This window comes from Eumetopias jubatus, unplaced genomic scaffold, assembly GCF_037043125.1.
Source record: "Eumetopias jubatus isolate StellerSeaLion01/CBP00866 unplaced genomic scaffold, mEumJub1_p1.0 scaffold_6, whole genome shotgun sequence".
Taxonomy (NCBI): Eukaryota; Metazoa; Chordata; class Mammalia; order Carnivora; family Otariidae; genus Eumetopias; species Eumetopias jubatus.
This window is the reverse complement of record NW_028274812.1, coordinates 116,773,842-117,008,037: the sequence shown is the minus strand read 5'-3', so window position 1 is coordinate 117,008,037 and position 234,196 is coordinate 116,773,842. Positions and strand designations below refer to the sequence as shown.

Below are 234,196 nucleotides of genomic sequence, written 5' to 3'. Positions count from 1 at the left end.
TCCTTCACTCTCTCACAGGTATCCCTCCCTCTCTATGGCTATGGCCACTGCCATGGCCAGGGCCTTCATACCCTCCTCCTGTGTGCTCACCTTCGACTCCTTCTCCATCTTGCCCCATATCTAATCGGTCAGGTCAAGTTCACGTTCCCACATGTGGCACATGAGACCTGTGACACCCTAGCCCAGGAGAGCCTCCTGTCCCTCTGCTTTATAGATCTGCTAACGGCTCCCCTCCTTTTCCTTCCCCTGGGTCTGCACACTGGCTGTCCTTCCCACCTCACTTCATGTAACAGCCTCCATAACCAGATGCATGAGTTCCTTGAGGGTACAGACATATCTTCAATTTACATCCCCAGTGCCCAGCACAATGCTTGGCTCTTAGCAGGCATGCAACAGGTGCTTGTTGAATGATTCAGTTCTGAAAGGAATGACTGGGTGTCACGCAGCTTAAAGGTGATGAAGGAGCTAAGATTCAAACTCAAGTCCATTCATTTATTCAATGAATTATTTATTAAGCTCTTATATGCCAGGTATTGGGCTGGGTGCTGGCTACGTGGCACAGAACAAAACAGATGGCGTCCTTGCCCTCCTGCAGCTTATGTGCTAGCTGATATCAAAGTTCATTTCTTTTGCAAGGACACCAAGCCCTATTGCAAGGAACTTCATTACATTCTATTTAAAGTGTCATGAAACAAAACTACCAGTATAACACAATGCATATTGTGGGATGGGAAGTGAGGTTCAAACTCTAAGGGCAGTAGGAATTCGGAAGAAAGGGACAGAAGCATTAGGTAGGAGCTGGGATTCACAATGGTCCTTAAAATTTTTCATAAGAAAGGAGAGTAGGAGAACATGGAAACATTAAGTAGAAAGAAGCATAATACATCTATGAGCACAAGAAATCTGGATTCTGGATGGGAATCCCTCCTCTGGTGGGAAAGTCAATGGTCCTCTGATTGGAGGTAGGATATCTCTAGGGTACAAGGAGTTTTAAGAAAATCAATTTGTAGATCCTCAACTTCCAAGTGTGCTCTTTACCAAAACTGCTATCCTCTTTTTTTTTAAGATTTATTTATTTTAGAGAGAGAGAAAGAGAGCGGGAGGGGCAGAGGGAGAGGGAGAGAGAATCTCAAGCAGACTCCGCACTGAGTGAGGAGCCCAATGCGGGGCTCAATCCCATGATCCCGAGATCATGACGTGAGCCGAAACCAAGAGTTGGACGCTTAACCGACTATGCCACCGAGGTGCCCAAAACTGCTGCCCTCCTTCATTGTCGCCTTCCCTACTTTCTGTAACAAGGTTCACCACTCCCTCACCCACTATCTTTCAGTGGTGGACTGGCTGAGGGGGAGGGGGGAATGCCCTGGAACACTAAACAAAGCAGCAATTTGCAATTCTGGTGCTGGCTGTGGGTGCTGAGAAAATGAATGGCTTAAAAGCTGGACAATAAATTCTTTTTGTTTTCAAGTCAGGAGGTTTCTAAATCTTTGCTTTCAAAACCTAGAAGGATTTAATTGCATTGTCAGCTGAAAAATAATTAACAATATCTTTTCATAGTAGATCTTTGTGATTTTTTTTTTGGTAAACAACTGAGATTTAAATGCCACTGCTATATCAAAATTCTCAATTCCCATCTACAATAAGTAGATGAAAATGTAGTGTAAATGAAAACATGGGTCTGGAATTGACACTGAATGCACTCTCATTCCAGCAATAAACTATTTTCAACTAGGAACATATGAACTACCTGGGGGAAAAAAGCAGCCCATCCATTCATTAAGAAATACATTTCCAGGGGCGCCTGGGTGGCTCAGTCAGTTAAGCATCTGCCTTCGGCTCAGGTCATGATCCCGGGGTCCTGGGATCGAGCCCCACATTGGGCTCCCTGCTTAGTGGGGAGCCTCCTTCTCTCTCCCCCCCCCTCCCTGCTTGTGCTCTCTCTCTCTGTCAAATAAATAAAATCTTAAAAAAAAAAGAAAAAAAAAGAAATACATTTCTAGGGGTACGTGGGTGGCACAGTTGGTTAAGCATCTGACTCTTGGTTTTGGCTCAGGTCATGATCTCAGGGTCATGAGATCGAACCCCAGCATCAGACTCCATGGAGTCTGCTTAGGATTCTCTCTCCCTCGGCCCCTCCCACTCATGCTCTTTCCCTCTCTCAAAATAAATAAGTAAATCTTTAAAAAAATACATTTCCAATGTATCCTTTGTATTTATGTGTAATACTTACAAGAATCATAGTATTTATGTTGTTTTGATCAATTGTGTATTACTAATTTTGCAATGGCCACTCAAACCAGAAAAACATTTCTCACTTAGAGTTTTATAATTACATGAAACTTAAAATTTTTTTAAATTTGGGGCACCTGGGTGGCTCAGTTGGTTAAGCGACTGCCTTCGGCTCAGGTCATGATCCTGGAGTCCCGGGATTGAGTCCCGCATCGGGCTCCCTGCTCAGCGGGGAGCCTGCTTCTCCCTCTGACCCTCCCCCCCATGTACTCTCTCTCTCTCTCATCCTCGCTCTCTCAAATAAATAAATAAATCTTTAAAAAAAATTTTTTTTAAATTTTGGGGCTCCTGGGTGGCTCAGTCAGTTGAGCATCTGCCTTAGGCTCAGATCATGATCCCAGGGTCCTGGGATCAAGCCCCCCCGACCCCGATCGAGCCCCTATGTGGGGCTTCCTCCTCAGTGTGGAGTGTGCTTCTCCCTCTCCTTCTGCCCACTCATGCTCTCTCTCTCTCTCAAATAAAATCCAAAAAAACTTTTTTTTAATTTCAACATATATACATATTTTGGTTGCAGAGATGTACAACACAGTAATCAATAAGACTTAAGCAAAATATATGTTACACTAATCAGATTTTTGAGGGGAAACTGGAATGGAAATGCAAGTACAAGGAGAAAAAGAGACAATGTAACATTTTTTATTGATAACGAAGAGCTTCTTCATGTATTTTTAAGATGGGTGATGGTAAGCATCACATCACTATGAGATTTGGGTCTTACTCAATACACTTAAAAGGGTAGTAACGCAGTTTTATGTGAAAATGTCAACATTTATAGAATAGTAGAAATGACATCCGTTCTCTACATTTTAAGTTTTAAACTGATGGCGAAAAATATTAGATGTCACCTTAAAAATGTGCAAGGAGCTGCATAGTTATATATTCTTTTAGGAATAGAGAGGCAAAAAATTTGAAGACTACTACCATGAAGGCAGAAAGGAATGGAAAGGTAGAATGCGGCCTGATTACAGACATTCTTGGAAACCAGGTAGAGTTTAGACTTGAGGTGGCAAGCCAACCCCTAAGCTTTGGTCTTCCTTACCTGTAAATGGGGTCCTTTCCAGGCTTTTGAATATTCTATGACTGGCCACAGGGAGGCGCTGATGGTTGAGGTATGAGATACTGAAAGGCGGCTCACTCTGACGCCTGAATACCGTCCACATTGGAACTGGCACAAAAGGCTCTCAGTCTTGAAGGACAGACTAGGGGCAGGAGAAGATATTTTCCAGTCTTTCATTCCAGGATTAAAAAGTAACTCCACTTTCCTTTCCAACATCCCGGACAAAGGAGAGCGTATCCAATCTCTGATGCCCTTGGAGATCCTCATCACCTCTGGAGACCACGTGGAGAGCACAGCCATTGTGGTCCCAAGTCATCCCGGTACGGCTTCTATGTGAGGAGGGGTGGGGATGTAGGGCAACTGGCTGGAGTGCAACAGCCTTGTTGCGGATTGTGGCCAGGATCTGCAAGATGCCTTCTCCTCCAGCACAGTGTGTCTATCCAGGCTGGAGAGGGGCCAGCTGAGAGTTGCCCCTCTGGCCCCTCTCATAGGTGAGATGGAGAGGAAAAGAAATACCAAGGAGGGTGATTTTAGGAGGCTAAGTGAGGCTCCCACCAACTGGCTAGGGCCTGAAATAGCTGTGGTGGAGGCTGGAGTCTAATTCAAAGCAGATCTAGCCTTATTCCACACTGTAAGTTATTGTTCAGTTATACTGTGATTGGGCGTCAGAACAGGTTTCGGTACCTGAGCTCTCTGGCTGGTCTGGAAAAGGTTATAGAGGCTTGGCAGGGACCAACTTTTCCCCCTTTAAGCTGAGCCTGTGGACAAATATGGTCAAAATGAAGATTCAAGGGGCACCTGGGTGGCTCAGTCAGTTAATTAAGCATCTGCCTTCGGCTCAGGTCATGATCTCAGTGTCCTGGGATCAAGCCCCACATCGGGCTCCCTGCTCAGTGGTGCTCCTTCTCCCTCTGTGATCTCTCTCGCTCTCACTCTCAAACAAAACAAAACAACCTAAAAAAAAAAAAAAAGAAGATTCAAGAAACAAAAACTGACTGGTTTAAGTAAAAAAAAAGGGGGGGATTTTTGTTAATAGAGTATAGAAGAATTCCTTAAATAATTGGGAGGATGAGAAAGCCAGCTTGGAGGCTGTATAGTCAGGAACAATACCTCAAATTACGGCACATGACAGTTTTTAATGAAGACCCCCAGCTGCTTCGTCTGGGTACAGATGCTGCTGATTCCATGGCTAATACCACACCGCTCTCACAACTGCCGCTTCTTACAGCTAGAAATTAGGTGGAGCAGCGGCTCTGTCACTTACCCAAATGGATTCCGTGTGCTTCCCAGGTTTTCCTCTCGCCAGCTTCCGGTGGAGCCTCGGTTGTAGGGCTCTGCCCTAGCTGTAAAGGGGGCTGGAAGTAAATGCCTGGCATTCTGGAGCTTCTACAGTGGAGGAAGAGTCCAAAGTGGGAGATCCCCCAAATATGGGAAGGCGATTCGGAAGTGAGGTGGCCAAAAACCAAGAAGCCTTGAAGAGGATGGATATACACAAGATGGCACCTTCTGAGGCTAGCCATCGGGTGGCAAAGGGAGCCATCATTGTTTTGTACGAGGAACTGGGGATGTTGTAGCTTGAAGAAGAAAGGATACAGGGCAATGGGATCAAACACCGGAAGGTCTTCCGGGCGCCCGGGTGGCTCTGTCGTTGAGCGTCTGCCTTCGACTCAGGTCACGGTCCCAAGGTCCTGGGTTCGAGCCCCGCTTCGGGCTCCCCGCTCCGCGGGAAGCCTGCTTCTCCCTCCCCCGCTCCCCCCGCTTGGGTTCCCTTTCTCCCTGTCGTTCTCTGTCAAATAAATAAATGAAAATCTTAAAAAAAAAAATCAGAAGGTCTCTGATACAGAAAACAACCTTAGTTTACCTCCAAGGGAGAGGGCTGACGCTATTGGATAGGCACAGTAGAGGATATAAATTTCTGCTTAATATAAGGAAGATGTTTCCTTTTTCTTAAAAAAAAAAAAAAAAAACCCAACCAACCACGTTTCCATTATGAAAAAGAAATGCTCAGAATAGGGGCGCCCGGGTGGCTCAGTCCTTAAGCGTCTGCCTTCGGCTCAGGTCGTGATCCCAGGGTCCTGGGATGGAGCCCCACGTCGGGCTCCCTGCTCCGCGGGAAGCCTGCTTCTCCCTCTCCTGCTCCCCCTGCTTGTGTTCCCTCTCTCGCTGTGTCTCTCTCTGTCAAAAAAAAAAAAAAAAAGAAATGCTCAGAATAAAAATGTAGAAAGATAATAACTCCTAGAAACACACCCCAAAGACAACTGCTGACATGTTAGTGTGTTTCCTTTCAGTTTTTTCCTATCCATCTTTGTTTCCCAAACAGTATACATAGTTATATATGCTATATATATATATATATCATCACATTTTCCCACGTATATCACATGATAATATTTCCCCCCCCTTTTTTTACACCAACTTTACAGAGCATAATATTCCATCAGGAGCATACAACATTATTTACTAAACATTTCTCTGTTGTTGACAATGACCTTGGTTCCAGGTTTTTGTTTTTTAAATAATATTGCAATGAGCAATGGAATTATGCGGTCTCAATATTAATACATACTTATTAAATATAATATTCTCTATATATCTTTTTAATATAAAAATGAAATGAGGTGAAAATGTAATATCTTGAGAGTACTCCCAGAATTTCTCTTAGGAAGGGAGCTATTTTTATTATGAGAAATAAGCCTCTTAGGGGTAGAAAGTAAGATCTTTAGGGCATGAGTGTTGGCAGGAACCCTAGCAACAAAGGGTTAAGTTGTCTCTATCTGCCTGGAAATCAGGAAGAATTTGTTTTTCTCCAGAGAGGGTGGGATAGAGGAGAGATTGGTGGGGCAGGGAGGAGAGGTAGTGATTCGGGAGAAGGCAAGACCCTAAGAAGGTGAAGGGCCAGTTAGAAAACCTCAAATGGATTGTTCAGAAAAGACCCTAAGAACGTCTGGTGTGTGAGTCTAAACTGTTTGCGACGCATCATGTGATCACGTGACCCTGCTCCAGGGCTCAAAGCATCATAAAGTCCTCTCTGCCCATGAAAGTTTTGTGTGGGAAGACGGGTGGGCAATTCTCAGGAAGGGCTGGGTTTCATCTCTACATTTTTAAACTGTGGCACTACAACAGCCTGGCAGAAACAAGAGCCTGGAGGCAGCGAGATTTAGAAGAACACAAATCCCCAGAAATTTGCAGAAATCTAGGGAAGGCTTTGACCTCCACAATTCACTCTTACTTCAATCTCAAAGGGCAAGGAGGTTGACTTCTGAATTACAAAAGTAATGCACATTTATTTCAAAAAGTGCAAAAAAAGAGAGAGAGAGAAGCAGGGGGTAAAAATCACTCATGGTTCTACGAGGGTGTGGCCTGAGGAATGTATTCCAGAGGGAAGAGGTAGCCATAACTTTAAAGACGGTGTTGAGAAAGCAGTTACCCATTGCTCATATACCTGTGAGTCAAGTCTTGTTCCTCGCCAGACGACAAACCCAACTTCTTCCATACTAGCTACTAGCTGCTCGGTATCTTTTGATGATATATCTGAAGGGACAGGTTGGGATAACAGATCCCTTCCAAGTCTCGAAAAACTAGGTTAGGAAGCAAGAGCAGAATTTGCTACAACAGTAAGGAGGATGCTCCCCATTTAGGTGGGCAAGAATATTACATAAGTACATAGGGAAGATAGGTGAAAACTCCATAACCTTAAATTTCTAGTTGCAGAAGCCTGTGGAGGGAGGAAATTCCTTTCATTAAAATTATAAGCCTCAATGACTCCTCCAGGGGTGTCTGGAGACCCATGTTCTAACCCCTGCCTTGCTTCTCACTGCAAGTCACTCACCTTCTCTGGGACTGTTTCTTCACTGGAAGGACGTGGAGGCTGTATGAGACGACCTCTACATTCCCTTCCAGCTTTAAATTCCCTTTTGTGATACTTGCCGAACTTGTTTTACTGGTCCTGGAACATCCCCGCTCCTGCTCCTCCCTCAGCTGCCGCGCCCGAAGCCTGCACCAGAGGGCGCTGCAGGCGGGCCGTGGGGAGCTTGCGGTGGGCGGAGTGCAGAATCAGGGGAGACTCCAGGACGCGCGGTGATTGGCCCCGGCCGGGGCGGAAGGGGGCGTGGAGGGGGGGGGCCCGAGCTGCGCGGTGACGTCAGGATGGTGGGGGCGGGTCCGGGCCGCGCAGCGTGTGACGCCGCGGCCGCGGCGGAGCTAGGGATTAATGGGAAAAGTTTTGGCAGGCTTCGGAGGATCCTGCGGAGCCTGCGGGACGGCAGCGGCGGCGCGGGAGGCGGCCAGGACAGGTCAGTCCGGGTCGGGGGAAGCGGTAGGCAAGCGGCGGAAGGAGGCGGCGGGCCCGGGCTGAGGCGGCCAGTGGGGCCGGGGCGCGAGGCCCGGCGGGGAGTGGGATGGGGGGAGCGGCAGGGGTCTGCGGGCCGAGCTGCTGCGGCTTTCCGACACCCCGGCCCCGGCCCTGGCCGGTCCGCGGTGGTTTGTGGCTCTCCTGGCGCCCCTGAGCCCCTGGCCTTTTGGTCCCCCATCACTGAGCCCGAACCGCGGTCCTCCCCCACCCGACTCTGTGCCCCCTCTTGGGCCTAGTGGTTCCGTCTCCTCCCACTTCTGTGTCCGGGAGCCGGGTCTAAGGCTCGGGGTCCTCTCTCATTCCCTCCCGTTGCCTCTGACCTCTTCCTTCATCCCTTCTCTGGTGTCTCCAAAGCCATTGCCCTCTCTACCCAGGGTCTTCTCGGGGGATCTTCTCTGCTCCTCTCGTTCTCTTTATCTCGTGCCTTCGGCCTCCCATCCTTGCCCTGTCTTTGCTCTCTTTTCCCATCCCGGTCTCCTCCTTCCCCCGTTGCCTGGCCCCTCTCAGGATACGGTTTCCGGTCATCTTCGTGGTGTCATTAGGCTTTTTCAGCCCTTTGCCAGCAATCCCTGTCTATCTAAGTCTGGCTACCCTCAGAGGCCCTATTTTTGCCCGTCTCTCTAATTTCCTTCTGATTAAGCCCTGTCCCCTGTGTTGCTGTCATCCACCTCCCGTTCCCTCCCAGTCCCTTGCCTCTCCTTCACGGAGAAGCCTTAGCTCCACACACTACTCTGCTTTCCCTTGACTTGCTATTGAGATACCCCTGGGGTGGGGTGGGGGGTGGCCAGCCCCCGATGGAAGTAAGGGCTGAGGTGAGTAACAGGCGTGTCTTTGTGGGAGTATTTACTTGGGTTTTGCATCAGGAATGGTGTCCAATTTGTAGACCACTCTTATAATCTCAGCTTTAATACTTCCCCTTTATGGGTTTGTTGACTTCCAGGAACCCTTGGGGAGAGAGCAGCCGCTGACTTGGGTGTGTGCCAGGGGTAGCTGGAGGCCTCATCCAACTCTTTTCCCCTTCCAGGAAACAGGGCTCTGTGTCTTTCCACTCTGGATCTACCAAGCACAGTTACACCACGATATTCCAGGTTATCTGTGCCCTCACTCCCACCCTTCACCCTGTGCCCCGTCCCCAAACGCTAAGAGGAGTGGCCAGAAGTTGTGCCCCAGAGAATGCCTTAAACTTTTTCCTCTGTACTGGCCCAAGACATTTTTTTCCTACTTGAGTTTTGAAATAGATTGCTAGCCCGATAGCCCTCAGGCTAGCAGGCATCTGTCCTATTTATTGGTCACCGCGGAACCAGCTTCTGATTCTCACTTGTGCATCTCTGATCCACTGAATGTTAGAGCCTCTGTTGTAAGTCACTGAGCAGGTTCTCTCGAAGGTTCTTCTCCCTCCCATTTTCCTTGAGAGCTTAATTTCCTGTGGATCCAAGTGGGAGGCTGACCCTAAGTTCTGGGTCCCTTTGCCCTGTCAGGTGGATATCTGCCTGGGGAGGTGGTGGGGCTGCATTACATAGACGGTGTCAGTGTCTCTGTCCAGTCACAAAGATGCCCTCTCTGGGGCCAGAAAGCCTGCCGCCTTCCTGGTCTATCTGGGGGTTTAACCTTCTTGTCAGGCAAAACGTTCTTTTCAGGTGCCTTCAATCTGAGCCCCTTTATTTGGCATTGGTCCCCTGGAGAGATCTTTAGGAAATAACATTATCCTCTGTTTCTGCCCAGTCTGATCTTGGAGGATTCTGAAAGCATGACCCACTCTCACGTTTAGAAATGAAGGCCTGTTGTTTCACCTGGCTCCAGGTTTCTAGGTCTTCTCTTTTGAGGATCGTGCTCTCTGTCTTTGAGCCAGAATTGGACACAGAATTGGCAACTTTCAGGAGCTGTGGTGGAGAGCCAAGTGAACGAGCTTAGACCAGACTTTAAAGTTTTGGAATCCTCTTGTGCACTGACCCTTTTCTGTGAAAGAAATAGGACTGTGGGCATCTGAGCCAGTCCCCACTCCATTGACCCCTGAGCCCCTCCCTAAGCAGTACTTGGGTGGGATCTGGGCAGAATGGACCAAAAGGGGTCCCGTGTTCTTATGAAAAGCATCCCTCCAGGGTTTTAATGGGTCATTCTGATGAAGTTGAGGTCATGTGTTTGGCAGTAAGTTAGTCCAGTCTCTGACTCCCAAGAACTTTACCTGACTCTTTTGAGAGGTTTGCTCCTCCTCTGTTTTTGCTTACCCATTAGTGGTACTCTGCATCGAGGCAGCAGGTGAGAGGGGCTAAGAAGAGGTCAAGTCCAGTCCTTATGGAGCGGCTTGGGCACCGCCAGCTCTGGCTGGTTAGCTTCTTGCAGCTTGTCCACCCTGCAGCCTAGGTGGATGGTGAGGGTTATCAATGACCCAAGTTCCCATTCAGTGAGTTTTGCAGAATTTGGGTCAGCCGTCTCTCTTTTTCAAAGGTATGGGCAGACAGGGGCAGGCCCCAGACATTATTCTACAGAGGGTATAGCCTGTCACCTCCTTAGTTTAATGGACTGTTCTTTTTGTTTGGCTCTTTCTTCTTGCCTCTCCACTGTTTTCCTCCTTTGGTGTATGTCTCTACCCTTCCAGAAGAATGGCCCTTACCCCACCTGTGGCCCTTCAGATCTCTTCCCTCAGGGCCTGATAGAGGCTAGCCAGGGTTGCACGCTGACCTGGGAAGCATGTAGCCTTCTGCTTTGGATAGAGTGCGGCCGTTCTGGCTGTTGTGCAAGCCGTCCCGAGGGCCTGCAGATCCCGGCATGTCCCGGGACAGTGCAGCTCCTCTCACTCAGGAGGAGTCAGACCTGTCACCTCTAAAGGCCTCAGCTCCAGCGCCTGTCCTTGCGGCCCACCTCCTAGGGTGTTCCCTGCTGGCTGGGGAGCTGAATTGCAGGGCCTGCCTCCAGTGCCTGAGTAGGGCCTGGAAGTGCCAGGAGTTGCCCCACTGCCCTGCACTGTCCACGCTGAGATCTTCCTCTCCCCACCCAGCATCTCCATGGACTTTGTCCCCCCAGGCCCTGGCTTGTGTCATGTCAGAAGTTCTGTGTGCGATGCCCTCGTCTGTGCCACGTTGTCCCAGATGGCACAGCGGCTGCTTCTTGTAGATGGTCTGATGTCCCTGAGCATTTTGCTGTGCCGTTGGGTCCAGGGGGAGGAGCCACTCACAGCAGCTGCAGTTCACCACGTCAGAGGAGAGCTGGGCGCTTGCTAGAGCCTGGCAGGGAGGAGATGGCCCCTTGCATCAGGTTTCAGCCATGTGGGTCTTCTTGGCAATTGGTTCCTGGCCTTCATAGCTCTGAGGCTGGTGATTCGGGTGTCACTCTAGTCCTGTTGCCACAGGGCTTTGGTCAAGGACTCAAGCATGACTCAGGGCATCTCCATTTCTGAGCTGCCACCTGTGGAGGATGTTGGGCTCCAGGTCCTTCTTCACTTTGCCAGCCCCTTCTGCCTCACCCCGGTAAAATCAGCCAAGCCAGTGTCTGATTACTTGGAGACTTGGAGATGAGCAGACTACTTCCAGGATCGGGAAATATTTGCTGACTCAGGCTCAGAATAACAGCATCTCAGGGGTGTGTGTGTGTGGGTGTGTGTGTGTGTGTGTGTGTGTGTGTGTGTGTGTGTGTGTGTGTCAGTGTGTGTGTGTGACAGTGTGTGTGTGTGGGGGGGGACAGTGTGGGGGGGGGGGACAGAGAAAGAGCCAGCTTACCAATGAGCGGTTTTTGAGTTCTAGTGTTTAATTATAACATTAACGCTGCTTTTCTGACCCCTGGTGGCTCTCAGCTAAAGATGTTGGGTTTCCTTCTGTCCTGCAGTGTTGCGTGGTGTTTTGGGCATGCACGTGGTACTCACGCAGTGGCTTCTGTTCACCGACAGATGAGGACAGATGCACCAAAGAGGTAATCCCGTTTTCCTTACATAGGACCTCTGACGACCGACCGACTGAGGCATCCCAGATTTAGGATCCTGACCTAAAAGGTGAAACAATTTCACTAGGGCTGAGTTCCCAGATCCCAGGTGCCTATCATAAAATTTGATACTCATTGCTTCCACATAGTGGGCACTTATTAAATAATTATTAAATGTCTATGGCTTGTGTAGTTTTTTGGGGAGCATTGAGATTTACTCACCTTTACATGCATTAAAACATAAATTCCACAAGGGTAGGGACTTATTTTGTTTCCTGTTGTGTCTAGGACTGCCTAGTGCTGAGGAGATGCTCAAATATTTGTTGAATGAATCAGTGTTCAAACTTTTCTTCTCTGTCCGTATGGATGCCAGGCCGCAAAGATGGTGTCTGTCATTCTTTCCTTTATGCAACAGACATTTCTGAGTGTCTACTGTGCACCAGGCAGTGTACTAGACACGTGGAAAATGATGATAGCAAAAAACCCAGATGCAGTTCCTGCCTCATGGGTCCAAAGTTTGTTGGCACATATGAGATCTGGGCATGATACACAAGAGTTTTTTCTTCCATCTCTGCTGGTGTAGCAGGTCTTCACCAGTCTGAACAATGCTCTGGGCCGCTCGTTACTGTTTCCCTGTTTGTTCTCAGGATGCCTGGCGGATTTTATAAACTCCCAGAAGGGGAGCTGCAGGGAATTGGATGTTCATTGTCTCAACTATCTGGGAGGCCAGGCTGTGGTGAGGTCCCTGCTGGGGCCCAGGGGAAACATGGGCTCCTGTCTGATTTGTTTTAATCTCTGAAGTTCAGTGGTTCCAGCAGCTGTTTATGGGCTTCACTTCCCTTTCTCTGCCTTTGACACCCTGTGGGTTTTCCTGTTGCCAGACAGGGTGCTGAGCCCATATGTCTGTCAGTCTGGGGGCGGTGGTCAGGTCGTTTGTGGATCCTGCAGGAAGGGCTCAGGCAGGGGCCCCTCCTGTTGTCAAACCCATACCCAGTCCTCTCATCTGAAGGAAATGTGAATGAGGAAGAAGGGGGATGTGGGGGGCTGTGGAGGTTCCCTGAGAGGGGTCAGGTAGAAGGGAGAGCTGCTGAGTCCGTTGCTTTGTCACTCATTCCAGCGGCAGCTGGTCACAGTGGCAGCAGTTGTACCTGTCCAGGGCTTACTTGTCCAGTTGATCTCTGAGCTTGGAGCTCCCACTCTCAGCGAGAAGTGTTCTTTCTTAGTTTCCACCGGCAAAAGTGAGGCTAGGGCTTTATCAGATTTTTCAGTGCTAATCTCAGAAGACTGTGGTTTGGTCGGTATCTTAGTCTTTCCCATCTGAGGCACTTGTGTGGGTCAGGTCCTGTGACAGATGTTTTGGATACGGTCCTTGGCTGCTCCCCTACTCCCACCCCCCCCAAGTGTGTGGAGTCTAGCTGGGGAGAGAAGACATATGTACAAAAAGATTTTGAAAATATGAAGAGAGCTGGCGGGTACTGAGAACATACTGTGCAGGGATACTCATTTAGAGGAGCAGGTCATCACTTTGGATCAGCTTTGTCCCTGAAGAAACTGGGTTTCAGATTGGGCCTTGAAAGAAAGTTGGTTTATTTTGAAGTCAGCTTTATTTTTAAGATTTTATTTATTTGTCAGAGAGAGAGAGAGAGCACAAGCAAGGGGAGAGGCAGAGGGAGAGGGAGAAACAGGCTCTCTACAGAGCAGGGAGCCTGATGCAGGGCTCGATCCCAGGACCCTGGGATCATGACCTGAGCCAAAGGCAGATGCTTAACCGACTAAGCCACCCAGGTGCCGCTGAGGTCAACTTTAGAACGTCATAAACAAGGATTCTCAAACTTTTTGACCTCAAGACCCCTTTACACTCTTAAAAAAATTACCAGGGACCCGAGAACCTTTGTTTACCATAGTAGAAACTAAAAACCGAGGAATTTTTTTAAATTACTAACTTACTAATTCATTTAATATAATAATAAACCCATTACATTTACCACAAATGACATTTTTAAGAAAAAATAGCTATTTTTCAAAACAAAGTTGAGAGAAGTGGCATTGATTTACATTTTTGGCCATCTCTTAATGTCTGGCTTAATAGAAGACAGCTGGATTCTCGTAACTGCTTCAATGTTCAGTCTCTTGAGATATGTTTTATTTGAAGGCTATGAAGAAAATCTGGCCTCACACAGATAGCTTGTTGAGAAAGAGGGGGGTAATAGCTTTTAATAGCTTTTGCAGTTAATTGTGGGTATTCTTCTTTGATATGATACCAAAACTGGACAAGTGGTAGTTTCTTAAAGATTAGCTGGAATGTGGAGTCTGAAACCTTACCAACGGAGTTTTCATACTTTGTAACATTAAAATCCACTGGTCCATCTTGTACTTTAAATGGATCTTTTACTTTAAGTTGGTCACCGGAAAATATTGGTTCACTGAGTCATATAAATCTTCTAAATGTTGACATGTTTCATTTTATAATATCAATAAATCATATTAATACCACTGATCTCAACAGAAAAGCGTTCAAGTGTTGGGAAGCTGTCAAGCTCAGAGTGGTGGATACAAGTTTTCCATAATTTGGATTTTCTCTTGAAAGCTTGATTTTTATCACTGGTAACGTACCGTCAGGTTTTTTGTTTGTTTGCTTAAAGATTTTATTTATTTATTGAGAGAATGCACACGTGGGGGGGGAGGGGCAGAGGGAGAGAGAGAATCTCAAGCGGACTCCCCACTGAGCGTGGAGCCTGACACAGGGCTTGATCCCATGACCCTGAGATCATGACCTGAGCCAAAACCACAAGTAGGACATATAACCAACTGAGCCACTCATGGGTGTCCACATGCTGTCAGGTTTTTTTTTAATTGAATCTCCATTTTCAAGAAAAAGTCTGTCAAATACTCAAAGTCTAAATAATTATAATGTTACTTTTTTCTTTCAAGTAAAAATGTTGTTTCATGAAAAAAATGACTAGCTTACAGCTCAATCTCACAGTTTTTCTTGAGACAACCATGTCACTCTTAATTTGTTACAAAGAATATTTAAAAGACATGTACTTAAGAGTCACAATTTAATAAAGTCAGTTTTTAATTGTCTCATCCAGGACAGCTTTTTTAAGATTTATTTATTTATCTTAGCACACAAGCAGGAAGAGGGGGAGGACGAGAGGGGGAGAACCTCAAGCAGGCTCTGACTCCCTGCTGAGTGCGTGGGGCCCCGACCCCACCACCCTGCGACCATGACCTAAGCTGAAATCAAGAGTCAGCCGCTCAACTGACTGAGCTACCCAGATGCCCCTTGTCTAGGACATTCTTAAGTGAAATTGGAACTTTATTATCTTTTATGGTTCTTTGGATTGACTGGGCTCATCTGGGCAGTTCTCAGTTGGGGTGTATTGCTTTAGTCAGATGGAGGCTGGGGTAGGAGTCATGGGGGCTCAGCCGGGCTGGACGTCCACACTGGCTCACTCACGTGGCTGGCGCTTGGTGCTGGCTGTTGACTGGAGTACCTACATGTGGCCTGCCCATGTGCCTTGGGCTTCTCACAGCATGGTGGCTAGATTCTGAGCAGAAGCTTCCTAAGAGTGAGTATACTGAGAGATCCAGGCATGAAGGGCAAGGTTTCTTATGACCTAGCCTTGCAAGTGACACGGTGTCCATTCCTTTGTCTTTTCTTGGTCACAGGACTGGTTCAGATGCAGAGGACTATACAACGGTATGAATAACAAGAGACACGGTTCACTGGGAGGGAGAGAAGGCTCCTTGGAGACTAGCTACTACAACTTCTGAGCATCCTTTATGTGAGGTAGCCTGGCCTGTATATGAGTAACACTTCCAGGAGAAAAGTCCACCTTCTCACGATTTCCGTTCCTGGAGACCACCTCTAGTTAGGAAATTCTTAGCAGGCTGAATGCCAGGTGACGGAATTTGCACTGTATGTTTTTGGAGCAGTGGGTAGCCACTGATGGTTTTGGAGCAAGGAATGATTGTGTCAGTATTGCATAAAGGTGGATTGAGTAGAGGAAGAACAGAGGTAGAGAGGTTAGGTAGGAGACTGTTGCAGTAGTCTGAATGGAAGGAAATTCTTCCTCATATTAAATCTGAGTTCCTCTGGTTGCTGTTAAAATTACTGATTTTGATCTTGCAGCTACACAGATGAAGTACTCGGAGCAGGGCTGGAGGAACCCCGCCTCCCTCCTTATTTAGGGGTGCTGATACATGAGAGAGATCAAAAGCTTCACAAAAGGTAGAAGGCAACTAAAGTTAGGCTTTATTGTCAAGGCACAATAAGAGGTTAATCATTATTTATTTGAGCTGGGGGCGGACAGAGGGAGAGAGAGAATCTCAAGGAGACTCCACACACAGCCCAGAGCCTGACTTGGGCCTCAGTCCCTCGACCCTGAGGTCACGACCTGAGCCGAAGCCAAGAGTTTGACGCTCAACCAGCTGAGCCACCCAGGCCCCCCAAATCATAATTTGTTAAAAGAAAAAGCAAAAGAAAGCTAAAGCTTCACGTGCAGCCACTGACGATGTTTTAAATATACCCCAGTTTGGCGCTCATAGACCGCTAGGAAGCTAGGAGAAGAGTGAGAGGAAGAAAGGGGGGGACAAATTCGGGAATGGTAGGGAGAGGGAGAAAGAAGGGGGTCAAGAGGAGCAAGCAGCAAAAGGAGCTTGAAGGAGGGCGAGATCGGAGGAACTGCTCCCGACTGAGGGACGACTCTGGGCAGACGGCAGAGCTGGCGGAGAGCCGGCTCCTTCTGTGCTTCCCTGGGGCCCTGGCCTCTGGCTTTCCGCACCTCCCATCCTCACCCTGTCTCTCTGGCTTTTCTGTCTGTGAAGAGGCCATGGGAAGAGCTGGAGCGGATTTGCTGTCGGACAGACCTGGGATGACTCTTCGCTCTTGTGTTATGGGGTCCTGACTTAATGATTAAAATGAACCTCGGGCGGTGCTGGTTTGGCCCCTTTCTTCTGAGGTGGGGAGCTCAGAAAGACATGCCTGTCTGAAACAGTTCCTTCCCTGACTTTCCAGCTATGGCCCCGGGAGCCCAGCCTCAGTGTGGGAGAGCCTGCAGGTTCTCTTAAACAGCTGGTGTTCTGGGCAGTGTATCGTGACACCCCTTCTTTTTTTTTTTTTTCCCGAGTCCAGTCTTCAAAGCCTCACTTCCACCCAGCCTTGTCATCACCTCAGCAGCTCCCCGAGACCGTTGGCGGATTCTCCACAGCTCCTGGTGACACACCTGTGAAAGAGTTCTCCCATGGGGAGGATTCTGAAGGGAGAGGCTCCTGGTGTTGTGGGAAAACCACTTCATGCTTGAGTTCATTTCTCTACTGTTAGACTAACAGGTGCCTAAAAACAGATTTTCACTGCCTTCATTGTAATCTTCTATAACTCTTTGCTCCTTGTCTAATTACTGCTTCTGGCACTTCCCTCATCCGAGAGTTGTAACCTCAGAGGCACACATTTATTTGGCTACCACTCCAATGGAAGTACGGGCCAACTTTGCTCTGCCGATGGCAGCTTTTGCCAAGCAGGCCACCCTACATGTGTAGCAGTCTGCAGGCCCACCCTCTCCTCAGAAACAGGCCGTCCTTCAGTGTGCCAGAACCCAGAGCTTTACCTATCATCCCCTTTTCCAAACAAGCAAAGGAGGTATGCTTTTCTCAGTTTCCCTTAATTGCTTCCAACATTGCCTTGTTCGTGTCTCTTACTTTCTTCACTTCTAGTGCTAGAGACATTTTGGGCAGGAGAATTCTTTATTGAGTAGGCTGTCTGTGCGTTGTAGGATATTTAGCATCATCCCTGGCTCGTACCCACTAGATGTTAATAGTGTCTCCCCCGCTTCTGCCTCCCTTTCCCGCAGCAGTTATGAAAACCAAGAATGTCTTCAGACATTGCCACATACCCCCTAGGGGGCGAACTCACCGCCCCCCCCCCCATTGATAGCCTTTGCCCTGCCGCTTCGCCTACTAAATATTCCTGGCCATCTGGGCCCCCTGGGGAATATCACATCAGTAGAACCAATACAGTAAGCATGCAGCTCTTACACTGGAAATGTTTCCTCCTCAGTCACCTCACTGGGCCCTTGAGGGTTTGGGGAGGAGTGAAATAATTCACAATGATAATCATTGTCAATAACTGTGAATAATTCACAATGAGCTAGCATGTTCCAACTCAGGAAGAAGCCATAACTGATATCCGCACAACAGAGGGACAGTGTCCAAAGGTGGAAAACAATGTCCTGGAGTGGTTGTGTTTGTCTTGTCTTGCTTTTCCAAGTATGTCAGTGTCTGGGCCAAAACCACCTTCCTATAGCTCCCAGAGGCGCCGTGTAGAATAGAGTTGGTAATATGTCGCAGGTAGACTACCGTTAACCTGTCTGTTCCTGGTATCAGACATTACCAGCTGATGTGGTGCTCTGATCACAGCAGTCTTCCTCTTCTCTCGGAAGCCACATAGGTTCTCAGAACCCTCTACCCAAGGCAGTTCTCAGGAGAGAAGGCTTACCTGCCGTCCCTGATCGTGAGCTTCTCTGGGTCATTTCTTTCCAGCTTCCCCTCCTGCAAAAGCCTTTAGGACAGTCCAGAGATCCAGTGGGTTCCCCTTGGCCCTCAGCACTTACATCTTAGGATGAACTCCTGCGTGGTCCATTGGAAGGTCCAGGTTGGAGATTACCCTTCTTCTCTAAGGAGGCCCTCCAAAGGCCAAAATGCTCAGTTCCATGAAATTAATTCCCTACCCCTTAAATAATAGCAAGCAGTGATAGCAAAAGAAAGACCCTGGCCCAGGACACTGCCAAGATTCCTGCTCTGGTCCTTCTTTCATGTGGACCAGAGGTCTGAACTCTGTTTCTTCCACACTCCTGGGATTTGTCTGCCGTGGTGTAGACGGGGTCATGGCCCCCGCAGGTATCCAGGCCATAACCCCTGGGACCTGTGGATGCTACCTGATACGGCAAAATGGACTTTGCTGATGCGATTAATTTAAGGATCTCGAGATGGGGAGATTATTCTGGATTATCCGAGTGGGCCCTAAGTGCAGTCACGGGTGTCCTGTGAACGCGGAGGCAAAGGGAGATTTGCTACAGAAGAAGGCAGCGTGACTGCTGCAGCAGGATGCTACCCCGCTGGCCCTGAAGATGGAGGAAGAGGCCAGGGAGCGCCAGGAACGCAGCTCTAGAAGCTGGAAAAGGCAAGGAAGCAAATGCTCCCCGAGAGCCTCTGCAGGAAGCGTGGCCTTGCCAATACCTTGATTTTGGAGTGAAACCAGTTTTGGACTTTGGCCTCCAGAACTGTAAAAGAATAAATATGTTTTAAGCCACTACGTTTGTAGTAATTTGTAACAGTGGCAATAGGAAACCACTCCAGGCCCAGTGGGTGACGTGGCTGGCCCTCATTCTTATTTCAAGGCAGTCTTAGAGCACCCCTTTTATAGCAGTTCAAGATTCTAGGTCCTGCCTTTTCCCAGACTAGTATTCGAAGCAATATGTTCTTTGGAGGAACCTTTTAGGGAGTTCTTGGGGAGTAAAAGAAAAGGCCTCAGGTAGTGTCTGATCCTTGCTTTTGGAAGTCACCCCACACCTTCAGTCAGATGAGTAAGAAAGGGTTTCTTTCAGACTGTTGAGGCTCCAGGATTAGTTTAAACCTGACTCCACTTCCATCTTCCACTCATTAATATGCAGCTATCGGGTACCTCCTGTGTGCTAGGCATTGGGGCTGAAGGAGTGAACAAAGCAGATAAAAAAGTCCCGTGCTCTCATGGTGGTTATGGTGGAGAACAAGGAGAGAGCCAGAATTATGTAGCTAGCATGTCAGATGGTGGTCAATGCTATATCGTAAAAAATAAAGTAGAAGGGGCACCTGTGTGGCTCAGTCAGTTAAGTGTCCGACTCTTGGTTTTGGCTCAGGTCATGATCTCAGGGTCATAAGTTCAAGCTCAGTGTGGAGCTTACTTAATAAAATAAGGGGCGCCTGGGGGGCTCAGTTGGTTAAGTATCTGACTCTTGGTTTTGGCTCAGGTCATGATCTCAGGGTCGTGAGATTGAGTCTGGTGTCGGGTTCTGTGTGGAGTCTGCTTGAGATTCCCTCTCGCCCCCTGTTCGCGAGCACTCTCTCTCTCTCTCTCTCAAATAAATAAATACATAAATCTTTTAAGAAAAGGCAGGAAAGCATAGTCACACTTTTAAATAGGGGGCTTGAGGAAGGCCTCACTGAGAAGGTAGTATTTGAGCTCAAAGAGAAGAAGGAGCCATGTGTGGGAAGAATCTCACGAGCAGAGGGAAAGCAAAGTGCAAAGGCTCTGAGGCAGAAACATGGCTGGTGTGTTTGAGGAATAGTCAGGAGGCCACAGTGGCTGGAGTGGAACGAGGGGAGAAGAGCCTGGAAGATGAGGTCAGAGGTGTGACTGGGGCCAGATCACTGTTGACCTTACAGAAGTGTAAAATCTCTCACTTCACCTGGCCTTTAGCCTCTTCCTTCCTTTCCTCCCCTTACACCCCCTCTCAGTCTTTATGCCTGTGTTCCTCAGTTCCTTTCCATAGATTATTTGTCACATCATACCTGGGGCACATCAGCAGGTAAATATAGTCAACTTAAAATATTAGAAGAGGGAAAAAAGCAACCTCTTCTTGCTGAATAATAAAAGCAGCCCCACTGTCCGTGGAAGTGTGGAGCCGTGTTCCTAGAAATGCAGGTTGGCCGCTCCGCTCTTCCCCAGGCAGTTCTGGAGTGGTTCCTGGGGGTCAGCTTCTGGATTAGATTCGGCTTCTCCCTTGGCGCAGACGTCACAGCTTACTCAGGTCACACACCTGACAAATGACGGAGCTGAGGTTTAAACCCTTTGGACCCCGTGTGCTTATGAATATGTGCACGTGTGCATCTGCAGGCCGTGAGCAGAGGCTGAAGGGGAAATCAGGGCTCTGGATACCTGTCCTGCTCAGCAGTGTGGGCCCTACCTAGTCCAGGAGGACACTGGGCTCAGACCAGCAGTGACTGAAGTGATGTCAGCTCCATGAGAACCTCCAGGCCCCCATGCCTGCTACTTCTTCCCACTCCACTCTACCTGGGCTACTCAGTGTGGTCCCACAGATGCCCACCTGAAATTCTTTCTTAACAGCTCATTCACCTCCCTTACCCTTCCTCCCAGGAGCGGCCCTATAGCCTGCCTTCTCCCCAGCTACCCAACCAGGAGGCTCAGGGCTGCAGGGAAAAAGAGAGCAAAGTGCACAAGCTGGTGCCACTGCATGTTTATGGTTATCACTTAGATCATCTCCCCAGAAATTGGCTCCTTGATGGGCAAGTGCCTTGTGCAGAGGTGCTCACCGAGCTCTTGTCAGACAGAAGAGTGCCTGGATGGCCGGCCTAAGTGGCTTGCTTCCCAGAGTAGCCCTGGCACTAACCTACCCCAGAGCCCTGTCTGGGAAGTCATTTCACGGGGCAGCAGTCAGACATCTGTAGAAGGAAACTTAAGGCCCCCTTTCCTAGTTCTTGCTCTTCCATTTGGTTGAAGCTTAGTGGAGACAACTGAGGTTTTTGGTTTTGTCAGAATCTTTTCCATATGTCTCCGTCTCTCCACTTCCTCCACTCGGGGTCCTAGTAAGGCTCCTTTCTCATACCTCTGGCTCAGCACCTACCATAGTATATTATGGTGGAGTTATTGTCCACATTCTAGGCTCGGACTGTGAGTTCTTTTGAGAGCTGGGCTCACCTGTGTCTAATCCCCTTCCCATTCCCGACAGAAGTCAGTAGCTATCAGGAGCCAAGTGAGGCTGTGGCTCTCAGGTATTGAATGCATTGTGCTAATTACTTGACATGCATCCACCTTGTTTAATGTCAGCCTGAGAGGTAGGAATCATCACACCCTTTCTACAGATGAGCGTGCAGAGGCTCAGACTGTTAGGAAAGTTGCCTAAAGCTGCACAACTGGTAAGTGGCAGAGCTGAGATTTGAACCCCGGTGTGTAAAGCTGTGTCTTTGATGACCACACAGCACGGCCTCGCCAAGGAGGATAGATGGTTGAATCTAATTCTTCCAGTTTGGAAAGTACCTGCTTGACTGGCCAGACTGGTGTTGACTTCCAAGAACACTCCCTGCTTTCGAGCACAGCAGAGTGTCTTGTTGGTCACTGAGCAGAACCAAATGTTGGCAGGCTTTGGAGCCCCCTGCAGAGTCTTGTTCCAGGTCAGTGGGAAGAGGAGTTACTGAGAATATGGCTGCACTTAGTGTCTCCCTGGATCTTCTTCAAGGTAGCATGCAGTCCCCCTCAAACCGGAAGAAATAACCAGCCAACTGGTGGGCCAGGCATGTAGAGTAGAAGAGACTTGTAGGAGGGAAAAAACAATCTCTGATCCAAGTGACCAGTCAGCCCATTTTCAGTCTGGTGAAGGGAGAGAAGAAGGAGAAGGGGGCCCAGATATGCACATAGGGAGAGAAGAAAGGAAGGGAAGTTGTCTTTATTCGGCTTCTCCCTTGGCCCAGACATCACGCCATGGATGAGCTCACTGTACCTCACACCAGCCTGCAAGAGGTGGGTATCGGTATACCCATTTAACAGATGAGGCGGTGTAGAATCACAGACATTAAACAGCTTACTCAGGTCACACACCTGACAAATGACGGAGCTGAGGTTTAAACCCTTTGGACCCCATGTGCTTATGAGTGTGTGCACGTGTGCATCTGCAGGCCGTGAGCAGAGGCTGAAGGGGAAATCAGGGCTCTGGATACCTGTCCTGCTCAGCAGTGTGTGCCCTACCTAGTCCAGCAGGACACTGGGCTCAAACCAGCAGTGGCCTTATTATTTTTCCCCTTTCTTGTACCTTGCCATCCCTGGTTTATTTTGAGAGAGCTATTTTTATTTTGGCTCCCACTTCCTGGCTGGACGCTGGGGTTGGGGTGCAAGGAAGGCATGGGGCATCAGAAGAGGCAAAGGCAGGCTTAGGTGGCACCTTGGTGCCCTCGGCTGGGCTCTGGGGACTGTGTTCAACTGCTTGCCTTGATGAGCTCCTCAGGTCAGCCATAGGCCCAGGGGGTCCTGGACAGAGGGACAGTTGCACTCCTCATTTTTTTGCCTATCAGAAGGGAATGAGCCTCTCCCCTGGAGTGGAACAGGAAGTAGCATGTGGCACTCTTTATATTTTTAGCTCACTGGTTGTTTCTGAGGCTAATAACTTTGAGGGAATATGGGGTCCTGGTTAGGAGCCAGAATCCGTGGGTCTAAGTTCTGGCTCTACCGGTAGCTTTAGGCAAGTCACTTTATGCCTTGACGGCTTCCTTGTCTGTAACGTCGGGGAGCGAACCATAGACCCTACTCCTCAGGGATGACTTGAGGATTAAAAGAGCTAGTCCATGTCAAGGCACAGCTGTGGCACTCATTAGGTGTTGATTGTTTTATTGTTAGCGTATCTCTAGACCCTTGGCACCTCACACCACGAGGTGGATGCCAGTAAATGTTGGTTGGACTGAACAGAACTTCAAGACTATTGGTTGTCCTGTTTCCATCAGAATGTTGGCTGGAGTGGGTGTTGACTGTAGTCAGTGACTGCCTGCAAGACCCCACAGAGTAATTCCCATGGCAGCTGTCTACAGTCCACAGCCCCCCGGCCCTGATTTTGCTTTTGCACCTTTCTGAGGCTCTGGCTTTGCGTTGTGAGCTCTGGAGGGGTTGGGGCCTGTGTCCCATGGGTGCATACATTACCAGGTGGTTCTGGGTGCTTGGGCCCAAGGTTCTGAAGGAGGGGCTTGCCACTGGCAAGCTGTTGTAGCTAGTAACAGTGAAGGACATCTTTGGAAACTTGTACCTGGGGGCTCAGAAGTTAATCAGATACCACCAGTGGCCAGTATTATGGGTTTTTGGGAAACAGTGTTTCTTAGGATCTGGAGCTGGCACTCGGGCACAAGCGTTTCCATGTGTGTGGTTTTTAATTTATTTTAAAATGTTTTAATTATATAAATAGTGCTTATTCGTAATAGACAATTAGACTACTTAAGTCGGGGTGCCTGGGTGGCTCAGTCGGTTAAAGCCTGCCTTCGGTCCAGGTCATGATCTCCAGGTCCTGAGATCGAGCCCCACATTGGGCTCCCTGCTCAGCGGGGAGTCTGCTTCTCCCTCTCCCTTTGCCCCTCCCCCTGTTCATGTGTGCTTGCGCTCGCACACACTCTTTCTCTCTATATATATATCACAAAGTCTGAAAAAAAAAGAAAAAAATACTTAAGTCATGGGGCTATAATGGATAGCATGCAGTATAGTCAATAATATTGTATTACAACTTTGAAAGTTGGTAAGAAAATGAATCTTAAAAGTTCTCATCACCAGAGGAAAAAAATATTTCTAAGTTTGTATGGTAACGGATGGTGACTAGACTTACTGTGGAGATCTTTTTGCATTGGATATAAATGTTGGATCATTATGTTGTGCACCTGAAACTAATGTATGTCAATTATACTTCAATAAGAAAAGAAAATACAGCTGAGCACGGAAAAGGAACTAAAAGTCATACATTATCATAGCATCCATAAGTGACTGCTGTAAATTTTAGTCTATGTTCTTTCAGATTTTCTATGTGTGTACTTACTTGGTTTTCTTTGAAAAGTGGGATCTTATTTAACAGTCAGTTCTGGGACTTGCCTTTCCCATTTTTCAGGTGGTTTCTTCTGTCTGCTCGCTAACCTTCCCTGCCCTTTGTGATTGAGCAAAGAAAGGCATCTTGCCCAAAGGGAGGCATCTGGGAAGGACCGAATGACTGTTCATTGCTGTGATGGTTTAAAGGGCAAAAAGGTGCCTATTTCTCCCCATCCATATTTCTCCCTACCCCCCTCCCTGTCTGCTGTCCCTCCCCACCTGTCTGCCTTTTTTTTCTCCTTCCATACGAAACCCAGAAAGGATACCGCCTCCAGTCTGAAGGTTTCTTTTCATGGCTTTTAGGGAGAACCCTTTCATGATTTCAGAAAAAAAGGTACACAGAGAGGAGATGGGAAGGATCGTGCCTCAGCCTGGGGGGAGGGGGGTGCTTGGGAAGAATAATAGAGAGGAGGGCCTGGGTCCCTGGCTCTGGAGAAGGAATTGGGTGATAGGTCGGGGGTCAGGGCGGCTGTGGATGGCAGTGTGGTCTCCTCTCTGACAGGGCAAACGGGATGACCAGGCAGAAGCGTAGAGAATAAGGATACCAGATATGGGTTGGAAACAGGGAGAAGGAAATATGTCTCGGTGGGACATGCTCCTCCACCGAGGCCCTGCTCTTTCCATGAACTTGCATCTGGTCTACTTTCCCCACCTGGCGGGGCCCAGGCCAAGTGGTCTGACAGGTCCGGTAGACCCAGCCCTGCTGACACCCTGTGTTAGCTGCTCCGTGGTGCCTCACTGGGCGGTAGGCAGGGGTCTGAGCATACTAGTCGGGCATAGGGAAGATGTTCCCAGCATCCTCAGCAGCTCAGATTCCATTCTAGAAAAACAGCCCAGAGTCAGGGAGAAAACTAAAGACGGTGTGTTCTAGGAGGAATAGGCTATGCCTCCCCTTTATTTCTCACAGAGTAAAATGGGGTCCCTGGCAGGAGGTGAGGAAAAGGCATATCTGAGCCCTGAGGGTGACTGAGACTTGGCATCTCAGGTGTTTTCTGGACCACTCTGGTCTGCCTGCACACAGGCTGGTGTTGCGTGGCGGGGCCAGGCGTTCATGATTACGAGCAGGCTGATTTCCGTAAGCTGTGTGTTGCTGTGGGCCTCACTGTGGGTCATACTTGTTTTCCTGTGGATCCAAGTCCTGGGGCGACCTGGCAGATACTGTCTGGACCACAGAGCAGGGTAGCTTCCCGTCCGTCCCCTCAAGCCTGCGCTGCCCCTCTCCCTTCCTCCACTCCTGAGCTATAATTAAGTTCCTGCGTGAAACCGAATCCCTCAGCTGACACACGCTTGTAACTGCAGTCCCCGTCATTGGGCAGCTCGTCTGGGGTGACTCTTGGGGCTGGTGTGTCAGCCTCCAGACAGTCCTGGGTAGGTCTGTGTAGGAGGTGGAGACCCGCCAGGAAAGGGGTGGGTCTGGTGAGGCAGGGGCCGGCCTTGCCCAAGAGTCAGAAAGTGGGAAGTCATGGGGGCGATGCAGGACTGGTGAGCAGCCAGAGAGTGCCGGGGGACACAGAGGGGGGAGGAGACGGACAGGCTGCCTTGCAGGGCGAGAGGGCATGGACAGAGACAAGCTTTCGGATCACTGAGCCACGAGGCAGATTGTGAGCAGTTTATGTTACATTCTTTTTTTTTTTTTAAGATTTTATTTTTTTATTTGAGAGAGAGAGAAGGAGCAGAGGGAGAAGCAGACTCCCTTGCTGAGCAGGGAGCCCAACCCGGCACTCCATCCTAGGACTCCAGGATCATGACCGGAGCCGAAGGCAGATACCTAACCGACTGAGCCACCCAGGCGCCTGGTTTATGTTACATTCTGTATGTTTCTCTAGCATTTTAAAAATTGAGATCTACTTCACATAACATAACATTCGCTACTTTAAACTGTGCACTTCAGTGGTTTTTGGTATACTTACTATGGTGTATCACTGCTGATTCCAGAACATTCCCGTCACCCCCAAAACAAACCCTGTACCTATTAATAATTAGTCCCAGTACCACCCTCCCCTCAGCCACTAACCTATCCTTTTCTATGGATTTCCCTATTTCAGACATTTTGTATAAATGGAATCATACAATGTGTGGCCTTTTGTGTCTGTCTTCTTTCACTCAGTGTAACGTTGTCAAGGTTCATCTGTGTACTTGCTGTCTAAGTAGCACGTAATGGTACTTCATTCCTCTTTATTTCTACTTGTTGGGAAATACTGCATTTTGCTTATCCATTCAATAGTTGGGTTGCTTCCATTTTTTGGCTGCTGTGAACATTCGTTTAATAGGCTTTTGTGTGGACATATGCTTTCAGTTCTTTTGGGAATATACCTAGGGATGGGATTGCCCGGTCATGTGCTAATAACTGTGTGTTTGATATTTTGAGGAACTATCTAAGTGGCTGCACAGTGCCCTCACTCATTTATTTGTTTATTAGGTTGATTAGCTGTTTATTTTTCATTATAAAATATACGTAACATAAAATTTACTATTTTAACCATTTTTTAAACGTACAGTTCAGTGGCATTTAGTATATTCACACTGTTGTACAACCATCACCACCCTCCATCTCCAGAACTTTTTTTCATCTTGTGAAAATGAAACTTTGTAAATAATGTCCCACCCCACCCCTTGCCCCCAGCCTCTGGCAACCACTGTTCTACTTTCTGTCTCTGGGCATTCACCAGGCTCTTTAGGTCATGAGTGGAATCATCCAGTAGTTTTGCTTCTGTGACTGGCTTACCTCACTCAACATAATGTCCTCAGGGTTCATCCATGTTGTTGGTTATGTTAATGTCCTTACCTTTTAAGGCTGAATAATATTCCACTGTATGTATATATAGGCATACCTTGTTTTACTGCACTTCACTTTATTGTGCTTTGGAGATAATGCTTTTTTGCTTTTTTTTTTTTTTAAATGAAGTGAAGGTTTGTGGCAAACCTGCATGGAGCAAGTCTCTGGGCACCATTTTTCCAACAGCATTTGCTCATTTCACATCTTTGTGTCACATTTTGGTAATAACTGCAATATTTTAAACTTTTTCATTTGTATTATATTTGTTGTTGTGATCTGTGTGATCAGTGATGATGAGTCCTTGAAGGCTTAGATGATGGTTAGCATTTTTTAGCAATAAAGTATTTTGTAATTAAGGTATGTCCATTTTTTAAGACATAATGCTCTAGTGTGTGCTTTCCTTCTTTGCCCTGGGAAACAAAAAAACACTGGACTCACTTTATTGTGATGTGTGCTTGATTGCAGTGGTCTGGAGCTGAACCTGCAGCATGTGTAAGGTATGCCTCTAGCACATTTTGTTTATCCATTCATCCGTTGACGATCCGTTCATCTGTAGCTTTCACCTTTTTGCTATGTGAATGTGCTACTGTAGATATGGATGTAAAAATATCTGTTCATGGCCCTGCTTTCAGTGTTTTGGGGTATATATACCCTGAAGTAGAATTGCTGGATCCTGTGCTATTTTATTTTAATTTTTTAAGGAACCACCATACTGTTTTCTGTAGTGGCTACACTGTTTGACATTCCCAACAGCAGTGTACAAGAGTTCCCATGCCCTCACTCATCATGATCGATAGCTTGATTGAGTATAGTATCATTAGAATTTTGAGGTCACTGCTCCATGTTTCAGTATGAATAATTAAGTTAATTGGATTTTGGGTATTTTGTAAGTAATCTGGTCTTTTTCCGCTCTGAAAGATGTAAGGATTTTCTTTATTCTTGGAATTTAGGCATATCACCAGGATATAGCTAGGTATTTATCTTCTTTCCTTAATCCTGGCAGGGCCCTAATGGCTGAAGAGTCCTTGGGACATTTTCTACTATTTGTTTCCTTCAATGTCTCTGTCCTCTACTTCTAGGACTCTTAATAGACTTTGGACTTTTGGACTTCTTGGTTCACTGCTAGTGTGTGGAAATATGATTGATTTTTAAAAAATGATTATTGACATGCAATATTGTATTAGTTTCAGGTGTACAACAAAGTGATTCAATATATACATTACAAAATAGTCGCAGTAAGTCTAGTTACCATTTGTCACCAAACAAATATTGTTACAATATTATTGCCTATATTCCCTATGCTGTACATCATATCCTCGTGTCTTGTTTATTTTATAACTGGAAGTTTGTACCTCTTAATCTCCGTCACCTATTTCATCTACCCTCCCCCCCACTCCCCTCTGGCAACCATCAGTTTGTTCTCTGTATCTATGAATCCCTTTCTGTTTTGTTTGATTGTTTGCTTTTTAGATTCTACATATAGGTGAAATTGTATGGTATCTGTCTTCCTCTGTCTGACTTAGTTCTTAGCACACTACCCTCTAGGTCCATTCACATTATCACACTTGGCAAGATTCCATTCTTTTTTATGGCTGAATGATATTCCATTGTGTGGAATATTAGTGGACATTTAAGTTGTTTCCATATCTAGGCTATTGTAAATAATGCTGCAGTGAACATAGGGGTACATATGTCTTTTCAAGTTGGTGTTTTTATTTTATTTATTTGAGAGAGCAAGCGTGTGAGAGCGCAAGCGGGGGAAGGGCAGAGGGAGAGGAAGAAGTAGACTCCCCGCTGAGCAGGGAGCCCATTGCAGGGCTCTATCCCAGGACCCTGAGATCATGACGTGAGCTGAAGGCAGACACTTAATGACTGAGCCACCCAGGTGCCCCATTTTTTTTTTTTTAAGTAGGCCCTACACTGGGTGTGGAGCCCAACGCAGAGCTTGAACTCGCAATCCTGAGATCAAGACCTGACCTGAGATCGAGAGTTGGAACTTAACTTAACATCCCAGTGTTTTCATTTTCTTCAGATAAATACCTAGAGGTGGAACTGCTGGATCATATAGTAGTTTTAATTTCTTGAGGAACCTCCATACTGGTTTTCATGGTGACTGCAACAGTACACATTTCTACCAAAAGTATACTAGAGTTCCCTTTTTTCCATACCCTCGCCAACACTTAGTTCTTGTTTTTTTGATAATAGCCATTCTAACTATTATAAATGTAAGGCAATATCTCATTGTGGTTTTGATTTGCACTTCCCTGATGGTTAATGATGTTGAGTGTCTTTTCATGTGCTCGTTGGCCATTTGTATATCTTTTTTTGGAAAAATGTCTATTCAGGTCCGGTGCTCAGTTTTTAATCAGATTGTTTTTTGTTTGTTTGCTTGCTTTTGCTGTTGAGTTGTAGGAGTTCTTTAAACCCATACAAACTTTGGATGTTAACCCCTTATCAGATGTATCATTCTCAAATATCTTCTCCCATTCAGTATGTTGCCTTTTGTTTTATTGATTGTTTCCTTTGCTGTGCAAAAGCTTTTTAGTTTGATGTAATCCCATTTATTTATTTTTGCTTTTATTGTCCTTACCGGAGGAGACAGATCCAAAATATATATATATTATTGAGACCAATGTCAAAGAGCTTATAGCCTGTGTTTTCTTCTAGGAGTTTTATGGTTTTACATCTTACATTTGAGTCTTTAATCTGTTTTGACTTTATTTTTGTATGTAGTGTAAGAAAGTAATACTGCTGCAGTTTCATTCTTTTGCATGTAGCTGTCTAGTTTTCCCATCACCATTTATTGAAGAGATTTGCCTATTATATATTCTTGACTTCTTTGTTTTAAATTAATTGGTCATATAAGTGTGGGTTTATTTCTGGGCTCTCTTCTGTTCCATTGACCTCTGTGTCTGTTTCTGTGCCAATACCACACTGTTTTGATTACTGTAGCTTTGTAGTGTAGTTTGAAATCTGGGCACATGGTACCTCCAGCTTTGTTCTTCTTTTTCAAGATTGTTTTGGCTATTCAGGGTCTTTTGTGGTATCATTCACATTCTAGGATTATTTGTTTTAGTTCTGTGAAAAATGCCATTGGTATTTTGATAGGAATTGCATTGAATCTGTAGAGTGTTTGGGGTAGCGTGGACATTTTAACAATAGTAATTCTTCCAGTCCATGAGCAGGGGATATTTTTGCATTTATTTGTGTTGTCTTCAGTTCTTTTCAGCAGTGTCTTATAGTTTTTACAGTATAGGTGTTTCACTTCCTTGGCTAAATTTATTCCTAGCTATTTTATTCTTTTTGATGCAGTTGTAAATTTTCTTAATTTCTCTTTCTGATAGTTCATTATAGTGTATAGAAATGCAACAGATTTCTGCATATTGATTTTGTATCCAGCAACTTTACTGAACTCATTTATTAGTTTTGTGGTGTAAGTTTTAGGGTTTTCTATGATAGTATCATGTCATCTACAAAGAGTGACAGTTTTACTTGTTCTTTTCCAATTTGGGTGCCTTTTATTTCTTTTTCTTGCCTAATTCTTGTGGCTAGGACTTCCAATATTATGTTGAATAAAGTGGCAAGAGTGGGCATCCTTGTCTTGTTTCTGATTTTAGAGAAAAAACTTTCAGCCTTTCATCACTGAGTATGTTGTTAGCTGTGGGCTTGTCATATATATGGCCTTTATTATGTTGAGACATGTTCCCTCTATACCCACTTGGTTAAGTTTTTATCATAAAGAGATGTTAAATTTTGTTAAATGCTTTTTCTACATCTACTGAGATGATTATATGATTTTACTCTTCATTTTGTTAATGTAGTGTATTATGTTGATTGATTTGTGGATATTGAACCATCCTTGTTGCATCCTTGGAATAAATCCTACTTGATCATGGTATCTGAACCTTTTAATGAATTGTTGAATTCAGTTTGCTAATATTTTGTTGAGGATTTTATGATTAATTTTATATATCAATCTTGTGTCATTTAACCTTGCTGAATTTGTTTATTAGTTCTAATAGCTTTTTAGTGGATTTCTTAGAATTTTCTAAGATCATGTCATGTAAGATCATGTTATCTGGTAATATAGTTTTACTGTTTCCTTTCCAACCCAGATAACTTTTATTTTTTTTTCTCTTTCCTAATTATCTTGGCTAGAATCTTCAGTACAGTATTGAACAGACATGGTGAGAGTGGACGTCCTTATCTTATTCCTGATCTCAGGGGGAAAGCTGTCAGTCTTTGGAGCTGTTTACTTTTGAATAGTTAATTATTGACATGCTACAAAATTCAGAAAGTATTCCCTCTTTCCCTCCCCTGTCTCTCAGCTGCCCAGTACCCCCTCGTGGAGGCAGTCCTCTTGGTCACTTTCATTTATGAGCATGTACCTATATGTTTTCTATTATTATGTTATTACCTTTCAGGCAGATGGCTGTCTGCTGTGATCACTAGTCTGCCCCTTGCTTCACGTATAGTATGTTGTCCCTCCTGGCATACCAGTACACTGTGGCGCTTCCTCATTCTTTTTAATTGCTCCCTCATTTGTTGTATGGGTGTGCCATTCTCTATTTATTCACGGATGTACAGGTGATTTCCAGTCTTTTGCTGTAGTGAATAACCTTGCCTTGTGTCATTTTGCACACAGATGAACAGATTGACAATGATACTGCATGACAGATGCAGAGATGGAGATGTGTGGGAAGCATGTGGGGGGAGAGGGAAAGGCTCCTGGAGGAAGCTGGTTGATGGCCTCAGGGTGAGCACTGGCATACGAGGTGGGCCTTGCAGGCGGGAAAGGATCGCAGTAGGCTGGGATGTGGGAAGGGCAAATGTGAGTGAAGGAGCAACAGCTCAGATGTGTTCAGGAAAATCAAGAGTATCCGTTATCGACTGCCTCATAACAAATGACCCCAGAACTTAGTGGCTTAAAATGACATTTGTGATCTTGCAGTTTTTGTGGGTCAGGAGGAAGGTATTACTGTGAGCCATTTTAGAAGGCTGCCTCCAGCAGCAAGTCGTAGTGAGGATGGGATTGGCTGGGGCAGGCCAACAGGACAGTATGCAGCCATTATTGTAGCTAATCCAACACGCTTGGCTGAGAAGCTGAGATTGATGTGAAAACAGTGGGAGCCAGCAGAAGGCCCTTGAGTAGGAGAATAATGTGGTAGCTGTCATCTTGGACAATTAATGTGCTAGCATTATACTAGAGGGGTCAAAATGGAGAGAGATACACAGCAAGAGAATTAGCTGAGGAGATATCTGTATTAACTTAGGTGAAAACAGTTGCTTCTGAGCACCTTCTCTGTACTATGTACTTTGGCTTTAGGTTTTCTTATCTTTGAAAGGACTACAAATTTAGTTTGCAGCTGAGGAGACTAAGCCTCAAAGAGATAAGAAGCTTGTGTATGGTCCACAGCTAGTAAGTTGCAGAAGAGCACTCAGGTGTAGTGCTTGGCCTTGAAGAAGGCCTTGAAGACTGTCTTTTGGGGGCCATGGGGATGGAAAGGTGGGGGTGACTGGAGAGGTGAAGTCTTGGCCATTCCTGGATGCTGAAGAGAGACAGAGGAGCCTGAGAGGTTGACTTTTTGAACCCAGGTGACTAGGACAAAGAAGACACTGTAAGCAGGAAGAAGAGAGGCCGGAGGGGACACTGGTGTGGTGGGAGAAGGTGAGTCATCCTTGGAACATTGGGCACTTGTTGGCAGGATCCCTCCCCATTGTAGGGGAATCGTAAATAGTTCCTGTACTTTGTATATGAAGGGGTACCCTTGGCCAAAGAGGGTTCCAAAAGTGGGAGCTTGTTGGTGAAAGGGTACTTACTGTGGGATTGTTGTTTGTTTAAACACCAGGTTGACACATTCTCTCAGCAGCCTGTACACTCTGTGGTGGGGCCTCTGCCAAAGTCTGCTGGTCAGAGCAGTCACTGGCCAGCCCAGATTCAAGAGGGGAACTAGACTCCACATCTTGACGGGAGGAGTAGCAAAGGGATGGTAGCCATCTTTAATCCACAGATAGCCAGTAATGGAAAGCAGGGATTTGAACCCACAGCTGTGTGACTCAGACCCAGAGCTCTTTCTGCCACACCTCACCGTGTCCCTTTCTGCTTCCAATTCCTTGGGGGCTGCAGAGCTTTCTGGCTTACGTTTGTGTTGTTAGAGGGCAATGATTCTTTTAGTCTCCCAGAGTAGAAGTTGCACTGGTTACCCTCTTTTCCCAGGTGAACATCCAAGATCACTGGGCCTGAGAGAACCTTCTAAAACAGGCTTTTTCACAGGGATTCGCTAGCTGCCTCCCCAGGCTCTAGCACTCATTGCTAGACATGCATGGAATTTCCCCATGGAGTTTCCCTTTCTGCACTTAGTACCCTTTTGATCCCCAGCGCTGGCCCTGTGGGATCCTTGTGGCTTTGCAGCCAGATGTGCAGACTGGCCTGGTCACTGGATGTCTCAGACAGTATCTAGTTCCGTGATTCCCAGACATGGCTCAGCTGGTAGATGCGCCAGGGAATTTTGGAAAAAAATGTAGATTCCTAGGCCTTGCTTCAGTCCTGGTGAATTAGGATTTCCAGGAATGATGTCCAGAAATCTGCATTTAAAACTCCCCATTGACTTGAGGCGGCAAGCCTGACTGGGGGGACCACTGACTTCTCAGAAAGGTGCCTCTGAGGTCATTGATCAGAGGAGTCAGTGGGACCTGACAACGATTGTCCTGGGGGCCTCACACTTCACAACCAGGAAATGACTCCTTTAACACATCCAGGAGGTTTCTGACCGCATCTGCTCAAATCTTTGATATTCTTCTGCATTCTTTGATGGTATCTGAGCTTTATGGTGACAACTGGTTTTCTTTCTTTTTGGGGGGGGTGGGTGGAGAGGGGCAGAGAGAGAGACAGAAAGAGAAACAGACTCCACGCCCAGCACAGACCCTGACATGGGACTCTATCCCATGACCCCGAGATCATGACCTGAGCCAAAATCAAGGTCGGATGCTTAACTGACTGAGCCACCCAGGCGCCCCACTGGTTTTCTTTTAAAGCATTTGCAAAGGGGAGTAAGCTCTGCCTGCAGTTGGCAGACCCTTCTTAACTGGGACCTATTTGGTCTGATTTATCTGAAATACAAAATTTGTTTGCTTAGCCCTCTGGTTATCTTTGGTGCAAAGACTATGACAACCCTAGGTATATCCAAGTTAAGACAACAGGCAGACCTTTCTAGTTCTGTGTCTTGGATCTACCTAAGGTCCTCTTACAGCTTTTAAAACCCTAGCTGATTGGTCAGTTAAACAGTTAACGTCTATATTTTAGAATATTTGGAAAATACAGAGAAATATAAAAAAGAAAATAAAAGCTACCTTAGAATCTTCCTCCCAGAGAATTACCATGGTTAATATTTTCATGAATATTCATTCTTTCATGCCTTCTCTCACTCTCTCTCTCACAAACACACACCTCCCTACACCCTCTTTTTGAAAACCACATTGAAGTCACTGTGATACTATTATTTAGCAGATTCAGATACCATAAAGTTCACCATCAAATGTACAATTTGATGGTTTTGAGTATATTTGCAGAGTTGTGTAACCATTGCTATAATTTAATTTTAGAACCTTCTCATCACCCCAGAAGGCAGTCTTGTATCCATGAGCATTCACTCCCCATTATCTCTTCCCTTGCCCCCAGCCCAGGGCCACCACTCATCTACTTTTTGTTCCTGCAGATTTACCTTCTCTGGACATTTCATAGAAATGGGGTTATACGATATGTGCTTTTGCGATTGTCTTCTTTCACCAAACATAACTGTGATACTGTAAACATTTATATCACTGGGTGCCTGGGTGGCTCAGTTGGTTGAGCGACTGCCTTCGGCTCAGGTCATGATCCCGGAGTCCTGGGATCGAGTCCCGCATTGGGCTCCCTGCTCAGCAGGGAGTCTGCTTCTCCCTCTCACCCTACCCCCTCTTGTGCTCTCTTTCTGTCTCAAATAAATAAAATAAAATCTTAAAAAAACATTAAAAAATAAACATTTATATCACTAACAATTTGAATATAGTTTTCAAGGATGCATTTTTATTTTATTTTTAAGATTTTATTTATTTATTTGAGATTCGAGAGAGAGAAAGAGAGCACACGTGGGGGGGGGGAATGCGGGAAAGAGGGAGAAGTGGACTTCCCGATGAGCAGGGAGCCCGGGGTGGGGCTGGGGGTGGGGGGGTACTCGATCACAGGACTCTGAGCTGAAGGGCAGCTGCTTAACTTACTGAAGCCACCCAGGCGCCCCAAGAATGCATTTTTAACAAAGCAGAGCAGAGTGTATCTGAGCTTATTTATTTAGCCAGTCCTGCTGATGGTTATTTATCATCTTTTGCCATTATATCTAATGCTTCCTGTACTCAGAAATCATCTTGTTTGTTAATTTATTGCTTCACTCTCGGGGCGCCTGGGTGGCTTGGTTGGTTGAATGTCAGACTCTCGGTTTCTGCTTGGGTCATGATCTTGGGGTCATGGGATTGAGGCCCCCCATTGAGGGGGCTTGAAATTCTTTCGCCCTCCTCTCCCCACTCTGCTCCTCCCCTCACTTGCGCACTTGCATGCGCATTCTCTCTCTAAAATAAAAAAATAAATAACATCTTAAAACAAACAAACAAACCTTATCTCTGAACTGTCTGAATTCCTGACTAGAACAGAAGCCCTTTGAGGACAGCCATTTGGTCTGTCTTGGTAACATTGTCTCCCTACTCCCTGACATCGTTCCTAGCTACTTGGTAGATATTCGGTTTTAAGAGTGTCTGTGTGTTTATATAATTTTGAATGAGCCAAAATGTGAAGGCTATCGATAAACTTCACCAAACTGCCAAATTCCAGAGAGTTAATTTACCCTCTCTCTGCAGGCGACAAGAGTGCTTGACTTTATAAAGTTAATTTATAAAAGGAGCCCTGTGATCTTTTGTAATATAGCACTCTCTGACCTGTGAGCCAGTTAGCTTAGGAGTCCGAGCGCACGTGCCCCCTTCTGTGGGCCACAGAAGTCCTGCCTGTTGGGTAAGATGGTGACTCTGACCTCCTGGGTCCTCATCATGGCCCTGTGGTACTGCACCATTCCCTATTGCCCTTAGAGAGGCTGCGAGGCATTTTCTGGCCACTTGCCCTGTCATGTGTGGACGTGTTGGGGAGTGAGTAGAGTTGGGTTGGTCAGGTATGTATAGGACGTTGGTTCCAGCTGCTGATTGAAATGCCTTTTGAAGTCATCAGGAGAGATGTCACTCTGGAAGTTGTATGTCTTCAAAAATAGAACTGAAGAAACGCTTCCAGGAAGTGTGACACAGCCCCGTCAGCCCAGTCTGCCCCCTCTGAAGGTGGTGGGCACCCACATGGCTGGTAAACACTGCCTGAGTCACCCACTGGCTGCAGTCCCTGCCCCTGTCTGCATAGTTCCTGTCTGGGAAAGCCTGCTACCCGCCCGTGCTGAGGAGCCGCCCCCAGGAGCTGCCAGGGGTACAGGCAGGTCTCCCCAGGTCGGGGCAGCAGTCCTTATCTCCACAGATGAGCTGAGGCATCTGTGTGTCTTCTAGGGCAGCCTATGGAGCATATGCAGGATTTGAAGGAAGAGCCGGATGGCCGGAGTAGTGCTTGTGTCCTTGTGTGGGGTCAGTTAGAGCCCTAGCAATTCACCTTCTCCCACAGCAGCTCACTGCTTCTCTTATTCACCTCCCGTGGCTTTCAGATCACATTCCACATAGAGTTTCCGCCAAGCCTTCGCCCACTCCCCCGCGTCTCTCTCCTGGGATGCCGCCTCTTGGAACCATGGACATCACAGGCACTACAGAGGCCATCAGTTCTTTTCTTTGCGTCTCAGAAATCTCTCCTACTTGGTCTTTCACAACAGTTGTTCACTGTTTGATTCTTACTTCAGCCTGCTCTATGCCCACTGCCGCACTAGGCTGCAGAAATATGCAGCAGAAAGAGATCAACGTCTCGCTCCTTGCCTTGGCCTCGGTTTCCTTCCTCTCTGTGTCTTTGCTGCCCTGCTTCCTCTTCCTCTTTCCTCCGGCTGCACGTGAATGTGCTGCGTGTTTTGTCCTTTCTGTGCTCCTCTCACCCTGTTGGCCCTTCCTGGTCAGGACCTTCTTCCCTTATAGGGAAAAGTACTGAACTTCCTTTTTTTTTTTTTTTAAAAGATTTTATTTATTTATTTATTTGAGAGAGAGCGTGTACGCAAAAGCAGGCGGAGGGGCAGAGGGAGAGGGAGAAGCAGGTTCCCTGAGGAGCAGGGAGCCCGATGCGGGGCTCGATCCCAGGACCCTGGGATCATGACCTGAGCCAAAGGCAGCTGCTTGACTGACTGAGCCACCCAGGCGCCCCAAAATACTGAACTTCTTGCCACAAATCCTTTTCTGCTGAATGCCAGACCTACATGTCCACCTGGCTACTGGAGTGTTCAGTTTTCAAGGCAGAGCTCCGCTGTCTCTGCCCTTCCCATGTCTCCGTTTCTATTCATAACGTGCCATTCTGTCAGTTCCCGGGAGCCTCATGACAGCTTGAACCCTTGTCTCCTCTCCCACCCACAGGTGTCCCTCCCATCCTCTCCATGTTTATCCCCACTCTTCTGATTTCACCTCTAATGGGTTGGATAGTGACTGCCCAAGCCCACGTCCTGATCCTTAGAACCCGTGAGTGTGACCTTCTTTGGAAAAAGGCTCTTTGTGGGGTGCTTGCCTGCACTGTGGCTAGGTACAAACCTGTGCTCGCTGACCTCGGCCTGAAATAGGGACAGTGTTCCCAGTCTACAGTGATTCCGTGTTCATTATTTCATTCGATCTTCTCAAGTCCAAAGGCAGGGTTCTCTGCCTTCTTCTTCCCCCTCACTCCTAGGTCTGGAGATGTTCAAGGCTTGTATATACAGCAGCTACAAGTGCGGTCCTTGGAGGTAGGTCTGGGTTTGAATCCTGGTTCTCTCATTAGCTGAGGGCCTTTGACAGATTATGAATCCCCTTTGAGCTTTAGTTTCCTCTTCTGGAAAATGGGGCTGATGGATTGTTGTGCAGATTAGGTTATGTAGTAGTGTGCCTGAAGCTGTTTGCTTTATAATTGGAGAGGCTCAGCCTCTACAGCGAGCACGCAAGCTGGGACAAGCCCAGGAGCTCTGACTCAAATCCAGCCCCTCCTTCTGTCGTCCTGCAGCCGCTTTCTCATTTGTGCCTTGTGCTTGGTGCTAGCCGCGGCCAGGGTCTGTGATGACGTGATCCTCTAGGAGCGTAAGCGGAGCATGTATATATACGTGAGGTGGTATGACAGAGCAATTAAAAATGTGGGCTCTGGGGGAGTGCCTGGGTGGCTCAGTCGGTTGAGCTTCCGACTTTTGGTTTGGCTTAGGTCATGTTGGGCTCTGCACAGAGTCTGCTCGAGATTCTCTCTCCCTCTCTTTCCCTCTGCCCCTCTCCTTGCTCACACTCTTACTCTCTCTCTCTAAAATAAATACATAAAATCTTTTTTTTTTAAGATTTTATTTTTTATTTGAAAGAGAGAGAGAACATGAGCAGGGGGGAGGAGCAGAGGGAGAAGGAGAAGCAGGCTCCCCGCTGAGCAGGGAGTCTGATGCGGGACTTGATCCCAGGACCCTGGGATCATGACCTGAGCTGAAGGCAGATGCTTAACCATCTGAGCCACCCAGGCGCCCCAATAAATAAAATCTTAATGAAAAAAAGAATGTGGGCTCTGGATACCGACCTGGGTTCAAATTCAGGCACTGTGACCGTACCTCAGTGACCTTGGGAAGGTTTTCTTTGCCTTTCTAAGCCTCAGTTTCCTCACCTGTGAACTGAGAATAACAGTGGTACATACCTTAGGAGGTAATTGAGAGGATTAAATGAAAGAATGCTCATAAAACATTCAGCGCGTGCCTGCCTCTTTGTAAGCACTAATAAATATTGTTAGAATGACCAGCTTCCACTGTGGGGAGTAGTAAGTGCGTTGAGGCCCTGAGCCCCTGGGAGGCACAACTGCAGGAATGCTGGTGCCCCTGGAATTATGTAACAAGGGGACGTGGAGAAAGAACATTTCCAGTGCTGCCTCTTCCCGTGAACTCATGATTCTTCCTCTGAACTGCACAGGGGAGCTTGTCCTTCTTAAACCCAGAGCTCTTGGTATTTCTCTTATGGGGGTTGTTACAGTCTTTCTTGTGTTATGGTTATCCTTTATACCACCACACACTCCCTGGGAGCAGGATCAGGCATTGGGTAACTATTTGATTACTGGAGTTGAACCTTGGGATTCAGCAGTGGGAGTAGTCAACCCACTGCTAGCAAACCATAGGGACCCTCTGGCTCCTGATCCCCGCTTCTAGCGAGTCTTTTTCCCATGGCCGCGAGATACAAGGTTCCTTTTTCCAAAGAGCTTTTCACTCTGTACATGGGACCCAAAGTGGCTCCAGAAGCCCTGGGCCTTGGAGTCTATCACTGCCTCTCTCACCATCCAACAGGGGCCTTGTTTGGATGGGCCAGGCATCAAAAGGAGACACAGGTTTACTGCCAAGGTCATTATAAGTCTTGGTACTGGCACTTGGGTTTGGTTGTTTTTGGATTTTTTTTTTTAAGAAAGAAACAAGAATTGTGTACATTCCTTTTTTTTTTTTTTTTTTTTGAGAGAGAGGGAGGGAGGAGGGGCAGAGGGAGAGAAGCAGACTCCACACCAAGTGTGGAGCCCAGTGTGGGGCTCAGTCTCACAACCCTAAGATCATGACTTCAGCCAAAATCAAGAATCAGATGCTTACCTGACTGAGCCACACAGGCACCCCCAGGAATTATGTACATTCTTAATACTGAGTGTTAAGAATCTTCTCTGGAAAACTGCACAATAACCCACTGAACTTGTGACTGTCTGTAACTGCTCACAGGACATTGTCACCTGGGGGTCTCTCGAGTTCCTGAAACTCAACATGCCCCAAAATGACCCCTCTATTTTTTGCCAGACCTCCTCTTCCTGCAGTCTCTGCCTTATTAGGATGTCCCCACTTCCCCAGTCACCTGATGGTGTCCCTCCCATTTTTTCCCTCTCCCCAAGGCCTCTTTTATTCAGTCACCAAGTCTTGGTAATTTTTCCTTCTAAATATTTCTTCTGCTTTTTTCCTTAAAGTCGGATGACACTAGCGCTACCTCAGCGTGGGGTTGTTTTTTGCATAGAGTTTCAACCTCCTGTGTCCTCATGTTCCAGGAGTTTTCTTTCATAAATAGCATGTGGCTGCATTTAAAATTTTAAATCAAATCTGGAAATCTGTCTTAAGTCAGTATAATTATTTACATTTTTGGTATTTGACTTAAATATATCATGTTTTTGCGTACTTTCCATATACCTTCCTTCTTTGCCTATTTTTCTCCTTTCCTGCCTTCTGTTCGATTGCTTGAGTTTTCTTTATTCCCATTACTGGTTTGAAAATTATACATCTTGGGGCATCTGGCTGTTTAGAGGAGCACGTGGCTCATGAAGTCCAGGATACTTAACATCTTACATTTATTTATTTATTTATTTATTTATTTATTTATTTAGATTTTATTTATTTGAGAGAGAGAAAGAAAATGAGCAGGGGGATGGGCAGAGGAAGAGGGAGAAGTAGACTCCCCAGTGAACAGGGAGCCGGACTCAGGACTCGATCCCAGGACCCTGAGATTATGACCTAAGCCAAAGGTAGACACTTAACCGACTGAGCCACCAGGCGCCCCATAACATCTACATTTAATTCTTTTTTAAATTCTGGGAAATTCTCAGGGGCACTGGGCTTACTCAGTTAGTAGAACATGTGACTCTTGATCTTGGGGTCATGAATTCAAGCCCCACATTAGGTGTGGAGCCTACTTAAAATTTAAAAAATAAATGAAAATAAAATTCTGGGAAATTCTCAGTCATTTATCTCTTCGACTCTCTCCCATTTTCTCTACTCTGGCCTTCTGGAATTCGTCTTAGATGCATGTTGACCATTCTACCATCCAAGTCTCTGTATTCATTTTTTCTCTGCTGCTTTATCTCTTTAATGATCTTAAATGTTCTCATTTCTTAGTGTCAGATTGTTTTATTATTTCTGATTTTTGGGAGGATACTACTCTTTTTTGGTCTCTCCCTCTTGGTGGTTTATTTCCTTGTGTGGTTTATAACTTTGGTTTGTGAGCTCATCTTCAGGAAGGACTCTGCTTTATGGGTAAGTGTTGTGTCTTGGGTTGTGAAAGTATCCCTAAGAGCAGTTTGCTTCTCGTGGGGCCATTGGTGTTTTAGTGGTCCTGGCTCAGTTTTTTGGTTTGTTTTAGTTTTTCTTTTTTTTTTTTAAGATTTTATTTATTTATTTGACAGAGGGAGAGAGCACACAAGCAGGGGGAGCAGCAGACAGAGGGAGAAGCAGGATCCCCGATGAGCAGGGAGCCCGATGTGGGACTCAATCCCAGGACCCTGAGATCATGACCTGAGCCAAAGGCAGATGCTTAACCTGCTGAGCCACCCAGGTGTCCTCTGGCTCAGTTTTTATGTTCATTTCTCATTTTGGCGCCTCTTCACCACTCTATTAGTGTCAAATCAGATTCATATCTGTGGGTGAGGCTAGCTTAGTAGTTTAGCTTCTTATGGGAGACCTATCCTCCAGTAAGTAGAGCCTTGGAGAAATTGCCAGCTTCTTGTTGCTTTCTTAAACTGGGCAGCCCTTTGAGACTCTCCTCTTGGTATTGGGGCTCCCAGCCACAGCCAGCCACTTCAGATGGGGTTCAAAAGTCCATGGGTCATTTTGGTGTCAGTTCCACTAACTGTTCATGTTTCCATTTTTCTTGTTATTTCTGGCACATGGGGTATTTCTCTTTCTTTTAAATTTGACTGTATGTTGAAGGATATTTGTTGTTTTACTTGGTATTTCTGTGTGACTGTAGTGGGAAGGGGAAGCTCTTTCATAAAAATTCAGTCTACTGGATTGCTGAAAGATCAAGTCCACAGTCTTAGTGTATGAAGCCCTTCATGGTCCAGCCTCTGCCTGTCCTGCAAAAACTTAGCTCTTTAATTTGTGTTTTTGTTTTTGGTTTTTGAGAGAGCACAGGCAAGAGAACAGGAGAAGGGGCAGAGGGAGAGGCAGAGAATCTTAAGCAGGCTCCATGCTCAGCATGGAGCCCAACGCAGGGCTGGATCTCACGGTCCTGAGATCATGACCTGAGCCAAAATCAAGAGTTGGATGCTTAACCGACTGAGCCACCCAGGTGCCCCTGCATAAACTTAGCTCTTAAATTTTACACTTCAGCAAATTGACCTCTTTGCACACTATGTACTGTGATGTTTGAAAACTTAGGTTTCAGAGTCCAGCTGTTAGTTTTGGAACCTGTCTTCATCCTTTTGTAACTTGTGGTTTCAGTCAAGTTATTATCTCTTTGCCTCAAGTGTTCTCATCTGTAAAGTGGCAGCATCAGGCATATAGTAACCTAATCCCTGTTAACTCCCTCCACAGTTGCTATCTCCAGTAGGCCACACTCTCAGACCTCTGCATCTTTGCACATGCTCGTTCTTCCCAAGAAGTGCTTGTCTCCCCTTGACTTCCTTCCTTGGTCCCCCTTGACAGAGTGGCCATTGCTCGTTCTGTGATTGGAGTCTCTTTCTATAGTAATTATCACTCTGGGGGTGGCTGCTTGTTTGTGTCTCCATGCCAGACTCTGAGCCCCTTGAGAACAGGGTCTTGAAGCTCCTTGTTTGAAGTTCCTGGCATTCTGTCTGTCACTTGGTGGCTGCTCAGTATTGCCTGTGGAGTTGAACTGCATTGAATTTCTCTGGTCGAATAGAAGCAAGCTGGGAGTGGCAGGAGACACAAATGCAGGGAGAGAGAGAGAGAGAGAGAGCAGGAAGTTTGTCTTTTTGGCAAGTTTAATGCCAAGTTGATGGGAGTGTGGCGGGGACACAAGGTAGCAGCAGTTCTCAATCTAGCTGCTGGTGCCAGAGACTTAAGGCAAGATAGCAGCCAGGAAAAGCCACGAAATCCTGCAAATTAAAGTGGTTTCCGGCCTTAAGGATGCATGCCCACATTCCATCCCCAAACTTGGCTTCTCCAAGTGCCAGGCAGAATAGCACAAACTAATTATAATCCCTAGTGGACCCTAAGGACCTTTAACTTTCGAATAAGACTGCACTTCTGAAAGAGACAGTTGCTTTAAGAGTAGATGATTCTGTGCTGGGGCCTCCAAGGAGAGCAGGGTGTAAAAGCTCTGGTGTTCAGAGCTGTGGGTCATCTATGCCCATGACTTACAGCCCAGTTAAGGTTTCTGCCCCTTAGAAAGGGTGGGTTGGATAGGCCTGGGCCAGAGCTAAACAGGCCTGTGCCGGCCCTCTTTGGCTTTGCATGAATCCTCTGGACTCCTGGGACTCCAAAACAGGAATAGCTTCATAAGAGAAGGGAACCTGATCTTTGAAGTTCCCTGGAGGGTGTCTGGCAGACAGTCGTCTGGTGGGAAGGATGAGCAGTGATAGCACTGACTCTCAGTCCCCTTGGCTGGGGTTTCAGGAATCAACCTCGGCTCGGGGAGGCACAGGGCTAGGGATTGGTGGACAGCTCGGCCGACACCCCCGGTTCCCTTGGTTCATTCCTGATGACTCTCAATCTGTGGCTGTGAATTAAGCACCTGTGTGCTCACTACTGTGCTGGGCCCTCCTGCTGAAGACACCAAAACAGTAACAACAGAGAATTTCTAGCCCGCAGGAAGCTGCAGCCGACCGTGGGAGGCCAATTCTGAGTGGTGCTGCTCTGTGCAAATCTGGCCCTCACAACAGCCTAGTGCTCTTGTTGGGGAGGTTTGGACCATCAGTTTATTTTTTCTTGGGTGCTTTGCTAGCACTGTTACAGACTGGTCTGAGATGACTAGGGCCACCTTTTAGGTTTCTGAGGAATGGCCCCGAATGTGTCCTTAGGAATTTGTCCTTCCTTCCATTTCTTTACGTAATGACAAGTTAGTTTTACAATGGCACTTGCTGGTCTCCTGGGGCAGATCACCAGCCAGCAGTTGCTGTTTTTGAGGCATCGGGGATTTTCCTGTGGACCCTCAGATTGTTTCTTTGCCTGTTCTAATCTGGCTCCATTTTTCTAGGAGAGTACATCTCAAAGTGATTGCTGAATCAGGATCTCTGGGAGTGGGCCTTGGAGTCTGTTATTGAGGATTGGAGGAAAATCGAGCAAACTGAGGTCTGAAGCCGTTATAGGTGGATTTATGGATCGGGACTCCAAGTGGGTTACGTAGTCTGTAGTCTCAGGTAATTGTGGAAGCCCCACTAGGTCATAAAGGACCCAAGCTCCTTCCAGTTCCTTGCTCTGTCATTCTTAGGGTGTGACTGTCTTTCGCATTGTCCAACATGGCTGCCATCGATCTAGCTATCACATCTGCATTCCAGGCAGTAGGATAGAGAAAGAAAGAGGGAAGGGTGACGTCTCCCCTCCCTCCCTTTTAAGGCTACTTCAGGAATGTCTTCTGCCTCTACTGCTTTCTGTGGCTGAGGAGAAATTATTTACTATCTCAGAGCCACAGTGACCTCATGTGTAAAATGGGCATGATAGCACGTATCTCAGTGGGATGAGGACTAGAGAGGATCATCCAGTGGCTGCCATAATGCCCAGGCCATGGCGAGTGCTGAGTGGTGACTGCTGTCACGGCACGTTTTGACACCATTCCCTTCCCCTTCCCTGCATGGTCTCTGCCCTGCTTCTCGTCTTCCCCTTTCCTTTTCTCTGACACACTTCGCCCTCTATTCCTACCCTGCTTTCTCCCCACACCCCTCTCTCTTCTGCCCCTCAGTTTCCTGCTGCCCGTCCTGCTGCCATCTTTATCCCCTACTCCCCCACCTTGTACTACCTCATCCTTGTATTGTTTCCGTCCCTCTGTCTTCCTGGTATCCCAATTAATGGTCAATCATTGTTTTATTGCAAGGATCAGAGAGGTTCGAGGTGGTGACTGGCCTTTGAACTGCAAGTCAGCAATGAGTAAGTTAAGAAAACACATCTAATTGGTTTATTCATGAATCGATTGCAAATTGCATTTGGCAGTTGGTAAGCAGAGAGCAGAAAGAGCAGTGGCTTAAAGCAGTAGAAGTTTGTTCTCTGTTAGGTTTTTAAAAGAAATCTGGAGAAGGCAGTCTAGGGCCAGCCTCTCCGTTCTCCCATCCTTCATGTGTGGCTTCCAAGCCCAGGGCTGCATCATGGTCTAAGATGGCTGCAGAGCTCCAGCCATCAAGTCAGGTTTCCAGAAAGGAGGCCGGGGGCGGGGGGAGGGGAGACAGAAAAGACCTATGCCAAGCTGTCTTTCTCCCTCTTCAGGAGCTTTCTTAGAAGTCCCACCCAATAGCTTCTACTTCCCTCATTGACCTCCCATAGCTGCAGGGGAGGCCAAGAAGTCTTTTAGCTGGACACATTGCCACCTGAAATAAAATCAGGATTCTGTAACTAAGGGGCAAGGGGAGAGTAGATACAGGGTTAACAACTTGTAAGGAAGGTCTGCTGCGATTCGTTCAGCATGAATTTAGCACCTACGGTCTGCTAGTTATTAGGACCAGCCAGGGAGTCCCCCTTCCAGAAGGGGACCCGGATACCTAAACAAGTAGAGCACACAGTGAGGGGAGTAGTAGAAGAGGGGTGGCATGGAGGAAGGCACGAGCAAGTGCGCCTCCCGCACCTGCCGCACCTGCCCAGCCACCCAGGCAGTCTGCTGAGTTTGTCACACCTGCCTTCTGTGCCCTCTCCTCTGCGCGCTCTCCCTTGTATTGGTGTCCCCATCGTTGCTGGGCTTGTTTTTGCCCCTTCATTCTGGCCCTGCAACAGCCCCTCGGACCTGAGGAAGTGGGAACAGTGGGCAGCTGAGTGGGAAGCTCTGGGCTGAGGCTGCACGTCTGGAGATGCAGGTCGCAGGCCCACGGGCAGTTGGAGGGTGGCGGCAGCCATACATCCTGCCCTGAGACAGGTGTGGCACTGCCGGGAGACACTGCTCCGGGAACGGGCCCCGCATCGGGACGGGTGTTCCTTACCAGGCCCCTGGCATTGGCTATGCTGTGCTGCCCCAGGCAGCTTGTCATAAAATGAACCCATAGAGGAGTAAAATCCTTCTCCCAGTCCCATAAAGTAGGCATGAATGTTTCATCCACGTGAAATAATCCGGTGTCTCCTTGACCTGTGGTCTCTTTGATTTTGATCTCAGGAACACCACCTGCCCTTTCTCCTCCTCCACCCCTTGCCCAGTTCCCTTTGGGATGGCAGGGAGGCAACAGGAAGCTTGCTGCCAAGATTGTTTTTAAAGGTGTATTCTGGCCCTTAAGGATGTAATCTTTAGGGAAGACTAATGGGTTAAAAGGTTGTCATTTATGACCCAGTGCACTCCTTATGAGCTTGACTGTGACCCTGGGCAAGTGACTTAACCCTGCTGTCCTCAGTTTCCTCATCTGCCAAATTGTAGTCCCGGTTGTTACAGAGATTAAGAGGCACGTGGGAAGCACTTGGTCCACGTCACTTCTTGTGACTGCTCTTACCCACGGTGGTTGGAATGATAGATTGAGGCCAGAGCGTGGGAGGCCTTGGATGCCACATGAAGGAGTTGGATTTTATTTTTTCAGCACAGTGAGCTGCAGGAGTGAGCCTTGTGGGCAGGGCTGTGGCAGATCATGTCTGGGCTTAAGAAGCCTCCAGGAGGAGGGAGGCTGGACTGCAGCAAGGGAGTGCCTAGAGGCAGTTCCAGGTGGGGGCGCCAAGTCAGGGAGAGGGGACAGAGGATGGTTGAAAAGTCAGTAGTGAGGGAGGGCCTGATGCTGGTGTTTCAGCCCGTGTGACACAGGGATGGCGTCCCACGGACAAGTACAGGAGCGTCGGAGGAGTTGCAGGGGGAGGTAACAGGAGAGGGCATGAGCACTTGTCATCTGCTGGGCATGAGGGGCAGGGCTACCTGGGGCCTGACCTGGGGATCACGGGTGTTTGGGAGGCGTGCTGGGGCCCTGCGAGGCCTCGTTGTGGTGTTCAGGCAGTCAGCAGGGGAGGAGTCCCAGACGGAGATCTAAGGATGTGGTCACAGTGTGTGAAAACAGCAGTGATGGGTTCGGTCTTACGGTGGCAGAAAGTTTTTGAGGCGTTCTAAGCACGGAAGTAGATATGATTCAGTTTGTGATTTAAAGGGTCGTTCTGGTTGCAGACTGGGGAGGGGGCAAAGAATGGAGGCAGGGGACCCTCTTAGAGACTGTTGTAGTAATTCAGCTGAGGTGATCCAGGGAGATATTTGGCACTCGGTTGAACAGTACTTGGTTCATTGGGTCCTTGGGGTGTGTGGATCTTGGGGGGTTCATTAGGGGGTGAGGGGATAGCTTCAGGGAATCTAACGTCAAGGTTGAGACGTCAACCCAGAGCCCACCCAAACATAAACCAGGAAAGTGATAACAAATCCACCTCACTGCTCACCTGGCAGCTGGAGTTTGTTGGTTGACCTTGAAGGTTCTGTAATTCGTCAAGGTAAAGGGTGAGGCTTCAGAATGGGCAGCCCTGCAGATGAGAGAAAGAGACAGACAGGCCCTTGCAGAAAGGTTGCTGCAGTCTTTCTCCCCCACCCCTGGAAGCCCTGCCTGTGCCGTGTGGAGCTCTCAGAGCCGCGAAGCCCAGCAGCCCCCTGGGAGCCCTGGTCCTTCTGCCCCCTCCCTTGGGTTGCTTCTCCCAACCTTACTTGTGCATGTTTGTTGGGAGGTGGGGAAGCCAGGCCCCTCCCAGGCCCAGATCAGTTTGAGCCACACGGCAGGGCAGGGTGGGCAGCGCTTTGCCCCCTGTGGCTCTGGATCCCTTGCTCCGGCTGTGGCACCAGGCTCTCAGCTCCCAGCTTTGGGCTGCTAAGCAAAAGGTAGAATTGCATCAGATGTTGCTCCTTACGAGGCCCCAGGGGTTGCCCCGGGTGAGCTCACAGGCTGTTGTCATCTCTCTGACTTGTGCTGAAATTCTTTCTGCCTGGTACCAGGCCTGTTGCAATGTGTACCTGGCTTCTGGGGCCTGAGTCCAGGTGTCAACAGGCTGTCCTCAGTTTACCCTCAGGATGAACTTTAGTCAGTTTACCTTGTTTTTATGTTAAAATGTCTATATATATATATATATATATATATATAAGTACCCCGTGAACAGGTGAGACAGTTATAGGACCAAAAGTGACTGGCTGGCTGTGGGACCGCGGCCCCACCCCCCGGGGGTACAGGTGAGGGTGATCAGTTTCCTGTGTATTCTTCCAGAATTTTCCAGCACAGACTCAAGTGTATATGTATGTTTCTTCTTCCTCCCTCTACCCCCCTGTGGCAGTGGGGAGCACACTAAAGTGTTTGGACACCTGGCTCTTCGCTTAGGTATATCTTTGAAATCTTTCCACATCAGCCACTGCATTCTTTTTTTTTTTTTTAATCTTTATTGTTGTACATTTGATGCAGGTATAGTTTAGCCAATAATTGTCCAGCAATGCCTTAGATATGTCAGGTGAACTGTGGCTTATAGAACATTCTTCCAGCTGTTTTCTGGTGTGATCCTCCTAGCCCTATGAGGAAGACAGACCAGAAGAAATCTTTGCAGCTCAGGATACTCTGTGAGCAGTGAGGAGGTGAGAGAGGTTGGTTCTCATTTAATGAAGAGTAAAACAGCATCTCTCCTGTGAGAGACTCCGATTGTTTGGGGAGCAGGATTGAGAGGTTCATCCACATATACTCGGAAAGGACTTGGGAAGCAGCATCTGCGGAATGAATGCAGCGGGCAGAGGAGGCCGTAGGACTAGCTTCCCCAAAGGGGATGGAACTTGAGCCAAACCTCTAAAAAAGATGGGGGGTAGGAATGAGACCTATAAAAAAGGGAGGGCATTTCAGGCAGGAGAGTGCATGAGCAGAGGCATGGAGTTGCAAAGATGGCCGGGGTTCCGGGCCCGGGCACTCTGGCTTCCCCTTCTAGCCTGGTCTCATCATTCAGTTAGTACATGTTGCACAGGCCTGCTCTGTGCTCAGCCCTTTTGGGGTCCAGAGGGCAACAGAACAACTCCATGGGCCCTCACTGTCCAGCCAGGGGACACTGTATGCATGACAGGCAAAACTGGTTGATGCTCATAGAGGTCAGACTAGTGGTTACCTCTTATTCGGGGCACTGACTGGGAAGGGGTATGAAGAACCTTCTGGGGTGCTGGAAACGTTTGGGATCTTGAGCTGGGTGATGATCTTGTGGTAGTGTATGTAAATGTAAGGCTCTGTGGAGCTACGCACTGAAGATTAATGCAAACCACACCCTGTAACCATGGGTATGTTATATTCCTGTTATAAAGCAAGGAAACAAGCAAATAAATAAATAGCATATCCCCAGAATAAATCAGTGAGTAAAATGCAGTAGCAAGAATGTGTGGGAAGGGCTGTGCTTGCAGAAATACAGGGACTTTAGGAGCACTTTGCAGGAGGCTTATCTGAGGAAGTGTTCTATTTGCTGAGATTTGAAGGATGAGGGGGTGTTGGGTTACGAAAGGGGTGAGGTGTCGCCTATGGAAGGAACAGCCTGTGTGGAGGCCCAGAGCAGAGAGCCTGATGTGCTGGCAAGTTCCAGGTGAACACAGTGTAGCATTTGGAAGGGATGAGAGATGAGATTTCAGACCCTCACCCTCTCTCAACTGTGTTATTTCAGAAACCCCCTAGTGAGAGTCTCTCGGTCTCTCTCTGGTCTTACAGGCATTGGAACCAGAACGCTTCTCTGATTCTGCCTTTCCCCTTGCCTCAGAATTAAGTCCCACTTAGGAAGAAAGGAAGTCAAGGCTGCCCATATTGGGCCTCTTATCTGTCCATCAGAGAGGTGAACTCCCAGCCAAAAGAAGCTCTCCATTCCCAGACGTGCTTGGTGTTTTCAGCTGCCTTGCCTGGCTCACCTTGGCCTTCCCTGGGAGTGCCTTTGCCAGCCTTCTGGCCTGGTGGAAGAAGGGCCCTAACAACTACTCCAAAATGATCCCTGCTTCTCCTGAGTTGGAAATATTTCTTCCTCCGAAGTGTCCACTGCCCGTGTGACCTCCATCACAAAGCTCTGTGTGTGCTAGCTGTCTTCAGGGGCAGTCTCTGATTTACTCCTTTTGGCATCTCCCCCTTTAGGAGTGAGTCTAGGTCAGTTGCTGGTGCACATAGTTCCCAAATCAATCCTGTAAACGATTTTTTAATAGAAGGGCTCTGGCTAGAGGTGGGTAGAAGGTTACCATGGGAGTCATAGCAAAGGCTGCCTGGGAAAGTGTCAAGGCTCTGGTGCTTCCAAGTTCCTGACAGCTCCTAACTTTTCAGGATTTGGGAATAAAGAATTGAATTTCCCGGGAATTGCCCAAATCACAGGTTATTCTGTATCTTTCATAACCTTTGTTTATAAGTTTTTATTATTTGTATTTTTTTAATTTTTATTGAGTTTTTTATTTTAATTCCAGTATAGTTAACATACAGTGTTATGTTAGTTTCAGGTGTACAATATAATGATTCAACAATACTGTGCATCACTCAGTGCTCATGACAAGTGTACTCTTTAATCCTCTTCACCTGTTTGAACCATCCCCCCCCCACCTCCCCTCTGCTAACCAGCAGTTTGTTCTCTGTAGTTAGGAGTCTGTTTCATGGTTTGTCTCTCTCTCTTTTTTCACTTGTTCATTTGTTTTGTTTCTTAAATTCCACATGAGTGAGATTATATGGTATTTGTCTTTCTCTGACCGACTTATTTCATTTAGGCTTATATTCTCTAGCTCCATCCATGTTGCAAATGGCAAGATTTCATTCTTTTTCATGGCCGAATAATATTCCATTGTATATATACCACATCTTCCTTATCCATTCATCAGTCGATGGACACTTGGGCTCCTCCCATAACATGGCCATAATATGGAAAATAATGCTGCTATAAACATAGGGGTGCACGTATCCTTTTGAATTACTGTTTTTGTATTCTTTGGGCAAATACCCAGTAGTACGATTACTGGACTGTAGGGCAGAAACACTTGTTGTTTCTTGGATTTATGAGTTTTTAAATAAGAATGAGAGACCATAGTAAACTGAATTCTTTTTCTATAGTAAAAGTTTCAGAGGTTTTTCTGTAAAAAATGAAAAAAGGTATAATATTAAATGCATGATTTATTATTATTATTAGGAACACTGTATTGTGACAAGACTATATTATATATTAACATGTAAAAATGATCTCTACCTGATACAGATACTTGATAATAGAAAATATTAAAGGATGAGAACATTAACACAAAATGAATGCCCAGTAGAAATCATTGAATGATTTAAAGATAATACCACAAACATTTAATATTTAAAGGTTATTCTTAATTATAAAATTCTATTTTTAAATTTCCAGACACTAAAATTCATCCGTTTTGGTGTGCAGTTCTGTGAGTTTTGGCAGTTTATAGCCATAAACCACCACCATGATCCAGATAAAGAACTGTGCCATCACCCCCTCAAAACAATGACATTCCCTTGGCCCACTCCTTCATACTCAAACCTCCCCATATCATTAACCCCTGCTCTACTGTCCCTTCCTATAGTTCTGCCTTCTGCAGGATGTCATATGAATGGAGTCATAAAGTACATAGCATTTTTAAATCTCTCATTTAGCGTAATGTATTGAAATTCATCTGTTGTTATTGCCTGCATTTGTTCCTTTTTATTGTTGAATAGTAGTAGTCTGTGGTAAGGATGGACTACAGTTTATTTATCCATTCTTCAGTTGAGGGGCCTTTAAGTTTTCAGTTCCTGACAATTTTGAAAAAGCATTCACATGCTGGTTTGAACAAAGATTTTCATTTCACTTAGGTAAATACCTAGGAGTGGATTACTAGATCTATGGTAAGAATATGTTTCTTCTCTCCTTCGCACTCCTGCCCTGGTTCCGAGAAACTCTTCATGGTAGCTTCTTGCTCTTGTTTGACTTGAAGTCAGTGGATTCCTTCGAACCAGTAACATCCCTAGATTGATTGTTAAGCTTTAATTCTCACCAGAGTATTATCATACTTTTTCCTATTTTTCCCAACTTTTCATTTGATGTTTCTCAAGTTTGGGGATTAAATAAAACAGGTAAATTTCCCAAGACTTATATGGAAGTATAATCAAGAGATATCACAAGGCAGGGGGCGCCTGGGTGGCTCAGTTGGTTAAACATCTGACCTGATCTTGGCTCAGGTCTTGATCCTCAGGGTCGTGAGTTCAAGCCCCGCACTGAGCTCCACGCTGGGTGTGGAACCTACTTAAAAAAGAGAGAGAGAGAGATCAAAAGGCAGGACTTGACAAAAGCCAACTATTGTGCCACCTATTGTAGGGTTCCCTAGCAGATAAGCTCCACAGGGCAGCCACCGAGTCTCGTCTATTACAATGTCTCTGGGGCCTGGCTTGGTGCCTTACCCAAGGTGGGTGCATGACCTTAGTACTCCATGAAAGTTGGCTCAGTAAATGGGTTTCCAACTAATGGCTGGCTGTTTGGAAGCAGTGTGTAAATAGCTGTGGCTGACGAAGGTGGTTCAGGTTGTAGAGTTTTGTGGAAGATGAACTTAGAAAACTCTGTGAGATCTCTGTTGTGCCAAGAAGTGTCATTCAAGAATGACAAGCAGAGAAGCTTGGATTTTTATCTTCCGGACACTGGATAGATAACAGAACATGATACAACTGAGTCTTTGTTAAGAGTCATGGGTGAGCTGAAGGCAGAACTGCCTTTTTCCTCTCTGCTTTTCATTTAATAGGTCCAAGCTACAGGCAAGTAGAAAGAATAGTGTGGTGAACATCTCTGTTTCCTTCACTAAGATTCACCAGTTGCTAACAGTCTGTTCATTTGCTTGACATTGTGTCATTGGTTGTCCACATTTCATATTTGTTTGGTCATTTCCTTGGGAGTAGATTCTGGTTATCGTTTTTTTTGGTGAGAACCCGGATAGGTATTGAGTGCTTCCTGATGCTCCACATCAGGCAACATGATGGTCCCAGTTCGCCCCAGTAAAGGTGATGCTATCTTTAATCACCTGGTTAAACTGGTGTCTGGGAAGGCTACTTTTGTTTTAAGGCAGAGAACTTTGGAAGGAACGTTTCACTGACTTGTTTCTCTGTCAATTGCACCTGCTATTGAGAAGCATCTTGGTGTTGTCAAAAAGGCCCTGGAAGCCAGGAAACTGGGATGGGGGACCAAGCTCTACAACCATCTCTCCCCAAAACTGTAGACAAGTTACATCATCTCTCTGGGCTGAATAGTTGTACATAAAAGGAAATAGATACTCAGAGAGGTGAAGCAATTTGCCCAAGGCCACTCAGCTAGTGAGTGGCAGAGCTAGGATTCACAGGCTGTTCTTTTGGAGCCAGAGCCCTGCCCTTGTCCTTAATGTCAGTCTGCCTCCTCAGGCATTCTTATGGTGGCAGCGAGCTCTAAATACTAATGCTCAGAATCCAGCAGAACACCAGCTCTTGCAGGATCTGAGGTGAGAGGTAAGAGAGAGGTGCCTCTCTTGTGCAGGTCCCTCCCTGGCACGTGGCAGGCTGTTCTGTAGGAAGGCCTGGGCACCTCAAGTAAGCTGGTAGGCGGGCTGTTGGACTCTGCTCAGCCACCTTTGGAATAAATGCTTTTGTATGGATGTTACAAAGGTGAGCTACTGGCCCCGTTCCAGCCCCCGCCTCCCCAGACAGGTAAGTGCAGGTTTCCTGGACCTGGCCTTCGTTTATGTTAGGATCAGTGCCCAGGATCCCCAAACTGGCCCGTGAATTCCAAGGACAGTCTAGATGGATGGAGGGGGTACTGCCTCAGCCTGCCTGTGTTCCTGGGGGGAGGGAGGGAGACAGGAAGTATTAATGGGGGAAAGGTGTGCAGAACCTTGCCAAGCAGGTCACCGTGGGTGGGGAGACACTGCCTGCGTGCTCTGGACGCCCTAGGATTTGGGTGGAGGTTCTCAAGGAGGCAACAGAAAGGAAGGCTGTGGCAGTGACGCTGGAGTACTCCAGGGCTGCTCTGGCGGCCCACCAGCCCACCAGACTGACATCTTCCCAGTTAGCAGCTCTCTCCAAAGCAAGTAGCACCTGAGCACTTGGTGAGTAATATCTGTTCCTCATGCCCTTCCTGGGAGCAGATGTTGTGAGGAAAACAGTGGCTCTGGCTCAGTCAGGATTTGGTTTGTCAGGACCATGTTGTCTTATTGCTGTGGAGCTGAGAGTCCAGGAGAGTCTGCCTTCCCAAGTTCCTGCTGCTTCTCCCTGAATTGTTCATCTTCACAGGCCTCCCGGGAAGTGGCCAAATATTCAGGGCAGGGCCAGAGTGGCCTGACCAGGAGCAAGCTGTGCCTTGTGGGCCCAGAGGGGAATTCTGGGGAGTTCTTCTACCCCGGTTGATGGCCTCCCTGGGTACTGCATCTTGGAGAGACCCCCAGGTAGGCAGGGACAGAGGCTCCTCCTGGAGAGAACCCCAGAGGAACAGACAAGACTCCCCATCATCACTGGTGGTAACACTCGGGGAACAGTGGCAGTGCTTTACTTGATTCTTTCAAGGGAGCCCCTTCTTCCTCCTGCCGGATAGGGCAGAAATCCGTATCAGGAGCCTGACATGACCCAACATGTGAGGCCTTCTGCTCTCTGAATGAATTCCCCAGGTGTCATCCCTAAGTCGCTCCATGTCTGGTATTTCCCCATCTTGTCCTGCACATCCCTCGTCCTGGCTCTGAGTCCTGAGAAGTGAGATGGCAGATTTTTGACCAGCTTTCCCACTGAGAATTCTGAAGGCTGTCTGTCATGCAGGCATAAAATCCAGAAGCTGCTGTCAAAACGATTCGCAAATTGGAACGTGACGGCATGGGCCAGTTTTCTGACTCTCTAAGGTGCTTTGATGTTGAAAAAGTATGTTCTGGTGTTCCTGAGATTTGAATACTCTTGTTTGATTTGTCCTTTCATTCCTTCACCTCTGGTTCTCCTTTTCCTCTTTGGGGGACTTCATGCTTTTCAAATATTTGTTAACTAGGCCCTTATCTGGGACCTTAGAGAGCAACCACGTAGGTGTGTACTTGAAAAGGAGAGCAGCAGGGGAAGGGGGGAGAAGGCACCTGGGTGGCTCAGTCCATTAAGCATCTGACTCTTGGTTTTGGCTCAGGTCTTGATCTCTGGATCATGAGATCAAGCCCCATGTTGGGCTCCACGCTCGGGGGCGGGGGGGGGGGAAGGGAGGGTCTACTCGGGATTCCCTTCCTCTGCCCCTCCTCTCCCTCCCTCTCTCCAATAATGTTAAAAAGAAAGAAAGGGAAAGGGAGAACAGAAAGCAAATTCTGAAAATGTCTTTTGAGATCCAACACCAGGCAAGCTTTGCTTTTTCCGGTGTCCATATTCACCCTTAGTTCCCAAGCTGGTTTCACTCAAGTGAGATCCAGAGCTTTTGTTAGGGAGAAAGCAAGAAGTTTTTGAAGGAGACTCCTGGCTCTTCTCCTCAGCTTCCTTGCAAAAGACATCGATGCCTGTTTTAAAAACAATTACAACTACACACTCATAAAAACTATTAATCTCCCCACCATCACACACCTCCTTCCTCCCTCCCATTCCTGACTCATTTCCCTTTGCAGTTGCCCAGTGTTACTGGGCAAACGTGTGTCGGCTCTGTATCATTGTCTTCAACGAAATGGGTGTGAGGCAGATGTGACTCCTCGCCATCCCCTCCTAGCGGCGTATCAGGGCCATCCTGCCATGGCCCCATGTGTGGGCCACCTGCTGCTCTGGGGGGTCTGCAGAGAGTTCCGTGGCAGGAATGTTCCAGAATGTCACATCATGAGATTGACTTTTTCAGCTTCTTCTGCTTCATCTTGCTTCTCTAAAATAATGATGTCTCCTGTTTGTATCATGCTTTTAAAACTTTTTTTTTCTTTTTGCTTACTAAACACAGCGCATGTTCATTATAGAAAATTTAGAAAAATCACATAAGCCATAAGAGAAGAAACAAATATTACCCCTGAGAGATCACCACCATTGATAGTTTGGTGTATAAATTGTATAATACAAATGTTTTTCACTTTGAATATCTCACCAGAGCCTTGCTTCTTCCGTTGGGGAAGGCATGTGGATCCTAATCCCATCTCACAGATGGAAAAACTGAGGCACAGAGAGGTTAGAAGGTCGCCCAGAGGTACACGGCATATTAAAGACCGAGCTGGGAATACTCTTGCCATATAGCCCAGCATTAACTCTCTCCCCACTGTATCTACTCTGTTCTCACCTCCAGACAGAGAAGAGTCATGCTGGGGGTCTGGATTTCAGCAGGGCCCAGGCAGTCACTGTAATTTGTTGAATTGCCTTATCCAAAGGTTAAGAAACAGCACCTAGAGGAAAGCATCTCATGACACCTTGGCCCCTTACTGACTTAGGAGGAAAGATAGGTTTAAAGTATTGCCACTCCAACGCTCTAGCTTCATCTTGACCATTGGGGGTTTTAGGAGCCACACAGTAGGAGGGCAGGATAAACGCAGGAGGAAGAGGGTTGAGAATGGGTCCCATGCCCATTGCGGTGGTAACTGAGAGGTCTCACCTGGACAGGACGGCTTGGGGCGGGGGGAGGTGCAGGTAGGGACATGGTGACCAGAGATGAGGCAGGACCGGACCAGGAGTGGAGGTTCACTGGAGGATGGGTCTACTTGCCAGGATACAGGAGCCTTTTTAGCGCTAGAGGGGCTCAGGAGTGGAGGCAAGAAGCAGTCCAGTGGAGAGGTTGAGAGCTCCCACCCTGAAGGCAGACTGGCTCATGGCTCTGTATCCTGATCCTGGCTTTAGTTGGGCGTGGAAATTACTTCACTCTTTCCTGCTCAGTTTTGTCATCGGGAAATGGGAATGATAATAGTACCTGCTTCATAGTTCTCACTTGTGAAGCCCCAGTGAGTCACTACATGTAAGGAGCTTACGATAATGCCCAGCACATAGAAACGCTTTGTACAGTGTGATTCATGCAGAAGTTGGGTAGGTCCCATGTGAGAGTTAGAGGAGGTTCTGTGTGCTGTGGTTTGGCTATGACTTCCTTCCCAGCCTTTTCTGGTCCCTGCCACCCTGTCTGCTTGTGTCGCTCTCCATCTACCCCCTCCTGGGCCTAAGACCCTGCATTTCCCCAACCTAGAACACCCTACCCCTCAGTCTGTATTTAAAAAGCAATCTCCCCACTCCTTGATTTTATTTTCTCCTCTGAATTCTTAAATGTTTTCTCTGATGAACATATTCTACTTTTGAGATCATTTCTGGACAACCCAGCTCTCCTTAGCCTTGAACCTTCCCTGAGGCCTCCAGCAGAAGCCATTTCCTCTTAGCCACCCCCCACCCCTTTCTGGTCTGTGCGCAGCTTTCCCTGAGATTGTTGTGGGTATGGTCTTCTCTTCCTCCTTGACTGGAGTGTAAGCACTTTAAAGGCACTTGAGGATTTGTCACCACCTCCCCACCCCTACCCTGAGAGAAGCTAAAGCCTGTGAGTGACCTAGGCCTTTTTCCATTGACTACTACCCATGGGGTCTGCTCAGTGAATCAAAGGGTTGGTGGGAGATAGATGCACCCAACACTCCTTCCTGGGGGCTTGGGGAGGTGAATTAAGCCAAGAAAAATGAACCACCTCCTCCCAAGGTCACCTGACAGATTAGCAAATGAGCTGGCCTGGGCCACACCTGGGTACCCTCAGCCAGCTGTTTCTGGACTCCTGTCTTTCCTACAGTACATTTCTACCAGTTTATTGTAATCCTGATGAGCTCCTCTCTTGAATGGTCTGGAAAGCAGGCTCAGATACCCCTGGAAAACAGAATCTGAGGACAGATCTCTGTGGGGCTATTTCAGGCTGGGCCATGAATGGAAATCTTTTTTTCAGTTATAAGAAGTTATTCATTTAGTACATATTTATTGAGCAATGACTACCTGCCAGACTTGGCTGTAAGACTTGAAGATCAGTGTGAATCTAACATGTGAAAATTTCTGCCTTGTGGGGTTTATATTCTTTTGGGGAGAGACAATCAGTAAACAAATGAGTTTTTATTTTTTTTATTTTTTTATTGTTATGTTAATCACCATATATTACATCATTAGTTTTTGATGTAGTGTTCCATGATTCGTTGTTTGTTCATAACACCCAGTGCTCTATGCAGAACGTGCCCTCTTTAATACCCATCACCAGGCTAACCCATCCCCCTACCCTCCTCCCCTCTAGAACCCTGTTTGTTTTTCAGAGTCCATCATCTCTCATGGTTCGTCTCCCCCTCTGACTTACTCCCCTTCATTCTTCCTCTCCTGCTATCTTCTTCTTTTTCTTTTTTCTTAAAATATGTTGCGTTGTTTCAGAAGTACAGTTCTGTGATTCAACAGTCTTGCACAATTCACAGCGCTCACCGTAGCACGTACCCTCCCCAATGTCTATCACCCAGCCACCCCATCCCTCCCACCCCCAACCACTCCAGTAACACTCAGTTTGTTTCCTGAGATTAAGAATTCCTCATATCAGTGAGGTCATATGATACATGTCTTTCTCTGATTGACTTATTTCACTAAGCATAACGCCCTCCAGTTCCATCCACGTCGTTGCAAATGGCAAGATCTCATTCCTTTTGATGGCTGCATAATATTCCATTGTGTATATATACCACTTCTTCTTTATCCATTCATCTGTCGATGGACATCTTGGCTCTTTCCACAGTTTGGCTATTGTGGACATTGCTGCTATAAACATTGGGGTGCACATACCCCTTCGGGTCCCTACATTTGTATCTTTGTGGTAAATACCCAGTAGTGCAATTGCTGGATCGAATGGTAGCTCTAATTTCAACTGTTTGAGGAACCTCCATACTGTTTTCCAGAGTGGCTGCACCAGCTTGCATTCCCACCAACAGCGTAGGAGGGTTCCCCTTTCTCCACATCCCCGCCAACATCTGTTGTTCCCTGACTTGTTAATTTTAGCCATTCTGACTGGTGTGAGGTGGTATCTCATTGAGGTTTCGATTTGGATTTCCCTGATGCCGAGCGATGTTGAGCACTTTTTCATGTGCCTTTTGGCCATTTGGATGTCTTCTTTGGAAAAATGTCTGTTCATGTCTTCTGCCCATTTCTTGATTGGATTATTTGTTCTTTGGGTGTTGAGTTTGATAAGTTCTTTATAGATTTTGGAGACTAGCCCTTTATCTGATAGGTCATTTGCAAATATTTTCTCCCATTCTGTCGGTTGTCTTTTGGTTTTGTGGACTGTTTCTTTTGCTGTGCAAAAGCTTTTTATCTTGATGAAATCCCAATAGTTCATTTTTGCCCTGGCTTCCCGTACCTTTGGCGGTGTTTCTAGGAAGAAGTTGCTGCGGCTGAGGTCGAAGAGGTTGCTACCTGTGTTGTTCTCCTTTAGGATTTTGATGGACTCCTGTCTCACGTTTAGGTCTTTCAACCATTTGGAGTCTATTTTTGTGTGTGGTGTAAGGAAATGGTCCAGTTTCATTCTTCTGCATGTGGCTGTCCAATTTTCCCTACACCATTTGTTGAAGAGACTGTCTTTTTTCCATTGGACATTCTTTCCTGCTTTGTCAAAGATAAGTTGACCATAGAGTTGAGGGTCCATTTCTGGACTCTCGATTCTGTTCCATTGATCTATGTGTCTGTTTTTGTGCCAGTACCATACTGTCTTGATGATGACAGCTTTGTAATAGAGCTGGAAGTCCGGAATTGTGATGCCGCCAGCTTTGCTTTTCTTTTTCAAGATTCCTCTGGCTATTCGGGGTCTCTTCTGGTTCCATACAAATTTTAGGATTATTTGTTCCATTTCTTTGAAAAAAGTGGGTGGTATTTTGATGGGGATTGCATTGAATGTGTAGATTGCTCTAGGTAGGATTGACATCTTCACAACGTTGGTTCTCCCAATCCATGAGCATGGAACGTTTTTCCATTTCTTTGTGTCTTCTTCAATTTCTTTCATGAGTATTTTATAGTTTTCTGAGTACAGATCCTTTGCCTCTTTGGTTAAATTTATTCCTAGGTATCTTATGGTTTTGGGTGCAATTGTAAATGGGATCGACTCTTTGATTTGTCTCTCTTCTGTCTTGTTGTTGGTGTATAGGAATGCCACTGATTTCTGTGCATTGATTTTATATCCTGCTACTTTACTGAATTCCTGTATGAGTTCTAGCAGTTTTGGAGTGGAGTCTTTTGGGTTTTCCACATACAGTATCATATCATCTGCAAAGAGTGAGAGTTTGACTTCCTCTTTGCCGATTTGGATGCCTTTGATTTCTTTTTGTTGTCTGATTGCTGTGGCTAGGACTTCTAATACTATGTTGAATAGCAGTGGTGAGAGTGGACATCCCTGCCGCGTTCCTGACCTTAGGGGAAAAGCTCTCAGCCTTTCCCCATTGAGAATGATATTCGCTGTAGGTTTTTCATAGATGGCTTTTATGATATTGAGGTATGTACCCTCTAACCCTATACTCTGAAGAGTTTTGATCAAGAAAGGATGCTGTACTTTGTCAAATGCATTTTCTGCATCTATTGAGAGGATCATATGATTCTTGTTCTTTCTTTTGTTAATGTATTGTATCACGTTGATTGATTTGCGGATGTTGAACCAGCCTTGCAGCCCAGGGATAAATCCCACTTGGTCGTGGTGAATAATCCTTTTAATGTACTGTTGGATCCTATTGGCTAGTATTTTGGTGAGAACTTTTGCATCCATCTTCATCAAGGATATTGGTCTGTAATTCTCCTTTTTGATGGGGTCTTTGTCTGGTTTTGGGATCAAGGTAATGCTGGCCTCATAAAATGAGTTTGGAAGTTTTCCTTCCGTTTCTATTTTTTGGAACAGTTTCAGGAGAATAGGTATTAATTCTTCTTTAAATGTCTGATAGAATTCCCCTGGGAAGCCATCTGGCCCTGGGCTTTTGTTTCTTGGGAGATTTTTGATGACTGCTTCAATTTCCTTAGTGGTTATAGGTCTGTTCAGGTTTTCTGTTTCTTCCTGGTTCAATTTTGGTAGTTGATACATCTCTAGGAATGCACCCATTTCTTCCAGGTTATCTAATTTGCTGGCATAGAGTTGCTCATAATATGTTCTTATAATTGTTTGTATTTCTTTGGTGTTGGTTGTGATCTCTCCTCTTTCATTCATGATTTTGTTGATTTGGGTCATTTCTCTTTTCTTTTTGATCAGTCTGGCCAGGGGTTTATCAATCTTGTTAATTCTTTCAAAGAACCAGCTCCTAGTTTCGTTGATCTGTTCTACTGTTCTTTTGGTTTCTAGTTCATTGATTTCTGCTCTGATCTTTCTTATTTCTCTTCTCCTGCTGGGTTTAGGCTTTATTTGCTGTTCTTTCTCCAGCTCCTTTAGGTGTAAGGTTAGGTTGTGTATTTGAGACCTTTCTTGTTTCTTGAGAAAGGCTTGTATTGCTATATACTTTCCTCTCAGGACTGCCTTTGCTGTATCCCAAAGATTTTGAACAGTTGTGTTTTCATTTTCATTGGTTTCCATGAATTTTTTTAATTCTTTAATTTCCTGGTTGACCCATTCATTCTTTAGTAGGATGCTCTTTAGCCTCCATGTATTTGAGTTCTTTCCGACTTTCCTCTTGTGATTGAGTTCTGGTTTCAAAGCATTGTGGTCTGAAAATATGCAGGGAATGATCCCAGTCTTTTGGTACTGGTTGAGACCTGATTTGTGACCTAGGATGTGATCAGTTCTGGAGAATGTTCCATGGGCACTAGCGAAGAATGTGTATTCCGTTGCTTTGGGATGGAATGTTCTGAATATGTCTGTGAAGTCCATTTGGTCCAGTGTCTCATTTAAAGTCTTTATTTCCTTGTTGATCTTTTCCTTAGATGATCTGTCCATTTCAGTCAGGGGGGTGTTAAAGTCCCCCACTATTATTGTATTGTTGTCAATGTGTTTCTTTGCTTTTGTTATTAATTGCCTTATATAATTGGCTGCTCCCATGTTCGGGGCATAGATATTTACAATTGTTAGATCTTCCTGTTGGATAGACCCTTTAAGTAGGATATAGTGTCCTTCCTCATCTCTTATTACAGTCTTTGTTTTAAAATCTAGTTTGTCTGATATAAGGATTGCCACCCCAGCTTTCTTTTGGTGTCCATTAGCATGGTAAATGGTTTTCCACCCCCTCACTTTCAATCTGGGGGTGTCTTTGGGTCTAAAATGAGTCTCTTGCAGACAGCATATGGATGGGTCTTGTTTTTTAATCCAATCTGATAGCCTGTGTCTTTTGATTGGGGCATTTAGCCCATTTACATTCAGAGTAACTATTGAAAGGTATGAATTTAGTGCCATTGTATTGCCTGTAAGGTGACTGTTACTGTATGTTGTCTGTGTTCCTTTCTGATCTTTGCTGCTTTTAGGCTCTCTCTTTGCTTAGAGGACCCCTTTCAATATTTCTTGGAGGGCTGGTTTCGTGTTTGCAAATTCCTTTAGTTTTTGTTTGTTCTGGAAGCTTTTTATCTCTCCTTCTATTTTCAATGACAGCCTAGCTGGATATAGTATTCTTGGCTGCATATTTTTCTCGTTTAGTGCTCTGAAGATATCTTGCCAGTTCTTTTTGGCCTGCCAGGTCTCTGTGGATAGGTCTGTTGCCAATCTAATGTTTCTACCATTGTAGGTTACGTATCTCTTCTCCTGAGCTGCTTTCAGGATTTTCTCTTTGTCTCTGAGACTCGTAAGTTTTACTATTAGATGTCGGGGTGTTGACCTATTTTTATTGATTTTGAGAGGGGTTCTCTGTGCCTCCTGGATTCTGATGCCTGTTTCCTTCCTCACATTAGGGAAGTTCTCTGCTATTATTTGCTCCAATATACCTCCTGCCCCTCTCTCTCTCTCTTCTTCTTCTGGGATCCCAATTATTCTAATGTTGTTTCGTCTTATTGTATCACTTATCTCTCGAATTCTGCCCTCATGATCCTGTAGTTGTTTCTCTCTCATTTTCTCAGCCTCTTTATTTTCCGTCATTTGGTCTTCTATATTGCTGATTCTCTCTTCTGCCTCATTTATCCTAGCATTTAGTGCCCCCATTTTTGATTGCACCTCATCAATAGCCTTTTTGATTTCGACTTGGTTAGATTTTAGTTCTTTTATTTCTCCAGAAAGCGTTTCTCTAATAACTTCCACGCTTTTTTCAAGCCCAGCTAGTATCTTTAAAGTCATGATTCTGAACTCTAGGTCCGACATCGTACTAATGTCCGTATTGAGTAGGTCCCTGGCTGATGGTACTACCTCTTGTTCTTTTTGCTGAGGTGATTTTTTTCGTCTTGTCATTTTGTCCAGAGGAGAATAGATGAATGAGAGAGCAAAATGCTAACAGGTTTACAACGTCCCCAGCAAATATACTGTATACAAATCAGAAAAGACCTGAAACCAGGGGAAAAGAAAGGGAAAGAAAGAAAAAAGAAAGAGAAAAAAAAAAAGATAAAAACAAAAACAGAACAATACCAAAAAAGCAGAATATGATCAAATATGATCAGGCTAGTGCATAGATCAGTGCCACACACTAGATTTTGGGCGTATTTTGGTCTGTTAGAAAAAAGTGCCTCCTAAAATTTTAAAGGAAGAAAGACATATATGTACAAAATAAGGGTTGATACAATGAAGGGATGGAAGATGACTGTAAAGATGAAAATTATAAAAGATTTTATAAAAGGACTTGATAAGAAGTTGTTTGAAAAAAGAAAGAAGAAGATTTAAGGGAAAAAAAAGGAAAAAGGGAGAGAATGTGATCAGGCAGGAGACTAGAACAAAGCCATACACTAGTGATTTAGGGTATATTTTGATCTGTTAGAAGAAACTGTATCTCAAAATTTTAAAGAGAGAACAACTTATATATATATGCCAAAAATAAGGGTAACTACTATGAAGGGATAAAATATGACTCTGAAAATGAAAAATAAAATTTTTTTTTAAAAAGGGATTGATAAGATGTTGGTTGAAAAAGGGAAAAAGAAAAATAAAAAAAAAAACAGTTAACAAAAATTAACTTTGATGAACTAATGAATCATGGTAAAAAAAAGCCATGAATTCTATGTGCAGTATTCCCCTAGCGCTGGAGTTCTCCCATTCTCCTAATCGGTAAACTTGGTCTTGGCTTGCTGGCTGTTCGTGCTGATCTTCTGGGGGAGGGACCTGTTGCTGTGGTTTCCAAATGTCTTTGCCGGAGGCTGAATTGCCCCGCCCTTGTCGGTCCGGGCTAAGGAAGCTGCTCGGGTTTGCTCTCAGGAGCTTTTGTCCCCTGCAAGCTCTCGGTACAGCTTTGGAGGACCAGGGTGAAAATGGTGGCCTCCCAATCTCCACCCGGAGGAGCTGAGAACTCGGGGCCCCGCTCCTCAGTGTGCCCCCAGAGAAAAGCAGTCACTCCCGTCTCCCTGGTCTCCGGCTGCACTCCGTGCTCACCCGGCCTGTGACCGAGCATTTCTATCTCCCACACCCAATCCCATGTGGAGTCTCCAAACCCAGCAGATCCCTGCGGTGCGTTCCCGCGCCGCTCCTCCCTGGGAAGGAAGGGGAGTCTCCCCGGCTCTGCCGCTTGTTGGGTCCCTGCTGGAGGAGCAGTGGCCCGACTGGGCCGCAGATCACAGTTTATGGCAACCCGGAGCTGAGAGCCCGCGCCTCGGCTCCGTCTCTGCAGCCGGCTTCCCCGCTCTGATACCTGGGAGCTCTGCCGCACTCAGGCACCCCCGGTCTTTCTGTGACCCCAAGGGTTCTGAGACCACACTGTCCCGCGAGGATTCCACCCTCCGCTTAGCCACTGGAGCGACGTCCCTCAGCGGAGCCGACTTCTAAAAGTTCCGATTTTGTGCTCCACGGTTCTATCACTTGCCAGAAGCGGCTGAGGGAGGCCCCTCCCCCGCCATCTATCCTCCCGAATATCGCCTTGGATTCACTTCTCCGCACGTCCTACCTTCCAGTAAGTGGTCGCTTCTCTGTTCAGAGAGTTGTTGCTACTCTCCTCTTCCATCTCCTGTTGAGTTCGTAGGTGTTCAGAATGGTTTGATCCCTATTCAGGTGAATTCCTGAGACCAGAGGAAATCTAGGTCTCCTCCTCCGCCATCTTGCTCCGCCCCCCAACAAATGAGTTTTTAAAAATAACTTGTGTGTGTGTGGGTGTTTGTTGAAGGCAGAGCCCACACATACACGCACGCACACACATACACACACGCACACACATACACACACACACTTGCGCACACACCATTCCAGATGGTGGTGAGAGCTATGGAAAAAATTGAAGCAGGAAGGGAAATGGAATTACCTGGGGATGGGCTGGGATGGTTTTAAATTAGGTGGTCAGGCGTCCCTTCGAGCAGAGGGCAGGCAGAGACCGAAGAAAGAGGCAGGCCACTCCAGGTTAGTAAGTGGCAGTTTGAATAAGGAAAGGGAGCTTACACGCAAGGCTTATCTTGGGTGGCAGCAAGACAAATGGATCCGCACATCCACCCACCAAATCTTAGAAACTTACAAAGAGGTCTTAACTGGAGTCAGTCATGTATACCTCGCCGGTGTTTTCAGTACCACATCACTATCTCAAGGCCGTGTCCTTGGAACAGCCTCTGGAGAGCGGGAAAGACAAGCAGAACCCACATTCCAAAGACTGGGAAGGGGGTGAGGAGCTTTCAGTCACCTGGGTCTGGCTCACGGGTCCATTGCCGGTCACATCTTTTCATTGCCAGTTACCCTCCCCGACATCAGGTTGACTGTCACATAGGAGCAGAGCCCTGAGGAAGTACATTTTCAGCTGGAGGGAACAGCTGCAAAGACCACCGGCAGGCAGGCCATGTGCCTTTGCACAGTGTGCCAGGAAGGGAGCCGTAGGGCAGGGCCCCCGCTCCGGAAGGCTTTGCAGGCCACTGTAGAGATGGGCAGGAAGCTCCTGGAGGGATTTGGTCACAGGAAGGACAGAATCTGACTTAAAAGGATCAATCTGCTGTGTGGAGAGTAGAGGGCAAAGCCAGAAGCAGAGAAGCCAGTTGGGAGGCTGTTGGAATAATCCAGGCAAGAGAGGATGTTGGCTTGGCCCAGGATCATAGCAGTGGAGGTGGTGAGCAGTGATTCTGTTCTGGGTGTTTGTTGAAGGCAGAGCCCACAGGATTTGCTGACTCCACCGTTTTTGGCCTGACCAACTAGAAGGTTGGAGATGCCCTTTACTGAGATGTAAAAGACCTTGGGGGAAGGTCAGGGGCTCCATTCGGATACCATTGGGCATCCATGTGGAGATGTCAGAGAAGCTGGAACTGGAGAAATAAATGTGGGAGTCACAAGCATATTTATTGAAGGTATTGAAAGCTACAAGCCAGTTTAAGATCATGCAGGGAGCGAGTGTAGCTGGAAAATGAAAGAGACCTTCAGACTGGGAGTTGACTGGGACCAGCAAAAGAGATTGCATAGGAGCAGCCAGGAAGCCTGGGAGCCAAGTAAGAAAAGCTGTAAAGGAGGGAGGATCCAGCAATGGTATCACATACTCTGATGGGTTATGTGTAAGATGAAGATAATATATGTTTGGTACATCAAGTTCAAAAAGTACAGCAACATAAAAACAGTAAATTGCTTACCACCCTATGCATACGAGGGAACTTCCTTCTATTCTTTCTCTTGTCATTTTTATGGGAATCATGCTGTCTATGTAGTTTTGTATTTTATTACTTTTCACTTAAAAATAAGTTATTAAATACTGTACAGAAACATGAGTTCCATGGCTGGATAGTACTCCATTTTTCAGGGGGTGCCTAATTTATGTAACCATTCCTGTATTGGGCATAGAGTCATTTCTGTTCTTTTTCATTATAAATATTTCTCATTATTTTAAAAAATGATTTCATTATTATAAATATAACACTGCCCTGAACAGCGCAGTGCGTTTTCCTATGAGGGGAATTACAAGGTCAAAGGACATGAACACTGTTAAAGGTGAAGCTTGAACTTGGGAGCCACAGTTTCTTCTGGACAGCACTGACCAATCCTGGCTTAGCTATAGGGCTCTTTCCTGTCTCCCCTCCCTTTGGAGAGGTTCAGAAGTCACTCAGCCCTGCTGACCCCCGTTTCCGCTTCTCCCTTCCAACTGTGAGTCCCATTTCTCCTGGGCTCGGCAGAGTTTCGTTCCCTCTCGCTAGACCTGGCCACCCCCTCAGTGCGCTGCCCCTCCTTGGCCACCAGCCTCTGTGCCCTCACCCAGTTTGTTCATGTGGCCAGCAGGAGTTAGAGCTTCCCTGGGAGGGTCATCGTGGTTTTAAAGTGAAATAATCCATTCTAGTGCTCGACACACATTAGCCCTGTCTGCCTCTCTCCCACCGGGTTGATTAAGTGGGATTGTGTACCCGAAGGCGCTTCGTGAATTTTAAAGGGTTGGCCGGTGTCCTGGTCTTCGTTGTTTAAGAAGAAAAGGGTATGTGTGGTGGCATCTGGTCTGTGCCCTGTAACCACGTAGCTCCCAGAGCGGGGACCACTGGTCCACAGTTTGGTGTGCTGGTCACGAGAGCTGTGTGTTGGGAGTTTGGGGGGCTTGGATGGAGTTGTCGGGCCCAGGAACGTGGCTGCTTGTGGCAGTCAGCCTCCTGCCAAGCAGTGCCAAGTGCCACGCCTGCTCCCCAGATCCGTGTGTATGTCACAGCTGGGAATCAGTAAGGCCAGGACAGTGCTAGGAGGCTGGAGCCAAGGAAGTCAGAGCAGGAAGGGGCCTTGGAGGTCATCTAACCCTGCACTGATGTTTTACTGAGAAGGCACAGATAGGACAGCTGGAGAAGCACACAACTCCGTGGAAGGGCCTCACCCCTCCGCTCTGTCGCGCAGATCTTCCCAGGAATGAATAGGCGGCTGCGTCCCATGCCCCGCCTTCCAGGGCTCTGGGAGGCGGCCTCCTTCCCATAGGTGCCCAGCTAGGTTTGCTGTAACCCTGGCTTCTCAGAGCCCGGCCGAAATCATCTCCAACGCTTCCTCCACAGCAGCCAGAGAAGTTCATGTTTAGATGCAGCTCTGACACTGCCCATCCTCTTCACAACCCTCCTAAGCGCTCTGCTGCTCTTTGGATAAACACCCACATCCTCAGCTTGCCCTCTGAAGCCCGAAGTGATCTCTAGCCCCAGCTAGACCAGCCTTCCTGTGCTCTCTAAGGGGCCATGCCATCTTCTTCTATCCGTGGGGCCTTTTCACATCTCTCTTCCCCATGGCCCCAGAACCCTGCAGGCAGGCCTGCCTCTCAGTCAGAGGCCTCCCCTGACCACCCACGCTAGGCTAGCACGCTCTGAGTGTGCCCCCACTGTGCTTGGCCTTTGTCCTTCAGAGCCCTGGTCGTGGTTCCTAGTTCCATATTTGTGTTGGTTGCTTGCCTCATGTAGCCTGGCACATGATAGTAGGTACTTAACAAATATTTGTTGAGTGAGTGAATGAAAGCAGCTGGCAGGGCCCAGAAGAAGAATGGAAGGCATTGACAGCATCAGCAGCCATAGCACCTGAGGTCCTCAGACAAGAAGTGTTATGGAAAGGTCCCCCAGTGTGGCCCTCTGCCCACTGGCACAACCACCCTTACCTTAGGAGCCTTCTCTGAGCAGCGGTGGGTCCTCCTTCCTCCCTCAGGCTTCCAGGAGGAGAGATCTGGCTCTCTTCTGGGCAGGCCTTTCTTTCACCTCAGCAGTATCTCAGCATATGATTCCGTTTTCTTTGTCTACCACACTTCTTTAAACGTCCCCTCCCCTCCCCTCCCATCATTAAAGTAACCTACGCTCATGGTGAAGAGACTGGAGAACACAGAAAAATATAGGAAAACAAGAAGCACGTAACTGGACCCTTCAGAGAAAAATACCATTCAGTTTGGGCCATGTCTTTCCAGTTTTGTTTCTATTGCCTTACGTACATGTTTTGACATCACTGAGATTCTGTTGTCTGTAAAAACTGGAGGGTTGTTTTTTTTTTAAGATTTTATTTATTTGAGAGAGAGAGTGAACAAGAGAGAGAGCACTATCGGGGGTGGGGGAAGAAGAGGGAGAAGCAGACTTCCCTGCTGAGCGGGGAGCCCGACATGGGGCTCGACCCCAGGATCATGACCTGAGCCGAAGGCAGATGCTTAACCGACCGAGCCACCCAGGTGCCCCAAAACTGGAGATTTTTGATATCTCCTTAGTCTTCAGTGGCTCCAGCCCAAGGCAAGCCAGGGCAGTGCTCAGCGCCTTAACCCTTACAGCGGGAAAGGTGATGGCTGGGGGTCTGGGCCCCCCAGCATGCTCAGGTCCCGCGGATCCTGGGTGAAGAGCCCTCTTTTTCGCACTCACATCTCTTCCCTGCCACACTCTCAGTAGCTCCCTGAGGCGGCTTTTCTTTTTATTTTAGCTCAGCTCCACTCCGCAGGGCTTAGGGGCTGACTCTTGGTGGAACTGGAAAAGTTAGGTAATGTGAGGGGCAAGGGTGGCCTCCTGCCTGTGTTTTCTCTGGTTCCAGATCTCTCTGAATAAAACCAGCCCCCACGCTACTTCTGGGGGCTTGGCTTCAGGTGGCCTGCCAGCAAGAAGCCCACACAGACCTCTCCTATGCCCTGAGAGGGGTGGGGTGACCTGGATTGGCAAATGGGGAGCAAAGAGCTCCATGGAGTTGCTGGCCTGGAAAACCAGGGCACTGGGTCAGTACCCGGATTCATGATTGATGGGAAAGCTTGGGACAGAGCCAAGCAGGCCCACTCTCCCATGGCCTCTCGCACTGCTGATCCTGAAAGCGCTCGCCAGGGATATGGGGCAACCTCTGCCCTTGATCTGGAGACTGCTGACCCTCATCCCCCTGCAGTGGGTGAGGGGGGAAAGGGCAGCAACCTGGTCATCTGCGTTGGGGTGGGGGAGCACGAGAAGTGGAGGAAGATTTGGGCCCAGCTGTCTGAAGGAGAAGCACGTGCCCAGAGTAGGGAGCTCCCTGTCTATTCTCTTCTACACAGTTGATTGTAAGGCAGGGAATTGGGAAATTCTGGGGTCTGTTTAGGTCCCTGGAATTCCAGTAGGCTAGCCCATTTTTAGACCTGGAATGTCACTTGCTCCCTATGATCCCTGAAGATGAGCCAGCAGTGATGATCATGGCAGCAGCTGCCGTCCCTATTTGTTGGGCATTTACCATATACTCAACACTACTCAGCCCCGGCTGTGTGGTTATTTAAACCTCCTGACTTCTGCTTACGCTAGGGAGTAGCGTCCCAGATGTCGGGCTGAGGAACTCTGAAGTTAGTCTCGTCCCCAAGTCACAGAGATGGTAGGGCAGAGCCAAGGTCTGAATCCAGCCTGACACAGAAGCGCCTGGAATTTTCTATGGAGTATTGCATCTCAGGGGTGATAATACACGAAAACCGATACAGTGGCAATGCTAAGACTGAAAACACTGTGCCTAAAATTAATGTCTGTGTATTTGTCCAGCAACTGTGTGCTGAGCACTCGCTGAATGCCAGGCACTGTGCCAGGTGCTGGGGACCTACCTCAGCAAGATAGAGGGCATTGTCTGGGAAACTGTTAACAGCCTGGTGAGGCCAGACCAGCTGCCTGACAGTGCAGTTTGCTGCAGTGATCGCAGATCTGGAGGGCCCCGGCTCAGGTTTGCCTTAGGAAGGAACAGAATGGGGCTGGTCAGCGAGAGCTTCCACAGGGAGGAGGTGCAGGAGAGCCCACTCTTGAAGGAGAGAGGTGGAGGGGGCAGCTTGCCAGGCTGAGGCCAGTACGAGCCTGTAGGGTTGGAGAGTGGTGCTGGCGCACAAGGCGAGTGGGATGGGGCTGGAGAAGGAGCCAGGGACCAGAGCCTATGTCTGTCTTTAGCACACAGCAGTCATTTTCTGGCAGGGAGTATCCAGAAGGACTTTGACCCAGGGTATTCTTGACAGAAAAACAGTTGTGGATTGGCAGCTAGACAAAGAATTCAACAGTGATGGCTCCAGACCGAGGCTAAGAGCAGCTACTAGATCCAACAGGGCAGGCACATACCATCTTCTGGACATACCAGTCGTACCCAGCACCACATGCAAGGCACACAGTGCAGTGATTAACACCTGAACCAACCTGCCTGGACTCCAATCCTGCTGTTCCAGTTACTGTGTGACCTTGAGCCAGTTACTTTCCCTCTCTGTGCGCAAGTTCCTCATCAGTTAAATGGATGTAGTAACAGTACCTGACTCTTTTTATTTTTTTTATTTATTTATTTTTTAATTTTATTTATTTAATTGACAGAGAGAGAGAGAGAGAGAGAGAGAGAGACAGCGAGAGAGGGAACACAAGCAGGGGGAGTGGGAGAGGGAGAAGCAGGCTTCCCGCCGAGCAGGGAGCCCGATGCGGGGCTTGATCCCAGGACCCTGGGATCATGACCTGAGCCGAAGGCAGTCGCTTAACCAACTGAGCCACCCAGGCGCCCCAACAGTACCTGACTCTTAGGGTTGTTGTGAGGATTAATCTGTGCACACAGAGGCTGGTATATAGTAAGCCCTGGGAGAATGGAAGCCGGTACCACTGTGATGGAGGTGGGGAGCTGGAGGCTTAGAGCTGTGACCCAGCTTAGGCTCCGGTGCAGGGAGAAGCCTGTCAGGCTGCACCCTGGCTCTGAGAGATGAGTGGGACTCCAGCACACTGCCTGACCCCAGTCAGAGCATGCAGCCTGCTGGTGGGTGGCAGGGGCGCTCCACCTCCTGAGGATGTCCAGGCCCTGGGGGATGGATTAGGGCCCTAGGCGGCTTGGTTGCTCCGGCCCCAGACCAGGCCTCTGTACAGCTCTGGGTCACTTGGGCCAATCTCTTAACTACCTCTGCCCATGAACTAGACCTGCCCAATGGCAAATGGATGGAGTGTGCGCCTCCCCCCCACCTTCGCTCCCAGAAGGCCAGACATTCTTCTTGGGACAAGAGAGTGGGTATTGGAGGGGTGGCTCAGTCAGGCGTTGTACTCTCGATTTCGGCTCAGGTCATGATCTCGGAGTCGTGGGATCTAGCCATGCATCTGGCTCCATGCTGAGCATGGAGTCTGCTTGACATTCTCTCCCTCTTCCTCTGCCGCTCCTCCTGCTCACACACACGCGCTCTCTCTCTCTCAAATAAATAAATAATCTTAAAAAAAAGAAGGGTACTGGAATGGGAGCACTGGGTTTGCTTGCACTACAGGCTTGTGTGAGCATGTATGCAAACAACACACATGTGTGCATGCCCGAATCAGGGTAGTCGGGCATTTGTTTTATAAGAAATTCCTTTGCTAGAGACTCCATTTTTTGTCCAAGGGCAACAGAACAGCACCTCCTCGTTCTGGCTGCAGGACCCTTGTCCTCTCTGCTGACAGCACCAACCTCGTAAGTGGGGTGAAGCTGGGACACAATCGGGGGTTTCTGGCTCTAGCACAGTAATGGGGGTCACAGTAGCAAAAACCTGGGCTTCTCAGCCACACCAAAGTTAGACCTGGTGCCAGGGTGTGCTACTTTTAAGTGCTAGGGCTGAAGAAAGGAAGGGAAATAAGGTCCATTGCAGCGATAGGGCCAGCCTGCGGGCCTGGGCCCAGTGGGGTGGAGGGAGGGCCCCCCGGATCAAAGTGGCTCCTGACCTGGCAAGCGCAGAACGGCGGTGGGGGTGGGGCGGCCGTGGCTGCCGGGAGATGGGCAGACCTCAGCTGTAAATGGAACAGCCGGGGCTGTGTGAAAATGGATGGTTTCTGGCAAAATGCAGGGATGGGCTGCAGCACAGCGGTTACATCTAAACATGAAACAGCCCAAGGGATGTGTGTGGGTTTTAGAACAACCAGACTGCTCCTCCCCTCCCCCTTCCGCTGGTCCCAGCCAGAAGAGACAACTCCAGTCAGGGGATGAACATCTGCCTGGAATCCAGGGACCCTGGCCCCAAATCTAAAACTCTAGCCAGAGCCCAGAACCGCATCTGTTTCAAGAGGCATCCACTTGCACCTCCCAGAAGCTGATAACAGTTCCTCTGGTCATGTGAAAGAACCTTCTACCAGTAGGTATATGGAAGCAGCAGCTGAGCCTCAAGGTGTCAGAGGTGCGTAAGGTGGCCCAGTGCACGCGGCTCCTCAGAAGCCTGGCCAGGCTCAGACCCCATTGTGTCTGAAACCCTGTGGTCTTCTGCTTTATCCTTTGCATTGTTCTCCGGGAGACACTCTGTCAGGTTCCACAGGCCTGAGCTTTTTGTCACTTCCCTCCTCTCCCCAGGGCAGCTCACGAGGCTCGCCTGTGGGAGCTCAGGAGGAGTGAGCAGAGCCTGTTTTTCATGCACCGGACGTGACGTGTAGCGGGAACTCAGTCACCTCCCACCCCTCCTTCCAGGACTCAGGACTGACTGTGAACTCTGTCCCATCTCCCCAGAGTCACCCAGAGGATCAGAGGGTATGAGGGAATGAGCGAGAAAATATTTTGTCAAGTTATCTATACAAGACAGGGTTGTAGTTTTCCCTCCTCTGTTTCGAGCTGCTAAGGGGGACCCCAAATCTTCATGTCCCTCTCTCCCCAGCTCTCGTCACCACAGTCCTGGTGTGCATTTCCCCGTGTCCACTGACAGCCAAGCTCTGCAGATCCAGAAACAGTTTGTTCTCAGCCTCACACTACTTACCCTGTGGTCATTGCCACCGCTGTGCTTGCAGCTCCGTAGAAGTCACGTGTGTGAGCCTTCTGTCAGCACGCTGCCCAGACTCTTGCTGCTCCTCCTCAGAAGCCTCCTGTAGCCCCTCCAGGCACAGGCCTGGTTGAGGGTTTCTCACCCCTCACCTGCCCCAGACTTTTCAGTCCTGTGGAGCATGATGAACCGGTGTCTCTGGTCCTTGTTATTCAGAGAATAACTGATGTTTTTGGAGAGTTTACTCCATGCCACAATGTCCACAAACTGCCCCTGGTGATCGCCAAGGTCCTTTTCCCAGTGTTGGCGTCAGCCCCCTTCCACGACCCCATTCTCCTCTTCAGCTAAGTGTCCGATGTCGTGTTGTTTCAGTTAGGACTGTGTTCAGCTACCTGCAGCTGAAGTCTGGCAAACAGGGCCTCATAAAGCAGGCGTTTCGTTGTCTCCTGCAGCAAGGGGTCTGGAGACAGGCGCTCCACGGCTGGTTCAGCAGCGGCCCGAGACCTCTTCTCACCTCCTGCCCTGCCCTCTCAACCTGTCTTCTGCTGCTCCGACTCTGGGCCCTTATTCCTAGTCCAGGCAGGAGCGGGGGAAGGTAAACGTTTGTCTCTTTTGATCAGGGAAAAAACCTATTTTCAGAAGGCCTTCCCAGTAGATTTCTGTTTACGTATTGGTCAGCATTGTGTCACATGAACACAGTAGCTGCAGGGGATCTTGGGAAATGGAGCGTTTAGCTAAGCACGTGCCTGATCCAAAGAAATCGGGCTTCAGTAAAGAAGAAGGGGGAATGGCATTAGGTAAACAACGAGAAGGCTGCCACTTGTAATCGGAGCCACGTGGCGGGAACCCCTCCCTGGCCTTGCTCCGGGTCTAGTTTGATGATCAGTGATTGATCCTTGAGGAACTGATTTATGCTAACCAGACTCAGATTCCCGCAGGAGGGGACACCTCATGCAGTGCACATGAGTGAAGCAGCCTAGGGAGTGACCGCAGGAAGTAGCCGGGACCGTGCGTGTCAGTGGCAAGCGCCTGTCCACATAAAGAGGAGGCCACTGCTCAGCTCCCAGGGTGGTGTCGGGTCCAGGCAGGCACCCAGTGGCCAGGTCTGCCCAATTTTCAAGAGAAACCAGAAAGCCAGAATTTTTTTAGCTTTTTAAAAAAACTCTATTTTGAAAAAACTGGAAGGTTACAGAAATGTCACAAAGATCATACAACCTAGAAGTGGAATTTCTGGGTCATAGGGTATATGCACCTGTAATTTAGATAAATGTAGGCAAATTACCCTCTTCAGAGGCCGTGCCAGCTTACCTCTCCACCAGGGATGTGTGAGATTATGTTTTCCCACATGTTTAGCAACGTGTTAGCATTTGTTTTAATCTGATCGTAAAAAGTGTATTTGAGTATTGTTTTAATTTGTATTTCTTTATTTTATTTTATTTTATTTTTAAAGATTTATTTATTTGAGAGAGTGAGAACGAGAGAGAGTACATGAGAGGGGAGAGGGTCAGAGGGAGAAGCAGGCTCCTCGCCAAGCAGGGAGCCCGATGCGGGACTCGATCCCGGGACTCCAGGATCATGACCTGAGCCAAAGGCAGTCGCTTAACCAACTGAGCCACCCAGGCACCCTGTATTTCTTTTTTTAATGAGTGATGTTCACAGCTTTTCAAATGGGTACCTTTTCTGTATACATGTTTCATATCCCAGGCGCATTTGTCTATGAGATTGCTGGCCTTTTGCTTATTTTTTTTTAATTTCTTTTTTTTTTTTAAAGATTTTATTTATTTATTTGACAGAGACACAGCAAGAGAGGGAACACAAGCAGGGGGAGTGGGAGAGGGAGAAGCAGGCTTCCCACGGAGCAGGGAGCCCGATGTGGGGCTCAATCCCAGGACCCTAGGACCATGACCTGAGCCAAAGGCAGACGCTTAACGACTGAGCCACCCAGGTGCCCTGCTTCTACTTATTTATAGGAAATGTTTTAGAGAAATTAGCCCTTTGATGAGAGTTGCAAATATTTTTTCCAGTTTATTATCTGTTTTTGTTATGATTTTTTTCTACCATGTAGAAAGTTTATATATATGTGTGTGTGTATATATATGTACACACACACACATATATATATATAATTTTTTTAAGTAGTCTCTATGCCCAACATGGGGCTTGAACCCACGACCCTGAGATCAAGAATTGTGTGCTCCCATGGACTGAGCCAGCCAGGTGCTCAATAATGCATATTTTTGTTTTAACTTAAAAAAAAATTTTTTTTATTTAGTTGGACCTCATCTTGATATAAGGTTTGAGGTAGGGATCCATCTTAATTTTTCCAGATGGCTACTCCATTGTCCCATTACTGTTTTATTGGAGAATCCATTTGTTCTCTTTGATGTGAAGTACTGTCTTTGCAACATGTTAAAGTTCCACGTGTGTTTGCATCTATTTATGGACTCTGTATTCTTTCATTGATTGTCTGTTCGTGTGCCAGCATGACACAGTTTCAATTATTGTGGCTTTGCTACAGTTCTTTTTATTGCTCTCCAGCTAATTCCCTGTCGTGTTTGCCAAAGTGCATCCACCCAGCCTCTTTGCTTTCTGCAAGTCCCATCTTTTACTCTCAGTGGACAACTTTCCCTCCTACTCTATTAACTAAAAGAGTGAGGCCATCCCGTATGAGTTTTAATCACCCCCTCCCCAATTGCCATGATACTTCTTTGTATTTTCCTCCTCCTGTGCCCTTGAATTAGTCCCCTCCCATCAGTCATTCTGCCCCAGCTTCCCCCTGGAATCTTCAGACGGTCTTTCTCTGCAGACCTCTTCTCTACCCACGGCTTACTTGAGTCTCCTCTAGTCCAAAAAACTTCCTGGCTTTGCCACTTTCTCGAGACAGTACATTTATTTCCTTGACATATTTACCAAAAACCTAGTCTCCATTCACTGTCCTGCCTCCTGTCTTACCACTTATTCTTCAGAGCCCCAGTTTCCATCTTAACCACTTGACTGAAACTTGCCTCATAAGGTCACTGATGACCAGGCGGTCACTGAATCCGGGGGTCATGTGTCAGTTTATCACCCTTCCAACTCCGCAGCATTTGAGACGGTTGAGCCCTCCCCCGTGAAACAGCCCTTCCGATGACTCTGAGTTGTCTGGTTGTCCCACATCTCTCCTGCACCCAGCCACTGCTCTAGTGCCTATTCCCCTGACCTCCCTTGACACGTTGCTTTCTCCACTGGTGAACTGAATCCCTTTCCATGACTGTCAAAGTCGATGAGGATGCTCCCCACAGCTCCAGATTCCCAACTCCCCAGCTCTTAGACTCGAGGGCTGAATTTCCAAACTGCCTTTCGTTGACAAACTTGTCGTCAGTCCAAACAAGGGAAAATGAAAGCCTGCTGGAGAGCAATGATGAGAGAGGGAAGATTTACTGTCTGCTGGAAGTGGCCTTGCTGTGGAGCAGTGGTTCTCAAGCTCGGCTGCACATGACAATCACCAGGAGAATTAAAAATAAAGATTTCAGTGCCCAAGCAGCTCCCCACACCATCAGATGAGAATCTCTGGGGACAGGCCCAGACATCCATATTTTGAAAAACTCCCCAGTGGTTGCAGTGTCCAGCCAAGTTTGCAAGTGTAGAGCAGCGTGGGACAGGGAAGAGTCTCCATTGACCCCTGCCTTCTGGCTTTGATAAGCGGGTAGATGGACATGCGGGTCACCAAAGTAGGGATTACCAGAAGAAGGGCGGGTTTGGGGGCAGATGGTGGGTTCTGTTTGGATAGGTTGAGTTCGAGTTGCCCGTGGCACATCCAGAAGGCCCACAGATCCTTGGATTTCCCTAAAGCAGGTCTTTTCTGCTTGCTTGCTTTTTTTTTTTTTTTTAAGATTTTATTTATTTCTTTGCGAGAGAGAGAGAATGAGAGATAGAGAGCACGAGAGGGAAGAGGGTCAGAGGGAGAAGCAGACTCGCTGCCGAGCAGGGAGCCCGACGTGGGACTCGATCCCGGGACTCCAGGATCATGACCTGAGCCGAAGGCAGTCGCTTAACCAACTGAGCCACCCAGGCGCCCTCTTTTCTGCTTTCGGTCCTCGCACAGCCTGCACTGCCTTGGGATAGAGTCAGTCACGCATGCGTGTCTGGACACAGCCCACCTTCCTGGCCATCCTTCCAAATCCTCGCTCCCACGGTGCTCACTCCTGGCCACCGGGACTCCTCACTGCTCCCCACTGTGCTGCCTCTGAGTCTTTTCTCATGCTCTGTCCCCAAGACAAGTTCCGTGCCATCTCTGGTCAAAATCCACCCCACTCTCAAGGGGTCTCCCTACTGTTCCCTGCCAGGACGACTCCCCCACAACACCTCATGGTCTTACTGCCACTGACGGTGGCATCTGCGGGCAATATGTCACTTGCCGAGGGTTGGAACTGCCTTCTCCACACAGGAGTCACTACCCAGTAACCCCACCTCGGAAAGTTTCCTGGGCAGAGCACTTCTCTCCTTACCTGATGGCTGTGCTGCTGAGGGTCCAGTTGCAGATCTGCTGCCAGCTGTGAGCCTAGCACCGCAGGGGCTCCGGTCTTTTCCCCCCCCACACACCCAAACACAGGAAGGGTAGGACCTACTCCCTTCAAGAATTGCGGTGTAGGAGAGCCTGAGTGCTGGAGGGGACAGGGCGGGAGTTAGGAAGTACTGTGCATATCAGGACCTCCAGGAGGACCGCAGAGTTGGAAGAAGCCCCTGAAGTCATTCTGATGTGGTGCCAAGAGCAGGATGGGGCCGAGGAGGCAGGGAAAGGTGGTGCCAGGGGTGTGTCACCCTGTCTGGTTTGTGGAGACTGCTCAGAACCCCACAGACCTGCCTCAGGAACCAAGCAGACAAAGGGCAGAAGGGGAAATGACTCGGGGTGCAAGGAGCAGAGCCCATGGGTTAGCACTACAGGGAGGAGGCGTGCCTGCTGTGAAGGAGCAGGAGCAGGGGAGCCCCCTCCCTACTGCCCCGGCCCCGCCCGGTGGTAGCCCTCTCGCATGCCCTTCTCACACCCTCTCATCCTCTCCCTGTCTGCCCCTTGGCCCAGGCTGATGGCAGCTGCCCTGTAGAGGTCCGTCTGCGTTCAGACCCAGATGATGCCAGAGCTATGACCGGGCCTGCAGGCGTGGTGCCGAGGGGATGTCAGCCATGGAGCAGCCACCGGGGGAAGCCCCTGAGGTCCGGGAAGAGGAGGAGAAAAAGGAAGTGGCAGAGGCAGAAGGAGCCCCAGAACTCAATGGAGGACCAGAGCGCTCACTTCCTTCCAGCAGCTATACAGGTGAGGAGGGGGTGGCGGGGGACACAGGGCAGAGGAAGCCGAGTGGGCCGAGCAGGAACCCTGCCGTCTGCAGACAGCATTATGGGGCACAGAGGGGCAGAGCCAGACAGCTGGGGTTCACACCCCTGTTCTATTGCCCTTCAGCTGCAGGACCTCGGGCCAGTTGCACTTCTTCTTTCTGTGAAAACCATGGGGCCTGCAGGGGATGTGGACAGGGGCTTTTGTGAGAATTAAATGAGTTAGCATTTGTAATGCGTGTCGTCATCCGCTTGATTCCCACTGCTGCTGCCCAAGGGATCCAGAGCCAAGCTGCATTAACAGCACACGGGAAAGATCAGCTGTACCTGTGATTGTAACGATCAGTCACGACACCCAGCTGCATTGATCTGGTGCTGATGACACACATCATTGAGCGGCACTGTAATTAGGCATAAATGCTAAGCAGCTAGTCTGAATGACTATAATTAAAGTGACTTTTGTGCAGCCAGCCAGTTTTCGCTGCTCTCATCTCCCTTGTCAGTTCCCCTTTTGTTTATCCATTGTTAGTAGCAGTGTAGACATTCTTCTCTGGAACCCTGTGTTACTCTCGCCCCATCTTCTTCATCATCATCATGCTATGTCCACCTTCAGGGGCACCCAGAATCCACTCCTTGGCCCCTGGTTTTCCCTGCTGCTGGTGCTGCCCCTTCCCTGTCCCTGGCCCCTTCTCCCCCCAGCTTCTCTCCTTCTCCTTCCACCTAAGTGCCAGCACATACAGCTGAGTCTTGCTCCCTTACCCTCAGAGGGAACTCAGGGTCACGAGAGGGTGCACTTCTAGCAAGGGACATCCTGATCTCACCGCTAGCTTCAGCTGAAGGAGATCCCGCTCACGGGTGGTGATTGAGGGCAGAGGAGTAGGCCCACCCCACAGACTTCCCTGTTCAATAATTGAAACAGGAGGAGGTTTTTTAATATAATCATTAATGTGTTAAAGCCATTGTATAGAAAAAGCTCCCGCAAATTCTATAAGACAAACAACAGAAAAATAGAAACAGGCAGTTCATGGTTGGACAAATACAAATGGCCGGAAAACAAAATGTTTTCAGTCTACTCACCAATCAAAGAAGATATCTTCAAAATGAGATGTCATTTAGCCTGTCAGATTAAGGGCCCTCCAGCCACCAAGGGTGGAAGGGCAACTTGGCTATGCAGGAGAACACTTCTTTCATTCCTTTGACCCTGCAGTTCCCCTCCTAGGAATGTATCCCATGGAAGTACTCGCGCAGAGTGCACAGAGATTTCCACACTTATTTACTGCAGCACTGCTCAGAGAAGCAAAAAATTGGCACGCGACCATCTGTGGGGAATTGGTTATGTAAACTGTGGTAGAGCCACACTGTGGAATGCTGTTGTAGCCGTTAACAAGGATAGGGTGGGTCTGAATCTACTGACAGGAAAAAGAGCTCCTGCCAAATGGGGGATCCCACTGCTTAAAAATCTTTAAGTATCGTGGAAGGCACTAGAAGAGCATACACGCAAAGGACGGTGCCGTCAACTCGGGAGTAGGATCGTGGCGGAGAGGATGCGTCATACAGTGGTGCGCACCATTACGCATTATTCTAAAGTCTACAGTACTCTCACCGTTTAAGAAGCAAACGCATGGCTTTTCTTTAAAAAGGTAAAGCAATTTTGTTTCCCAAAAAAGGCCAACAGGTGAGGGGCCCTGGAGACAGAGCTTCGTCCTGTGTTGGGAATCACACAAACCAGGGCAGGAATCTCAGGTCTGTGACTGTCAGCCATGGCTTTTGCTGGTGACTTCACTTCTCCATTCTCAGTCTCTACCTTTAAAGTCTGCCCACCTCAAGGGCTGGCCGGGTAAGGTTCTCTGCCCTGCCCCATGAGTCTATGACTTTGGCCTCGAGTCCCCTCAGGAATTGAGGAGGATGGGACACAGCCTAGAGCCTTGAAACAGCAAGAAGACCCACAGTTTGCTTCCCTTCTGACCCCTCAGAGGTTCTGCATCTCTGTCCCGAGCTCAACACCTGACAAAGAGGCAAGCGAGACAGATCTCCCCGTTAGCACTCAGCAGCAAGGCAACTCACACGCCCAGGGTCCCTGAGCTGGATAGGGGTGGGGGCAGCTGTCCCCTCCTACTTCAGTGATGGGCATCACATCCACACCCTAGGAAGAGGTCAGGGGTCTTGGTGCGGACTGGGGCTGAGGAAGATCAAGTGTCCTTCCTCCTGGCCTTGGCACCTCTTCTCGCCGCAAGCACTCAGTGGGTGTCCAGGCAAGGGCTGGCCTTTCAGTTGAGGACAAGGCTGCACGCCAGCCCTGAGAAGCCCACTGTGCAGGTGAACAGGACGACAGAAGTTAAGGAGGCTGCTTAGTAACCCAGCTCCAGAGTCCCACAGAATTGGCCCTGACTTCAGAAGCTATTTGCCTGTGGGACTCTGCCAGCAAAGTAAATAGTGTTGACCCCTCCTGGCCACTCTCACAGCTATGACAGCAGCATACCTCCAGCAGTAGAGACTAGGTATGCAAGAGAACTCTCATCCATACGTAAATGATGTGAGTAAGATCAATAGTGTCTATTTGCTGAACTTGTAATCCAAGATGGTGCAACTGATAGTTCACTCCCTGGGTGTTGGGCTTAGTGTTTACGCTGAGCCTAGACATTTGAATAATGGCATGGTGTCCTCCTCAGCAGTGACATGTCTGATCGGTTATCATGATCATGAATTATTGATTAGTACTAATGAATAGTAAGAGCTCAGCCCCGGGGGTTAGGTGGTTCTAGGTTTTGATTCTGAACTCTGTTATTGTATTAGGGTTCTCTAGAGAAACAGAATCCATAGGATGTGTGCATACATAGGGAGGGAGGGAGAGAGAGAGAGAGAGAGAGAGTGTGTGTGTGTGTGTGCGCGCACGCACACGTGTGCACAGGTAAGGAATTGGTTCACACAACTGTGAGGGCTAGCAAGTTGAATTCTGCAGGACAGGCCAGCAGACCGGAGACCCAGGGTACTTGATGCTGTATCTTAAGTTTGAAGGCAGTCCAGAGACAGAATTCCTGGATCTTCCTTAGGGAGGCTCGGTCTTTTTCCATAAGGCCTTCAACTGATTGGCTGAGGCCTACTCACATTATGGAGAGCAATGATTTCAATGTTAATCCCATCTAAAAAATATCTTCACAGCAACATCTAGACTGGTGTTTGACCAAAAACTGATCACCATGAGTACCATGGCCTGGCCAAGGTGACACATAAAATTAATGATCTGGTTAATGCCACTGTCAGCATGTTACTTAACCTCACCTATAAAAGCGTCAGAAGACCTGGGGTTTGAAGGGTTATTTTAAGGTTCCCATGGGATTAATGGTATAAAGTGTCAAGCAGAGCGCCTGGTACACAGGAGGCATGCACAAAAAAGAGATTATTAGTATAGACATGCACTCTTTACAGGGAAGTCAGGTTTAGGTTCAAGGCCCTGTCCTACCAGGTATTAGACAGGTGACCTTGGGCAGGTCCCTTAACCTCACCAAGTTTCAGTTTCCTCGACTTTAAATGGTGTCAGTTACTGTCTTCCAAGGTGATATGGAATGATACTAACAAGCTTTTGGGGGGCGGGCGATAAATGCTGGTTCTTTCCCCCTCCCTTCCTGGGGTAGAAGGAGAGGTGGGCCTTCATGAGATGCTTGGGGGGTCAGGCAGGGTGTGTCTGGAGTGGAAGTTCAGAGGCAGGGCAGGGCCCGGATGCTGCCATCGGGTGAGCAAGGATATTTCCTGAGAGCTGAGGAGGAGCCAGGGGAGGACAATGCTGGGCTGGCTGGGGAGAGCCGCTGTGCAGGCAGACGGCCCTGAGGCTGGTGTGGCCCATGTCCCCGGCCAGCATACCTGAGGGGCAGGGACTCCCGGTCAGGGGGACAGCCTCTCAGAACCCCAGTCTCCCACCGGGAGGTCATGGGCAAGGCAGTGGGACCTTCAGAAGCTGGCCCCTAGAATGGGGAGCATTCTGCCATCATTACTTTGGGGCAAGATTCAAGGATAAAACCCTAAGCCAGGTGATCAGCCAGGAAGAAACAGAACCTTTATCTTTAGAAAACCCACTCCCAGGGCACGTGGGTGGCTCAGTCAGTTAAGCCTCTGCCTTCGGCTCAGCTCGTGATGCCAGGGTCCGGGGATCGAGCCCCATGTCGGGCTGCCTGCTCAGTGGGCAGCTTGCTTCTCCCTCTGCCTCTGCTGCACATGTGCTCTCTCTCTCTGTCAAATAGATTAAATCTTTAAAAAAATTTTTTTAAAAAGGAAAGAAAACCCACTCCCAAGCCCCTACCACTTCAGTATCCCCACTGCACATGCACTCCAGCACAAAACCTTCCCCTGCGGGGGGATGCATACACTTCTGCCCATCCTAGCGCCTCATCGCCCCTGCCTCTCCACCTGGCAGTTATTTTTGTTCTTTTATTCCAAACGGGCAGGGGATGCCCTTGTTCCACTAGCCAGCCACCACCAAGCATCGCCAACTGCTTTGAGGTTCTGCAGCCTGTGTCTGCTCACGACCCAGGGGTGGAACAGCCATGGCCCAGCGCCCTGATAGTGCCCTGGGCCTGTTTCTCCACAGTCTCATTTGCAGCACTTCCCTCTGAGACAGTTGCCCGGGGTGTCTCCTCAGGATCCAGAGCTCAGGCCGCCTCGGGCTGGTGGGGCCGGAGCATCTTGGCTTCTCCCAGGGTTCCCAGTGATCCTAATGCTCCTGAGCCATGGGTCAGTGGCAGGCCAGGGGAAGTGAAAGGAGGCTTGGTCTGGTCCTGGGGGCTCTCCGGGCCTCAATAAGCAGAGACACCCCCCACCTTGGATTTCCGTGAAGCTGCGGGGGAAGAGGTACAGCCAGCCAGAAGGAGGACAGGTCTCGGCCCCTGCCTGTGTAGGGTACAGAGCTTGGGGAGTGCAGAATTGCAGCTTTCTGATAAGCACCGTCCTAACTCACCCCGATGTTGATGTGAACTTCCAGGTCCGAGGGCTCTTCTCTGTAGTAACTCTGTTACTTTTCACCATGACTCTCAGATAGATACTCCTGTCCTCTCCATCTTACAGAGGAGGAAACTGAGGCCCAGAGGGCAGAGCTGGGTGTTGAGCCTAAGACACCAATTTGAACTCAGTCACATTCTTCACCCTCATGCCTGCTCTTCCCGAGCATCTGGAAGCTGACTTGGAGTCTCCCAAAGATCTCATCTTTGAGCCCCAAGAGGGGAGCAGTCACCTTCCCTGAGAGCCTCAGGCTTGGTGGTGGCGCCTTCCAAGTCCTGCTCCCTCTGCCCGCTCCTCAGCCAGTGTTGCCACTCGCTGTGTTGTATTCCCGCTTTCTTACCTCATTCTCACCTCAGCTAGTCGAGGGCAGGGTGTGGGTCCTGCCGTGCACACAGCAGGCGCTCACCAAATGTCCGCTGAATGAAAAGAGAGGGTGGCATTGCCACGTGCAGTGCAAGTGCCCAGACCCCTGCCCGGCCTCCAGGGCCAGGAGGGAGAACACAGAGGGCACCACCAAAAGGTTGGTGGCTGTGGACAAGACTTGGTGGTGGAGGTGAGCTTAGAGATCCAAAGGCGGTGTGATTAGAGATGTCCCACGTCTAGCAGAGGAGGCAGATGTGTAAGCCACAAAAACACAACTGCTTACACGAAGTGACACAAAGCGAACATGCACACAGACCACACAGATCAGAGCGGGGAGGGCCGGAACCCTCCTGCTCAGCCTCCACACAGGTCTCGACAAAGGGTTTTCACACGTGATCTCATTTTCTCCCGACAGCTCATAATGTGAGTTCTTTTGCCCCTATTCTGAGGCCTCCAGGCATGGCGGAGACTGCCCAAACCCTGCAGCCGGTTGGCGCTGAGTGCAGGACCAACCCAGGGAGCTTGAGGTCCACTTACTTACCCCACAGTCACTGCCTGCTCCCCATCCCACAGCAGCACCCTGGGGGCAGAGTTCCTGCCCTGTGGCCTTTACGTTGTGGTAGAGGGCACCCAACACTGAGTGAACACACACGGACTGTCATGTGGTGGCAAAGGCTATGGAGAAAGCCACAGTGGCTCTGCCCTCCCAGGCTGCAGGCTCCCCTGCAGCACTGTGCCCAGGAGACGGAGGGAGCCCACTCTCCCCCATCTGTGGGCTGAGGCGGGTGGTTACATCCCCTGGAATGACCGAAGGTTGGGAGCGAAGGCTCTGGGACGGGATGGGCTATTTTACCTCACACCCCTGCCCTTACCAGCCCAGCAGGGCAGTGGGCTGTCCGATCCTCTATTCTGTGGTCTGGTCTGGTGCTCATGCTCCCCTCCCTGTGGCCCAGGTAGGGTCTGGCTGAAGGCTTTCCTGCTGTCACTCCTAGGGCCCAAGGGGGAGTGGAGAAAGGTATGAGAAGAGTAGAGTACACTTTGGTCTAGGGAGGGTGGGTTACTCCGTGGGAGGGAAATGAAGATATTTTGTGGAGTGACCTATATTTGGGTGACAGACAAGGAGCAACACCAGCCTGGGAAATGTTAAGTCTGCATTCAGCTTCACGGCTTGGGTCTCCCTAAGGTGCCATCCTGCTCTGAGCCAGTGACTCTCTGGTCTGGGGATTTGGCCCCTGCCCCTGAGGAGGTTGCTCAGTCATCAGGAAAGAGAGCAGAGAACAGCAGATTGGCAGGACAGGCGGCATGTGGGGTCATGCAGCTGGCCCTGGGCCGGGCGACTGAGGCTCAGGGCCGGGCTCATGGCTGAGTGTCCAAGGGAGAGATTCCAAAGAGACTCCCAGAAATTCTTACCGAGTCAGCTGACAGCACATACACCCTGAAGTCATTGCCTTAGTCTAGTGCTTTCCTTGCTTATACTCACAACATCTGGTTCAAACATCTCGTACACTTAATAGAAAAAAAAAACCTGGGGAAATTCAGTATGTTGTCCAGTGGGCATGAATGGTACCTGCCTTCTTTCTACTTGAGCAAGAAGTTTTGTAAGAATGGGTTTGAGCTTCTTGATAGATCCTTTACAGCATCTCTGGAGTCCACACAAGAATCGAATTTCCCAGGAGATGTGGGTGGAAGGCCGTAGTCTCCCTAACACTCATTTCATACAACCCTACATGGGCCCACACAGTGGAGCCGCTTAAGCTAGGAGAGCTACTTCCCAAGTTCAGTCTGAAGAGATTCTATCTTCCTCCTCTTGCTCCTTTCCCTCCAAAACACAATCATCCCCCCAACACACACACACACCAAAACACAATCATCCCCCCAACACACACACACACACACATTCACACACTTGCTCCTTTCCCTCCAAAACACAATCATCCCCCCAACACACACACACCAAAACACAATCATCCCCCCAACACACACACACACACACACACACACACACACACACACACACACACACACACACACACACACACCCTCTCCTCCCCAGTGGTGAGTACAGCCCAGGAAGGCTCTGACTTCCCCCCAATAGTGATAGCTGCCATTTCCCAAACACCTGCTGTATGTCAGGTCTGAGGAAAAGCCCCATGGTCTAGATGAAGAAACCGACCCTCAGAAAGGTTGACTCCTTGAGGCACATAGCTGTTAAGTGTCTGAGCTGAGTGAGCGCTGCTTGAGAAACATGGGCTCTTCCCATCACCTGCTCTGCCCCCTGTGGGCTCTGGTCACCTCCCCTGGCCCCCGTCCTGGCCGAATATGAAGGCACCCCTATGTCGTGTGTCCGCAGACCTCTCCCGGAGCTCCTCGCCACCCTCACTGCTGGACCAGTTGCAGATGGGCTGTGACGGGGCCTCGTGTGGCAGCCTCAACATGGAGTGCCGTGTGTGCGGGGACAAGGCATCAGGCTTCCACTATGGTGTTCACGCGTGTGAGGGCTGCAAGGTAGGGCCTGCGGCGAGTGGTGGCTGGCGGCTGGGGCTGTGTTTACACGGAGAGCTGACCTGCCAGAGAGGCCGGGCCCTCACAGTCCCTACTGCGGAATTCCCACCTGGGAGGCCGCCAGGCCCTTGGGCCCATTCCAGGTCCTCCGCCCTGGGTCCTGCTGGTCCCAGCCTCTCATGTGGCCTGGCTGGCTGCTGGCGCCCCCTGGGGACGTAGCTCTAGAACACCGGCTGGGCAGAATGAGGATCTTGGGCTCAACCATCACCCTCATGGCGGTGTTTCCTGCACTTCAAGGCCCGGAAGGGCCTCTTTGAGGGGAAAAAAGGAAACTTTACATTTCTTTCTCCAGGGGTGCTTTTGGTTCATCCTCCTACCTGCACGCCGATCAAAATTGTACTTACTATTTTACTACACCACCGCCTAGAAAATACCCAGAACCAGATACTTTTATGAATAGACCAGATTACCCACAATACAGTTTTAGGTGACCAAACTCACAAGGAAGCATTTAAAATAAAGAAATATAGCTAGATCTCAAAGGCTTTAGAGTTGTTTACTATCCTCCTCCCTCCCCTCCAAAAGAAATTTCTCCCATTTACTTCCAAATTTCAGAAAGGTTGACATTTACACACAGAACTGGGGCCCCTGGGGCGCCTGGGTGGCTCAGTCATTAAGCATCTGCTTTCGGCTCAGGTCATGATCCCGGGGTCCTGGGATCGAGCCCCGCATCGGGCCCCCTGCTCAGCGGGAAGCCTGCTTCTCCCTCTCCCACTCCCCCTGCTTGGGTTCCTTCTCTCGCTGTGTCTCTATCAAATAAATAAATAAAATCTTAAAAAAAAAAAAAAAAACTGGGGCTCCTGATGTCACAGAACCCACGGGGCAGAGCAGGATCCTGAGCTTCCTGTGGCTCTGCCTCACCTCTCGCCCGCCCCTCAGGGCTTCTTCCGCCGGACGATCCGCATGAAGCTGGAGTATGAGAAGTGTGAGCGCATCTGCAAGATCCAGAAGAAGAACCGCAACAAGTGCCAGTACTGCCGCTTCCAGAAATGCGTGGCGCTCGGCATGTCGCACAACGGTGAGAGCCACCCCGGGCCTGGCGCAGCCTGGGGGGGGGGGGCAGGGGGGTGGAGGGGAGCCCCTCGGAGCGGTGCCTGGTGCGCAGCAGGTGCGGCTTGACGCAGCAGCCGGCGAAGACCTGCCTTCCCCAGACGGCTCCGGCTCCGTGTCCGCTGTGAGGCCCGCGCCTGGGGCGCTCACCCCTGCTGGCCCAGAGGGAAACTGGGAATTGACCCCAGCACCTCAAGCCTGGCTCAGATGACCCGACACAGCGTAAAAAGCCACTGCCCAAGCCGGGGATCGCCTCAGCTCTCCTTGGTTAGTGAAGGCCGGCAGGAGCCAGGGAGTGACCACATGGGTCCGCTGCCGGGAGCCAGGCAGGAGTTTCCTGGAGGCCGGCCTCTCCCGGGAGACAGATCCTGCCCCGCATTCGGGCCTTCTACAGAGTCTTGTCTTCAGACCCCATACAGTAGGATTTTGCAGAGCCCACCTGCCCCCTTTGCCTGTCTGGGTCAGACCCCCACCCCCGTGCCCCCCCAGAGGACTGGGGAGAGCCTCTTGTTTAAATGTCTACACTCACACCCTGTCTTGCCTTTTAGATGGTGGCGGGCCCCGAGCCCTCCACCTGAAGCTTTTCCTAGATGGTGGGGCCTGGCAGGTCTGGGGTTTGGTCCCACCCTTCAGTCTGTATCTGCCCGGGCTCTGTTCCTTGGGTAGGCTGAGCGGATTTCCTAGGAGATCTCAGGGCCAACTCAGTTCTTCTCACTTTTTCTCTTAGAGAAGCCAGATTTCTATCCTGTTCCATTACTAATGACTAACGTTTTAGTGCTTACTGTGTGGATATTCTTATTTTTTGACAGTCCAGTGAGATCTCAGTATTAGCCCATTTTTCTTATGAATAAAGGTGAAATAGCCTGCCTATTTCTGCCAAGCTGGAACTCAGGCATGGGCCTTTGACACCAGAAACTGTCTTCCTATGCGTCACACTGCACCGCCTTCCAGGCACAGTGGCTCAGTTGACTCCCTGAGTTAGGGCCTTTGTGTGCATGTGAGGCACTGTGAACAAGACAATCCCTTTCCCCCGGCGCTTGCATTCTGGAGGGGTTCTCCAGCATTCCAGTGTGCTGGCCATAGAGCTTCTGAGTGTCCTGGGCTCAAAAAACATGTCTCCATTTTTGGCCCACGTACCTGTTGTGAGGCAAGGAGGTTAGAGGTGCTAGCTCCTGCCTGGGCCCCTCGATGACCCCCCCCACCCCCCACCCCCCAATACAGCCATCCGCTTTGGCCGGATGCCAGAGGCCGAGAAGAGGAAGCTGGTGGCAGGGCTAACGGCAAGCGAGGGGAATCAGCACAACCCACAGGTGGCTGACCTGAAGGCCTTCTCCAAGCACATCTACAATGCCTACCTGAAAAACTTCAACATGACCAAAAAGAAGGCCCGTGGCATCCTCACCGGCAAGGCCAGCCACACGGCGGTGAGTGTCACTGCTTGGCCTGGCAGCCCCGGGCTCTGGGCCCTGCCACCGCCTGCCTGACTGCTGGGAGAACCAGGCCTCCTGCCTCCCCTCACTTCGTGGTACAGGCTGGGGGCATGGGGAGCACATGGGCGGGGGTCCCCCCAAGGCCTGGCCTCTAACGGGGCCTGGTTTTCAGCCCTTTGTGATCCATGACATCGAGACATTGTGGCAAGCAGAGAAGGGCCTGGTGTGGAAGCAGCTGGTGAACGGCCTGCCCCCCTACAAGGAGATCAGCGTGCATGTCTTCTACCGCTGCCAGTGCACCACGGTCGAGACCGTGCGGGAGCTCACCGAGTTCGCCAAGAGCATCCCCAGCTTCAGCACCCTCTTCCTTAACGACCAGGTGACCCTTCTCAAGTACGGTGTGCATGAGGCCATATTCGCTATGCTGGCCTCCATCGTCAACAAGGACGGCTTACTGGTGGCCAACGGCACTGGGTTCGTCACCCGGGAGTTCCTGCGGAGCCTCCGGAAGCCCTTCAGTGACATCATCGAGCCCAAGTTTGAGTTTGCGGTCAAGTTCAACGCCCTGGAACTTGATGACAGTGACTTGGCTCTCTTCATTGCGGCCATCATTCTCTGTGGAGGTAAGTGAGGGTGGGGCAGCCCTGCTGGGGGTCGGGCCCCCACCGCAGGGCACCAGGCCCAAGCGCGCACAGCGTGGGGAGGTGCCCTGTGATGACAGCAGTGTGACACGCGAGGCTCCGACTACGTGCAGGACTGGCTCCCTCTTCTCGATGGAGAGGAGACAGAAAAAAGTCTGCAAAGAAATATGCCAGTATGTTGATGGGGATGATTTCTGACGGTGGAGAAATTCTCCGTATTTTGCCTGCATTTTTCAGATTCCGGTGCAATAACTAGAACAATCATCGTGCTCACAGTACCATAGAGCTTACTTCGTGCCAGGCACTGTTCTGGTTCCTTTTCCTAGATTATAACTCATTTGATCCTCGCAGCAGCCTGTGCGGAGGGTACTTCTGTCACCCCGTTTTACAGATGACAGAACTGAAGTCAGGCTGCGAGTGGCCTGCCCAGAGCCTCCTCGCTAGCCTGTGGTAGGGACGGGAGTTGAGTCCAGGCAGTGAGTCTCTTAACCATGAGGTCATACTGCCTTTTTCAGAAGAAAAAAAAACAAAAAAGTGAAGGAGATGGGCCAGGACCTGGGGGGTTGGAGGGGCTAGAATAGTAGAACAGTCACTGACAGAACAGGGCTTGGGTCTGTCACAGCAGTAGGTCTGCTGTCCCCTGGGCCAAGTCACCCACGCGGGTAGAGGTAGGGGAGCTCCTCTGCCCAGCCCCACCCCCCGGAGACTTCCATGCATGCCTGCTCCCTCCCACACCTCTGCCCTGTGTCCCCACAGACCGGCCGGGCCTCATAAACGTGCCCCAGGTGGAGGCCATCCAGGACACCATCCTGCGTGCCCTCGAGTTCCACCTGCAGGCCAACCACCCGTACGCCCAGTACCTCTTCCCCAAGCTGCTGCAGAAAATGGCTGACCTGCGGCAGCTGGTCACCGAGCACGCGCAGATGATGCAGCGCATCAAGAAGACCGAGACAGAGACCTCGCTGCACCCCCTGCTCCAGGAGATCTACAAGGACATGTACTGAGGGCATGCGCCCGGGGTCTCTGGGGGCAGGCGGACAGAGCTGGGGCAGACGCCGCCCTCGGGACTTACCCGGAGAGCAGTCCCCGAGCCCTGGGCGCCCACGGGCCCGGAGCAGTGGAGCCACACTGCCGCGCTCAGACACACGGCTCCTTGCTCCCTGCGTTCGCTCCCTCCCCGTCTTCATCTGCCTCTTTCTCAGATCCTCTTTCTTCTCTAATTTCTTCGCTCACTCGCTCTCTCTTCCTGTCTCTCTGTAGGTTTCCCCTCTTCCTTCCTCCCTGGCCTTCCCTTTCTCTCTCTCCCCATCCCTGTGTCTGCCCCCCTTTCTCTTTCTGTGAGACAGTTTGTGTTACTTCACCAGCAGCATGGAACATGTCCTCTGCTTTCGTCTGCCCCGTCCCCTGTCCCCCAGGAGCAGGGAGGAATGGGCCTGCCCTCTGCACCAACAGTCACCTGCAAGGGTAGGCGCCTCACTTCTCCTGTCGTCACAGCAAAGGACGTGGGCCAGCCAAAGAAACACTAAGCTCTCTGGGCCCAGCTTCCTGGGGAAGCCACCGGGGCCCAGGCTGACTGCAGCAATGGCCCCCGAGTCATGGGGGCCCTGCCCTGAGGGCCAGGACGCCTCCCCCAGACTGTCACCACCCTCCCCCTACCCAGCCAACCCCTCTCTAGCAGCACGCCCCAGCCCCACTGTTACCAGCGCCCTCTCTGTTCTTTTCACCAGTCTTCCAGGCCAGTGTCACTGCTGGTCCCCTGCGCTGGCCGCCAGGGGACACCCCTAGCCTGGAAGGAGATGGGCTTCCCTTCAGGTGGGGGCCCCCACTGAAGAGGAGCAAGCCTCGAGGGAGGCAGAGGTTGGCAGAAAAGGCAGCAAGCGGTGTACTTAATTCTGAGCCCAGGCCTTGGGGTCATCGGCGGCCCCTCTCCCACCACTTTGCAGCAGCTACCACCCACGACTCCTGTTTCTCAGGAGTTCCTGGCCTCAGCCTCAACCAGGAGCCCAGAGGAAGCTCATGCACGCCCCCCCCCCCCCCCCCCGCAACACTCCAGCACACACAAGCACTGAATCACTTTACCTGGTTCCACACCCCTCACCCTCCCTTCCCCGAGGCAGATGGGCCAGAGGGGCCTCCAGGTGAGTGGGCACAGGTGTGCCCTCGTTCTCAGATCCCTTGGTAGGCAGGGGTGCCCTGCTGAACCAGCCCAGCACCCGCTCATGGGGGAGGTGCAAGGGATAAACTGATCCCGCTCAGTGTGACATCCATTTGTCCCAACAGTTCTGCTGCTCTCCCCTTTCCCTGTATTCAGCCCAGCCAGTCACCGGGAACTCCCCCTACACAGCTTCTGGTGACCAAGGACCTTGCCAGGCCCAGTCCCACTCCTCTGGCCCTTGCATCTACCGTTCCCCTCCTCCCAGGTGAAGTATTCGGCCTCAGAGGAGGGACTGAAGCCCAGCTTGGATGCTGTGTCTGAGCAGAAAGTCAGAGAGCCCACCCAGCCTGCTTCACCAGGAAGGAAACTGGCCTGGAAGGGTGAGGGACTTGTGAGGGTCTCTGAGAAAGGTTGGGGAAGACCTGAGGTTGGAGTCCCGTCCATCTGCCCCTGCCTTCCATGCCCTAGGATCATTCTCTACTGACAAGATTCTTCCCTCTCCCACCACCACCCCCAGCTGACCAAGGATTGGGGTTAGGGTGCTCCCTTTGAGCCAGCGCTGTGAAGGGAGAGATGCTGTGCCTGACCCCCACCCCCTCTCCGCCACCACGCACCCCCCGCCCAGGCCTGGTGCTGAGGATATAGCTCTTAGTGTCTGAACACAATCTCCAAAATCGAAATGTATATTTTTGCTAGGATCCCCAGCTTCCTGTGTTTTTAATATAAATAGTGTACACAGACTGACAGAACTTTAAATAAATGGGAATTAAATATTTAAGAGTGGATGTAGGCTGACTCCGTTTTTTACAGGTTTTTCCTGGGGGCTGATCGGACTCCTCCCCCCCCTCCCTATCCAGTGCGCAAAGGGGGAAACAGGGCTGGGCAAATGAGACTTGGGGGTGCAGGCCAGGAGAGCTGATCCACCTTTCCCCATCACCTGCTTTGCTCTCCACTCATTGGTCAGCAAAGGTGGGGGACTTTGGTGCCGTGGTACCAAACCCGTTGGCGTGAGGAGGACCTGGGAGGGGCTCCAAAGGGCCCTGGAGGAGACATCACCCGCACAAGAGACCGGGGCTTTCCTCAGCCAGCACCCTAGTTCTCTCCTTTACTTCCCGGGGTGCCACCTTCACAGAGAGCCGGGCCCTCCTCAGCCCGTGGGCTCTACTGCAGTGAGGCAAGTTCAGGGCAGACTTCGGTGTTTGTCTAGCCAGGAAAACAGACACCCCAAAACATTCCAGAGTGGGGAATTGTGAGCAAACTATCAAAAGGAGTGAAAGATCAAAAGGGGGGAAATTGAGGCCATCCGTTAGTAACTGGGCAGACACTGTCAGCCCCAGGGCTGTGTGGGAAATGGGATCATCTAGTGGCCAGCATCGCTAGAATCCCCACGGACACTGCAGAAACCAGGAGCCCGGAGCTGCCCGCCGAAGTGACTGCAGGACCAGAGTCCACGCTCACGACACCAAGGGCTGCCAGGGTGCCAGCCGTTACGGCCGCTGCTCTGCCCCCGGGACCTCATGCCCTGAGCAGGAAGCCTGGAGCTCCACCCAACTCAGCCACTCCCGCCAGAAGCGCCCTCAGAGTCCCTTTCAAGTCTGACACTTGCCTCCTTGTTTTCTCTGTTGCTGGCTGGAGCGATCTGAACTCTGTCAAGTCCCATAGGGTTCATCTCAGCCAGGAGAGGGACAGTCTCAGGGGAACAGGAGGACCTGAGGAGGAGGAAGAGGAATGCTTGGAACAGGGGCATCTCTGAAATTGATAGCCTTGCTTACGATGGAATCTTCTGGTTTGCTTGATTGATTTTGCTCAGGTCAAGTTGAAGACTGGCTCAGTAGTTAACGGCCAGTCCTCTTCCCAGCACTAAAGAGGTAGGTACAGGATACCAAATAACTAGATCGCACTCAGTTGAGGGAGAAGGTATGTCTCGGTGCAAGTTTTCTGTTGTTACCTGGCTTCCGGGGCCGCAAAGAGATAGCATCACTTCGTTCTGGCAACTTATTGTTAGTATCACTAACTGATACTCTTTATTAAGCTCCTAGTTCGTGTCAGGCGTTCTACATACGTCATCTCTTAATTCTCACCACTACCCTACAGGTAAATACTATCACCTGCCCTTTACAGGTGAGGACGCACAATGAGAGAGCTTAGCAAGTGTGCCTGGGGTCACTCAGCTGGGAAGAGACATATTGATCCAGGGCTTTAGGACTTCTGCTTTTTACCCCAGAGCAAAACTTGGGGAGCAAGTCGATCTCTTTTTAATGATACTCAGGACAAATGAATCAAATAGACTGAAAGAGAAGAAGGCAACCTTAAGAGAATTAGAAGCTACTATCTTTGTAACAGTTCTTTTTTTTTTTTTAAGATTTTATTTATTTATTTGACAGAGAGAGACACAGTGAGAGCAGGAACACAAGCCGGGGGCGTGGGGGAGGGAGAAGCAGGTCTCCTGCTGAGCAGGGAGCCTGATGTGGGACTCGATCCCAGGACCCTGGGATCACGACCTGAGCCGAAGGCAGACGCTTAACAACTGAGCCGCCCAGGCACCCTGTAATAGTTCTTTAAAACTTCAGCAAAAAGGGGCACCTGGGTGGCTCGGTTGGTTAAGTGTCTGCCTTCGGCTCAGGTCATGATCCCAGGGTCCTAGGACCGAGCCCCGCGTCAGGCTCCGTGCTCAGCGGGGAGTCTGCTTCTCCCTCTCCCTCTGCCTGCCGTTCCCCCAGCTTGTGCTCGCTTACTCTCTCCCTGTCAAATAAATAAATAAAATCCTTAAAAAAAAAAACTAATGCAATACGTTTATTTCAATAAGAAAGAAAGATGGGGCATGCCTGGCTGGCTCAATGGGTGGAGCATGCGACTCTTGATTTCAGGGTTATGAGTTCAAACCCCACATTGAGAGTGGAGCCTACTTTAAAAAAGAAACAGGGTCTCAGGCTGGTAATATCCCTGGGGAGCCCGGAAGAAGCAGATGCAGAACCTCTCTGGATGACATGTACAGGCAGGAAGTACAGAATTCCCACAAAATTAAAAAAAAAAATGAAAATCCTGCATGAAAACAAATAGCCATAACAACCAGTGAAATTAGAGCCCCTGGGGACATCCAAAAATATAACTTGGATATATTATAAGAAATAAATATGGGTGCCTGGCTGGCTCGGTCAGTAGAACATGTGACTCTTAATCTCGGGGTCATGAGTTCGAGCCTTTACACTGGGGGTAGAGATTACCTTAAAAAAATTTTAAATCTTAAAAAAACATTTATTAAAAAATACAAAGAGAAAAATAAAAACCATAGGAGAAATTTGTTTTTTAAGGGAAAAAAACATTTTAAAAGAAATACCTGGAACTTCCAGGGGCACCTGGGTGGCTCAGTTGGTTAAGTGTCTGCCTTCAGCTCAGGTCATGATCTCAGGGTCCTGGGATCGAGCCCTGTGTGGGGCTCCCTGCTCAGCGGGGAGTCTGCTTCTCCCTCTCCCTCCGCTCCTCCCCACTTCTCATTCTCTCTCTCTCAATCAAATAAATAAAATCTTAAAAAAATAATACCTAGAACTTCCAGAAAAAAGAAAAAAACCCAACGATCTAAAAAGCAGGTTAGAGGGGCACCTGGGTGGCTCAGTTATTAAGCGTCTGCCTTCGGCTCAGGTCATGATCCCAGAGGTCCTGGGATCGAGCCCTGCATGGGGCTCCCTGCTCAGCAGGAAGCCTGCTTCTCCCTCTCCCACTCCCCCCTGCTTGTGTTCTCTCATGCTCTCTCTCTCTCCCAAATAAATAAAATCTTTAAAAAGAAGAAGCAGCAGGTTAGATACCACCAAAGAGGTCATTTTTGCACCTCAGGAAAGACCTACTGAAATTATCCAGAAAATAGTAGAGGCAAACCAAAATGGAAGAGGTCGACAGGAAGAACAGCAGTACAAATTCTTACACACTGAGAAGGGAGTAGAAGTTGGTATGATCCACTTGAAAAACGGCTTAGCAAAACCTAGTAAAGCTTAAATGTGCCTGTGGGCTGTGGGGGCGTCAGGGATGTTCCACCCCCTGGGAACGTAGCCCTTAGTTTCCATGGCTGCAGGGTGCCCAGCTGACTTCCTCTCAGGGAAGTGCTCTTGCTGAAGGCAGCTGCCTTTCCCAGGATAACCTCACCTCCCAGGGGCAGCCTATAGCCAACACTGGGGTATGAGGCCAAGCCACCCTGCTCCAGTTTGGGACAGCTTGAAGGATCACCCCAGCTCCAGAGTCAAGGCTTCTGCTGCAACTACATCGTAGTTTAGCTTCTCTCTCTACCCCATCCCGCCTCCTTCCAATTCCCTACAGCTGTTGTTCCAAAGAGCACTCCCCACAGAGTGTCCTGCAAGTAACCCTCCAAATGTATTTCCTGGAGAAACCAACCTGACACCGTACCCTGGTGTGAAACCCACCAAACTACATAAAGACTCCCATAGGTTTTCACTGCAGCAATAACAAAAACTTGGAAAAAAATAGCGTTCATCAACAGGAAAATGGATACACTTGATATTTTTACTGTGTAAAAAAACTAGAAGAAACCCATGGGAAAAGATTTTTATATAATCTCTTAAAGATTTATTTATTTATTTATTTGACAGAGAGAGAGAGAGACAGGGAGAGAGGGAACACAGCAGGGGGAGTGGGAGAGGGAGAAGCAGGGTTCCCGCCGAGCAGGGAGCCCGATGCGGGGCTCGATTCCAGGACCCTGGGATCATGACCTGAGCTGAAGGCAGCCGCTTAACGCCTGAGCCACCCAGGGGCCCCATATTTTTCTTGAAGTGGATAGACCTTTCAAGTCTATTATATACACAAAAGTTTCTAAGTTTCATGCAGCATACACAAAACTTAAGAGAGTCTATAAAATAAAAAATGAAAAACCTTACTATATATACATCTTAAAAATTAATTCCCAGAGCTAAAACCATAAGACATTTTAAATCAACCATGTAAAAAAAAAAGTGACATAATCAAAGAGCTAATTTCCTTAATATATAAAGAACACCTATGAATCAATAAATAAAAGGTCAACAACTGATAGAAAAATGGTCAAAGGATATGAACAGAAAAAGAAATGCCTCTTAAACATATGAAAAAATGCTTGGAACACCTGGCTGGCTCAGTCAGTAGAGATAGGACTCTTGATCTCAGGGTCTTGATTACAAGCCCCACGTTGGGCATAGCATTTACCTAAAAAACAAACATATGGAAAGATGCTCAATTTTACCCATAGTAAGAGAAATAAAAATTAGGACCACAATGAGATACTGTTTTGTTTTTTTAGGATTTTATTTATTTGACAGAGAGAGACACAGTGAGAGAGGGAACACAAGCAGGGGGAGTGGGAGAGGGAGAAGCAGGCCTCCCGCTGAGCAGGGAGCCCGATGTGGGGCTCGATCCCAGGACCCTGGGATCATGACCTGAACCGAAGGGAGACGCCTGACGACTGAGCCACCCAGGCGCCCTGAGATACTGTTTTTTAAATCACCAAATTAACAAGTACTAACAAGTGTGATGACATTGTGTTGGCAACAAGGTTGTGTGATACCAGGCACTCTCATGCTGCTGGTGGGAGTATAAGTGAGCACAGCCTCCACAGAGGGAGGATTGGCAGCACCTATGAAAATTTTTTAAAAATAATTTTGATCCATTTATGGCAATACGGATGGAGCTAGAGAGGATAATGCTAAGCAAAATAAGTCCACCAGAGAAAGACAAATACCATATGATCTCATTCGTATGTGGAATTTAAGAAACAAAACCAACACGCAAAGGGAAAAAAATCAGGCAAACCAAGAAACGGACTCTTAGAGAACAAACTCATGGTGACCAGAGGGGAGGGGCTCAAGCGGATGGGGGGAAATAGGTGATGGGGATCAAGGAGGGCACTTGTGACGAGCACAGAGTGATGGATGGAAGTGATGAATCACTATATTGTGCACCAGAAACTAATACAACACTGTGTTAACTACCTGGAATTAAAATAAAAACTGGACAAAAAACGTAATAATTTTGATCCCAAGTGGGCTCCATAGCTCAGTGTTCAGAGCAGTGGTCTTATAATAATGTTGATCCAACAAAAGTAAAGGAAATAACAAAGATGTCCAAGACTATTGGTCCCTATCTACGATCTCAGTGTACTGATAGACTAAGTTGTTTAAATTCAACTTTAAAATCGCTCCTTTTTTATTTTTTTTAAGATTTTATTTATTTATTTGACAGAGAGAGACAGAGCGAGAGAGGGAACACGAGCAGGGGGAGTGGGAGAGGGAGAAGCAGGCTCCCCGCGGAGCAGGGAGCCCGATGCGGGACTCGATCCCAGGACCCTGGGATCATGACCTGAGCCGAAGGCAGACGCTTAACCAACTGAGCCACCCAGGTGCCCCGCTTCTTTAATTTTTAAGTGAATTCCTCTTATTTGGTGTTCTTAAACTTCTCTTCCATAGGGGACAGTGCAGTCTAGTGGAGAGAGCACGGGCTTCGGAGGCCTAAGATGGGACTTGAGGGGTCTTAGAAATAGAACCACGGAGGGGCGCCCAGCTGGCTCAGCCAGAAGAGTGTGCGACTCTTGGTCTCGGGGTCCTGAGATTCGAGCCCCACGTTGGGCATAGAGATTACTTTTAAAAAATAATAAATAGAACAGGACTCTTAAACCTCACAGTTCCCCTTCCCCTATCTCTGCATCCTCCTTGGGCCCAGCCCATGGTTCTCCCCACGGCAAGCTATGGATCCACCAGATCTTTATCCTGCCCAAGAGAGAGGCTCTGCTTGGTGGACGGACTGTCATCCAATCTGAGGTGTCCTCATTGGATAAAGCTTTGGGCAAACCCCCTCCTGGCCACCTCTGGACAGGCCTCCCTGAACCCCATGCCTGGCTTACACCATCCCCTGAACGCTCCAAAGCCTCCCAGCCCACCCTCTGATTTCTCCACCAACCTCAGCTCCACATGTGGGGTTTACGTAGCCCTGGGGTTAAGGGAGGCCCCACTCTGGCCTCCTCAGTTGTAAACCCCTCTCGGACCCCACAGATTACTTCCTCAGCCCTGAGACTCGCAGCCTCCGGGGCCTTTGGTCCTAGGTCCCAGGTCCTGTACCCCCTCCTCACCCTGCCCCTCTGCACCCTTGAAGTTTTAAACCATTCCCCAGTTTCCTCCAGTAATCACCTAGGGACCCTGAAGGCCCTCATGCCCCGCCCCACCCACTTTCTGGAGCCTGGACTGGGCTGCTCAACCCCGCGCCCTCCCAGCCGTCCTGTCTCTGCCCTCTATCCCTCCCCTCTGCAGACCTGGGGCCAAGGGAAGGGGCAGTCCTGGCTGAGGAGCCCCTCCTCCTTTTGGCCTTGCCCAGAGAGGGAGGATAAAGGTGCTGTGGAGCCGCCTGCTTGATTCTCCCTGGGGGCTGCTCCTGGAATGGACTCCACGCGGGCAGATGGTAGCGGCCATGGTAGAGACAGCAGCCTCGGCTCCCAGCGGCCATGCAGGTAGGGGTCTGGGTCTCAGGGGAACCCAGGGAAGGTGGGAGAAAAGGGTTTGACGTTCGGCCTGGCTTTCGAAAGCCCAGTGTCTAAGAATGTGGGGTGCATCAGGCCGAGGAGGGGCTTCCTTGCCCCCACCCCAGTGCTGGAAGGGTCTGGAGATCACTTCCCATGCCCTCATAGTCCAGAGGAGGAGACTGAGACCAGAGAGGAGAAAAGACATACCCAGGCTGCACAACTCCGTCAGGGCTAGCTCAGGTCTGACCGTTCCCCAGTTGCCTTCTTTCTCTTCCACTCAGCAAAGATCTCTCTGCCCAGAAACACTAAACAGTGGGTGGGATCTGATGTCCTGGTCACCTCTGTAGCCCCAGGACTTAGCATGGAGCCGGAGGTTCGTAAACGTTTGAATGGAAACAGGTCAGGTTGAACATTGTACCATGAGAGAGTCATTCCTTTGGGTACGCTCACTGCTCCAGCACCCCCAGGCACCAAGCTCCTTCTGCTGCCTCCCAGGCCTAGATTACCTGGGCCTTTCAGCTGCTCTGTCCCTCCCCCCCTTGGCCTCAGAGCTTGGCTTGAGAAATGCCCCCAGTCAGGCAGCCCTCACCCCTGACAAGTCAATCTTGGTTGCCTAGAGAACGATTGGGCTGAACGAGGACACCTGGGTCCGAGCTCTTGTTCCGAGTCCCAGGCCAGTTACTTTACTTCTCTGAGCCTCAGGTTTGGAAAACAAAAAAAAGACTCCTGACTTTTAAGGCTTGTTTTCAGGATTAAATGAACTAAGTTGATGTTTCCACAAGCAACGTGTGTTTCACTGGCACGTGAAGGGGTGGGCGGGTGCAGGGCCCAAAACAAGTAGCAATAAAAACAGGTTTAAGCAATGCTGGGTTAGATGGGATGTTTGTTTGTTTACGATTTATTTATTTATTTTAGAGTGTGTGAGAGCATTGGGGGAGGGGCGGAGGGAGAGAATCCTCAAGCAGACTCCCCACTGAGCACGGAGCCCCACACGGGGCTTGATCCCACCACCCTGAGATCATGACTGAGCTGAAACCAAGAGTTGGACACTTAACCGACTGAGCCACCCGGGCGCCCCTACCAGAACCTTTAATATGTTCACGTACAATAAACGATATACAGCATGACTCTAAGAAAATATAGAAGGAAGAGATTCTCAAAATGGATTTGATCACAAAGCCCCTAGCCCTTTTCTTGGGGCTCATCGAAGGGGCTGAGCCCCCCTCACCCCTGTGTGACACAGGGTGGACACACTTGGAGAGCTCTTGTCGCTGAGCCGCTCAGCTTGTGAAGGAGGTAGTTGGTGGCCCCTCTCTTGGCAGTCTTGGAGGTTGGCCTCAGTGGTGGTCTTTAGGGAAAGCAAAGCCATCCCAGCACATCTCCCCTTCCAGAGGATTCTATTGTTGGACTGAAGAGGAGACCCTTAAGTGCTTCCTCTGAGGGTAACTGGCTCCTCCTCTAGAGTCACTCCTGCTTCCATGGTGACTCTCCTTTCCATTTCACCCCTCACCCCCCCCTCCACCTTCCCCAACCCTGCCGAACTTTGGTTATCACCCGCTGGTCTGGTCCCTACCCCAGCCCAGCTTCTTCTTGTTTACTCCCCACATTGTAACTAGGAGCAGAAACACACCTGACTAGGTATCTTCCAAAATATCCTAAAAGAAATTTGGAAGACCACATGTCCCCTCCAGGTTCCAAGTTACCTAGTGGTTTGCATCATAACGTAAATTGTTGCAAAGATGATCATTTCTAAAGTATTACGAATTGTCCTTTTTTTTTTTATTTAACAGAGAGAGACACAGTGAGAGAGGGAACACAAGCAGGGGGAGTGGGAGAGGGAGAAGGCTCTCCACGGAGCAGGGAGCCCGATGTGGGACTCGATCCCAGGACCCTGGGATCATGACCTAAGCCGAAGGCAGATGCTTAACGACTGAGCTGCCCAGGCGCCCCAAATAGTCCGACTTTAAAATAAAACAGTAACTTTTTAGGAAAAAAAAAATCCATAAGAGCTTTTTAAAAGATGTGTTTAAAGAGAAGTTACATCACTAAATCAAATGCTTTTTGTCATTTCTGAATCTTTCCTCTTGAAGGCTGACACTTGAGGCAAGATTTTGAGGGATATGTTCAAAGCCCTGAGCCCACAAGAACTTGCCCTCAGTCCTGCATCAGCTTCTCACTTTTTCCAAGCCAGGCAGTGAGAATGGTGACAAGGCCCCTTGCAGCACTGGGCTTGGGCAGGCTCCAATTCTGAGTAGAAATCTCAATCCAAGATATTCTGGGCTGTTGGCTGTGGTCTTGTGGGTGAACTTGCTGTGTGGGCAGCTGACCAGAAATGGCAGGTGAGCAGGGTGGCTGTGAATAAGTACATTATTCTTTTCATGTATCCAGTAAAATCTCTCTGGTAGTTAGGTGCCCCTACCAGAACCTTTAATATGTTCACGTACAATAAACGATATACAGCATGACTCTAAGAAAATATAGAAGGAAGAGATACTCAAAATGGATTTGATCACAAAGCCCCTAGCCCTTTTCTTGGGGCTCATCGAAGGAGCTGAGCCCCCCTGTGGACCTAACTACCAGAGAGATTTTACATATAATGTCATCCATCTAAAAAAATATATATGTATTTTATATGTGTTTGTGTATATATATATATATATACACACACAGGCTCTTACAGTTTTTTTTTAAGATTTTATTTATTTATGAGAGAGTGAGAAAGAGAATGAGAGAGAGCACAAGAGTGTGGGGTGAGGGGCAGACTCCCCACCGAGCAGGGAGCTTGATCCCTGATCCCCAGGGGATCATGACCTGAGCCAAAGGCAGATGCTTAACCGACTGAGCCACCCAGGCGCCCCAAATACAGGCTCTCACAGTTTTACATAATTCCTTTTCTTCCTTGAATGCCTTCTCTATTTCACTTCCCCACAGAGTTTTATCTCAACATATTTTTATTCTCAGATTCCATCTTTTACTGATGACAATATTCTATGTTCCTGCAACAAAAATATTTGTGAAACTTATGCTTTTCCTGGATGTTGTTATTAGTAGTACTCAATTGATCAAAACAACTTAAATATATTACATACTTTAACAGTTAATTATTAAATAACAAAAAAATTTCTTTAGAAAATTTTCTCCTAAAGAAAAAAAACAAAAAGAGAAAATTTTCTCCTAAGATAGACAGGACAGTTGCTTTTTCTCTCCCCCTCCCCCGCAAAAGCTCATGTGTCCATGCATAAATATTACTTATTGTTAGAAGAAGCCAGGGTTCAACATCAATTTCTATTTTCAATTTTTAAGAAAGATTTATTTATTTGAGAGAGAGAGAGAGCACGCAAGCACACAAGCACATTCTTTGAATTTCCTCCGAATTATGCCAAAATTTACATAGTGGTCTATCATCAGTAATTACTGTTTAATGATCTTACATTACACTCCTGGGCCTCACAACAGCTTTCATAAAAGTAACAACCATACTACTCTTATTATTATATTATCATGTAATAACAGAACAATTCCTCCCTGGAATAATGATTATTACCTCTCGTACCTCCTCAAAGGTCTTCCCTGACCACCCTGTCAAAAGTCGGTCCCCACCTTCCCAGCTGTCTGTCCCTGGCTGAACCCTTCTCACGGCCTGTGCTTGTCTGGGTCGGTTGTGCCCTGCTTGAGGGGCCTGGACTGGGGGATGCAAATCAGATAAATTGTGTGGGACTGAATCCTCTCTTTGTTTCAAAGTTTGATATTTTGGTCAACGTAGATTTTTTTTTTTTGGCATGAATTTTGATCTTTAAGATATTATTTCTTGTATTAGGTTTTTGGGGGGCATCCCTTGAAATTTTGTATCTGAGGTGAATGCCTCGCTCCCCTTCCACTAGTTGTGGCCCTGATTTCTTGGTTCTCTGCTCTGTCACCTCAGCAGGAACTCCACAGGCAGGTTCCTCATCCCAGGGTCCCACGCTGTTGTTGTAAATGAAGGAGCATGTGACCCACAATCTGGTACTTTCACCCACAAACCCGGGCCTGTCGTCCATCGTTCTCTCCCCCTGCCTGCTTCTCAGCCTGGGCCTCACCACTGGACCTTCTCTGGTTCTCTGGGGAATGGTGCTGGCCACTCTGCGGCCGACCCTCAGCTTGGGCTAGCAGTCTGTGTTCTCTTGCGACTAGAATAAGGCCTCTGTCCCCATCCCTGATGCCCTGGCCACCTCATGTGTGGTCTCGTTTGCCCTCCAGGCAAGGAAACACATGACAAGAGTGGACAACTGTCCCAGCGCCCTGGCCCAGGCCTGAACATGTAGTAGATTCTCAATAAACACCTGCCCAACCAGGCTCCTCCTTCCCTTTTCCACCTGCCACCTTCTCCCTCAAAAGCCCTTGTAGTTGTGATGATGAAGATGAAAACAGCTAATATTTATTGAGGGCTTGCTATATATATTGTCTTTATCATTTTATTTTTTAGAAGATTTTATTTATTTTTTTGAGTGAGAGAGAGCATGAGAGCAGGGGGAGTGGCAGAGGGAGAAGCAGGCTCCCCGCCGAGCAGGGAGCCCAATGCAGGGCTCGATCCCAGGACCCCGGGATCATGATCTGAGCCAAAGGCAGACGCTTAACCTACTGAGCCACCCAGATGGCCCCATATATTGTTTTCAAATATATTGTGTCATTTAAATTTGACCTCACCCATGAAATAGGTACTAATATTATCCCCATTTTACAAATAAAGAAACTGAGGCATGGAAAAGTGGTCCAAGCTCACACAACCAAGGAGTGGTATCAGGTAGAACTGGCTATGTAATCTGTGGGACCCAGTTCCAAAAAACATTAGGACCCTTGTTCAAAAACGTAATCATTTCAGGGACCCCTGGGTGACTCAGTTGGTTAAGCGGCTCCCTTCAGCTCAGGTCATGATCTCAGGGGCCTGGGATTGAGCCCTGCGTCGGGCTCTCTGCTCAGCGGGGAGTCTGCTTCTCCCTCTCCCTCCGCCTCCTGCCACCCGCACATGCTCTCTCTCAAATAAAATATTTTTTGTTTATTTTTATTTTTTTATTTTTTTTAAAGATTTTATTTATTTATTAGAGAGAGAATGAGAGATAGAGAGCACGAGAAGGAAGAGGGTCAGAGGGAGAAGCAGACTCCCGGCAGAGCAGGGAGCCTGATGCGGGACTCGATCCCGGGACTCCAGGATCATGACCCGAGCCGAAGGCAGTCGTTCAACCAACTGAGCCACCCAGGCCCCCTCAAATAAAATATTTTTTAAATATAATCCTTTCAAGAGGGCAACAGCAGGTCATTAAAGCAAGGGCAGGGCCCCTGTGTGACGACACAGATCTATGCCCCTGAGGCTGGCCCTGGTACTGGAATTTGAACCCCGAGTTCTGACTCCAGAAAGACTCCATGCTTGGAGGAAGGAAGAGTAATCACTGTGATTTCCTGAGCACCCACTACGTGCATCGTGCAAAAATCTTTCAACAACCCCCCGCAACAACCCTGAGGTAACAATGAAGCACTGCTAACCTGATTTTAAGGGTGAGGAGACCAAGCTTTAGGGAGATTGAGTTACCCACCCCGGCACCCCAGAAGGTCAGGATTTGAAGGCAGGACCAACTCCAGAGCCCGTGCTCTGCGATCCTACAGCCTCTCTAAGGATCACAAAGGCAGGAACTAAACGGGGGCTGAGCAGGACTCAATCTCTTAGGACCTCTGCCCGAGGGGCCTATCGCTGGGGGTTGAGCTACTACTTTGCTCAAGACAGGAAGGTGTCCCAAGTCTGCAGATACTTCCAGCGAGGCTTCTGCTTCCACGGAGACCAATGCAGGTAAGCACTCCTTTCCTCAAATGGGAAAAAGGGTGGGGGACACAGGAGGAGTCCTCCCTCCATGCACCACGCATCTTCCCAGAGCCTCTTCTCCCCTCTCAGCTCCAAATTCTAGGCTGAGCTAACTCCGAACCCTGGAGGGTCTACCTGATCTCATGCTTCTCTTTCCCAATGCAGCTATCAGCACCCTCAGCCCCCTGGCCACCTGGAATGGGGCCGGCGCCATTCGGAGCCACGTGTCACCCTGCCAAGACCCCGGCTGGGGCTGACCCGCAGGGGCTCCGAGCCCGCCTACCTGCCCTCCGTGGCTGTGGGTTGGGACTGGCCCGGGGCCTGCTGGAGCATGGAGCCTGGCCTGGCTGGGTTGGCCAGCAAGGCCGAGGAGGTTGGTGGCAGTCCCTGGAATTCCCTCTCACCATCATGTAAGTCATCAGTGGCCCTTCGGGGGGGACACAGGTGGGATCTGAGACCAGGGTTCCTGTGCTGTCTCTGAACAAGGTTTATATTTCTTTTACCCCTTTCCTACCTCAAGATTCCCAGCTAGAGGGAAACTTGCCTCCAGCTCTGTCGTTGTCTATGTTTTAGAAGCAGAGTATCATGGTGCCTGTGGAGTCAAACCACCTAGTTTCAAATGCCGGCTCCACCACTCAGCAGCTGTGTGATCTTGGATAAGTCACTTAACCTCTCTGGATGTCCGTATCCTTGTCTACAAAAGGACACTGATAACAGTACCTGTCTCACAGGATCTTGTGAAGTGCAATGAGTTCATAAATGTGATGTGCTTAGCTCACAGTACCAGGCACAGAGTAAACACTAAATGTGGTTTTTTTTTTAATTACTGCTCTAATTCAGTGCTGTCCAACTGAAATACAAGTCACACACATAATTTTTTAACAGCATTGTTGAGATATAATTTGCAAATTCACCAATTTAAAGTATACAATCCAATGTAACATAGTATATTCAGAGTAGTATGAACATTACCACTATCTAATTTTAGAAGATTTTCATCACCCCAAAAAGAAACCCATTAGCAGTCACACACACACACACACACACCCCCCAGCCACTGGCACACACTAAACTTTCTCTCTCTGTGGATTTGCCTGTTCTGGACATTTCATATAAACGGAATCACCCACCACATGGCCCTTTGTGGCTGGCTTTTATTTGGCATAACGTTTTCTAGGTTCATCCATGTTGTAGCATGGATCAGGATTTCATTCCTTTTTTTTAAGATTTTATTTATTTATTCATGAGAGACAGAGAGAGAGAGAGAAACAGAGGCAGAGGGAGAAGCAGGCTCCGTGCTGAGCAGGGAGCCCGATGCGTGCCTCGATCCCAGGACCCTGGGATCATGACCTGAGCCCAAGGCAGATGCTCAAATGACTGAGCCACCCAGGAGCCCCAGCATTTCATTCCTTTTCATGGCCAAATACTCTTCTGCTATATGAAAATACAACCTTTTGTTTTATTAATTCATCAGGTTATAGACATTTGAGTTGTTTTGCTTTTTGGCTATTATGAATAATGTTGATATAAGCATGTATGTACAAGTTTTTGTGTGGACATATGTTTTCATTTCTCTTTGGTATATACCTAGACGTAGAATTGCTGGATCATATGGTAACTCTGTGTTTAATATTTTGAGGAACTGCCAAACTCTTTTCCAAAGTGGTCCCAATTCACATATGCAATTTAAATGTTTCTAGTAGCCATGTTAAAAGAGTAAAAAGCAGGGGCGCCTGGGTGGCTCAGTCGTTAAGCATCTGCCTTTGGCTCAGGTCATGATCCCAGGGTCCTGGGATCGAGCCCCGCATCAGGCTCCCTGCTCGGCGGGAAGTCTGCTTCTCCCTCTCCCACTCCCCCTGCTTGTGTTCCCTCTCTTGCTGTGTCTCTCTCTGTTAAATAAAATCTTAAAAAAAAAAAAAAAGAAAGAAACAAATAAGGATTTAAAAAAAAGTAAAAAGCAGGGGCACGCGGGTAGCTCAGTCCATTAAGGGTTTGACTCTTGATCTCAGGGTCTTGAATTCAAGCCTTGTGTGGGGCTCCACGCTGGGTGTGGGTGTGGAGCCTACTTAAAACACACACACACACACACACACACACACACACACACGGTAAAAAGCAACAGGTGAAGTTTAATTTTCATATTATATTTTATTTAACCCAATTTATCAAAGATTCTATATCCAATATCCCAATCTGTAATCAACATAAAAAAGTTATTAATGGAACATTTTACAGTCTTTTGGTACTCAGTTTCAAAATACGTGCATTTTACACTTCCAGCACCTCTCGGTTCAGACCAGCTGCAGCTCCGGTGCTCACTAAGCCACATGCGGCCAGTAGCTGCTGTTACCGGACGGCATGGTTCTCGATGGTTGTGCCAGAGACTTACAATTCTGCCTGGATTCTGGGGGCCGGACTTTGTGTGCCTGTAGAGCCCAGTGTGCAGCAGATGCCGGGTGGAGGTTGCGTGAATGAGTAAATGAATGAATGAATGGATCTAGTTTCCCCCAACAGCTGCTGACGACGAACACAGCGACTCCCGCGAGCATCAGCCTACGTCAGACCCCGTCCGGGAGCTGGTGGCCCCACTTCAGAGCCTGGACCAGGAGGTGCAGCAGATTGTGGGGGAGGGGCAGTGGCCGAGGATGCCAGGCTGGACCTCTGAGCCGCCCAGGCCAGCCGGAGGAGGGCTCTGTGGTCCCCGGGGCTGTATGTGCGGCGGCAGTGTGTCTGGGGGGGGGGGCGGGGAGGAGGTGGTGGATGTGGATGTGCCCTGATCCTGCGTGTGGCTGCAGAGGGAGCAGGACAGTCGGGACGTTGTGTGTGGCATCTGCATGGACAAGGTGTGGGACAAGCCAGAGGCTGAGCGGATCTTCGGCATCCTGCCCAACTGTAGCCACGCCCACTGCCTGGGCTGCCTGCGCACGTGGAGGAAGAGCCAGCGGACCTTCCCGCTGGACGTCGTCAAGTCAGTGTCAGGAGGAGCTGGGTGGGAGGGAGGGAAACCCCTCCGAGAGGTCTGGGCTTGTGACCACTCTCCCACCCCACCACCCCCACAGGGCCTGTCCCCAGTGCCGGGTCCATTCCAGCTACATCATCCCCCACAAATTCTGGGTGAGCAAGGGGGCTGCGAAGGAGCAACTCATCAGGAACTTCAAAGCTCGGACCAGGTGAGCCTGGCAGCTTAGGGAGAGGGGAAGGCGGCCCCTGCTCTACTCCGGCTCAGCCTTGGTTCCCGCCTGGGATCCCCCAAATCCTAGAAGTTCAGAGCAATGGAGATGGCAGATGAGGATATGAGCTCTTTCCACTGTTTCGGAAAGTGACAGAGACAGCAGCAGCAGATCAAGCCCAAGTTTCTCTGCCAGCCTGGCTAAGGGTCAGTGCAGGGCAACTCTGGTTTTCTCAGCAAAATGAAAAGCCCTGCTTGGCTTTTACTTCTGATTTCTTTCCTTCCTTTCTTCCTTTCTTTTCCTTTCTCTTTCTCTCTCTCTCTCTTTCTTTCCTTCCTTCCTTTCCTTTCTTTCCTTCTTTCTCTTTCTTTCTTTCCTTCTTTCCTTCTTTCCTTCTTTCCTTCTTTCCTTCTTTCCTTCTTTCCTTCTTTCCTTCTTTCCTTCTTTCCTTCCTTCCTTCCTTCCTTCCTTTCCTTCTTTCCTTCTTTCCTTCTTTCCTTCTTTCCTTCCTTCCTTCCTTCCTTCCTTCCTTCCTTCCTTTCCTTCCTTTCCTTCCTTTCCTTCCTTCCTTCCTTCCTTCCCTCCTTCCTTTCCTTCCTTCCTTCCTTTCCTTCCTTCCTTTCCTTCCTTCCTTCCTTCCTTCCCTTCCCTCCTTCCTTTCCTTCCTTCCTTTCCTTCCTTCCTTTCCTTCCTTCCTTCCTTTCTTTCCTTCCTTCCTTCCTTCCTTCCTTCCTTTCCTTCCCTCCTTCCTTTCCTTCCTTCCTTTCCTTCCTTCCTTTCCTTCCTTCCTTCCTTTCCTTCCCTCCTTCCTTTCCTTCCTTCCTTTCCTTCCTTCCTTTCCTTCCCTCCTTCCTTTCCTTCCTTCCTTTCCTTCCTTCCTTTCCTTCCTTCCTTCCTTTCTTTCCTTCCTTTCCTTCCTTCCTTTCCTTCCTTCCTTCCTTTCTTTCCTTCCTTTCCTTCCTTCCTTTCCTTCCTTCCTTTCTTTCTTTCCTTTCTTTTCTTTCTTTCTTTCTTCCTTTCTTCCCTTTCTTTCCTTTCTTTCCTTTTTTTCTTTCTTCCTTTCTTCCTTTCTTCCTTTCTTCCTTTCTTCCTTTCTTCCTTCCTTTCCTTCCTTTCCTTCCTTTCCTTCCTTTCCTTTCTTTTCTTTCTTTCTTTCTTAAGCAAGAAGGTAGATTGATAGGAATACATGTTGTTGCATAGATGATCTTTGAAAACATGGGGTCTCTGAGAAGGAAATCAAAAGGTCAGCCCTTGGAGCAAGGGAAAAGGTGGGTAGATTTTTCATCTATTGGGGAGGGTGGGCCTATATCCAGATCTGGAATTGGGTACATTCCAGCTTCTTAATTCCACCTTCCCAAAGGGTTAATTATACTCAACATATGCAGAGTATATTTGGATAAAGGGTGGGATAAAAAAGGTCTTATCTCCACCTTGAGACATTCGACCTTGTTGAGAAGGCACCTGGATTTTGTCTGTGAACTATAATAGCTGGATCAACAAAGTGAGACAAAACTCTTGGGTGAATCTCACAGAGGAGGAAGTATTTGAGCTGGGTGTTGGAAGAGAAGGAGGGGCCCCTCAGGAGGGGAGAAATGAGAGCACTCCAGGCAGAGGCAGGCCAAAGTGGGGAACTACTGGCATCTGGGGTACCAGTTGAGAACCGCCAGAAGGGAGCACCCAGGCCCGGGGGTGCTAGGAGACAAGGTAGCAGAAGGGCTTAATCTGTATGACAGACTTTACCCATTATCAACTCCATGAAGTAGGGCATCTTACGACTCTCATGCTGCAGAAGAAGAAACTGAGGCATGGTCTTTATGACTTCAGTGAAATAGTGGGGTTTGAACCCAGGCATTCTGACTCCTAGTGCGTCCTGGGAGGAAGGGGGTCGGGGGTGGATATGGACTTGAGAGGAAAAAGGGCCAGACCTGGGTGGCCAACTGACCGTGAGGTGGAGAAGGAAGATTCAAGATGATGAATATGGGATGCCTGGGTGGCTCAGTCAGTAAAGCATCTGCCTTCGGCTCAGGTCATGATCTCAGGGTCCTGGGATCAAGGCCCCACATTGGGCTCCCTGCTTAGTGGGGAGTCTGCTTCTTTCTCTCCCTCTACCCCTCCCCCCTGCTCATGCTCTCTCTTGCTCTGGTGCTCTCTCTCAAATAAAATCTTTAAAAAAAAATAAGATGAATATCTTACTCAGCATATGTGGCCACATTATGGCACTATCACATGAGCCCAGAGAGAGAGAAGCTGATGGGAGATTTGGACAGATTGAGTGTGGGGTTTTTGTAGGCTGTCCAGATGGAGGGGGTCCTGTCTGACACTAGGTTTGGGTAAATAGGATGAGGAAGAAGAGAAAGGGCTGGTCGTTTAGAGGGATTCCCAGGCTTCCAGCTTGGGGAGTCAGTGGGGTTCTGCATTCACACTGGGCCTGCAGGAAGTGGGCAGGACTCAAAGGTATGGAGCAGAGAGTGATAATGCAGAGAAAAGTCTATTAACAGGCATCTGTCCTTTCCTTTCTGCCTCTCATCCATCCTTCTCCGCAAGAAGGAAGCTGGTCCTACGTAAGCCGATCACAGGTTGCCCACCAACCTCTCCTGTATCTGACCTTTCACTCGTTTGGTGCTTTTATTGAAACAGTTCAAAGAGGGAAAAGAGATTCCGGGGGTCACTGCTGGCCCAAATCGACCTTGTGAGACTTAGAGAAAGGCATCCCTCAAGACACTTTACTGCCATCTGCTGGAAAATAGTTGTAATAAATGTAGTAAAATCTACACTGATGCCCTGGGTGGCTGCACAGGAGTGGTGCTTTGTGGTATGTACAACCTTCCCAACCTTACATGTCAGCCTTGAGTGCTCCTTTTTTCGTGGGGCAACAGGGCTTGAAAGCAACAGTCTTCTCTCCTTCTGTCCTCTCATAGCCAGATCCGATGCCGATTCTTCATGCAAGGGAATGGCCGCTGCCCCTTCAAGTCTGATTGTATTTATCTGCACCAGCAACCGGATAAAGCCCTGACCTCTGATCCTCCCTGGACTGAGAGTATGCAGCTGACTTCTGGGAGTGAGGTGGTAACAGCAGGGATATGGGACAGGGAGGCTGCTGGCCATGTTTACAGTAAATGTCTTCGATAAATGTAAAAGCCATACACACCATGTCCGTAATGATAATGGTGCCTACTCAGATGGGGCATCTTTGTGCTGTGTACCACCTGCCTGACCTTATGTGTCAGCCCTGATTCTCTTGTTCTTGGGGCAGTAGGGTTGAAGTTGATGGGTTTTCACTGATTTCTTTCTCTACTCCCAGGCGCTGGGCCCAGCAGGGTTCCTAGGGGGCACTGAGCAGGAAGACGAAGTGTTCTTCATGGACTGTGCCTTGGCCATGGCCTTCTGGGGTTCGGAACTCTTACTGGATCCCGATAATTCTTACCTCGGCCTTCTGTAACCAGAATCAACATATGGGGGATGGGGCTGAGGGGCAAGGGTTGCTAGGTGGTAGGTCTTTTCCCTCTTGGGGCTTGGTGGGGGCTGAAAGTAGCAAGCCCTCCACGCCCAAGGGGAACAGCGCTGACACAACTGGGGATCAAGGGAAGAGGAAGAGAAAGGGTTCACTCTCTTGCCAGGGACTTGGTTTTTAACTTTGTTCTTTTGTAGGATTCTGAAAGAAAACCAATAAAATGCATCTAAGCCATCATTGCTGGTATCTAAAGAATGTCTGCTCGTAGCCCGGATGCCCTCCCCCTGAATCACGGGTTGTTTCTGCAATCATTCTGTTGCAATGTCACCCGTCACTTGACCTCTGTGAAACTTCACTTTATGCTCCTAAGAGTATGAGAGTGGAAAGGGCAAATAACATCTTAGTATTAGGAAAATAGCAGTGACATCATGGATCCCATGAAAGGGTCTCCATGATCCCCCAGGGTTCTTGAACCACCCTTAGAACTTTCCTTCCTGCTCTCCTTCCCATTGGCTAGAATGCCCACCTTAGTGGGCATGAGCCAGAGCCACCATCGCAGAGTAAAGCTGAGAGTTGAGGACTGGCAAAGCACTGAAGGTTATTTAGCATTCCTGACCCTACCCACTACTTGTCAGGGCCTGTCTCTCCCCCCTCCCCCAACAGCTGGTCATTTGAAGACCAAAGATATCTTCTATGAAGTTAGAACAGTTAACCTGAGATAGAGGTGTTGGCAAAAAACTTCTTTCCTGCTATTTAAGCCTTTGCAAGGCAGTCACTATCTAAGAAATACTCCTTAGTCTTTACCAACACCTCCCATAAAATTATTTTGGGAAAAAACATGGCTCCAGTGGAAATCAGATCCAGCTCAAAATATTCCTACGGCTTACCATACTGTTCAGGGGCGCCTGGCGGACTCAGTCGGTAGAGCATGCAACTCTTGATCTTAGGGTCATGAGCTTGAGCCCCACATTGGGTGTAGAGATTACTTAAAAACAAACAAGATATTCCTATGGCTTACAGTACTATTTAGAGTGAAAAACCAAAGGTCCTCTTTATGACCTCAAGGCCTCACAAGATCTAGCCCAGTTACCTCTCTGATCTCTTCTCTGATTACTCTCCAGCAAGTACATTCTGCTCCAGCCACACTATGTCTCGGGGACTTTGCAGGTGCTGTCCCCTTTGCCTGAAATGGCCTCCCTACAGATCTCTATCTCACTTGCTTCCTTATCTTCTTCAGGTTCATCTTGCCTGACTACCTACTTAAAATTACCTCACCCTATCTCCCTTCCCTGCTATATTCTTCTTCTTGAAAGCACTAATCACAATCAAACATTCTATTGTTTACTTTTTAGTTGTCTCTCCTCTCTAGAGTGTCAACAACAGTGAGAAGGGTCTTTGTTTTGTTCCCCAAATCCCCAGCCCTAGGTGCTCACTAAAGATTTATTGAATGAATGGATGTGTGTTGCTGCAGAAGCTGGGAGAATGGTAAATAGAAACTGGAACCCAAAGTAGGGTTTATGGGTGCTGTGGGGGCTCTTCTATCTCTTTATTTTTTTTTAAAGACTTTATTCATTTGAGAGAGAGAGAGACAGAGAGAGCACAAGCAAGGGGAGAGGCAGAGGGAGAGGGAGAAGCAGACTCCCTGCTGAGCTGGGAGCCCGACTCTCATGACCTGAGCTGAAGGCCGATGCTTAACCATCTGAGCCACCAGGCACCCCATCCCCTCTCTCTTTATTTTTATCCTCTGCAGTGATTCCTCCTTTCCCTCCACTCCACTGGAAGCCTGCCTTCTCCAGCAGATTTCCTTAAACTGAAACATTCGGAGGTGGAGCCCCTCCTGGCCCCTTAGAAACAACCAGAGCAAGCTGGCTTCCTGGACTTCAGAGGAAGTTCACAGCAAGGCCTTTGGCCATATAGATAGTGTTAGGTTTTACTACCACCCCATTCTCAGGGGTAGTTGTGTATCAAATATTTCTGGAGAGGACTGAAACCCTAGTGATGACAACTGATGGCCTATGGAGGAGGTGACGTCAAGGTAGGGTGGTAAACTGTGATCAAATCCTATCGCAAAATCCATGATCTACACATAATATGGACATCAGCTAAAGTTAAATGATTCTTGGATCCTGAAGAACAACAGGATCCCTGACAACCATTCTGAATCCACCTCTCGTCCGCCTACTGCAGGGAGCAGCGGAGGAAGGAAGGTGAGGGTCAGCAGGCAAAGATCCGTCCCTCCGCCAAGTCCCGCCCTATCTTCGGCATGACCCCGCCCACGGCCGAACACCCTTGTTGTGGCCCCGCCCCATCCGTGGACTTCCCTCGGCCTTCGTCCCGCCCCCTTACTCCGTTCCTCCGTCTCTCTATGGCCAGGACCACCACTGGCCCCGCCCCTTCCGGCCTGCCCTCGCCCCCCCTTCACGTCCGGCCCCGCCCACTTCGTAGGTTTCTAAAGGCGCGCGCGAATCTTGTCAGGCTCTCGGCCGCTGAGCTCCGTGTGGGACGCCGAGGCCGGCGGGTGGCAGGTGCGGGAGGAGGCTGGTCGCCACGTCGGGCTGGCGCTGCGTTCTGCTCCCTTTCGTCAGTTCTCGAGGCTGAGGTCAGGAACCAGAGCGGCGGCCGGCGCAGCCCCGGGGCCATGGAGTCCCGGAGCCCCGGAGCCCCGGGCATGGCGGCCTCGGAGGCGGCGCCCGCTCTGGCTGAGGACGCGGGGTCGGCGCCCTGGGCGCAGCTGGACACCCCCGCCCGGTTCCTGCTGCAGGCGCTGCAGTCGGGGCCGGAGGGGGCGCGGCGCGGCCTGGGGCTGCTGCGGGCGCTGGGCAGTCGCGGCGAGGAACCCTTCTGCTGGGGCCACGTCCTAGAGGCGCTGTGCCGGGAGGAGCCCGTCGTGGAGGGCCCGGACTGTCGCCTGGAGCTGTAAGTCGTCTGGTCGCGGGGCGCCACCCCACTTTTCTGGATGAGGAGACCACGACCCGGAGAGGTTCATTAGTTCCCCACAGCCAGGCGTCCCTGTCGCGCACCCTGGGCGGGGGCATCCAACAGACCTTCATTGAGGACCTACTGGGTGCGGCCGGAGCGGGTAGACATAGGCCTCCCGCCGCGTGTAAATGAATAACTAGAAGCCGGTGGACTCAAATCGCTTCCGATCATATAACTTTCTTCTCTAAGGAAATCGAACTCATACCTCCAGTGTAGGGATACTTAGGTATAACCGAGTGGACACAAGGGTAAAAATACGTACATTATAAAGTATACAAAGTAGAAATTTAAAACCTGGTGACTGAACAGACATCTGATGGAGTGGGTTTATAATGTCAAATTTTCAAAGCACAGTATACATTTTAGGGCAAAATCACTTTCCTTATGGATGGTGTTCTTGATCATTTATGGTCTTTGGGGTGACTCTGAACTTTATTTCTTATTTTTTTGGCCTCTTTATGTAACTGACAATTTCTCCTCAGAGCAGAAGGGTCAGCTCTGCCATTTTCTTATTTGGTGGGCTTCCGTTACTGGTATTCAGTTTCTTTCTTTCTTTCTTTCTTTTTTTAAGATTTTATGTATTTATTTGTGAGAGACAGGGAGAGAGAGGCAGAGGGAGAAGCAGGCTCCCCACAGAGCAGGGAGCCCGATGCTGGACTTGATCCCACAAACCTGGGATCATGACCTGAGCCAAAGGCAGACGCTTAACCGACTGAGCCACCCAGGCGCCCCATGGTATTCAGTTTCTTTTCAGTCATCCTTATCAGCTGTGTATGTCCATTTAGTGAGGTTGGTTTTGTTAAAGGACATAATGCAGTATCCATAAATGCATTTAATTATCATAATTAACGAAAATATACAAAGTTTAAAAAAAAAGTGAGGTGCCCCCTTCAGCCTCTAGGGGGCTGAAGAGCCGGCTTTGCACTCTTGGATACCCCTCCCTCAGAATTAGGCTGGAGACTAGACTATGAAGGTCTAGTCTTCATACGTTAAGTTGTAATGCTTAATTTCTTACGTTTTAGATAAGGAGAAATGGAAATTCTAATATTGTCTTCCCACACCCCACTTTGAATTTCTTTCAAGAAATGGATCAGGAGAGGGGCACCTGGGTGGCTCAGTCAGTTGAGCATGGGGCTCTTGATCTCTGCTCAGGTCTTGATCTCAGGGTCCTGAGTTCAAGCCCCATACTGGGCTCCAGGCTGGGCGTGGAACCTACTTAAAGAGAGAAAGAGAGAGAGAGTGCTTTCTGCATCCCCAAATTGGAGGCCATAGAAATGTTTATCCAGCTGTATGCTTTTTTCTGGACAGAATAGGAGGAGGACTTAATCTAGGGTCCCTGGTTAGAACTTTATTTCAGGATAATTGGTTTCTTTCATAATCCCATGTATTTTATCTTATATATTTAACACTTATTCTGATAAGGGGTCCATGCACACAAAAATGTTAAAAGCCTTTGAAGTAGGGTCTTCCCCACCTCTGCACTTCTCAATATCCTCTACAACAAATTGGCTATCTTTTTAATTTTTGCTTTAGTTTTCTCTCTCACTTAGTGTTTGTTGTTCACAAAGAAATAAAAGTCAGATTTTTTTCTCTTTCACACATCCCAGGTGCCCCTTGTATGTGATGACAAGCAGCCCTGCAAAATCACAGAGAGAGGAGCAGAGGCGTGATGGCAGGTGGGCTCGATGTCCCCATGACTTGCTTGCCACACCAGTAAGCCTCAGGTCACACAGCCTCTGGATTCTTGCGTTGCCAGCATGGCAGACGGCTGCATTGCTCTGTCCGCAGTAGCCTGGCTAACCTCTGGACACTTATTCTTGGAGAGTTTATTCATTCAGTAGATATGCACCCAGTCCCTGTGATGGACTGATGCTGTGCTGGGCACAGGACGTGCAGAAAGGAGAGTCTGCCTCTGCCTCTCAGGAACTCAGTGGGGTGAAAGGAATGGCAAAGCTAGACAGCTGTGACCTTGTAAGTCCCAGGGGATAGCCCAGGCGAGCACAGGGCTGCAGAGTAAGCACTGCACAGCACCCTGGAGGAGTACCACTACCACTACCACTACTATTTTTGTTTTGGGTCTTGGCCCATCCCATAGCACAGTCTTTTTTTAAAAAAATTTAATTTATTGGGGCGCCCGGGGGGCTCAGTCGTTAAGCGTCTGCCTTCGGCTCAGGTCATGATCCCAGGGTCCTGGGATCGAGCCCCGCATCGGGCTCCCTGCTCAGGGGGAAGCCTGCCTCTCCCTCTCCCGCTCCCCCTGCTTGTGTTCCCTCTCTCGCGGTGTCTCTCTCTCTCTCTCTGTCAAACAATAAAATCTTTCCAAAAAGTTTTTTTAATTTATTTATCTTTTTAAGTAAGCTCAATGTGGGGCTTGAACTCAGGACCCTGAGATCACGAGACACATGCTCTAAGGGGTGCCTGGGTGGCTCAGTCAGGGAAGCTTGTGACTTGTGATCTTGGGGTTGTGAGTTTGAGCCCCATGTTGGGTGTAGAGTTTATTTTAAATAAATAAATAAAATCTTTTTTTTTTAAAGATTTTATTTTATTTATTTGATAGAGAGCACAAGCAAGGGGAACGGCAGGCTGAGGGCGAGGGAGAAGCAGACCCCCTGCGGAGCAGGGAGCCCGATGCGGGGCTCGATCCCAGGACCCTGGGATCATGACCTGAGCGGAAGGCAGACGCTTAACGACTGAGCCACCCAGGCGCCCCTAAATAAATAAATAAAATCTTAAAAAAAAAAAAAAAAAGTCAGATGCTCTACTGACCAAGGCAGCCAGGGGCCCCTGGAGTATTATTTTTATATAAAGTTGGGGAAGGGACTTTTTTTTAATGTAAAACAAGGATCTTTATAGAGTAGGTTTCTTTCTTTTTTTTTTTAAGATTTTATTTATTTATTTGTTGGGAGAGAGAGAGAGAGAGCACAGCACGGGGAGGGGCAGAGGGAGAAGGAGAAGCAGACTCCCTTTTGATCAGGGAGCCTGATATGGGACTCGATCCCAGGACCCTGGGATCATGACCCGAGCCGAAGGCAGACGCTTAAGGACTGAGCCACCCAGGTGCCCCTAGAGTAGGTTTCAGTGTGAATTTTTTGAGCTGAACTAAGTGTTGAAGAGCAGAGCCTAGCACAGAATACATGAATACATGCTCAACTTTAACAAAATGGAATTGTTAAAAAAAAAAAAAATGGAATTGCTCAGAGAACTTTTGGCCGTTTAGCAATAGTAAAAGGAACTCAAACTGGCTTCACCACCACAGCAAAACATACATGCTCAGTGAAGGCCTCATGCTGACCCCCTCCGTCCCCACTGCCCTGCAGGCACCGCCTCCTAGCCGCCCTGTCTGTCCATTGCCCTCCCACCTCTAGCTCTGCCCCGGCTGTCCTCTGCTCCTTCCAGCAAGATGCTCTTAACTGCTTCTCCTCCTCCTGCTACCAGGAGGCCACTGCTGCTGCGATTGCCCCCGTTATGCCAGAGGAACCTGATGTCTCTGCTGATGGCTGTCCGGCCCTCGCTGCCCGAGAGCAGCCTGCTCCCGGTGCTGCAGATTGCACAGCAAGCGCAACAAGCCGACGCCTGGCTCCGGGCCCTGGGGCAGTTGCTGCGGAGGGACCTGAGCGCCGGGGTAGCGGTTGAGGGAGCGGGCCCCCTGTCTACACACTGCCAGAGAGAGCTCCAGGGCCTGTGCGGGCGGCTGCGCCAGGGAGGCCGGAGGCTGCAGTTAGCCCAGGCTCCCGTTCCCGACGAGGAAGAGAAGGAGGGCCAGGACTCCCCGCGGCCTGGGAAACGCAGAAAGGGGCCAGAGGAAGAGCTTGCCAGTCCTGAGGGCCAGAGGGCCCCCAAAAGGTTCCGGCGTTTGGAAAGGGAAGGGGAAGGAGGTCAGGAGGAGGAGAGACGTGAACCTGAATCTTTGGAGACCCGGGCAGCTGGAGGAGGTGCCTCACCCATCAAGAACCAGCCTGTCAGAGCCGAGCCCAGGGAGGCTGGTCAGAGTCTGGAGGAGGCTCAGGGCCTAGCCGAGAATTTGGAGTTGCCCAAAGCTGTCCAGGTACTAGAGGCGGGGAGGTTGGGTTTAGAGTGATCCTCCAGGAGTGGAGGGGTTTATCCAGGGCAAAAGCTGGTTGGGAGACTATTTCCCAACTGGGATAACTGGAGTCCACGGAGCAGGGGTGGGATTAAGGGAGTAGTCTCTGCTCCCCAGACTCTGGGGAGGGGGTGGTGAGGAAGTTAGTGGAAAGGGAGGGTCCCTTGGCCTCAGTGATCTACAACACGAGGTTAAGGGATTGCCAGGCAAGAAGAGAAGGTCCAGAGCTGTCCTGTGGAGGGTGTGGAATCGTGCCAGCCTCCAGCCAGCCAGTCCTCCCAGCCCATTAGGGTGGGTGCAGGGAGGACAAGTCTAAGCAGCTGCATTTCCACGGGCCTTGTTGACTTCGAGTTCTTAAGCACCTCTCAAGGTTTAGGCTTCGTGTTCTTGACTCTCTTGAATCATCCTTGCCTGCTAGCTCCCACTGATCCGGGGCCTTCTTGGGAGAGGGGGCTAGGATGGCCTGGGGCCACACCGTGTTGGTAGGAACTTGGCAGTGACTGGGCTCTCCTCTGCAGGACCAGGTTCCCAGGCTGCAGCAGCTGCTCAAGACCTTCGGGGAGGTACCTGGCCCCCGCTCACCGTTGCCCCCCGTCCACCTGCCACCTAGACCTCAGCCCTGCCCAGGGAAGCACAGACTGTTTGGACAGCGGGGGGTTGGAGTGGGGGTCTGAGGACAGTCACTGCAGGGGCTTGTCTTGGCCCAAGGACAGATACGTCATCTAACCCCAGACAAGTCCCTCTCCTCTGGTAGCATCCAGGCTCCTCATTCACCCATGCTGCCAGACAAAGGGGTGGTCTCTGACTCGTCACCAAGGGCTCTGCCAGCACGAACATGGGATTTGCCTTTCCAGGGGTCGGAGGGCGCCCCCCCGCCTGAGCTGCAGCTTCTCCATGAATGCAGTCCTAGCCAGGTGAGTCCAGAAAGACTGCCTGGCCCTGAGGGTACATCCCCTCTCCCCAGCCTTTTTCCATTTAAGTCTGTGTTTCCTTGCCTCATATGGGAATGGGGGGAGGGGATTTTGTTGGGGTTTTTGGCCCCTTGGGTAGGGGTCACCCTGTGTGTTCTCTTTTAGCCCTTGGATATTCACCACAGGGGTAGCTTTCCCTGCCTCACCTTACCTTGGAGTGTCCTTGCCCCACCCATTCTGCTGCCAGGTCAGCTTGAGACAGCCTAGCAGGGGCAGACTGAGTGCATCTGTGTCGTCCCTCCCACTTGGCAGATGGACCTGCTCTGTGCCCAGCTGCAGCTCCCGCAGCTCTCGGACCCAGCTCTCCTGCAGCTCTGCACCTGGCTCCTGTCCATTTCGCCAGATCTTAGCCTTAGCAATGCGACCGTTCTGACCAAGAGCCTCTTCCTTAGACGGGTAGGTGTGTTGCGATACACTTGGCATGCTACGGACTATGGGGGAGAGAATCTGAGCCCTCAGAAGGGTGGCGCTTCGGAGAGCAGGTTCCCAACCTTGTAAGGCGTCTGGCTAGTCGAGGCAGCCTGGGGCAAGGGAAGGGCATGGACCTCTAGGCCATCTATCCACACAGCATCAAATTCCTCCCTTGTGGGCCCCAGACCCTCCCAGAAGCTGAAGGGATTTCGGAGCTGAGGAAGGAAGTTTTGTGTCTTTTCCAATGGGGGAATCCATGTGAGTTCTAGATAAAAGAACTTCTGTTTTTTCTTTGTAACATGTATCACCATCTTAAATACATGTCTGGTAAACATTTATTAAAAGGAAGAAGAAACGAATGGATTAATATTTTCCTCCCCGTTGGCTGTAGATTCTCTCCCTGACTTCCTCAGCCTCCCGCCTGCTCATGACTGCCCTGACCTCCTTCTGTGCCAAGTATGCCTATCCTGTCTGCAGAGCCCTTCTTGGCCCCATGCTCCAGGCCCCAGGAACAGGTAATTCTGGAACCAGCCCCAGGCCTGGTAGCTCTGCCCTCTGGGTTCCCAGCACCCTTCACTCCAGGGGACCTTGGCAGTTGTGTATTCAGTCAGTAAAGATACCTTGCTTCCCTGACGATGCCCCCCTATAATGAGCCAGGCGTTCTGTTCCATCCTCTCCTGCCATCTGCCCCCAGACCCCCCCACTCTGCTGTCCCCTCCCCAGGTCCAGCTCAAACAGAGTTATTGTGTTGCCTTCTGAAGGATGAGGCCCTGGAGCCAGACATGCAGCTTCTAATGCTGGGGTGAGTGTACAGGCCCCTACTCCCAGCCCCTCTCACTGGCCCAGCCTGCTCCTGGCATTCTGGAGCTGGAGCCGCCTGGGTAGCAGGTCCTCTGCCTGAAAGATGAGCAGCGGTCCAGCAGTGACTGCAACAGTCTCTCGCTGTGGCCCGAGCCTGGCTTGTGCCTTGCCCCCGTGGGCCTGTGCAAGTTGCCATCCCGGGACCCTGCGCAGGTGGTGCCGGGTTCCAGGCTTCTGGGCCAGGTGCCTTGGGGAGCACAGGGGAGAGGCTGGTGGTCACCCGAGCATGGCTAAGAGTTCCGGCTCTGGAGCCAGGCGGACAGGATTTCGAATCTTAGCCTTGCCCTGGGTCAATTCAAACAGCTTTCTCCATGTCTCTGAGCCTCTGGTTCCTCATATGAAAGATGGGGCTGATATTTACTCGGTAGGATTTTTCTAGATGTGTTTTTCTAGATTAAATGTGATAATGCATATAGACCTCAGCACAGTAGTTGGCCCCGAGTTGGTGCTCAAAAATTGTCATTAAATTGGTGTTCGATTTGGGTATTAAAACTGGGGAGTCAAGATCCAGACACGTAGAAACAAATGAGTAGCTAAGAGCCCACTGACACTAAAGTGAACTATAAAATGCTGACTCTCACATGAGAAGGGGACAGTCAGAACAGTCACGTCAGCCACCACTGATCGAGTCCTTTCTCTGTGCTTTACAGTCATTCTCTCAGTTAGTCTTCACCCAGTGCTGTGAGGTGGGTGCCGTGGCTGCCCTAGAGACGGAAAACCTGAAGCCCAGGGCTGTTAAGGGACATGGGCCAAAGGTCACAGAGCCAGCAAGTGATAAAGCCTGGGATCAGACTCAAGGCTGTGCAGCCAAGAGGCCACACTGCTCCCGGGTGTGACACAGTCCCTTTCCACACGGGTAGAGGACTGCCCTAGCCCGGGAAGCACGGCTGCAGTGGCCGTCCCCGTGGGCCAGGCTCTGCCCTCTAGAAAGCCTTATGGGCCTCTCACTGCACCATCACCCTCTTCCCTGGGTCACCCTCACCTTCTGTACCCACGATGCACTCTCCACTCCTGCTTGCTTTTCAGGAAACCTTGGTGCACCTTACGCCAGATCCTTCGTGGTCTGCCCCAGGAGTCTTGGACTGTAGCCTTCCAAGCACCGAGTGTGGACTGGCTACTGTGTGGCCGCCAACATGGGTCGGCGGGTGGGGGGGTGGGGCTCTGACTACTTGCTCTGATGGCTGGGGGATCTTGGCTGTCTCCGGGGCCTTGCTCTGCCTTGGGGGTAGGAGCAGTAGATACCCAGATGTGGGCTGTCCTCAGCGGGGCCTGTGCTTTTTGTAGACAGATCTTGGAGCTGCCCTGGAAAGAGGACACTTTCTTGGTGTTGCAGTCACTGCTGGAGCGGCAGGTGAGCAGGCTGCCTTGGGGAAGGGTGGCTGAGGACGTGCCGCAGTGCTGTGGACAGGCGTGGGCCTCCTGGGTTTCTGGTCCCTCCGGGGATGGAGGCAAGCGGAACAGCTGCCCTGCAGCAAGCTGGGCTCTTGACAGTGGGTGAGTCCTAGGGCTTGAAAGGCTAGTAGCCGAGAGCGGACTGCATGGTAGAGCCCAGCTCCGCTTCTTCCTAGCTGCGTGGCCTTGGGGAGGGACTGTGTGTGTGTGTGTGTGTGTGTGTGTGTGTGTGTGTGTCTGTGTGTGTGTCTGTGTGTGTGTGTGTGAAATTTTTTATTTTATTTTATTTTATTTTATTTATTTTATTTTTATTTTATTTTATTTTATTTTATTTTATTTTATTTTATTTTATTTTATTTTATTTTATTTTATTTTATTTTATTTATTTGAGAGAGAGGGAGCAAGTGAATGCAGGAGGGAGAGGGAGAGAGAATCTGAAGCAGACTCTATGCTGAGCACGAAGCCTGACAGGGGGCTCGATCCCATAATCCTGGGATCGTGACCTGAACAGAATTAAGAGTCAGATGCTTAACTGACTGAGCCACGAGGCACCCCAAATTTAATTTTATTTTTGAATAAATAAATAATAAACATATTCACAATTTTTTAAAAAGATTTTATTTATTTATTTGAGCGAGAAAGACAGAGATAGCACGAATGGGGAGGAGAGGGAGAAGCAAACTCCCCGTGGAGCAGGGAGCCTGACGCGGGACTCGATTCCAGCTCAATCCCAAGACTTTGGGATCATGATCTGAGCCGAAGGCAGACAGTTAACCAACTGAGCCACCCAGGCTCCCCTCACAAAATTTTCTTTAAGATTTTACTTATTTACTTGAGAGAGAGAGAGAGTGCATATGTGTGGGGGGAGCGGAGGAAGAGGGAGAGCCAGAATCCCAAGCAGACTCCCCACTCAGTGCAGAGCCCTACTCGGGGCTCAACCCCATCACCCTGAGATCATGACCTGAGCCGAAACCAAGAGTCAGATGCTTAACCGACTGAGGCACCCAGGTGCCTCTATGTTCACAAATTTTAAAGCTCAAAGGATATAGTGAAAAATGCCGCCCCCTCCCCGCCATCCAGACTCCCCTCTCCAGGGCTAGTCAGTGTTAGTGGGTTTCAGGGGAACTCTCCCAGAGATGCTTTTATATGCAAGAACACGTGTTTAAGTTGACTTTTTGCCTACTTTTTTACGTAGATGGCAACACACCGAGCTCAGTGCTCTGTACTTTGCTTTTTTAACTTACAGTATATTTTTGCAATTTTGCCATATGACTACCTAAAGTTCCGCCTCATTTGTTTATAACTTAGGGAGCTGACCTAACCTCTTTACACCTGAGTTTTCCCCTCTACAAAAGGGGAGTGATGATAGTATATACTACACAAGGCCGGGGTGTGGTCGAAATGGTCATTGGTGTAAAATGCTCAGAACGGTGCCTGATACATAACAAAGTATTTATTAAATTATTATTAAGGAGAGCTATTGTTATTATGCTGGCAGTACCCTGGGGACTGCTTGCGCCTTTATATCTTCAACCACCAAGGGAGGCTGAGACCTGTGCGCCAGGCTTTATGTGTATTATTTCATTTAATTCTTTACCGTCTTTAGCGTTAGATATCATGAGCACCATTTTTACAGATGCAGAAACTGAGGCTTTGTTTGGTTATGTGACCTGTCCAGGGTTACTTAGTTAGAAAGTGGTAGAGGTCGGAATTGAATCCAGGGCCCTTTCTTCTCTTGTCTCATCTCCCAATGTGTGCAGGTGGAGATGACCCCTGAAAAGTTCAGTGTGTTGATGGAGAAGCTCTGTAAAGAGGGGCCAGTGGCCACCACGTCTGTGGCCTATGCCAAGCTCATGCTGACGGTGATGACCAAGTATCAGGCCAGTGTGAGTATTGGTAGGGCCATGAGGGCTGGTCCTGCTGCTCTGAGTATGCCACGAGTGCGTACGTCTAGATGTTTGCCAGGGAAGACACCCTGAGTGTTAGCCAGGGAAACTACAAGTTCAAGCCTTGGCGGGGAACGAGACTGCTTAGGAGTTCATTCATCCAGCCCACACTGCCATGAGCCAGATGCTGTATGGGGCCCTGAGGAATCAACAGTATCCATAACACAGTCCCTGTCCTTGACTTGACACTCTCCACCGGTGCCAGGCTAGTGAGGCGGGAGAGAGATGATAACCAGATCAGCACAGTATCTGGAAGGAGCCAGGCGAGAGGTGTGTGCGGGGCATTTGGTTGCAGAGGGGGAGGAGGCGCAACTAAACCTTGTTTGTGGTTGGGAGTTCGGACAGGCTGCTCAGCTCTGAAAGGGTGAGTGGTGGCCAAGGGCCAAGGCTGAGGAAAGGGCATTCCAGGCAAAGGAAACAGTATAAGCGATGAGCGTCCAACGGGATCTACGGGTAGTAGCTGAGGCCTAAAAACATGAGAGTGGTTGGTGGTAGGGGTGAGGTTAGACGTCAGAATTAAAACACTGAGAGCTGATACCACAGAGCCCCTGCTACGGCTTAGGCACTGTTCGAAGCCCTTTGCTTATGTTAACTTGTTAGTTTATTCCGTGTGTTGGCCCAATGATAAAATACTATTATTAGCTCCATTTTATAGATGAGGAAGTTGAAACCCAGAAAGATTAAAGTGACCTGCCCAAGGTCCCATGGCCAGGCCATGCTAGCATCTTATGGAAGACCCTGTAGGTTATGATGAGGAGCATGGACTTTATCCTGATGGTCAGGTGTTCTTGGCTGTTGGCTCTTTACCTTTTTTGGGGAGTCACAGTCCCATTTGATGACTTGATGAAAGCTATAGATCCTCCCAGAAAAATGAAAATCTGAACACACATCTAATGTGCAATTTCAGGAGGCTCCTGGATCCTCTGGAGACCCTGTAGATCCTGGAAGAAGGGCCTCCAATATGAGACATTGGTAGTTATCCCAGGGACCCGCTGAAGCTTGAGTGACTTGGTCAGATTTGCATTTTATAAAGGAGTCTCTGGCATCTATAAGGAGTGGTGACTGGAGAGAAGATACATGGCAGAGACCTGTCAGGAGGTTGTAGTGGTAGGTCAGGGAAGAAATAGCAGGCCCCATAAGGAATGTGGCAGCCACAACGGAGTATCTCTGACCCTCAGTTTTCTCATCTGTATAATGGGAGGGTTGTGCAGATTACATGAAGTTATGTTTATAAAGTGTTGCTACGTAGTAAGCATCCAATAATTGTCATCTGTTATTAGTGTGGCTGACTTAGTAAGTTGAACAGTTAATATTTGACCCCAGGTCCACTTGAACACAAAGACCTTGTATAATCATGGTGAAGTAAAAGTAATGCATTTAGATATCTCCTCCATTGTCCTGGTGTCCTGATTCCTCTCTCTTTCCTCCTAAACAGTGCCGTGGGGCAGAGGGGAAAGGGGAAAGATCGGTTGCTGGAGTCCTGATATGATTCTTCCTTCTCCCCAGATCACTGAGATCCAGAGGCTGGGCCTGGCCACAGCCCTAGAGCTCAACACCACTTTCCTGAGGAAGTCCCTGAAGGCCGCCCTGAGACATCTGGCCCCCTGACCATGCACTAAGGGACCACACTCCTGGAGCTCCCTCACCAGCTGCCTGAAGGATACTTCTGCCCTCAGCACCTCATCCTGACCCCTTGCCTGGGGGTAAAGGCTGAGCCTGGCCAACCCAGGGGTCCGCTGCCTCCCTGTTCCAGGATGCAGAGAGGACATCTTGGCCTCCCAGCCAGCAGGGAAGGTCCTGGGCTAAGCAGCCTTGATGAGCTTTATTTCCAAGGGATGCTGACTTTGGGCTCACTCCTTGTCACTTTTACTTCAGACCGTGGGGACAGAAACTTTCTGAAAAGCCTCAGTAGGGTCAAAGCAGACCTAGGTAGATGAATGATGCTTCAGGATCCCTGAGGTAACCTGTGTCCTCAGCACAAATCTCTTGCGCTCAAGTGTATGTTATGACCCTCTGTGTTCCGACTTGGATAATTTATTAAAAAGCAGTTATTTAATAAAAAGCAGGAAGTTTTAATGTTTTCTTCAAAGCAACGGCTGCCTTCCTATGAACTCTGGGTATTTGTTGAAACCCAACAGACACCACCACCACCCACCCTACTCAGTGACAAGGGGCATCTTTTTCCTGGTGAAGGTGACAAAGTTCTCAAGTTCATTCATTCAGGTTCTTGGCGATGATGTGTGATACCACTCCCCTCAGCCCTATCAGAGCTGTCTGTTAAGTGGGTGAAGTGTGCACTGACCCCTGGGGAATAGGGCCTTGAAGGTGGGTGCAGCTGTCTGGAGTTGGAGAAGGTTTGTTCATAGTAAACACTTAACTGGGTAGGTGTGATTCAATCAGCTATCAGCTACCTTCCCAGCTCTTCCCCACTGCAGGCTTCGAGGGGCCGGGAACAGAACTTTCACGACATTTCCCTTCTCACGACTTCTCTGAAACCATGAGCCCCAGAGCAAGATGATTAGGGAGAGGTCAGGAGTAAAGCCTGCTTTTGAGACCCGAAGCAGACGCGGTGGGCAGAAAAGGGTGGAGGGACAAACACGCGGGAACTGCACGCTCTCAGCGGCCATCACGCTGCGGTGCCCAGGACCAGCCTCTTAAGTGGCCGGCAGTAGCAGGCGCCAATGGGGATGTTGTCCGCGTGCCACGGGGCGCCCGGGACCGCCGCACCTCCTCGCCTTGGAGCCAGTTTAGTTGTGCAGCGCGCGGCAGCGCCCTCTAGCGGCCGCGGACGGCGGCGCTCCCCGGGATTGAGCTACCCGGCCGGGCTCGGGAGGAAGCCACAGGAAAAGGCATCTCGCGAGAACAAGAGCCTTATTTGAGCGCATGCGCGAATGCAATTCCTTCTTTTCCGGTTACTGCGGCGCGAAGAATCATGAGGTGAGTGGCGCTGGGGGAGCCATCCGCCCCCATCCGCGATTCCTGGCACCCTGGTAAGGAGGGAGACTTGCGGGCTGAATCGGGGGTGGTCTTTCCCCCTGTTTCGCTGAGGGGCATTTCTCGCCGGGCGTCGTCCTGTGGTCCCCGGCCCCCGGTAGGGTCTCTCTTCCTCGGGGCTTGCTTCATTGTTGCGCCCAAATCGCCCGACGTGGTGTCCGGAATCCCCCCGGGTGGGGTGCGTCTGGAGGCCCGAGGCTTCCGACCGCGCCGAAGCCTCCAGGTGCCGAGCGCTCGTCTTGCGTCCCTCCCGCAGCAGCAAAGTCTCCCGCGACACCCTGTACGAGGCGGTGCGGGAAGTCCTGCACGGGAACCAGCGCAAGCGCCGGAAGTAAGCCCGGGCTCGGGGGGCAGGGCGGCGGCGTGGAAGCCGCGGGCGTCCGCCTGACTTTGTCGCCTTCTCTAAGGTTTTTGGAGACGGTGGAACTGCAGATCAGTCTGAAGAACTATGACCCTCAGAAGGACAAACGCTTCTCGGGCACCGTCAGGTTGGCACCGCTCTGACCCCACCCAGCCCTCCGTGCGCCCCCGTGCCCGTCGCCACCCTCCAGGCTTCTGTTGAGCTTGAGACGGGCGGGCGCGGGTGGCACGGACGCGCCTGGGTAGTTCAGACCCCCTGCCCCGGGCAGGCGTGGCTGGACGGACCCCCACCCTGGGTCTTAAAATAAGAGGGGAGGCGTGGGGAGGCCTTGGCCGAGCCCGCCGGCTAGTTTGAGAAGCTACACTAGCTGTTGGTGAATGTGGACGTTCTGGGTAAGGCTCCGTGGCTGCAGCGGTCCCAGGCCCCTTCACCTGCTTTCGGAACCCCACGCTGGGCTTGACCTGTTCTGTCCCCCAAAACGCAGGCTTAAGTCCACTCCCCGCCCCAAGTTCTCCGTATGTGTTTTGGGGGATCAGCAGCACTGTGATGAGGCCAAGGCAGTGGATATTCCCCACATGGATATTGAGGCGCTGAAGAAACTCAACAAGAATAAGAAATTAGTTAAGAAGTTGGGTGAGTGTGCCTTAGGGTGGTTTTGTATTTGGGCAGACAGTTGTCATGGGAGTGGTACAAAAGTGGCGGTACTGCCATTTGGATTTTAAAATGATGGAAGAGGGTGCAGAGAATCATGATGGAAAAAGATTGCTGTGGTGGGTTAACTTGAGTGGTAGTTTTTAACCTTTTAAAGATTCTTTTTTATATTTGCTTTGAGGATTCTTTTTAAACAGGTGAGCTCCCCTAAGTTGACCAGTCAGGTGCTGGTATGTTCTGAAATAGGATTTCTACTTGAAACCCTCTCTCTCTTTTTTTCTCCATCTTTATCCTATGTGGTGGAAGCATTTCACAGATAGGAAACTGGTACCCTGGTTGTCCTGTAACTAGGAAGTAGGCAGGCAGGATTTGAACTCAAGGAGTCTTAACCAGTGTGTGCATTTACTATTGGAACATGAGGAGAGTGGGTCAGCCTGTCAGCTTCTGACACCAGGTTTCGTGTGAATGTTGGGCCAGTAAAAGTCTAGGGGATGGAGATAAGCTGGAATGAGGAGAGGATTAAAAAGACTTGGTACGTGGAGAAGAGGAGTAGAGTGTGGTGGTTAGAGGCCACTCTCGTGGTTGGTTAACGGAACTGTTTGGAGCTTGCCTTCAGGAGGCCAGATCCTAAGCATCCAATGGCTTCTTTTTACCAGCCAAGAAGTATGACGCCTTTTTGGCCTCAGAATCTCTGATCAAGCAGATTCCACGAATCCTGGGCCCAGGCCTGAATAAGGCTGGCAAGTTCCCTTCCTTGCTGACCCACAATGAAAACATGGTGGCCAAAGTGGATGAAGTGAAGTCCACCATCAAATTCCAGATGAAGAAGGTAAGGAGGTCTGACTGGGTTACATAGGTTAAGCCATGGTGGTGGTAGGCACCACCAGTCCTGAAGTTTACCCCGATTCTCCAAATGGGAGCCCTGGTTTGCCTTTCTTTGGATATTTAGGATGTGTGACAGTCACTGGGCAGAAATGAAGTTTTTCACATAGCCCTGGTCTTCCTGGCCTGGGGTCAGAGTATTGTTCGTAGGGTCCCTGGAGGGGTGGGGAGGGATGGGCCTGTAGATGTGCCTACTCTGATTCTTTTCCATCTAGCCACCAGCCTGATTTGACTTCACTCTTCCCGCAGGTGCTGTGTCTGGCAGTGGCTGTTGGCCATGTGAAGATGACAGATGACGAGCTTGTGTACAACATCCACTTAGCAGTCAATTTCCTGGTGTCCTTGCTCAAGAAGAATTGGCAGAACGTCCGGGCTTTATACATCAAGAGCACCATGGGCAAGCCCCAGCGCCTGTACTAAGGCACAGTTCAATAAATCCTAGTGCTACCCTTACCTGTCTGCCTGTGACTAGGGAGAGGGAGGTGCTTTGTGAGCTGACACTGCATGCCATAGCACTGTGCTGGTGACGGCAGTTTCTGGCACCCACTGATGGGTGGTCACATTCTCCATACTGCAAACCCGGAAGTACATCCTACCTACCTTCAAAGCCATGTGGTCTTATTTAGATCTCTTGGATACCTTATAACATGTGATGGGCTGCTAACCAGGACTGAAGCTTTTCTGAACCCTAAGGGCAGATCTGGGCTAAGACTCCAGCTTCTAGTGCTCCCACTGCTTGCTAGTGGAAAGAGGGGGGGAGGGGGAGGGTAGGACCTTCACATTTTGAGCACATTGACTCCGTTTTCAGCAGCATGCTTAACCTATGGCCTGAAGTTGCTTCTCTAACCGTGATTTCTTTCCGTGGGCTTCTTGTTTTAGCCCTCTAAATTGTGCATTTGAGCCGTTGGTAGGGATCACAATGTTCCAAATGGAGATTGGGTTCCTAGATTCTAAAAGATGGGAGGGGGCACAACCCTGATTTGCTTGTCTGACTCTAAATTAAATACTCTATTCAGGGTAGTAACTTACTGTGAGATGCTTAGGAAAACACAAGTAGGAGACCTATAAGATAATGTAATTGCCCCTGTTTTCTAGGAGAGTTTAGCAAATGGGTAGAATCAAGCTGTGGAAACTTAGGCCCTCTGCCCTCCAGGTAGGTAGGCTCTGCCCTCTTCCTGACCTGAGGCACTTCCCTGTTGGGTGTGGGTTTTGTTTTAAGATGTATTTGAGAAGGAGCAGGGGGGGAAGGGAGGAGACTCTGCACTGAGCAGGGAGGCCGATTGAGGGATCCCAGGACCCTGGGATCATGACCTTGAGCGAAAGGCAGACTGAGCCACCCAAGTGCCTCTTCCCTGTTGGAGTTCTTGCCTCCAGTACCAATTACTGGGAAGTTGGGTTTTGGTATGGGAAATCTCTCTGATTTGATTTTAAGTTAGTAATTTTGCTTAAAGGTAAAATGATTACAACCTAATCTTGGAATGAGTCTTGAATTTGGGTTCCAGGGTTAATAGGCGTAGTTTGCTCTTTGCTCTGCTCTATTAAAGCATTAGGAGGAATAAAATACCTATGCTTGTCAGACGACGTTCCAAACAGGGAGGGAAAAAAAGCTGTCGTATAAAACTAGCTGGGACCCAACTTTATGACGAGAAAGTTTATGCAGAGTGAAAGTGATTGGAAGTTACTATATCAGAATGTTGGCCATGCTTGGGCGCCTGGGTGGCTCGGTTAGGCGACTGCCTTCGGTTCAGATTGTGATCCTGGAGTCCCGGGATCGGGCTCCCTGCGCAGCAGGGAGTCTGCTTCTCCCTCTGACCCTCCCCCTCCCCATGCTCTATCTCATTCTCTACCCCTCAAAATCTTAAGAAAATGTTGGCCATGCTTAACTAGGGGAGAAAAATGGGATTTTCTGAAGTTCTTCGATCTTTGTAATCGTAAGAAAAACCAAGGCAAAAAGGATATTTTGATGACTAGGGGAGTGTAATCAGAAATGGCATTTGTCCGGCCTCCACAGTGTGTACGCTTGGGCTGAGAGCCACAAGGCAGAAGCCTCAAGTCCTCAAAGTTTGCTAGGCTGGGCCCCAGCTCCATGGCAAGCACCCAGTCCTGAGGGCCTCGGTGGGCAGGGGGTCTGAGCCCGAGACCAGAGAGACGTTTCTGTTCCACCAGGAGCCACGCTGTCCTGACAGCTGTGGAGCGAAGAGTTTTAGAGGCGGGTTTCTCACTTCCCATGTCTACTCAACTGTGTAGTGGGTGCAAGAAGGCTGCCCCATGATTGCCTGCGGGCAGAACCCCTCCCACTCCCTGAGTTTGAATATCCCAGTTCTCCATTCAGGAGGACTGTGAGCCTGTTGAGTGTTCTCAAAACGGTTTCCTCATCTGAAAGTGCAGATGATTGCGCCTACCTAAAAGCAGGACCACATTCAAAGCGTTACCGTGCTTTGTGCGGTGCCAGGCTCTTAGCGCTCAAAACAGCAGCTGTGAAACGGCAATCACGTGTAGCTACAGACAGACGGGTTCCAGCCCCAGCGCACAAATATCTGCTTGTCTGACTCACTTGGGTTTAGGTGCTGAGGAATGGGGAGAACAAGGTGGCTTCAAAATTAGTCACGCCTTCCTGTTTGAAATGAGCCAAGGATTAAACATTTTTTAATAGTTTTGGAAACTCGAGGGGAGGGCAAGTGGGCGTTTTACAAATACTTGGGAACTTGAGTTCCTGGACTATTGATTTGAGTCACGTGGATTTAAATCAGACCCATTCTATCAAGCCTTACGCACCGGGGTGGGAATCCTTAAAAATCCACTATATTAAGCAAATGCTGACTCACTGCTTTCTGCTGGGCTGTGGGGAATCTGTAGGTTCCCTGCTCTCCAGAGGCCCACAGCACCACAAGAAAGAGGAGCGGGCAGCAGAAGGGAAAGCAAAGGGAAAACGTGTGGAGGCCGGCTGATTCCACTGCGAATGAAGTTGGCTGTCTAACGAAGTCCCAGCCTCTGGGATGATTAGTCTTAAGGCTTAGTGTGCACCTGAGTTAGAATTCAGGGTTCAGCTATCTGGAGAGCCCCAGTTCTCAGGTATTTGTGCTACAGGGAAATAAAGAGCCCCTGTGAAACATCAGAATGGTGCCTAGGCCTTGAGTGTGGCGTTGACCACAAAAATGGCATTCCTCCCTCTTCCTTGGGAACCTCAGAACAGGAACAGGGCAGGAAAGACAGAACTACAGTCCCGGTCTTTGAGGTCCAGCCATCTTGGTCCTTCCGTAGAGCTTCCCACAGAACCCGGAGCAGGGGAGAGCCACTTCTAGGAGAGGGCCCTAGGCTTTGGGCTCAACAAGATTTACCTTCTTATTCTGGTTCTTTCCTTACTTTGGAACCTTGAAACTAGTCATCACCGACCTCTGGCTCTGTTACATTGGGGAGGGGAGCGCAGTGGTGGGGCAGGGTGGAGTGGGGTCGGGGGAGACAAGCAAGGAGGCCAGCCATATTCCACTTGAGCTTTCTGCATGAGACCTACAAGATTCTAAAAGAAATTACCCGAAGGCTGTTTACTCTGGGAGAGTGAAGGCAACAATGCACGTGATGATGCCTCAAGCACCCAAATAGACTGAATTACCTGTTAGCCCAGAGATTGGATTTTGCATCCAGTCTTAGGCCTGGCACATGGTGGGTCCTTCATAAACCACTTTCTGACTCCAGGACCCCCACCTACCTGCGTGAGGGCTCCAGGCACCGTCCCCATCCCGCAAGTGACAGCCTGGGGTCCATCCAATGTTGTGGACTAAGACAAAAGGCTACCTGATGATTTAAATAGTCTACCACGTGCATGGGCTTGGGGGGTCAGGCTGACCAGATTCAAATCATGGTGTAGCCAGTGACCAGCTCGGTGAAGAGAACATTTAACTTCAGTCTGTTTCCCCATCTGCAAACCTGGATCAGAATGATCTAGAAAACAAGAGATTCTAGAGTAGGGTTGCCAGATGTAGCAAATGAAAATACAGGACGCTCATTTAAATCTGAACTTCAGACAAACAACGCATGTCACCTCCCCCTACCCCTCCCGTGGCCCCTGCAGTATGAGCACAAGCCGGCTCAGAGAGGAGAGCAGGGCTCTCCCAGGCAGACAAGAGCAGGTTGGAATCTGGCTTCCCCTGCTAGCAGCCATCCCCTTAGGAGAACACTCATCCTCCTTGAGGCTCTCTTCTCTGCTCTCGAGGATAGGACAGTGAGAACCAGTAGCAGCCATCATGAAGACTGGGGAGTTAGCAGGGGCTCCATGTCAGCAGTTGTGTGACCTTGGGCACGTCACTTCAAAGAGACAACTGAACCTAGGCCAGCACTGGGCACATTTCAGCACTCAACTCACGGCAGGAAGGGGTCAGAAAAAGGGAGTCTGCAAAGCTGTTATGGGATCTTTGAATCAGACCTATTTTGAGTGTGGGTATGGTGTGGGCCCCCCCCCCCAGCAGAGATGGGGGAGGGTGGGGTGACACATCAGGACCTAACCTAGCGGGAGCACCCACACGAAGCTAATCCAACCCGGGGAGGTCTGCCACACACTAGTTACACAACTAACCCACAAACAAATAACTTTAATTTTTTTCTTTTTTTTTTTTTTTTTTTTTTGGAGCAGGAGCCGGGCCTTGAGGACCCCTGCCCCAGCCCCGCGCCACGTTTACAATATAACCCATCACAGCTGGATTTAAAAAATACACAAAAAAATATAATATACATTATAAAACCTAGGTTGGGTTTGGAAGTGGCCTGAGCAATATGCAAACTGTGAAGACCTTCAGGAAGCTCAGGGGCGGGCGGTGTAAGGAAGGGAAGGGGCACAGTACTTCATATGAAACTTGTCAATGCCCAGAGGCGGCTGGTAGACAGGCCAAGCTGGCTGAGGACTCTGGGTGTTGGGGAGGAGCAGCAGGGGAAAGGTGAACCTTCAGTCCCAGAACTGGCTCTGGGGAGCTGCTACTCCAGGCCTGAGAGACTGGAGGTGGACAGAAACATAAGGGAGTGGTGCCCACCGAGGGCTCACCAAACCCAAATCTTGGGCATTTGAAAACATCAAATCCTTCTGCTACCCCTTGTCCCTGGGACACTGGTCTGCCCAGAGGCTGGGACTCCCATCTTCCTACTTGACCCTCCAAGCTATTTTGGAGCCTGCCCCTGGGGGCCTTCTCCCATCAGGAAGGTGCTGAGGGGCTCAGGCCCCGGATGTGGGCCGGAGCAGCTTGGAGGAGGCCAGCACAGGGGCTCCCGAGGCCCTGGCTGCACTGTGGGCTGACAGAGGGCACCTAACAGGTGCCAAGCACCTGCTGCTCCTCTTTTCTTGCCTGGTCAGAAGCAGCTGCTCCCCTGGGAGGAGGCCCCCAACCTGGCTGGCCCCAGCCCCCAGTACAGACAATCTCTTCCAACCCCCTGCGGCTGGCCCCCCACTCCAGGGAGGCAGTGTATACCTGGGCTCTGGGGCAGGCAGCCCCGGATGAGAATTCCAACTCTGCCCCCCTTGCATGGGTCCCTCAACTTCTCAGAGTTTCAGCCCATCATGAGACACCAAGACCCACGCTTGCCTTGCACGGTCTGAGAGAGGCGACAGGCACACAGAGGGCCTGGCACCAGGCCTGGCACACTGCAGGTGCAAGAAAAAGCGTGGGCCCCGTCTCTCCTTCTCACCCTAACCCCCAACTTGACACTCTCCTTCCTGGGGCCTCTGCACTCTCACCCCTTCGATCTCCATTCTACCCTCCCCTGCCGGCCACACATGCCTGAGCCCGAAGGGGTCAGATCCGCTCACTGGAGGCTGGGCAGAGCTGGGTGATGGTTCAGCGTCCGGGGCAGGCTGCCCCACCACAGAGCCCTCCTCTCTTCTCCCACAGTTAAAGCGCAGAACAGTGGCAGGGAGTGTGTGTGCTGGGGGTAGGTGGGGAGGCCTCCTGGGTCCAGGGCCTGAGGCCTGGTAGGCAGATGAGTCCTCAATCCAGACCTCCAGAGCGGGGGGGGGGCCAGGCAGGTGTGTGGAAAAGATGCTTGTCCTGGATCCTGGTGCTGGGGGCCGACGGTGGCCTAGTCTTTGACGAGCTTGTAGACATGGTGCTGGGCCCCGTGCTCGCTGGTGGAGACTTCAAAGACGAAAGCAATGACAAGCAGGGTCTCCTGGGAGTCCCGGCTCGTGACCACCTGGGGGCCAGGCAGGAGGATGCAAGGGGTCAGGCGGCACAGGGCCACAGGGGGACAGGGGCTGAGAAGACCCTTTTCCTTTCTGGACAGCAGTCTCCTCACCTGAGCCATGGGGCTGGCCACCCCCACTTTGAGGCCCCGTGCCCCCCACGCGCCCTGCTGCCCCTTCCCCCCCACCTGCAGGATGGTGAAGTTCTCCAGGACGCTGTTCATCATGTACTTCTCTGGCAGGTGCTTCAGCTTGTGGATGAAGTTGATCATGTACTCGCACATGGGGGAGCGGTGGATGCGGTACACGAAGCGCCCATTCTCCAGCCTGGCGTACTCCGTCTGCACACAGCCGCGGGGAAGGTGTCACCCCACGTGCCTGCTCCCGGCCCCTCTGTGCCACCCTGGGCCCCCACTCACCTCTACCTTCTCCACCACCTGCTTGCCAAAGGAGCACACCTTGGTGGAGACGCTGATGGTCATGCTATCGGCCGAGCTATACTGAGAGCTGACCCCATAGAAGGCTCCGGGGCCCTCCTGGATGGTGCTGTTGAGGTCGGCCTGCAGGGGGGGTGGAGGGGGAGCCAGGGTGGCGTCAGGTGTGGGCAGAGGCCAGGGGGAGCCTTCCCGCCACGCCAAATCAGTGTTTCGCCGCAGGACCCATCCCCAGCATCCTGCCCACGGGCCACAGGGTCCCCGGTGGGCGGGGTGGGCCCAGGTGCGCTGCACATGCTGGGGAGGGGGTGGTCGGGAGCAGAGAGGGCAGCTCACCCAGAACTTGACAAGGAAGAAGGCGTTAGGGGGTCCCTTCTCATAGAGTTCCTTCAGTCCACCCTTCTTCTCAGGGAACTTGTCATAGATCTGACGCACGTCGACGGCCTCCAGCGGCGGGTCTGAGAAGGCAGGGTTCGTCTGGCCGATGTGCACAAATAGGTGTTTGCTGTACTGTGGGGAGGGCCCGGTACGGGGTCAGGGGAGCACTCAGGACACGACTGCCCTGGGGCTTCCCAAGCCCAGGCCCCTGAGCCGCGGCCCTGAACCCCAGGCTTGCGCAAACCCCCACCCCCACCGCCAGGCACGTTACCGTGTCAGGGTCTCGCTGCACCTCCATGAAGGCCGAATACTCGAGGAGCCGCAGCCGGGAGGAGGCGATGGTGCGGTCCTGCCACACGGGCACAGAGGCAGCAGCTGGGGGGAGCGGGGTCAGGGGCTCGTAACCTGGGAGGGCGAGATGGACCCTCATCTGCATGGGCGTGTGCGCATGCTTACGTACGGAGCTGCCCCCCAGCTGCACGGCGCCACTGGGTGAACTGGAAAATGGCGCCCCTTTCGGGGAGGAACACAGGCTGGATTTTGAGCCCTCTGCCACATCCCCTTGTACAGTGTACCACCTGCACGACTGTGCAGGGTGGCCGCAGGAGCATACATGGGGGGTGGTGGTTTATGTCACTATTAATGTGTGTCCAAACAAAATACAGATGAGTAAAAAGGGAAAAATAATAATTATCCCGAATCCCAATACCTAGACAGAGTGATACTCCGTTAAGATTTTGGTATATTTCCGTAGACGAATTTTATAAATATATATCAATGTAGTATCTTCATTGGTGTGTACAACACTGTGAAAGGTAAGGGGCCTGTTCGCGGCCTTCCCAATCCCCTATAGACGCCACCCGCTTCTCCCTCCCAAAGACAGGCACAGCCTTGGGCGCCTGCTCTTCTGAGCAGTGGTGCGGGTGTGGAGGGGCAGAGGGGCGGCGGCGGCGGTCTCGTGTGGGGAACTTACTGCTGAGCGTGGGCGGCAGGGGCGGCTGGATGGGGTAGGCTGGCTGTGCAAAGGGCTTGATGCTGCGGACGGGAGCACAGCCTGGTTAGAGGGTCACCCCCCCAGCCCCACCTTCCACCTGGTCCCGTCACTTGGGAGTGTCATCTGGTCTCAACAGGGAGCCACCCCGCCTTTCTGCCAAAGGCCCAGAAATGCACGCCGGCAAGCAAACTCACCCACTTTGGGTTTTCTCCACATTTGAGCTTTTATGAAACCCTGCTGCATCTCACAACTGAGGTGCACGCTTCATGTGGCCTTTCAACCCCACCCTGAGAGCTGCTCATTAAACTGAGGGTGTGTCTGTGGATGAAAGTCCTCTCAGAGCCCAGGGAACCCAGCAGCCTCGACTTCCCCATGTGCCGACCCAGAGACTGACCGACAGCAACGGAGGGAGAAGTAACTGAAGGGCGGGCAGACAGACAAGTGGATGAGGAGGCTGATGAATGGACAGACGCACAGCTCTTACTGGCGCTCTCCATCCTCTATTTCTGAATTAAAACATGCCTCAGCTGTTGCTGGCGCCTGGCTCATAGGGGAAGTCCCAGCGGCCGCCAGGGCCCAGGGTGGGAGAGGGCTGCACCTCGATACTCACTCCTGAGAGGGTCCAGGCTGCTGTCCCAGGAGAGGGGGGCTGCTCCAGAACTGCAGGGAGGGGACAAAGCCCAGCGGCCCCTCAGCACCCACCACCGCCGCCACCGCCCAGCCCCGAAGGCACTCCCTCACCTCAGCTCCTCCAACCCAGGACCCCAGTACCCGTGAGGAAGTGGAGAAAACGCCTTGGGGCAGAGGGGAGGGCGGGCTGAACTTGTTCTGTAGGACGCTGGCGGAGACGATCTGGGCGGATGACATGGATGCCATGCTCTGGAGGGCCTTGTCCTTGGAGACCTGGTCCTGGGGAGGGGAGAGGCCGCATGGGGACGGGCCAGGTCAGAGACGGGGCTGGGGCTTGCCGCCCCTCCCAGGCCCTCAGGGGTCTGTTGTGTGGGCTCGGGAGAGTCTCAGCCCCTGCCTGGGCCTGTCCTCCTAAGAGGACCTCACTTCTCTGAGTCCGGTCCACGGTAAGAAATTATTTTATTCCATAACCCAATATATACCTGAGCACTTCCCCTTATGTTGTGTGGCACGCGCTCTCCTATTTCCTAGTCTGTTTCATCAGTGGTTCTCAAAGTATGGTCCGTGGACCAACGGCACCAGCATCACTGGAAGCTTGTTAGAAATGCAAAGTCTCGGGCCCCAACCCAGACCCACTGATTCAGAAACTCGGGGGGTGAAGCCCAGAAATCTGTCTTCACCAGCCCTCCCGGCGATTCTGATGCACGCTAAAGTTTGAGAACCACTACATCTCATTTTTAAACAATGTCAGCTGCCAACCTATTAAATTAATTTCACAATTCATAATTTGGAAATCCTGTGTTAGATGTTCTCCCCCCTCCCACATCGTCCCCCAGGGGAGGGAGGGGCAGGCTACTTACCAGGTTCATGGCCTGTGAAGGAGAGGGAAGGTAGATTAGAAGAGGCACACGTGAGGGTGATGCAGGGGGGGGACGCGCCCTTTCACCCCTCTCCACTCAACGGCCACCTGGCTCTCGGGTCTGAGGAATCCAGGGGAGCTCAGAGGCAGCTGTGGACCCTCCCACAATCCCACTGCTACCCAGGGGGAGGGCTTCTTAGCTGGGGGTGCCCTGCAAAGGGCAGGATGAGGGAGGGCAGGCTGGAGACCTAGAGGGTGGACCACGCTGTCGCCCCTGGGGTCTGTCCGCGTCCTCTGGAGCTGTGATAGAGGCACGGGGGCCTGGAGCGGGAGGCCTAGTCTGCTGCGCAGCCGGGAAGCAGGTAGAAGACACAGCCTACAGGGGCCCTGAGCCCCATGCTCTGAGACCCTCAGCCGTGGAGCAGCCAAGATTGGGCATCCAGTGCAAGGGGCAGCCAGGCCCACCACCACAGCTCTGCCAGCCGATGCGCCCGTGTCTCCTCCCTGCCCACCTGAAGGCCCCGTGCAATTAACAAGCAGCAATCAGGAGGAAGGAGAAAAAGGAAAAGGAAGAAGAAGAGAGGTGGGCCCTAGTGGCCCCCAGATGGTCTTCCTCTCCCTCACTGTAGGGCTGGCTGTCCCCCTGGGCTTCTGCTTAGTCTCCAGGGGCTGTGGCCCTCTGTAGCCCGAAGCGGCCTTTGGGCTTCATGCTGCTCTTTGTGTTTGAGACACCCTCCGCCCCACCAGAGCCCTTCAGCCGCCTCTCTGCCCTGCGCTCAGAACACAGTAGGGCCAGGCCAAGTGGCAGGGGACCCCCTACCTTCAGCTTGGACTGAATCTCTCGAGATTTCCGCCTGGCTAGAACCTGCAAGTGGCTAGAGACCTGTAGAAAGAGAGAGAAAGGGAGAAAAAGAGCAGAAAGGGCAGAAGAGGCAAGAACAGAGCTTTAGCCAGAAGAGAGGCACAGTGGGGCCAGAGAGGCGGCCGCGGCAGAGGCCTAAGCCGTGCAGAGAGAGAGGTAGAGGCGCCGAGGAGGGACTGGAGGCCCTGGTCAGGCGCCCAACGTACCTTGATGCCAACCTGGTACTCCCGCACCTTCTTCCGAGCTAGAACCTGTATGTGGCTGGACACCTAGGGGCCGCCCCGCGCCCCGCCAGAGAGGAAAACACAGACAGTGAGGAGGCACGGCATGGGGTGGCCGGGGGCAAGGAGCATCCCAGCCCTCGTCTCTGGGAACAAATGGAAGCAAGGGGGAGCTATGGGGCCCTTGTGAACAGACATCCCTGAGCCCTGCCAATTCTCTGCTCTCTTCTTGGCCCTATTTTGATCAAGAGCCTACTAAGTAGCCTTCAGGACCACCATGTACAGTTGTATAGGTTGTTCACTGCATAAGAGGATCTAACCCAGTAAGGGCTAAACTCCAGCCCAAGCTGTGCTGCTCAAGTTATGTGCCCTGGTGCTGAGCTGCTTCTAACCCAGAGGAAGGGTATCTTTTTATTTTTCCAAAACGGGTGACTTTTTCCTGACTGATATCCTCAGAAGAGACACCGTTTCTTTTTTTTTTTTTTTTAAGATTTCTTTATTTATTCAAGTAATCCCAACACCCAATGTGGGGCTCGAACTCACAACCCCGAGATTAAAAGTAGCATGCTCGGGGCGCCTGGGTGGCTTAAGTGTCTGCCTTCGGCCCAGGTCATGATCCCAGGCTCCTGGGATCGAGTCCTGCATCGGGCTCCTTGCTCAGCAGAGAGCCTGCTTCTCCCTCTCCCTCTGCCTGCCGCTCCCCTTGCTTGTGCTCTCTCTCTCTCACTACCTCCCTCTCTCTGTGTCAAATAAATAACTAAATAAAATCTTAAAAAAAAAAAAAGTCGCATGCTCTAGCGACTGAGCCAGCCAGGCGCCAGAGACACTTTTCTCTGATTGGCATCACCAATGGCCATAATGCCCGTGCTGGCCATCAGAGCATACATCAGGGCCAGGTCCTCTACAAAAGCGCTCCCCACACCACTGCCTAAGTCCTCGTGTCACCCCAACAGCTTGCCAGCCTATCAGACCAGGCCTGGCCCTGTTCCTGTTCTGCTCATTCAGCTTCTTCCCCCAACATGCCTTCCTTCCCCCTGGACTAATATACAGCAGGACACACACACACACACGCACGCACACACACACACACACACACACACACACACACAAGGTAGATGCTGTTAATTGCAGTTCTTCTCTAGCACACTGTCAAAGGTCTGACCCTTAAGCCTCAGAGAACCTAACTGTCCCTATTTTCCCCACAAAACAGAAGGGGACACATGGATCCCCGAGGCTGCTGCACACTCATGATCCACAGTGGCTGTGGGCTTTCTTTGCAAGTTGTTTTCCCCCCACAAAGACGCAGTTTCTTTTTCTTTTTAATCATAGACCGAAAGTTACTGTGTATGTGATGCCCCGGAGCCCCCTGCTAGTTGGTTAGGACCCAGGAGGATGTGCCCCATACCGCCTCATCGGGCACCGGAATCAGATGTCTGTCCAGCAAGATCACCCATCACTTCAGATCATGACATTTATTGAGTTGCTATGACCGTTCTCAGCATTTTACATGTACCTCCTCTGACCCTTACTAAGAAGTCAGTACTAACATTATCCCTCAAGTTACAGATGAAACCAGCACACAGAGAAGTTAAGCAGTTTATCCAAGGTCACACAGCTGGGGGATGGAGCTGGGATTTGAACCTAGGTGGCCTGACTCCCGAGCCTACTTGCTCCACCACCAAGCTACGCTCCCAGGATTCTTCTGACCCTTAGCACAGAGGACCACTGCCAAATGGCCAAGTCTGTGACAGCTGAAAGTCACATGGGACTTAATCCTAATGTAATATTTAGCTGTTTTTCCAGTATGGAAGCATCGCACTTGCTATTATTGCTGTATGTATCTGTAAAATCCCTAACACTGCATTTTTTTTTTAACCAAAAGTAAAACAGAAACCCTTCCCTATCACCTGGTTGCTCTTTGTACCACATAAAGACATGCTTTGCCCTCACAAACATAGGATGGGTCTGTCTGTCTTACCTACCTACCTACCTACCCAATTTTTCTTAAGGCTTTATTTTTTTAAGTAATTTCTACACCCAGTGTGGGGCTCAAACTCATGACCCTTAGATCAAGAGTCGTCCACTTTACCAACTGAGCCGGCCGGCACCCTGGCTTTCTGTTTATTAAGACGTAACAATAATCACAAGGGCAGCGGCATGTTCTTCTATAAGCGCTTACTCTGTTCGAAAGCGTCTTCACGTATTAGCTAATTTAATGGCCGAGGACCAGAAGCTGAGGGGCAAAGCACCCCTTGCCCGCAGGGAGGGGTGAGGGTATTTGTACCTGGAGGTTTGACTCGTCAGCCCTCCTCCTACAGTCCCAAGCACCAGGGAACAGGGCCCCTGTCTGTGGGGTTCCCCTGGGTAGCCCCAGTGCCTAGCACACGGTCGTAGCTCAAGGATTCGCTCACTGCGGGGCGCCTGGGCGGCTCAGTCGTTAAGTGACGGCCTTCGGCTCAGGTCATGATCCCAGGGTCCTGGGATCGAGCCCCGCATCGGGCTCCCTGCTCGGTGGGAAGCCTGCTTCTCCCTCTCCCGCTCCCCCTACTTGTGTTCCCTCTCTCGCTGTCTCTCTCTCTGTCAAACAAACAAACAAACAAATAAACAGAATTCGCTCACTGAATAAACCTGTCCCACATGAACTGGCCCCGGAAGAGAGGTTCATAAATGCCTGAGCAAATGGGGGAGGCTCCTGCTCCCACACTGAGGGGGTGGACTCAGAACCTGCCTTTGAGACGGCGGGATGGGACACGGCGCCTCTGTCATCTGCACAAATGGGGATCTGGGGAGGTGGGTGCAAGGTCCAAACCCCAGCAGACAGGGAGGCTGGGAGAGCCGAGGATCAGAAGCAGCTTCCGGTCCTCCCATCTCTGCACCCAGCCTGCCTCTCTCCCGGGCACCCTGCACGTCAGCCACCCCAACCAGCGCCCTTTCTGGGTTCCCTCCCGGGACCGGAAGCCGCCCAGTCATCTCTCCATGCTCCCACCGCCGCTGGGGACCTCCGTTCCTGCCTCTGCCCGGCCCTCCCTCATCCATGGCCCAGCTGCTCCAGGGCCAACATTCCTTGACAGATGCCACCCGCCACTCCCTGTTCTAGTTCCTTCCATGGCACCCAGCTGCCCCGAGGGGAAACCTGTCCCTCAGGCCTCGGGCCAACCTCCCTCCCTGTCCTCAGCTCTCCCCACCCCTCTCTCCACCCACCACACTGCTGACGGATGGCTCTTTCCTGCCCAGTGGGTTCAATCCTGGATCCACCACCTACCAGCTGAGTGACCTTGAGGAAGTTACTTAACTTCCCCCTGCCTCCGTGTTTTCATCTGGAAGACGGAGATAATTATTAGACCTACCTCCTGAGGTTGCTGTGAGGGATACACAGATTCATAGAACGTAAGCCCCGTGTGGGTTCCCAGGGATTCTATGTACGTCCGACTTCCTCGGCCTGCAAGAACCTCTCCCCTTTTCTCTGCCGGGCTAAACCCCGAATTCCTCCTTAAAAACGCATCTTGGGTGTTAACCTCCTCCAGAAAGCCTTGGCAGCCCCTTCCCGCCTTGCCCTGCCGGGTCCAGCTTCGACCCCTGGCCGACAGCACACACTCACCCTTGGCTGGGCCACGCCGCCCTGCTCTGCCCTCGTGGGTCATTGCCACCGGTCGGTCGGGGCACCACTCCGGGCCGTGACCACGCCAGGCTGCAGGTGCCCCACGGGGCTCACCTCTGGTCACTGAACCCAAGGCCCCGGGTGGGGTGGTGGCTGGTCGCAGAGGGCAGTGCCCCTTTCTCTACGACCGCGGGAAGAGCAGCCCGGGGAGCGTGAGGTCCCTCGGGAGAGGAAGGGGCACAGGGAGGGGCTGAAGGGGGCCGCTGAGGGAGAACGCGCCGTGGGCAGACGGCATGGAGCACGCATCCTCTCCCCACCTGTTTTCTCGTCCGAGTCTTCCCGGTCCTCAATTTAATGTAGCGTGCAATCAACTCATTTCGACCTGGAGTGGGGTGAGAGAAGGGTGAAGAGTTGGCCAAGGGGGGCACCCGGTGGCTGCAGGCCCCCCCGCACCCCGCTGCGAAACACACAGGCCTCTCCCCCAACCCTGCTCTTCTGCCCCCTCTTCACCCTAAGGGGCACACGCAGGCAGGCAAGGGGTGGCGGGGAGCCCCAGGGCCTGGGGGGCTGCTGGTTGGGGGAGGTGTGAGTAGGGGGCAGCAGGGTGGGAGGGGACGAGGTCAGGGGGCCCAACAGGTTTCCCTGCACACAGACGGGGCAGGTGTGGCCACGGGGCAGCAGGGCAGCTGGACCGCTCACCCCTACCCCACTCCTAGCCCTACCCCTAGCCCCGGCAGCACCTCCTTCCTCCCCGTGCGTGACGCCAGTTCCAAATCTTTAAGTGTAAGTGTTCACGTGTCAGCGAGGCCCGCCGCGGGCGGCACCCGGCCCCGCACACGTCCTCATGCGAGTCTGGAAGGTGGTTTCCCAACCCAGCTATCCTTGCCATAAGGGGAGACCCTGGACAAGTCCCCTCCCCTCCCTGGCGAAATGGGCAGGAAGGACCCAGGGGTCTCCAGCACACCCCCCCCACGGATGGCCCGTGTTGGGATGTCCCCAAGCCCAACACTGTGTCCCTGAGCCTGTCACCCTCATGTCCCAGGTTACCAGTGTCTCTCCTGCCCTGTGAGATGCTGACAGATGCTGAGCCAATACCTTCCATCCCCCCCAGGCCAGGCCCCCAGCCCCACAACCCCACAACCTCCCCAGAAGGGCCACATTCTCCAGATTCCTCTTCCATGACAGAACCGGCCCCACTGCTCCTCCCTTCCTGCCTGCCCCCCTCCACCCCACTCCCTCCGCCCTGTCTAAACATACCCTGTGGGGCTGCCCCAGCCATCTGGGAGGTAGCCGTGGGGGAAGCACCCTGGGACATCTGCCTGCCCGGTGCGCGAGGGGGCTCCGGGGCAAGGGGCGGGCGTGGCACAGTGGCTGGGGACAGGGGACACGGCAGCCCTTACCACTTGGCCCAGCTGTCTCCTTCCCGCACCCTGCCATGGTACTGGCCGCTGGGATGGGATGGGCCGAGGGCCTGCCTCACTCAGCCATAGGCTGTCAGGGAGGGTTGGAGGGAGCTGGAAAGGAGCCAGGCCCAGAAGGGTTGAGTTATCCCAAAAATGCAGCTCTGGGAGAGCCCTCTCAGGGCTGGACAAGAGGGGGACACTCCCTTCTGGAGGCAGGAGATGGGCAAGGTAGCAGAGAGCGGGCCAGGAGAGCAGGAGAGACTTGGCGGCGTGGCGGGGGGCGGGGGGGAATGGTTGAAGGGTCTGAGGAACGAAGGAGTCCCCTTGTCTCTCCAGCCCTCTTCCTAACACAGGCCCTTGTCACAGCTGGGCCTTCCCCACCCCCCCCATACCCATGCACTGGACGGAACTCGCCAGTAGGACACCCCGGGTCTCACCCCTTGGGCTTCCCCACACGTCGGGGAGGGGGGGGGACCCTCTCCCAGGACTGGCCTGGAGCACCCAGCACTGACCCAGTTTCCTGTGTCCACTGAGTCACCCTGAAACCCGCAGGCCAGCAGGGGGAGGAGAGGAGGAGCAGACGGGGGTGTCGAGGTGTGGGCCCCAATCTGGTGGAGGGGGCAAGCCTGGCTTGTTTATGAGGAGGATCCTGAGACACACAGGCTCACACGCCCAGACTCGCCCGTGGCGGGCTGGCGGGCTCGCAGGACTTCGCCAAACCGGTTGGGTGAGGGGGCAGAGAGCGGGGGGCGGGGCCTGGGAGGGCCAGGCCGCCTCCCCTAGTCCCGTCCAGTGTCCCCGTGTCTCCCCACACGCACCGTACATCTTGCCCTCGTCTGACAGGATGATTTTGCGGCGGCCGCAGGGCGGGTAGATGGCCAGGGCCTCCTGGAAGCTCTGCTCGATGTCGGGGCTCCACACGCCCTCCGCGTCGTTGTCCAGCCCCTTGTCCAGGCCCTCGGGCCCGTCCTCCCGGGCCTCCCCGGGGCTGCTGCTGGCATTCCAGCTGCTGGACGCTATCGTGCTGGTTGCTCTGGGCTCTGGGCCTGAGCCCACTGGGCAGCCGGAGCCTGCGGGGCAGGCACAGACGGGTTAGGAGATCGGAGCCATCTCCCACCCAGGGGCAGGGCCTGGGGGGAGGTGGGGTATGCTTACTCAGTGCTGTGCAGCCTTAAATGAGCTACCTCACCTCTCTGAGCTTCGGTCCCATAAGATGAGGGAAAAGGTCTCCTTGAGGTCTTGAGGGTTAAAATTAAATGAGATCACGACAAAGGACCAACCACAATGCCTGGCTCATAACACTCAAGACATAGGACCGGTGGTGATCAGTAACAACAATAACACCTCATATCTACAAGGCACTTTTGTGGGCAAAAAGCACGTTCATACTCACTCAATCCTCAAAACTAAGGCAGGGAGGGCGAGGAGTGATACCCATTATTCAGATGGGACACTGAGGTTCACAGTCATGCCGCGATGAGAGGGGCAGGGGGCCTGCTGGGTGTTTCTGCAGTTTCTGCAGCTCCTCCTCCTGCCATCGGCAGCCCCCAACTGGGGACCTTCACCCTCCTCGTTCTCCCCCCAGCCTCAGCGCAACCCTGCTGAAGACCCGCTGTGGGAGGGGAAGGGCCCTGGACCTAGGAAGGGTGTGGTTTTGACTTCCCTAAAAGATAACTCCCAGGAGCACGGCCAAGGAACCTAAACATGGGGCAGGGACCGCCCCAGGAATCGCAAGGAGGGAGCGATGCTGGTTGGCAAGGGAGCAGCTGAGAAGGTGCCTGGCCCACAGCCTTGCTCAACCCCACCGGCTCCTCCATCCCACTTCCTGTTCCTGCACCTCCCGGCCCCACAGCGGCCCGTAAACCACCCACATGCCTGCCCCTGCCCTGGCCTACATCGCAGATGGGCCAGGACTCTGTAAACTCTGAGTTCCCTGCACACGCCAGGCTGGGTTATTAACTGAGACCACACCCGGCAGTCCCCCCAACACACACAGCTCCGAGGCTCATCCCTAACCCCCTTCAGCCTCAGACTCTGCATGCTCAATGTCGAGGGAGCCTTGGAGCCCAAGATGGCTAGATCCAGAGACTTTGCTCTGGTCTGCAGGGAAAGCTGGGGTGGGGTAGGGGGTAGGTAGGGTGGAGGGGGTGGGAGACCCCTCTGAAGCTGGGGAAGGGAATTCTTTCCCCTCAGACAAGAATTCCGGGCCCTAGGGTGCCTGGGTGGCTCAGTTGGTTAAGCAACTGCCTTCGGCTCAGGTCATGATCCTGGAGTCCCAGGATCGAGTCCCGCATCGGGCTCCCTGCTCAGCAGGGAGTCTGTCTCTCCCTCTGACCTTCTTCTCTCTCATGCTCTCTCTCTACCATTCTCTCTCTCTCTCAATAAATAAATAAAAAAAATCTTTAAAAAAAAAAAAAAAAGAATTCCGGGCCCTGCCAAACGGGTCGGGGCCCTCTGTGTGGGGCCACCTGTTTGTCTGGGGAGGCTCGAAGAGGGTCGCTAGTGTCATGGGATGGGGAGGGCCGTGGGGGCCCAAACGTCAGATGGAAACAGAGTCAAGGCTATTACTGTAATGAGAGCACCTGCCATATGGCAGGCCCTGTTCTGGGATTCTGTACACGTTGACTCATTTAATCCTCACAATAACCTATGCCGCAGAGACTATTATTAGTCTCACCTTATAGATGAGGAAACCAGAGAACAGAGAGGTTAAGCAACTTGTCAGACACACAGCTCGGAAGGGCTAGAGCCGGGTTCAGAGCCTGGGCAATCTGGCTTCAGTCTCCTAACCCAGGGGATGAAGCTGAGAAGCCTCACCACCTGGAGTGAGAAAGGAGGCCCAGCTGTCATGGCAACTACCCTGAGCCCGCCTAGTGGGGGTCCAGCCCAGGGGCCTCCCCTCAAGCCCAAGTGGCTGGAGCAGCTTCAAGGACACCCCCAGGGCTGTCGCCCTCGCTGTGAGGCCTCCCAAACCACGAGGAATAGCTCTCCCGCACCAGAGGGCAGCCCAGGCGAGGAGAAGCCGTGCTCCTGACCAGGGAAAAGGGGCCACACTCCTCTACTCCCAGCCCACTCTCCCCCCGCCCAGGAAGCTGTAGCCCCATCCCCTCCTTAACTCCTGAGGCCAAGTTCTTGGAATACAGATGTGAGGGGGCAGAGACTCTGGGGGCCCAGTGGCTCCCATATTGAGGTAGTTGAGATGCAGGGCCTCCCCCGAGATCCGACACTGCCCCAGGCTGTCAGAGCGGAGGCAGAAGAGGGGCTACGGTGCTCTAAGACCCCTCCCAACAGAGTCCTCAACCCATGTCCCCCCCACCCAGTCCTTTCCTGAGGTCTCCCTCAGAGCAGCAGGGGCCCTACGCCTGGGGGGCCCTGGCAGCCCCAGACTTTTCAAAGCAACTTCCCGGCCTCCCCCAAGTCCCTGCCCGCCTCCCCTCTTCCAGGCGGTGGCCCCCCCCTTCTCGGGGTGATGTCAGCCCCGCCCCGCCCCCCGCAGGAGCACTGTGGCCAAATATGGCGAACGCAGCAGTGCTTGGGAGCTGGGACAGACTGGGGGGGCGGGGCGGCGGCCCCAGGCTGGGACCGCTGGCAGCTGGGGAGGGGGAGGGGAGCCCAGGGGGCGGCTGCAAGGACGAGTCAAGGAGACTAGTGGGACCACCGTCCCTCCCCCTGGCCTGCAGGCACATGCAAGACTCACTTTCTAGGAACACTCCTGCGGGCAGAGGCACCAACACAGGGGCCCACAGGTGACCCCGCCACCCCACACAGCCATGCACAGGAGCCCACGTGTGCAGGTATGCTGTGTGGGTGCCCGGATGAGGACTTCCGTGCCCCGGGGCCCAGGCGCCCCCGTGGGCAGCGGCACCAGGCAGGGGGCTGAGCGGGGGTCCCTATCCCACTGTGGCGCTCAGGAGTCGGCGCTGGCTGCCCTGGTCTTCCCAGTTACTGCTGTGGGACGACCGAGACTGGTGCGCGCCCACCCTCTTCTCCTTAGACCCTCACACCACGGGGGACCCAGCGTGGGGGCCGCGGGCTCTTCAGGCAGCTGCCGGCTGGCCTGGGCGAATGCGGGGGTCGGGCGCCGTGCCCGGGGCAGGGCATCATCCCCGCTGTCCAGAACCTCTGTGTGCTGGGCTCTGCCGCTGAGAGGGGTGCCGGGGAGGGGGAGCCAAGTGAGGGGCGCGGGGCTGGAGCCTGGGGTGGGGTGAGGAGAGGGGGACGGACCCTGACAGGCAGGTAAGTAAACAGACAAGGGAGACAGGAGAGTCCCAGAGAAGAAGAGACAAAGCCCCCACAGAACCTTGGAGTGAGACCCAGAGAAGGAGAGATCCAGAGAGGAGGCAGGCCGGCAGAACGGGGAGGGGGGGAGGGAGAGGGAGGGGGGGGGAGAGAGAGAGAGAGAGAGAGAGAGAGAGAGAGAGAGAGAGAGAGAGAGTTGGATCCAGAGACGGTTGGGGCAGGAATCATGACTGACAGACCCAGACAGACAGAGACCAAGATCCGGAGAGACGGAGGCACACAGCTGAGGGAGGGGGTAAAAGGGGCAGGAAGGGGGAAGATCAATAAACTCAGAGTCAGGCAGTGGTGGGGGGGGAGCGAGAGAGCAAGAGATAGAGAGAGAGGGACAGAGAGAGAGAGAGAATGTATGTGCATATGAGCCGACAACAGAGCCCAGAGTTCAGGACAGACCTAGAAGGCAGCGGTGTCAGGGAAGCCATTGCTGGGGGCCAGGGTCAGCCACAACAGGGCCATGTCCAGGACACCCCACTCCTGTCCCATCTGTTCTGACTCTTCAAGACCACCTCCTATCTCCCTCCACAGTGGCCCGTTATTACCACAGGCTGCCCAACCCCTGCGGCCCACTCTGCCTCCACCCTCCGTCCGACCAGCTATTCCTGCTTCCCCTCTTTGAGGGCCCTCAGCCTTCTGAGGTCAGAAGGGTCCTCTGGGTGGTGGCAGGGATGGGAGCTAGGAGGCTGGGTGAGCAGGCTTTGGGGCCCGGGGTGGGGGAGATAAGGGGCCTCTCGCTGCCCACTCCCCACCCTGGGGTCAGACTGCTGGAATAACTGGCTGGACAGCTCCGGTGATGGGAGGCCAGGGCTGGGCAGCTGCAGAGGCCCTAGGCCCCCGCCCCCCACCCTCAGGCCCTGCAGCCTCCAGACCACCCGGCCCTACTCCTCCCTTCCAAGGGATAGGAGGAGACTGGCCTGACACTTGGGCTCCCCCAGCCCTCTGCCCTGGATGGGGATGCACACAAGGCCAGTCAAGGTAGGTGGGTGTCGTCCCCAAGTCCCCCTGCTACCCTTCCTTCCGAACCAGCCCCACTGGGAGGACAAACTGAGCCCAGGGACCCTCGTGGGGCTAGTGGCCAGCAGCTGTCCACCCCTGCAGGACCACAGCCCCCCAAGTGCTGTCACGTGGAGCCAGAACACCACTCAAAAGGCAGGAAGATTAGTGAAGTCAGCAGTTGCATCCCAAATCTCCCGCCCCCAAACCTGGGCTGGGCTGACCTTCGGGGGGTGGGCAGGGGGGGGCCCGAGGATGGGGAGGGCAGCTGATGAGGGCTAAGGGAACCTCCCCACCCCCTCTGCCTTTCCCTTCTTCCTTCTCACCCGCCCCCACAGCGGGGCCAGCTGTTCTCCAGCTGCCAGAGGCTCCCACCCTAGAAGTAGCCCTGCTCCGGTTGGGACTGGAGAGGGGGCAGGAGGGGGATGGTGTCTGCCTCCAGCATAAGGACCCCCGAGGGACCCTGCCAAGTGGCCACACCCTGCCAGGCTGGGGAGGGAGTACCCTCCTCCCTGGAGCAGGGTAGAGATTTGTTACAGGAGGAAGCAATTTGCAGAGCCCACTAGGAGGGAGGTGGGGAGGCCTCCTCCCCTCTCTCCCGCTTATTAATGTGCTTCCAATTTGGGAATCAGGACTCTCTGCACCCACCCACCCCCACTACTCAGGGCACAGGCTTCCTGGGGACCAGAGGGGGCAGGCCGTCCATAGCTCATCCGCACTGTCACCCCCCCCTCCACCGCAACCAGGGTAAGGACAGAGGGAGGTAGAGTCTCGGAGCCCTCAAACCTCCGCAGAAGCAGAGAGACTTCCCTTCGCCCCTACTCTAGGACCCTGTCCTGTCTCATCTTTTTTTTTTTTTAAACTCGGTAATCTCTGTGCCCAATGTGGGACTCGAACCCATGACCCCGCAATCAAGAGTGGCACACTCCACCGACTGAGCCAGCCAGGCGTCCCGTCTCCTTTTGTCTCACTCCAGCGAAGGCCTGGTATCCAGCTTGGGGGTGGGGGGCGGCAGCCAATGGGTAACTTGGTTAGGTGGGTTTCACAGTTGTCCGCGGACGCGCCCGAGGGTCTTGCCTCAGCGGCCTGTGCCCTGGCCCCTGGTACGCTGCGTCACCCGCTGAGCTGCCACCAGTCATTCAGCCGACCCCCGCCCCCAACGACTACAAGAGTCACAGTGTCCTCTACAAACACCCAGGCTTCCTCGTGGCCCTCCCTGCTCACACACACACGCCCTTGCCCAGCCAGCGTCCCGCACACATTCATGGTGACCTGCACCCCTATCCTGTTCCTTCTTAAACTTTCTATTGTGGTAACACACACATTACATCCAACTTATCATTTTAACCATTTTTAAGCGCATCATTCAGTGCCGTTAAGTATTTTCCTCCTTTGTTTTTAACGGTTATCTTTTACACCATCCTCCGCATGGACACGCCAGGCATCAGGGTCATGGGCCCCCAAATTTGACACACAGTGTCTCCCGAGCATGCCTGGCCCAGCCCTGATGGCGGCCACCCACACTGTCCTCTGGTCTCAGCAACCGTAGAGAGTGCCCACCCACAGAGGCATCTGGGTCACACCCCACAGGTCCCCCGACGTGAGGGGCTGCACAGGCAGGGCCTGGAGCTCAGGCTCCCCCACTCGGCTTCTCACACAGCTGCTCAGCAGCGTGTCACCATGCTTTCTCCTCACACGCGCCACATACTGTCCTAGTTTTACAGTGTCATGTACAGTTGCACATGCAGCCCATCAGAGTTCCTACAAACCCGAGGCCACCTCATGTGCTGTTCACACACACACACACACACACACGGTCACACCACAGTACCGTACGTCACGCAGAATGGCACCCGTTCTGCTTCTGACACACACAGCATCCAACAATCGCAGTGTCTCTCACACACGCAGAGCATGTGGATCCCCTCAGAGTCAGACCCAGGCTCAAGCTCCTGGTCTTTCAGAAATCATGTCCCCTGCGATGGCCACTCACACACAGACCATGTGTACAGCTTCTTTCACTCGCTCACTCACACACTCACACACACACACACACACACACACACACACACACAGAGGACGTCACTCATGGTGGCTCCCACGTACATACAGTGTCGGTCACACACATCGGTGTTATAAAGTCACGGGCAGTGTCACAGTTTCTCTCCTGTGCAAGTCCAGCCTCACATGCAGTTACACAAACTGGTTTTAGCTGGTTCTGTCACACACGCACCCCCCCCCACATGCAGTGTCACCCACGCAGAATGTCCCACTCAGTTTCTGTCTCACACACGTCCAGCGTCACACACGGTTGCACTCTCATTTCCCTCTATCACTTCCTGTCCTTTCGGGCCTGGCAGGGAGCACAGGAAACAATCAGCACTCTAGGAAACCTCAAGGGCTGACTGTGGGGACCTGTGCAGGGACAGGGATTCTCTGGCCTCCAGCCTCCTGTGGGACCCTGCGAGGACAGGTGAAGTCCGTTCCCCTCTCGGGTTCTCCCCTGAGGGGCAGCACCTCTCCTGCAGACAAGCCCAGGCTGGCACAACACCAGGACAGAGGTGAGGGCAGGGCAAGGCCTTGAGGATGGGGCTGAGTGTGATCTGCTGACCTCTGACCACAGAGGCTCCTGCCATGGCCCCAGGGCTGCCCCAGACGCCCATGGAGACCTGGACCCCACAGCTTCTGCAGCCCCCACGTGGGAAGAGACCGTGGCCTCCTAGCTACCACCACAAAAAGTTGCAACATTTAGAGTCCTCACGGCTCCCCAGCAACCTGGGGTCTGGCACCCCAGATCCCTTCCCCACTCTCCTCACCGTGGGTGGACCCCTCCGCTCCTCATCCCTTCCTAAGTGAGGAGGTGGACAGGACTGATAGCTTCGGTTCCCTTCCAGCTTCCACACTGAGCCCTTTGGGGGGTCTGGGAGTCAGGCAGAGGGGCAGGCCATCCACGTGGGCTCTCAACACAATTCACCCCGGCCAGCCTTGCCAGACCCCCGGGCCACTTCAGAGGGCAAGTTCCCCGAGCTCCACCTGGCTTCCCTGTCCCTTGACGCCTGCTGCCTGCAACCTTTTCAGCCACACTCTCCTGGCTAACATACTCCTCAGTCGCCTCCTGGTTCGTCCTCACGTTCTTCCTTAGATCACTGATCACCCACTCACCTCTCCAGACCTCACCAGGTTCACAGTCCATAATGGAAGGAGGAAGGCCCACTGACTAGAAGACTGAGACTCTGGAAGGAGCTCAGAGACAAGGGACCCGAGAAGTCATTTATTCTGAGCAGGGAAACTGAGGCCCAAGATGACACAGGTGGTTAAAGGCCCAGCTGGGACCAGATCTCTTATTTCTTGACCTCCTCTTTGAGATGTCCCCTTCTGGTTCTAATATTTCCTCAACTGGCAGAATACAAAGGGTCCACAATCCTGAGTGTGAGGGTGGGAGCACAGAGACAGAGATATGGGGACACACACACACACACACACACACACACACACACACACACACAGCTCTGTCCTGCCAATCACTGACCATCCTACTGAGCCAGTCCCCAGCCCCAGTGCACTAATTAGCATTAATTATTGTTCCCTCCCTAGGGAGGTGGGGGAAGGCTCATGAAGTTGAGAATCCCATTGGCTCTTAGCCTCTCCCTGAGGAGGGGGCATCCAGGGCCCCTGAAGTCACCCTCACCAGCCAGCCTGTTCCTGGAAGATACATCTGTCCATTCCCTGCCCACAGGGTGAGCAGGGATCCAGAAGACTGCAGAACCATGTCCTGGAATGACACCCTCCTGGGCGAGGGTCTTGGAAAAGGAGCTACAAGAATCTGGAAGGGAGGAGCACATAATCCCCCTAAATGTCCAACTTTGAGGGGACTTTGGATTTCCTCTTTGCTCCAGGCTGCCCCTGACATTCTAGCCAAGGAGGTGTCCCGGCCCCCTGCACTGGGGTGAAACATGTATGCACAGAACCAGGCCACAGGAGACAAGATACACAGAGCCGCCATGGGTTCCAGCCCCTAAAGCTGTGTCCAGTTCCTACCCTCATCCCCTGCTTTCCTGGACTACAAGCCCAGGCCTGACCTGGTTCTGCCTCTACCTGGAGAGAGAGAAAGCACAGAGGGTGGTGCCCCCTGAGAAGCCCTCCCCCAAGGCCTCATTCCCTCTTGTCCAGAAAGAATCTCTGAGCCCTGGAACAGGGCAACTCTCCCAAAAAGGTGAGAGTGGGGTCTCAATGACACTGCCCTGGGGCCTGGCTAGCTGAAAACCAGATGCAGACAGGCACTCCTGGCCCTCCCTCCCCAGGCAGGAGTAAAGGGCATGACAGACAATAGTGGTGGTGGTAGTGGTGGGGACAAGCCTCCTTCAAACCCTCTAAAGTCTAAACAAGGGCTCTAAGGAAGTGTAGCGAAAATAAGGCCCCAAAGCCAGCCCTCTTTGGAGCCAGGCTCCTAGAGCCCTGGTCTGGAACTCCGAACCTCCACCCCAACAGAGGCGGCATAACTGGAAGGAGCTTAAGCCCCTGCCTCTCAGGGGGCACACGCCCAGGGCGCGCAGCTCTGCTCCCAGACACACTCCACAATCCAGCGCAGCCACAGGCACCGCGCGCTGGAGCCGGCCTGGGCGCCGGGAGGCCCGGCCCGAGGCCTGCGTGGAGCGGCGGCCGGGCCGGCTTCGAGAAGAGAGCGAGCCGGGAGTCCAAAGGGCGGCGGGGCCCGCGACTGGGAGTCCCGGGGAGGATCTTCCCGGTGGCAGGGCCCCGAAACCATGCGGCTCCCAGACCCCTGCCTCGACACCCCAAAAGCGTAAGTTGGGACAGGCGATGGCACCGGGGACAATCTCCCGGCTCCCCGACCTCCCCCGACCAACTCGTCCGGGTCGCGGGGGGGGGGGTGGGTGGGTGGGGGTGGGAGGGGTGGGCGGGGCTTCCCGGAGAGCTTTTCCCCCCCCTTCCCTCTAAACTTCCCGGCACCCAGATCTGGGGCTCAGGCTCAAGCTGGACAATAGCTCGGGGACCCAGCCCCCCTCGAGGACCCCCCCCCAAATCCAGAACCAGCCAACCAAACCACCTCTCCCAGCAGGGCCTCCTCCCGGCGTCCGCCCGGCTTACCTGGTCCGAGCTCGGGGGGGCGCTCCGGCCGGGCCGCTCCGCCGGGCCCGAAGGAGCTGAGAGGGGGGCCGGGGAAGGGGGGTCTTGGGGAGGGGGCTGGCCGGAATGTGCGGAATGAGCCGGGCTGGAGCGGGAGGCGCCGGGCGCGGAGGAGGGAGCGAGCGGGACGGAAAGTTTGTGTTGAGGAGCCGGGGCGGGGGGTGGGGGCTGAGGGGAAGGAGGGGGCGGGGCGCGCAGGGGGGCGGGCACCGGCCGGGAGGGGAGGGGCCGCGCGGGGCCGCCCCCCGTCGGCTCTCGGGCTGCCCACCCCGCGGCTTCGCGAACCGCGGCTGCTCCCGGCCTTCCCGCGCCTAGGCGCTCCCCTCCTCGCCTGCCTGTGCCACGCTCCCAACCGCTCCCTGCACGCCGGGCCTTTCTCCACCTCTCCAGGACCCCACCGCAATTTGGGGCTCAGGCCTGGGCGGGCTCGAGGGCGGAGCTCCCGCCTAGCCGGCTGGACTCCCGTCGGGGTGCCGCGTCACGAGGAGCCCCGCGGAGCCGGAGCGCACGGGCCTTGGGGCTCCCTACCCACACACCCCCCCCACCCCAGTCCCGAGCCGCCGAGGCGGAGCGCCCTTTCGCGCCCGAGAGCCCGCCCCCAACTCCCGAGGCCCCAGACCCCGCCCCGCCCTGGCGACTGCGCCCGCCCTGCCCGGACCCGGTTTGTCTGGTTCTCCCCGAGAGGCTTGTTTCTCGAATTTCTCCCTTTCCCCTCTTCCCGGACCTCCGGGGCCCTCCCTCTCGGCCCGGGGCCCCCGCGGGGGGCGTCTCGACACCACAAGCCCGCCGAGTTTCGGTAGGACCCGCGCTGGGCGCGGGGGAGGGGACGGCGGGAGCGCCCCGGGCCTGGGCGGGAGCGGGGTTGGGGGTTGGGGAGGCAGGCCTCCAGCCCGCCCTCCGGACCTCTCCCGCGCTCCGGACCCCTCCCGCCGCCTCGTTCTCGGCACGCGCTGAAGAACCACTGCTTGCCGGGTCTGGGACGCGGCTTTATTGGGGTCTTCATCCCGCATCACCTACCCCCTCTTCCGAGCCCGCCCCACTCCTCGATCCCGGAGGGGGTTAAAACAACACTGACTACTGCTCCTGGACAGGAAGTGACTGGGGCGCGGGGCGGGGAAGGGGGGCGGTTGGTGAAGCGGCTCAGGCTAGCTCCGCGACCAGATGTGCGGCTGCCGACTCCAGATGTTCTTCATCTCTGTGGGACCGCAGTCTGAGCTCCTCCCCTGCCTCGGCCTGTGCGGGGCTGGGGAGTGGATGGAGGTCACTCGGAGACAGTGAGGGGTCAGCCCCGGACAAGAGAGGAGTCTTCAGTGGGGGCTTTGGCGAATGGACCCTGCAAGCCTCCACTGAATCCTTTCCCCCACCCTTGGCGGGCGCCGGGGGCTGCTGGGGTCACTCGCAGGCCAGCTTCCCGTCGAAACTGGAGAGGGCGATGGCGAAGGCCTGCAGGGCGCACAGCGGGTACCGGTAATCTAGGGTGAAGGCGTCCTCGGCCACGCGCCCGAACTGCAGTACGATGTAGTCGGCTATAGACACAGACCGGTGGGGGGGGGGCAAGATCTCCTGGGGTCCCAGTCCTGGCAGACAGTGACCTCAACTTTGGGAGAAGTCTCCCTCCTTTGCATTGGGGCCCTAATCCTCAGCTACCATCTCAATTATTCACCCTCCACCCATCCACCCCTTCTTATCTGGCCCAACCGGCCCCACCTGACGCTTGACCAGCCTTCTGACTTGACTGTAAGCCCCTGAGGGCAGGGATCCTGCCTTATCTTCTGCCACCCAGGGCTATGTGTAGGACAGGCACTTAAATATAGGAACCTGTCACGCTTCCCCCTGCCTCGAATCCTTTTCCAATGGCTCTGGCCTCATTCCTTCTTCCCATCCCCAGCCCCCAAGTCCCATCTTAGACTGCCAGGCTCTCTCCCTTCACTAGCCCCCCGAGTCCCTACCTTATCGAGTGGCTCCACTCAGCCCCATCCCCTCTCTGGTCCAGGTTCCCAGCCCCAGTCCCAAACACCTCCCCCAGCATCCATAGGGACAGGAAGTTGCTAAAAATACCCCTGATCTCGGCAGACCAGGCTCCACCAGAAATGTGATCTGGAGAGCAGTTTTCCAAGGCCTTGGGACAGGTGACACTGGGGACACATCCCTAGGATGGAGTGGGGGATGGAGAAGTTGCTCAGTGTCAGCCAATCCTGGGAACCCGGAGTCCCTTGGAAGGTATCTTTCCATCCCAAACTTCCTCACCCTAGTGGGAACCTCTCCCCCGGGGCCAATTAACAGGGACATTTTTACTTAATTGTGTTCTGGGCATATCTTGTTTCCCTAACTCCTTGAGGGCAGGCCTTTGACCTTACTTGAGAGAGGACAATAGAGCAGGCATTGAGAGATGCTTAATTAATATTCCCTAGCCCTGCAAGGCGGCCATCTTGAAGGGGTTGGGAGCTGGGGCCCTGGAGCCAGACCACCTGGGTTCTTGTGCCAACTCTACCTCTTACAGCTGTACTACCTTGGGCAATTTACTTAACCTCTCTATGCCTCAATTTTCTCATCTGCCAAGTAGGGACAATAATAATACCTTCCTCAGGTTTTGGAGGGGCAGGGTTGTTGCAAAGATTTAATGATTCAGTATCTGTAAAGTTCAGAGAATAGTGCCTAGCACCTAGAAAGCCCTGCGTGTCTGTGAAATAAATTTTGATGGCCAGTGGGACCTCCTGGAGCCGCTGAGAGACTTTGGGGAAGGCGCCGCCCTCTCTGAGCCTCAGCAGCCTCTTTGACCACGTAGAGGTTGGGCTATCAGTGGTTCTCAAGCTCCAGCAGATTAACTCTCCCTTCAACACAGTCTTACCCAGATATCCCAGTATCTACCCCTGGCTCTGGTCAGTGCTAGAAAGAAGGCCTGGGACAGTAACCCCCGAGACACCTGCTTGGAATACCTGAGGGTCCTGGGAACAAGCTGTCAGTGCCCCTGCAGGAGGGAGTGACTTTCCTGGATGTTCTGGCTCCAGTGAGAAAGGACAGCTTTGTGCACGTGTGTGTGTGTGTGTGTGTGTGTGTGTGTGTGTGTGTGTGTGTGTGAAAAGAGAGAGAGAGAGGTGGTGGGGAAAGGACTGAGGGAGGGTCAGGGTCCTGGAGGTGGTGGGGAACAGCCCGGCTTGTGTGTGTGTGTGTGTGTGTGAAAAGAGAGAGAGAGAGGTGGTGGGGAAAGGCCTGAGGGAGGGTCAGGGTCCTGGAGGTGGTGGGGAACAGCCCGGCTTGGGCCCTCAAATACTCACGGTCATCGGCGTGGACTATTTGGAAGTTCTTGACTGAAGCTTGTGTGACTCGACCTTGGAAGTTGAGGGTGTAGGAGCCGCTGTCTTCGTTCCAAACAGGTGGCTTGTTGTGCAGCTCGATGAGGCTCTCCAGTGTTTTGTTCTGCCAGCGCACCAGCAACCCATCACTGGCCTGGGGTGCCAAAGGGGAGTGTTAGGGAGGGGACAGTTAGGGGTGGCTGAGATATCTCAGGACCGAGGGGAAGGGGCCTGGGGACCTGTGCATGCCTTTGCGTGTGTGTGCTAGTGTGCAGCCTGGACACGGACATCCATTCGGGGCATCCTTGACCAAGGACCAAGCAGCTTGGTCTCTGTGGTATCCTTGTGGGCAGGGTGGACCTCTGTGAGAATGGGTCTCGCCATGGGACGCCAAAGTGGAGGGTTGGGAAGTAGCATCTGGCACACAGTAGGTGCTCTGTGCCCTTGGCACCCAAGGGGTCCTCGGAACAGCCACATGCTGGCACCTGATCATAAGGATGCACTAGACATGCTGTGATCGACACGGAGCTCGCAGTTGTGTTTGGGGAGACGGACAGGTAAACAGTGGTTAAAATAAGATGTCCCAGAAGAGAGTTTCTCAGAGGAAGGAGTGATGCCTATGTGATAGCGCTCTTGAGATACTTCTTTCCTGAGTTCCCTTGGCACTGGTCACATTCGTGGCTTAGAGTGAGTCTGCACAAGATCATGTCCTCCGAGAAGCCTCCCTGATCCCATGTCTGATTTAGACGTCTTAGCTCGGAGTCTCCCTCCATGACACCTGCTCTTACTGTTTCTCCCACTACACTGTAATGGGCAGAATTAGACACTTAAAGGACAGCTATTGTATTTTATTGACGGCTCTGTGCCTCAGTTTCCTTCACAACAGGGTCTTGTGAGGATTAAAGCAGTTTATAGTGCATGGCATGTTATTCAGATCAGTTCCTGGCCCAGCGTACATGCTCAATAAATGTCGGATTGTTCTGATGGTTCCTGTTTGCTGATTTTGGATCTTCAGTGCCTGGCTTTAATGAACGACTGTAGAATGAATGGACGGTGAAATGATGAAGAGTTACCCGGAGCAGCCCTGGGGAGTTCTCACCAAGCCCAGACACACTCGGGAGGCCCTGCCTCTGGAGCATTTGCGTGTTTAGTCTGGGCCTGGAAGGAGCAGCTGTGCGACCCGCGGCTCCTCGAGTCTAACAGCCTTCCGTGCCTCGAGCCCCGCGGGTTGGCCAGGCCTCTGATTATGGTGTGACTTGCCAGCATGGAAGGATGTGTGATCAGCTGACGGGTGTTATTTTTCCTTGTAAATGAGTAAAGTGACATCACTGAGGGTATGGAGCACACCAGTCATCCTGTCTGTGCAGTCCCAGGCTCACTGACCTGTGGCGCGAGCGACTGACACTGAAGGAGGCCACCTCTCCCCGGCGCATCTCTCCGTCTTACCCTAGACCTCACACACACACACACAAGCAACGTTTGCTTTTTAAAATAGAAGGCAAATCAAGTCACTCCCGAGAACCCTGCTGTGGCTTCCTGTTTCTCTGAGTACAAACCAGTTATACAGGCCCTATCTGAGACTCAACTCACCTCTTAGGGCAAACCCACCGGGCATCATCCTGCCTCAGGGCATTTGCACTGGCTCTTCCCTCTGCCTGGATGCTCTTTCCCTAGATATCTGTAGGCTTGCTCCCTCACCTCCTTCATGTCTTTGCTTAAACGTCACCTTCTCAATGAGGCCCACTCCGACTTTTTCTTTCTTCCATACCACTTGTCACTTTCTAACATTCTACACAATTTACTTATTTGTCACAATTGTCTACAGTCCGTCTCCTCCGCTGGAATGTCAGCTTCAGGAGGGCAGATCTTTTTTACTCACTGATGTCTTCCAGTTGCCTAGAATAATACTCAGCACTCATACGCTGAATGTGTATAGTAAAATATACACAATATACAATTCATTCAGTGAATGAATATATGAATGGATGATTTGGCGTACACTGGGGAAAAAAAAAACACCTCATTGTATTGGTTTCAAGTGAATTCAATTACAAAACCCCCTAATTCATCCCATGAGTTTCCAGAATGAATCTGTGACACAGGATGATGAATGTGCCCAGGAAGTTGGGTATGGGCAACCTGAGCCCCTGTCCCTCAGCTCCCCAGGAGTGGGTCATGAATGGATCACATGGGAACAGGACCCTCAGGGGAGGCGTCAGGGAGGTGCTGGGCTCACATTTCGCGGCCGGATGGGGACCCTCTCGTTGTCCATATTCATGCCAGGAATGATGACCGTCATGCGCCGGGGACCCCGGAAGCCCAGCACGTTGGTTTCCTGGGAGGGAGATACCTGTTAGGCCGGTCCCTGCGAAGGGGAGGGTCCTGTCGTGGGTGGGGGAGCTGAGGGGGGTGTTCTCACATAGATCACAGCTGCCAGTTCCTGCCGAAGGCTCCCCACGTTAGTGCTGCCTCCTCCACGGTGCGGGTTCTGCCCGTTGTCAAAGACGGTAAAGCGGTTGCCCAGGAGATTGGACCTGCAAGCAGGGTAGAGCTGGGGGCAAGGCTGGGGGCATTCCACAGCCCTGCTCCAAGACCCTTCCTCATAGCCAGGCAGTTTGGAGAGCTTCCTATGTCAAGGGTGTGGGTGTCTTAGGGCAGAACAAGTCTTGTCCCCTGCCCCAGGCACCCTTCATGAGGTCTTTTAGAGGCTGGATCTGGAAGGACACTAGGCAACCTTCAGATCTCAGCTCTACCTCTTACTGACCCTAGGCAGGCTGAACTCTCTGAGCCTCAACATCCCCCTCTGTAAAGTGGGCCTAATAACAGTATTTACCACTTGGTCAATAAGGGGACTACATGGATTCATATTTGGAAGTTAGAACAATGCCTGACCCATAGATAGGCCTTACATAAGTGTTTCTTAAATACATAAATATAAGAAATAAGGCCTGACTCGGGGGTCCCCCTTCCCCTTACCTCTCAGATGCGCAGTGAGGATTAGATGAGATATACGGGGAGACACAGCACAGGGGAGATGCTCGATATTTGTCTATTCATTCACTTAGTAAATGTTTTATTGAGTCGCTATTATGTACCAGGTGCTGGGAATTCAACCATGAATGAGACAGGCATGGTCCCTGTCCTCAGGGACCCTTATGACCTATGTCAAGTGAGGTCCCTGGTCCAGCAGCACGGGCATCACCTGGGGGCTTGTTAGAAATGAAGACCCTTGCCCCACACCCAGACCCACTGGGCCATTTTGACAACGCTTCCAAGTGATCTGTGCACATTCAAGTGTGGGAAGCCCTGGGGCAGGGGACATTTCTAGAGCGCCCGATGTGGTGGACACTGCCAGGCAGAGGGAGACGGAAGTGACTCGCCATGGTCTCTTGCGGCCCTGGGCCTCCCAGCCCCACCTCAGCTTCCCAATGAAATTCTCCCCTCCTCGGGACAGATTGGTGGGGTCGCTGGAGATGAGGTAATTGGCCGTCTTGCTACGTTTCCGCTTCCTGCCGGCCAGGAGGAACACCTGGGGAGAGGGGGAGACGGGTGAAGGAAGGAGGTGAGTGGGGGGAAAGGGAAGGCCTGTTGGCTTTGGACTCCGCCCGCCCCCCACCCCCACCCCCCAGTTTGGCTCTAGCCCTCCCCTTCCAGCCTGGATCCTGGCACCCGCACTCTCTCTCGCCTGCTGCCTCCCCGCTACCCACCTTCTTCTCTGTGTCCAGGTGCAGGAAGTAGGAGGGATACAAGCCCCGATCCATGCCTTTCTTGTCCCGGGTCAGCCTGCAGCGCACTGTCCGGTGCTGAGGGGCAGGCCGGAGCACAAACTCCTGGGGTTCATCCACTTCTATGGGTGGGGATGGGGCTCTCTCCTCCTTCTGAGTCGGGGCAGAGCGTGTATCAGCCCTGGAGCCCTGGCTCCTCTGCCCTCAGCAGATCCCCAGTGCCGGGACACAGGGCAGGCAGGACAACTCACCGCTTTCTGTGTGGGAAGAGAACGGACAGGCCAGCTACAGTGGGCTGGGCCCCTCGCCTCCCCCGCAGCGCAGCCGGCCCATGCTAGGCAGCTCTGTGGAGCTTGGTGCTTTATTATTATTTTGCTTTGCTTTGTGGTTAAGAGCCTGGGATCTGGAGCCAGACAGCTTGGGTTCAAATCCTGGTTCCACCGCTAACTCTGTCACGTTTAACTTGAACCACCCTGTGACTCCGTTTTCTCCTCTGAGCAATGCAGAGGTTGGGGCTGGATTCCCCGGGAGAGACCTTACTTAATTTATATATTTAACAAACACTCATAAAGTCTACCAGTGTGCCGGGCATAGCTCTAAGTATCTTCCAAATACTAACTAATTTAATTCTCTCAGGTAACTACTGAAGTAATTGTCCAATTTTACTGAAGAAGTTGAGGCTCAGAGAGGTTAAGCAACTTGCCCGAGTTCACACAGCTAGTAAGAAGTGGAACTGGGCTTAAAATGGTGCCAGAGCCAGAGCCTTAGAAAGACCTTCCTTCGTGTGGACACTGTGTCAACAGGTGAACTGAGGTGGGGCCAAAAGTATGAACTGCTGTGTTAAAGAAGTATTAGCTACTGCTATTATTACAGTGTATGGTAAATACCAATGACTGTAGTAGCCAACCTCTTAGATGAGCCCCAGTGATCCCTGCCTCCTGGTGTTTACACCTTGTGTGGTCTCCTTCCACATCGTATCAGAGTTTGGTCTTTTTGACCAATGGAATATAGCCCAAGTGATGGGGGGAGGGGTCACTTCTAAGGCCAGGTCATAAGAGATATTGTGGCTTCTCCTTGCTGTCTCCCTTGGGCCACTCTTGAGCCCTGGGGGAAGTAGGCTGCCATGTCATTAGACCACTCAAGCCGCCCTATGGAGAGGGCTCCAGCCAAGAACCATGACAGTGAACCATTCTAGAAGTGAATCCTGTATTTCCAACCAAGCTTTCCAAGTGACCGCAGACCCAGCTGACGTCTTGACTGCATTCTCGGAACAGACCCGGAGCCAGAAGTACCTTGCTAGGCCCCTCCTAGATTCCTGACTCGTAGAAACTAAGAAAAGAAATGTTTGTTGTTTTAAGGCACTACGTTTTGGGGGTAGTTTGTCAGACTGCGATACCGAGGTAAGACAATGAATGAATAAATAAGCTTATCTTGCTCATGGAAAAACTCCGAATCACCGTTCGGTTGCATTCCACACTAGGTGGCCTAGGCCTGACCTGGTGACTGCCCCTTTGGATCTGGTACCCTCTGCCCTCATGTTCTATCCCTCCTAAGAGGGGGAGCCAAGATCGTAACCCCAACTTTCCCACTAGGGAAGAGAGGGGACTGCCAGCCTGGGTGTATGCTATATGAGAGCTACAAAGAATCCCTGATACGCTGCGGTTGGCCATTTTTGCCGAGGGCAGGTTTGGACTGCATGTGAGGTGAGGCTGGTGTCGGCGAGCAGGCCCTTAGCCTGCGGGCAAGGGAGCATCTCTTCTCCACTCCGGGCTGCTCCAGAAGAAACTTGGGAAACGCAAGACTATGTTTGGAATGTGATGTGGAGAAAGCCAGAGCTTATTCAAACATTTCCACGGCTGTAAATTTCTAGGGCCTACTGTATTGAAGGTGGCACTGCAGTTACATTCCGCGTGGGAGATAAGAAACTGGCCTTGAGTTTATATATCGGTATTTGGTGATGTTGGCTAATGTGAGTCAGTCCCCCCAAGACCTGACCACTCCTGAACAAACTAATAAACCCACATGGCTTAGACCCCGGCTCTGCCCTCAGGGTGATCTCTTCACTTGTGGAAACCAATTTCCCAGCAAGACTTTCATCACTTTCTCTCTCCAGTTAGGCCCCCTCTCCTGCTCACCCCAGCTTGTGCATGTTGGTGCCTGAGTCCTAGTTGTGAGGAAGAGCAATATTCAAAATAGTTAACAGCCTGTTCTGCCCCTGGAGACTGCCTGGTCTGTCCGAATGGACCCCGGTGGGCCTGGAGGAGGGTTCTGGAGGCACCTGTCTGCCAGTGTTAACTCTTCAGCTGCCGGAAGGTTGGGCCATCCCAGATTCGGTAGCAGAAAGCACTTGGGGCCCCAGACCAGTAGCGTGAAAATATTTTAACAACGCACACCGTCAGTGAGCACACTCTGCCCGCGTGTTCTCCCTCTCTGGTACAGAAGATGGGTGTCTCTTCGCGTGGCGGCTTTGTGAGCATCTCTGGCTGGGGCTGCTGGTCAGGCCGCAGAGGGGAGGGCTTGGAGCCCAGATAACATCAGGCCCGCAGGGGGCCAATCCCGGCCCTAATGACCCCTCTAGTGACCCCTCAACCGCCTTCTCTGTTCTCACAAGCCTGGTGCCCTTTGTCCTCCTATCCTGTCATCAGAGAGGGAGCCAAGATTCTAACCCCCGGCCCCCCTCTCCCCACGAGGTTCCATACTCTAGTCGCCCAAGCCCAGGCCCCTGCCCCGCTCCCTGAAGGGGCCTCGTCCCCCTTCCCCTCCGGATCCCAACCTTTTTGCCTTTTCCTTTCGCTTTGCCCTTCTGGTTGCTGTTCTTCGTCCCCACGGCTGCCACTTCCTCCTCCTCCTGGTCCTCCTTCCTCTGCTCTTCTGGGCCTTTGGAAGTGCCTGGCACGGAGGGGTACAAGCCTGTGAATCCCTGACCCTGTGGAGCACTTCGAACACCCATGTCTTACTTGGACCCTCCCCACAACCACGGGAGAGTACTCCCATATTACTATGTTCAGAGACTCAGAAAGGCTCACGTACCTGCCTGAGGCCACACAGCTATTTAAGTGGGGAGCAAGATGCCCCTCAAGCCTTCTGACTCCAGAGCTCTCTCCTCACCCTACCCGGCACTCGGGTTCCCCACCCCCCAGGACGGCTTCTAGACGTCATGGCACCAGAGGCCACGGCCACCCACCTTTCTTCTTCGGAGTTTTCTCAGCTGGCGCTTCTTCCCCAACCAGAAACATGGCCGCTGGAGTCTTCTTTCTCACCCTGGCCGGGCTCCCTGAGGGGTCCTTGTCAGCCTCCCCAGACCCTGTGTGGGTGGATGTGCAGGAGTCACACGCCACCACACCCAGAGTCCCCTGTTCCTCCAGAGACCAGTCTCACCTTCCTTCTTCGTCTTTCTCATCTTGGGCCCCTCCCCCGCTGGCGCCTCCTTCTTCTTAATGCGCAGAGGTTTGGCTGGGGCGACAGGGCTTCCCGAGTCCCCTGGAAATGGAGGTAGGGGTTAGACAGAGAAGAGCCTGTTGGGGCTGAAGGCCACTTTCCAACCCACTCATCATTTCTTCAGTCCCCAGGGAGGCTGAAGACCTGACAAGGGCCCAGAGTCTGTCTTCTGCTCGTTGCGTTTTATTTTATTTTATTTTATTTTATTTTATTTTATTTTATTTTATTTTATTTTAAGATTTTATTTATTTATTTGAGAGAGAGAGAGAATGAGAGAGAGAGAGAGAGAGAGAGAGAGAGCACATGAGATGGGGGAGGGTCAGAAGGAGAAGCAGATTCCCCAAAGAGCAGGGAGCCCGATGCGGGACTCCAGGATCATGACCTGAGCTGAAGGCAGTCAGTCAGTCAACTGCGCCACCCAGGTGCCCTGCTTGTTGCATTTTAATCCTGAGTCCATAAAGGGCTGGACAAACACCAGCAGCTTAATAGGCATTACAGAATGAATGAATGAATGATTGAATGAATGAATGCCGGGCCTTCTAACTGAGCCTCTAATTCCTAGCTCCCACCCCATCTCCCCAGAAAACCTCCTCTGGCAGGTGCTACAGACAGCGTTCTCTCCCTCCCACAGAGGCCCAGGGTCCTAGCTACCTGTCCCCATTTAGACCAGCCTGCAGTACCTGTAGGGCGAGGTGCCCAGGCCAGAGAGCCATGATAGCATTTATGTCATTGACTGATTTTTACCGTAATGGCTTTGATACTTTTATGAAAATTATAACAATAATACATATTGAGTAAAAAACAAAAAAACAAAAACACTAAAAACTCACTAAACTAAAATCCTCTGTCCTACCTGGCTCACAGAGCTCCCTGGACAGGCAGTGGTGGGGATGGTGGGGGGCGGGGGCAGCACATATTGATCTATGTACTTAAGGACCGTCAAGGGGAAGACACCAGAGAAAGACACCCTTGCGTCCAGGCACTGGTAACCTTCTGATGGCTCAGCTCTCGCCGATCACTGAGGCCTCCCAGCCCCTGAAGGACAGGGCTAGTTTTCCGAGTCTGTGTGGTCCCTCTGTACCTTCAACACTCACCCTTCTGAACCTGGGCCTTAGCCTTCCTCTCCTTGACCCCGGCAGAAGTCTTCTCTTTAGGAACCTTCTTGGGTGGCAGAGGGATTTTCTCTTTGTTTGCCTCTGCCTCCTCTTCCTCTTCGTGGTCCTCCTTGGATTCCTCTTCATCCTCTGTAGGGAGAAGCTCCTCATAAGGGGGGGGCCAGCGTGGGCCCCGTTATCTGGAAGCCTGGTCCCCCCAGATTGCTGGGAAGTGGTAAATGAGGGGGGCTAGGAGGCTCCCCTTCTGGAACAGGAACAGGAACGAGAGGAGAAACACAGTTCTGGCACCTTCCTCAAACCCTGGAGGTGATTCCAAGGTGTTCGGGGGAGTGAGCTGGGGTTGGGGGAATGCGAGGGGCTTGGCAATCCTGTTCTGGGGGAAATGCCCTTCTCTGTAGGGCCCTCCCCCCCGCCCCGGGACCCTTACCTCCTCACACACTCCTGCCTGTCTTGCAGTCCCTCCACCCCTCATCACCGCACCTGCACTGTTTCTCCCCCTCAGCTTCTTCTTCTTCTTCTTTTTTTTTTTTTTTAAGATTTTTTAATTTATTTGACACAGAAAGACACAGCGAGAGAGGGAACACAAGCAGGTGGAGCAGGAGAGGGAGAAGCAGGCTTCCCGCGGAGCAGGGAGCCCGATGCGAGGCCCGATGCGAGGCCCGATGCGGGGCCCGATCCCAGGATCCCGGGATCATGACCTGAGCCGAAGGCAGACGCTTAACGACTGAGCCACCCAGGCGCCCCTCTCCCCCTCCGCATCTTCCTGGCCTTGTCGGTTTCTGACCTCCAGCCAGACCCATCTGGGCTACCTCTGGCCCCTAGCTGTAGTTGAAGGCAAAACTCTTAACCGCTCCGTGCCTCAGTTTCCCCATCCGGAAAACGGAGTAAAGAACAAGAGAATAAAGTGGGTTGTTTTGGTTCAAAGAGAAGGCCGGAGAAAGAGAGGCTCTTTTCCCGAGTTTTCCGTCTCCCTGTCGCGGTTCCCGTGCGGGCCCTTCGCGCCTTCTCTCCAGCGCCCCCCTCCCGCCCCCCCCCCCCCCCCCCGCCCAGCCCCGGCCCCGTCTCACCGTCCACTGCGTCCGGGGCTCGCGCTACCAGGAAGGTTTCCCGCGGGTCGCGCTTGGCCTCAGGGTCCCTGAGGAACTTGGCGTAGACCGTGTGCGGCGGCCGGGCCTCCGGCGGCTGCGAAGCCGGCTTCTCCCGCGGCTTCCCCCTCCGCCCGGCTGAGCCGAGAGGCTGGGGTCAGGCAGGGCCCGACCCCCCGCTCCGACGGCGCCTGAGCCCCGGACGCTGCCCCTCTCGGGCTCCTTTCCGTGGGGGTCTCCCCTGGGCGCTCTTGCCACCTCCGACACCCCTCCCCTGGCTTTCATCCATCCCTCCCAGCCCCCAGCCCGTTCTAGCCCGGCCCGCTCCCACCCCTCCAGTTCCCCGCCCCTCGCTGTCCCCACCCCCAGGACTCCAGGATTCAGCCGCACCCCTCCCGGGCCCCTCACCCTGGGGGGCGCCCCCGGGCTCGGCCACCCGCCCGCCGCCAGGTCTCCGGGGCTTGGATCCCTTAGGGCCCGGGGACTCGGGAGCCTCCGTCTTCTTCTTCAACTTGTGCCCCTTGGCGGGTCGCTGCGGAGTGGGGGTCAAGAGTAGGGAGAGGAAGGAAAGGGGGGCTCGGAGGGCTGCCCATGACCCTCTAATCCCTTGAGCCGCCAGAAATAACCGCGGATTATCGGGAGGGGAACAGCAGCCTTCTTCTTGGGGTGGGAACGGTGACCCCTCCCATGCATCATGGCCACGTCCAAGGCCCCAAAGCCCCAATTCCTCCCGCGGACATCCCATGCCCCGAAACACCCTTTTCCTCAAAAGAAAAAAAAAAAAGCAAAACTACAAGGAAGCAACCCCCCAGACAATGCCGAGGGGGGCGCGTCCCACTCTCAGATCCCCTTCCCTGCGTGGGTTTACACGCAATGGGGGGGGGGTTCTCCCTGCCTCTTTCCAAGCAGGGGTGACATACCTGCTTGGGGCGCTGCTGGACCTCGGGGCTCTGGCCTTCCTCTTCATGTCCGCTGAGGGTAGCAGAGCAATCAGTCTGTCTTCCTCCCCTTTTCTGCCCCTCCCCAACCCCTCCACCTGGGACCCCCCAGGGCTCAGGAAGGTTGAGGTGAGGTGGTGGTGGTGGGGGGCGCTTCCGGACCTGTCCGAGGCCCACACCTCTCGGAGGGTGTCGTCCTGCAGCGGCATGGTGCATTCGCCTATCCGCACCCCCTTCTCTGGCCACCCTGCAGCTCTAGGAGTCTCCCTGCCCTCCCCGGCTAATCCAGGCTCAACTTCACCCCACCTCCCGCTGGCTCAAGAGGGTGGCAGCACTGTGGGAGGTGCTCCTCTCCTGCCCACGACACACCCCCCCCCAGGTCCAGCCCACTGAGGGAAGAGGCTGACTCCCCAGTTCTTAGACCACCAGCGGCCTGAAGGACCCATCGCTGTGCCAGCCCCACCCTCCCCCACCCAGCTTCCGGTCCGAGGTGCCAATTTGTAATTTGTCAGCGGTCAGTGGGGTGTGGGAAGAAAATATTAGATCAGATCCTGTATTTATCTTTATTTTTCATAAAGAATAAGAACTAGGGTTGACTGATATTTAGTATATATGGATTGACAGAAGCATGTGTATTATACAGTACTTTATTAAGAAACATGCCTAATTATGGGTGTACACTTAAAATTCTTTTTTTTTTTTTTTTTTTTTTTTACTGATAGGGAACATGCTTTTTTAAAAGTTTAGAGACCAAGGATATAGTTTTGTTTTGTTTTGTTTAAATAATCTCTTAAATGCCCAAGGTGGGGCTCAAATTCATGACCCCACTCACGACCCACTCATGACCCAGAGATCAAGAGTCATGGGCTCTACCGACTGAGCCAGCCGGATGCCCCCCCCACCAAGGATATAGTGTTGATGTGATTAATATGGGAGACGTTTGGTTAAATGCTGAGGAAGCCCAGAGGAGGGGGTCTCACTCAGCTGTCCTGGAGGCTTCCTGAAAAGCCTGATCTAAAATTTAAAAGATGATGAACAGGAGTTCCACAGGCAAAAATAAAAGTGGGATGGGTTACCTAGAAAGGGAACAAGGTACAGGCCTAGAAGTTGGAAATAGCCAGGTGTGTTCAAAGGTTTAGCGCTAGGAGGCAGGCAGTCATCTTACCCATGGGTCAGCCCTGAGCCCGCGACCTGAGCTCTGTCACTTAAGGGCTGAACACCCTTGGGTGACTTACTTAGCCCCTCTGAGCCTCTGTTTCCTCATTTATAAAATGGGCTCAACCCAGTAAGGATATTGTTCAGATTCATTGAGATGAGGGGCGCCTGGGTGGCTCAGTAGGTTAAGCATCCGACTCTTGGTTTCGGCTCGGGTCGTGATCTCAGGGTCGTGAGTTCAAGCCCTGCATCCCGGCAGATTCAGCGAGATGACAGGTGGAAAAGAGCATGCAGTGGGGGGGGGGGGGGGGCGTGCCTGGGTGGCTCAGTCGTTAAGCGGCTGCCTCTGGCTCAGGTCAGGATCCCAGGGTCTGGGGATCGAGCCCCGCTCCGTGGGAAGCCTGCTTCTCTCTCCCTCCCTCTCCCTCTGCTTGTGTTCCCTCCCTCGCCGTCTCTCTCTGTCAAATAAATAAATAAAATCTTTAAAAAAAAAGCATGCAGTGGGCACTCAGTAATTGGTAATTAATTATGTGTCCCTTTTCACTGAACTCCCACTTCATCCCTGTCTCCTCAGCATTTACAACACCACTTGATCCCTGAGTGGGGTTCATTTTTTCAATGAGTTAATGAGCACATCTTTAATTTTACTCAATCCTCACAAGAGTCCAGTGAGATAGGCAGGGTAGAGATGGCTATCTCCATTTTGTAGACAGACAAAATGAGGCTTGGGGAGGTGACGTGAGCGCTTGGGGAGTGCTCAGGGCCAGCCAGATGGTCAGGTTGCTTGGCCGGCGTGTGAATCCAGATCTGACTCCTGTCAGAGCTTTACCCCCTAACCCTTGCATGTTTTATGCAGTCACAAGGATTAGAGATGGAGTATGAATGAAACTGTCAGGCTTTTTGTTTTTCACTTGCTTGGTCCACCTGATCCAGATTTGCCCTAATCAGTCTTCCTAAAATACCACTTCTTCAGTTGACACCTTTGCTCAAAAACATTCATTGGCTTCCTATTGCCTAAGGATCAAATTGAAATGTGCTGGGTTGGCGTTCAAGGCTCCCCCTGGTCTGGCCCCAGTCTGCCTTTCTAACTGCAGGGCTATCCCAGCCCTACTACTCATCCAGCCACATAGGCTTGCGTACAGCCTTTACGTTCTCTCTCCTCCATGCCTTTGCTCAAGCCTATTCCACGAAACCTGTCCCGCCCTCAAGTCCCCATCTCCACAATTCCTCGGTCCGCATTGGCCTCTGAATGCATAGTAATAATAATAATAATAATAATAGCATTTATTGACCACCTACTGTATGTCAGTCTCCTTGCTCCCCTTCTCTCTCCACCCTCACAATAACGTTTATGAGGCAGACATTAGCACACTGATATCAAAGGTGGGGAAGCTCATGGCTGAGAGTTGGTCAATATTTCCAGAGCACCGACTTTGTGCCAGACAGTATACTACACCCTGGTCATACAGTGTGACTCTTGATCTTGGGGTCATGCGTTGGAGCCCCATGTTGGGGGTAGAGTTTACTTAATAAAAAAATACTAAAATAAGTTGAGACCTGAAGGCTTTCAGAGACTAGGAATGAGAAACTTCCAGGCATAAGGCACAGCTTATGCAAAAATTTCCAGGCAGCAAATCACTTTGCACAACGGAGCAGGGGCGCCCCTCGACCGGGCCCCAAGACCAGCCCTTTAGAGGGTTCCTGAGGATCTCAAACCCCAGGCAAATACATGACTGAGAACAGGAGGGCACCTGGGGCTCAGGGTTGATCTGACCAGGCAAACTGGAAACTGAAATATCCGCATTCTAACGGGGGGTGGGGGGTTGGGGGGGTGCCTCAGGGAATGCCTCACTTCTTGCCCCCTGTTCTCCAAACCAGAGGTGTCTGCACTGGACCGAACGTGGGCTGGGTGACGGGCCAGGTCAGAGGACACGACTTCGGAGTGTGGGCCCATGTGAACAGCAGGAGCTCTCAAGTGAAAGAAAAGATCAATTCATTTCTCAGACCTCTCCTCTCAGGTTGCATGGATGTGATAGACACTTGCATAACAAAGTGTCCATTTTAGGGATGCCTGGGTGGCTCAGTGGGTTGAGTGTCCGCCTTTGGCTCAGGTCATGATCCCTGGGTCCTGAGATTGAGTCCCACATCGGGCTCCTTGCTCCACGGGAAGCCTGCTTCTCCCTCTCCCACTCCCCCTGCTTGTGTTCCCTCTCTCACTGTGTCTCTCTCTGTCAAATAAATAAATAAAATCTTTAAAAATAAAATAAAAAAGATTTCTCTTTTTAAGTTAATTTTATTTAAAACAATTTTTTTATTCATTTATTTTAGAGAGAGAGAGAGAGAGAGCAAACAGAGGGAGGGGCAAAGGGAGGGAGGGACAGAATCTCAAGCAGACTCCATGCTGAGTGGGGAGCCTGACACGGGGCTTGATCTCATGACCCTGCGATCATGACCTGATCTGAAATCCAGAGTCTGGCGCTTAACCAACTGAGCTACCTAGGTGCCCCTAAAAAGGTGTTTTTTTGTTTTTTGTTTTTTACTTTTTTTATAGTTACTTTTTAGGAGAATGTATTCATATTTTGTATGCTTTGAATGCAATTATATATTTTTTAAAGATTTTATTTATTTATTTATTTGACAGAGAGAGAGCACAAGCAGGGGGAGTGGCAGAGGGAGAAGCAGGCTCCCCACCGAATAGAGAGCCGGACATGGGGCTCTATCCCAGGACCCTGAGATCACAACCTGAGCCAAAGGCAGATACTTAACTGACTGAGCCACCCAGGTGCCTGTAATTATATTTTTTAAAATCCTTTGAGAATTAATGCAGGTCCAGATCATGAGAGGAACAGAAAGTAGCAAAGTGGAACTCAGAAAAGAATGAATGGAAACTTCTAGGTCTCAGTGATGCTAGATTTGGTGAGCACGTGTGGGGAATTTAGAGACAGTATAAATAAACGGTCAGATTTGGGTCAGGCCGGGATTTAGGATTGAGCATCAAGATTTTGGTTAAAATGAGGGTTGGGGGGCGCCTGGGTGGCTCAGTTGGTTGGGCATCTGCCTTTGGCTCAGGTCATGGTCCCAGAACCCTGGGATCCAGCCCCAAGTTGGGCTCCAGTGGAGAGCCTGCTTTTCCCTCTCCCTCTACCCCTCCCCCTGCTTGTGCTCACTCTCTCTCTTTCTCTCTCTCTCTCTCTGTCAAATCAATCAATCAATCAATCAAATCTTAAAAAAAAATAAAATGAGGGTCAGTTTAGGGAATCCGATCGGGAATACAGATAACTTCTAATACCTTCTGATCTAACACCATTGCAACAGGCCTTTCTCCAAAGAAAAACAGGCTCGAGGCTCCATAATTACACCTTGTTTTGGTCTAAAAATGACAGTTCTTAGCTTGATCACTGGCATTAGTCACCAGATCCAATTCCACCTGGCATTAGTCACCAGATCCAATTCCACATGAATTTTAGCTGTTGTCTAAAATTAAATCTACTTTTTTTTTCTTTTAAGATTTTTTTTATTTATTCATTCGAGACACAGAGATAGAGAGAGCAAGGGGAGAAGCAGAGGAAGGGGAAGAAGCAGGCCCCCCGCTGAGCAGGGAGCCTGATGCGGGGCTCGATCCCAGGACCCCGGGATCATGACCTGAGCCGAAGGCAGACGCTTAACCATCTGAGCCACCCAGGTGCCCCTAAATCTACTTTTTGTTTTGTTTTGTTTTTTTAAGTAGGCTCCACACCCAGCGAGGAGCCCAACACGGGCTTGAACCCACGACCCTGCGATCAAGACCTGAGCTGAGATCAAGAGTCGGGCGCTTAACCGACTGAGCCACCCAGGCGCCCCTAAAATTAAATCCACTTTAGAAGACAGGGATTCGCCATCACCACTAGCTGGGATGCTGGTAAATAGTGACTGCTACCATGCGCCAGGCACAGTTCATCCTCACAGTCTGCTTGCCTGTCTACAGCTCAGAGAAGTTAAGTGATTTGCCCAAGTAACTTGGAGCCATACCGTTGACCAAGCGCCCACTCTGTGCCCGAAATTTACTTGTGTTCTCTCTAGTCCCTGAGGAAACTTTGAAAGGTGGGCGGGCACCTCGTTTCACCTATGGCCCTGTTTTCTAGCCAGTAAAGTGGTGACAATAATTGTATGTGACATTAGGGAAGTTTGGAGAATTGAATGGACTGATACATGCAGGTGCTTAGCACAGTGCTGAGCCCAGAGCAGGTGTCCTGTTGATGTCAGCTGCGTGTCGTTTTACCTTCATTTCACAGATGAACCAAAGGGAGGCCCAAGTCTCTGAGGGGCTCAAACCCAGGGCTCCCTGGGTCAGCGTATATGGTGCAGTGGTAAAAAGAGGGGATCTTGGGAAAGTCTGAAGCAGTGGTTGAGAGCTAGAGATTTTGCCCAGAAACAGACTCAGAGTCCTGCTTCACCACCTCCCAGCTGGGTGACCTTGGGCAAGCTTGCCCTCTGGCTTCAAGTATCTTGCCCCCAGCCTCAATTTCTTGATCTGACAAGATAGATGTATACCTGGAAAGGATCCATTCAGGTGGGCTTATCAGAAACCTGGGAACCCCACTGCCTGAACGTGTGTCCAGACTCTGGCAAAAAAGAAAATGGGTCTGAGCTTTGAAATGGCCAGTTTCTGCCAGATTTACTTTTTATTTTATTTTATTACTCTTTAAAAAGATTTATTTGTTTATTTGACAGAGAGAGAGAGACAGCAAGAGAGGGAACACAAGCAGGAGGAGTGGGAGAGGGAGAGGTCAGGACCCCGGGATCATGACCGGAGCCGAAGGCAGACGCTTAACCGACTGAGCCACCCACGAGTCCCTGCCAGCTTTATTTTGTTGAGGTTGTCTGGGGCTGCTTTCAACCACCAAGGTTCTGTTGGTGTCATGTGGCTCCTGGCAGACTGTTCCACAAGGAAGTTCCTCTCAGTGAACCCTAGACTTCCAGTGCCAGGGTCCTAGCCTTAGCCTTGCTTTTTGGATAAGGGAATGGAGGCTCAGAAAGGTTAAGTCACTGTCCTGGGTCTCACAGGTGGGCTGTGAGTGAGCAGGATGCACACCAGCCATCGGAGCTCAGAGCCCTAGAATAGCACTGCGGTGGCCCACAGAGGAGCTTCTGGATTGTTTGCTGAATGAAGCCCTAGGTGCCTACTGGGTGCTGGCTGCAGAAGCTGAAAATGGGAGTTTTTATCAGCATGGAGCTCACAGCCTGAGGGAGGAGTGTTGCTTGGGGTGGGGGGCAGAGACAATGAAACAGGGCACTGATGTCTGCTCTGGAAAGTCTAGTGTGACAATGATGTTATCGGGGGCTTCATGGCGTTTCGCAGAATCAGTGTGCCTCTGGGCTGGAATCGCTCTGCGGGTCATGCAGCGTGGCCCCCAGCAGAATCAGCAGTCCTCTTATACTCGCCGTCTCCCGCCTTTGCTTGCACACACCCAGACACAGGTTGCTCACTGCCTTCCAAAGCCACATGGGGACAGGAGAGCAGATTCACTTCTGTCCACTCACCCCTGCGCACCAGGTGCAGGAGAGCCATCGGAGAAAGGGACTGACTGACTCAAGAGACAGATGAGGGCTGGAGTCAGAGGGATGCACAGCAGGGCAGGCAGGCTGTTGTGGCACAGAATGAGGGCTCCTTCAATAACTATGCATCGAGCCCACACTGTGTGCCAGGCACTGTTCTGGGTACTCGACATATGGCAGCGAACAAAATACACTAACTCCCTGCCCTCATAATGCTGACATTCTAATCTATTATGCAGTGTGTTAGAAGGTGATACGGGGCACCTGTGTGCCTTAGTCGGTGAAGCGTCCGACTCTTGATTTTGGCTCAGGTCATGATCTCCGGGTCGTGAGATCGAGACCCACATCGGGTTCTGTGCTGGGTCCATGTGGAGATTAAGAGTCCCTCTCTCCCTCTATAAAAAAAAAAGAAAGAAAGAAAGAAAAAAGGAAGAAGGTGATACATACTGTGCAGAAAATAAAAGCAGAAAAGGGGGAGAAAGTATAAAAGTATGAGGGGAGCGAGGGTTGCATGTTACAACAGAGTGATTGGGAAAGGTATCACTGAGAAGGTGACATCTGAATAAAGATCTGAAGAGGTGACAGGTGAGCTGCATCAGTATCTCAGGGCAGAGCATTCCAGACAGATGAAACAGCAAGTGCAAAGGCCCTGAGGTAGGAATGTGCTCAGCCACATTTGAGGAACAGTAAGGCTGCAAGAGAGTGGGGAAAGGGGAGAGCAGTAGACAAGATCATAGAGATACTTGGGGTGAAATGGGGGCCAGAGAGCAAGGGAATTAAGGTAACATTGGGCTCTACTTGGTGACAACCGGGGAACATTGGAGGGTTTTGAGTAAATTTTAATAAGACCACACTTATTAACATTCTGGAGGGCTGGGGAGGCAAGGAGGCCAGCAGTTCTCCAGGCAGTGACCAGGTGAGAAGGTGGGGGACATGACGGGCTACCCTGGCTCATTGCATTTGGGATTAAGGGGTCAGGGTGAAATCAGGCTTTGGCGTGAGCAACTGAAGGGGTGGAGATTCCATTAACTAGGATGAGAAGGACCTTGGAGAGTCATGTGTGGGAAGTCGGGAGTCTAGTGTTGGATGTGTTCAGTTTAAAGTGCCAATTGAGGGGCACCTGGGTGGCTCAGTCAGTTAAGTGTCTGCTTTCAGCTCATGATCCTGGAGTCCCGGGATTGAGCCCCACTCAGGCTCCCCGCTTGGGGAGTCTGCTTCTGTCTCTCTCTCTCGCTCTCTCTCTCGCTCTCTCTCAAATAAATAAACTAAATTCTTAAAAAAAAAAAAATGAAGTGCCAATGGAAGGGTGCCTGGCTGGCTCAGTTGGAAGAGCATGTGACTCTTGGTCTCAAGGTCATGAGTTCGAGCCCCAGGTTGGGGGTAGAGATCACGCAAATGAATACATAAAAATTAAAAAAAAATAAAGTGCCAATTGGATGTGCACGTGTGATGTCACAGGGCAGCTGAACATAGGGTCTGGGCTAGAGAGAGAACATTAGGAGTCATCAGCCCTGCGTATCATAGTTACAGGCAAACACCTGGCTGGGATGGCTGAGGGAATGAGTGAAGATAGAACAGAGGGGTACTGAGGACTGAGCACAGGGGCACCATAATGTTAGAAGATGCCAGGAAGTGAGGGGGGAACAGCCAAGGGGCCTGAGGAGAAGCCAGGGAGGGAGGAGGAAATGCCGGAGTGTGAGACGAGGAGCAAGCAACCGTGTCAGGTGCGGCTGAGAGGGAGGGCGACCATGTAATTTATTGTCCAAGCCCACACACTTGGGGGTAGAGGCGAGGCTCTTCCAAATCACACTGGAGCGACAGACATAAACCAGGGCCAGCCCTGGGTAGGTGGCAGGAATGGCCACGGTAGGTGAGCAAGGAAGCTGGTTGCTGGCCGTCCCTACCCTGGAGGTTGCTGGTGGCGTAGGCAAGGGCATTGCTGGAGGAGTGGGGTGGGGGCAGCGAAAGCCTGCTTGGAGTGAGTGGGAAGAGAGAAAATGAGGGGGGCCGGGGGAGCAGAGAAATGGGGTGGTGGTTAGTGGGGGAGCTGATTCGAGCAGGAGGTGTTTTAAGTTGGGAGAAATATTTGTAAGCTAAACGGACAGGGAAAGGTGACAGACCCCCTAGTGGATGTAGTTTCTGGTGAGGTTGAAAGGTGGTGGGAGTTGGGGGGCCAGAGGGAGTGAGCTGGGTCAGAGAGTGGGGGGATGAGATGGAGATCCTCAGGGTCAGCGGTGACACAGTGATGATATGCTCCAGTAGTGGAGGGCAAGTTGAGGACAAGAACAGAGAGGAAAGGAGGCCAAGGGACAGAGAGGCTGGGCTGGGCGCTGGAAGGGTTTACTTGGATATGGAAACCACCAAGAATTACAACAGGGACATGCAAGAGAGTCAGTGAGGCAGAACCAAATCTTCAAAGAATGGTGTAGTCTGGTGATAGGAGATTCAAAACTGCAGTCCTTCTTAGGACTAGGGAGGGACAGATAATGGTCTGGGAACATCTACTTGTCCTTCAATATGTCTTCTTCCTTAATAATAAACCTCTGATTTGTAGCTAAGCATAAGGACACCCAGAAAAAGACATTTCCTAGCTTTCTTGCAGCTAGGTGGCCATGGGGTCAAATTCTGGCCATTGAGAGGTAAGTGGAAGTGTGCTTGCCACTGCCTCAAAGTGTTCTTTACAAGAGGGGTGCACCATTCTTGGTTATTTTTTCCTTCCCACTGGCTGGCAAGAGGACCTAATGGCTGGAGCTCTCGCAGCCATCTTGGACCATGAGGTAACTTTGAGAGCTATGACTGTGGAGCAACCAGCTAGGAGCCTTGATTTGAGAGAGAAAAGAAAAGAAACTCATCTTGTTTAAGTCACTGTGACATGGAGATTTTATTTAATTTTTTTTTAAGTATTTATTTGAGAGAGAGAGAGCATGAGCAGGGGAAGGATGGGGCAAGGGCAGGGGGGGAAGGGCAGAGGGACAAGCAGACTCCCAGCTAAGCACAGATGCCAGGCGCAGGGCTCAATCCTAGGACCCTGAGATCAGGACCTGAGCCAAAGTCAGATGCTTAATCGACTGAGCCATCCAGGGACCCCAACATGGAGACTGTTACTTGTAATTAAACCTAATGCTAATGGCTACAAGTGGAAAGTTACGTGTGGGTCATAGTGAAAATGACATTTAGTGCTAGTGGGTATTGGCGGGTGCTAAGAAGCTTTTGAAAGTTGTTGAACAGGATATGGGCTGACGGGAACTGGACATCCAGAAAGGCTGTAGAGATTAAGTTAGAACACACACAGGAGACAGCTGCAGTGAGGATGTATAGTTAAGACTTGGCTCAATGACAGCATCTGAAGGACTGGGTCTGGACCTCAGGTTTTAGGAAGATTGGCATTAGTTTAACCGGCAGTTTAGGGACTTGATCACGGTGACAGTCAGGTTGGGGTGAGGTTTAGGGCTGAAGTTTATATCAGGGTTGGATTTCAGGTCAGAAATAGGAAGAGTGCAAGGGTGGGCTTCGGTGTCACTGGAAGGTGTCTGGCACACTCAGAAATGGGCATGTAGGGATTCTGGGATATGGCTGGTGCTAGGGTTAGCGTTTGATGCCGTGGCTCTCAGGCGGGGCATTTAGAAATGTGGGGGCTGTTTTAAGTTGTCGCAATGACTGGGAAGGTTGCTCATGGTGTTTATTTTTGTTTATTTTATTTTATTTTAAAGATTTTATTTATTTATTAGAGAGAGTGAACAAGCAGGGCGAGGGGCAGAGGGAGAGGGAGAAGCAGACTCCCCGCTGAGCAGGGAGCCCTACACGGGACTCAATCCCAGGACCTCTGGATCCTGACCTGAGCCGAAGGCAGACGCTTAACCGACTGAGCCACCCAGGTGCCCTATTTTATTTTATTTTTTTAAAAGATTTTATTTATTTATTTGTGAGAGAGAGAGAGCGCAAGCAGGGGAGGGGCAGAGGGAGAGGGAAAGAGAATCTCAGGCAGTCTCTGTACGGAGTTCGGATGGAGCCTGACGTGGGGCTTGATCTCACACCCCTGAGAGACCATGACATGAGCCGAAATCGAGTCGGCTGCTTAACCGACTGAGCCCCCCTGGTGCCCCATTCATGCTGTTTAGAGGCAGGAGCTGGAGGTGATAGATGTCCTGGAACGTGGGAAACAGACACAGGGGTCCTGCCCCAAATGTCCTGCCCTCTGGGGAAACACTGAAGCAGGCAAAGCAATGTGGGGAAGAAGGGGAAGCCGAGCAGCATTAGGTTTGAATCTGCTCTGCCACGTTCTTCCCTGGGTGAATGGAAGCCCTCAGTTTCCCCATCTATTGAATGGGATGATGATAGAGGCCTCACAGGTAATGAAGTTTGCAGATGGCCCAGCCCAGGGCTGGCCCAAGGGGAGATCAACTGGGAGAGACGGATATCCTTAGAGCTCGGGGCCAAGCTGAAGGCAAATCTTGTAAAACTGAAGCTCAGTCTGGGTTTGGGTTACTTTGCGGGCCATGGTGCCCAACCATGGCTGTAAATTGGAATCATTCAGTGTTCTTTTTTTTTTTTAAGTTAAATTTTTTTTGGGTAATCTCTACACCCAAGATGGGGCTCGAACTCATGATCCTGAGATCAAGAGTTGCATGCTCTTCCAACTGAGCCCGCTGGGCGCCGCCATTCAGGAGTTTTTACAAAAATGCTGATGGTTGGATTTGCCTCCCAGAAATTCTGAGTTAATTAGTATGCAGTGGGGCTTGGGAAGTAGGCATTTTAAAAGTTTCTTAAGATAATCAGAGCCTTCTGTGGGGCCTGAATTTCTCACTCTTTAAATGAATCATCTTAGTCAAGTAGTGGTTCTCAATGTGGGGTCCCTGGACCAGCAGCATCAGCATGACTTGGGAACCAGCATACAGGAAATGCAAATTCTCAGAACTTACCACTGACCATCAGCAGCTGGGGCCCCGGGGGATGGGTGTGGGTAGCAATCAGGGCACACCTCTGGGGGATTCTCATGCTCACTAAAATTGGAGAACCACTGCAAAACCGCACTGTCTCCAGGAGGCCCTCAAGAAAAGACTGATGTTGCTTCACCCTTGGGCAGTTCTCCACACTTCCTGAATCATGGAGCCATGGCTCCCGAGCTGTGGATGGCAAGCTCCATGAGGTAAGGGACTTTGAACATCCTGTTCACAGCTGTCTCTCCAGGGCCTGGCCCAGAGCCCGTGTTGAGTAACTGAATGAGGAGGGAGAGAGAGAAGGATCTGTGAACAGGGAGGGGAGACACTGCCTTTCTCTTCTTCTCTTGGTTCCGCAAAATGTGAGCCTAATGTCTTCTGTGTTTACAGATACAGATTTCTGGCACAAATGGGCGCTCAAATGCCTGCGAGGCCACCTGGCACTCAGGGGCAGAGGTGTGGGGGCGCTCCAGCCCAGGGGTGGGGGGAGGCACACCACCGGCTAGCGCCTGTCCCAAGTCCGTCTGTGTGTCCCCAGTGTGGTGCTTGACAGTGGCCTGGGTGCAGTACTCGGCAGGCAATATATGACATTTGTCCTCTTTTCTTTGACTTTTTATTTTGAAATAATTTCAAACTTACACATACATTGCAAGACCCGTCTACCGCACTCTGGAACACCCTTGGCCTAAAGACCCCATCTGAGTTTTGCTAACTGCCTGCATAATGGCCTTTACGGGCCCAGGACCAGGCTTGGCATGGGTTCTTCCGTCTCCCTAGTCCTCTTCGAGCTGTGAGGGCTTGTGGGGGTGGGGTGGGGTGGGGATACTGCTATCTGTGATCCTCACTTTCAAATCCTGTGATTGGAGAGTTGCCTTCGGGACCCAACCTCTGACGTAAGAAGCCACTCCTTGAACATCAGCTCAGCTGAATCCCCAGGGGCCCTGGGGGTGAGCCAGGACTAAGAACCAACCCAAAGCCAGGCAGGACTTGGCTTGATTGGCCCTTCAACTGGCCAGCTGGGAGCATTCTCATCTCAGGCAGCCGGACCCAGGGGTTCAAAAGGTGTCCTCCAGTCTCACCCTCTCTGCTTTGCCCTGATGTGGTAGGAAAGGTGACCTCTGGTGTCTCCCCATCACATCAGTTCCCCCTGAGTGGGGACCGGACTGGCTCCACGTGGATCACCTGCTTCCCCCTCCGATGACTTGATTTCATTCAAGAGGATGGGGTACTCGGACTCGCCAGTTCGAGTCTTGGGCCCACCTGGGGGCGGGGTTCTCTGTAATTGCTAGCCCACCCCCAAGAGAAAATGGTCGTGCTAAAAGGAAAAGGAGGGGTTCTGCTACTTCTGATCAGTCCGCATGGGGAGCCGTTGTTAGAGTCAGGAATGATAATAGTCCTAGTGGTATTATAGCTGCTGGCTTAGCCGCAGTCTTTGTAACATTTATTGAGAGTCTGCTGGGTTCCGGGCACTGTGCTAAGTGCTTTATCTAGATAGCTGGCTTAATACAACCACTTTATGTGATAGATGCTACTTTCATACACGTTTTCCATATGAGGCAACTTCGCAGAGAGGCACAGTTACTCAAGGTCACACAGCGGTATGCAGCAGACGTGGGGGTCCCACATCCACAGGCCTCGCTCCAGAGGAGGTGTTGGCGCACACAGGAACACACCCTCCTCCATCCTCGGCTGGGGGCTGTCCCAAGGCGCACGTGTCCTCCAGAGCAACTGTGAGCCCCAAGGGAGCAGAACACCTCCACGCAGATTGCTTATCAGAAGTCCAGAGCCTAGAGCAAAGCCGGCAGGAGCAGAAAACAGAATGGGTGAGTTCATAGCAGTGGTTCTCCACTACAATACTTACTGGACCTTCACAAAACCCCCAGTGGTCAAGCCACACCCCAGACCAATTAACCAGTATCTCTGGGGTGGGGCTCAGGCTTCAGTATTTTTTTTTTTTTTTGTAAAGATTTTATTTATTTGAGAGAGAGAGACAGAGAGACAGACAGAGAGCATGAGCAGAGGGCAGGGGCAGCGGGAGAAGCAGGCTTCCCGCTGAGCAGGGAGCCCAGCTGGACTGGGGACTCCATCCCAGCACCTTGGGATCATGACCTGAACTGAAGGCAGATGCTTAACCTACTGAGCCACCCAGGCGCCCCAGGCTTCAGTACTTTACAAGGCTTCCCTGGTGAGTTCAATGTCCAGCCAAGGTGAAGAACCATTAGTTTAGAGGCCTTCTGGCTTAATGGAAATAGCTGTGGGTTAAGATCTATCCGGGTTTGAGAGACTTGGCCCCATCATTGCAAGCTATGGGACGTTGCGCCAGCCACTTAGCTTCTCCGAGCTTAATTTCCTCATGTGTGGAAGAAGATCTGTGAAAAAGACAGCATGGGGATTGTCAGGGCTTAATGAGATGTCCGTAAGGCCCATAGCACAGAGCTGGCACTCAGCTCCAACCTTACTAGTAAGGAGTGGGCAGAACAGACCAGGTCATGGCCTCTTGCAGGATCAGACCTATGCAGGACCACCCAAAAAGGCAGAGGGATGCCAACAACTCACCATCACTAGGATGAGGCTGTGGAATAGACTTTAGGGGCTTTGGGGACCCACGGACTCCAGGTTCTCCCACCTTGAGTTTCTGTCCTCACTGAGGGCCTTGAGGCTTCCAAATGGGGTGAGCCTGAGAAGGAGTGGGCAGGCTGGAGTTGGGGCAGAAAAGAGGACATGGTTGTGCAAGTGCACTGACTCAGCCCCACCACTAGGTGGCGACAGGAACCCACCCACTGGGGGAGGACACGCGCCAGGAGAGGAAGACTGAAGAGCACAATAAATACTAGAGGACTTTTTTGTTTTGTTGTGTTGTGGTTTTTTCTTTTTTTTTGTTTTTTTTTTTTTTTTGAGTACTAGGTATGCTAAAGTCTCATTTTCTTTCATTTCTATTTACTTCGTGCAACAGTCCTGTGGTAGGCACCATTATCCTCCTTTAGCAGGTGAAGAAATGGAGGTGGTCCTGCTAACTGGCCACTAGGAATTAAACCCAGTCAGTCTGACTCCAGATACTAGTCTCTTAACTACTGAGGTCGTAGAAGGTCAGAGCTGCGAGGGCCTTTGGACATTCTCGGGTCTTGTGACTCCGAAACCTTTTTGATGATAAAAATCACCTGAGGCTCTTTTAGAAAAATTTCAAATTCCTGGCCCAGACCAGGCACTGAGTTAGAACGTCCCAGGAAAAGAGGCGTGGGAATATGTGTGGTTAACAAGAGTCCCTGTTTGGAAACCTGGATCTGTTCTCAGGGGAAAGTGACCTGTTGAAGGTCACATGGTCAGTCTCCTCCAAGCTCCTAATACCCTGAAATCCAAAAGCCAGGTCACCCCCTAAAAAAGATAAGACAATATACCATGTGATCCAGCAAGTCCACTTCCGGGTATATCCCCAAAAGAACTGAAAGCAGGGACTTGAAGAAATATCTGAACACCCATGTTCACAGCAGCATTACTCACAATAGCTAAAAGGTGGGAGCCACCCAAGTGTCCATCAACAGAGGAATGAATAAGCAAATGTGATCTACATATACAATTAAATATTATTTCGTCTTAAAAAGGAAGGGAATTCTCTCACAGGCTATGACATGGATGAACTTTGAGGACGTTATGCTAAGTACAATAAGCCTGTCACACAAAGACAAAGACGGTATGATTCTACTTATATGAAGTACATAGAGGAGTCAAATTCACAGAGGCAGAAAGTAGTAAGACGGTTTCCAGGAGCTGGGGGGAGAGGGGTATGGGGAGTTCGTGCTTAACAGGTACACAGTTTGGGAGGATGAAAAGGGTTCTGGAGATGGATGGTGGTAATGGTTGCATAATAATATATACTTAATATCATTGAACCGCACATTAAAAAATGGTTAGGATGGTTGATTTTTATGTGTATTTTACCACGGTAAAAAAAAATACTGGAAAAAAAAATGACCACAATCTGTGCCAGCCCTGGAAGGTGATAGCAAGGAGGAGCCAGAAGATAAATATGATTTCCTTTATCTTTTTTTTTAAATTAAGTTTATTTAAGCAATCTCTACAACCAACATGGGGCTGGAACTCACGACCCTGAGACCAAGAGTCCCATGCTTTTCCAACTGAGCCAACCAGGCGCCTCAATTTCCTTTATCTTTTGAATGATTTTGTGAATAAATACTGCATGGACATTGAGGAACACTGTCAAATCACCTCTCTCTTCAAAAAGGATTGTACTGGAGCGCTTGGGCAGCTCAGTCGGTTAAGGGTAGGACTCTCGATTTCAATTCAGGTCATGATCTCAGGGTCGTGAGATTGAGCCCGGAGTGGGGCTCCATGCTGGGTGTAGAGTCTGCTTAAGATTCTCTCCCTCCCTCTCCCTCGGCCCCTCCCCTGCCTCTCTCTCAATAAAATAAAATAAAATAAAATAAAATAAAATAAAATAAAGATTGTACTAAAAATGTATGAATATATTTTTTCCCAAAGTGTCACCAACTTTGGGTTTTATAATTTTCCTTGTTTTCTTTCTCTTTTTTTAATAATAAGCGTGGAGCCCAATGTGGGGCTTGAGATCAAGACCTGAGCTGAGATCAAGAGTCAGATGTTTAACCGACTGAGCCACTCAGGTGCCTCTCTCGCTCTCTCTTTTTATTTTTGGATGAGAGATGGTATTTCACTATTGTTTAAATTTGAATGAAAACTTATTAGATATTAAGTGGAAGGTCCAAAATTTACCAGTGTCATTGACAGCCTCAGAATGATTTTCCCCAAAATGTTAATTGCCAATTTATTATACTAAATAAAACAAATCCGTGTTTATTGTTAAAGTGAATCAATAAAATGACTACATCTGTGATGCAGAGGGGAAGGTGGCTCCTGCTTATTCAGGAATTCCAGGTTCTCAGATGGAGGCTCTCAAGGCAGGGGGATGGAGCTGGGGACCAAGTATGTAAAAACTCCCACTCGTTTTGCTGCACCACAAGCTCCCAGTGGCTATTATGTGACATCGAGGTCCCTCAACTTGTGGTAGGACAATGGTGAGGGAGAGGCGGAGCAGGGATGTTCCCTCGCCCCTGGCCCGCCACAGTGTCCTATAATCTCCAGGCCGATTTCTCTTCCAACTCTCTTCTCTTCCTAAAGAAGACCGATTCTTCCATGTGGGAAAAGTGGCTAAAAAATCTGTGTATGGAGGAGGAGCCTTGGTTTATTATTATTATTATTATTCGGTAGGAGATGGAGATTGAAATGAGCAGGACAGAATAGCTTCAGGGCATGAGGAATGAGGGAAGAGAGGAAAAGGGATTTTAATTAATTAGTGTAGCTGTGAACTATGTATCTGAATCCCTTTGAAGTCCTTTGAGAAGCGTGACTAAGGAATGAAATTGCTTGTTAATTACTTTAGGCTATTGGGTTATATCTTGGGTCAGATACTGTTCTGAGGCTGAACCACATGGGACTGTGTTTTCTTAGGGTTCCACCTTTATTAATGAAGACCAGGACCTGAGTTCTCGAGCCTCCAACACCCTGACCTTCCTGCCACCCACTGCCAGGGCCACACCCTGGACCCTGTCATCACCCGAAACTGCTCCACCTCCGGAATTACAATTCAGACATCCCACTCTCTGATGACGGTCTTCCCACACCCCACCTACTACCCTTTGCTCACTTTCTTCCACCACACCTCTCCTTTGACCCCACTGGGACTTCCAGCCCATCGATCCCAATTCTGCCCTCAACCATCTTTTCCCTTTCCTCTTGGTAATGGAACCTACTTTTTCCTTGGAGGAAAATTCTTTTATATACAGCTGAGACTGTCTCTACCCTCCTCAGCTCCAGGGGCAGGCATATCTGGGCAATCATATTTCAGACCCCTGGCCAACAGCAGTTGGTCATGTGATGCTGGTCAGTCCAGGGAGAGCCAACCCCAGGACTGTTGCTGAGAGTCCAGAGAAGGGGACATTTTCTTTCTGCTCAGGTGGCTCAGTGGGCAGGACATAGCCTGGACAGGCCGGGGGTCTTCCTGGGGATGAGAGCCTGCACAATAGTAAGAAAAATTGAGCAAAGAGAGGAGATTTCTAATAATCTTGTTGGAGTATCTGGCACTAGCCATTCCTGAAACTACCTTGGGTTTTTCAGATAATGAATCAATATCTAAGATTTGTAAGTCAGGGTTGGATTGTATCACTAGAAACAGACCTGTTATAGTGCTGCTTCCACTAGCCTCTAGATCAGGGGTTCCTAAACATGGTTGCTCATCAGAATCATGTGTGGAGATTTTCTTCCCTTAAAACCTTTATGTGAAGGGGGCGCCTGGGTGGCTCAGTCAGTTAAGTGTCTGCCTTCAGCTCAGGTCATGATCCTGGAGTCCTGGGATCGAGTACCGCATTGGGCTCCCTGCTCAACAGAGAGTCTGCTTCTCCCTCTGCTCCTTACCCCGCTTGTGCTCTCTCTCAAATAAATAAAGGAAATCTTTAAAACAAAACAAAACAAAACAAAAAACCTAAAACCTTTACACGAAGGATAACAAAGATACAGAAAAATGCATAAAACATAAATGTACAAGTTAATGCATTATTATAAAGCCAACTCCCATGTAACTTCTTCTATATAAAAAAATAGAACATTGTTAGACTCCAAAAGCCTCAGCCCCTTCCTCCGGTCAGAGGGAACCACCACCCTGACTTCTATGGCAATCACTTCCTAGCTTCCTGTGACCCTTTTCAGCCTGAGTATGCTTCCTGTTGGAGGAGGTAATCAAGAGGACATGACCATTGGTTGACCCTTGAGCTAGACTCAGGTAATCGGAGGCTCCTCATCCCCCCACGCCCCCTCCTTGGAATATGTTCTACCTGCCATTCCCATAGTGGGAGCCATTTTAAAGGACATAGTCTTGAGAGAATAAGGTGGTATTGAGACTGTCTGGATATATACTTTGAACATTTGGCAGGTGGATGTTGCCACCACAGACAAGCCTTGTGGCCAGGGGTGGCCTCTTTCTTGGGTCTCTCCTTGCCCTCCGTAAACAGGGGCCAGTTTTCAAACTAACACTTCCCTAAACACTGTCGTGTAGTTTTGCCTGTTTTAGAGTGTTATATAAATGGAATTATTTATTAATCTTAATGAAGCCAAATTTGTCAGACTTCTCCTTTAAGGCTGGTGCTTTTGTGTCATGAAAAGAAATCTGTCACCCCCCCCCCAAGGTTTTCACCCTAATTATTTTCTTTCACCCTCTATCATCTTTTATAATCTTTATTGTTCTGCTCTCCATATTGAGGACAACAACCCACCTGGGATTTATTTATTTATGGTGTGAAGTAAGGGTCGTTTCGTTTTTACCTCATATGAACACGCACTCCATTTACTGAAAAGGCTCATGCACATCCTTTCAGTGCCACATGAATCACAACCCAAGTGTCCATATTGATGTCAGTTTTTTCCTCGTCTGTCTGTCCTGGTACAAATACCACCCTCTCCTCATCACTGTACTTGTATAAAAAGTCTTGATTTTCAGTAGAGCAATATTTCCATGTTGTTCTTCTTTAGGAAGCTATTCTTAGCCCTTTCATTTCCATATGTATTTTAGAATCAACCTGTCATGCTCTACAGAAAAACAAAAATACAAAAGCAAAAAAACAAAAAACAAAACCCGTGGGGATTTTTATTTGATTGCATTGAATCTGTAGATGAAAACATTGTTTAACATCGAGTCTTCCAATCTTTGTTTTCTTTTTAAGATGAACATGTCAGGCGGCACCTGGGTGACTCAGTGGATTAAGTGTCTGCCTTCAGCTCAGGTCATGATCCCAGAGTCCCAGATCAAGCCCCAGGTCTGGCTCCCCGCTCAGCAGGGAGTCTGCTTCTCCCTCTCCCTCTGCCCGCTTGTGCATGCTCTCTCTCTCTTGCTCACTCTCTCTCAAATAAATAAATAAATAAATAATATTTTTAAAAAAGATGCACATGTTAGGAAGAGAAGATATAGGATGGGGGGCACCTAAAGTAATTTCTCTTTTTTGGAGGGGTCCTGATTTATTGAGATATAACTGACATTTAACACAAATCATGTAAGTTTAAGTGTATAGGTGTTGATTTGATGCATTTATATATTGCAAGATGATTACTACTGTAAATTAGCTGACATCTGCGTCCTGCCACATAATTACCATTTCTTTTTTGTGGTGAGAACATTAAGATCTCCTCTTTAACTTATTTTTTTAAAGATTTTATTTTTTTTAAGATTGTATTTATTTTTGCAAGAGATTTTATATATATATGTTAAATACAGTATTATTAGCTATAATCACCATGCTGTACATTAGAGCCCTAGAATTTGTTAATCTTATAACTGGAAGTCTGTGCCCTGGAAGTTTGTCTTCCAATCCTGAAACACGGAAATATTTATATGTGTGTGTAAATATGTACTCATGTGTGCACTCACACATAAATTTGTCTACAGAATTTAACATTTTTTTAAAAGATTTTATTTATTTATTTGACAGAGAGACACAGCAAGAGCAGGAGCACAAGCAGGGGGAGTGGGAGAGGGAGAAGCAGGCTCCCTGCGGAGCAGGGAGCCCAATGTGGGGCTCGATCCCAGGACCCTGGGATCATGACCCAAGCCACCCAGGCACCCCTTATTTACAGAATTTAAAATTGTTTTCTCTATAATGCTTTTTTGCCCATCTTTTTTAGATTTATCACTAAATAATTGCTATATTTATATATTTAAAGATTTTATTTATTTGAGAGAGAGAGCACAAGTGGGGGAAGGGGCAGAGAGAGAGGGAAAAGCAGACTCCCCGCTGAGCAGGGAGCCTGATGCGGGACTCGATCCCAGGACCCTGGGATCATGACCTGAGCCGAGGGCAGATGCTCAACTGACTGAGCCACCCAGGCACCCCAATAATTGCTATATTTTTTAATGCCATTGAAGGGGCTTAAAGTTCAGGTTCTTTGGCTCAAATTTTGGAGAGCCTGAGTAGTTCTAGGGGGGCCCAGATGTGAATTTTGAAAAAGCTGCCCAGGTGATTCTGATGGGTGGCCAGACTTGGGAACATGATGTTGTCTGGGACTCCGCTCATTGTCTCTTTCCAGCCCTGTTCAGCCCCCTCCCCGCTCCAGCTGGCCCAGTCCCAGAGGCCTTTGGCAGCATGCAAGTCTCTCTCTGGGAGTAACACTTGAGCCCTGCAGGTCCTACCATCTCTCTTTACTCCCATGCAGAAAGTTCCATGCACTTTCCAAAGGCGTTGTCTACACTGTGATTTCAACTTTTTAGGCTTGCATACTCCTTTAAATAAATGTAGCCCCTCACACATTTTTTTAAAGATTTATTTATTTATTTATTTATTTATTTGAAGCGGGGAGGGGCAGAGAGAAACTTAAGTAGACTCTGCACTGTGTGGAGTCCCACGTGGGGCTCTATCCCACGACCCTGAGATCACGACCCGAGCCAAAACCAAGAGTCGGTCCCTTAACCAATGGTGCCACCCAGATGCCCCCCTCCCACATTTTTGACATCTAATTCAGACCAACCTTACCCACCCCTGAGTCCTTCTGGTCTACCAGGCTGGCTCTTCCTTTCATCCTGTCATTCTCTGCCACCCCTGCAAGGCGGCTTCTGGTACCTGCCTGCCACTAAAGCTGTTCTACTCAAGGTCACTCAGTCGTGAGGACAGTTTCAGTCTTTCTCTTCCCTGCCTTCCCTGAAGCATTTGGCACCCTCTCTCCCTGAGTGCCCACGACACCACACTTTCCTGGGCCACCCCCCCACCCCACAATGAGCTACTTACTGTGTTGAGTGATTGAAGGGAACAAGCAGGGAGAGAGCACCTGAAAGGGAGGGTGCCTGAGTAGTTTCCTTAGCTCCAGCCTCTTTGTTTCCCACAAAGCCTCTCCCATCCCAAGACCTGCCAATCATACCCACATATACAACTTTTTCCCCCCACAATGAAGAAAATAGCATTGATCACTGTAAAACTTTAAGCTCACTGGAAAGACAAAGAAAGACATTTAAAATCACCTGAAATCCCCCTACCCTGAGAAAATTCACTATCATAATGCTGGTGCCCGTCTGTCTGCCCCCCTATGCATTTATACGCACCCACAAGTGTTAGTTTGCAGAAAGTTGGCAAAAATAGTTATTATCCTAGATGCCCTTTTTAAAAAAAAATGTTTTTCCTTATTTATTCATTTTACCTTTCCTTCCCTGGAAAATCAGTGTTACATTCTGGTGTATGACCTTTGAGACTTTCCACTTGTTGATAGAATCACACATAAAAACACTGGAACATATACAGGATTATTTTTGTTACTATTTTTATATAAAAACGTGACCATGTTTTATATGCATCTTTTCTTCTTATTTAACTTAACCCCTAGCATCAATTAGAATAGCATTAACTTACCTCTTTTAATGTCTGTATAATATTCCACAGCATGAATGCACCATTTATTCATTCATTGCCCCATTAAAAAGCATTCCACCATACACAAAATAAACTCAACATGGATAAAGACCTAAATGTGAAACATAAAACCATAGAAATCCTAGAAGAGAGCACAGGCAGTAATTTCTCTGACATTGGCCATAGCAACATATTTCCAGTTATGTCTCCTGAGGCAAGGGGAATAAAAGCAAAAATAAGTAAGTGGAACTTCATCAAAATAAAGAGTTCTGCACAGCAAAGGAAACAATCAACAAAACTAAAAGACAAACTACTGAATGGGAGAAAATATCTGCAAACAACATATCCAATAAAAGGTTAGTATCCAACATATATAAAGAACTTATACAACTCAACACCAAAAAACCCAAATAGTCCAATTAAAAAATGGGCAGAAGATATGAACAGACTTTTCTCCAAAGAAGACATCCAAGGAGTGCCTGGGGGGCTCAGTGGGTTGAGTGTCTGCCTTCGGCTGAGGTCATGATGCCAGGGCCCTGGGATAGAGCTCCACACCAGGGTCCTGGGATAGAGCTCCACATCAGGCTCCCTGCTAAGCAGGGAGCATGCTTCTCTCTCTCCCTCTGCAGCTCCCCCTGCTTGTGCTCTCTCTCTTGCTTGCTCTCTCTCTCTCAAATAAATAAATAAAATCTTAAAGAAAGGAAGACATCCAGATGGCCAACAGACACATGAAAAGATGTTCATCATCATTAATCATCAGGGAAATGCAAATCCAAACCACAATGAGATATCACCTGCACATGTCAGAATGGCTAAAATAAACACAAGAAACAACAAATGTTGGCAAGGATGTGGAGAAAGGGGAACCCTCTTACACTGCTGGTGGGAATGCAAACTGGTGCAGCTGCTGTGGAAAACAGTATGGAGGTTCCTCAAAAAATTAAAAATAGAACTACCCAAGACCCAGCAATTGCACTACTGGGTATTTATCCAAAGAATACGAAAACACTAATTTGAAAGGTTATATGCACCCCTATGTTTATAGCAGCATTGTTTACAATAGCCAGGATAAAGAAACAACCCAAGTGACCACTGACAGATGAATGGTTAAAGAAGTTGTGGTGGATACACACAATGGAATATTACTCAGCCATAAAAAGAATGAAATCTTGCCATTTGCAACAACATGGATGGAGCTAGAGAGCATAATGTTAAGTGAAACAAGTCAGTCAGAGAAAGACAAAGACCATGTAATTTCACTCATATGTGGAATTTAAAAATAAAAGAAATGAACAAAGGGAAAAAAGAGAGACAGAGACAAACCAAAAAACAGACTCTTAACTACAGAGAAACTGATGGTTTGGGGAGGTGGGGGGGGGGGTGGGAGAAACAGGTAAAGGGGGTGACAAGCGCTAAGTAATATACAGAACGGTTGAATCACTGTTATACACCTAAAACTAATATTACACTGTATGTTAACTATAATGGAATTAAAATTAAAAACTTAATAAAAATAAAATTAAAAGCATTCCATTTATTTACCAGGTTTGTCTTGTTTTGTTTGCACCACTATGACTAATACCACAATGAATATTCTTGCATATATTCCTCCTTATGTGCCCTGGCTTTTATTTTTAAGGGGTTTTGCTTTAATTCGGGTGTGAATTGCTGGATTAAAGAGTGTGCCTATTAGATACTTTTAATAGATATTTCCAGATTGTTTTCCAAAAAGACTGCAATGAAACATGTTTTCACCAGCAATGAATGAGAACAGAGCCAGCTCCCCCATTTCACCGCAAACAATAGTATCACTTGTATTTTTATTTTTGGTTATCTGTGGGGATTAAGCGATAGTATATTCTTACTTCAATTCACATTTCCCTGACAACTAGTAAGACATCTTTTTATATGCGTATTAGACACTTGGATTTGCTCTTTTGTGAACTATTTTTATCCTTTTTTTCCCAGTGGATTTTTTTAAAACATTTTATTTATTTATTTATTTATTTGAGAGAGAGAACAGGGTGAGTGAGAGAGAACATGAGTGAGGGGGGAGGGGCAGAGGCAGAGGGAGAAGCAGACTCCCCGCTGAGCAGGGAGCCCGATGCAGGGCTCGATCCCAGGACCCTGAGATCATGACCTGAGCCAAAGGCAGACACTTAACCGATTGAGCCACCCAGGCGCCCCTGGATTGTCTTTTACTTAACAGTTTGTAGGAGCTCTTTGTATAATATAGATATTAACTTGTCTCTCACATGGATTTCAAGTGGCTTCCTCTTCTATTAACACCTTTTGACTTTAGGGAAGGTGTCTTTTGCCATAAACAATTTATAGTTTTTATGTGATTAAATGTGTGTACATTTTCTCTCATGGCTTTTGGCTGTCTGGTCTGGTTTAAAAAGTCTTTCAGATATATATTTTATATATTTTGCATATAGTTTACATGTATGGTGTTAAACCATCTGAAATTTATTTTTTATTTGATTACCCTGAGAGGTAGGGTTTCTAGCTCATTTTCTTCCTGGTGAGAGACCCACCGCGTCAGCATCACTTAGTATATAAAGCACATTCTTTTCTCACTGACTGGAAATTCCACCATTGTTGTACATGAAATCAAATCTGTATTGGGATCTGTTCTTATGCTCTCTTCTGTTTCCCTGAATTTTTCATCACTTTCTTGACCATTCTTGGAAATGCGTCGGCAGGAGTCAGAGTTCTGGACAAGCTGGTGCAGGACTGTTTCTGCATTGAGTGTTTATAGAGCCTTCTCTGGCCCCTGCTTTGCTCCCTGACAGCTTAGACAGCCCCTCAAGCCCGCCAGTGCTCCGCGGCAGACACCAGCACTAATCTCCTTATGCCCTTATCCCTGTTTACGTCCTGGTCAGCCTCCTCCCTGAATCTAATCCCCATCTGGCCCTGCTCCCCTTCTCTCATGCTGTCTCCCACCCCCTAACTACAGACACCCTCTCCCGAGCTTCCTTGACTTCGGGCATGGGAAGGGCCTTAGGGTTTGTCTTCTGTGAACAGTTTCCTTCCCCTCCTAGCTCTTCTGGAAAACACGCTCTCCCTGAGGACACTGCTTCCCCTACCACAAGCTCAAAGGGTGGCCGTTCTCTCTCTCGCTCCTTCTGCCCGCCCCCACCCCCAGGGCTGGGAGGTAGAGTCAGTGACCTCCTTGCTCCACTTCCAGAATATGACCCTTCCCTCTCCCCACAAAACTCTCTGCTTTAGGTCTCATGCTGTTTGACAATACTGTTGTCGCAGATGACCTACAGAGCCCTGGTCACTCTCAGACACCACTCCAGCCATAATGCTGGACGTGACGTGTTCAGGGTCCACATAGACGGTCCTTTCGATCCCCTGGCTTCTCAGTCTCCCGACTTCTTTCTACCTGCACCTGGCCTCAGCATCTCCCCCGTGGTCACAATGCGGCTTTGCTGTCACCACCCATAGGCCTCTCACCCTGGCTCTTTGCTGGCTCCACTTGAGATCCACGCTGCCGGCAGGCTCTCTCCACCCCCCCCCCCCGCACCGGTTTTCACCTCCATTGCTTCGGGCCCCCCCCTTCGCCCAGTTTGTAGTTTGCCGTTTGGTCAGAGATGGCCTTTCTGTCGCAGTCCTGGATTTGTCCATGAGATCACTTACCTGAGACTCGGGGGGATGGGGGAATGTGTGTCACAGTTATCTATTCCTGTATGACTTAGTGGCCTAAAACAATGACCGTTTTCTTTGCTCATGATTCTGTGGGTCAGTGATTTGGCTCTGCTCAGTGGGGTGATTCTTTTGCTGGTCACCCCTGGGGTCATTCATGCTGTGGCGGTCCTCTGGTGGCATGGCCGTGGCTGGAGGAATGCCCCAGGACAGCGGGCCTGTTGGTACTGGCCATCATCTGGGACTGGCTCTGTGCGTGGCCTCTTGTTCCCCAAGAGGTCCACCCTGGCCCCTTCCCCTGGCAGCTCAGGGCAGCAGGAGAGGGGTAGTGGAAGCAGCAAGCCTCGGGGGATCTGGCCTCAGAGCACCCACAAAATCGTGTCTGCTATCTTCTGTTGGTCACAGCACATCACAAGGCCAATCCAGATTTGGGGGAGTTGCAGTAAAGTCATATTGCAAAGGGGTGTGCGTACAGAGAGTGGAGGGACATGTGGCCGTTTTATTCTGCAATCTACCACACTATGTTAGCTTGGGCAGCTGGGAGAGGAGTTAGCAGCTTGCTTGGCTGATTGACTAAACCTTGCACTCCATGATGGCCTCCATTCAGTGAGGTTGAGCTGGAATCATGTAGAAGGAATCTGAAAGTATAGGAAGGGGGAAAAAGGGAATGGATTTGTCACACGTGACCCACACATCCCCTCCTCACACACTGCAGCTCCTAAGAAGTCCCAGAGGACACACCTGCCATGAAGGTGCCAGGAATACAGGAGCAGGGGGAGGACCAGCATCCTCAAGGAGCCCGTGCTGGCTGTTTTCTGTTAACCAGGAGTAGTGGGGGTAAGACCCACCCCTGAGATGGGCTCCCACATTTCAGTAGGAAAGCTGGAGTCCTGGACGAGGAGAGGCCAAGTGGCAGCATTCGGCCCCCAGAGACATACTGGGCACCAGAGAATGGCAACTGGGACGTTTCGACCTGTATGGGTTCTGACGGTGGCTAATTGACTATGGTGTCCCTAGGAATAAAATAAATGGGCAGCCTATTAAAATATTTCTTGATCTTTAGAGCAGAAACATGACAGGTCAGGTAGCCAGAAACCTGACTTAGTTTCCACAGTGATGGTCACAGTCTGGAGCTAAGGCAGATCATTGACTCAGAGCCCCTGGGTTGAACTGAGCCGGCGTCCTCTTGAGACAGGATCTTGCAAAACCCCATAAGCATGCAGTATAAATCTCTGAAGCTTTCCTCAAAGGGCTCTGCAGCCATTTACTAAGGTAACTGTGTCTTGGGGAAAGGGACATTCTCAGACTCTTTGGAGATGACTAGATACTGGCTTTGAGTGGTCATTAATTCCTGGGAACCAAAAGAGCCAGAAGGGGCTTAAATGGAATTTTGACTCATGTCTAAATCACAGTGAGCCAAGCAAGACCACTGACCTTTCCTGTCGTTATTTCCTTGGTTTTCTGAATGAATGCTTGGCCAGTGACAGAATCCTCACATTGGCTCTCAGAACCATGGACTAAAGGCTATTATGGTTTGAAGGACCACAGGAAGGATCCCAGAACTTTGCCTCCCTACTCAGATAGTAAACGAAAAGCCATGTTGCATACTTGAGGAAGCTGCAGGGATGATGCTGCTTATGGTTTCTTTTCTTTTCTTTCTTTCTTTCTTTGAGGGGGGAAGGCCACAGGGAGAGAGAGAATCTCAAGCAGATTCCACACTGAGGACAGAGCCCGACATGGGGCTTGATCTCATGACCCTGAGATCATGACCTGAGCTGAAATCAAGAGTCGGATGCTCAACCGACTGAGCCACCCATCAGGCTCCCTGAAGATGCTACTTATGACACACCCCCATTTATCTCACCTGTTTGGCTTGTGCATCCTCAGAAAGGATGAATACTTACCATCTACAACAGCGTGGATGGAACTGGAGGGTATTATGCTGAGTGAAATAAGTCAACCAGAGAAAGACAATTATCATATGGTTTCACTCATATGTGGAACATAAGAAATGGGGCAGAGGACTGTAGGGGAAGGGAGGGAAAACAGAATGGGAAGTCATCAGAGAGAGAAAAACCATGAGAGACTCTTGGCTATGGGAAACAGACTGAGGATTGCTGGAGGGGAGCTGGGTGTGGGGGGATGTGGTAACTGCGTGATGGGCATTAAGGAGGGCATGTGATGTGATGAGCACTGGGTGTTATATGCAACTGATGAATTATTGAACTCTACATCTGAAACTAATGATGCACTGTAGGTTGGCTAATTGAATTTAAATTAAAAAAATTTTAAAAAGATGAATGTTGCATACCTTGTACTGCCCATGCCTAAAAGTGAGGCCCAATGCTTTGTGGGTCCTTTTGGATTTGGGAGGCATTATGCTTTGAATTGCATTTCTCAAAAAGATACATTGATGTCCTAACCCCCAACACCTCAGAATGTGACCTCATTTGGAAATAGGGTCTTTGCAGATGTAATCAAGTTAAAATTAAGGCGATTAGGGTGGGCCCTAACTTAACATGACTATTTTTTTTAAAGATTTATTTATTTATTTGAGAGAGAGTGAGTGAGAGCATGAGTGGGGGGAGGGGCAGAGGGAGAGGGAGAGAGAATCTCCAGCAGACTGCCCGCTGAGCGCGGAGCCCAACTCGGGGATTGATCCCACAACCCATGAGATCACGACCTGAGCCAAAATCATGAATCGGACACTCAGCTGACTGAGCCACCTAGGCGCGCCCCCCCCGCCATGACAGGTGTTTATATAAGAGGAAAATGTGAAAACACAGACACACAGGGAGAACATTATGTTCTGGCAGAGATAGAGATTACAGTGATGTGTCTATAAGCCAAGGAACACCAAGGTTGGCTGGGAACCACCAGAAGTTGGGAGAAAGGCTTGGGATAGATCCTCCCCTAGACCGTTGAGAGAGTATGGCCCTGCTGACACCTTGGTTTCAGACTTCCACCCTCTAGAACTGTAAGAAAATACATTTCTGTGGTTTTAAGCCCTTTGTGTTTGTGGTAATCTGTTACAGTGGCCCTAGGAAACAAACATAGGAAGCAGCATATATCACATGTGAGTGTGCAACTCTGACCCATTCACTGAGTTTTGAGTGGGTTCCATGGAGGGGCAGTGCAAATGGCCCCATCACTTGGGTCTTATGACCCAAGAGGTCGAACGACAGTTGAAGTATCTATGGCAGATAGGAGCCACTGGGAAGCCCTAAAGAAGAGTTTCAGCCCACACATAGAAGCTTTTGGAGCAGTTCCATGCCCTCGTCTGCAGAGAACTCCTTTCCTTTTGACTTAGCTCCAAGCTTGCTACTAGGCGTTGGTAGAGACCATGGGACATCACATGGCCATATAATCTGAGGTGCCTATTAGATACTGGGTATTATCTGACCCGCCAAGTTATAAGGCAGACATCTTGAAATATTGGGGTTCATCTTACAGGATGAACTGCTTTGAAGAAACACCCAGAATAGACAGATCTAGAAATCAAAGGGTGGGAGTGTAAGTAGTTCCTGTCATAATTACATCTCATAATCTATTCATACATTGTTTGCTTCCTATTCCTGCAACTCTGAGCTCTGCTGGTTTAAAAGTCATGATTCCTGGTAGAGGAATGCTTCCACCATGAGGCACAAGGTTGAGTTCATTGATCTGGAACCTGACACTGCCTGGTCATTTGGTGCTCCTCATGGCACTGAACCAACAGGCAAAGGAAGTGTCTACTCTACTTGCTGGAATGATCGAATCTGATAACCAAGGAAAAATAGGGTCACTATTACACAATGAGGTCAGAACTATGTCTAGAATCTGGGGTGTTCTCTGGGGTGTCTCTTAGTATTTTTACATGCCCAGGTAAAAGTTAATGGAAAACAACAACATAACAACACAAGATAGGACCCCTGAGAATTCATATCCTTTGAGAATTAAATAAAGTCTTACTCCATCAAATAAAGAATTCAGTCAACTGAGGTGCTAGCTCAAGGCAAAGAGAACATGGAGTGGAGAAGGGAAGAAAGAAGTGATTAAGATCACTTGTGGTGAATCACAAAAACAAGAATGTATGAGTTGGGTACACTTTCTTGCTTGCGTGTTAGGCGCAGACATCCTCACATGCATACAATCAGTTTTCAAGGGCCGTCATAACAAAGCTGCAGGCTGGCTGCCTTAAAAAAAAAAACAACAACAATAGAAATCTAGTCTCTCACCGTTCGGAAGGTGGAAGTCTGAAATCAAGGTATAGGCAGGATCGTGTTCTCTCAAAGGCTCTAGGGAAGGAAGCTTTCTTGCCCCTTCCGGCTTTTGGTAGCTCCCGGCAGTTCTTGGCGTGCCTTGGGCTTGTAGACCCATCACTTCAATCTTTGCCCCCTGCCAGAACATGGTATTCTCCCCGGGTCTGTATCTTCACAAGACATTTTCCTCTTCTCGTAAGAACATGTCATTTTAGATTGGGCCCCATCCTAATAATCTCACCTTAATTTGAATACATTTGTAAAGACCAGATTTCTAAATGAGGTCCCATTCTAAGATACTTTTCCCTCTTTCTTTGACTGCCCTTTTTAGTTTATATAAAGATTGCAATGGGTGGTTAATCTTACCGTTTAGTCTGTAGGCTACAGAAGAGTCAGCTGGAACTGTGCTTGCCTCTAGGGGTAATTAATGTCATCTAGAGATGGCTGTAGGGACTCTGTATATCCTATCCCCTTTTGAGGGAAAGGGTGAGAGGGTCTTCATTTTCTGAAGGATGGTCGCATCTATCGTGCTAGGCAGAAGCATAAGGCTGTTTAGTTGTTACACAGAAGTTCAAATACAGGTAGTGGGGTGGATATGGATGCTGGGTAGGGGAAAGGGTGGATCCGTGTGGATCGTCACTGTCTTTCCCCGGCTCATCCACCCTTCCATATTTCGCTCGGACTTGCTGGAGCAGGAACTCTTCTGCGTTTCTCCTCTGTCAGTTGGCTTCCTGCGCACTTCTGCCAGCAGGGGGCACTAGAGGAAGACCCGAGAGCCAGAGCTGGGCGTGGCCGGCGCTCGTCTTGGGCCCCATCTGCTCTGCACCAGCAACCGGCACATCACCCCGGGCAGCAATAGTTGGCTTCAGCCCCCAGCTTGATTTGGGAGGCCCAGTTCCGGCCTCTCCATAGCCCCTTGGTATATACGCCCCGTGACACAGCATCTCTCCTCGGCGGTCTGAGCCCCAGTTCTGGGAGGCTCCTCCCCTGAGCTGTCCAGATGGTAGCACAGCTGGACACCGCCTCTCCTCAGAGGTCAGACCCTCACTTCCAAAAGGTCCCCCCACCCCACCCCTGCTCCAAGCTTATCGGATCTTCCTGTTGCTCCCTCACCTCTTCCAATGGGCATTACTTTCTGGAGTAACACATCGTCTGTAGGACCTCAGTGTCCCATGTTTGCTTTTCTACCTCTTTTGCATTCTCTCTCTTAAAATAACTAGTGAAGTATCTATTTTCTTGGCTGGACTCTGATAGGGATGATTTCTAAACAAGGTGAGGGAGGAGATATCAACTTTTTTGTTTGAAAATCAGACGTCAAGGACCCTGATTTATAAATTTTTGCATACCCACAGGACTGAATGAGGGCCCCTACAAATATTCAGTAAATGGTGGAGTAATGAATAATGAATGAATCGATGTGTCTATAAAAGATATCCATGTCCTGGGGCACCTGGGTGGCTCAGTTGGTTGGGCATCCTGATTTTGGCTCAGGTCATGATCTCTGGGTCTTGAGATCAAACCTGGGGCCGGCTCCCGGCTCAGCCAAGAGTCTGCTTGGGATTCTCTCTCTCTCTCCCTCTCTCTCTGCCCCTCTCCATCACGCCGGTGCGTGCTCTCTCTCTCAGATAATAAATAAATAAATAAATAAATAAATAAATCTTAAAAAAAAAAAAGATTCATGTCCTAAACTGTGGAGCCTGTGAATGTTTCCTTCTACAGGGTAAAAAAAAAGGGGGGGTTCTTTGCAGATATGATGATTAAAGATTTTGAACTGGGGAGATTATCCTAGATTATTGGGGTTGCTCTAAATGCAAACACCTGTATATTCTTATAAGAGGGATGCAAAGAAGATTCGGTAGAGAGAGGAAAAGGTGATGTGCAGTTGGAGCAAAGGCAGATTTTAAGAGGCTGGCCTGGAAGATTGGAGCGATAAGCCAAGGAGAGCTGGCAGCCCCTGGCACCTGGCAGGGACATGAAACAGAGTCTCCTCTAGAGCCTCTGGAACTGTAGGAGAGTGAGTTTCTGTCTTTTTACACCATCTGGTTGTGGAAATTTGTTACAGCAGCCCCAGGAAACGAATCCGTGAATGTTGGATTGGATCCAATTGTTCTTTGGGGCACAGAATGCAAAAAGCCACTGCCGAGGCATTTAGAGCAAGGATGAAAGAAGAGGGAGAGACACAGAGCCGCAGAAGGACATGGGAGAGGACTTTCCTAAGGAAAAAAGTCCTTCTCGTGTCACATCCCAGTGGCTTAATCAGACATGTCAGTGTCCTGTCTTTGTTCCATCTGGACCCCTCATTTTCAACTCTCTGATTTACTTCATATTCTAACCCACCTACTCCCTAAAAGGATTTGAAGGGGTTTACTGTATAAGATAGCTCTAAGTAAATGTAAAATGAGAAGAACTGAAATCACATTATAGGCATCATCATTCATTCATTCATTCATTCTTTAATCTTGGACTCATTTAAAATATTCTACACACCAAATTAATCTTCTCAGCACTGTGCTTGATTTGATAAAGATGCTCCTTATGAGGCAGGATCAAGATAGACAGAAAGTATGAAAATAGAATGAACCTAAGCAGCTTGCTGTTTGGGCTCAGCATGGCTAAGAAACAGGGTTACGGGCCAAACATCAGCCTGCCCATGTTCTAGTCCCCACTGTGCTGCTTGTCTGGCTACTGGGTCTCAGTTTCCTCTGATAGCCTGGGTACCTGAGTGACTATATGGAAGAAGTCTGGCTGTTCACCTGCTTAGTACTCTTACATTACACACAAAGAAATTTCTATTGTGTAAGCCTTATGGATTTCGGGGTCTGTTTGTGGTAGCCGCTGGCCTGTCTTATTAATATAACATTCTCGGGCCATAGGTTCATCAGTTACTGGAGATAGGATGCACTACCGATGGGGCCTGTAATACTGGGACATAAGAAATATATATGTGATCTTCCTCCTGTTTCGTCTTCCTCCTTTAATTTCCTAAGAGGTAAGAACAATAGGAGCATCATTTGTTATAATATTTAGTCTTCTGTCCTTGGTTCCCTGAAAGGACTCCAGAGCTATAAAGGCAAAAAGGAGTGTCTTATTATTCGTAACAAACCCCTTCAATCACACCTGACTTTATGTTAAGGAGGTGACTTTTGGAAAGCCTCTAAGGATGGGGGGCTGGTTGCCGGGGGAACCAACCGCTGATTAGAGGACTGGAACTTTCAGTCCATCCCCTTGACCTGGGGGAGGGGCTAGAGATTGAGGTCAATCACCAGTGGCCCATAATTTAATCAATCATGCCTTTGTTATGCAGCCTCCATAAAAACCCAAAAGGGTGGGGGCTCAGAGAGCTTCCTGGTTGGTGAATGAATTGGAGGTGCTGGAAGAGAGGTGCTCTAAGAGGCCATGGAAGCTCCACACCCCTTCCTGCTGTGCCCTGCCCTATGCATCTCTCCCACCTGGCTGTTCTTGAGTTATATGCTTTTATAATAAACTTGCCGTCTAGTAAGTATATGTTTTCCCGAGTTCCATAGGCCACTCTAGCAAATTAAACTGGGGGGCGGGGCGGTTATGGGAACTTCTGGTTTATAGTCCATTGGTCAGAATATAAATGACACCCGGGACTTCCGGTTGGTGTCTGATGTTGGGGTGGGGAGTAGTCTTGTAGACTGAGCCTTAACCTGGGGCATCTGATGCTATCTCTAGGGAGATAGTGTCGGAATTGAGTTAAACTATAGGACACCCAGCTCCTGTCTCAGAATTCCTCGATGTGTGGAAAACACCCACACTCTGTTATCAGAAGCGGTGTTTTTAACAGAGTAGTGTGAGTAGCAGAAGAAACACAGGAGCGGGGCGCCTGGGTGGCTCAGTCGTTAAGCGTCTGCCTTTGGCTCAGGTCACCCGCATCGGGCTCTCTGCTCAGCGGGAAGCCTGCTTCTCCCTTTTCCCCACTCCCCCTGCCTGTGTTCCCTCTCTCTCTGTCAAATAAGTAAATAAAATCTTAAAAAAAAGAAGAAGAAAAAAGACAGGAGGAAGTGAGTTTTTCCTTTACTTTGAGTCATTTTGGCTTAGAGCAGGGCTAGACAAGTCACTGAGGCAAATCCAGCCTGCCATCTGTTTTTGTTTTTGTTTTTGTTTTGGTTATTGTTGTTGTTCCTTTATTTTTCTTTTAAAATTACTTATTTATTTTTTTTAGTAATCTCTATACTCAATGACAGGCCTGAACTCATGACCCCAAGATCAAGAGTCACATGCTCTTTGGACTGAGCCAACCAGGTGCCCCTTTTTTGTTTTTGTTTTTAAATTAAATTTTATTTTTTAAATAGATTTTATAAGCACATGGTAGAACATTCAAAAGATAAAAATAAATATACCTTTGAAAGTAATTTCCTCTTTTCCTATCCCCAGCTACTCTGTTTCTCTCCTTAGATGCAGCCATTGTTACTGGTGGACTCTTGTCGTCTGCTAGAGATGTTGAGATTTTGTGCATCTGAGTGTGTATTGCCTAATCCAAGGTCATTACAATTCACCTATACGTTTTCTTCTATAACTCAGTTCCATAGTTTTAGCTGCCATGTTTAGGTCTTTGATCCATTTTGAGTTAATTTTTTAAAAATGATTTTATTTATTTGACAGAGAAAGAGAGAGCAAGTGTGCACAAGCACGGGGAGAGGGAGAGGGAGAAGCAGACTCCACGCTGAGCAGGGAGCCAAACACCGGGCTCTAACCCAGGATCCCGAGATCATGACCCAGGCCGAAGGCAGACACTTAATCGATTGAGCCATGCAGGTGCCCCAAGTCTTGCACTTTTTTCACTAAATTTACTCCTAAGTATTTTATCCTTTCTGATGCTTTTGTGAATGGAATTGTTTTCTTAATTTCATTTTCATTTTTGGATTGTTCATTGCTAAGTGTATAGAAATACAACGTGTTCATAAGGGATGTTGGTGTGTAGTTGTCTTTTCTTGTAGTGTCTTGTTTGGATTTGGTATCAGGGTTATGCTGGCCCCAGAATGAGGTAGGAAGTACTCCCTGATCAATTTTTTGGAGAAGTATGCAAAGGATTGGTATTAGTTCTTGTTTAAATGTTTGCTAGAGGGGCGCCTGGGTGGCTCAGTCAGTTGAGCAGCTGCCTTCGGCTCGGGTCATGATCCCATGGTTCTGGGATCGGGCCCCACATCGGGCTCCATGCTCAGCGGGAAGCCTGCTTCTCCCCTGCCTGCTGTTCCCCCTGCTTGGGCTTGCTCTCTGTCTCTCTGTCTCTCTGTCTCTTGCTCTCTCTGTGTCAAATAAATAAATAATAATTTAAAAAAAATGTTTGCTAGAATTTACCAGTGAAGTATCAGACCCAGGACTTTTCTTTGTTGGGAGATATTTTTTTAGATATGATTTACTTATTACAACATTGTATTGGTTTTAGGTGTCCAACATAATCATTTGATTTATGTGTATATTGCGAAATCATTACCATCATTAGTTTAGTATCACCACACATTACAAATTTTTTTCTTGTGATGAGAACTTTTAAGATTTACTCTTAGTGCCTTTCAAATATACAATTCAGTACTGTTAACTATAGTCATCAAGCTGTACTTGAATCCCCAAGACCTGTTTATCTTATAGCTGGAAGTCTGTACCTATTGACCCCCTTCATCAATTTCACTCATCCCCCGGCCCCAGCCTGTAGCAACCACCAATCTCTTCTCTATCACTATGGGCTTGTTTGTTTGTTTTTTAGATTCTCTATATAAGTAAGGTCATATAGCATTTGTCTTTCCCTATCTGATCTATTTGACTTAGCATAATGTTCTTAAGGTTGATCAGTGTTGTTACAAATGGCAAGATTTCCTTCTTTTATATGGCTGAATAATATTCCAGTGTGTGTGTGTGTGTGTGTGTGTGTATGAACTTATTTACTTATATATATGCTAAACTCGTACACACACACGGAATTTTTAAAAAATATTTATTTGAGGGTGCCTGGGTGGCTCAGTTGGTTAAGCCTCTGCCTTTGGCTCAGGTCATGATCCCAGGGTCCCGGGATCGAGTTGCACATCGGGCTCCCTGCTCAGCAGGGAGTCTGCTTCTCCCTCTGACGCTCTTCCCTCTCGTGAGCTCTATCTTTCATTCTCTCTCTCTCAAATAAATAAATAAAATCTTTAAAAAAATATTTATTTGAGAGAGAGAGTGCAAGCGAGCCAGAGAGTAGAAGCAGGGGGAGCAGCAGAGGGAGAGGGAGAAGCAGGCTCCCCGCTGAGCAGGGAGCCCGATGTGGGACTAGATCCCAGGACCTTGGGATCATGACCTGAGCTGAAGGCAGCTGGTTAACCAACTGAGCCACCAGATGCCCCAACACCAAATATATTTTTTTAATATTTTATTTATTAATTTGAGAGAGAGAGAGAGAGAGAGAGAGCGAGAAAGCACACACATCGGGGAGAGAGAGAAGCAGGCTCCCCGTTGAGCAGGTAGCCCGATGAGGGACTCGATCCCAGGACCTTGGGATCATGACCTGAGCCAAAGGCAGCCGCTTAACCCACTGAGCCACCCAGGCACCCCTAACACCAAATATTTTTTTAAAAGATTTTATTTTTCAGTAATCTCTACACCCATCAGGGAGCTTGAACTCACAACCCTGAGATCAAAAGTTGCATGCTCCGTGGACTGAGCCAGCCAGGTGCCCCCCTCTCCATATTTTATTTATTCATTCATTTTTCAGTGGACACTTAGGTTGCTTCCATGTCTTGGGTATTGCAAATAATGCTGCAGTGAATACGAGACAGAGATTTTCTCTCCTTTGGGTAAATACCCAGGAGTAGAATTTGCTGGATCATAGTAGTTCTACTTAATTTGGGGGGGGATCCCCATACTGTTTTTCTTTTTTCTTTTTCTTAAGATTTTATTTATTTGTCAGAGGGAGAGAGAGAGAGAGAGAGTGATCAAGCGCAAGCAGGGGGAGTGGCAGGCAGAGGGAGAAGCAGGCTCCCCGCTGAGCAAGGAGCCCGATGCGGGACTAGATCCCAGGACTCTGGGATCATGACCTGAGCCAAAGGCAGATGCTTAACAGACTGAGCCACCTAGTCCCACATAGTGTTTTTCATAGTGGCTGTACAAATTTACATTCCCAACAACAGTGCACGAGGTTTCTCTTTTCTCTCCATCCTCATCAACACATATTCTCTCAACTTTTTGATAATAGTCATTATGATGGGTGTGAGGTGGTATCTCTTTGTGATTTTGATTTGCATTTCCCTGATGATGAGTGATGTCAAGCATCTTTTCATATATCTGTTGTACATCTATCTGTCTTCTTTGGAAAAAGTGTGTTCAGAGCCCCTGCCCATTTTTCAATTGGATTGTTTGGGGTTTTTGCTATTGAGCTATATGAGTCCTTTACATATTTTGGGTATTAGCCCACTTAGCACATATACGATTTGCAAACATTTTCTCCCATTTGGTAGGTTGCCTTTTCATTTCGTTGATGTTTTCTTTGCTGTGCAGTCACGTTTTAGGTTGTTATAGTCCCATTTAGTTTGTTTCTTCTTTTATTGCTTTTGTTTTTGGTTTCAAATTCCAAAAATAATTTTGAGACCAATGTCAGAGAGGGTTTCCTCTATTTTTTCTTCTAGTATTTTTATGGTTTCAGGTTTTACATTCAAGTCTTTAATCCATTTTGAGTTAATTTTTGTGCCTGGTGTAAGATAGTGGTCTAGTTTCATTTTTTGCATGTGGCCGTCCAGTGTGCCCAGCACCATTTATTGAAGAGACTGTCCTTTCTCCATTGTATATTCTGGCACCTTTGCACACCTATGTGTTAGTTTATATCTAGGCTCTCTGTTTTGCTTCATTGATCTAAGTGTGTGTTTCTGTGCCAATACCATACTGTTTTGACTGCTATAGCTTTGTAATGTAGTTTGAAATCCAGGACTGTGATACCTACAGCTTTGTTCTTTCTCAAGTTTGCTTTGGCTATTTGGGGTCTTGTGTGGTTCCATACAAATTTTTGGGTTGTTTGTTATATTTCTGTGAAAAATGCCATTGGAATTTTGATAGGGATTATGTTGAACCTGCAGATTGCTTTGGCTAGTATGGACATTTTAACAACATTTTTCCATTCCAAGAGCATTGGATATCTTTCTATTTATTTGTGAGTTCATCAGTGTCTTAGTTTTCAAAGTACAGGTCTTTTACCTTCTTGGTTAAATCTATTCCTCAGTATTTTATAATTTTTTGACACAATTATAAATGGCATTGTTCTCATGGTTTTTCCTTCTGGTAGCTCATTATTAGTATGTAGAAATGCAACAAATTTTTGTATATTGATTTTGTATCTTGCAAGTTTACTGTATTTGTTTATTCTGGGTTTTTGTTCTGGTGGCATCTTTAGGGTATTTTTATATCATGTCATCTGCAAATGGTGACAGTTTTACTTCTTCCTTTCTGATTTGGTTGCCTTTTATTTATTTTTCTTTACCTAATTGCTCTGGCTCCCCACTCAGAATTTGCTTGTCTCTCTTCCCTTGCTTCTCCCCCTGTTCACGTGCTCTCTCTCTCTCAGATAAATGAATAAATAAAATCTTAAAAACAAAAGTTTGATTATAATGTGTCTTGGTATGGGTCTCTTAGAGTTCATCTTATTTGGAATTCATTGAGCTTTTTGGATGTTTATGTTCTGTATTTCATTAAATTTAGGAAGTTTTCATCCATTATTTCTTCTAATATTCTCTTTGCCCCTTTCTCTTCTGGACTGTCATGTTGTGTATGTTGGTCTACTTGATGGTGTCCCATAGGTCCCTTAGGCTTTGTTCATTTTTCTTTCTGTTCCTTGGCCTCAATAATTTCCATTGTCCTGTCTTAAAGTTCACTGATTCTTTCTTCTACTTTGAATCTATCTAGTGTATTTTTCATTTCCATTACTGTCCTTTTCCAGTCCAGAATTTTCTTTTTTATTTCTTTTTAAGTTTTCTATCTCTTTATTGATGTTTATATATTATTTTCTTGACTTTCTCCATATGTTCCTTGAGTTCTTTGAGCATCTATAAGAAAGTTGTTTTAAAATCATTGTGGTATATTTGCCACCAGAACTTTTTCAGGGAAAAATTCTGTTGAATTCTTATTTTTTTGAATGGACCATACTTTGCTGTTTCTTTGTATGCCTTTGGATTTTGTTGTTGTTGAATACTGGCCATTTGAATCAAATACTGTGCTATTAACTCTGGAAATCAGTACCCTTTCCCCTTTCCAGGGTTTTATATTTTTGCTACTGTTTTTATTGTTTTTTTCTGATTGTTGTAGGCTGTCACTGTGCTGCTGATCACCCTTAGTGTCCTCTCAGGTCCTTTTTCAGCCTATCCCTGGGCATTTTTGGTCTCTTTCTTTCTTTCTTTCTTTCTTTCTTTCTTAAGATTTTATTTATTTATTTGACAGAGAGGGAGAGAGAACAGGCAGGGGGGTGGCAGGCAGAGGGAGAAGCAGACTCCCCAACTGAGTGGGGAGCCTGATGTGTGACTAGATCCCGGGACCCTGGGATCATGACCCAAGCCAAAGGCAGACATTTAACTAACTGAGCCACCCAGGCACCCCTCTAATTTTCCCTGTATATGCAATTGTTTGAAAGTCCTAATCTTTAAAATCTGCTCCCAAAGGGAGAAATAGTGAAACATAAGGGATAAGGGGAAAGTGTGTTGGCCCTTTAAATATTCTTGGCAGTCACCTGACCTAGAGAGGGAGGGGCTTGCACAATTGGGGGAGATGTAGCAACAATGGCTGTCTGCCTCTTTGTCCGTACTTCTATAATCAGAAGGAGCAATCATCAGTTAGTACATAGATACCACTATTTGGAGGATAGGGTCCTTTTTGCCCTCCCTAGCTTCCGCAGGTCTTGTGCAGCTGCTCAAGATAATCTGTACAGCTTCCAGCCACGTGACTGTGGGAAAGAGATAGGTAGCTGTGATAAGAGCTGAAATTTAATGAAATTAACTGCAATTTGTCATCCATATCTTTTCCTGGAAGTTGCTAGCCTTCCATAGATTCCAGAGTTCCAAAATGTTACATCAGACAGTTCGGCCAATGCAACTGTTGTGTATGTAGGGAGACCTATTCCTGGTGCTTTCTACTCTGCCCCATATTCTCCAGAATCCTTTTGAGTTTTTAGTGCTTTAATTTGCCCCTAGGGCCATCTCCTACTCTCCCACTCTGAAGTAGCTTTGGAAACTAACAGACTGCATTCACAGTGGAAACCAGCAACATGGCAGCCATTGAAGGGAGAAGAATGTGGGTAGAGCTACTTCTCATCCTCATTCTCACAGGATTATCATTATTTGACCAGTCGAGTGACTCCTTGGAAGACCCCACCTCTACAGCTATCTGTATTTGACCTGATTCAGAGTTCACCCAATGCATAAAGCCTTTTCCTGGTGCAGGTTATGGGGAGTGTGTTTGTTAAAAAAAATATATATATATATGTATATATATATAGGCAATTAAAAAAAAACACTTTGTGGCTTCCTGAGGCACTGGACAGCGGTTGGAACACATGATAGGTGATCTAGAAATATTAATAGGCAAAGCTGGGAAGTGAGATGTCTATAGGGGTCTTGAAAAGCTCTGAGATATTCCTGGGAATCTGGAAGGCCACATGCATTTATTTGTAGGATTGTGAGCATACCCAAAGCTAAATGCATGCTAAGGAAACACCTCAGAAGGTCCTAAACTCCCACCTTTGTCTGACTTTGAGTCTTCATGTAAGGAGGCAGTAACAGCTAAGGCAGAATTGTCAGCTGCCGGGTTGATTTTTGAAGCCATGCCCTGATTTTAACATGGAACTCCTTGACAAAGGCTGGGAGACTTGTTGATTTCGTGTGATTAAGAAAATCTCTGTGCAATCATTTGCTGACCAATAAGCTAACCAAGAAGTGACTTCAGTGGCCACATACAACAAAGAACACAGACTTTACATCATCAGTTCAGAAACATCACCTAACAAACAACAACCACCTCAACAAACAATTATAACAAACTGTAGGGGAGGGCGAGAATCTGATTTCCAGAATTGCCACATTACACTATTGAACATGTCCATTTTTCAATAAAAAATTATGAGACATGGAAAGTAACAAGCAAGTATGGCCCATATACAGAACAAAAGCAATCATTAGAGATCATTCCTGAAGTTCAGACATTGAACCTACTGGAAAAAAAAAGACTTCACATAGATTATTTTATATATGATTAAAGAACTGAAGAAAACCATTTCTAAAGCTCTGAATGAAGGGTGGGAGAAATGGGTGAAGGGGGTCAGAGGATACAAACTTCCGGTTATGAAGTAAGTCATGGGATGTAATGTACAGCATGGAGACTATAGTTAATGCTGTGTCACGTATTTGAAAATTGCTGACAGGGCAGATCTTAAAAGTTCTTATCAGAAGATGAATGATGGAGAGGGTGGTGTATATATACAGTGGGATATTACTCAGCCATAAAAAAGAACGAAATCTTGCCATTTGCAACGACATGGATGGAGCTAGTGAGTGTTATGCTAAGCAAAATAAGCCAGTCAGAAAAAGGCAAATGCCATATGATTTCACTCATATGTGGAATTTAAGAAACAAAACCAACTAGCAAAGGGAAAAAGAGAGAGAGAGAGAGAGAGAGAGAGAGAGGCAAACTAAGAAACAGACTCTTTTTTTTTTTTAAGATTTTATTTATTTGACAGAGAGACAAAGCGAGAGAGGGAACACAAGCAGGGGGAGTGGGAGAGGGAGAAGCAGGCTTCCCGTGGAGCAGGGAGCCCGATGCGGGGCTCGATCCCAGGACCCTGGGATCATGACCTGAGCCGAAGGCAGACGCTTAATGACTAAGCCACCCAGGCACCCCCAAGAAACAGACTCTTAACTATAGAGAACTGATGGTTACCAGAGGGGAGGTGGGTGTGGGGGCATGGATGAAACAGGTGATGGGGATTAAGGAGTTCACTTGTGATGAGCACCAGGTGATGTATGGAAGTGTTGAATCACTATATTGTGCACCTGAAACTAATATTACACTGTATGTTAACTAACTGGAATTTGAATAAAAGCATTAAAAAAAAGTTCTTATTACAAGGAAAAATTGTAACTACGTATGGGGACAGATGTTACCTGGACTTAATGTCTACATTCTGGGAGCTTCCATGCACCCTCCAGTCTTGCCACTTTCCTGGCATCTCCATATGTTCATTTCTCTACATGGTCGTGATTGACTAAGTCACTGGTCATTGGCTGATTCAACCTCCAGCCCCTCTACCTTCCCTGGAGGTCGGGGGTGTGATGGAAAGTTCCAACCCTCTAATCACATGGCTGGTCTTCCTGGCAACCAGCCCCTGTCCTCAAGTGGGGTCCAAAAATCACTGCTGTTAAAAACAAGACACTCAGCTTAACTTTATGGCTCTGAAGCATTTTCAGGAACTGTGGATGAAGACCAAATATATCTGAGAAATATATTTTGGTTACCTGAATGACCAAATATGTATTTTTAATAAATCATTATATGGCAGTCAATATTAATCTGAACTCTATTATATATTACGATATTAATTGTAATCCCTATGGCAACCACTAAGTAAATAATATATATATTTTATATATATAATGAGAATCAAAATGTTATATATATTCATTTTAATTCATATATATGGGAATTAAAATGTTACATTAGAAAACTGTTATTTAACACAAATAGGCAGTGATAGAGGAATAGAGAAAAAGTCAAGATGTCAAGACATCAAGACATACAGAGAACAAAGAGCAATATGTAAATCCTATCTTATTTGTAATTATATTAAGTGTAAATAGATTAGGCAGTCAAGTTGAAAGAGATTGGCAGAATGAATTTGAAAACATGTTTTAACTAAAAGCTGTCTATAAGAGACTCACTTTAGATGCAAAGACACAAATAAGTTGAAGATAAATGGATGGGAAGAAGCTATATCATGCAAATAAAAAAACAAAAAAGGGTTGGAGTGGCTCTGCAAATATCAGCCAAAAGAGACTTTAGGACAAAAATTAGAGATAAGAATGTTATTTTATAAATGATAAATGGGTCAATTGATCAAGAAAACAAAATAATTATAAACATATATGTCTCAGAGCCTCAATATACATGAAGCAAAACCTGACAGAATTGAAGGGAGAAATAGCCAATTCAACAACAATAGTTGGAAACATCAATATCCCACTTTCAATAATGGATAGAACAACTGGATGGAAGATCAATGTGGAAATAGAAGACTTGAACAACAATATAAACCATCTAGACCCAACAGATCTTTCTCAAATAAGCCATCCAAGAATAGCAGAACACACATTATTCTCAAGTGTAATGGAACATTCTCTGGGATTGACCATATGTTAGGTCATAAGACAAGCCTCAATAAATTTAAAATGTGAAACCATACAGAGTATGTTCTGACCACAATGGAATGAAATCAGAAATTAATACCAGAAGGAAATTTGGAAGATTCACAAATATGTGGAAATTAAAAAACATAATCCTAAATAACCCATGAGTCAAAGAAGACATCACATGGGAAATTAGAAAATACTCTGAGGTAAATGAAAACAAAAATGCAAAATGCCAAAGCATCCTTCCAGAATGCAGTGAAAGTGATGCTGAGAGGGAGATTTATAGCCGTGAGTGCCTATAGGAAAAAAGAAAGATCTCAAATCCATAACCTAACTTTCTACCCTAAGAAACTATAAAAAGAAGATCAAGCAAAACCCAAAACAAGCAGAAGGATTAAAATAATAAGGATTAGAATGAAAGTCAATAAAATAGAGACTAGAAAAACAAGAAAGAAAATCAAGGCAACCAAAAGTTGCGTTTTAAAAAGATCAACAAAATTGACGAGGCTAATTTCTGCAAACATGCTATTTCAATTATCTATTGCTGCATTACAAACTACCCCAAAACACTGACTTAAAAGAGACAAGCATTTATTTGCCCCCAATTCTATATTCTAGACAGGGTTTAGGGGCCATGATGCAGCTCTGCTCCACATGGTAAGTAATCCAGAAGCTCAGCCGGGGCTGTCCCTTCCAAGATGGCCCACTCCCAAGGCTGGTCGTCGGTGCTGACTGTTGGCTGGGGCTGTAGATCCCTTGAAAGTGGGCCTTTCCCTGTGACAACTCAGGCTTCCTGACAGCACAGCAACGGGGTTCCAAGGAGTGTTTCAAAGAGTAAAGGTGGAAATGGCAGATCTCTTAAAGACCAGCCTTGAACATCACATAGAATCACTGGCGACACATTCTGTTGATCAAAACATGTCTCCAAGCCCCTGATGGAAAGGGAGGGGAATAGATTTGACTCTGCGGGAAGAGTGGCAAAGAAACTGGAGGCACCTTTAATCCACTACATATGGCTCACCTGTGTGATTCCTCACTCAGCCCTTCTTCGGTTGTTCATTAGGACTCAAGCAGACGCAGGGAGGTTCTTGCTACCAGCCTGTGATCTGTTCCAGCTGCTGCAAACAAGAGATTTTGTTTTTGCACCAGAGGGCGTGCTCCTCACTCTCAAGGCATGTATTTTGCTGCTTCTCACATTTGCAAGTGTGCGTGTGACAGTGTGAAACGAGGTTGCATGGGACAGAGAGATCACAAACACACTCTGGAGCCACATGGCCTAGGTTTGAATTCTGCCTCTGCCATCTATACTGTGTGACCTGGGACTGTCAATCTTCCTGAGCCTCAGCTTCACTGTAAAATGCTGTGTAAGTATTTGCTACTGCTGTGTTATTACTATTAGTTTTTTAAGATTGTACTTATTTATTTGAGAGAAAGAGAGAGCATGAGCGGAGGGGAAAGGCAGAGGGAGAGGGACAAGCTGGCTCCCCGTGATGCAGGGAGCCCGAAGCAGGGCTCGATCCCAGGACCCTGAGATCATGACCTGAGCTGAAGGCAGATCCTTCACCAACTGAGCCACCCAGGCATCCCTATGTTATTAATATTACAAAGGCATCCTCTGCCATCTTTCTTTAATCCCTTTGCTTGATTGCTGCTGCTTTTTGTGCTCCCTCTGTTGTACCTCAGGATTTCAGGTGGCTCCCAGGTTCATTGGCAAAGGACGTTATGTTTCTCTATCTCCTTTTCCATGTTGCTCCTAGGTGAGTTCTCTCTTTTAAAAAAATAAAATAAATATAGTTGACATACATTATTACATTAGTTTCAGGTGCACAACGTGGTGATTCAACATTTATATATGTTACGAAACAATCACCATGATAAATCTAGTTATCTATCACCCTACAAAGTTATTACAGGCTTATCTTGGAGATATGGGTTCAGTTCACAATAGAGCAAATATCCCAATAAAGCAAGCCAAATGAATTTTTTTGGTTTCCCAGTGTCTATAAAAGTTATGTTTACAATATACTGTAGTCTTGTAAGCACACAGTAACATTGTGTCTAACAAAATCTACATGCTTTAAATAAAAAAAATACTTTATTGCCAAAAAATGAAAACCAGCATATGAGATTTCAGCAGGTTGTAATCTTTTTGCTGGGGCAGGTCCTGCTTCCAAGTTGATGGCTGCCAACTGATAAGGGTGGTGGTGGCTGGAGGCTGGGGTGGCTGTTGTCTTAAAACAACAATGAAGTTTCTCGCACTGATGGACTCTCCCTTTCATGAACAGTTTTTCTGTAGTAGCCAATGCTGTTTGATAGCATTTTACCTACAGGAGAACTTCAGAACTCCTTTAAAATCAGAGTCTGTCCTCTCACATCCTGCTGCTGCTTTATCAACTACGTTCACGGAATATTCTAAATCCTTTGGTATCATTTCAACAATGGAGTCTCTTCACAGCACCTTCACCAGGAGTAGATTCCATCTCAAGAAACCACTTTCTTTGCTCGTCCGTAAGAAGCAACTCCTCGTCCGTTCAAGTTGGATCACAAGGTTGCAGCAACTCAGTCCCATCTTCAGACTCCACTTCTGATTCTAGTTCTCTTGCTATTTCCACCACATCTGCTGGTACTTCCTCCTCTGAAGTCTTGAATCCCTCATAGTCCTCCGTGAGGGTTGGAATCAACTTCTTCCAAACTCTTGTTCATGTTGTTATTTTGATCTCTTAGCATGAACCATAAATGTTCTTAATGGCATCTAGAATGGCGAATCCTTTCCAGAAGGTTTTCAATGGACTTTGCCCAGATCCATCAGAGGAATTGCTATCAGGCAGCTCTAGCCTTATGAAGTGTATTTCTTAAATAGTAAGACTTGCAAGTTGAAATGACTCTTTGATCCATGGTCTGTGGAATGGGTGTTGTGTTAGCAGCATGAAAACATTCATCTCATTGTCCATCTCCATCAGAGCTCTTGGGTGACAAGGGACACTGTCAATGCACAGTCATATTTTGAAAGGAATCTTTTCTTAGCAGTAGATCCCAACAGTGGGCTTAAAATGTATCATTAAACCATGTTGGAAACAGATGTGCTGTCACCCAGGCTTTATTGTTCTATTTATAGTGCACAGGCAGAGTTGAGGTAGCATAATTCTTAAAGGCCCTTAAAGGATTTTCAGAATGGTCATTGAACACTGGCTTCAACTTTAAGTCACCAGCTGCCCCTAACCAGAGAGTCACTCTGTCCTTTGAAACTTGGAAGCCAAGCACTGACCTCTCTAACTATGAAAGTCCTAGATGGCATTTTCTTCCAATAGAAGGCTGTTTCATCTTACACTGAATATCTGTTGTTTCATGTAGCCCCCACCACGGATGATCTGAGCAAGATCTCCTGGAGAACTCGCTGCAGCTTCTCCATCAGCACCTGCTGCTCCCCCTTGCACTTTTGTGTTAATGAGATGGCTTCTTTCCTTAACCCTCATGAACCCACCTCTGCTCGCTTCACACTTTTCTCCTGCGGCTTCCCCACCTCTCTCAGCCTTCAGAGAATTGAAGAGAGCAAGGACCTTGCTCTGAGACAGGCTTTGGCTTAAGGGAAGGTTGTGACTAGCTTGTTCTTCTATCCAGACCACTCAAACGTTCTCCATATCAGCAGTAAGGCTGTTTCGCTTTCTTGTCATGCGTGCGTTCACTGGAGTAGAACTTTTAATTGCCTTTAAGAACTTTTCCTTTGCATTCACATCTTGGCTAACTGGTTCTAGAGGCCTAGCTTTTGGCCTGTTTCGGCTTTTGACATGCCTTCCTCACTAAGCTTAATCTTTGCTAGCTTTCCACTTAAAGTAAGGAACATGTGACTCTTCCTTTCATTTGAAACCTACGAGGCCTTTGTAGGGTTAGTAATTGGCCGAACTTCAATATTGTTGTGTCTCTGGGAATAGGGAGGCCCGAGGAGAGGGACTAGCTGGTTGGCACTCAAAACCCACACAGTTTGGGTTACGTTTCTCATCTTCCTTCGGTGAGCACAGTTGGTGGGGCCCCCAAACAGTTATAATAGTCACATCAGAGATCACTGATTACAGATCACCCTAACAAATACAAGGAAAAAGTTTGAAATCTTCTGAGAATTACCAAAATTGACAGAGACAGAACAGCAACACATGTTGTTGGAAAAATGGCACCAATAAACAAACCAGAAAATCAGAAAACCCTGATAACTACAGACACCAAAGTAGGAGAAAGGAGAAGGCCTGGGGACCAGATGATCTAGTGGTGAGAGGCCTCAAGCCAAGCTGTGTCTCTGTTTTTATTGTGAGTTTAATCAATACACCACATGCAAGGCAAGGAGTTCATGAAGTACATGGCCACTACGGGCGCCTGTATTTTAAACATTTACTCCCTAGATGAGAACCTTGAGCCACAGTAAGAATCTGGCCGCTTTCAGCCAAAAAGCTTCAAAGGAGGCCCAGCGTTCCAGGCACTCATCCTTTGCTTTTCAATTAGTCTCTTCCAGGGAGGCATATACAAGTCAGGTTTTATCTATCCAGGTACTGAATCGCCACATCATCCCAGGACCCTGAGATCATGACCCGAGCTGAAGGCAGACCTCAACTGACTGAGCGACCCAGGCACCCGTATTTGTATTATCTTTAATTTCCTTCATCCTTGTCTTTAGAGTTTACAGAGTACTGGTCTTTTCTCTGCTTTTCCCTCTGCCCCTCACCCTGCTCATGCTCTCTCAAATAAAAAGAAATCTTAGAAAAATAAATAAAATTTGAAAAAAAATAAGATTTTATTTATTTGAGAGCGAGAGGGAGAGAGCACGAGTGGGGGTAGGCAGAAGGAGAAGCAGGCTCCCCGCTGAGCAGGGAGCCCGACACAGGGCTCCATCCTAGGGTCCTGAGACCATGACCTGAACCAAAGGCAGACACCTAACCAACTGAGCCACCCAGGCGCCCCGATGGGATTGTTTTCTTAATTTCTTTTTCTGCTACTTCAATGATTATGTAGAAATGCAACAGATTTCTGTGTATTAATTTTGTATCCTGCAACTTTTCTGAATTCATTCATTAGTTCTAATAGTTTTTTTGGTGGAGTGTTTAATGTTTTCTGTATATAGTATCATGTCATCTGCAAATAGTGACAGTTTTACTTCTTTACCAATGGATTCCTTTTGCTTCTTTTTGTTGTCTGATTGCTGCAACTAAAATTCCAATATTTTGAATAAAAGTGGTGAGAATTGATATCCTTGTTTAGTTCCTAATTTTAGAGGAAAAACTTTCAGCTTTTCACCATTGAGTATGATGTTAGCTGTGGGTTTGTCTGTATAGCGTTTATTATGTTGAGATATGTGCCCTTGATACCCATTTTTTTTGAGTTTTTATCATAAATGGATGTTGAGTTTTGTCAAATGCTTTCTTCTGCATTTTTTGAGATAATCTTATGATTTTTATTCTTCATGTTATTCAGCGTATCCTGTTGTTTGATTAGCAGATATGGAACCGTCCTTGCATCCTTGGAATAAATCTTACCTGATCATGGTGTATGACCCTTTAAATATATTTTTGAATTTGGTTTGCTAATATTTTGTTGAGGACTTTGGCATCTATGGTCATCAAGGGTATTGACCTGTAATTTTCTTCTTATCTGATGTCTTTGGTTTTAGTATCTGGAAATTCTAGCCTCATAGAATGAATTTGGAAGCATTCTTTCACAGTGTTTTTGGAATAGTTTGAGGATGGGTATTAATTCTTCTTTAAATGTTTGGTAGAATCCACCTGTAAAGCCATCTGGTCCTGGACTTTTATTTGTTATGAGTTTTTTGATTACCAGTTCAATTTCATTACTAGTAATTGGTGCGTTTAGATTTTCTATTTCTTCCTGATTCTGTCTTGGAAGATCATATATTTCTAGGAATTTATCCATTTCTTTTAATTTGTCCAATTTGTTGGTGTGTAATTGTTCATAGTGGTCTCTTATAATCCTTTGTATTTCTGTGGGGTTGGTTGTAACTTCTCTTTCTTTTCTGATTTTACTTATTTGGGCCCTCTGTCTTTTTTTTCTTAAAGAATCTGGCTAAAGGTTTATCAGTATTTTCAAAGAACAAGCTCTTAGTTTATACTTCCTCTCTTTTACTAACTTTAGGCTTTTTTCCCTTCTTTTTCTAGTTCCTTTAGATGTAAGGTTTTCTTGCTTCATGAGTTTGGCTTGTGCCGTAAACTTCCCCCTTAGAACTGCTTTAGCTGTGTGTCAAAGATTTGGAACTGTCGTGTTTCCATCCTTTCTTGTCTCCAGGTATTTTTTTATTTCCTCTTCGATTTCTTCTTTGACCTGTTGGTTGTTTTGTAGCATGTTGATTAGCCTCCACATGTTTGTTTCTTCTCCACCCCCCCTTTTTTTTTCTTATAATTGATTTCTAGTTTCCTACTGCTGTGGTCAGAAAAGATGCTTGCTGTGATTTCAAACTTCTTAAATTTATTAAGACTTGTCTTTTGGCCTAACATGTGATTTGTCATGAAAAATGTTCCACGTGCAATTGAAAAGAATGTGTCTATTCCTTTGTTTTTGGATGGAATGTCAGTATATATCTATTAAGTCCATCTGGTCTAATGTGTCATTGAAAGCCACTGTTTACTTACTGGTTTTCTGTCTGGATGATCTATCCATTGATGTAAGCAGTGTATCCCCTACTATTATTGTATTATTATTAATTTCTCTTTTTATGTTTTTTAATATTTGCTTTTTATATTTAGGTCCTCCTATGTTGCGTATATAGATTTTTTGGGGGTGTATAAGTATTTACAATTATTCTATCTTCTTGTTGGGTTGATATCTTTAGTAGTATGTAATGCCCTTTTTTGTCTCCTGTTACAGTCTTTGCTTTAAAGTCTATTTTGTCTGGGGCGCCTGGGTGGCTCAGATGGTTAAGCATCTGCCTTCGGCTCAGGTCATGATCCCAGGGTCCTGGGATCGAGTCCCGCATCAGGCTCCCTGCTCCTTGGGAGCCTGCTTCTCCCTCTGCCTCTCTCTCTCTCTCTCTCTCTCTCTGTCTCTCATGAATAAATAAATAAAATCTTAAGGTCTATTTTGTCTGATATAAGTATTTCTACCCCACCTTTCTTTTTCCATTTGTATGAATATATTTTTCCATCCTTTTACTTTTAGTTTATGTGTCTTTAGGTCTGCAGTGAGTATCTTGTAGGCAACATATAAATGGGTCTTATTTTTATCTATTCAGTCACTCTATGTCTATTGATTGGAGTATTTAGTCCATTTATATTTAAAGTAATTATCAACAGGCATGTACTTATTACCATTTTGTCCATTGTTTTCTGTTTTTTCTCCTCTTGATCTCTTCCCTTGTGATTTGATAACTGTCTTTGGTATTATGTCTGGATTCCTTTCTCTTTATTTTGTTGTTTATCTGTTGTAAGTTTTTGGGTTTTGGTTACCATGAGGTTCATATATAACGTCTTATGTATGTAGCAGTATTTTAAGTTGATGGTCACTTCAGTTTAAATACGTTTTATTTTTTTTTAAAGATTTTTTAAAAGATTTATTTATTTGACAGAGAGAGACACAGCAAGAGAGGGAACACAGCAGGAGGAGTGGGAGAGGGAGAAGCAGGCTTCCCACTGAGCAGGGAGCCCGATGCGGGGCTCGATCCCAGGACCCTGGGATCATGCCCTGAGCCGAAGGCAGACGCTCAACAACAGCCACCCAGGCGCCCTGGTTTAAATACGTTTTAAAGCACATTTTTACTCCCCAGCTCTATGTTTTAAGTATATGATATCATATTTTATATGTTTTTATTTTGTATATCACTTATTATTGCAGATATTGTTGATTTTACTACTTTTGTTTTTTAACCTTCATACTATCTTTGTAAGTAGTGAATCCATTACCTTTACCATATGTTTGCTTTTACCAGTGAGATTTCTCCTTTCATAATTTTTTTACTTTGAGCTATGACCTTTTCTTTTCCACTTGAAGAGGTCCCTTTATCATTTCTTATAAGGTCGGCTTTGTGGATGAACTTCCTTAACTTTTGTTGTTTGGGAAACTGTTTTCCCTTCAGTTCTGAATAATAACCTTGACAAGCAGGGTATTCTTAGTTGTAGATTTTTTTCCTTTTAGCACTTTGAATATATCTACTGGCTATAAAATTTCTGCTGAAGAATCAGCTGCTACTCTTATGGGTGTTTCCTTGTATGTAACTAGTTGCTTTTCTGTTGCTTGTTTTTTTTAAGATTTTATTTATTTATTTATTTAGAAAGCATGAGTGGGGAGAGGGACAGAGGGGAGAGAAAGAGAGAATCTCAGATTCCATGCTGAGTGTGGAGCGCAATACAGAACTCAGTCTCATGACCCTAAGATCATGACCTGAGCTGAAATCAAGAGGCAGATGCTTAGCCAACTGAGCCACCCAGGCAGTCCCCTTTCTGCTGCTGTTTTTAAGAATCTTTGGTTTTAATTTTTGACGTTTTTAAAATTTAAATTCAACTAGCCAACATATAGTACATCATTAGTTTCAGATGTAGTGTGCAGTAATTCATCAGTTGCTGTAACACCCCGTGCTCAACTGTATAGTCAACTAATTCTTTTTTTTTTTTTTAAGATTTTATTTGACAGAGAGATATAGTGAGAGCAGGAACACAAGCAGGGGGAGTGGGAGAGGGAGAAGCAGGCTTCCTGTGGAGCAGGGAGCCCGATGTGGGGCTCGATCCCAGGACCCCGGGATCATGACCTGAGCCAAAGGCAGACGCCTAGCAACTAAGCCACCCAGGTGCCCCTATAGTCAACTAATTCTTGACATTTAAATTATTATGTGTCTTGGTGTGGACATCAATTTGGGGGCTCTCTGTGATTCATGAACTTGGATTACTATTTCCATTTCCAGGTTAGGGAATTTTTCAGCTATTATTTCTTCAAATACATTGTCTTCCTCCCATTCTCTTTCTTCTTCTCTTGGGACACCTGAAATGTGAATGTTAGTACACATTATGTTGTCCCAAAGGACGCTTATTACCCTCCTCATTTTAAAAAAAATTCTTTTTGCTATTTTGCTTGAATGATTTTCAGTACCCTGTGTTCCAGATCCCTATTCTGTTCTTCTGCATCATCTAATCTACTATTGATTCCCTCTACTGTATTTTTCATTTCAGTTATTGTATTCTTTCATGCTGATTTGTTCCTTTTTATATTTTCTCTCTTTGACAGTTTTCACTTTGTTCATAATTCTCCTGAGTTTGGTGAGCATTTTTATGACCATTACTTTGAACTCTTTATCAGGTAGCTTGCTTATCTCCATTTTATTTAGTTCTTTTTTATAAAAAAAAAATTGTTCTTTCATTTAAAACATATTTCTGTTTCCTCATTTTGCCTGTGTTCTGTGTTTGTTTCTATGTATTAAATAGACCAGGTATGTCTACTGGTCTTTAAGGAGTGGCCTTATTTGGAAGGCATCCTGTGGGATTCAGAATGCAATACTCCTGGTTACAAGAACCAGGCTTTCCAGAGGTGTCCCTGTGTGGGCTGAGGTGTGACTGCTGCCAGCACGCTGGGGTGGGGCTGCTGCAGCCTGGCTGGCTTTAAGGACCACCTGTGACTCTTACAGTTGCACTGGTGGGTGGTGCTTGTCCTTCCCTGGGGCAGGGACCACTTTGGTGGTGCACCTGTCCTGACCATCTTCTGGGTTTGGCAGGGCAGCAGCTGCTTTGGTGGAACACAGTTCCTGGCTTTGGCTGTTTCGTGGGTGTAGTGGATCAGTAGCTGCTGCAGTGGGGCTCTGGTCATTACTGAGGCCATCTGCTGGGTGTGTCAGGATATGATCTTCTTTGCAGGAAAGGGACTGCTTGGATGCGTGTGATAGGCAGGGTGTGTCTACAGGAGAACACTTGGGTGGAGTGAGTCCACAGGAGAGGGAGCAGTGCTAGTAATATAGATGGAGAGTGTTAGAACAAGCATCCACTGGCATCAGCCAGCTAGGCGGAAGGATGGCAAGAAAAATGTTTCCCACTAGTGCTTCTGTTCCTGGGGAAAGTTCCTACAGCTCCCTGTCCCTCTGGTATATACCCTAAGATTATTCAGTAAATCTCCTTCCCATTTGTCCTGGGCACTTTTCAAACTGCTGCTTCTGCAGTCCTGGAATGAGTGTTTCTGTGTGGGCCCCTTAAGAGTGGTTTCTGTTTCCTGTAGCCCTCTGGCTTTCCTGGAGTTAAGCCCTGCTGATTTTTCAAAGCTAGATGTTATGGGGGCTCATCTTCTCGTGCAGGTCCTCAGGGTTGGTGGTGGGGAGATGAGCTGAGGTTCCTCATGCTCCACCATCTTGATCAGGATCTCCAGTGCTTTTCTTACATATGATGTCTTGCTTCCATTTATTTCCACCTTCATTCAGTTAACAGCTTGCAAAGCAAATCATTGTAAACATCTGGGAAGTGGGACCAGAGGTTGGCATGTTCTTCCGTCCCCTGTTGCCTGCATACGGGCCAGATGCCTACTCTTTTCCCTCAGCTCACTGGTGATGTGACTGGACTGTGCTTATGGGAGTTTTGAGAGGAGGGAGGAAAATGGTCTTTTTATTCTACTATGGTTGAACCAGTCCAACAAAACAATTTTGAAGAAGAATAAAACTAAGCTTGCTCCACCAGCTATCAAGACTTACTATCAGGCTGTGGTAATTAAAACCATGATACACACACACACACACACACACACACACACACACACACACACACACACACACACACACACACACACTGGATTGACAGCCTAGAAAGAAATCTAACACATATAGGAGTTTGACTGTGACTGAGGTGCCATTACAAACCATGAAGGAAAGGATGGACTAAGCAATAAATGCTACTGAAAAGCTAATGTTAGATCCTTACCTCACATCACACAAAATACATTTTAGGATTAAATACCACATGTTCACCTCTCCCCTACTCTAAAGCTCCTCTAAAATGACAGTAAAGGAATTTTTCTTTTTTTAGAGAGACAGAGAGGAGAGAGAGTGGGGAGTGAGTGAGAGAGAGAGAGAATCTTAAGCAGGCTCCACACCCAGGGTGGAGCCCAACATGGTGCTCAATCTCATGACCCTGAGATCATGACCTGAGCTGAAATCAAGAGCTGGACACTTAACCAACTGAGCCACCCAGGTGCCCCAGCAGTGAAGGAATTTTTAAAAGCATAAACCCAAAAGGATGAAGAGATGGAAAGTGGATGGCTGAATGGTAGCTGAATTAGCAACAGAGAAAGGTGCACCTACATTTGTGGAGATTTAAGCCAGGAAGAAGAAAGGAGGTTTGGAACACAGAACTCCGGGGAGGCTAAGAAATTTGAAGTGGCAGTTGTTTCTGAAGGGGGTGATTCAGCATGGGGCCAAGAGAAGGATTAGATGAGAGTTTTTAAGAGACCACCCCATCCCCCAGTGCAGCCAGGCAGCTGTCCCTCCTCCTTCCAGGGAGAAAACTGGACCCTTGTTTGTCAAGGTTGTGCCATACCTGCTCTGGACTTGGTGGATGGAGGCAACCTCAGAGCCAGCTGAGGATGGAGGGCAGTAACAGTTTTGAGGAGATGGGATGTACCAAGTGCTGACATCAGGGCCCTTGCCTCATTTAGCTCTGAGAACAAGGGACAGCTGGACTTCCACTCCCCAAATAGGAAGTGGGAAAATCCTTCCCTGGAGAAATGGACCAGCTCAAGAGGAAAGAGCTGTAGAGACTTCCATATAGGGGTTCCCAACAGTCTTTCATATGAAAAGATGCTCTGCCTCACCTGTAATCAGGAAAATGCAAATCAAAACAAAAATGCAGGGTGCCTGGGTGGCTCAGTCGGTTGAGCGTCCGACTCTTGATTTTGGCTCAGGTTGTGAATTCAGGGTCGTGGGACCGAGCCCCTTGTTGGGCTCTGCGCTGGGTGGGGAGTCTGCTTGAGATTCTCTTTCTCCCTCTCCCTCTGCCCCTCCCCCTGCTCATGCTCAATAAATAATAAACAAATAAACAAATAAATCTTTTAAAAAATGAGATATAATGTCCCATAAGATGGGCAAACATTAAGGCGTGCTAAAACCAAATGTTGGAAATATTTAGGGAAACCTGAACTTGTACACACACTAGTGGGTGGATCAACTTAGTACAACTACTTGGGAAGCTGTTCATTAATACCTAGTAAAGTTGCAGGTGCCCATAACCTATACAAACTTTCAGTGTGGATACAGAAAGGCAGGAACACAAGGCTATGCTTTGTGGCAGTTTGTAATATCAAAACCATGGAAACAACCTAATCTGCTCCAGGAATGGGAATAAATAAATACATAGTTTACACCAGGGGGTAGTATGAGAGTTAAAATCATGTAGGGGAGAAAATAAATAAATAAATAAATGAAATCATGTAGGGGAGGAAAAATTTTCCCTTTCTTTCTAGGTTCTTTGGCTGGTCTCATTAATTTGACATAAGGCAGATTAACAGGATAAAAACCAATTTCATTTCGTATGTATGGAAGCTTCATAAAAATATGAGTCAAAGAAATGACCAAAGCAGAAAGCTTTTATGCCTTTCAGACAAAGAAACAATAAATTTGTCTAGAATTGACTGAACAGATTAGTTTGGGTTGGGGCAGTAAATTGGTGAAGTAAGACAATTTGTATAGCCCTTCTTAGCCCTTATTTTCCAGTATCTGCTAATGAATGCCTTCTACCCTCCTGGTGCAGGAAGGGCACCTTCCTTCCTTCCTTCCTTCCTTCCTTCCCTTCCTTCCTTCCTTCCCTTTCCTTCCTTCCTTCCTTCCTTCCTTCCTTCCTTCCTTCCTTCCTTCCTTCCTTTCTCTCTCTCTCTCTTTCTTTCTTTTAGATTTGAAAAATTTATTTGTCAGAGAGACAGAACACACATGCACAAGCAGGGGCAGCCTCAGGCAGAGGGAGAGGGAGAAGCAGGCTCCCGCGGAGCAGGGAGCCTGATGTGGGGCTTGATCCCAGGACCCTGGGACCATGACCTGAGCAAATGCAGACGCTTAACAACTGAGCCACCCAGGCGTCCCTAAAAGTATAATTTTCCACCAGGTTCTTAACTGGAAGCATAGGTAATGCTTCTGACTTAAGCAGGAAAGGATTCATGGGAGGATACTGAGGGGTTGACTGAGTCTCCAAGAGAAGCCGGAGAAGCAGGGTCCAGAACTGAAGCCTGTGGCAGCAGCTGAGCCTCAGGTGCCCTCGTGGGCACTGCCCTCACTGTCGGGGCGGGGGTGGGTCCCAGATCCCAGGGTCCCATCCTGCCCCTAGCTGCAAGCCTGCAGGCCAGCTGGGAGGGTGGAAAGCTGGTCCTTTAGCCTTTATGGTGGGGGGGGACTCTTCCTCCTCCTTGGAGGGGGTTTCCAACACTGAGCCACCAAAAGAATGACAAATGGCCACATCCCTATCTTTTGCATACAACTTAAAAACACCCAAAACCATAGCCTCGGTTGTTTGGAGGTAAAGATTCAGTGAAAGTCAGAAATTATTGGTGGGGTTGGAGTTGGTTAACTCCAGGGTAATAGGTGCCTCTGAGGAAAAGATATGGGCCTTCAGTTGGATCTGAGGCATTTTTTTTTTTTAAGGATTTTGTTTATTTATTTGAGAGAGAGAGAGAGGGAGAGTGAGCAAGCATGAGCAGGGGGAGGGGCAGAGGCAGAAGCAGAAGAGGGAGCCCAATGTGGGGCTTGATCCCAGGACCCCAAGATCATGACCTAAGCCCAAGGCAGACGCTCAACCAACTGAGCCACCCAGGTGCCCCAAAATATTTTATTTCTTAAAACTAAAACCTCTGAAGCAAAGATGGTAAAGATGTTAAAACCTGTTTATGCTTGGTGGTGGGTTACAGGGACATTATTATTTTCCACACTCATCTGTATGTTACAAATATTTTCTAATTAAAGTGACTTCAATAAATCAAAAGTACATGTCGACAACTCAGGTCTCTTGCAGAGGTCTCCCCATATATAACTGTTGAAATGCAAATGCACCCTGCACCTGCAATGGGGAGTGGACAGTTTTGCTCGTTAGCACCCACCTACCTTACTGTATTTCCCTCGAGGGGGTGTAGCCTCCTCCCCTGAGAGCTGGCAAGCCTGCTCTGTGGAAATTGTGAGGCCGAGTAAGGCTTGGCCTCGTGCTCTTCACTGGGAAGGAGTGATTCATGTCATGACTGAAATCCTCGGCCCTAGATTATGCCTCCCAAGGAATTATCTGGTTTGGAAGATTTGAGACAAACCTGAAGGGAGAACAAAAGTCTCAGAAAAGTTGGAAAGATTTTGGAAAAAAAAAAAAAATTTCAGACACTGATTCTACTCTGGCCGTAGAAGTGAGTTAATATGTCTTTTTCTACATGTAATTTTTTAAAAATTGAGTTATAATGGACATATAACATTGTACAAGTTTCAGGTGTCCATTCCAGTGGATTTAATACCTTTATATTTTGCAATATGATTACCACCATAGTGTTAGCTGACACCTCTATCACATCACATAATTATCCTGTGTGTGTGTGTGTGTGTGTGTGTGTGTGTGTGTGTGTAGTGAAGACATTTATGATCCAGTCTCTTACTCGAATTTGAATTTGAAGTATATCATACAGTATTGTTGACTATAATCACTATGCTGTGCATTCGATCTCCAAAACTTACTCATCTTCTGGTTGTAAATATGTACTTTTTAACATCTCCGTGACTCTACCCTCCCCACCAGGCCCTGGTAATCACCATTCTACCCTGTTTCTATAAATTTGACTTTTTAAAATTCCACATGAGTGAGATCATACAACATTTGTCTGTCTTTATCTGACTTATCTCACTTAGCATAAAGCCCTCAAGGTCCGTCCATGTTGTTGCAAATGGCAGGCTCTTCTTTCTTATAGCTGAATAATATTCTATAGTGTATGTATGCCCCATCATCTTTATCCGTTTATCCATTGATAGACCCTTAGGTTGTTTCCATGTCTTGGTTATTGTGAATAATGCTGCATCCAAAAATAATTTTTAATAACAGGAAATCAATTTATTCCTGTCCCTCCCCACCCAAGTAAATAGTTAGCAAATATGTAAAGACTATGGGCTTGAAAGGACACCAAATTGTTAGCCTGCCAGCATTATCATCTGTCCTAATTTGGTCTTTAACATAGTTTCTAGACTATAATGTGAGCTTAAGAAGTGTTAGCTATTATTCCTCAACAGCAAAAAAGCAAATAACCGGAATTAAAAATGGACAAAGGACTCAGATAGACATTTCTCCAGAGATGATACACAAAAGGCTAGCAAGCACATGGAAAAATGCTCAACATCCCTCATCATCTGGGAAATGCAATCTCAAAACCACAATGAGACATCACCTCACACACATTAGGATGGCTACTAATCAAAACCACAGAAAATGACAAATCTTGGCGAGGATTGGAACCCTTACTGTTGGAGGGAATGCAAACTGGCGCAGCCTCAATGAAAAACAGTATAATAATTCCTCAAAAAATTAAAACTAGAGTTACCATATGATCCAGCGAACCCACTGCTGGGTCTGTATTCAAAAAAAATTGAAAGAGAATTGCAAAGAGATATTTGCACACCCATGTCCATAGCAGCTTTGTTCACAATCGCCAAAAGGTAGAAGCGACAAAAGTGTCCATCGATGGATGAATAGATAAAAAAAATGTGGTTGAGGCATACAATGGAGTATTATTCAGCTTTCAAAAGGAAGGAAATTCTGACATCTGCTACAACATGGAAGAAGCTGGAGAACATTTTGCTAAGTGAAATAAGCCAGACACAAAGAGATAAATGCTGCATGGTTCTGGGTGTATGGGGTATGTAGAGTAGTCAAATTTATAGAAGCAGAAAGTGGAATGGTGGTTGCCAGGGCCTGGGGGAGGGGAATGGAGAGTTGTTGGCTGATGGGTATAGAGCTTGCGTGCAAGATGAAAAAGTTCTTGGGGCGCCTGGTTGGCTCAGTAGGTTAAGCGCCTGACTCTTGATTTTGGCTCAGGTCATGATCTCAGGGTCGTGAGATTGAGCCCCGTGTGGGGCTCTGCACTGGGTGTGGAGCCTGCTTAAGATTCCCGCCCCTGCCCCTGCCCCTCCCTGCAACTCGCATGCGTACATGTGCACATGCTCGCTCGCTCTCTCAAAAAAAGAAAATAGACCCAAGGGCGTAGCTATTCCCTGCTCCCCAGACTTCTGCTTGGAGCACGTTTTAAGAGAAGGCACTATGCTAAGGAGAAGTTTGATTCTGCCCACAAGATGGGGCCCAGGGCAAGAAGGCTGGTGTGGCTCAGGGTGGGACTGGGAGTATTCCACATCAGGGCACGTTTTGCAGCCCAGAGGCCATGAAAGGAGCATGGAGAGGGAACGGTGGTCAGCCTGGGGGAGCACGGCAGAAGGGCATGTGCCTATAGTGGGTCTGGACGTCAGCTGTGGGGTGAGCCCTGGCTGGACTTGGCCTCTACCCAGGCTCTGCATGAACAGGAAAGCTGGAGAGGCAGAATTAAGCCTCCCACTCTTTCCCCCAGGTTTTGAAGGTATCAGTAGCGGATGGCAGATGCTCCGCAGTGGTCCAGCCTCATTTCCTCTTGTGAGCTGCTCAAGCGCAAGGGGCCCTCTCTTCCCCTCGGTATCTCCTGCATGTGGAACAGTACCCAGACGGGCCATAAATGTTGGGGGCTGGCAGCTGGGCTGACAAGGGAACCAGGGCGAGGGGGGCTGGTCCTCTAAATATTTCTAAGGGAAACACTCCATATTTTTTCTTTCTTTTTTTTATTGTGTTAAAGTACTCATAACATAAAATTTACCATCTTAATCATATTAAAGTATACACTTCAGTGACATTAAATACATCCACATTGTACAGCCAGCGCCACCATCCATCCCCTAAGTCCTTTTTGTTTTTTAAAGATTTTTAAAAAATTTTATTTATTAGAGAGAGAGAGAGCACAGCAGGGGGAGTGGCAGAGGGAGAGGGAGAAGCTGAGCAGGGAGCCCGGGATCATGACTCGAGCGGAAGGCAGACGCTTAACCGACTGAGCCACCCAGTAAGTCTTTTTATCTTGTAAATTGAAACTCTAAAACCTACTAACCAACAACTCCCCATCTCCCCTCACCCCAGCCCTTGGCAACCACCATTACAACTTCTGTCTTTATGATTTTGACTACTCTAGATGCCTCATATAAATAAAATCATACAGTATTTGTCTTTTTGTGACTGGCTTGTCTCCCTTCACATAATGTCCTCAACTTTTATCCATGTAGGAGTATATGTCAGGATTTCCTTCCTTTGTTAAGGTTGAATAACATCCCGTTGTGTGTAGAGACCACATTTTGCTTACCCATTCATTTACCAATGGGTGCTTGGGTTGCTTCCATGTGTTCACTCTTTTGAATAATGCTGCTGTGAACTTGGGTGTACAAATCTCTCTTCAAGATTCTGCTTTCAGTTCTTTTGGGGTTATACCTGCAAGTGGGATCCCTGGATCATATGGTAGCTCTACTTTTGATTTTTTGAGGAACCGCCCTCCTGTTTTCCACAGTGGCTGCCCTGTTTTATATTCCTACCAATAGTGTTTTATATTCCCACCAACAGTGGGAATATCCCCGCCAACACTGTTTTCCATTGTTGTTGTTTTCTTAAATTGTAGCCATCCTAATGGGTGTAAGGTGGTATCTGGTGGTTGTGATTTATATTTCCCTATATAAAGATGCTGAGCATCTTTTCATGCATTTCATGGCCGTCTGTGTATTATCTCTGGGGCAATGTCTGTTCAATTCCTTTGCCTATTTAAAAAAAATATTTCTTTATTTGACAGAGAGAGAGCACACAAGCAGGAGGAGTGGCAGGCAGAGGGAGAGGGAGAAGCAGTCTTCCCGCCAAGCATGGAGCCTGACATGGGGCTTGATCCCAGGACCCAGGGATCATGACCAGAGCTGAAGGCAGACGCTTAACTGACTGAGCCACCCAGGTGCCCCAACCTATTTTTTTTTTAATATTTTATTTATTCATTTGAGAGAGAGAGTGAGAGAGGGAGAGAGAGCATGAGCAGGGGGAGGGGCAGAGGCAGAGGGAGAAGCAGGCTCCCCTGACGTGGGCCTTGATCCCAGGACCTGGAGATCAGGACCTGAGCTGAAGGCAGACCCTTAACCATCTGAGCCACCCAGGCGCCCCTCCTTTGCCTATTTTAAGTCAGTTGCTTGTTTTTTTCTTGTTTTTGTCGTCGAGTTTTGGGAGTTCTCTATATAGTCTGGATATTAATCCCTTACAGAGTTATGATTTGCAAATACCTTCTCCTGTTCTGTGAGTCGCCTTTCCAATCTGTTTATAGTGTGTTTTTTTCCTTAATTTTTCTTCTCCCCCCGTTTGTATTGAGATATAATTAACACACAGCACTGTGTAAGTTTAAGGTGTACAGCTGATGACTTTCACATAATGTGAAGTGATTGCCACCGTAAGTTTTGCTAACACCCATTATCTCATATAGATTAAAAAAAAATATTCCTTTTCCTTGTGATGAGAACTCTTAGGAACTACTCTTTTAACAACTTCCGAATATACCATACAGCAGTGGTACCTGGAATCATCATGTGGTGCATTACATCCCTAGGACTGATTGATCTTTTAATTGGAAGTTTGTGCCTTCTGACCACTTTCATCCACTTTCCCCATCCCTGCCTCTGCTAACCACAAATCCGATCTCTTTTTCTATGATTTGGTTTTTTGGTTTGTGTTTGTTTTTAAGATTCCACATATAAGAGAGATGATACAGTGTTTGTCTTTTTCTGACTTATTTCACTTTCTCAAGGTTCATCTGTGTTGTCACAATGGCAGGAGTTCCTTCTTTTTTAATGTCTGAATAATATTCCACTGTGTGTGTGTGTGTGTGTGTGTGTGTGTGTGTGTGTACATACTATTTTTTTATTGATGGACACTTAAGTTCTTTTCATGTCTTGGCTATTGTAAATAATGCAATGAACATGGGGGTGCACATGTCTCTTTGATGTAGTGTTATCATTTCCTTAAGATATATTTCTAGAAGTGATATTGCTGGATCATATAGTAGTACTATTTTAAATGTTTCTGGGCAACCTCCATATTTTTCTCCATACTGGCCACACCAATTTGCAATCCCATCAACAGTACAGAAGGGTTCCCTTGTCTCCAAATCCTTGCCAGTGTTTGCTATCTCTTATCTTTTTGATGACAGCCATTCTAACAATCTCATTATAGTTTTGACTTGCATTTCTTTGATAATAGGAATGTTGAGCACCTTTTCTTGGTACTTGTTGGCTATTTATATGTCTTCTTTGAAAAAGTGTCTATTCAGGTCCTTTGCTAATTTTTAACTGGATTATTTTTTTGTTTGGGGTTTGTGGTTTTTGGTGGGTTTTTGTTGTTTTGCTATTGAGTTGTATGAGTTCTTTTTATATTTTGGATGTTAACCCTTTATTAGAGACATAATTTGCAAATATTTTTTCTCATTCCGTAGGTTGTAGTTTCATTTTGTTGATAATTTCTTTTGCTGTGCAGAAGCTTTTTGGTTTGATGTAGTCCCACTTGTTGATTTTTCATTTGTTGCTTGTGCTTTAAGTGTCATATCCAAAAAATCATTGCCAAGATCCATGTCAAGGAGCTTCTTTTCTGTGTTTTCTAACAAGAGATTTATGGTTTCTGATCTGACATTTAAGTCTTTGATTCATTTCATTGTGAGTGCTATGAGACAGGGGTCTAATTTCACTCTTTTCCTTGGGAATATGCAATTTTATTGAAGAGACTGTGTCTTCTCCACTGAGTGTTCTTGGCTCCCTTGTCAAATATTAGTTGACCATATAATGCATGGATTTATTTCTGGGCTCTTGATCCTGTCCCATTGGTATATGTGTGTATTTCATGCCAGTACCACCCTGTTTTGATTACTATAACTTTATAATATAACTTGAAATCCAGAAGTGTGATGCTCCAGCTTTGTTCTTCATCAGGATTGTTTTGGCTATTGGGGGTCTTTTGTGGTTCCATATACATTTTAGGATTGTTATTTATATACATCTGTAAAAAAATGCTATTGGAATCTTGATAGGGATTGCATTGAATCTATAAACAACTTGGGTAGTACAGACATTTTAATGAGATTAATTCTTTTTGAGAGACCAAAATATTTTTAAAATTTTTAAAATTTTAATTGAAATGTAGTTGACATACAGTATATTAGTTTCAGGTGTACAACGTAATTATTTGACATTCTATACATTACGAAATGCTCACCATAATAAGTGTGGTTACTGTCTGTCCCCATACAAAGTTATTGCAATATCACTGACTGTATTCACTATGCTTTTCATCCCTGTGACTTATTTATTTCATAACTGGAAGTTGGTACCTCTTAATTTCTTCATCTATTTTTCCCATTCCTCCCACACCCCACCCCTCCAGCAACCATCAGCTCTCTGAATTAATGAGTCTGTTTCTGTTTTTTTGTTAGTTTTTTAATTCTATATTTAAGTGAAATCACATGGTATTTGTCTTTCTCTGACTTACTTCACTTAGTATAATACCTTTGGGTCCATCCAGGTTGTCACAAATGGCAAGCTTTCATTTTTTATAGCTGAGTTATATTCCATTGTGTGTGTGTGTGTGTATATAACTTCTTTATCCATTCATTTCTCAGTGGACACTAGGTTGCTTCCATATCTCGGCTACTGTAAATAATACTGCAGTACACATAGGGGGCATATGTCTCTTTGGATTGGTGTTTTTGTTTTCTTTGAGTAAATACGCAGAAGTAGAATTACTGGATTATATGATATTTGTTTTTAATTTTTTGAGGAAACATCATACGTTTTCCCTAGTGGCTACGCCAATTTACATTCCCCCTAACAGAGCATGAGGGTTCCCTTTTCTCCACATCCTTGCCAGCACTTGTTATTTCTTGTCTTTGTGATGATAGCCTTTCTGACGGGTGTGAGGTGAGCGCTCATTGTGATTTTGATTTGCATCTCCCTAGTGGTTAGTGATGTTGAGCATCTTTTCATGTGTCTCTTGGCCATCTGTCTGGCTTTTTGGAAAAATGTCTACTTAGGCCCTTAGCCCATTTTTAAAAATTTTTTAAATTTTTAAAAAAGGTTTTATTTATTTGAGAGAGAGCTAGAGAGAGAGAGAGTGTACAACAGCAGGGAGCGTGACACAGGGCTCAATCCCAGGACCCTGGGATCATGACTTGAGCCAAAGGCAGATGCTTAACCGACTGCGCCACCCAGGTGGCCCCCCCATTTTTTAATTGGATTGATTTTTAATTGGATTGATTTTTTTGTTGCGTTATATTAGTTATTTATATATTTTGGATATTAAATCTTATTAGGTATGATATTTGCAAATTCTCATGTTCAGTAGGTAGATTTTGTTTTGTTGATGGTTTCCTTCACTGTGCAAAAGCTTTTTAGTTTGATGTAATCCCAATTGTTTATTTTTGCTTTTGTTGCCCTTGCTGGAAAAGACAGGTCCAAAGTTACACTGCTAAGACTGATGTCAAAGAGCTTACTGCTGCGGCACCCGGGTAGCTCAGTCGGTTAAGTGGCTGACTCTTGGTTTCAGCTCAGGTCATGATCTCAGGGTCTTGAGCCCCTCGTCAGGCTCCCTACTCAGTGGGGAGTCTGCTTCTTTCCCTCTCCCTCTGCCCCCTCCACCGCTCGTTCTCTCTCTCTCTCAAATAAATTAAATAAATCTTAAAAAAAAAAAAAGAGTTTACTGCCTATGTTTTTTGTTTTTGTTTTTGTTTTTTTAGTTTTAAGGTTTCAGGTTTTACATTAACCCATTTTGAGTTTATTTTTGTATATAATGTAAGAAAGTGGTCTAATTT

At 49.1% G+C, this 234,196-nt stretch overlaps 6 protein-coding genes and 1 pseudogene across 15 annotated transcripts; 4 read left to right on the top strand and 3 right to left on the bottom strand.

The window, feature by feature from the left end:
- The first annotated feature begins 7,511 nt into the window (after positions 1-7,511).
- Positions 7,512-91,882, top strand: PPARD (peroxisome proliferator activated receptor delta). 2 transcript variants are annotated; one of them, XM_028120573.2, is made up of 9 exons: positions 7,512-7,638; positions 11,517-11,600; positions 72,181-72,249; positions 78,576-78,806; positions 86,526-86,680; positions 87,617-87,755; positions 89,009-89,211; positions 89,390-89,840; positions 90,615-91,882. In XM_028120573.2, the coding sequence occupies exons 4-9, from the start codon at positions 78,668-78,670 to the stop codon at positions 90,860-90,862; spliced, it is 1,335 nt and encodes a 444-aa protein (XP_027976374.1). In that variant the 5' UTR covers positions 7,512-7,638; positions 11,517-11,600; positions 72,181-72,249; positions 78,576-78,667; the 3' UTR covers positions 90,863-91,882. The 2 variants fall into 2 exon arrangements, with proteins under 2 accessions (XP_027976374.1, XP_027976375.1); XM_028120574.2 differs by lacking the exon at positions 72,181-72,249.
- A 7,537-nt stretch (positions 91,883-99,419) lies between these two features.
- Positions 99,420-111,941, top strand: LOC148164134 (uncharacterized). The gene is made up of 8 exons (XM_088023763.1): positions 99,420-99,490; positions 105,201-105,320; positions 105,498-105,763; positions 107,832-107,953; positions 108,128-108,300; positions 108,392-108,502; positions 111,421-111,568; positions 111,804-111,941. The coding sequence occupies exons 1-8, from the start codon at positions 99,420-99,422 to the stop codon at positions 111,939-111,941; spliced, it is 1,149 nt and encodes a 382-aa protein (XP_087879889.1).
- Positions 111,942-114,414: 2,473 nt separating this feature from the next.
- On the top strand, positions 114,415-126,697 carry FANCE (FA complementation group E). 7 transcript variants are annotated; one of them, XM_088024019.1, is made up of 11 exons: positions 114,415-114,869; positions 116,540-116,608; positions 118,368-118,977; positions 119,532-119,576; positions 119,868-119,927; positions 120,237-120,380; positions 120,787-120,910; positions 121,119-121,197; positions 122,541-122,607; positions 124,409-124,534; positions 126,101-126,691. In XM_088024019.1, exons 1-11 carry the CDS (start codon positions 114,592-114,594, stop codon positions 126,200-126,202), a joined length of 1,704 nt encoding a protein of 567 aa, XP_087880145.1. In that variant the 5' UTR covers positions 114,415-114,591; the 3' UTR covers positions 126,203-126,691. The 7 variants fall into 7 exon arrangements, with proteins under 7 accessions (XP_087880145.1, XP_027976549.1, XP_087880146.1 ...); XM_028120748.2 differs by lacking the exon at positions 124,409-124,534 and having other exon boundaries at positions 122,545-122,607; positions 126,101-126,697; XM_088024020.1 differs by lacking the exon at positions 124,409-124,534 and having other exon boundaries at positions 126,101-126,695.
- A 765-nt stretch (positions 126,698-127,462) lies between these two features.
- RPL10A (ribosomal protein L10a) lies at positions 127,463-129,935 on the top strand. 2 transcript variants are annotated; one of them, XM_028120639.1, is made up of 6 exons: positions 127,463-127,584; positions 127,845-127,919; positions 127,996-128,076; positions 128,434-128,582; positions 129,257-129,429; positions 129,732-129,935. In XM_028120639.1, exons 1-6 carry the CDS (start codon positions 127,478-127,480, stop codon positions 129,900-129,902), a joined length of 756 nt encoding a protein of 251 aa, XP_027976440.1. In that variant the 5' UTR covers positions 127,463-127,477; the 3' UTR covers positions 129,903-129,935. The 2 variants fall into 2 exon arrangements, with proteins under 2 accessions (XP_027976440.1, XP_027976441.1); XM_028120640.1 differs by having other exon boundaries at positions 127,470-127,531.
- A 5,607-nt stretch (positions 129,936-135,542) lies between these two features.
- On the bottom strand, positions 135,543-156,648 carry TEAD3 (TEA domain transcription factor 3). The gene is given in 15 exon segments (XM_088024371.1): positions 135,543-135,656; positions 135,834-135,986; positions 136,065-136,205; positions 136,416-136,589; positions 136,729-136,862; positions 137,431-137,492; positions 138,062-138,111; positions 138,223-138,360; positions 138,942-138,953; positions 140,009-140,071; positions 143,939-144,003; positions 145,843-146,094; positions 150,232-150,256; positions 152,738-152,746; positions 156,496-156,648. Coding segments are annotated over 15 exon segments (1,545 nt in total).
- LOC148164133 (uncharacterized) lies at positions 154,836-156,458 on the bottom strand (annotated as a pseudogene).
- A 199-nt stretch (positions 156,649-156,847) lies between the features above and the next one.
- Positions 156,848-169,258, bottom strand: TULP1 (TUB like protein 1). 2 transcript variants are annotated; one of them, XM_028120718.2, is made up of 15 exons: positions 169,212-169,258; positions 169,032-169,083; positions 168,556-168,643; positions 168,094-168,249; positions 167,006-167,155; positions 165,852-165,953; positions 165,658-165,777; positions 165,247-165,362; positions 165,064-165,069; positions 162,456-162,626; positions 162,165-162,277; positions 161,168-161,282; positions 160,985-161,083; positions 158,731-158,902; positions 156,848-156,981 (listed from the first exon to the last, which is right to left on the bottom strand). In XM_028120718.2, the coding sequence occupies exons 1-15, from the start codon at positions 169,256-169,258 to the stop codon at positions 156,848-156,850; spliced, it is 1,641 nt and encodes a 546-aa protein (XP_027976519.2). The 2 variants fall into 2 exon arrangements, with proteins under 2 accessions (XP_027976519.2, XP_027976520.1); XM_028120719.1 differs by lacking the exon at positions 168,094-168,249.
- Between the last annotated feature and the right edge of the window lie 64,938 nt (positions 169,259-234,196).

Bases quoted from the DNA above. Each gene is read 5' to 3' on its own strand.
- PPARD (XM_028120574.2), top strand. From the start codon at position 78,668: ATGTCAGCCATGGAGCAGCCACCGGGGGAAGCCCCTGAGGTCCGGGAA. The intron at 78,807-86,525 runs GTGAGGAGGGGG...GTGTGTCCGCAG, and splicing joins TCCTTCCAGCAGCTATACAG to ACCTCTCCCGGAGCTCCTCG. The intron at 89,841-90,614 runs GTAAGTGAGGGT...GTGTCCCCACAG, and splicing joins GGCCATCATTCTCTGTGGAG to ACCGGCCGGGCCTCATAAAC.
- LOC148164134 (XM_088023763.1), top strand. From the start codon at position 99,420: ATGGACTCCACGCGGGCAGATGGTAGCGGCCATGGTAGAGACAGCAGC. The intron at 108,503-111,420 runs GTGAGCCTGGCA...GTCCTCTCATAG, and splicing joins AACTTCAAAGCTCGGACCAG to CCAGATCCGATGCCGATTCT. The intron at 111,569-111,803 runs GTAACAGCAGGG...CTCTACTCCCAG, and splicing joins TGACTTCTGGGAGTGAGGTG to GCGCTGGGCCCAGCAGGGTT.
- FANCE (XM_088024019.1), top strand. From the start codon at position 114,592: ATGGAGTCCCGGAGCCCCGGAGCCCCGGGCATGGCGGCCTCGGAGGCG. The intron at 119,577-119,867 runs GTACCTGGCCCC...TTGCCTTTCCAG, and splicing joins TGCTCAAGACCTTCGGGGAG to GGGTCGGAGGGCGCCCCCCC. The intron at 122,608-124,408 runs GTGAGCAGGCTG...CAATGTGTGCAG, and splicing joins AGTCACTGCTGGAGCGGCAG to GTGGAGATGACCCCTGAAAA.
- RPL10A (XM_028120639.1), top strand. From the start codon at position 127,478: ATGCGCGAATGCAATTCCTTCTTTTCCGGTTACTGCGGCGCGAAGAAT. The intron at 127,585-127,844 runs GTAAGGAGGGAG...TCCCTCCCGCAG, and splicing joins CCGCGATTCCTGGCACCCTG to CAGCAAAGTCTCCCGCGACA. The intron at 129,430-129,731 runs GTAAGGAGGTCT...CTCTTCCCGCAG, and splicing joins TCAAATTCCAGATGAAGAAG to GTGCTGTGTCTGGCAGTGGC.
- TULP1 (XM_028120718.2), bottom strand. From the start codon at position 169,258: ATGCCGCTGCAGGACGACACCCTCCGAGAGGTGTGGGCCTCGGACAG. The intron at 167,156-168,093 runs GTGAGACGGGGC...TTCTCCCTACAG, and splicing joins AGCCCCGGACGCAGTGGACG to AGGATGAAGAGGAATCCAAG. The intron at 165,778-165,851 runs GTGAGACTGGTC...CCACCCACACAG, and splicing joins GAGAAAGACGAAGAAGGAAG to GGTCTGGGGAGGCTGACAAG.